General features: G+C 39.8%; 2 protein-coding genes across 2 annotated transcripts; both read left to right on the forward strand.

Annotated features, from left to right (window-relative positions):
• Positions 1–13,821: 13,821 nt before the first annotated feature.
• Positions 13,822–166,015, forward strand: HTR2C (5-hydroxytryptamine receptor 2C). Its single transcript, XM_047843924.1, has 4 exons — positions 13,822–13,856; positions 19,051–19,364; positions 107,271–107,471; positions 165,189–166,015. The coding sequence occupies exons 1-4, from the start codon at positions 13,822–13,824 to the stop codon at positions 166,013–166,015; spliced, it is 1,377 nt and encodes a 458-aa protein (XP_047699880.1).
• On the forward strand, positions 62,264–63,875 carry LOC125157686 (COUP transcription factor 2-like). Its single transcript, XM_047844618.1, has 2 exons — positions 62,264–62,499; positions 62,599–63,875. The coding sequence occupies exons 1-2, from the start codon at positions 62,264–62,266 to the stop codon at positions 63,614–63,616; spliced, it is 1,254 nt and encodes a 417-aa protein (XP_047700574.1). The 3' UTR covers positions 63,617–63,875.
• Positions 166,016–245,233: the final 79,218 nt, after the last annotated feature.

Here is a 245,233-nt window from a genome sequence, read left to right on the forward strand (position 1 = left end):
TGTGGGGCTTCCAGACTAGGAATTAATACAGATTTGAGACCAACAGTTTTCTTTCCTTTTCTTCCTTGTGTGTCCTTCTCTCCCTCCCTCCCTCCGCACCTTTATTCTTTCCTTCTCTTCTTCCTCTCCTTCTTTTGTTCCCTTTTTCTTCCCGCCTTTAGCCTGACTTCCTTTGTGGAATATTTGAAGAGCCACGTGTTGAGGAAGGCATTCTACTGCCTCTAACTTTGTAGCCTGTGACATTGCCTTCGTGTCTTTCTCTTAAAGGGAGGGTAGGAGGCATCGGTACGAAAAGTTGTGCGTACAGTAGTGAGACTTTAATCTTCTGTGACTCTTGGAGGCCCTTTGCCCTCCGTAAGGCTCAGCATCAAAAGACTGGAAAGAGATTAATTTGCTTCTAATCTTGGCACTGACAACAGTTAACAACATGACACTGGACAGATCGGTTCCCTCAAACTATCAAAACAGGAAGTTGGATGGTCTTCGCGTGGTCCGTTTCAACACCTTCCCTGCGAGTGCCCTTACTAGGCCTAGAGACCGACCAGTACAGCCTTCAGTGTAGAGAATTTCGCAGTTTCTTGTAGAAGTTGGAGAACTACCGTTAAGGATTCGGGGTACAGGGTGAATGAACGTAGACATTGGAGTGAACGATTCTGAACTTGACTCCACCTCTACCACTTACTATCTGCATTTGGTATTTTTTTTTTTAATTTTTTTTTTCAACGTTTATTTATTTTTGGGACAGAGAGAGACAGAGCACGAACGGGGGAGGGTCAGAGAGAGAGGGAGACACAGAATCGGAAACAGGCTCCAGGCTCTGAGCCATCAGCCCAGAGCCCGACGCGGGGCTCGAACTCACGGACCGCGAGATCGTGACCTGGCTGAAGTCGGACGCTTAACCGACTGCGCCACCCAGGCGCCCCTGCATTTGGTATTTTAACATCTCAATTTATTTTTTCAATCCGCGATTGCCCTGTTGCCATGGTAATGATTAAAGGAGACAAAGCATATAAAGCATTTCCCACAGCGTTTGACGTATGAGAATAAATTAATACATGAAGACAATTGTTACCCGTCCTCCTTTTCTACTCTTTTCGTACTGAGAAATGACTACAGGGATTTCTCCATCAAGACGATTCTTTATTCTTCTCTCTACTTCTCTTTGGTTGACAGATGCTGACTTAGACAGTAGCACTTCCCAGGGCATACCACAATAGCAGATTCAGTGGAGTGAACTTTGTAAAGTCTTACACTAACCCAGCTTCTCTATTGCCACATACAAAGCATCTGGCCAAAAGGTATGTGGGATGCTGATGAGTAAGTTTCCACAAATATTGGCCTGAGCTGGGTCCTTGTCTCATGAATGTAATTTCTCAGTTTTTGGCAAGTTAATTGCAGTGACCATTTAGAATAATTTCTGGCTATCTCTGAGAAGCAGGTGTTTTGTGGTCTGTAGAATTTTTCAAATATACATATATATATATATATATGCCATAAGATTAGCTGTGGAAACACTATATTGCCAACTTTTCTTTGGCTTTCATTGTTTTTAGCTGCCTCTCTATACAGATGGCTTTAATCTGGACCAAAATATTTTAGTAAGTTCAAATAAGATTTTAAAATTTGAGGAATCTTTCTTGCAATACAAGTCGTGCAGTAACAACAGATCTTATTTCAGAACCCCAATACCAGCAGCTGGTGGGAAAAAATGAAGTTCCAATAGAGAAGAGTAGTGAATATATAATCACAAATATGTTTGTAGGCTTAAGGAATGCGGCAATTTGCCAAAAGTAGCTTGCATGACTTTTATTCCTTTACCTACAGAAAAGATGAGTAAAATCTTGAAAGTATTAAAACACTGTACCGATTTACTTTACCACAAGTTAAGAATCAATTGAGAATGAGGGGCGTCTGGGTGGCTCCGTCGCTAAGGCATCCAACTCTTGGTTTCGGCTCAGGTCGTGATCTAGCAGTTGGTGAGATCGAGCCCTGTGTCAGGTTCTGTGCTGACAGCACGGAGCCTGCTTGGGATTCTGTCTCATGCTCTCTCTCTCTCTCTCTCTCTGCCCCTCTCCCACTTGCACTTTCTCTCTCTCTCTGTCTCAAAATAAATAAGTGTTTTTTAAAAAGAGAAATAATTAAGAATCAATAGAAAGCACAAGAATGTAACGTGCAGGGGTCTTTGCTTTATTTAGTGGTGTATCCTGTTGGGGAGGGGAAATTTCTTCTCTACCCCTCTTGGTTCTTTGGCTGTTTTAATAATGAGATTAACAGAAGCCAGATGGACAAGGGATAAACAAATTTAATTTTGTATGCATGGGTGCTTCAAAGATATGAGACCCACTGACAGGCAGTTGAGGTTAATATGCAGTTCTGAGCTAAGGAGAAGGGGGTAAGGGGCTCGGACTTCAAAGCAGAGAAAGACAATTCATAAGACGGGAGAAACAAATGCTTGGGAAAAAAATGTCTGCTTGCCGTGGGGAAAAGTCTTTTTATTTTTTAAAATTATTTTTAATGTTTATTTTTGAGAGTGAAAGAGAGAGAGTGGGGGGAAGGGCAGAGAGAGAGGGAGACACAGGATCTGAAGCAGGCTCCAGGCTCTGAGCCGTCAGCACAAGAGCCCAGGGCGGGGCTCCAACTCACTAACTGCGAGATCATGACCTGAGCCGACGTCTGACACTTCACCAGCTGAGCCACCCGGGTGCCCCAAAAGCCGTTCTAATGTACACAAAAAAGTTACCTTTTGCAATAGCTGTCTTCCTGGTGCAGGCTCCCTATCTACAAATTTTTAGGCAGTTAAGTGGGAGATAAAAAGCTCTCCTTGAGTCTCCTGGGCCTTGATTATCTTCAGCTCAAAATAATCCACACCCCAAAGTGGCATATTCTGAGGTGGCCTGCCCGCCCTGAATCCCATCAATGCCAAGTGTCTAGAATATCGCCAAGCACATAGTAGGCATTAAATAAATGAATTGAATAAATGAACAATGTCCTGATGAACACATAAAGTCTTTGCTTATATTGTCTTCCTATGTGTGCTTTTTAAAATATCCCCCAATTATTCTTTTAGAATCTTGACCTTGCGATATGCTAGGAAAAACTGCTTAACCTCTTTGAACCTAACAATTTCTTCTTTTATTTTTTTCTTAAAATGAGTTGTGGAACTTAAATTAGGTGAAACTACTGATCATAGTGCCTGGCACATAGTAAGTGGTCATTAAATGTGTGTGGATTTTGTTCTATTAGCACTGCACCCGCGTTTTGAAAAAAAATAAAGCCCTATGACTTCAACCTAGAAAGTTGTCTATAAAATAAGAAATCAGGACTTCTTGGGACAGATTTTAAAATGTAACAGTTGACGGAACAGCACCCCCTATCATTTACTACTTAAAGACAACCAAGTGTTCATGTTGATGTATATAATGTATTTTTGTTGCACAAATGCATGATTTAGACAACATCATATGCAGTGTGGAAAAGTAAAGCATTATTTACACGCCATTTCTGTGACACCCCCAATACACACACACACACACACACACACACACACACTTGAAATCATGAACCAAAGGATTTGAAGACTTACGTGGACTTGAACTTCCTGACAGATTTTATTTTGTAACTTGAGTTGCACAGGAGCTACTCTGGAAGGGTAATTAGCAGAATTCTTCACGCATCCAGTTAGAAAAAAAAAAAAGGCAAAAACATTACATGTCATTTGTGGTCTGATATTTTAGCTGTAAGAGCACTGAGAGGAGTTATAACATAGATCCGTTTCTCCCAATATTGACACCATCTGGTATAAAGTTCACAGAACTCGTGCAAGAAACAGTATTTTCAGAGTTGTCAAACTGAAGTACTATTTTTCTCCATCAATAAATCAAAAGGAATACGAGCACACAACACAGTAAATGGGTATTAGTTCAGCATTAAACCTTTAAAGCAGAAGTCAAGCTTTACATAGCCATGAATCTGGTCATGACTTCTTAAACTTCACTTCTCTCAATTCTGGGCATAAGATTTTTTTTTTTAAAACAGAAAGTTACAGTTAAATACGTTTGTGCTCATTTTTTGGTGAGTCTGCATAGTCTCTTAACTCTTGTGGATGAGACGTGCCTTTAGAATTCCTTGAAGGAAGTAGAAACAGGAAATGGGACAGAACACGTGCGCATAAACGTTTAGGATTTGGAGGTGGCGTTATGAGATACCCAAGTTAAGAATCACTGTCACATGCCCTTCAATCCAAGGCTCTGTGAATGTCATCTCTTACAATGAATTGGCAAAGACAAGAAGTAGCATCTAATTGTAACCAAACTGAGCTACGTAGAAGCATCTGATTTATAAAGTGGCATAAAACAATATCAAACTTTTACAAAAAACAAAAACCTGAATCACAGCATTTCAGAGCCGGAAGAGATAGAGATCCCCTATCGCAAACCCTTCATGGGATGGATGAAAAAAACTGAGGCCCAAATTGGTCCAGCGACTTACCCTAAGTCACACATCAAATAAGTCAGGGCTGGAACCTGTGTCCTCAACCTTCTCGCCTACTCTTCTATGCTATACCATGTGTACTTAACATTTAAGGTACTAAATGATACTAGACTAAATTATGTATTATATAAATTATTAATAATACAATTAATTTTGACTTTGCCTCAGTTTTCTGTATCTGTGATAGATTTTAATTTCATGTTGTTGCTCTGTTATTTATAAGCCTTGCTGTATTTTGATGACTTACATGCATTGTATAATACCATAAAATGCACAGGTTAGAGTCGCTTTGGTGTTTTTTTGTTTTGTTTTTTTTTTTAATGGGACAGCAGAACCGTGAAGAGACTGATCTTTCTGCTCCAAAGTGGATTGTTTGTTTGTTTCTCTCCCTTTATCTAGGTGATTCTAAAGCTGGGAAATAAAGAGCTGTTGGAAAGATGAGGAGTTAAGGGTTCATTCGGCTGTCCAGATGTATCCAAGTACCCCGTTATTTGGCAATAAATACATCTGGGCAACTGATTGAACTTTTCGCTCTTCACGACTCTACTGAACCGTCTACAGCCAGAAAGAAGGGCCTGCTCTTCCGCCAAATGTCTGTCATCTCTTAACCTAACGAAATGGAAAGTGGGAGTTGCTTATGGGGGGAGGAGACACCAATGTCAATGTAAGCGGGGACACATGTAAATTGAATTTTAAGTACCTCAGCCATAAAAGATGAAGAGGTGTTCCCCCGACTGGTTTGCAAAATTAAAATCAAACCAACGTAAAACTTTGAACTGTTTGCATCAGTTGACTCTTGTTATGTGCTTAACTTACTGTATTTTTTATGGTGATTGAGAATAACCAGCAAATCCTGGCTAATATTATTACTCTGGTGTATATACATACATATATATACACATATATATATGTGTGTGTGTATACACACACACATATATATACACATATATATATATACACACACATACATATATATACACATATATATGTGTGTGTGTATACACACACACATATATATACACATATATATGTATGTGTGTGGATGAGGTTATATATATATAACCTCAGGTTATGGCTCCATATAGTGGTCCGTCTAAAGTATTTCCCCCAGTCTCTCTTTATCCCATTGTGCTATTTCATTTCATTTTATTCATAGCAGTCCTTACTACCTGAAATTATCCTACTTCTTTGCTTAAACGTTGACTATCTCCCGCTAGAGTGTAAGCTCCGTGAGAGCAGGGATCTTGTCTACCTTGTTTGCCACTATGTGCCCAGCATCTGGCAGGGTGCCTAGCATAAGCTAGGCAGGCAAGAAATATTTGAATACAGGAAAGCGCTGTTATGCAAAGCTTCCAGTGCCGTAAATCAGGTCCCCCAAACAGATTTCGCATGTGGTTTGCTCTGTGAGCTCTGCTGTTGAAATGCCATCAGTTTCGGGGCGCCTGGGGGGCTCCGTCGGTTGAGCGACCGACTTCAGCTCAGGGCATGATCTCGTGGCTTGTGGGTTCCAGCCCCGCATCGGGCTCTTTGCTGACAGCTCGGAGCCTGGAGCCTGCTTCCGATTATTTACAAAAATAAAAATTAAAGCCATCATTTTACTCTGCTACGTCGATACTAACGCTCGGATAATTCAGGGAGAGTTCTGCTACCACGTATGGAGAAAGTAATTTCAAACACTGGGCACTCTGTTCACTCAGACAGATTCTCTCGAGGTCTGTTACGATTATCGTGGAATAATTGGGGTAGCTATTTTAACTCTATCAACTTGGAAGGCGTTTTGTTGTTAAAGTGTTATTTTAGGTAAATGGAATAGGTCTCGGTGTGAAACACTTAGGATCTTACACACTGTAGATTTTAGGAGTTAACTATCTTGGTAAGTCTCACTAACTTTAATAGTTGTCGCTCATAAAATATGGGAAGCACAAGCAGAAGCATTGAGTCAATACAAACAGGCAGAAAACATTTCCTGTTTCATTTTAATGCCAAGTACAAGATGAAGGGTTAAATTTGTGTAAACAACCCCTGAGATCACATCCAGGGGGTGAGGGCAGGAAATGACACCAGACCTGCATTCAAAAAGAATAATCACCAGGGCGCCTGGGTGGCTCAGTCCGTTAAGCTTCTGACTATTGGCTTCTGCTCGGGTCACGATCTTACCATCTTACGGGTTCGTGAGTTCCAGCCCCACATTGGGCTCCAGGCTGACAGTACTGAGCCTGCTTGGGATTCTCTCTCTCACTCTCTCTGCCCCTCCCCTGCTCATTCTCCCTCTCTCTCTCTCTCTCTTTTGCTCTCTCAAAATAAATAAACTTAAAAAACAAAAAAACAGAACAAATAGAAGAATCACCTTATTACCAGATCTAATGACACATCCAGGAGAGACCCAGAGTCTTGTCCAGTTAATGCCCCCTTGCCCTTCACTTTCAAAAGTGTCTCAGTTTGGAGAGGAAATCTTAATATCACCCAACATATATAACTGCATGTTCAGAACCATTAGATGTCCCTATGGCACACCATGAAGAAGTCTCCAGTTCTGGGTCTGAATCACTGTATTCTCGGACAAGTCAAAGAAAAAGACACAGGGAGCAAGTTGATGGTATCGCTTTATCCTGTTACATAGATCTGTACCCGACTTAGTAAGAAAGTAATCATTCCCATTTAAGTCTCTTAGCTTGAGGCTTTTTGCCTAATATAAAATATGATTTTCTGGGAAGCGGATTGCTAAACATCGGAAGGTTATGAAATTGCCTCTTCTGGAGGTTGCGCTAAAGAACATCAATTATCACATTTCTTCAAGTGGTTTAAATATGGGTCTGTTTGAAGGCAAAGGACTGGGTTATTTGATCACTCATAATTTTTCAGCCTTAGGAGTTGTATGAATTCATAATTGTAGACTAAATTAAGACCTTCCACTTGAAGATAGAAGATCTGAATTCATTTAACTTCACAAAATAAGTTTCTAAATTAGCTTAATTTGCTTGAATATCCTGTGTCGACTGGTGGACGAGTAGTCTTTACTTGCATTGGATATGACAACTGTATAATATACTAACTTTCTATTAAAATCATAAATAGCTGTTATCTGATTATACTTGGCAAAGGTGAATTTTTTGTATGGCAATTATATGTTTTAAGTGTTTTTTAACGTTTATTTATTTTTGAGAGAGACAGAGAGAGACGGTGTGAGCGGGGGAGGGGCAGAGAGAGAGGGAGACACAGACTCTGAAGCGGGTTCCAGGCTCTGAGCTGTGAGCACAGAGCCCGATTCGGGGCTGGAACTCACGAACCAGGAGATCATGACCTGAGCCCAAGTGGGACGCTTAACCAACTGAGCCACCCAGGCGCCCTGACAATTATATGATTTATTAGAAAATCCCTACAGTACATTTGAAGTTGAGAGGAAAATTCCTACAATATTCATTAGTTTTAAGGATAGTTTTTGAATTAAAGGATTTCCCCCCAAAATGTTATAAATCTGTGCCACATTAATATAATCTTCTGAAGAATAATCTGAACATTTGTGACTAATTCACTTTTGATCTAGTATCTGCTGAAAGCTCAGAGGCCGTGATAACCACAGGGATAAGTTTTGAATTATGAGTCTATAATTTCTGAACAATGGAAACTGACAAAAATTACACCTCTGCATTTATTATTACTTATAAAATTCTTGCATGCTTTATTATAAAAAGTCAAATGTCTAAGAATGATCTCAGGTGACTGCCTATTCTATAGTTTTTAAAACCTTCAGTGTCAGATTGAATCTCTTCAGTGTGAGAGAAAATAATCTGCTTCATCACCATAATGAGCTCATGGAATTTCCAGAAACCTAATGTAAACTTTTTTAATGGAATAATCTTTAACTTCCAAATTTTGTTAAAACGTCAGGTAGAAACTCTGGCATTTTTTTTTAAGTTCATTTTTTAAGTTTATTTTTTAACAGAGCAAGAGCATGAGTTGGGGAGGGGCAGAGAGAAAAGGGAGAGAGAGAATCCCAAGCAGGCTCTTTGCCCTTAGCACGGAGCCGATGCGGGGCTCAAACTCACGAACCGTGAGATCATGACCTGAGACAAAACCAAGAGTCAGATGCTTAACCAACTGAGCCACCCAGGTGCCCCAACACTGGCAGTTTCTTACTATTTTTTTTAAATATTTATTTATTATTGAGAGAGAGAGAGAGAGAGAGAGAGAGAGAGAGCATGAGCAAGGGAGGGGCGGAGAGAGGGGGAGACAGAATCCGAAGCAGGCTCCAGGCTCCGAGCTGTCAGCACAGAGCCCGACGCAAGGCTCGAACTCACAAACTGTGAGATCATGACTTGAGGTCGGTCACTCAAGCAACTGAGCCACCCAGGCGCCCCAGGTTCTATTTTTTATCAGTATTATGTGTGGCCAGGTCTGGAAAAGAAAGACTAAGGAACAGTTTGAGGACAGAAAATGTGATTGAAACATGATTAATCTTTCTTCAGTGTCAAAGCATAGGAAAGGTAACAGTAAAAATGAGTTATAAATGGTGAGCTTTAGAAGATACAAGGAAATGTCCACGGTTTTTGATACGGTCATAGACTTCTGTCCTCTCCAGGCACAATTTGAAAAAACAAACAAACAAAAAACCACAGCTCTTATTCTTAGGATCATTTCACTTCACACCTTAAATCTCTTCAAGTCTCTCCCTTTCCCTTCCCTTGGATCAGTCAAGTGCTTTATCCCCAGCACTTGGCTAAGGAATGTGGGAGCTACATGGAAAGGACATTTATATGGCTCTTCCTCTCAAAAATTTGTCTTCAGTACACATTTAGTACACGGCAAAACCCTTTGAACATCTTCCCTTTCCTCACCGACCACCTCCTCTCATCTGGATGGTCCTCTTCTCTCCCCCTTCATCCAACTACATTCTAGATCCTTCCTGCACGACTGTATTGAAATGACGCTAATGTCACCAGCCATCTTCTTTCAGACAAATCGCACAACATGAACTCTGTTCCTTCTCAAAACAGTCTCCATTGACATTTTCCTTTTTGCCTATTCTTTCCATTTTTATTTTCTTCCCTCCTTGATTTTTCCTTGTCTCTAATTTAATGCCTACTCTCTGCTGCTTTAACACTTGACTCTTAAACTACGACTTTACTAGAATCCAAAATCGTGGGGTTTTCCTTGTTGTTTTTATCTCCCAATACAGAACCATGTGGATGCTCTTCCATAAGCTAAATTTAATATGTGTAAAATTGAGATGACATGCAAAGTTGATTTCCCTTTCTCATCTTTGTAGTCTTTCGCAAATGAATTGAATATATAGTATTCTACAGACCACAGGATGCGCATATATCTCTCACCCCTTGGATGGCAAATTGGCATGGAAACTAGGTATCCCTTAAAGAGAGCACAAGGCTGGTTTTCCCGGTGAACCATCAAGTTACTGTTCAATGAACGCAGGAAGTGTAAGCATCACTAAATTCAGCAGGAAGTGTAGCATCGCTAAATTCATGCCCATGCAAAACCGTTAAAATGCCATCAAGAAGGAGTCAAAATAGGAGCTGTGTACTGAAGAACTCTTAGTTCCTATCACAGTCATTCTTTTATTTAGAGCTGTTACAGGAACCACACCAATTAGCTCTGAAATTAACACATTTCCAAGTCTAGCCTGAGGCCACGTGGGAAGGCCCACAGTGGGTTTTTATTTTCCATATTTCACTTCCAAGATGGTTATTGATAATGGCTCTTAAGTATTTTTTAGTGATACTGATAAACTTTGAGTGTTTGAAACTAACTTCTGAATATACACTGGGGACCTTATTTTGGCTCAGTTGTTCTCAAGTATTCACACTATTTTTGATAATATATGCTATTTGACACATAACATATGTTGACATATGAGGACAGATTTCATAGGCATCAATTACATGTAATGCTCAGGGTATGAGTCTTGCTTAATTAAAATTCCACATTAGGGGCACGTGGGTGGCTCAGGTGGTTAAGCGTCTGATTTCGGCTCAGGTCATGATCTCATGGTTTGTGAGTTCCAGCCCCGCATCGGTCGGTCTGCTGTCAGTACAGAGCCTGCTTCGCATCCTCAGACCCCCATTCTCTGTGCCCCTCCACAGCTCACACGCATGCACGCTCTTTCTCTCTCAAAAATCAGCATTTAAAAAGAAAAAAAAAAGAAAAAATTGAAAAAATTAAAAAAATAATTGAAGTTATTCTGCAATATGTTGTATAAAATTGTACTGTTTGAGAACTATACGAAAACTACAATTTGTTCCCCTTTTTGACCTAGCAAATGCAGTTACCGTCATTGATGTCGGAAGATCTTACAAAGCTTTAGCGAGAACATGAAAAATTTGTGACTAGTGTTGCAGAAAGAAATAGGAGATTAGTCCAAATATGTATTTACTGATCTTGAACTTATGTCTGTGATTTAACCTGTGATTTTTCCCTTCATGCTTGATATAGTTAATTCATTACAGGTTGATCAACCATTATTTTCTCTACACAAAAGAGAAATATATATGTATATAGAGAGAATATATATGTATATCATACATATATATATGTATATATGCACACATGTATATATGCACACATACACATATAAATGTGTATACATATTCTTATAATACTTTCACATTGTCACATGACCAAACACAATTTCTATGAGAGCCACATAGATTCTCATTTAAAATGAATCACTCTATCAGTTATCCCACCAGTGATTTTTTTCTTAATTTTAGAAAACGCAAGTCTTCCCGAACTTGAATACTGAGTTCACAGGTATCCTTTTTTTTCGTTCAACACAACCATGAGAATCTCATTATGAAAGATTGGCGGGGTCTGAGAGATTTGCAGATTAGAGTGTTCAGTTAGTGTCGTTTTGTTATGGGTTTGTTTTTTGTTTCTCTCTCTCTCTCTCTCTTTTTTTTTTTTTTTTTGTTTCTCTTGTCTTATCCAAGGCTTTAAGAGGTTTTGTATTCCCTCCTCTTTTTGTAAGATTACTCACAAAACATTTCTCATTGCAAAATATTGTCATAGTGACTTAGGCCTTTGGGGAAACATGTAATGTACCGTTACTCACTTCACATCATTTATATAATTTATTCCTGTCCATCGTATTATATTTCTAAACTTTTACCACCAATCCGGGAGCACTTTGTGTCAGGTTTAGTCAGTTTTAGTGAACAACAAAAAATGCAAATTTTAACAGTACAGAAAGATACTACTTTGTCCTTAAGGTATTTTAGTTAATAAACTGGACATCTATATACATAATATACTTTTGTGATTATTACTTGTGAGATTTGGAACTTAGAAAAATAAATACTTGTTTTTTAATTTTTCCATTGATATTCCATGGGAAAATATACATGTAAAAAAGATGACAAGAGCAATTAATTTTTTTTTAATTTTTTTTAATGTTTATTTATTTTTGAGACAGGGAGAGACAGCATGAACGGGGGAGGGTCAGAGAGAGAGGGAGACACAGAATCTGAAACAGGCTCCAGGCTCTGAGCTGTCAGCACAGAGCCTGACGCGGGGCTCGAACTCACGGAGCGTGAGATCATGACCTGAGCCGAAGTCGGCCACTTAACCGACTGAGCCACTCAGGCGCCCCAAGAGGAATTAAGTTTTAAAGAAATGTGGCATTTTGAGTGGCAATAAATAGGACTCTACCATGGCTGAGAATATGGATAATATAATGTTGAATGAGATGCTTATCATATCGAGTTATGGCAAACACAGTTTCAATTGATTTGTTACCAATGGAATGATATCAGAATGAAGCGTATTTTACTTTGAAGCTTTTAAATTATATTAATTTTTAGGTTCTTGAAAAGCAAGCATTAGGAACAATTTTTATATTTTAATATTGGGAAAAGAGAAAGATTTTGATGTCTCTTGAGGACAAAGATGCAAAATAAGACCTTTTTGTCTTTCTGTATCCTTTTTTTTTTTTTTTTCTGCCACTTATTTCCAGACCTCCCAGGAAAAGGGATTTATGCATTGCCTGGCGGCATTTTATGGGACAAAAATGGTCTGACTAATGATCTGGCGAATGTCACTCGATCTCTCCCATAGAATATTTTGTTTCTGAATACCGGAGGCCATATTTTATGCATTGCTGTAACTAAAGAGACGGTTATGAGGAAGATTTTGTGTAGGTGGCATTGACAGAACTCACAAGTGAGAGGTGAGGGATAAGAAGGAAGAATAAATTAAATTTGTAGCTTGAGTGACTAGAATAATAGCGCTACTAAATGAGATGGGAAATATAAGGAGGTACAATTTGTTCCAGTCAAATTTTACTTCCAGACTTCTAAAAGGAACTACAAAACACTAAAAAAGACTATCAACAAATTTTTCTCACATCCCTTGGAAATACTCCTAAATCAGACAGAACAGAGGATTTTTCAATGTTATCCCACATTCTCAAGCTATTCAAGTCTCTGCCCCTTCTCCCACCACAACTACGTTTTTTTGTCATTGACACCCACTGCAGCCCATTTATTTTGGTATAAACCCAGTGCTGCTCTCTGGAGAATATTGTTGGTTGATGCAAAAGTACAGATAAAGCTACGTGAGTGCAGATTCCTTCAAGTTGAAGAAAATAAATTAGGAATGTTGCACAAAATATGTTCACTTCATAAAAGTATTTAGAATCAGGGGTGCCCGGGGGGCTCAGTCGGTTAAACTTCGACTCTCGATTTCAGCTTAGGTCACGATCTCTTGGTGCGTTCGATTGAACCCCTCATGGGGCTCCACACTGAGCGGGGAAGGTGCTTGGGATTCTCTCTCTCTCCCTGTCTCTCTGCCCCCCCTCAAATAAATAAACTTTAAAAAAAACACTTATTTTAGTTTTCCATGTTCCTAGAAAATGAAACCTTGGATACATGTTATACTTGCTACTTAATTATGACATCACAAACTTCCCCCAATGCTTTGCAAATTAAGAAGCGTATATTCTTAATTTCTTTCTCCAAACACCGATCGAAAGCTATGTGTGCTCTAAGAAGAGATTTAGTAGAAGTCCCATAGAAATCGAGTGCATGCAAGAAATTTTTAAGAAAACTAAAAAAAAGGAAAGAAACATTACGACGGTTGTATATGTAAATAAACGCAAACTTTATTCTCTGCCATTTTTTATCACTTATATGTTTCTTATCACTTAATAAGTACATTTAAGTTTACTTAATTGGTTGTAATGCAAGTTATTTGGACATGTCACTAATTTTCTTTTTCTTTTTTTTTTCTCTCTCCCCAGAAAGGATGGAATTATGAATTCAATCTGTTACATTTCCACTTCTCAACTTTAAACTTTGGTTGCTTAACACCGAAGCAATCATGGTGAACCTGAGGAAAGCGGTGCATTCGTTCCTGTAAGGATGTTATTACTTACTATTTTCTAAAGGATAACTCTTTTAATGGTAGCTTGCTCAAAAATGTTAGGGGCGCCTGGGTGGCGCAGTCGGTTAAGCATCCGACTTCAGCCAGGTCACGATCTCGTGGTCCGGGAGTTCGAGCCCCACGTCAGGCTCTGGGCTGATGGCTCAGAGCCTGGAGCCTGTTTCCGATTCTGTGTCTCCCTCTCTCTCTGCCCCTCCCCCGTTCATGCTCTGTCTCTCTCTGTCCCAAAAATAAATAAACGTTGAAAAAAAAATTTTTTTTTTAAATGTTAAAAGGGCTTTTATATGATCATTCAGCTAGATTTGCCTCAAATTGCATAAATGACTTGCACCCTGTAGATTAATATTCTGGGTGTTTCCTGTTCAAAAGTAAATGGAAAAAGCCCCAATAACTTGGGCTTCAATTAAACACAACTGCTTATGTATTCAAATAAAGAATATGGCAATAAGATCTTGAATTCAAAAACAATTCCAGTGTTCAGGGTTGCTTTCTCTATGGTTCAAATGTAGAAACGGGAAAGGTCCTTTCCTTCTCCTTCCTGCATGGACTAAACAACCAAGAGGGTAAAGTGTCTCCACAAGTTTCTGCTTTTAGGAAGACTGGTTGAGAGGCACCTGCTTGGTTCAGTCAATTAAGTGTCTGACTCTTGAATTCGGCTCAGGTCATGATCTCACGGTTCAAGAGTTCGAGCCCTGCATCAGGCTCTTTGCGAACAGCACAAACAGCGCAAAGCCTGCTCGGGATTTTCTCTCTCTGCCTCTCCCCTGCTCACGCTCTTTTTCAAAATAAGTAAATAAACATTAAAAAAAAGGAAGAGTTGAGGTTGCAAAAGAACGGGTCGGAAGTCAGGGAGTAGAGGCTGGGGGTGTAGCTAAGCCAGAGGAAAACAATGCCATCCTCCAAAGTCTTGACACAATGACCCAGAAGTTAAGGTCAGTAGAATGCCAGCCACATAAAGGAAATAAGAATTTGGATCCAGTACTGGGCAATGCTAAATGTAATCTAATCCAAATATATCTTCTTTTTAACTTAAGAAAATGTTGGGCTGCTTTCTTCTAAACCCACTCTTTGAGAAATGGGACATGGAAAAAAAGATCCGGGGGTCTGTCAATTTTGATCAGTACAGTTGGGAAGCCTGGAGTCACCTTGCTCCTACAGCCTCCTCTATGATTTCTGTAAAAGAGCTCATCCAGGAAAAAGCTGATGGAGTAGTGTCGGTTAAAAGCACATCAACGCTGGAACCTCTGCAAGACATGCCCCGAGAGCCGTATCTTGGATGTCATTGTACGTGGTGGTGACGTTAGTCTCAGAGATGTGGGATTCTGAAAGAACAAGAACAGACAGGAAAAGGAAAGGGTGAAGGACGGTGATAAAGAAAGATAGAGAAGAGTCAAGTATGGGAAATGAAAGGACAGATGTTTCTATTCCGTGCCCCTGGGCCAACTCAGCGGGTAGCCACTGGTCCATATGCCGAAATGTAGGACTGTCATTAAGGGCACCAAATTATTCTGTATGAAATTAACGACTCCATACAGAATTTCGTCCATTCTATTAAGAGAAACAAGGTACCATCCATCTTTTCCCATGGTGCCCATTGGCATAGGCCATGCAAAAACACGGTAGATGTAAAATGTATACATTTTTACATCAAATGATCATCCTGTTCCTCTCCTAAGAATATAGAATCATATGCTCATTAAACATTTAGCAGCACGGAATAAATTGGCTGCGTTGTTCAGAGAGAAACTGTGGTTTTTGTGTGCATGTTTTCTGAGACTTCTGTGGTCTTAATAACAATTAAGCTTTAGGAGCAAGACTTACATTCTTTTTTCTTTTTTTTTTTTTTGTAAAAGGACTGTATATATGTCACTGAGTATGCAAATATTAGAAATTAGGTTTAATTGTAATATAGCCAATTCTTGATTACAAAACTATAGAAAATAGGTTTGAACTTTAATAAAAATTATAATGCTTTGCCCATAGTGGTGCTCAATAAGAATTTATTAAATTTAATTGAGTTGACCCCAGGAAACTAAAGAAGATACCTTTCAGGATCTTCCCAATAAGACTATTTTATAACTGTCAATAGATATATTTAGATTCTATAAGCTTCCTTAGCAATTCAGTATTTGTCTCTGGACACTTTAATGAAAATTAAAAATATATCTGACCAGCAGAGGAAGGCAAGATCACCACTTCAAGTGTTTTTCTACCCACAATAAGACACTCAAATTATAAAATTGGTAATTGTCCACTAGTATTTCATGTATTTTTTATGTATGATTGTATCCTGCATTCCTCTATTATTCTTAGAGAAATATGGAAAGACTTTGATGTTTTCACAACTTACTTAGAAAACTGAAGTTGGATGCGTATTCCCTAGGCAACTTTGATGTTTTCACAACTGACCATTGAAGATGCAGCATTTTACTGTGAGCATAAACTTTTGTGGGACTACCGGAGATGATCGTTAGCGATTGCAAACTAGAAATTAAAAAAAAAAAAATTAATGTTTTCATTTTGGGGAGACAGAGAGACAGAGCACAAGCGGGGGAGGGGCAGAGTGAGAGGGAGACACAGAATCTGAAGCAGGCTCCCGGGTTGGAGCTCCAAGCTGTCAGCACAGAGCCCGACGCGGGGTTCGAACCCACGCGGAAGTGCAGGATCATGACCTGGGCTGAAGTCGGATGCCTAACCGACTGAGCTACCCAGGCGCCCCTAGACTAGAAATTTTTTTAAGTTTATTTATTTATTTATTTTGAGAGAGAGAGAGGAGAGAGAGAGAGAATGAGAATGCTGGAGGGGCAGAGAGAGAGAGAGAGAGAGAGTGAAAGAGAAAGAATCCTAAGCAGGCTCCACACTGTCAGCCCAGAGCCCAATGTGGGGCTGGAACTCACCAACCATGAGATCACGACCTGAGCCAAAACCAAGAGTTGGATGCTTAACCAACAGAGCCCCCAGGCACCCCTAAACTAGAATTATTTTTTTTAAATGCCAGAAGGACACGTTTTTCATCAGGCAGGCCAGAAAAGACCCAGTTTAAAATTACTGCCTGAGCTTAGTTTTGCATAAAGAGGTATCGTACTAAAAAAATAAGATCAGGATTTGAATTCATCACCAATTATGAAATACATGAGTCTGGGCATAGTTACCACAAAATACTTTTGTTTTAACTTTGAAGACAAAAAGAAAGCTCCAATATTTACTGAGGGCCTATTATGACAAAGGTACTATTTTCAGGACTTTACATGAATTATTGAATTTTCACAACAATCGTATGATAGAGAACATCCTTGTTGTACAGATGAAGAAATTGAGGCTCTGAGAGGTTAAGTGACTGGTCAAAAAAATCATTGAGGCCGTGAGGTTAGAAAACTGACCACATGCCCAAAGCAGCAATTACACTGACAGAATAATTAAAGCTGAGAGCAAATAACTTGCTTCTATTTATTTGGTCCTTTATTTCAATACCTTCCACTCACACTAATCACAGATTACTCATGATACAGATTTTCTGAGTCATCTATCATTTTCGGTATTGTTTTTTATGTTCCAGGAAAAGAATACAGCCAGCATTTGAAAGAATTCACAGATTATTTGAAAAAAAAAAAATCACTATCTATGTCACCCTCTGTATGTTGCTTAGAATGCCAGGTAACTTTGACTAATGAGGAAGTTATGATAAGCAAAATGTCTGAAATAGTAGTTTTCTATCCTCTGTAGAATGAGAGAGTCAAAATATTTTCATGACTGCTGCGTTATCTTAAAAGACATAGACATGCATTAGCAAGATATTAAGAGAAATGATTTTTAAATCCTCTAGAAAATTACTACAACATTTTACTTGAATTTTAAAATGCTAATAACTGTTCAGCCCAAGTGTTCCAGTTTAAGTTGAGAAAGTATTGCGTGTGTGCAACTCCGTGCGTATAATAATTAGCGATCGTTATGACAGTCACAATCAAAACATAGAATGCACATTCGCAGGCAATCCTTGCCTTTAAGCAAGAAATATTGAATATGCTTGTCTTTCTTGTCTATTGTATTCATGAAAATAAACGTTAGTTTTATTCGATCCTTTAGGGATGTACCCTTTGAGAGGGCACGTGATGTATGGAACCTCCATAAATCTCATATCACTCCTGGGGGAAGTTAAATTGGGGTGAGCGAAACATAACCACGTGCATCTCTGTTGCATTAGTTTGCCACCCGGCCTGACATTCCTACTAGCAGAATCTGCAAAACCACGGTCATGAGAAATGCACATTTTAAATGACCGAGGAGATTTTGTATCCAGCACAGGAAAAGCAGCGAACCCGTAGGAACTGGTCATCACCACAAATCAATCATTTTCTAGCCTGGAACAGGGCCCAGAAAACATAGGACAGAAATGAGGAGAGTGTTAGACAGAAGGAAAGTTTATTAATATGTATGGACCCGCATAAAGTCACTCTGCAGCTGTGAGAAGGTAAGAAGAGTTCTAGAAAGAACTCTCCTGGGTTGCCAAAACCCACTCTCCCTCTTCCAACATCTTGCCTGAAGTTTGTCTGAGGACAATTTATTCCTTCTTAGCTTTTCATTTAAAAAGGCAATGTTCACTTTTCTTGTCACAGTCCTGGATACTTAAAGGACAATCTCCTTTCCTTCTGTTGTCATTTGTCTCAGAAAACATCTAGAAGAAATTACTATTTCAAACATATAAAAACAGACCATTACAGGAAATCAAACAATACTTTGGCTTTATATTGCTTGTATAGAGCAGATGTTTAAAACACAGGCTTTGAAATCAGTGACACCTGAATATGGACCCTGCCTCTGCCACCTCGTGGCCCGTATTGGCTGGAGAAAGTCACTTAACCTCTCTGAACCTCAGTCTCCTCGGCTACATGATGGATACAAACCAATGCTGACCCCACGAAGTTGTTGTGTGAGACCCAACGAGATTATATATTTATATGTCCATAAGTTAAGTGCTTGACTCATAATGAGCTCTCAATAAAAATATCCTTGGATCGAAAGAAGAAATACTGAGATTTAATTAAGACACCGGAAATATTGATGATGGTAATGATTCTTGAAGGCAAAGTAGTTGTTTTGCATAAGCAATTTATTGCGTATAAGCAATACAATATGAACCTGACGATTTTTTTTTTTCTTCATTTTCAGCGTGCACCTCATTGGCCTACTGGTTTGGCAATTTGATATTTCTGTGAGCCCTGTTGCAGCTCTAGTAACTGACATTTTCAATACCTCCGATGGTGGACGCATCAAATTCCCAGACGGGGTACAAAACTGGCCAGCACTTTCCATCGTCATAATAATCATCTTGACGATAGGTGGCAACATTCTCGTTATCATGGCAGTAAGCTTGGAAAAGAAACTGCACAATGCCACCAATTACTTCTTAATGTCCCTAGCCATTGCTGATATGCTAGTGGGACTACTTGTCATGCCGTTGTCTCTGCTGGCAATCCTTTATGGTAAGTACACTTTTATTAGTTTTGAAAAACCTCAGATTAGATCGTAAATCTGCACCAGGTATCACGGTAAACACCCATTCGGTTAATTATTCTACTCGTATCATTTGGAAAATGAAGACAAGAGCAAACTGCATGACGGAAGAATTGGATGTGTGCACCATATTCATGAAATAAATCCATAGCAGAGCCTTCACAAAGCAAAACAGACATTTTGTGGTATATTAAAATCATCCAGAGATGCTCTATTGCCCCGTCTCCAGTTGTTAACAATGACAGTTGCCTTGCAATGTACAGAATGGGACGGTGGCAGAAACCTGTTCTCCCCCCTATGTTCTGGGCAGTACACAGACCTGGTATCATCTCTTATACAAAGAAGGAAAAAGAGACTCATCGTCTTTCATAAATATATTGGAAGTGATCTTTTTAAATGTTGGCCAACTAAGTGCTTGGCACATATTAAATACCCAATCACAGCCATTCGTCTTCAGGGAGTCTATAATTTATGTTTTTACAAGGCGGTAGGGGCTAACGAATTAATGACTAATTACATAAGTGCCAGGTCACATCATCACAATAAAATCCAGGCATTTAAAGTTTTCATGATATTGACTTTAGAGAGGTTTTTAATGTTTCCTTTTCATGTTGTGCCATCTCTTTACCCTATGCACTTCATATTTTGTATTTTTATTCAAGTGTAATTAACATACCGTGTTATATTAGTTATATTAGTTTCAGGTGTATTAGTGATTAGTGTTATAGTGTTGCGTACAGTGTAACTAGTGTTATATTAGTTACGTGAGTTTCAGGTGTACGATATAATGATTGAACAATTCTATGTTCCTCAAAGCTCATCAGGATAATAGCAATCTTACTGCCCTTCATCTATTTCACTCATCCCCCTCACACTTCCCCTCTGGCAAATACCAGCTTGTTCTCTGTATTGAAGAGTCTGGTTTTTTTTTTTTAATTTGTCTTTTTTTATTTGTTTTGTTTCTTAAATTCCACATATGAGTGAAATCATATGGTATTTGACTTTCTGACTGACGTCAATTAGCATCATACTTTCTAGGTCCATCCGTATTGTTGCAAATTACAAGATTTCATTCTCTTTTATGGCTGAGTAATACTCCATAGTATCCATAGGCCACATTTTCTTTCTTCATTCATCTATCGATGGGCACTTGGGTTGCTACCATATCTTGGCTATTGTAAATAATGCTGCAGAAAGCACAGGGATGCATCTATGTTTTTGAATTAGTGTTTTCATTTTCTCTGGTTACATACTCAGTAGTGGAATGACTGGATCATATGATTATTCTATTTTTTTAATTTTAAACATAAAGAAAACATCCTCAGGGATTCCAGGTAAAAATAAGGAATGATTTATAGGAGCAAAAGAATGAGACTGACCTCACAAGTAACAAAAACAACAAAGCAAAGGAATAGTGAAGCAATATTTTTCAAAAGGTCAACCATTTGTAAGATGTTTTTTCTTTTTTTTTTTTAAATTTTTTTTTTCAACGTTTATTTATTTTTGGGACAGAGAGAGACAGAGCATGAACGGGGGAGGGGCAGAGAGAGAGGGAGACACAGAATCGGAAACAGGCTCCAGGCTCCGAGCCATCAGCCCAGAGCCCGACGCGGGGCTTGAACTCACGGACCGCGAGATCGTGACCTGGCTGAAGTCGGACGCTTAACCGACTGCGCCACCCAGGCGCCCCTGTAAGATGTTTTTTCAAAGGCAAATCTATAAAGAGAGAGAGAACAGATCACTAGTTTCCAGGGACTGAAAGTGGGAGGATGACTGAAAAGGAATATTTATTTGGTATATCTTGGTCTGGTAGTGGTGTGTATTGTACAGATATATATATACATATATATATATATATATATATATATACACACACACACACACATACATATATGCATATATAATTGTATTTACACATATAATTTATATACATATATATACATATATACACATATATAATTACATATACATATATAATTTAAATTTTACATATACAAATCTATAATCTATAATATATTTTTTTATTATACAATATAAATATAATATGTCAATATCATATATATACACTCAAAATTTGAAAAACTATAAATCCTTGTGTGCAATTTTAAAAGGGTGAATTCTGGGGCACCTGGGTGGCTCAGTCGGTTAAGCGTCCGACTTCAGCTCAGGTCACGATCTCGCGGTCCGTGAGTTCGAGTCCCATGTGGGGCTCTGGGCTGATGGCTCAGAGCCTGGAGCCTGCTTCCGGTTCTGTGTCTCCCTCTCTCTCTGCCCCTCCCCTGTTCATGCTCGGTCTCTCTCTGTCTCAAAAATAAAATAAATGTTAAAAAAAATTTTTTTTAAATAAAAAAAATAAAAGGGTGAATTTTACTGTATATAAAGTATACTTTAAACTAAAAAACAGAAAAAAATATACTCAAAGTTTGAAATGAAGAGTTTTACATCCAGACATGCTAGCCATCGAGGCTATAAAAAGTTCAAAAATATGTTAAACTCAGAGAGTTCTGAACCCATAAGCTGTGCTTAAGAAATTAAATGGTGGGGACACCCAGGTGGCTCAGTCGGTTAAGCGTCCAACTTCAGCTCAGGTCATGATCTCACAGTTTGTGGGTTCGAGCCCCTCGTCGGGCTCTGTGCTGACAGCTCAGAGCCTGGAGCCTGCTTCGGGTTCTGTGTCTCCCCCTCTCTCTGCCCCTCCCCTGCTCATGCTCTGTCTCTCTCTCTCAAAAACAAATAAAAGTTAAAAAATTAAAAAAACAAAATAAATGGTGGATGACATTCAACTAACCAAGGAATGACTGGGAAAATTCCTCCAAAAGACTGATGATGAGCATTTAATATGAGTCATTTTAGAGTGAAGACAAGAATAAAGGTGATATAAGGGCAGAAGAACACTGTTATAGGTTACACAATACATATTATATGTTATATATTCTAAAAAAATTTTTTTTAAATGCAATTAAATTTAGGAAGAGAATAGAAAGGGAAAGAGGAAGAGGAAAGTAAAATAATTTTATTGATTTTTCTATACACAAAAGGTGGGAGTTAAATGATACCATAAAAAAATTGGCAGGGCACCTGGTGGCTCCGTGGTTAAGCATCTGACTTGGACTCAGGTCAAGCTCTCACCGTTGGTAAGTCCCACATCGAGTGAACTCATGCCCTGCTTTGGGTGAGTTCGAGCCCCGCTTTGGGTAAAAACATGAGTCCCGGGTGAGCCCCGCTCCTCTTTCTCTTTCTCTCCTTCCCTCCCTCCCTCTCTCTCTCTTTCTCTCCCTTCTTCTCTCTCTGCCTCTTGCTCACTTGTGCCGTCTCTCTTTCTTAAGAAAAATTGCAAACCAGCGGGTGGAGCTACAGTGTATTATGCTAAGTGAAATACATCAGTCAGAGAAAGACAAATACCATATGATTTCACTCATACGTGGAATTTAAGAAAAAAAAAAAGATCAACATGGAGGAAGAAAAGGGAGAGGCAAACCATAAAACTGACCCTTAACTATAGAGAACAAACAAACAAACTAAGGGATGCTGGAGGGGAGGTGGGGGGGGATGGGTTAAATGGGTGTGATGGGCATTAAGGGGAGCACTTGTTGGCATGAGCACTGGGTGTTCTACGTAAGTGATGAATTGCTAAATTCTATACCTGAAGTCAATACTACACTATATGTTAATTAACTAGAATTTAAATAAAAATTTGAAAAAAAATTGGCAAACCAAAAATTAACAGAGTTAATAAGAAAACAGTGGTTTAAGGGCGTTGAACATGATACAAAGAAAACATAACATAAATGTGATATTAAAGGGGTGCCTGGGTAGGGGTCGGTTAAGCGACTGACTTCGGGTCAGGTCATGATCTCACAGTTTGTGAGTCCGACCCCCCCCCCCCCCCCCCCGATTGGGCTCTGTGCAGACAGCTCAGAGCCTGGAACCTGCTTCGAATTCTGTGTCTCCCTCTCTCTCTGCCCCTCCCCCACTCACGCTCAGTCTCTCTCTTTCTCTCTCTCTCTGGCAAAAATAAATAAGCATTAAATAAATGAATAAATAAATAAATAAATAAATAAATATGATATTAAAGTTAACCACTAAAACAAACAAGCAAAAACTTCCCAAAACATCACAAGAAATATAATTAGTGAGAAAGAAAAAAAAAATTCAACTGGAGGAAGAAACACAAGAAAATACAACATCACGTTCTCAACATTATGACAGGAAAACAAATATATCAGTAACAGCAACACACGTGAATGAACCTAAAAGACAATTAAGAATGAAAAATGTTTGCTTTGGCTTAAAAAGGAAAACCCAACTATATTCTGTATACATGAGAAACTCTTAAAACCCAGTGATTTATAATGGTTAAAAATAAAGGAAGGAGCAACAGTGTACCAAGCAAATGGAAGCAGCATGAAAACAGAAATCTTGATTTGATGCCTAAGAAAGTAAATTTCAAATGAAAAAAGCAGTACAAGTGAAAAAGGATACTTATGTATAATAAAAACCATAATTAACAATACAGATATAGCAGCTAAGCATATCTGCACCACCAATGACACAGAAATACTTTCTATAAGGCAAAATGAAAGAACATGGAAGGAAGCCTTTATGAATACATTCTGCTAATGGGAGATTTTAACATATCATATTCAGCATAACAAAGACCGGACCAAAAAATAAAAAGCATATATAGCTCTTACGGAGGTATGTTGAGCTTGAAACTTAAAGTTCTATTTTCATAACCTTATTGAAGGAGGGTATACTTTCTTCATAAATACACATGGAACACTCACAAAAATCGATACAATATTAGGCCACAAAGAAAATATTAGAGCAGTAAAAATATCACAAAAAGTACTTTCTGCTAAGAAGGCAATATTAAAAAATATTAACAAAAGTTTAAAGGCCATCTCATGTTGATGTTACAGCAAATTTTTAAACAACTCTTCATCGGGGCGCCTGGGTGGCTCAGTCGGTTAAGCATCCGACTTCGGCTCAGGTCACGATCTCGTGGTCTGTGAGTTCGAGCCCCGCGTCAGGCTCTGTGCTGATAGCTCAGAGCCTGGAGGCTGTTTCAGATTCTGTGACTCCCTCTCTCTCTGACCCTCCCCCGTTCATGCTGTCTCTCCCTCTCTCAAAAATAAATAAATATTTTAAAAAAACCAAAACAACTCTTCATCAAAAGGAGGCATGCAAACTGAAATTACAGATTTCTCTAGAAATATGATAGCATAAACACTGCATGTAAAAATCCATACAATATGATAGCATAAATAATGCATATAAAAATCTATACAATATACTTAAAGCAGTGATCAGTGGAAAATTCATAGCCCTAATCACATTTATCAGTAAAAATAAAAGCATACAAATTAATTAAATTCCCAGCGAGCAACCTTAAAAAAAACAAAAAATAAACTATAGGGGCCCCTGGGTGGCTCAGTAGGTTAAGCGTCCGACTTCGGCTCAGGTCATGATCTCGTGGTCCGTGAGTTGAAGCCCCGCGTCGGGCTCTGTGCTGTCACCACAGAGCCCACTTCAAATCCTGTCTCCCTCTCTCTCTGCCCCTCCTCTGCTGGTCCTCTCTCTCATTCTCTCTCTCAAAAGTAAATAAATAAACTTAAAAATATATATATATAAAGTAAGCTAAAAGAAAGCACAAAGAAGAAAAAAAACTAAAGAGAAAAGCAGAAATTGAATGAGAATAGAAAACAATACACCTAATTAATAAACCAAAATCTTGGTTTAGAAAAATTTTTTAAACAAAATAGAAAATCATCATCTAACTTTAAAAAGGGAAGAAAGCATAAATTTATAAAGTACGATATGATAAGGTGATTAACAAATGAAACAAAATGCCTTTTTAAATCATGAGATAACTTTGTAGGTTTGTATGCAAGTCAATTCAGAACAATAGAAAATAGGTAATTTCCCAAGTGGAAGAATCCAATTACAATGGGCAGAGGACCTGAATAGACATTTTTTTTTTTTTCAAAGAAGGCATACAGATACTCAGCAGGTACATGAAAAGATGCTCAACATCACTGATCATCAGAGAAAATGCAAAGCAAAACCAGAATGTGACATCACCTTACAAAAGTCAGAATGGCTGGAATCAAAAAGACAACAAATAACAAGTATTGGTGAGGACGTGGAAAAAAGGAACCTTCACGCACTGTTGGTCGGAATGTAAACTGGTACACCCACTGTGTAAAACAGTATGGAAGTTCCTAAAAACATCAAACATAGAAATACCATAGGAGCCAATAATTCCACTACTGGGCATTTATCCAAAGGAAAAAAACCCCACTAAATTAAAGATATGCGCACCCCTATGTTTACTGCAGCGTTATTTCCAATAGCCAAGCTATGGAAGCCTATTTTTTCTTCCTAAAATAATTTATCAATTAATTCTATTCCGATAAAAATGACGAGATTTTTAATTTTTTTTTAAAAAATGGTATGTTGTCATAAAAACATTTAACATAAGATCTACCCTCTTAACAAATTTTTAAGTGTATATACGTTATTATTGACTACAGGTTCAATGACGTGCAGCAGGTATCTAGAGCTTATTCATTTTGTTTGACTGAAACTTTATCCCTGTTGATAAGTTCCCATTTTCTGTTCCCTCAATCTCTTGGCCACCACCATTCTACTTTTTTTTTTTCATGCTTATTTATTTTTGAGGGAGAGAGAGAGACAGAACATGAGGGAAAGGCAGAGAGAATGGGAGAAACAGAATCCGAAGCAGGCTCCAGGCTCTGAGCTGTCAGCACAGAACCCGACGTGGGGCTTCAACCCACGAACTGTGAGATCATGACCCGAGCCGAAGTCGGACGCTTAACCGACTGAGCCACCCGAGCACCTCCATCTACTTTTTGATTCTATGAATTTGACTATTTCAGATACCTCAAATAAAATGGACTCGGGCAGTATTTGTCTTTCTGTGACTGGTTGCTTGCACTTAGCCTAATGTCCTCAAGGTTTATCCGTGCTGTCTCATATTGCAGAATTTCCCCCTTTTTTAAGGCTAAACAGTATTCCCCTGCGCACCTATATATGACATTTTCTTTTTTCATTCATCTGTTGGTGGACATTCGGGTTGTTTCCGCATCCTGGGTACTGTGAAGGGTGCGTCCGTGAACGCAGGAGTGTTGATATCTCTTCAAGATCCTGGTTTCAGTTCTTTTGGACAATACCCAGAAGTGAGATGGTTGTATCAGGTGATAGTTCTGTTTTTAATTTTTGAGGATCTTTCACAGTGTTTCCCACAGCAGCTGCACCGTATTGTGCTTCCACCCATCAGGAGTGAGCGTTCCGTTTTCTCCACATCCTCACCAATACTTTTATTATTTCTTGTCGTTTTGATTAACCATCCTGACAGGTGTGGGGTGCTAGCTCGGTGTGGTTTTGATCTGCATTTTTCTGATGATGAGTGATGTTGAGCCTGTTTTCATGTGCATATGATCCATCTGTATATCATGCTTGGAGAAATGTTTACTTAAGCGCTTTGTCCATTTTTTAATTGGATTATTATGGTTTTTTTTGTTTGTTTGTTTTTTGTTTTTACTTGAGTTGTAAGAGTTCTTTATGCATTTTGGAGATTAACCCTTTATCAGATATATAAGTTGCAAACATTCTCTCCCCTTTCAAAGTTTGCCTTTTCACTCTGTGATGGCTTCTTTTGCTGTGTAGAAGCTTCTTTGTGTTGTTTACTTTGTCGGTGTCATATCCCTAAAAGCAGTGCCCAGACCAATGTCATGTAGATTTTCCCCTACACTTTCTTCCAGGGGTTTTCCAGGTTCACGTCTTATGTTTGAGTCTTTTGGATGCGAATCTTACAAGAAACTTTGTTTTCGTGTTTATTTATTTATCTTGTGAGGGGGGGAGGGGCAGAGAGAAGAGGACAGAGGATCTGAAGCAGGCTTTGTGCTCACAGCCCCAGAGAGCCCGAAGCAAAGCTTGAACTCACAAACCGGGAAATCGTCACTTGTGCCACAGTCAGAGGCTTACCAGACCCGGCTGCCCCACAAGAAGCTTTTCTTTATGGAATTAGAGAAGTTAATATTAAAGTTCATTTAGAAAATTACACATGTCAGGAGAACTAGCACTAGGAGATACTGAAGCACATTATAAAGCCTTTATAAAAAAATGTATCATTGGACCATACATGGAAAAACAAGTGGAATACAGTAGAAAATCTGAAATAGATTCTAGTTTAAATGGATATGTAATATATGATAAAAAGTGTCATTCCAAATCACCTGGAAACAGTTTGGCTCACTATATAGCCATGTGGAAAAAGATAAAATTAGATTTTGCCACATGCCAAATACAAAAACAAATCCTAAATGGATCAGAAATCTAATTTTTAAAACTGAAATAATGAATCACAGGAATCTATCCCCAAAACCAAGAGCACACTATGCCCTGTATGTTAGCTAACTTGATAATAAACTACATATGTATGTATATATATACATATATATTACACATATACAAATATATATATACACATATATATAAAACATAAAATAAAATTTAAAAATGAAAGAATACAAGTAGTGTAAGAAAAGAAAAAGTTAGGGGCACCTGGGTAGCTCAGTCAGTTAGGCGTCCCACTTTGGCTCAGGTCATGATCTCACGGTTAGTGAGTTTGAGCCCCGCATCAGGCTCTGTGCTGGCAGCTCGGAGCCTGGAGCCCGCTTCAGATTCTGTGTCTCTCTCTCTGTCTCTCTACCTCTCCCCTACTCACGCTCTGTCTTTGTCTCTCAAAAATGAATAAACGTTAAAAAGAAATAAAAGAAAAAGTTATTTCATCTGTAACCTAGGTATGGAAAGGATTTTTAACTGTGACTCAAAATTCAGATCTAGTAAAGCAGAAGATTGATATTTTTGCATAATAATAATTACAATACTACATGGCAAAAACACCAGTAGAAAGGTTCCAAAACAAGTAACAAACTCAGACAAAATATTTGCAATGCATATCATCGATAAAGGGCTAATATTCCTAATATATAACGACTTATTAAATACTGAGGTAAAAAGGGGTGCCTGGGGAGCTCAGTCGTTTGGGTGTCCAGCTCCTGGTTTCTGCTCAGGTCATGATTTCATGGTTCGTGAGTTCAAGCCCCACATCGGGGTCTGTGCTGACAGTGCGGAGCCTGCTCGGGATTCTCTCTCTCCCTCTCTCTCTGCCCTTCCCCCGCCCACTCTCCCTCTGTCTCTCTCTCTCTTTCAAAATAAATAAATGAACTTAAAAAAAAAATAAAACTGAGGTAAAAAGATCCAACACTTAACAGGGCAAAAAAAAAAAAAAACTGAGCTAAAGATATGAGCAGGCCATTGGTGAATTTTTTTACTATATTTTCAAACATTTGTAAATACTTGAATTATATATACACATTTATATATACGGTCCTTAAATATATGGCAGTGCCTAATTTCAATCATTGTAAGAGAAATGCAAAATTAATGACACTGATACCATTTTTTATTTATCAGGTTGGCAAAATTTATTTTATTTTATTATTTTTTAATTTATTGATTTGATTCAAGGACAGTTAGCATACAGTTTTATGTGAATTTCAGGTGTACAACATAATGGTTCGACAGGTCTATACATTGCTCAGAGTTCATCGCCATGAGTGTACCCTTAATCCCTTTCATCGATTTCACCCATCCCCCCTCCCCTCTCCCCTCTGGCAAGCAGCAGTTTATTCTCTATACTTAAATGTCTGCCTTTTCTGTTTACCTTTTTTCTTTGTTCATTTGTTTTGTTTCTTAAATTCCACACGTGAGCGAAATCATATGGTATTCATCTTTCTGCAAGTGACTCATCTCACTTAGCGTGATACCCTCTAGATCCATCCATGTAGTTGCAAACAGAGATTGGCAAAGTTTTAAAAGCTTCGCATGGCACTGTGGCAAGGCTATGGGACATAGGCATCCTCATATATGAGTGGTGGGCAGGCCAGCTGGTACAGTAGTTATAGAGAGGAATTTGGCAATACTGATCAAAATGGCAAATGAACTTACATTTTAGCCCAGCAACCCCCCCCCCTCCTCAAAATCTACCCTGGATAATAAACCTCTGATAAAACAAAAATATGTATGAATAAGGTTACTTGTGTGAGAATCGTTTGTCATTGCAAATATATTTGAAGCAACCTACGTGCCGTGACAAAAGAGATTGATTGCATGTACTATAGAATATCCACATAATGGAGTACCATGAAACTATCGACAAGAAGAAAGTTCTCTATGAACTAATATGGAGCGATTTCCACCATGTATCATCAAGTGAAAAAAGCAAAATGCAAAAGGGGAGATAGAGTACACTATTTATGTAAGAAAACGGGCAAATACAAAAACACACACATGTCATCTTAGTTTTGTAAAAGAGAAATACAGAATAGTTAAATGGGAAACTAGCAGTGAGATTTATTACCTTCAGGGGGAAGGTAAAAACTGGAAAGAGGGGCTGGGGATGGGAGAATCATCCTTCTCTGAATATACATCTTATACAATTTTGACTTCAGAAATTGTGCTAATGTTTTATATATTAAAAGCATAGGGATTGGGAGAAAACTCTAAAATGGATTATGTACAGAATCAAATGAACCTAACTCTATCAGGAATCAATAACATAACGACACTGAGTAGAGAGTATAAAAATAACCCTAACCCATATATCTTGTAAGCACTATTTTTGTACTGTCTACACAATGGAAAGAGAAAGAAAAATATAAAGAAATGAATTGTAGTATGAGGTTTTATGCTATCCGAAATACACAATGGCAATTCTGCAACTATTTCCTGTGTATTCTGGGATGGGATAAGGGCAGAAGAATACCAAAGATCATAGAAACCAAGTTTCTCACTGTTGCATGAGGAAGTTGAAAGCTTGGAAGGGGAAGCAAGTAATGAGTCCTGTGATGTTGGATTAATTTTCATGACAGCGGTATGAAGTCATGGAGAAAATAACTAATAATAGTAACAATAATAATAATATAAATGGATATAGAAATCAATATTCGTATACACGTGCATACTTAGAATTCTTTTCTACCTCTGTCCATGAAGAGGGCCTAAAAGCAACAACACATGAGTAGCAGTAAACAAAAATGGGAATAGACATTTCTCCTTGGAGAAATGAGGTCCAGGGCAAGAACGTTATAACATGATGGGTGGCTGGGTGGCTCAGTCAGTTAAGCATCTGACTTTGGCTCAGGTCATGATCTCACAGTTCGTAGGTTTGAGCACCACGTCCAGCTCTGTGCTGACAGCTCAGAGCCTGGAGCCTGCTTTGGATTCTGTGTCTCCCTCTCTCTCCGCCCTCCCCTGCTCTCTCTCTCTCTCTCACCCTCTCAACAATAAATAAACATTATAAAAATATTTTTTTAGATATCAGTCTCTCTGGCCAGAGTAATTGGCCAAAGAAGCCCCTGAGGTCAAATGTAGTTGAAATACCTTTTTTCCCCCTCCCTTTTCTATGCCCTGGCTTTGCCAGAGGGATGGCTTTAGTCAGATAGCCGTGCTTTGATGGTGTGAGCACTAACACTTTGAAGAGATCCTTTCCTTTTTGGCCAGTGGATCAGAAAAAAAGGGGGCCTCTGTAGGCTAGAGAGTATGGAAAGGAAATCCCATGGAGGAGAGAGCAGAATATAGGTTTCCCTAATTCTGTTTGAACCTGCACAAGTTCCAGTCTCAACCCTTAGCTCTAGGAACAAGATGGACCCTCAAGAAGCATAGAAAAATCTACAGGGAAGTGAACGGATTTAAACAACCATCCAAGTCTAGGACCATGCCCTGAGCGGCATGTGTGTGGGGACAGACTCAAAGCAGCATAGGCAAAGGGTTTTGTTTGTTTGTTTTCAATTTTTTATTTCAATTCTAGTTACTTAACATATAGTGTAATATTGGTTTCAGGAGCATAATTCAGTGATTCATCACTTACATATAACATCCAGTGCTCATCATAACAAGTGCCCTCCTTAATGCCCATCACCCATTTAGCCCAACCCCCACCCACCTCTTCTCCAGCAACCCTCAATTTGTTCTCTATGGTGAAGAGTCTCTTATGGTTTATTTCCCTCTCTTTTTTCTCCCTTCCCATATGTTCTTCTGTTTTGTTTCCTAAATTTCACGAATGAGTGAAATCTTATGGTATTTGTCTTTCTCTGACTGACTTATTTTGCTTAGCATAATACACTCTAGCTCAATCCACATTGTTGCAAATGGCAAGATTTCATTCTTTTTGATGGTTGAGTAGTACTCCATTCTGTATGTGTGTGTGTGTGTGTGTGTGTGTGTGTGTGTGTGTATCACATCTTTCTCCATTCATCAGTCAACGGACATTTGGGCTCTTTCCATAATTAGGCTACAGAATTAGGTAAAGATTTTGAAAACAAAAGATATTGAATCCATGGCCCACGGACATAAACATTATTTAGTCTGAACATAATTGGTTTGATTGCCCAGTAAACCAAACAAGTCACCATAACCAGCATGCTAGAGATAATTTTAACAGGACCCAGAGTCTACAAAATATAATATTCAAAATGCAAATAATTCGATACAAAATTACTTGACGTGAAAAATGTCCAGGAAATGTTAAAAATTTTTAGGGGAAATGACTATCAACAGATGTCAGCCCACAAATTACCTAGGTGTTGGGATGATCAGACAAAGCCTTTCAAGCAACTACCATAACAATACTCCACACCGTAATGAATGGAAATATGGAAGTTCTTCATAGAGAAAAAGAAACTATCAAAAAGAAGAAACTAAAAAATCTGAGTATTTTATGACAGGAAAATACAACATCTGAATTTTTTTTATCACAGGATAGTTCAATAATACAATAGAGATGACAGAGGAAAGAGCCTGGAAACTTGAAGATAAATTAATATAAATCATCCAAAGTAAAGAATAGAGAGAAAGACTGAAGAAAAACGAACAAGACCTCAAGAACCTGGGACTCTATGTTTCATTGGAGCCTTAGGAGAGGAGAAAAAGATTGGTACAGAAAAAAATTAAACAAAAAATAAGCAATTATTTTCTACATTTTATGAAAGACACAAATTTAGAGATTTGAGAAATTCATCAAGCCTCAAAAAAATGACACCAACACATGATAATCACATTGCTAAACACCAGCAGTAAAAAGAATGAACCACTGATAGATAACACACAAAACATGGATAAGCCCTAAATAATTAAATGGAGTAAAAAGAGTCAGACAGAACAAAGAATACATACCCCCTAAGTCCGTTTATATAAAATTCTAGAAAACGCAAACCAATCTACAGTGGCAGAAGACAGACCAGCTGTTGCTGGGGACCAATGGGAGTGGGGTGAGCAGATGAAAATGATCATTAAATGGCATGAGGAAAATTGGGGGCATAATGATGCCGTTTCTTATCTTGACAGTATAGATCACTGCATGCTTGTGTGTGACAACATATCAAATTGTCCATTTAAATATGTAGTTTTTTATTAGTCAGTTGCATCTCAACAAAGCTGTTAAAAACATTGTAAGGTACAGCTGAAGTAGTGCTTAGAGGAAGATTTATGGCATTAAATACTGATTTTAGAAAACTAAGAAGGGTCTCAAACCAGGCCTCTAAGTTTCCATTGTAAGAAACTAAGAAATGAAGAGCAAATTAAATTCAATGCAAGCAGAAGGAAGGAATTGACAAAGTTCAGAGCAGAAATCGAAATGATTAACAATTGGGAAGTGACAGAGAAAAACCAGTGAAAACCAAAGCTGGTTCTTTTACAAGATTAATGAAAATGATAAGCCCCTAGCCAGACTGCTCTAGAAGAAAAGTGAAACAACTCAAATTACCAGTATCAGTTATGAAAGAGGAGCATCACTACAGACTTTACAGACATTGAAATATAGTAACAGAATATTAGGGAAAAACTTTATGCTTATCAATTCAACAACTTATATGAAATAGACTAAATCTCTTGAACATATAAACTAGCAAAGATCACTTAAAAATGGCTAACCATTATTTTTAAATATTTAAAAAGCTAATATTTAAATATTAAAATATTTTAAAAGCTTCCAAAAATATCTCCAGACCCAGATAGCTGCACTGGAAAATTCTATCAAATATTTCAGGAAGAGAACAATAAGAATTCTACACAATCTCTCCTAAGGAATAGAACCAAAAGGAATATAATCTTTATCATGTTACGAGACCAAAATTGTCCGAAGCATGGAGCCTGCTTCAGATTCTGTGTCTCTGTCTCTCTCTCTGCCCCTCCCCTGTTCCCACTCTGTCTTTCTCTCTCTCTTTCTCAAAAACAATTAACAAACATTAAATTAAAAAAAAAAATAATAAACTCTCAGAAAACTCTAATTTTATAGCTACAGAAATGGAAGATCATTCATCTGACAGTCAATTTTTGAACACCAGCTAAGTGCCAAACTATCTCAGTTCTGTGGCTCATTTCGTGCACAAAACAGTAACAGAAACATTCTGCCTTGAAGGCTCAGGAGCCTAACTAAAAAGTTTGGACAAGAAAAGAATCTTTGTCACCTCATGCAAACTCACATACTCCTCTCTTAGGCTTTGATTTCCCCAAGGTCATGTGACAGACCAGTAGACTCTAATATTCATCTCACGTTTCATTATATCATTTTGAGACTCGCAGATTACTTTAAAACATCAGGACAGTTTTGGTTTATTTTGTTTGGAGGGACATATAAGGTACATTAGAGGAAAATCAGAAGTCAGGTTGTTCCCAAGAGTGTCAAGACATTTGACCTGCTGGTTTCTAAAGTGTACCAAGGTATTGGCAGAAATTAAGGCAGTTTTGTGAATTGGTTCAGTGCCTCAAATGTTCATTTGGTGTCTAAGGCCTTTGGTTGTCACTGAGGTATTTAGTTCACAATATGCTTCAAAATGATTACTCTTGCTCCCATAAATATGTAAAGTTTTTTTTTTTTGCATTGGTGAACCTCTACAATAACTTCATGTCTCTAGTTTAAAAAAAAATGTTACTGCTATAAATTTCTTCCTCTCTTGAAACCTCTGCTCACGCTAAAACTCTGGAAAGTTCTACCATGGTAATAGGTAGGATACTGTCCTTCTAGTCTGGATATAAAAAGAGATGTAATTAATACGGTATAATTAAATAATGTATCCAATTAATAGGGTGCAGTTAAATAACATGCATGGACACACTGAGAGGTTCAGGCACCTGTGTTCCCAATTTCCCATTTCTTTCCAACTGTTTTTTTTCATCCATTTCTCACTTGAATTCCACCTTTTAAAATTTTTTTTTTAAGTTTATTTGTTTTGAGAAAGAGAGAGCGCCCATGTGCACAAGTGGGGGAGGGGCAAAGAGAGAGGGAGAGAGAGAATCCTAAGCTCTGTTAGCACAGAGCCAGCAGCAGGGCTCAAACCCATGAACTGTGAGATCATGACATGAGCCGAAACCAAGAGTCAGACGCTCAACCAATTGAGTCATCCAGGAACCCCTTGAACTCCACTTTTATTTAAAAAATGGAGGGGCGCTTGGGTGGCGCAGTCGGTTAAGCATCCGACGTCAGCCAGGTCACGATCTCCCGGTCTGTGAGTTCAAGCCCCGCGTCGGGCTCTGGGCTGATGGCTCAGAGCCTGGAGCCTGTTTCTGATTCTGTGTCTCCCTCTCTCTCTGCCCCTCCCCCGTTCATGCTCTGTCTCTCTCTGTCCCAAAAATAAATAAACGTTGAAAAAAAAAATTAAAAAAAAAAAATGGGACTACTCATCAATGGACTAAGAACATTAAACTTAAGAAATGTTAAATGGAGACCTGGGAACAGGTATCAGAATTTGCAAATTTCTAATGCAAGGGAGCACACGCGATTAAATGTAATAAAGTTCAGTCACATTTCAATGTAATGATACAGAAACTCTCAGGGTTTAGATATTTAAGTCAGGAATGACTGAGAATGAAATACAGCAATTAAAGCACAACTTTTCAGATTGGGTGTCTTAGACACTACATCTTGATTTTAGTACAGCAGAATCATTCATAAATGAGGGAAGCTATTCAAATGTACTTGAAAGTTCGTTATATAACTTGTGAAAGTCTCAGAACCTCTTATGCTATAAGCTACAGTTTTACTTAGAGGATGGTTATTTTTTGCCTTTACATTATTTTTGTTCACTTATTATTTTATTTATTTATTTACTTTTAAATTTACATCCAAGTTAGTTAGCGTAAAGTGCCACAATGATTTCAGGAGTAGATTCCTTAATGCCCTTATCTTTCCATTATTGGGCTACCCCCAGATCCCCTCCCAAGCCAACTAGTAGGGTTCTCTAGGTACCTTTTAACTCCCTCGAAGGAATGAATCATGCCCTCTGGTTTCCTGCACCAGAATTTTCAGGCTCATGATACAGAACGGACTGACTGATGCGATATGCCTAAGAACACCATAAACCCGCGACAGTTGACGAGTATGAGTGAAGCACTATTTCTGCATACAGATTGGCAAAATGCCTGACGGCCATTAGCTGTGTTTAAATAGATGACAACTAAAGTCACAAGCACTCATATCCTGTTCCTCACCTGACAGGCTCCAACTCCAGGTGTCCCCGTCCTCTGTTACCAGCCTAGGACCTCCTTTTTTTGACACTATCAGTTGAATTGCTAGACTCCGTGGCACACAATGAACTCATTGCAAAGCATCTCTAAGTTCCATCATAGCAATGAGATATTCTAGGTTCTTCTATTTAAAAAAAAAAAAAAAACAACAAAACAACCACTCCAGGGTGCCTGGGAGGGTCGGTTAGGCATCCCACTCTTGACTTTGGCTCAGGTCGTGATCTCATGGTTTGCCGGTTCGAGCCCCATGTCGGGCTCTGTGCTGACAGTGCTGAGCCTGCTGAGGATTCTCTCTCTTCCTCTCTCACTCTGCCTCTCCCCCGCTCTCTCTCTCTCTCTCAAAATAAATAGAAAAATAAACTTAAGAAGCCACTTGTATTATTATGTCATATTTAATAATATGGTAACAATTTTGAAAATACATGGTTCAGGGATCAGATGGAGTAGACTCACTTTTCCCTGCTACTCTCCTGTAAATACAATTACATACCCTGTAAAGAACTGGACAGTTATAAAAGGACTCTAAAAGCACAAAGTAGACGACGAGGGAACAGAGTACTTGAAGAATGACATTACAGCGACTTCCCTGGGGTTTGTTTTTATCTCTCATATATCCTACTTGTGGCTACTGGAGAGAGTCTGCAGCTCAGGATTTCAGCAGACGTAGGCAAATGAACGAAGGAAAACAGGGAGTTAGCAAACCAGTCCCAAACCCAGGGACTGGGCAGGCTCGTCTGCCCACAGCAGTGGACACAGTGGAAGCTGGGTGCAAGTCTAAAGCTTTTCCCCTAAGATGAGGAACAAGGAAAGGATGTCTGCTCTCAAGACAGTTACACAACAAGGTACTGAAAGTTTTAGCCACTATGACAAGACAGTAAAAGGAAGGCATCTAGGCGCGCCTGGGTGGCTCAGTGGGTTAAGCATCCAACTTCAGCTCCGGCCATGATCTCATGGTTCATGGGTTTAAGCCCCGTGCCGGGCACTGTGTTGACAACTCAGAACCTAGACCCTGCTTTAGATCCTCTGTCTCCCTCTCTCTCTGCCCCTTCCTTGCTCGTGCTCTGTTTCTCTCTCTCTCTGTTTCTAAAAATAAATATTAAGAATTTTTTTTTTTTTAGGGGCGCCTGGGTGGCGCAGTCGGTTGAGCGTCCGACTTCAGCCAGGTCACGATCTCGCGGTCTGTGAGTTCGAGCCCCGCATCAGGCTCTGGGCTGATGGCTCAGAGCCTGGAGCCTGTTTCCGATTCTGTGTCTCCCTCTCTCTCTGCCCCTCCCCCGTTCATGCTCTGCCTCTCTCTGTCTCAAAAATAAATAAACTTTGAAAAAAAAATTATAAAAAAAAAAAAAAAAAAAAAAAAAAAAAAAAAGAATTTTTTTTTTAAAGGAAAGCATCTAGGGGCACCTGGGTGGCTCGGTCAGTTGAGCGTCCAACTTTGGCTCAAGTCATGATCTCACAGTTCGTGGGTTCAAGCCCCGCATCAGGCTCTGTGCTGACCGCTTGCTCAGAGCCTGGAGCCTGCTTCGGATTCTGTGTTTCCTTCTCTCTCTGACCCTCCCCCGCTCACCTTTGTCTCACTCTGTTTCTCAAAAATAAATAAATGTAAAAAAAATTTTTCTTAAAAATAAAGGAAGGCATCTAGATTAGAAAGGGAGCGGTAAAAAAGTTCCCATTTGCAGATGTCATGATTGTCTGCTGTAGAAAGTCCTCAAGGGTCTACAAATAAAACTCCTAGAACTAATAAATAGATGAGTTGAGCAAGGTTGCAGAATACAAGATCGGCACACAGAATTCAGTCACATTTTTGGACAACACAATAAACGTGTGGAAACTGAAATTAAAATTCAATACCCGAAATAAGGCAGTCAGAGAAAGACAATGATCATATGATTTCACTCGCACGTTGAATTTAAGAAACAAAACAGATGAACATAGGGGAAGGGAAAGAAAAATAAGATAAAAAGAGAGAGGGAGGCAACCCATAAGAGACTCTTAAATACAGAGAACAAACTGAGCGTTGCTGGAGGGGAGGTGGGTGGGGGGACGGGCTAGATGGGTGATGGGCATTAAGGAGGGCACCTGTCGGGATGAGCACTGGGTGTTATAGGTAAATGATGAATCCCCAAATTCTACTTCTGAAACCATTATGACACTATGTGTTAACTAACCTGGATTTAAATAAAATTAAAAAAAAATTCAACATCATGTCCGATTGCTCAACAGAAAGTAAAACAGGTACACATGTAACAAAAACGCGTGCTGAATTTGTACACCCAACATTACAAAGTGCTGATGAAAAGACATCAAAGACCTCAATAAATCGGGAACCATACCCTGCTCATAGATTGGAAGATTCTACATAGTAAAGACGCTGCTTATTCCTGCATTAGTTCACCAAGGCCACCATAACGCACCACAGACTGGGTGGCTAACGCAACAGAAACGTATTTCCTCAGAGTTACGGAGGCTAAAGGTCAGAGATCAAGGTGTCAGCAGTGTCGGTTTCTTCTGAGGCTTTGTAGCTGTGTCCTCACCTGGTCTTTCCTTGCACTGTGTTGCACTCCTCTTTTTTTGATTTGTTTAACGTTTATTTATTTTTGAGAGAGTGTGAACGGAGGAGGGGCAGAGAGAGAGGGAGACAGAGGATCGGAAGCAGGCTCTGCGGGGCTTGAACTCACAAACCATGAGACCTTGACCTGAGCCAAAGTGGGACGCTCAACCCATGGAGCCACCCAGGCGTCCTGTGAAACTCCCTCTTCTTAAGGACACCAGTCATATTGGATGAAGGCCCACCCTAACCTAATGACCTCATTTGAACTTAATTATCTTTCTAAAGACCATATTTCTAGACACAGTCACCTTCTGAGGTACCCCTCTCTCTGTTTCCCTTTTATAAGGATGCATGTGATTGAATTTAGGGCTCACCCAGAGAATTCAGAATAATCTCTCCATCTCAAGATCCTCAATTGAATTACATCTGCAAAGACTCCTTTTTATTGCCATACGAAATAGCATTCACAGGTTCCAGGGATTAGAATGTGGATATCTCTAGGAGGTCATTTTCAGTCTAGTGCAGCTAGTATCTAGAACATCCCAAGAATTCCCAAATCTCAACAGGAAAAAAGAAAAAACCCATTTAAAAAACGGGCAAGAAAAGACACCAAGAGACATTTTACCGTAAAGAATATACAGATGACAGATAAGCCCATGAGAAGTTCAACATTATTAGCCATTAGGGAAACACACATTAAAACCACCATGAGATACGGCTCCACACTTATCAGAAGGGCAAAAAATAAAAAAAAATGACAAAAGTAAATGCTACCAAGGATTCAAAGAAACTGGATTGCTCATACGTTGTTGATGAAAATACAAAATAGTATAGACACTTTGGAAAATAGTTTGGCCATGTCTTGAAATCCTCAACAGGCACCTATCTATACTATCCAACAGTTGCTCTCCTGGACATTTATCTCAGAGAAATGAAGACATATGTTTATAAAAAAAAAAAAAAACCCAACCCTGTACACCTGTTTATAGGAGCTCTATTCATAATAGCCACAAACTGGAAACAACATTTAGTGGATGAATGGTTAAACAAAACCGTGTATATTCCTACCATGAAATACTACTCAGCAATAAAAAGGAATGATTACTGATGCACACAACATAGATGGTTCTCCAGAGAATTATTCTGAGTGACAAACGCCAATCCCAAAAGATCAAATGTTGTATTCGATCTTCCATTTATATAGCATTCTTTACGTAAAATTTTAGAAATAGAGAACAGATTAAAGGTTTCCAGGGTTTAAAGGAGGAAAGAGGAGGCAAAGGTGGAGGGAAAAGGATGTGGTTATCAAAGGCCAACAAGACGAATCCATGCAGTGATGGAATGTTCCATATCCTGACTATGTCAATGTCAATAATCCTGGTTGTGATAGTTTACTATTGTTTTGCAAGATGTTATAATTAGAGGAAACTGGATAAAGGACACTAGCAATCTCTCTGCATTATTTCTTACATGTAACTGCATGTGAATTTACACTTATCCCCAAATAAAAAGTTTACTTAAAAAAACGTATATGGGGGCGCCTGGGTGGCGCAGTCGGTTAAGCGTCCGACTTCAGCCAGGTCACGATCTCGCGGTCCGTGAGTTCGAGCCCCCCCGTCGGGCTCTGGGCTGATGGCTCAGAGCCTGGAGCCTGTTTCCGAATCTGTGTCTCCCTCTCTCTCTGCCCCTTGCCCGTTCATGCTCTGTCTCTCTCTGTCCCCAAAATAAATAAACGTTGAAAAAAAAAATTAAAAAAAAAAAAACAAAAAAAACCAAAAACGTATATGTAAGGCATAAGTAAGATTTGGAGCATTCTAGACTCAGTCTGTACTAAGACCGGGAACTTCTCATCTCTCAGGAGATCCTGATCCCTCTAGTGAGAAATAATATATATAAAATATAAAAATGCATAATAATATATGCATAATGTTTAAAATATCAAGTATAAATTAATAAAATATAAAGTTTAAGTATAGGCTTCGCAAAGCGGGTATCTCTATACCAAGTTGCTGCTATTTCAGAAATTACATACTTGGGACACTTGGGTGGCTCAGTCGGTTGAGCATCTGACTTCGGCTCAGGTCATGAGTTCGAGCCTCACATCGGGTTTGCTGCTGTCAGCCTGTCAGCGCAGGGCTCACTTTGGATCCTCTGTCCCCTCTCCCTCCCTGCCCCTCCCCTGCTTGTGCTCTCCCCCCAAATAAATAATCTTCAAAAATTACAGACTTCAGTAAGGACCATGTTGACCAACAACGTCATAAAAAATTCTTTATAAATCTATTGGACTAAGTTGTCCCTCTACTATAGATAATTAACCCAGGTATCAACTGAATCGTAAACTGAAAACTCTGTTTTCTCTAAATAATATTCGGCAGGTCGTTAGAATCCTACAGCACCATTAGCCCCAAACCTATATTTCAATCACATCTCAGGTATTTTCAGTACAATTTTAATTTTTCCTAGCCACCATTTTAGCCATAGTTTCATAATCTTCAGAAACAAACAAAAAAAAAAAACTATGAGACCCCTAAAATGAATAAGGTCAAGTCTTCACCTTTCCTTTGTAAAATTTCCTGCTGCTGTGCAAGTGCCCAAATTGTTCAGCTGGATAAGACACTGTGTGCCTACAAACTCAACTTGACTTTCTGTGGTGATGACACTCAGAAAAAGCCACCGAATAAAAGGTTAAATCTCTCAGTATTTATAGTCACCAGCAGAAATGTCTTTTTCCTCACCTGTTTAAAATCACTAATAAATTCGTATCATATAGTTGAGATGTGGCTACTTGGAATTTTGTTACCAGAATTACCTTACATTCTACAATTTCAATGTAGTATCAAAATTTTATTAGTTCTCAAAAAATGATATCCAGCCCTAACATTCTTATTAACATGTATTAGAAAAACAGTTGCTCTTGTCCTCCGGATTTCTTGCCAGCCTTCCAAGATTCCTGCAAATAAGCAGGTGTGTGTTCCCAACATTATAAAGTTAAGAGGAATAAAACCTTAGACAACACACACACACACACACACACACACACACACACAAATAATAAACATTTGCCTAGCCAAGTATTATGTGATCTTATGCCTCTCTTCCTGCAAATAGATTTCTTTTTTTTATGTTTATTTGTTTATTTTGAGAGAGAGACAGAGAGACAGAGACAGAGAGCAGGAGCACAAGCAGGGGAGGGGCAGAGAGAGAAGGAGAGACAGAACCCCAAGCAGGCTCCATGCCATCAGCACAGGGCCCGATGCGGGGCTCAAACCCACAAACTGCGAGATCATGACCTGAGAGGAGATCAAGAGCGGGACGCTTAACTGACTGAGCCACCCAGACAGTCTTGCAAATAAATTTTTTAAGACTAGACAGTTTTAAGAAAACTAATGATCCATTTATATACATTTATTATTTATAGAAATGGTAATAACAATTTACTCAAATCGATATATAAAAGTGAGTATTATCACATTTATTTTGTTCAAGATGTTATGACATCCCAGTTTATTTCAGTAATTAAAAATCAGTATTCAATAACCCCAGAAGAAAATAAAAGCTAACAATAATAATGAATGTTCAGCCTAAGGGTGCTTCGTTATCAAGTTGCCTTGAGGTCCCTATTAGGTCTTTCAAAAGCAGATGCTTTTTCTGAGGTTTTTAAGTACATGAAGCTTTCTCCATCATATACAACCATCCTCAAACAGAGGAAACACTGGATTATTGAACAGATTAATGTTCAGATAACAAGTAAATTAACAATGGAGAAAAAAGAGCACATTCGATCAAAATCAATACCAATACAAAGGTAAGTAGTGCGTGTAGGCACAAATGCATGAATTGATTGACTCATATTAAAAATTCCCCAGAAGGACACAAAATATTTATTGAATATTCTATTTGAACTATCTCCCCTCTTCGTTTTTTGTTTTTTTCTGACAAGGACACTTTGACCTTCGATGTATAGTACTATAATAAAGAACCAAGATGAATAAGTTTTAACATCTACATAATAGTGACAATTTCCTCCCATGTTCTTGCACAAACAAAAGGAATTTCTTTTCTTGGGGCCCCTGGGCGGCTCAGTCAGTTAAGTGTCTGACTTCACCTCAGGTCATGATCTCGCAGGTCAAGCCCGACATCGGGCTCTGTGCTGACAGCTCAGAGCCTGGAGTCTGCTTTGGATTCTGTGTCTCCCTCTCTCTCTCTCTCTCTCTCTCTCTGCCCTTCCCCCACTCACACTCTCTCTGTCTCTCTCTCAAAAACAAGTTAAAAAAAAACCTTAAAAAATAAAACAAAATGCCGTTTCTCAAAATTTTAGTCTCCAGTTTCGTAAGAATTAAAAATACTCATGACCAGGCTTATAGGTATTTACCATTTCCAAATTTGAAGAAATCAGTTCCCAACTTCCTAATGACTACAGTTCAAGTTAAATCTCCTCTTGTTTTATATATCCAGGGCTGAACTGGTTGTATGCCAAGCCTTTCCGATGAACTGTCTTGATTCCTAACCTTTTCTCCCCTTGAAAAATAAATATATATACGTATGTTTATTTCACCCCTCCCTCTTTCAGCTGGTTCCATTTGATAGGTCTGATGTGCTACTATTGTGAGTATATTTAAAATGAACATATGCACATACATATTAAGATTGTATGTTTAAAATTTAACTGCTTTGACAGGTAAAGTACATCTTTTAAACTATTAAATGAAAAAAACCTGACTTCAAAACTCAATCTCAATATAGATCTTACAAGTCTGAACTGATCCTTTCCCTCGGTCTTCTGTTTCAAATTTCCTTTTTGGTTTTTCTTTACCCAAATATCTAAGTCATATTTAAGTTTACACAGGGCCTGTCAGACGAAAGGTCCCCGATCTATCAATCGCGACTCCTTGGATGGTTTCTGGACTTTGAATGCTTTGTACAAAACTCATTGCGAAGTGAAACAAAGCCATGCCCTCAGACATCTTGCCTGCTCTAGGGTCTGATCCGTCTTTCTCACGCCTCATGGAGTAATAACTTCTCAGCACACTCTCCTGCACCTTGGAAATTGCCATCTTATTCCCCATCCATAGTTCTTCTCGGTGGGGTTCTCCCACCCCATTACCATTTACTCAGATTCAATGGGAATCATTCAACATCATTCATTCGTTAGTTTTGACCACTCGCTATACGTATAGTGATACAGGAGGAAAAGAAAAGAGATGTAGGTTTATGGAATTCACAGCCTAGTTGGTGAGGCAGAAACAGAAGAGTAGCAGACAGCATCTTCATTTCAGAAACTGATTGTCATTCATAAAGCACAGATACTTTTGGAGGAAGCAGAGGCGAATGACCCCGTAACAAGCAAAAAGGAATAGGCAAAAAGAAAACTGTAAGTGGTTTAAACCACACACTTGCCAATCTGATTAACTTTGCAGGATTAAACTTTAATGTATTATTGTCATTATTATGACAAATTCTACATAGTTTTGTAATGGGCATCCTCCAAGAGTCTTCCTGCCAAGTGTTTACAGCTTTCTCTCAGGCAATTTTCTCCCACCGATGTATGGGGATGCCAGATGAGAGCGATTTCTCTTGCAAAGCCTTTGGATTAATTTATGCAAATATGGGCAGTCCATTCTTGAATTTCTGATTCTCTATCCAGACATTATCACCTAATAGCTACCACTTACTGCTCATGATGCTTTGACATCCATTATTTAATTTGCCACGGTGGAACAGTACTAACCCAAAACCTCTTTGTGACAGCCGTGATTTTTTTTCAGACAACAACATATCTATCATTCATTTGCAAGTCCTCAACCAAACTAATCACCCAGAGGACTTGGGGGGCAGAGGTTCACCCCTTCACCACTGGCATGCAATTCATTCAGTCAAACCTCTCTGTGCGCAAAAGTAGCTTCTAGGCCATTTGTTAAGGAAACGCATGATCTATTTTAGTAGCTTTTCTTTTTATTCAGAGAAAATACTTTTAGAAATTGAAAACACCACAATACAAACGCACCATTTTAATGGACTACAGCAAGTAAACCTCTCTATGTTTTTTTTAAAGATTTAAAGAATTCCTTATAATATTTTTCCAAAGTAGGGCTAGTTGTAAAAATTACCTAAATACTCCATTTGTATCCATTTGAGAAGGTTAAGTGTATTGGATTTGGTCCTCTCTTCACTTGAGTGAAGAAATCTGTTGATCAGAAATAAGTCTAGTAGCTAAAATTCCTGTGTCAGTTTTAAGAGGGTTAGTTGTTAACAAAATATACCAGAGGATTGTCTGTATACAAAGAAAATTCATGAACTATTTAAGTATGTTATGGGAATTTGAAAAGATTTGAAGACTAGAAGAAGAGAGAACAAAAACTGTTGACTAGTGGGGCACCTGGGTGGCTCAGTCGGGTGTTTGACTTTGGCTCAGGTCATAATCTTAGGGTTCATGGGGTTGAGCCCCACGTCAGGCTCTGCGCTGACGGCTCAGAGCCTAGAGCCTGCTTTGTATTATGTGTCTCCTTCTCTCTCTCTGCCTCTCCCCTGCTCATGCTCTGTCTCTCTCTCTCTCAAAAATAAATAAACATTTAAAAAAATTTAAAAAATCGTTGACTAGTAACCCCATGAAGCACAAGACTACAATCACATTTCATCTTCACATTTTATAATAAATGTCATTAATTGAGAACATACTATTTCCTAGGCATTCTACAAAAAATGTTGCACGTATCAGCTCATTTAATCCTCACAAAATAATATCCATGATTTGTTTTTTTCATGGCTTAAACATGAAGAAACTAATGTTTAACCAAACTTATATTTAGCTATGTTCCTACAAATTTACTACATGTATGTATAATATACAAATATATATATATATATGTATATATACATATATATGTATATATACAAATATATATGTATATATATGTATATATACAAATATATATATGTATATACACACACACACATACACACACATATACAGATGGTAAATGTTCTTTGGGATTTATTCCATTAAAATGGGACATATGCTTATAAGCTAAGTGTTGCTCCATTAGATGATTTTATCTTCATTTCTTTTGAAGAGTTCCTTAAAGTCTAACTCTCTTTTTTCTAGACATTTATACCTTTTAGTAAAGGATAGATATTGTCCAACCCAGACTCCAGAAATACACTTGGAAAAGAGACTTGGGAATATATCTAGGAATTATAGATCCACCCTCTTATTTTTCACCGTCATCCCAGGGGTTTTCAGGGATTCCATCAAAACCCTTTCAGTGGAGCCCAAGTTGTCCTCAATATTTTGGAAAAGCTATAGTGTATACAATTACACACGTGATAAGCAGAATCTCTCCGAATTCTTTGAATTGGTTAACAAGTAATAAGACAGTCTTCTCAAGTATATAAAATAGCTCCAAAATTTGTATACCCAGAGCTCATTTTCTTATTTGTGTAAAGGTGATACACATTCCTAGATAAATGATATATTAAGTTCTATGACACCGATACTCAGAGGTCATGAACTGGCAAGCCCTTTATCTGACTTCTGCCTGCAGGTGAGTTTTGCTTGGGCCTAGCCAACGATTTTAAAACGTTGTAAACTGGATACCTTTCAACAACGTGTAGATTCATCTTTGCTGTGTTTTCTGTTAGTCCCAATTTTCTCACACCTAGGTGTCTTCCTCATATTGCCTACCTTGTCCCTAAAGACACTCAAGCTGGAGACAGGCCTCACAGCGTGTGAGCACAAGAGAGACAACCTCGATGTCAATACCCTACAGCCACTGGCTTGTTCATCCCCCTTAGCTTAACAAGTTACTCCAGTCCCCTAGAAAAACACACACGTTCCGTCCAAGTATTTCTACAAGTCCCTACGAGTTGTCTCACATGTAATCACGAATAAATCAATCCGTATCACGCGCTGCTGCAGCTGCTCTGGGCTTTCGTCAAGCACGTATGTATGCACCATCACCTGCCACCATTTACTGTATCCGCTGGTCATTCATCATCCGCCACTGGGCGTCCATCATCCGCCACTGGGCATCCATCATCATTTGCTGGGCATCCACTGAGTACCGCCATGTCTGTTGGGCGTCCACAATCTCCCACCAGGCATTGTGGTCTCTGTTGATGCTCTGCCATTTCACCACCAGCGCCTTCCATGAGAATGCTGCTTCCCTGGCTTGGGTGCTGTTACCTGGTGCTGCCCTCAAGATATCACATGGTACTGCATTTGCTTCAGTCTTTATTATACTCAGTGTTCCTTGCAGAAGTTAGGACTATGCCCCTCCATACTTTGTGGAATGTTCTGTTACCCAAACATTGAAAGACCAATGCTTGTCTCTGCCCCCTTCACAGAATCTCTGCGCAAAACGGCTTTTTGTTTTCTTTTTCATTTTCTCCTTATTGTCGTCTGCCCAGGGTTTACACACTCTGTAGGGCTAATTTAGAGTTGATTTACAGATGCCTTAAATCCGGTCCTCCGCCCTCTGAGAGACTAAGCGGTGACCTTGCCAGTCTTGTGTGCTTGTACATACCTAGACTTTATCCCTGTATCTGGCATCTTTTAAATGAATAAATGAATAACTCATGAGGTTAGATACTGGGGATTCCCTGCCCCCACACATCCAGACCTATGAATCTTTCGCAGGGCAACCAAACTTGTTGGTTCAAACGTCTTCGAATATCTCCCTTCCCTCTTCAGATACACGTAATCATTTTGCTGCAAGCTCTTTATCCTATGGCAAAAAAAATTTTACCAGGTAAGTTTCAACTTTAAGTGTAAAATCAATATACTTATGAAAAATTACAGTGACCCATATTAAAGAATACAATCCAGAAGTTCTGGTTGTTGTTTGTATCTCTAGAGTCTGCTTTCTCTAGTTATTCTTTGCACTTTATTTCTCTTCTTTTTTCCTTAGAGGTATGCAGCTTTGGCAGATTAATTACTGCTTTCATTCTCCAATAAATTCACAAAATAAATTCAAAAGATAATTTTAATGAACATTCCAATGCTACTTGTAAGGGTCGTATGACCACAGGCACATAGCCAGCAATGTCTAAGCTAAGTAATAGCAACTAGCACCTAACTGAATGCTTGCTTCGTGTGACGCCCTCATGGTAAGGAAGGTGACGATGATAATTATAATAGCTGGCTTTAGCCGAGCACTATATGGGAGGAAAAACGTTCCTGGGACCCTGCAAATTAAATTGGCAAAAGGCAGATTAACAAGAGAGTTTATTATGATACATATGAACGCCTTCATAGAAAACAAGACCCAAAGAAGCAGCTGGATCTGGGGCTTATGGACCATCGTAACAAAGAGCAATATATTGGGAGAAGTGATAAGACAAAAGAAAAAGGCTTTTGGAAACCAATTTGACAATTTCATATTTAAAAAAAAAAAAGAAAAGGGCTTTGAGCTTCTAGGGGTGGTATATCGTGGAAGGTAAATATGTGGAGAAAACTAATAGAAGGTAAAGGTTATTTTACTAAGGTTTGCTATACAGGTTCAATTTCGTGCGATCCTGGGGAGGATAAGTGTGTTTCCAGAGATTAAGAGCAATTCTCTTCAGGGTGCTTGGCTGGCTCGGTTGGTTAAGCTTTCGACTCTTGATTTCGGCTCAGGTCATGATCTCACGGTTCGTGAGTTCGAGGCCTGCCTCAGGCTCCATGCTGACCCTGGGGAGCCTGCTTAGGATTCTCTCTCTCTCTCTCTCTCTCTCTCTCTCTCTTCGGTCCCTCCTTCTTTCTCTCTCTCTCTCTTTCTCGAGATAAAGAAACAAACTTAAAAATATATAAAAAAGAGGGTGGTTCAGTCAGTTAAGCCTCCAACTCTTGGTTTTGGCTGAGGTCACGATCTCATGATTTGGGGGGAATCCAGCCCCACGTCAGGCAGGCTCCGTGCTAACAGTACAGAGTCTGCTTGGGGTTCTCTCTCTTTCTCTTTCTCTGCCCCTCTTCCGTTCTCTCTCTCTCCCTCAGAAATGAAATAAATAAATAAATAAGAATAAAATGGAACATAGCTTCAAACGGAGAGGGAGGCAAACCATAAGAGACTCTTAAATACGCAGAACAAACTGAGGGTTGAGGTAGGGGGGGGAGTAGTGGGTGATGGGCATCGAGGAGGGCACTTGATGGGATGAGCCCTGGGCATTGCATGGAAGCGATGAATCCCGGGAACCTACCCCCGAAACCAAGAGCACACTGTATATGCTGTATGTGAGCCAATTTGACAATAAATTATAATAAGTAAATAATTAATTCAAAAAATATCATTAGCTAGAAAAAAAGAAAAGAAGAAAAGAAACCTTTATATAGAGAGATAGACAGAGATAGATATAAAGAGTAATTCTCTTCTTGGCATGGGAGAAAGAAACTTTAAAGGAGGGAAATTTATACTCCACCGTTGGACCGAAAGGGGGAGAAGAGCGCTGTTTGTCCATCTATCACTTCTCAGTTGCCTTTAGCTCAAAAGAATTCGTATGCCCAAATGGCCTACTTTGGGGTGGCATACTCTGATCCTTCAGCACTTAACTCTGTGTCTGCTACCTCATGTACTGCTCACAGTCAATAAAGGTAAGGAAAGCTGAAGCATACAATCTTACTGGATTTTAGGGCCGTAAAAGGCTAACCTCCATTCTCCTTTCGATGCCCGATATTAAGGGCCCCACTTCCCCAGCTGTTCAGACTTGTATTTCTGCCACCGAGCCCTGGAAATGTGAAGACTCAATGCTGGTTCTTGCTTCCTGACTTGATATGGCTCTAGAGACACAGAGTAACGTAACTGAAAAAATAACCTCCGGTAGATCCAGGAGTCATTTCTCCGGACCCTAGAGTGATAATAACAGTTAACGCTTATTGTACGTTCACTAGAGCTATACATGGTCCTAGCTGTTAGACACTCTTTTAGAACCATAGCTTTCTTCACAAAAATTTCATTATTTTGCATTTATAATGCATCTGTAATGCATTTCAGTGCATTTCAGACTCTTAACACCCTCTTAGACACAAAGTTTGAAAGCCCAGCTTTCAAAGCCTTTATTATCATGTGATTCGAAGACAGAATGAAGAAGTGGGGAAGGGTCAGAATATATCTTCAATTAGTTGAAGGATTTTCATGCTCCTCTGGCTCCAAAAGATAAGAGCCAGATAAATGGGAGAAGATAAGGAAGCACATTAGGGTTCAATTAAATGGCCTTTATTGATGAAAAGCTCTACTTTTCAAGGAAACTCCATTGCTGGAGTTTGTACAAAGAATTTCTCCTTCGAGTAGGAGTTTGAACTAGGTATTTTCTAGGTGTTTTTCTATGTTTTGAGATTCTGTAATTAAACTTCCTACTGCTGTCACTTTGAACAAGTTACCTACTCGGAGTCTGAAATTATCATTATGGAGGTCGAAGTATACGGCTTTTGTGTATGATAGGGAGATGAAAAGAATTACTATTTCATAAAACAGGGTTATGTGCCTATAGTTGTGAGAATCAATTTGCTGGAGCTAATCAGTAATTAGTCCAAGGAAAAAAAAGTAAATTCTTTCTGTTCCTAGATGAAAACACTACTCACTAATTAGATATTATTTTAATAACTCAGAAGACATTTTTCTCTCTTATTGCCATCTAAGTGAACATATAAGAAAATCTACTTAGAAATGAATGGACTGGGTATCCATAACCTTCACTCTTACACATTATGAGATGATTAAGGATAGCCTCCTTAGCCTCTATTTCAAAGGGCAGTCATTCAATCTTGAAAACTGCCTTTCACTTCTTTCTCTTCCTCCTTAGTCAAATTTCTATATTCTGTGAGTGCCGAAATTTGTTTTGTGTTAAATAAAGCATCAGAAATCTAAAATCTTAGCACAAGTTTTCACTCCTATGTGGATCCTGAGAAACTTAACAGAAGACCAGGGGGGAGGTGAAGGGGGGGGGGAGTTGCAGAGAGGGAAGGAGGCCAACCATAAGAGACTCTTAAAAACAGAATAAACTGAGGGTTGATGGGGGTGGGAGGGAGGGGAGGGTGGGTGATGGGCATTGAGGACGGCACCTGTTGGGATGAGCCCTGGGTGTTGTATGGAAACCAATTGGACAATAAATTATATAGAGAAAAGATAAAGCAAAATGAGAAAAAAAAAGAAATCTAAAATCTTTGCACTCTAATTGCTTTGCATTCCAAATATACCAAAGACAGGTGCTCTGCACATTGTTCACATAAAACTAAGTCCCCAAAATAAGCTTTGTGAGTCTTTTCCATGACTTAATGACAGGACAGTGTTTCTTTTTTAAATAAGAATATCAAGGGGTGCCTGGGTGGCTCAGTCGGTTGAGTGTCGGACTTCAGCTCAGGTCACGATCTCGCGGTCCGCGAGTTCGAGCCCCGCGTCGGGCTCTGGGCTGATGGCTCAGAGCCTGGAGCCTGCTTCGGATTCTGTGTCTCCCTCTCTCTCTGCCCCTCCCCCGTTCATGCTCTGTCTCTCTCTGTCTCAAAAATAAATAAACGTTAAAAAAAATTTTTTTAAATAAATAAATAAATAAGAATATCAACATGACAAACAGGTTGAGTGAGATTTTTTCTACACTGTGGATTTCTCACTGAGAAATGGTTAATAAAATAGGTAGTAGAGGTGGAATTTGAACTACCTGTTTATTTATCTCTATTTTCTTTTCTTTTTTAAAAAAATGTTTATTCTGAGAGAGAGAGAGCGCGCGCACACATGTCGGGGAAGGGCAGAGAGAGAGAGGGAAAGAAAGAACCCCAGGCAGGCTCCAAGCTGTCCGCGCAGAGCCCAAAAGTGGGCCTCGAACTCACAAACTGTGAGATTATGATCTGATCAAAATCAGGAGTTAGACGCTTGACTGACTGAGCCGCCCGGATGCCCCGGCTTATCTCTATTTTCATTATTTAATTACATGTTAAGAGATATGTGAGGGTCTTTATGGAAGTGTATATACAATTACAAAGCAGCCCGAGCCATGGCAGATCCTTATTTCTATTTTCTACGCAATTGTAGGATCACGGCCTCTGTGGATTTTAACCCTATTCAGAAAGCAGCAGGGGAGAAAGTATTCTGAATCAGTACTTACAGTACACATAGGAAAGTTAGGTCAGACCATGTTCTGCAGAGCAAAAGCTTTCCTTATTCTAGATAGAGTTCAGTTTTTAGAATGCCAAAGAATTACACTAGCTAATGAAAACCACACAGTATTTTCGCCTCACGATTATGTAGGAAAAAACCTTGAAGGAGAACTAAAAGAAAGACATTTAATATTTCCCAAGCACTTATTTATTTTTCTATTTTGCTTTAACTCCATCTCATATATTCTTGGTTTAATATCGTCTCCATATTTGTATTTATAGGGAGAAAGAACTTTTCTGGGCTCCCTATTTTAGTAACAAGTACAGAGGAGAAAAGGTAAATATGTGGTGTTGAACTAATAGCCCAAGCTAAGTTTCATATATTTCATTTGAAATGGAAAACATATTCAAAATCGAGTGTAGATAAATAATGAAAAGTAAATTCCGTGTTCTTTTTACAAAATTTTTTTAGCTATTAATTTTTTTGAGGGAGAGAAAGCAAGCCGGGGAGGGTCAAAAAGAGAGGGAGAGAGAAATCCCAAGCAGGTTCTGTGCTGTTAGCACAGAGCCTGACCCGGGGGCTCGAACTCACGAGCTGTGAGATCATGACCTGAGCCAAAACCAAGAGCTGGAGGCTTAACAGACTGAGCCACCCAGGCGCCCCAATTCCTTATGTTCTTTGAAGTCTTTCTTGTGATGGGAGAGACTGACGTCTGATTTTCAATTCCTCAAAAACTTGATTACAATCTCTGTATATGCATGAATGTCACCCGTGGGTGAGACATAAAAACCATCGTAATCAACCCTTATGTTCTCTAAAAGGGATATAGGGGTAAAGAATAAAGACTGCAAGCGATTTCTACTAAACATTATAATACATTTTGCTTAATTACCAATAAAATGAAAATTTTTGAATAGAAAAGTTATATTAAAGCTAAATATCAACATTAATCATATACATGTTTGAATTTTGTAGTTTCCTATTCTTTGCTCCAATTCTAACTAAAAACTACTGTGTTTTAACTAGATCTGTTTTGATCAAATGACTCTTAAATAATGCCCTATTAATATTGTGACTTTGGGCAAATCAATGGATATATCTAAGAATTAGATTCTCCTTTACTAATGACTAGCTTTTACTGTGTACTTATCGTGGTAAGTATTTTAATCCACATGATCTCCCCTAGCATCTGCTTGATAGGTATTTGTAAACATTAAAGACTGAAATTGAAAAAATTTAGTAAGCTGTAAATCTTGACACAATTTTAAGATATTATTTTTTATATTACATTGAACCAAGTCTCTAGCTATAATTAAAAAAAATATGCATAAAGGGGTGCCTGGGTGCTCAGGCGGTTGAGTGTCCTACTTTGGCTCAGGTCATGATCTCACAGTTCATGAGTTCGAGCCCCACATCCGGGTCTGTGCTGACAGCTCGGAGCTGAGAGCCTGCCTCAGATTTTATGTCTCCCTCTCTCTCTGCTTCTCCCCCACTTGCACTCTGTCTCTCTTTCAAAAGAGTAAATAAATACATAAACATTTTTTTAAAAGATATGCATATGAAAATGTACACTATGTATTTCCACCTCTACCAAAGCAAATATTCTGGAGGTATTTTCTTGGTTTTAGTATTATATATACATATGTATGTATGCATACATATATATACATGTATATGTGTATATGTGTACATATATGTATATATACATATATGTGCACGCCTACACATATACATGTATGTACATGTATAGGCATAGGTATACATGTATGTATATGTATAGGCACATGCATATATACATAGCTACATGTATGTAGGTATACATGTATGTACATGTGTAGGTATGTACCTATATGTATATATACATATACATATATATGTATATATATATGGGCTCAGTTTAATTATAATGAAGTAAGGTAAATGTCTTATAGTTTAAGTAGAGTAGGAAATTTAAATGAATACTTCCCCAAAAGTTATTTCATTTAAAAACATAAAGACAATTGTTGAAGACCACCATTTCATAAATAATTACAAATTACTGAACTTTTACTGTGATTCATTCACCTAAGTTTCGTTTTAATTAGTTATGTAAATAACCACATAAAAGAGGGAAGAGGCAGTAAGGAAATCTAAGACTGTATTTAATTCTAATGTAGACTATTGTGCCAGTGTGATTAAGAACTGTCTAGTTTTTACTGTGAAATAAACAAAGAATCTTAAAAGATATTGCTCATGCCATTATATGACACTTGTAACTCTCTCTCATGTTCTCTTGCATTTTTTTCAGACGTGTTAGGATTACTTGAAAAAAAATGACAATTTAACAGCATACAGGTGATAGTTAATAGGAAAAATGAAAGTACAGAAGGGCGGGGGGGGGGGCCTGGGTGGCTCAGTTGGTTAAGCGACAGACTTCCGCGGATCATGAACTGGGTCATGATCAGGTCAAGATCTCCCTGTATGTGAGTTCCAGCCCCGCGGGGGACTCTGTGCTGACAGCTCAGGGCCTGGAGCCTGCTTGGGATTCTGTGTCTCAGTCTCTCTGCCCCTCCCCCCCTCGTGCTCTGTCTCTGTCTCTCAAAAATAAATAAACATTAAAAATGAAGAAAAAATAAAAAAATAAAAATAAAAGTATAGAAAGGAAAAATAGTAGGACCACAAAGGTAAAACCTCAACTCACTTATGGCCTTGAGGAAATTACTATATGCCTCTATGCTATAACACAATAACAATAACAAAAATAGGATTAATAATAGTGAGAGCTATGATATATATTGGGGCCCAGCTATATGCCAAACACTTTACTCAAAACTTATGACTTAACCTAATAAAACTACATGAGGTAGGTACTATTATTTACCTTTTATAGATAAGGAAACCTAAGTCCAGGTTGTACAATGAGGAAGTGTGGATCTAACCTCAAAGTCTATATTCTTTCCAGTTTGCTTTGCTGTGTCATATAAATAATAGCAGTTCCTCAAATTTAATATTTTTACTTAGATTGTTCACCAAAACCTCAGAGCAGTCCTTCATTATAGGTATTATTATTCATACCTAACAAATCTGGCAGGAAAAAAAAATGCATATGTGTTGACTTGAAAAAAATATGCTTGGGCACCTGGGTGGCTCAGTCAGTTAAGTGTTCAACTTCAGCTCGGGTTGCGATCTCACGGTTCGTGAGTTCGAGCCCAGCATCCAGCTCTGTGCTGGCAGCATGGAGCCTGCTTGGGATTCTCTCTCTCTCTCTCTCTCTCTCTGCCCCTCCCCTGCTTGTGCTCGTGCTGTCTCTCTCCCTCTCAAAATAAATAAACATTTTTAAAAAAGAAAATAGCCATATATAGTTTCTAAAGGTTAAATCCTGGAGTAATCTTTGTCAAATTGGAGCATACGTTCTTAAATCATCTCAAAATGGAAACAAACAGAATTATATTCCTTTTCAACAATAAAGGTTATGTTTGTCAATGCAATCTTGGGATATTGATCTGATCTGCCAGAGATCACTTCTGCTGAGCAGCAGGTGCATTCCAAAAACTGTGATTACATATTCACTGCATTTTTTAGTCAGCCAAGTCAGATAACTGAAACCACAGAATTCATCCAGGGATTGAAATTAAACATTTTCCTTTATTAACTAATTAAATAAATCAAATAATTCTCAAAATGTCTTTCACTTTGTACATTTAATTTTATAGCTATCAGATTTGGTTTCCGCATCCTTTCTAAAATATCTTTCTGCATCCTTCCTAAAATATCTATCTAAATGAAATTAAAACCTTATTTTACCCAGAAGCCACTCCATCCCATTCAACCCCGTGACCAAACTCTACTATCTTTAACACTCTAAGAAACTCTTGTGGGTCCAGAAACAACCAGTTAGCCACCAGGATGGAGATGTTCCAACAATCTTTGATCTAACAATGATCAAAGAAAATAAAGGTCATAATTAAACTATTATAACTCAAGTGCTAAATCACAGTGAATATAAAACACATTCAATATCTGTTTTTTAGCACTGAACAAACAAAACACAGGAAATATAAATGTGTTAATCCCAATCCCTACCGACAAGGGAGTTTATAATATACTTATACACGTGTGTGTTTGTATGTGTCTGTGGGAAGCACAATTTGGAAAAAGAAATAATGAACAGGGGCGCCTGGGTGGCTCAATCAGTTGAGCATCCGATTTTGGCTCAGGTCATGATCTCACGGTTTGTGAGTTCGAGTCCTGCATCGGGCTCTGAGCTGACAGTGCAGAGCCTGCTTGGGATTCTCTCTCTCTCTCTCTCTCTCTCTCTCTCTCTCTCAAAATAAATAAAAGAAAGTAAAAGAAAATTTTAAATAAAGATAATGAACAACGTGGGGTTACATGCTAATGATGCAATGTATTGAACACATAATATATAGTTCAGAAATACAGTGGAGGGACATGTCCCCATGGTCAACCAGTGCAAAAAGAGCTTACAGCAGCAATATTTAAATGACCATGATAAAGTAGGTAACATTTTCCCAGCTATCAAACTGCTTCATAAATGGTCTTCTTCATACTTGCTAAATATACTCAAACCCAACTCAACATTGAGGAAAAACAGAGAAATGCAACTTAATTACACGTACACATTCAGGATCGCATCTTTTCACTAATAGTTTATTAAAAATACAACTGCTTATATTTTGTAGCTTTCAGAGATATCTAAATTCTTGCTAGTTCTTGTGAAAGAAAAATAGATATAGTGTAAAACGTCATGACCAATACTATCGAACAGAAACATGATGGCAAAAACATCCGGATAAAGCTAATATATTGATAACATTTTTACTAATAGATTGACAAAATATATATTGATAGTTACACTAATATATTGATGTCTAGATAGATAGATAAAAATTTTACCTCAATTACTATCTGCTGTGTTAAAAAACGGCACTAATACCTAAATAAAATGACCATTGGGGCGCCTGGGTGGCGCAGTCGGTTAAGCGTCCGACTTCAGCCAGGTCACGATCTCGCGGCCCGTGAGTTCGAGCCCTGCGTCAGGCTCTGGGCCGATGGCTCAGAGCCCAGAGCCTGGTTCCGATTCTGTGTCTCCCTCTCTCTCTGCCCCTCCACCATTCTTGCTCTGTCTCTCTCTGTCCCAAAAATAAATAAACGTTGAAAAAAAAAATTTTTTTTTTAAAAATAAATAAATAAAATGACCATTACTTGTGAGTCTCTCTCTGCCTCTCCCCCGCTTGTGCTCGCACTCCCTTTCAAAATTAATAAATAAACTTCTAAAAAAAATTTTAAGAAAGAAAGAAAGTTCACCCTGTATTAGGCTTTGTGCTTGGCATTACGAATACAGGGGTGAATAAACAGGGCCCTAGCCCCACAGGAACTTACTCACTTTTTACAAAATACTCGAATAACTTCAATGTCACATAGTCTAAAAAAAACAAAACCAAACACAAACAAATAAATAAATAAATGCTACATAGGCTAGCATTTTCTATTGTAGTGTCACTAGGTAAAACTTCTGATTTTCAGCATCAGCCTTGAACAATTCCTAGGGAATTTTTTTTTCTTTTTTTTTAAATAGCAGCTTCAGGTTTCTTTATTGTTACTATAGTACCAGGAACTCTGCTAATCACTTTACACATTACGGCGTCTGAGCCTCACAATAACAACATTACAGGGTGTATCGTATGATCTTGTTTTACAGATAAGGAAGCAATGGCTTTGGAGTATAATTATTCAACATCATATCAAAAGTGTCAGAGTCAGAATCTGAAGCTACTGTGGGTTTTTGTTTTTTTTTAAATTATTGTCCAGTTCCTAGAGAAATTTCAAAATCAGCAGCGGCTAAATTCAGTGACTCTGACTAAAGGTAACTCATGGAGATCTGAGATATCTATTTCTTTTTTTTTTTCCTTTTTATTTTATTTTAGAGAGAGAGAGAGAGAGAGCACGTGCGTGCAAGCCAGGGAGAGGGGCAGAGGGAGGGAGAGAGAATCTTAAGCAGGCTCCATGCTCAGAGTGGAGTCCAATGTGGGGCTCAACCCCACGACCCTGGGATCATGACCAGAGCCTAAATCAAGAGTCAGACACTCAACTGACTGAGCCACCCAGGTGCCCCTGAGATACCCATTTCTAATTAAAATCCTTGAGGCAAATAGTGGTTTTGTAACATCCTTCAGGAAATAAGATGAAATGCAGAAGGGGAGAATGCCTATGTCTACATGACAACAAAGGTTTGCACCATTTGTGGGTGGTACTGTCGATGAAAGGATTAGTCGCATTCCTTTTTCAAAGGGGCTTCTTAACATTGCAAGTGAAATGTATCGGAGGTGCCTCGTCAGTCCATCTGTCAATGCAGATGTCAATAAGCATGAAATGCCACTAAATCTCGGTGGTATTTCTCGAGGTGTCATAGTACTATAGGAAATGGGTTTTGGTATCGGACGAACATGGATTTAAATCCTTATGTTACCATCTTCTCACCTGGGACAAATGACTTATTACTTCTGAATCACAATGTCTTCATCTGTAAAACAGAAACGAGCATCTAACAGATGGCACCGAGGGTCTGTGGTCATGTGTATGGAACACCTGGCATTTAGTATGCACGTGATATTGTAATATTATTAATGAAATTACTCTGAGGAATTTATTCCAGTAGAATGTTATTTTGGAAGCCCTGAAAAGAAGTGACCAGGAAAATTCTGTCTAACTTCACATGCCACCAACTTCTGACCATCTGCCCCCAAAAAAGATAGGATAGTAGAATGAGATCACAGAACAAGAAAAAAGAATGCAATATCTCGTAAGCCAGCTTACAAATGCGATGACTGTCTAGCCTTGTGAATAGTATTTGATTAGCGTCTTTGTGTGTGTGTATAGATAGATAGATAGATGGAGAGGGAAATAATCATTCATATTTCATATATATATATATTGATGGAGAGGGAAATAATCATACATATTTCATTTTCCCATTCATATATGCTTTTGTTGCCATTTCCATGTTAAAGAAAAAAAGTTTGGGGCGCCTGGGTGGCTCAGTTGGTTAAGCGTCTGACTTCAGCTCAGGTCATGATCTCACGGTTCATGGATTCGAGCCCCGCATCGGGCTCTGTGCTGACAGCTCGGAGCCTGGAGCCTGTTTCAGGTTCTGTGTCTCCCTCTCTCTCTGCCCCTCCCCCACTCGCGCTCTGTCTCCCTCTGTCTCAAAATTAAAAAAAAAAAAAAATTAAGAAAAAAAAAGAAAAAAGTTTGTGTCTGTCATTTTGAAAACAAAGCTCCTATGAGCTACCATGAAGCGTCCTATGTAAGAGGCAGTGACTGACCCTCTAGGGATTAGATGGGGGGTTGTGCTGTGTAGTAAGGAATCTTTGCTGTCCCAGGTCAGAGGTGGAAAAAACCTTAGACTCCAGGCTAAAGACTCCAGTGCTCATCCTGATTCTCTTTCTGTTACTATCTTTTGGGACTCTGCACAAACAAAAGAAATGGAAAATAAAATATATATAGGGCCAAATGACAAAAGAGAGTATGAGAAGTTTTGTGTATAAATCCTACACCTGAACCTTAATCATGGACTGACCCACCTCGCCGGGACTCCATTTGAGAAGGCTTTTGGCAAAAGAACAAATTGCCTCTGGTTGCAGCCTCATTTTCCAGTTGTCTGCACAGGTCTTTAGGGGTAATAAAGGGTGCCTAGACCTGAATCTGGTTCGTATCAGTGGATAACTAGTAAGGACAGTGGGAGCAAAATTGTAGAGATGTGTTATCTTGGGTGGGAGACTGTAGTTGATATCCTAAATATTTAACTCATTTGTGCACAATCTTTCCATTTATCATTGAAGAACCTTGGAAAGCAGATAAAACAGGCAATTTTCTCAAGCTTTCGGAAGGGAAACTAAATCCCAAGGTGGGTGTACACATACAGACAGTAGAACAAATCTTTCTCCTCCCTTCCCTACACTCATTAGAACCACAGAATATGGATTCTTCTGTGCCCTGCGTATCAGAAGCAGAGTTAGGCACCTGTGAACGGTATCGATGTTTTACGCATAAAATCTCTAAAACGGCCTCATATTCTAAGTAATAATCCTTGAAACTCAAGGCGACAACTGCTTCTCGTGAACAGTGGGGCCCTGGGCTCGTTCAGACTCACATCCCCGCTACTCTGAAAGGCCACTGGGGAATGGTTTTAGTCCAAGGCTAGCAAGTATTTCAAATAACTCTACACTTTAATGAAAATCTCTCCAGTTGTTAGATGTCAACTTATTTGTAAGAGAACTGGAGGCATTAGGCACAGGACAAGATTTTAGGGGTTTATTCAGCAATGAGTTCTGTTTTCTGAAGTATGGCAAAGTGGGCTTTTTGGAACAACACTACCAAATAAGTATATTGGATATATGGATGTGTGTGTGTGTGTGTGTGTGTGTGTGTGTGTGTGTGTGTACATATCAAAGAACTGACAAGATAGTAAGGAATAACGTCGGCAAAATTTTAGTTGGGGGCGGAACCCCGATATAGGATTGAAGCACCTTTTGCCCTATAGATAATTTGCTAAACAAGGGAGTTTGAAAGTATGCAGACAGGAATGCAAACAGATCATCCTCATTTTAAGTCGGCTTCCTAAAGAACTATACCCTGACAGAAGGGTAAACCAGACCCAAACCTGAACCACACTCTCACCCCTGCAGTTTGTAAGGAAAAGTGTCTTGGAGTGGAGGGGTGAAGGGAACCTGTTTTTGATCAATTCTAACCACAAGCCAGGGCACACAGTGATTTGCAATGGTCAAAAAAACTCAAGCTATACATTTAGTGGATCACACTCTTGGAACATAGTGCGCCATGCATCAGTTAAAAAACGGCAAACAGTGCAGTTGACAAAAAGCAACTAAAGTTGAAGAGGTACTTCACAAAAGAAGTCCAAATGAGTCGGAGTACCTTTCTGTATGTGCTGCTCGAACTTAGTAGTAATCAGCGAAATTAAAACCACAATTAAGCACCAGTAAATAGTCACTGGATGAGCAAAATTTAAACTGTGAGTATACTTGTGTTGGCAAACACGTGGAGCAATAGGAACTCACACAGTTGTGATGGGAATGAATGTAAATGGATAAAACTATCTTGAAAAATAGCACAGCATTAATAGCAATCTTAGAAAAGTATAGGGGGGCACCTGGGCGGCTCAGTCAGTTAAACGTCAGACTCTCGATTTCCGCTCAGCTGATGATCTCTCAGTTTGTGAGTTCCAGCCCTGTGCCAGGCTCTGCAGTGTGACAGTGTGGAGCCGGCTTGGGATCTTTCTCTCTCCTTGTGCCCCTTCCCCCCTCCTCTCTTTCAAAATAAATAAGCTTTTTTTTTTAAGTTTGTGCCCTCTAATCCAGAACTTCCACTGTTGAGTATACAGTCTAGAGAATGCCTTACAACTGAGCACCAACATACGTGTAGAAGAATCATTTGCAGCATTATTGCTTGTAAATACCCCAAACTGGAAGAAATAAAATTATACAACAAACAGTAAAGCATATACTTAAATTGCTGCCTTTAGTAATACAACCAAATATCATGCAGATAAAAAAGCTGAGGCACAGAGTGATACGATTGTTTATCCAAAATCACACATATTTTAAGTGACAGAGGTAGGATTTACCTGCAAGCAATCACATTCTAAAGTCCTTAGGTATTATATGGTGCTGCTTCTCATAAATGTGTTCCCTAAGAAGTGATTGATATTAGGATAAGCTATATGAAATTGACATATTTTGTGAGTCAAAAGAGTTGAATACTAGCAAATTCATACGGTTCAACCCAACAGTTCTCTTAAGTTCTGAAATCACCTAGTTGGTCTGAAATCACCTTGCACAGTGTATCAGCTTATTTCTCCCTAGCCTTCGCCCTCAAAATGAGTTTTTGTACTGTCTTTTATTGGTGACAAAAGTTTCCTCTGAATGCCATCATTGCTGAAGACTCTGGGTTGCTTCTTTATTCTGGTTTTTATTTTATTAAGTGACTGTGGTAAAAAAAAAAAAACAACAAAAAAAGTCTTACGAGCCATAGGGAATGGAAATGATGAAAGCAATTACAAATGTTAACACAGGCCAAGAATTATAGTCTTCTGCGTGCATTTGTACTAGTGACCCACTTCCAGGCAACAGAGGCTTCCCAAATTAAAAAACCCGTAATAATCTTTTACTGGGAGTGAACCAGAGAGGGCGGGGGAGAGTGAACGCAAGTGAGATCTTTTCTTTTGCGGGGGGGGGGGGGGGGGGGGGGAGCGGGGGGGGCGGGGCTCCTATTTCTGTCTTGAAGCCAGACAATCCACTTGCGGTTCTCCCTAAGCCTCCCTGTGTCTCGCCATATTTGGCTTCCCCTCACTCTCGCGCGGCACCTACCCCGCCCTCTCTGGCGGGAAGCCCTCCAAACCGATAGAACTTAGTCGAGGGAAACAGATAAAACAAATACACGGGCCCAGAGAGGCCGATAAAACTTTGCAAAACTAGAAACAGAACAGGAAAAACTAACCAACCTCAACCAACCAGCGCCCTGCCTGCTGGGGGCGCCGTCCTACTTCCTGTCGCACAATCATACACACAAAAGGCAGTGCGCCGGCGCCAGAGACCCGGAGCCGCCATCGTCCACAGACGGGTGAGCGGGAAATATGGACGCGGTCTTCACAGATATGGATTCAGGAGTCCCCGTGAAGTTCGAACCCCAGGATGAGATGTCTGGCTTTCAGGACAGCCTAGTCTTACAGGTACCACCTCTGCCAAACCCACTGCCCTGGGCCGTGTATATGCCGCAGATGCCCAGACAAGGGAGCCCAGCCAGCATGCTGACCGAAATGGCGGCTGACGACCAGGGTGGCTTTGACGGCTACGGCGGTAACCAACAGCAGCCGCTGCCGCCGCCGCTGCCGCCGCCACCGCCGCCGCCACCGCCACCACCGCTGCCACCGCCGCCGCCGCCACCGCAGCCACCGCCGCCACTGCAGCTGCCGCAACAGCAAATCAAGTGCATGGTGTGCAGGGACAAGGCAAGCGGCAAGCACTACGGCCAGTTCACGTGCGAGGGCTGCAAGAGCTTCTTCAAGCGCAGCGTGGCGAAGAACCTGAGCTTCAGATGCCAAGCCAACCGAGACTGTCGCGTCAATCAGCACCGTCGCAACCAGTGCCAGTACTGCCGCTTCAGAAAGTGCCTCGACGTCGGTATGAAACCAGAAGCAGTGCAAAGCAACAGGAGACCGCCCACCCAGCCAGCCCACGGGCCATCTGCGCTGACCACCCGGCAACCCTCCGACTGCTATCCGAACCTGTCTGGGTATGTTTCTCTGCTCCTCAGCTCGGAGCCCAACCCCTTGCCTTGGTCAAGCTGCCAGTTCACACCGCCCAACACCATCCTCAGCCTCGAGGACATTTGCGAACAGGCTTCGCGGATGCTCTTCGGCGCCGTGGAATGGGCCCGGAACATACCCTTCTTCCCGGCCCTGCCAATCAGCGACCAGGTGGCCATGCTTCGCCTTACCTGGTGCGAGCTGTTCATGCTGAACTGGGCGCGGTGCTCCATGCCACTCCACGTGGTCTCGTTCCTGGCCTCGACCTGCTTACACAACACACCCATGTCTTCGGACCAAGTTGCTGTCTTTATGGACAACGTCCGGATCTTCCAAGAGCAAACCGAGAAGCTCAAAGCTCTGCAAGTCGACCCCACCGAGTACAGCTGCCTCAAGGCCATCGTCCTGTTCACTTCAGACGCCAGCGGTCTCTCCGACGCGGCGCAAGTGGAAAGCTTGCAGGAGAAGTCCCAGTGCGCCCTGGAGCAATACGTTAGGAACCAGTACAACGACCAACCAACGCGATTCGGAAAGCTTTTGCTTCGCCTCCCTTCCTTCCGCAGCGTGTCCTCCGCAGTCATAGAGCAGTTATTTTTCATCCACCTGGTAGGTAAAACCCCCATCAAAACCCTCATCCGGGGTATGTTACTGTCAGGTAACAGTTACAGCAGTAATAACTAGCTGTACGTGGCACTTCAAAAAATAAGTCAAAATAAGAATGGGGCAGGGGGCTGAAACGGAGAGAGCAAAAAGGTAGACTGGTTTCTTTGCTTAATACTGTTAAAGGATATAAAAGGGATGTTACAAGTTTGCCAGAAGAAGGGAGGGAAAGAATTTAATGGACTGTGAGTTTGAAAAAAAAAAAAAAGAGACTGTCAAATGAACTTTTACAGAATACCAAAAAAACCCCACAAAACACCAAAAAACAAACAAAAATAAAACACACACACACACACACAAAACCGAAAAATTCCTATGTCGGAACAGCCTGCTACTTATTTTTGTATAAAAAGGAAATTAGTTTTGCTCTTGTTTTGGTAAACTTCTGAAAAATATTGCCCAAAGCGCCTTTAAGGAGATTGGGAGAAAATGTGCAGAATGGAGAGAAAGTAAGCCTTTTCCCCCCAAATTATTAACTGTGTTTTATCTATGTACCTCGAGCTGTTCTCTTCTTGTACTGTTCTAGTTCCAAACCACTTTATTCTGTGGCTCTATAATACGTTTGGATATAATCTTGGTTTCTTAAAATGCTGTGTATCCTTAAAATGTATGTTCTGCAAGAATTAAAACTGAGTCCATGAAAATATCACAGGAAGACATAAAACTTTGAAAGGCAATTTCAAGATGATGGAAACACACAAGGGGTATCCAAAAACTTTAGATGAAATCGAGCACTCTAATTTGAGAACTGGAGGAATCACATACAACACTTAGCTTCCCTTAACCCTGCCTCTTCCCTCAAAAGACACTATGACAAACCTAGATTTTTAAAAACGCTTTAGAGAATGGACTGTAGGATTTATTGGCAGCAACAAATGTGTCCAAGACGCATGCTGTCGTTTTGAATAGAAAGTGAACGTTTGTACTTGGAGTTGAGCCCCATTTAGTTCTTGAATTGTTATGGAAATCCTACATTTGTGTATTCGGAAATCCTTTATGTTATCAATGCTGATATCATCCCCCCCTTTTTTTAAAGAAATGTAGTTGAAATCAGCATGACAGAATAATACTGTTGGCACTTATAGGTAACATGATTCATTCGGTATCTTCGAGTTTACAGTTAGGTTTTGTTTTGTTTTGTTTAAGTGCAATATGTCAGTATACTGTAAAAGATATAATAACTGAATTATTTGATCAAGTGTTATATTCCAGGGGAAAATGAGAGTATTCCAAAATTAAAGTATTATTTATTTGGTATCTTAAAAAAAATAATCTTTTGCTGAGCAGGCCTATACCCCAAATGAGAGTAAACCATATATCCTAGGCCCGATCACCCAGAGGATTCCATACAACACAAACCCATCCGTTTTGAAAGAGCCTTCCAAAATTTCATGGAAACAAATAAGTAGACACAGTGCATCAATTTCTACACGCAGAGAAATTTCCTTCAGAATTGTATCTTTGGATTTTAAGAAAGTAGAAAATAGGGAAGGATGATGACAAGCAAGTCATGAAAAACTGGGGAACAAAAATCTCTGTGTGATCTCCGAGGTCAGAAAGATCTACTTGTTGGTATGGGGTAAAAAAAAATGAATAAAAATTTACAAATGCCTGAGAGAAATCATCTCAAGTATAAGCGATTGAACTGGGTTACAAAATCTGGAAAAAGAAAGTTACAAAATGGCTGTGCAATTTTGGTCCAAAAGGTGCTACCTTTGTCTAATGTTTCAGAGCCAGAGTTTTCTTTCCATGCAGAAATGAACACATCAAAGCTAATTTTTTTTAATTGCAGGGTAAAGTGAGGTACGACATTAGTTTTGTGCGTATGACGTGATGATCTCACATCTTTACCAACCAACACTTGTTATTTTTTGTCTTTTTGATAATAGCCGTTTTGACAATTGGGAGGTGACAGCTCATTGTAGTCTTGAGTCATATGTCCTTAATGATATGTGATGCTGAGCATCTTTCCATGCACCTGTTAGCCATCTGTATGCTTCGGTGGGAAAAGGTCTGTTCCCACAGAATAGAATATTCTGTTCTGCTTGCTTTTGAACCACATTGCTTGGGTTTTTGTTGTTGTTGTTGAGTAATAGGAGTTCTTTAACTATTTTGATAATAACCCCTTCATAGATATATGATTTGCAAGTATCTTTTCCCATTCAGTAGGTTCCTTTTTTATTTTGCTTGATGGCTTCTTATCTAACTGTGCACAAGCTTTTTGGTTTAATGTGGTCCCATTTGTTTATTTTTGCTTTTGTTGCCATTACTTCTATAGTCAGAAATGACAAAATGATATTGTCAAGGAACTTATCACCTATATTTTTTTCTAGTTTTATGATTTCTGATCTTACATTCAAATTTTTCATCCATTTTGAGTTCATTTTTCCCCCCATTTGTTTTAATGTGCAAATATTTGTTTACTGGACTTGGCAAATGTATTATGGTAAGATACGATACGAACAATGTGAAAAACTGGATGGGAATATATGAAATCTCTATTATCGTTGCAACTTTTCTGTATATGAAATTATTCCCAAAATAAAGTTCTTTAAAATCTTTTTAGGTGTGTATTCTTTTTTTCTATGTCTTCTTATCATATTCCACTAGATAATTTGTATTTCTAGGGGAGTACTATTTTGTTTTGAGGTATAACACTTCTACAGTGAGTGCAAAAATCTTAATTATATAGAGCAGTATTTTTTTAATATTTTACTTTTTAATAAATGCTTAACATATATTTATTTTTGAGAGACAGAGAGAGAGCATGAGCCAAAGAGGAGCAGAGAGAGAGGGAGACATAGAATCCAAAGCAGGCTCCAGGTTCTGAGCTGTCAGCCCAGAGCCTGACACAGGGCTCAAACCCAGGAACTTCGAGATCATGAGCCGAGCTGAAGTTGGACTCTCAACCGACTGAGCCACGCTGGCACCCCTTTACTTTTTTTTTTAAGCTTATTTATTTATTTTGAGAGAGACAGAGACAGCGCCAGCGGGGGAGAGGCAGAGAGAGGGAGAGAGAGAGAGAGAGAGAGAGAGAATCCCAAGCAGGCTCCGCACTGTCAGCACAGAGCCCAATTCACAAACCCCAAGATCGTGACCTGAGCTGTGAACAAGAGTCAGAAACTTAACCAACTGAGCCACCCAGGTGCCCCGATCAGTACTCTTTTTAACACACATTTATATGCACACAACTGTAACCACCCTCCACGATGAAATTTGAAGTGGGGTTTGTGAGCAAATGGCTAAGAATTCTTGAGTTTTTTGGTGCAAAAAGGGGATTTTGTTGCAGCACGGGGCCAGGGCCCGTGGGCAGAAAGAGCTACACCGGCAAGTGTGAGGGGGGCTGATCATTTATTTTAGATTTGTTGAGGGAGTGGGGGGTAGAGATAAAGTAAGTTTCTAAGGAATTTGAAAGCAAGGCTTTCAGGATCTTAGCCTGCTGCTGTCAAGATAAGGTCACCTTTAGTTTTTAACAAAACGTAAACGCTAAGGCAGTCATGAGTTTCTTGAGGAAGGTCACACTCTGCGTGCTTCAGGTGTCTGTCCGTGGGCTGCAAGCTGTAGGGAAATTTAATTTCAACATTTTTCTTGCCTCTGTTTCCCCCATCGGTCCAGATTGAAATGTACCATTACTAGCAACCTAAGTTTCTTATGCCACAACCCCATCAATAACCAGCACCGTGCCCCAAGAGATAATCGCTGTTTTGACTTCTCTCACAATCGCTAAATTATCTGTTCTTGAGCTTCATGTAAATGGAATCACACAGTATTTTTGTTTTGTTTGCTCATTTATTTTTTTTTAACTCCACATATGAGGGAAATCAGATGACAGTTGTCTTTCTCTGTCTGACTTATTTCACTTAGCATAATACCCTCTAGGCTCATCTGTGTTGGTGCAAACGGAACATTTTTATTCTTTTTTATGGCTTGGTAATATTCCAGTGCAGGGTATAATATATAATATACATAATATATATGTGTTAAATCTTTATCCGTGATACCATATGGCATTGGCTTTCTATGTCTGGCTTCCTTCAGTTATAATGGTCCCCAGATTCGTCCGTGTTGTATTTGCAGTTTTTCGAGTTCTCTTGTAATTGACTTCTGGTTTCATACCATTGTGGTTAGAAAAGATGCTTGATATGATTTTACTCTTAAATTTATGGAGGCTCGTTTTGTGGCCTAGCATGTGATGTGTCCTGAAGGACGTTCCACGTGCACTTGAGAAGAATGTATCCCACTGCTTTTGAATGGAATGTTCTCTATATATCTAGTTGTTCCGTCTAATGTATAATTTAAGGTCTATGTTTCCACATTAATTTTCTGTCTGCTTGATCTATCCATTGATATAAATGGGGTTTTAAAGTCCCCTACCATTATTGTATCACTGTCAATTTCTCCCCGTATGTCTGTTAGTATCGGCTTTGTGTATTTCAGTCCTTCCACATTGGGTGTATAAATATTTTAAAATATCATAACTTGTTAGTGGATTGACCCCTCTATCATCATGTGTAGTGTCCATCATTGTCTTTTGTTGTCTTTGTTTTAAAGCCTATTTTGTCTGATATCAGTATAGGTACCCCTAATTTACTTTGGGTTCTATTTGCATGAAACCTCTTTTTCCCTCCCTTCACTTCCAGTCTCTGTGTGTCCTTAACATCTGAAGTGAGTCTCTTACAGGCAGCATATAGATGAGTCTTGTGTTCTCTGGGTTTTTTAATCAATTCAGCCGCTCTCTCTGTCCTTTGATTGGAGAACTGTATCCATTGATATTTCAAGTAATTATCGATAGGTATGTACCCATTGTAATGCTGTTCTTTTCTGGCTGTTTACGTAGTTCCTCTCTGCCCCTTTCTTCTTCTCTTGCTCTCTTTTCTTGTGGTTTGATGACTTTCTATAGTGTTATGCTGAGATTCCTTCTCATTTTCTTTTGTGTATCCACTATGGGTTTTTGCTTTGTGGTTACCATAAGGCTCATACATAACCGTCTAGGTGTTGAACAATCTATTTTGGTTGATAGCAGGTTAAGTACGATTGCATCTCAGAACTCTACGTTTTCACTCTGTCCACGTGTTTTGTTTTGAAAGTCACATTTGACATCTTTATGTGTATCCCTTAACTAGTTACTGTAGTTACAGTTATTGTTATTACTTTTGCCTTTTAAACTATTTGCTAGCTTTACAAGTCATTAATTCACTGCCCTTAACTGTGTATTTACCTTTTTTTCGGAGAGATTTACACTTTCATATATTTTCTTGTTACTAATAAGTGCCCTTGCCTTTCAGCTTAAAGAAGCCCCTTGAACATTTCTGGTAAGGCCAGTTGAGTGTTGATGAATTCCTTTAGATTCTGTGTGTCTGGAAAGTTCTTTATTTCTTTTTCAGTTCTGAATAATAACCATACCAGGTAGAATATTCTTGGTGCTAAGTTTTTTTTTTTCTTTCAGCACCTTGAATATATCACACTGCTCCCTTCTGGCCTTGTTTTTCTTTTGCTGCTTTTAAGATTCTCTTTATTCTGGGGTGCCTGGGTGGCTCAGTCGGTTAGGCGTTCAACCCTCGATCTCAGGTCAGGTCATGATCTCACGGCTCGATTGAGCACCTGTGCTGACAGGGTGGAGCCCGCTCGTGATTCTCGCTCTCCCTCGTTCTCTGCCCCCGCCCCACGTGTGCACTTGTACTCTAAATAAATAAATAAATAAGGTAATTAATTAATTAACATTACAATTTTTTAAAAAAAGATTCTCTCGGGGCGCCTGGGTGGCGCAGTCGGCTAAGCGTCCGACTTCAGCCAGGTCACGATCTCGCGGTCCCGGAGTTCGAGCCCCGCGTCGGGCTCTGGGCTGATGGCTCAGAGCCTGGAGCCTGTTTCCGATTCTGTGTCTCCCTCTCTCTCTGCCCCTCCCCCGTTCATGCTCTGTCTCTCTCTGTCCCAAAAATAAATAAACATTGAAAAAAAAATTTAAAAAAAAAAAAAAAAGATTATTTCTTTATCCTTAACTTTCAATACTTTAATTATAACATGGCTTGGTGTGGGTCTCTTTGTGTTCATCTTGTTTGGAATTCTCTGAGCTTCCTGAACCTAGATGTCTGTTTCCTTCCTCAAGTTAGAGAATTTTCAGCCATTATTTCTTCCGAGACGTTTTCTGCCCCTTTCTCTCTCCTCCTCCTGGGACCCCCATAATGTGAATGTTATTCTGTTTGGCATTGAAAATAGATCCCTTAAGCTATCTTCACTTCTTAAAATTTTTTTTTGCCTCTCTTCTGTGTTGACTGCCACTGCCCTGTGTTTTAGCTCGCTGATTCTACCTTCTGCTCCCTCTAAGTCTACTGTTGAACCTCTCTACTGTATTTTTCATTTCGTTGATGGTATTCTTTGTTCTGTGGCTTCCATGTGGTGCTTTCTTGTGTTTTCTCTTTGGTGAAATTCTCTTGGTGCCCATCCATTCTCCAGAGTTCAGTGAGCATCTTTACGACTGTTACTTTGAACTTTTTATCAGGTAAATTACTTATCTTTGTATCCTTGAGGTTTTTTTTTTTTCTATGTATTAGGCAAAATGGGTATCTCCCCCAGTCTTGCAAGAGTGGCCCCGTGGAGACGCGCCTTATCATTTAACCTTGCCCTAGTTCTTGGCTGCCTCTTGAAACCTTTATAATTATCTGAGTAGCCTGATTTTCTCGGGTGTTCCCAACTGTTGAGGGTGTGCCAAGTCTTGTGCGTGCTCCAGAGGGAGGGACCTCAGTTAGTACCTCGTTTCAGGCTGACTGGAAGCTAGACTCTCAGCAGCTTTTAAGGTATGCAAATATATATGGTCTTGGGGGTCCGCAATCATAGACCCTGCTGGCCCCCAGACTGAGCGATCCTTCATGACAGGTGCAAAATTCGGGGCTCCAGGTGAGTCTATGAGCTCCTTTCTTAGGGGTACCAGTGCGTTTTCATGAGGCCAGGTGAAAGCTCGAAGACGGCATCATACCCCCAGCCTATCTTCCTTAGGAGCACTTCTGTAGCCTTCAGATGCGTGGGAAGCCTGGAGCCTGCCCCTTACGCTGGAGCTCCAGATCGACTAGATAAGCGTTTTTTCACACGAAGACGGAGGGGGGGGAGGGAGGGGGGTGTGCTTCCGTCAGCTGTCTGTGCCGTGCCCTTGGGGTGGTAGTGTGCAAAGAATTGTCTCTCCAGTTGTTTCAGAACCGTAAGGTCCAGAAGTGCAACTCCCCTTAGCCACTGGAGTCAGTCATTCAAGGGGCATCCGCTAGGTCCCACGTGGAGTGGTACACGGGCGGGGCACTCCCCTGGCCGGTTTTTCTTTCTTTTTTTTTTTTTTGAGGGGAGGCTGTTCGAGTGATGCATGAGGGAGGGTGTCTTGCTGGCTGGCTGAGGCAAGGTAGTAGGGAACACCACCGGGGGCCAGCAGTGAAAAAACAAACAAACAAAAAAGAGTGACAAAATGGGCTCTGCCAGTATCTGTGTTCCTGGAGAGAGTTCCAACAGGCTCCTGCTCTTCTACCAGACATTTTAAGACCAGCAAACGAATCTTCTTCACATATGGTTCCGGTGCTTTTCTGACTGGGGCTTCTGCGCTGGGTCCCAAGGCGAGTGCATCCGTGTGTGAGTCCTTTAAGAGCGGAGCGTCTGTTTTCCATAGCCCTATGGCTTTTATTTTTTAATTTTTTTTTAACGTTTATTTATTTTTGAGGCAGAGAGAGACAGAGCATGAACGGGGGAGGGGCAGAGAGAGAGGGAGACACAGCATCGGAAACAGGCTCCAGGCTCTGAGCTGTCAGCACAGAGCCCGACGCGGGGATCGAACTCACGGACCGCGAGATCATGACCTGAGCCGAAGTCGGGCACTTAACCGACTGAGCCACCCAGGTGCCCCCCACCCCCCCATGGCTTTTAAAACCAGACATGGCTGGAGCTCGTCTCTCTGGTGTAGCTCTCAAGGGCTGGGTGGGGGGGGGCTGATGTGGGGCACAAACCCCTCACTCTTCGGGGAGAAGTTCCATATTTGGGAGATCCCTCCCAGCTCTGGGCTGCAGTGCCATGGGTAGGGCCTTTGGTGAGACCTCGTCTCTGCCTCTCTTACCCATCTTGATGTGACCTCTTTATCCTTCGCTGTGGAGCAGCTTGCTCCGGTAGTTTTCAGGTCCTTTCCAGAGGGAATTTTTCCATATGTAGCTATAGATTCGTTGTATCCGTGGGAGAAGGTGGATTCGGGCTCTTCCTGTGTCACCATCTTAAACTGCCTCTTAAAGCAAATTTTAAAGACCCCAAATATCCCCTGGCATAATGCGGAAACTAATTCTTCTGCATGTTTTGTGTTTAAATGAGAGTTTAGAGGATGAAAGGATTCCGTTGCAGTTCAGGGATCAGTTTTGCAGTTTTCGCCCAATAGTATTAATAAAACGAGGAGAAAACCAAGTAATTCCCCATCCCTGCCCCTCCATTTCCTCGCCCCCACCTTCAGACTAATTGTAAATCTTCATTAATTTATTTTTAAATGCTTATTGATTTATTTTGAGACAGAGAGAGAGAGAGAGAGAGAGAGAGAAAGAGTGTGCACACGCAAGAGGGGCAGAGAGAAAGGAAAAGAGAATCCCAAGCAGGCTCTGCATTGTCAACGCAGAGTTGGACACGGGGCTCGATCCCATGAACTGTGAGATGATGACCTGAGCTGAAACCAGGAGTCAGATGGTTAACCGACTGAGCTGCCCAGGGGCCCTGTAAATCTTTATTAATTTTTAGATTCTAACGACATCTTATGCTTTGTCAATACAAATACTTCCTAATTCAGATGAACTGAGGTAGAGACAGGACAAAATCAGGGTCATTTGGGGGGAAGTTGTGGTTGTATCTTAAATTCGAGTTGTCATTTGGCTACTTTAACTTACATCTGGGGAGGAAATGACTTTATTAATGTCAGTCTTTTCCAAGCACATTTGCCATGGTTTATTCTTAGAAGAACATTAGAAAAATTACAGTTCTTAAGAAAACCGTGACTTCCCCTTCAGTGACATGTTCTCAAGAAGAAAATTCTTTTCTTCAGACTTTTGGCCCAGGGAGAGTTGGGTAAGAAAGATTTTGAAACCGCTTAATTATCCTTTTTGTGGTCATTAAAATGGAGAACTACTTAAGATTCTAACTGTGCCACAGGATGCCAAATATTTTAGGGTAGTTGTTATTTTGTTACTATACAAGAGACTTATGATTCGTGCTTCATCATGTTTTTCACACTTACAAGGCACCGAACATCCCCCCGTGTTGCATTAACCCTACACAGCGTTAACTCGGATCCTGCCCGTAATGCAGCGTCTTATTGGAAACTAACGGCTTTAAAAATGTCATTAATTCTTTTTCAGGAATCAACTGAAAAAGAGGCCAACCTGTTGCAGGCTTTTCTCAGCAAAAAACTGACGATCAGTAATTATAATTACTAGTGATCTTAATTAGAAGTTCTCTCAAGCGATGAGATTTAAAAAATGCCAAGAACCTCTCAGAATTTAAACAGTGAGCTTCTAGCTTAGAAAATACAGAGCGTGGGGGCGCCGGGGTGGCTCAGTCCATTAAGCGCCGGACTCTTGATTTTGGCCGAGGTCGTGACATCACGGTTCGCGGGATCGAGCTCCACGTGGGGCTCTGTGCTGACAGCGCGGAGCCTGCTGGGGGTTATCTGTCCCCCCTCTCTCTCTGCCTCTCCTCTCCTTGCACTCTCTCTGTTCTCTCTCTCAAAACAAATAAACTGCAACAAAAATTATAGAACATGGAGGCCACAAAAATGAGTATTGCTAGGCACACCCACAACCAAGGACAATATTAATAAGACAGAAAATAGTAGGAGCCTCCTCTCTTGTGTGTAGGTAAGAGTTTGGAGGATGAGGATATGGTTGATATAGTATGTACTTCACATAATTTAAAAACTAAAGAGTACAGTAAATAAACCACCTACAATAGTGCCTGGCACACAGCAAGCCGTGTAGACGTATTACCTATGGCTATTATAAAATAATGTTTATTTTCTAGGGATTTTGCTTTCTATCAAGTTTTTACATTTATCTGCAGGCCCTTAAAGTGTCTTTTGCTGGTTTCTTGTCTAAGTTTATTTATTTATTTTGAGAGAGACAGAGACGGGGCAAATGGGGGGGGGGGATGGGTAGAGAGAGAGAGGGAGACAGAGAATCCCAAGCAGGTTCCATGTTGGCAGCTCAGAGCCCAACGCAGGGCTTGAACTCACAAAACAGTGAGACCGCGATCTGGGCCGAAACCAAGAGTTGGACACTTAACCGACTGAGCCCCCCGGGCACCCCAAAGTGTCTTTTGAACAATGCTGAATTATGTCTGTCCCTCTAAGCACTTATGTTTTGGCTACATTTTGCATAAATTAAGTTGCTTAGTTTATTCTTTGCTCTAAGTTTATTTATTTATTTTGAAAGAGAGAGTGAGCTAGAGCAGGAGAGGGGCAGAGAGAGAGGCTCTGTCAGCGCAGGGCCAGACATGGGGCTTGAACTCACAAACTGTGAGGTCATGACCCGATCCAGAATCCAGAGTTGGACACTTAACCGGCTGGCCCATTCAGGCACCCCAAGTTTATTCTTTTTTTAAATTTTTTTTTTCTTCAACGTTTTTTATTTATTTTTGGGACAGAGAGAGACAGAGCATGAACGGGAGAGGGGCAGAGAGAGAGGGAGACACAGAATCGGAAACAGGCTCCAGGCTCCGAGCCATCAGGCCAGAGCCCGATGCGGGGCTCGAACTCACGGACCGCGAGATCGTGACCTGGCTGAAGTCGGACGCTTAACCGACTGCGCCACCCAGGCGCCCCCCAAGTTTATTCTTAATATACTATCAGTGATGAAGTATTCTTGATAGACTATAAGTGACAGTCAAGGGATTGAGTGACTATAAGTTTGTGAGGGACATTACTACACTTTTTTGTTCTTTAGTTGTGTTAGAGCCTAAGAAATAATCTATGGAGTCTATATAGTACATGTAGTTAGTCTGTCCCATTCTTCAAGATTATCTAGGAACAAAGATCCCATTGTCCTGTTTCAGGGTAATCAAAGACCTTGGGGTATTCAAAAAATTTCAGAATAGTTCTAAATGTAAATATCTACCTCTGCGCCTTTCCAAGGCCTTATTCCTTCAGCCCATTCTATTGTCTTAATAGTGAGTTTGAAACAGAGTTGCTTTTATACCATATGAATATGTTTAGTGATATGGATCTCCATAACTACTGAATTAAATGTGTGAAGGAGAGAAAGTCCAAAAGTGGCATTACATTGAGATGTTTTACAAAAACAAAAAAATTCTCCGAATTCCAGCCAACGAACCACTTAGGTTTGGCAACATTTGAGTTGAGCCAGTTCATTATAGATAAACTAATTTTCTATTTTATGAGAATTTATTGTGCAATAGGATACAAGATAGATGGATAGCTTAGATAGATACATAGATAATTGATAGATAAATTGTTTTAATGTTTATTTTTGAGAGAGGGAAAGAGAGAGAGCACACAAGCTGGGGAGGAGCAGAGAGAGAGGGAGACACAGAATTAGAAGCAGGCTCTAGCAGCCCTGATGTGGGGCTTGAACTCATTCACCCAATACATAATAAGTACCTGCTTTGCATCAGGCACTTTCCCAATCACTGTGGCTCGAAAAGTTCAAATAACAGGCATGAAGCTTACATTCATGGGAGGAGATAGATAATAAATAAAAGGGTAAAATATAAAGTGAGATGGTAATAAGTGCTGTGAAGTGAAATAAAATGGTGAGAGGGAATTGGGAGTATCCGTGTGTGTGTGTGTGTGTGTGTATACACACGTATGGTACTTTGTTAATGATGCCTGTACAAGATTACTTGATGGCGATTGATTGATCGATTTTAGTATTTGGTTTCCTTTTTTTTTTTTTTTTTAGTTCCTTTCTTTATTTATTTTGAGAGACATAGAGAGTGAGCAGGGGAAGGGCAGAGAAAGTGTGAGAGAGAAACTCCCAAGAAGGCTCCACACTGTCAGCACGGAGCCCGATGTGGGGCTCGAACCCATGAACCGTGAGATTGTGACCTGAGCTGAAACCAAGGGTCAGATGCTTAACCCACTGAGCCACCCAGGTGCCCCTAGTATTTGGTTTCTGTTCGTGACAATTTCATTCTATGATTTACTCCTTAAACGAGAAAACAACATGAAAATTGCAAAACCTTAAGGCATCCTCACTAATGTATCAAACACCAAAGTTACATAACTAAGGTGCCTACCCCTTGTTCCTAGATATGTGTTTTGTTGCTTATGTGAGACGCAAATAATAATAAACCCCTGCCACGTTTGCACTAGTTTATGGCTGTCTCTTTTAGGCAGCAGAATCTAATCGGGTGATATTCTAAAGACGTGCCCTTCTTCAATTTATTGTCTAGGTTAGCCACACCTCTTTGAAATGTTAAGAGGCTATTCTGGCCTCATATCAAACGGACCAACTCACCAAGGATCAACACTCCATGCTCCAGACTGGAAGGATCTTTCTTCTCTGTGGGGCTGACCGAGAGCTCTCATTTCCCAGTTAAGAACCCTCGAATTTTCCTCCTATGATGAAAATACTCTCTGGCTTAGAAAGATCAATTTGGCTACCTCCGCACGAGGATCTTAAGAAGTTTATTTACCGTAAGAGAATTTTGGCTAGTAGTAAGTAGCTATAAACGCCTGGGAGATAACGATAAATGCTAGAGGTCTGATTCGCTCGTTTTTGCCACAGTAAAAACTCTCATTTGCATAAAGCTTAAGTGTCAGAGAGACAAAAGCCACAGGAAACTTCCTGGATTTGTCGAAGAAATATATTCGTGAAGTCTGACTCAAACAACTTAGAACAAAGAAACACTAAAAATAAATACCTAGCAATTCAGGACTGGATATTGTACATGTATATCCTCTGTGCAACAGACCTGGAAGGTGCAAGCTCATTGTTGAATAGTTAAGACTGTTAGACAAGCATAGGTAGCCAAAAAAGCTTATTTACAAACGACCCTCGCAGACAAATATCCCCGGATTCAAGTGCTAATTCCTGCTGCTTCAGAGTCATTATGTTACTTTCAGAGTGACTTAAACTTCACTTCTTTGTAGATCTGTAAACGGACAGCAAAGGGCAGGGCAGCGGAGCAGAGAGAGACAGAGACACAGAATCCGAAGCAGGCTCCAGGCTCCGAGCTGTCGGCACAGAGCCCGACGCGGGGCTCGAACTCACAAACCTCGAGATCATGACCTGAGCTGAGGTCGGACGCTTCACCGACTAAGCCACCCAGGTGCCCCAAGGAAGACTAGATTATTGATGCAAAAGCCAAAATTAGTTGGTTTCCTTTAGCTTACTTTCATTATTATTTTATTCCAGAGTATGACTTGTTGTAATTTATAAGACTTTAATCAGATAAGTTATTTAAAAAGACTATCCTGTTTTGGTCAGACCAATATGTCGTCACTTTAAATCCAACTGATAAATTTTTTTGTCTCCCTATATCTTGAACTTTGATGCCTCAAAGGACTACTTACACAGATTTATTAAAAATAGAAAAGTATTGGGGCACCTGGGTGGCTCAGTCGGTTAAGCGTGCGACTTCGGCTCAGGTCATGATCTCTCACTCCATGAGTTCGAGCCCCGCGTCGGGCTCTGTGCTGACAGCTCAGAGCCTGGAACCTGTTTCAGATTCTGTGTCTCCCTCTCTCTCTCTCTCTCTCCCTCCCCTGTTCATGCTCTGTCTCTCTCTGTCTCAAAAATAAATAAAACTTTAAAAAAAAATTAAAAAAGTAACTGTCTTACTCAAACAAAAAGAATAGTATTATTTCACTTATGGCCAAGAATTCTGAAGGCCTTAGCTGCTCACCTCTTACCTCTACGTGTCTCTTCATTCTTTGTTAAGTGTTTCAGAAGAAGATATGAAGCAAATATTTTAAAAGATAATAAAAATAGGAAAGCAGCAAAACCAATAGTTGACAATTCTAAAGACAGTGACAATAGCACAGATAAAAAACTGGAAATTCCATAATATAAGCATACTACTTAACCCTCTTCCTTATAAATTTAAGTTAATACACCTTTAAATTTTAAAAGCACTTTCGCCTATGGCATCTCACTTAATTATTATTATTTGTACCAGTGACCCAGTGCTGTGACAAGTTGGGTATAATTAGCTTCATTTTTTAATTATCTTAATGTTTATTATTTATTTTTGAGAGAAACAGAGCACGAACGGGGGAGGGGCAGAGAGAGGGAGACAGAACCCAAAGCAGGCTCCAGGCTCCGAGCTGTCAGCACAGAGCCGGATGCGGGGCTCGAACCCATGAACCACGAGATCACGACCTGACCCAAAGCTGGAAGCTTAGCCAACAGAGCCACCCAGGTGCCCTATCTTTTTTTTTTTCTTTTAATGTTTATTTATTTTTGAGAAAAAGAACACAAGCAGGGGAGGGCCGGGGGCGGGGGGGGGGGGGGCGGGGGGCGGCGGGAGTGGTGGAACAGAGGATCCAAAGCAGGCTCTGCACTGACAGCAGCCAACCTGATGCGGGGCTTGAACTCATTAACTGCAAGATCATGACCTGAGCTGAAGTCAGACGTGTAACCGGCTGAGCCACCCAAGCGCCCCCTAGCTTCATTTTTAAAATAAAGAAAATGAGGCTCGAAGAGATTGAAAAACTGTCCTCGCTGCCGAGTGGTAGAGTTTAGATTACAGCCTAGCTCTGTCTGACTCCAAAGCTTGAGCCCTTTATACCATTAAATACGCACAGTGACACAAAGAGGTAGATCGAGTAAGTAGTGGCACTATTCTCAGCTACTAAGTATGGTGATAACATGAGTGCAACTCCTGCAAGCAAGTGTTCCTTTTTTCTTTCCCTTCCGTTGACAACCAGAGAGGGTGATAACGCTTATGATGGTCAAACTAATCATCGTTAGCCCAGGAGCCAGAAATCCTGTGTCACCCTTGACCCTGTTCTCTTTCCACTATCCCATCTTTCGTGTCGAATTGTGACCCTCTTTGCTCCAATGCACCTGTAGTTGGCCTCAGGTAAATTCTGGTGAAGACCATTTAATATAATGTTCTTATAGGGGCGCCTGGGTGGTTCAGTCAGTTGAACGTCTGACTTCGGCTCGGGTCATGATCTCGCGGTCCGTGAGTTCGAGCCCCACATCGGGCTCCGTGCGGACAGCTCAGAGCCTGGAGCCTGCTTCGGATTCTGTGTCTTCCCCTCTCTCTGTTTCTCCCCCACTCGTGCTCTTTCTCTCTCTCTCAAAAATAAACATTTAAAACAAGTGTTTAAAAATATATATAATGTTCTTATAATTTTAATATAGTTTCCTAATTATAAAGAATTCAGTTTCCCTGAGTTTCTAAGCTAAGCTACCATGTATATAAATTAAACATCCAAGGGTGAAAAGCACCCCTAGATTCTTACTTCTTGCCCTTAAATGAATTAAAGAATAAATTATATGTCATGCTATTGGGATTAAATAGAGTTTAGTGGCTTCAGAAGAGCACATTGTTCCCTAAATGTTCTCACTTGAGAAGTTGGCAATACGTATTAATCAAGCTAAATACTCCCAGTCAGACCGGAATGAGGTTGTTCTCATGAATAGTGCACCTGGCTGCAACACCGAACAGTATATATGAAAAAGGATAATTCCTGGGATATGGGGACTGAACCATCGTTAGGGAGAAGGGACAAGCAATGTCCCATCGGGACACGATAGTAAAATGAACTTTGCTCTTGTCGCCTCTACCGAACGTTATGGTATGCATCCACTAACATAGCGGTCTTAGCAAAGCACATATTTGAAACGGTTAACCAAATTTTGGTCAGATGGTTTGTTTCCTTCATACGATTTTCAGCGGGTCTGAGAGTTATTTTTGGCTGCAGATTAATAATGTTAGTATTAGCTTTGCCCTGTGAATACGATTTCAGTGAGATTGACAGAACGGTTTGGACAATTCTACATTCCTCAGATAATTAGGAGGCCTACATCCAGAGTACATCCAGGGTCTGAGAATCAAAAAAAAAAACGGCCTTAAAATTCAAATCGCTCAGCTCCCTCATTTTACAGACTTGGAAACTAAGGCTCCGTGAGCTTGACCGATTACTTTCAAAACACAAAGGTAAGCAGTATGAGAGCCAGGAGTGGAGTCTACATCCAGGGTGTGACCACTGATCCAGACTGCATTCTTTCAAAACCAAGGCCGTGGGGGGTGCGCAGGTAGTTCCATCGGTCAAGCATCTGACACTTGATTTTAGCGCAGGCCATGATCTCAGGGACCGTGAGATCAGGTTCCGCGTCAGGCTCTGTGTTGACAACACGGAGCCTTCTTGGGATTCTCTCTCTCTCTCTCTCTGACCCTCCCCTGCTCGTGCTCTTTCTCTCTGTCTCTCCAAATAAATAAATAAATGTTAAAAAACAACAACAACAAAGTCCTGATGTTGCCAGGAGCTGATTAATCTGACAAATTCACAGCGCTGGGGGTTTTAGTGTCAGGAAATGATCTAATTCTTTTCCTAAGATGCATGTATTTCAACATGGACCTTTGATGACTAGTCTTCAGTTCCATTTAAGCAATTTTTTTAAATTTATTTATTTATGTATTTATTTGTTTGTTTGTTTGTTTGTTTGTTTAGAGAAAGAGCAAGGCAGTGGCAGAGACAGAGGGAGAGAGAGAATCCCAAGCAGGCTCACGCTGGCAGCACAGAGCCCCATGCGGGGCTCAATCTCATGAACAGTGACATCATGACCTGGGTGGAAATCAAGACCGAGCCATTCAGGTGCCCCCATTTCATAACTTGTAAATTGGAATGTGAACACAAGGATACATAAAGGTTTTGATTGACGTGTCAGGCCAGTAGTATGTTGCCTACCCAAAGAGAAATTTTGAACGGTGCTTGTATACTATGCTGCTGTTGGTCATAGTAAAGGTGATATTATCTTAGCACTGAAAACAACTTTCTCACTCTACACAAATCTACCTTGTATTTCTAAGCCCTTGACTTCTAAAATATTAAGAAACATCTGCTGTAAGTGAAGTAGTTAATTATTGGATCAAATACTTTGATAGTTATTTCTATAAAGTTAAACAATGCACAGCATGTATTATTATAATAATGTAAATTTCCTTGGGGCGCCTGGGTGGCTCAGTCGGTTGGGCATCCCACTTCGGCTCAGGTCACGATCTCACGGCTCATGGGTTCGAGCCCCGCATTGGGCTCTGTGCTGACAACTCAGAGCCCGGAGCCTGCTTTGGATTCTGTGTCTCCCTGTCTCTCTGCTCCTCCCCCATTCATGCTGTGTCTCTCTCAAAAATAAACAAATGTCAAAAAAATTAAAAAAAGAAACAAGCAAAATAATATAGATTTCCTCTCCATAAGAGGAGAGCCTTGTTCAAATCCCTAGTACTGTGTAGCATTGAATCAATTATATTTAAAATTATCTCTCCGTTCTAAGTTACAGTATTATGTATACAGCACAAATTGTACTTAAACTTAAAAAATTTTTTTTTAATGTTTATTTATTTTTGAGAGGGATAGCATGAGCAGGGGAGGGTTAGAGAGAGAGGGAGACACAGAATCCGAAGCAGGCTCCAGGCTCTGAGCTGTCAGCACAGAGCCTGACGTGGGGCTCGAAGTCACAAGCTGCGAGATCATGACCTGAGCTGAAGTTGGATGCTCAACCGACTGAGCCACCCAGGCGCCCCAAATTATACTTAAACTTTGACCATGCCAGCTTCTCGCTATTACGTTCGTATTAAAAACACAACAGAATGAGAGAGAGAGCATAAGCGTTGTACTATCCTTATTCTTCTCCCCTTCAAATGTTCTGATGCCTAGACACAAGTGACAAAGAGATATGACGCAAACCCTACCCTCAATATTTACAGAAAGAGATAAAAACAAAAACAAAAAACAATGCAGAGCAGTTTAGACCAGGTGAAAAATATACAATAAATGTCAAGTGAGGCAAAACAGAGGGGTGACTAAGGATTCATGGTCAAGGAGGGACTCATTGAGACAGTATCAAACTCAAATGGCATTCTCTTGAAGCTCAAAGTTGCTATTAATGAATCTCAAGGACACAAAACTTTGGTTTTAATGTGCTAAGTTCTCCATCAATACGACATTCTTTAGATAAACAGTGAGGTAAATCACAACCTTATGAACCTTTTGGCATTTACGAGCATGGTTTATATCACCACTTATGAGTTAGAAATGGTTGGCATGAGCCATAGGTTCAGTAGTCTTTCAGAATCCCTCCCCTCCCTCGAAAAATAAAAATAATTCTTTTAATTACAAAGATTCTTCTTTTCTTAAGGGATATTTGAAATTTGGGGGTACATATCTTTCCTACCATAATGGATGGAAAAATAAACTCTTTTCAATGTCTAAAAGAGACTACAAATAACTCATTAAATGAAAAGAAGTAAGTATTATAGACTTGACTTCAGCAGTAGGTACATTCATTCCTGATACTAACTAGTATTAGGTGGGACACTTACTTTGTACGATTAAACATATATTATAGTAGAGTATAATATAGTATAGTATATATACATATATGCTCTATTTATATATAAATATTTATATTTATAGATATATTTATATGCTTATATACATTCCACCATGATAATATTTGAGAGTTGCTAAATGAGAAGTATACACAAAATTTTGAGAGGAATATATCAGCTCAGAAGCCTCGTTCACTCATTCATTTATGTATTCATTTGAATAATATTCACTTTGGATCTACTTTGTGAAAGCACTATTCTAGATGCTTGCCAAGAGAGTTGACATTCAAGAGGGCTCTTAAAGTATGACTGGGATTTTGACAGGCAGGGAAGGAGTGGGGTTTGACATTCCAGGCAGTGGGAATGACATACAAACCAACGGAAATTTAAGAATACATGCTATGATCAGGGAAACTAGTCCTGAGTGGAAAGAATATTGAGTGTGTCAGTGTTAGGGGAAGTTAGAACAGGTAGGAAGATGTCAGACGACAACGCGCCTGGAATTTAAAAATCCAAGCGAATTTGGAGTTTATTGTTTGGACAATGGAATACCATATTTTTCCCATTAAAACCTTTTGGGGGCGCCTGGGTGGCTCAATCAGTTAAGTGTCCGGCTTCGGCTCAGGTCATGATCTCGCAGTTTGTGAGTTCGAGCCCCGCGTCGGGCTCTGTGCTGATAGCTTAGAGCCTGGAGCCTGCTACGGTTTCTGTCTTTCTCTCTCTCTCTGCCCCTCCCATGCTCATGCTCTGCCTCTCTCTGTCTCTGAATGATAAATAAATGTTAAAAAAGGAAAAAAAAACCTTTTGAAGCAGTCCATGAAAGATTCTGATTTTGATTTTGATGTTAGAAACATTAAGTTTTGCAGGATTACTGGATTCGAGTAGAGTAAGATTTTGTTGGCAGCCATCTTCTACACCTACCCAATCTTTTCTCAACAATTTTTCTTCTGAGTATAGTTGATCCACCATGTAACATTAATTTCAGGTGTGCAACCTAGTGAGTCGGCATCTCTGAACCTTACCCTGTGCTCACCTTGCAACACTATGCCGATATTGTTGACTGCATTCCCCATGCTGTGCCTTTTATTCTCATGACTGTAAATACACTCATTCTTTACACATTTTCTCAAGACTTTTCAAGTCGTCATAACTGGTGGACTTTTTGTGCCCCTGAACACTCTTCACACTGATGGAGAATAGAAGCATTAGCATTTGCTTCTTTGGTGTTTTTGGCTAATTACATTTCTAATTTCCCCTAATATTTCCTTATTTTTCCGATGCATTATGCCAAAGGGCAAATAGGCATCCCGGACATCGGTAGCTGGTAAGAAGCTGAAGATACTCTATGTGTTAGTGCAACCTTTACATAAAACTAGATGCTCCTAGCAGAACTTTCCAGTACAGTCATGGCCTTGGTGATAGACAGAGACCAACCTGGCTAGAAATTAATCCAGAATATTATCAATTATATACTACATATTGGCCCATCCCACAGGAGCGAGTTTTGATAGCAGTTTACCTAGCTCTCATCACCTAATTAACTCATATCTCATAGTTCGATATGACCCCATAGTCCCTTCTGTGTGTGTGTGTGTGTGTGTGGCAGCCCATATTAGTCACAGAGGGACTCAAGGCGATCTGGCAAGCGGTGGAAAACGTGAGGCAGCAGCGGAAGGACTGAGAAAGCCCATATTAGGTAACGGAGAGCATTCAGCAGTCTTCGTTAGGCAACGGAGAAGTGCAGACCTGCATATTAACACAACTACCAAGGCCGAGTTTCCCATTTCCTCTCCTCGAGTGAGTTACTTCTGGTATATTTTTTTTTTCTCTGACTTTTCGATGTTGCCTGGCTATTCAGCATTAACCAACAAGCCTCTGAGGACACCTGTCTAGATCATAGTCGAGATGTCCCTCGGAATCATCTGCCTTTTCCCCAGTTTTCAGCATCAGTGCACCCAAGAAAAAGGAAGCTTTCGTCTACATGGAATCAAAGAATAGAAAAGAATGTAAGGTGTTATATCCAGAGGGAGTACAATGGGTTCCAATCAGGAGGAGAATTGATTGCTACACTGCCTTTGACAATTCGGGTGATGTATCTGGCTCCTGGCTAGCAAGGCACACTTTACTTAGATTTGTCTAATTTTATGGGTTAGTTCCTACCAAGCTAAGCATTGACTCGCTGATGGAAATATTCAAATTTGAGGACAACTATAACCACTCTGACAAGTTCTTTTCTCTTAAAGACAAAGGTTTGTTTTTTTTTTCATTTAAAAAAAATCTTTACTTATGTTTGAGAGACAGAGAGAGACAGAGTGCAAGCAGGGGAGGAACAGAGAGAGAGGGAGACACGGAATCCGAAGCAGGCGCCAGGCTCCGAGCTGTCCGCACAGAGCCCGACGCGGGGCTCGAACTTGAGGACCGTGAGATCATGACCTGAGCCGAAGTCGGACGCTTAAGCGACTGAGCTGCCCAGACGCCCCCACTTTGACAAGTTCTAGCTGTATGAAGAACTTTGTCAGGAACTCTGATTGAATGTGTGTGTGTATGTAATATATATTTATTCAAATTAATTATCATAATTTTAAAAGACTCCCGCAGTTTTCCTTAAATTAGGAGACATTTTCCAAGCCACAAAGTCTTTGAAGGAAGAAGTAAATGAGGTAAAAGAGTAACAAAGAACTCCCTCTATTCCAGAGAGGGCCATTTAAAAAGAAACTTTTTGCACTATGTTCTTAAAAGACCTGCCTAGTAAGTTATTTTAAGTGGAGGCATTCAAATTTTGGAATTAACCATGGGGATTTTGCAATAGAATGTTGGGAGCTATTGACTGAATACTTAGCACTGACTAGGATATATTCATCTGTGATTTTAGCTGCATGAAGTTCCACATACAGGATAATGAGCTTTTTGATCTACCTTTTATTTGAGCAAATAGGGATCTCTATGAAAGCTGACTTCAAAGTCCGATTTAATGATACTATTAGACACAGTGATGGGAAACCACGGAGTGAGATCAGGAGCTTTTACACGGAGCTTCTGTGCTATTTCCTGACACCTGCCATTAGAAATACGAGCCAATTAAATATAAAAAACAATGGCAAAAAAACAAAAAACCAAAAAAACAATGGCAGTTATCTTAGAATGTGGCCTAAAGCTTCACAACTCCATTTTTTTTCCTCAGAAACACATTTGAGTATTTCCCAAGAGCCAAACTAATTGTGAGAAACCCAAGCTGTTATGCAGCACATGACGAAAATCAGAGCATTTCACCATGAAGGTGTCTACTCGCTTCAAGTTTTGCTCAGGATGAGGCCTTTAGCCTCACACTTTCTGGTCTTATTTGACTGCCCACTAGGCTTAGGTTCTTTTCATCCACAAATTTGAAAAAAAAATGTTATCATCCCTCTTTTTCATTCCTCAAGAAAAAGATCAATCAAACCACTTAAATCTTGTGCGTTCGTTTGTCTTTCCAAACATTAAATGGAGCACCTGGGGGCACCCGAGTGGCTCCGTCGGTTAAACCTCCAACTCTGGATTTCGGCTCAGTTCGTGATCTCCCAGTTGGTGGGATCGGGCCCCCGCATCAGGCTCTGTGCTGAAGGCATGGAGCCTGCTTAGGATCCTCTCTCTCTCCCTCTCTCTGCACCACCCCCCGCCCCGCACTCTCTCTCTTTCTCAAAAGAAATAAGCAGTTTAAAAATCTTAAATGGAGCACCTAAAGTGTGCTGGGTTCTCTGTTTAGTAAACATACTCTTTTGCCTGTAGGAACTGTGATGGAGGAAAGTGACACAGTCGTGGATCATTTTAATCCAACGTGGCATAATTGCAAAGTTAGATCTAGGCCAGGGTTTCTTATGAACACAAAGGGAATGGAGTTAATGGAGGAGGAAGCGTTCTAGGAATGGCTCCAGGAAGGTGCAAGGCTAAACTAGCAATTAAATACATGTTGCTGTTCCACCACTGAAACCTCTGACTCTTGATTTTGGCCCAGGTCATGATTTCATGGTCGTGAGATCAAGCCTCTACTCGGGCTCCACGCTGAGTGTCGAGCCTGCTTAAGATTCTCTCTCGCCCACTAGCTAGCTCTCTCCCTCTCCTAGCTCTCTTTAAAGAAAAAAAAAGAAAAGTGGGCTCTCAATCCAAGAATAATATGGTTCTGTTTCATATAACGTAGAGATGAAAAAGAATGAGAATCATTAAGAAATCGTCCCTTCTAAAATGACATAATGTTCGAATTGTAGATAATTTCTCTGTTTTTATAAGCTTTTGCAGTAGCCACAAGACATTAAAGCGATCCAAAAAAATGAAATAAAAATTTAGAACTCTTTGGCTTTAGGAGATGCATAAGCTTCCGTAATCTCCTTTTTACTAGGAGGAAAGCTGAAAGTTTTGGACTTTTTAAACACTTGCTTACCCCAAAAGCCTATAAGATGCTGCCCAATTTTAAGTGGTCTCAAATGACAAGTAGTCCAGACTTTTGTCCAGCAGTGTTCTGTGCCAGTGGTCTCTCGAAAGCCTTCAACTGGTATTTCCAGGGACTTGTTGCAGTAACATAAATTTCTCGCAGAAAGTAATTCAAAAAGCTATCAAAGTCCTTGGTCTGGTGTCTGCTCCCCCTACATTTTTACCCCAGGCAAACACATCCATCCACTTTCATATTTTCAACTGCCATCTACTAATGACATCCAACTCTAAAATCCAGGCTACAAGTTTTTCTTACACTTTAAACCCTTGATCTTCGGATTTTATGAATGCTTTCATCCCAGGAGGAATGCTTTTCTGTTTGTGAAAAAGCTATGCCAAAGAAAAGAGAAGTCAATCAGCATCCAGGGGACAAAGTAGGAATGTGGTCAAATAGTTCATTTCATTTAAAGGAAAGAGGCTTTACCCTGTTGTGTTTCTCCTGCTGTGTCCCAAGGGGTGCCACAATGCTCCATTTTATGTCCTAGTCACTTCTTCTTGCCTTTTATTCTTTTGTCCTCTGCCTGCCTGGTTCTCAGACTTTTGGCATGTGATTCATGTGGTCTTCAAACTGTAGACATACAGCCTCATTCCCAGGTTAGCCTTTGTTGCCTCCCTGCCCACGGCAAGCCTTTCATCACATTAAAAAAAAAAAAAGAACAATCTAGAAAAGTTTCTAGACCTCGCCCCAAAAGGATTATATGATGGTGGTCCAGCTAAAATTTCTAGTTTCTGATTTTAAAACTTATTTATAGAAATATTTTACAGTGTATTATAGAGAATACTAAGTCGTGAAATAGACCACATGTGGCATAGTGAGCCGAAAAAGCTGCTTACGTAGAGAGAATGGCTATGTGGGTTCCTGGAAGCCTTGGAATTCCTGAAGGTCTGAGTAGGTCTCTGACTCGGTGTGAGTTGAGGGACACCGCTAAAGTTGTTTTGCCTTCCCACACCACTCAAAATATTTCCCCATCACTTGCCATTCCCCACAATTCAAATAATAAGAGTTTAATTTTAATTCAAAATGCCTAATTAAAATATAGATGCTGGGGCGCCTGGGTGGCTCAGTCGCTTAAGCATCTGACTCTAGATTTCAGCTCAGGTCACCATCTCACAGTTCATGAGTTCAAGCCCTGCATTGGGCTCTGGGCTGGCAGCATGGAGCCTGCTTGGGATATTCTCTCTCTCTCTCTCTCTCTCTCTCTCTCTCTCTCCCTCCCTCCCTCTTTCTGCCCTTCCCAGCTCTTTCTCTCTTTCAAAAGTAAATACACTTTTCAAAATAATAGTAAAATAAAATATAGATGTTATGAATGAAACAGTTTAAAAGTAAAGAAAGTGCCCAAACACCAAGTTTGCCTTTTTGTAATTTCCCCCAGACACCCTCCTCATGTTTTTTGAAAGTTTAACATGCTGATGTTTAGAGAATGCTTTAAAGTCTTCGGGGAACAAAAGAGATGTAAACAGGACAATGACAAGGGTAATATAATGAACTGTTCTGAGAACATATACAGGGGCCCATGGGTGGCTCAGTTAAGCATCCGACTTTGGCCTGGGTCATGATCTCACGGATCGTGGGTTCGAGCCCCGTGTCGGGCTCTGTGCTGACAGCTCAGAGCCTGGAGCCCACTATGGATTCTGTGTCTCCCTCTCTCTCTGCCCCTCCCCCTCTCTCTCTCTCTCTCTCTCTCTCTCTCTCTCTCTCAAAAATAAACATTAAAAAAAAAAGAACATAATGGGACACTCATATCACAAAACATGTAGAACGCTCATAATATCCGGGAAACCCGTACACACTTCTTTACCATCATGTGGCATTTCTCCTCCCTTTAATCATGGCAGTGTCTGCCTTAATGAAAAGTCAAGGGCCCTGGTAATATGTTCTCATTCGCAAGCACTCATGACGGAGATTTAATTCACTGAGAAATATATTAGCATATTAAGTCTGCAGTTCACCTATCAAGGCTAAATGTTTTGTTTCAGTATATCTCTAAATGCGTAGTCTGAGTAGAAGGTAGGAGAGGAGTTATTACAGGAAGCTTCTTCATGGAAAAGTTTTTGCTTCCTGGCAAGCTGTTTCCAGCATGCGCCTTCATTAGTCATCCATTAACAATACCAGTTCATGATCCAAACATTCAAGGTTCTTTGTGGTCACTCATTTCTTCCTAGTGTTAATGACTTTGACCATCTACTTCGTGCAACCATGAATTTTAGTCCTACTATCTTCTCTCCGTCTCTTACTATTCCGGGAATGGTTATTTACTCGCTTAAATTGATTTCTATAGTAAGGAAACATTATCTAGAGTGGTAGCTACCCCCAAGGGTCTGTGACTCCTTCCTTGGTTACCCCAATTTCCCCCCATCCCATACATGGTTTATACAGTTAACAAAACTACATTATGAAAACAAGGCTATATTCTATGAAGACATTCTCTAGTAACATGGACAAATCCAGAATATGTTTAAAGAGAATGAGGAAAATACCATCTCGTTAGGCTCAAATAACTGGTTAGTGAATTGAAGTAGCTGATACGAACTTCCAATCTTCCCAAGTGATACCATTTTATAAATTAATTATTATGGCAGATAGTGGATATTTGGTTAAATGGACGTAAAAGTACCAACTAGCATGAAAAGTATTTGGATATTTTTACCAGACACTACGTACTTTAATATTTAAGTTTGTGATTCATCTTTTGAAATATACTACAGATTTATGAAGTGAAAAAAGACCTCAGAGCTTCATTTCGTTACATTAGTTGCATTCACAAAATGGCATCCCGCCCCGCAGATGAAAATCTCTAGTCGAGCGAAAAACGCTATCCCCATCTTAGAGCCTGGTGCGGCAGATTGACCCAAAATTCCAAGTCTAAGATACCAAACAACAGCTCAAACAGAGTATCCGGACAGTTTGAGGCAACTGTTGGCGATGTCACGTTAGGTGCTTTTGACGGGCTCGAGACTCGCTCTCGATAGGAGATACAACACAGGAGAAGATTTTGATGCAGAGGAGTCTAGAACTGCGATGAGATACGGAAGACCAAAAGCAGATATCCTGCTTCCAAACAGAATGACAAATTATGTCTCTAGTCAATCACATATTTTCCTTCTGCCGCAAGGATGCCGGAAAATCGAGGTTCCAGGAGCGTATGCAGTGAGAGTAGCTGGTCAGCAGCCTGGCACAGAGGGCAAGAGGTGGTTGGGAGGTGCTCCGAAGGCACGAATGGGTCTATTTCTCACTGCTCCAGGGTCTGAGTGGGGCCGATTAAGTCAGTAACCTGGGGAATTGTGACATCACAGAACACATACAGACTCACCTCTCTGTTACTAACCAGGTTATGTGAAACATTACAGAGCACTGAGGCCGGCTGTCATATGGAGAAGTTTATAAGAGAAAGATAAAGAGAGATAAAGAGAAAATTACGGTAGGATAGAGATACATATACTGAGGGCACTACAGGAAGATATAAGGAATAATTAACTCCATATGTGCAGTTTTAGGAAGGGCTTCCCAGATGAATGAAGTACTGTCTCAGGAGTCTAAAGAAGGGATATTTTACAGGTGATGATCTCACGGTTCGTGGGTTCGAGCCCTGCATCAGGCTCCGTGCTGACAGCTGTGTCTGCTTGAGATTCTGGGTCTCCCACTCTCTCTGACCCTCCCCTGCTTGCACTCTGTCTCTGTCTCTCAAAAAATAATTCATTATTAATTCTTTTTTTAAAAAGCAGATATCAGATCTCAGAGTAACCCAATCCCTCATGAGCCACAGAAGGATTTATTTCCATTATTTGTTATTTGTTTTTATATGATACACACCATTTCCCCATAAATGTTTCTGTTATTCACTTTATTTGTGATTAACTGATTTTTATAGGGTAACTTTTGATTTTTTCTTATTTCTTTTTCTGTACATTAGTTTAGTTTTTTTTTTTTAACTTGGGAATTAAAATGATAACCTTAACATTCTAACAACCAAATTTTAATTAATACCAACTTAGTTTCAGTAGTATGCATTTTGCTCTTTTGTATCTCTTTCTGTCTTTGTTATTGTCACAGATTACATCTTTACACATTGTGTGGCCGTTAACGTACATTTATAACTATTTTTTTTACGTATCTGCTTTTTATAAAAAGATAATAAACCAAAGGAGTAATCCCAAAGCTAGAAAAGAAATAAGAAGGTAAGTGGTCTCATTAAATTAGCATATATGAAAAGATGAAGGACGGTAGAAAAGTTTAAAAGTTACCACAGTTCATTTCATAAATCAATATAGTGTCAATATCAAAACCTACAAAACGCTGAAAAAATGAGACTAGAGACAAATAGCATTCGTTGATACAGATTCAAAGTTACACATAAAATATTAACAAATAGAATACAGCAAAGTGTCAAAGCAATACCACATCATGGAAGTTAAGCAACATTAGCTGTTTAACGAATTCCTATAGACTTACGTTCTTAATGCTTGTAATCATCTTAGGGATTTTCCTGTGAAATTGTATAACCCCAAACTGTACCTCATATGCACGTAACCAGCGTTCAGAATTGGCAGGACAACAGACATTGTATATAATTAATTAGTAGAAAGTGAAAATGTGACTTGAGTACCAGTAAGAATATATAGTAATATTAAGTAACCAACATCTGTAACGTTATGCAGTTATTAATAGAATGGCGGATCATAACAAAACATAAATTCTCCTGATCCAAACTAGAGCCATGCATTGTTCCCCCTGGCTGAAAGAAAATCTGGGTTCGTCGATCAAGTTCCACAGAGCAAATTACACAATAAATGGTATTCTGCGTTGTTAGCAATTCTGTCCCTCCCTAAAATAAAGCTTTACTCCTCCTTGGCAGGTTTTCCAGAGAACGTTAAGTGGAAGAGGGCCTTCTCTATGAGACTTTTCGTTCTGTCCGCTTCTACTCGACACTGCTTTAGTTTGATCTATTTGGCCATAAAGTCATCCTACTTCCTTTCAAAATCGATGTATTATATTTAGAAGGACCAAAGGGATGTTTGGATGATGTCTTGAAAAATATAATGCTACTTCAGGCAAGAAGGCACAGCTCTCTCCTTGGTATTTTCCCTCAACTCCGTGCGAAAGCTAGAAGAATACCTTTTGGTTTCCCTTAAGGTAGCCATTTGTAAACATGCCAGAGCCCAGTTTCCAAGTTGCGTATCAGGCCCGCAATAGCAAACAAAAAGAAATGTAAGACCCTCCCGGAAATTAATAAGGAGTGCTGAACGCATGGTAGAATTTTAAAATGCTTATAAAAACTACAATGGTGGGACTAGAATGCAAACCAACACTAAAATTCAACCAAGGTTTCATCTCCTCAGTTAGAACGGGGAAATGGGAAAAGGAAATCTTGACTCATCCCCGGTCATGGTTTCTAACTCATTAGGAGGACAAGGGAAATTGGAGGATGAGAAAATCTGTATCAACTTAAAAAATTGGCAGTGTAGGACACTGTATAGTTGGAGTTATTGCCAAATAATGTAGCAGCACACGATTTTTTTTTTTTAATTTTTTTTTTCAACGTTTATTTTTTTGGGGACAGAGAGAGACAGAGCATGAATGGGGGAGGGGCAGAGAGAGAGGGAGACACAGAATCGGAAGCAGACTCCAGGATCCGAGCCATCAGCCCAGAGCCTGACGCGGGGCTCGAACTCACGGACCGCGAGATCGTGACCTGGCTGAAGTCGGACGCTTAACCGACTGCGCCACCCAGGCGCCCCCGATTTTTTTTTTTTTTAAGCGCAACCTTTCTGGAAATCCAAGCGCCACATGCTTTGTATTGCTGTTGCTATTCTTTTAATTTGTCAAGAGTTAAGGACTGCTCTACCTCTATAGTCGACTTCCTACTTCTCAATTCAGTAGTCCTCCTCGTCTGTGGTTTGGTTTTCAGTTACCCCTCCTTTCCCACCATCAATCACAGGCCGGAAGCAGATGGTCCTTCCTTCTGACGCTGCATCACAAGCCTAACGTCATTCCCCTCCCTTCATCTCCTCACCCAGGCATTTTATCATCACACAGCATCACAAGAAGGGTGAGTGCAGCACAGTAAGATATTTTGAGAGAGAGAGAGAGACCACATTTACAAAATTTTTATTATGGTATGTTGTTCTATTGTTCTATTTTATTATCAGTTATGGTGGAGCATCTCTTCAAACGCCCAGTTTGTAAGTTAGACTTTATGATGGGTATGTAAGTACAGGAAAAACATAGTATATACAGGGTTCAGTACTATCCACAGCTTCAGGAATCCACTGGTGGTCTTAGAATGTATCCCCTGTGGGTAAGTGGGGCTCATTGTGTAAAGTTCTTCCTTCCAGCTCTTTAACTCCCTCATACACAAATATCATGTTCTGTGACGCCATTATCATTCTGACCTCCTTGATGTTTTGCCCAAATCACTTACTGCTTCCAAACTTCACTTTCCTCCCTCCCCAGCCTTTTCTGAGAAGCCTTATCTCATAAACCTGGGGAGAGTTAAGTATATCACGCTCAGTATTTCCAGAACATCATGTGCCCTAACCTGTGATAGTACTTAACTCATTGCACTAAAATGTGTGTTTACATGTTATTCTCTTCATGATACAGTGAACTCCTAGTTACTAATATAGAAAAATTTTAGGGGCACCCGGGTGGCTCAGTCAATTAAGGGTCCAACTTCGGCTCAGGTCATGATCACACGGTTCACGAGTTGGAGCCCCACACCGGGCTCTGTACTGACAACTCAGAGCCTGGAGCCCGATTCACATTCTGTGTCTCCCCCTCTCTCTGCCCCTCCTCTGCTCCTGCTCTCTCTCTGTCTCTCAAAAACGAATAAACATTAAAAAATTTTTAATAAAAAATAAAATAAAAATTTTAAACGAAATACAATATAAATTGAATAAGCAGGGTGGAATCATGGTTTTGAGGTGTACATCAAGTCCAAATTATCAAAAGTATCACCTTGAGCATTAACATCACCAAACCTCAGCGTTTTTAGTTTCAATCTGTAACTACATTATAACGTGGAGGTTTTTTGGTGTTTTTGTTTTTGTGAGAGAGAGAGAGAGAGAGAGAGAGAGAGAGATCGAGGGAGGAACAGAGGGAGAGAGAGAGAGAAAGAAAGAGACAGAATCTCAAGCAGACTCCATGCCCATTGTGAAGTGTGACGCGGGGCTGATCTCACAACCATGAGATCATGACCGGAGAGGAAATCAAGAGTTCGACGTTTAACAGACTGAGCCACCCAGGAGCCCCTATAATGCTATTTTGAGGCATCAATGATTATAATCCATGTAAAGTTTCCTAGAAAAAAGTATACTTAACTAATGCTAGTTTCTTTTTTTTTTCTATTGAATGCAAGGGTTTTCACTGTATTATAAAATGTATACATATGGTATTACAGTAGGGTAAACACAATACACTATAGGTCATCCGGGAAGAGGCTGAAAATCATTTAAATAAACTTCAGCGCATATCCCTAATAACCACTTCCAAAGACAGCAGTAGAACAACTATTTTTTAAACATATTCTAAGCCAACAGCCAGTACAATGATAATGTGTGGTTGCAGGAGTGAACAGATAGAAACAAAAGAGAAAAAAAAGTACAGCAATGGACCTTACTATTTATGAGAAATGAGGGGTCAAAATCAAAGATAAAAGAAAACATGTTCCATTTGGAAACTCAACTCTCTTCACAAAATACTCAAAAGGAAATGCCAGGAAGATTAAAAGTCGACTCTTTAAAACCCAGCCAAAGAAAAACAAGAAGAAACGAATAGGATTATTTATTCAACCATTGGCTATTTACCTAACATCTGAGATGAGAAAGCCATAGATTGACTCCAACAAGAACACTGACAGGTTTGGCTACATAGAAATATATAACTTGACCGTGGCAACATTTTTAAATAATGTAAAATAGGGCGCCTGGGTGGCTCAGTCGGTTGTGCGGCCGACTTCGGCTCAGGTCATGATCTCGGGGTCCGTGAGTTCGAGCCCCGCGTCGGGCTCTGTGCTGACAGCTCAGAGCCTGGAGGCTGTTTCAGATTCTGTGTCTCCCTCTCTCTGACCCTCCCCTGTTCATGCTCTGTCTCTCCCTGTCTCAAAAATAAATAAACGTTAAAAAAAATTTTTTTTAAATAATGTAAAATAAACTGGGATAACATAATTGCAGTGAAATCTAAACATAAAAACTTCCAAGAGAACTAAATGACTGGCATAAAATATTTGAGACAATTATTAATGTTAAAATACTACATTATACAATGCGCCTATAGGTTTATTTAGAACAATGTATATAATGCACCCTTTAGGTACTGGGAAATAAGTCCGAATATGATATTTCCATATTCTCATTCATACTTCTAGTCAAAACCCCCATGTCCGTTCCCTGTGCTAATAATATGGTCTCAGTGTGCAAAATTCCTAAATTCTACAATTTAGAATTTGTAGAATTCTAACAAATTTGTAGAATTGTAGGAATTTTCTACAATTCCTAAATTCTGTGATATTATAAAATTTGAATATGTATTTTTTTAACACAAGAATTGCACTGTGGACATCCACAAAAATGGTGGCCTAGGGACTTCCAAAATGCTCTTTTAGTTAAAAGCAACAAGAAAAATTACAAAAATAGTCAGAATCAGGACTCTGGACATTAACTAAAAGCTTGCAGCAATTGGAGAGTGTTAATTCCAGAAAAATGACTGAATCTTGGTAAGAACAGTAATCTCTGTGTCATGTTAACTTGTCCCGGTCTCATTCCCTCTCTCACGATTCAGGGGAACCTTGAACACCAACAGTCTACAATCATGGTGCAAATCATGGTGCAAAACAGCCACCTGACAGCTACCAAAGGGGAACAGAACAGGGTTGGCGCTCCTCCAGACCCTCATTTCCAGAGAACTGTCATTATTTGTCTTCTCTGGTAGTTCCCTGGAAGAATAAATACCAATCCTTCAAAAACTCTTCCAAAAGATAAAACGAGAGGACTTCTTCCCATGTCTTTTTATGAGCCTGATCTTATCTTGATGCCGAAACCAGACAAAGACATCACGAGAAAAATTAAAACTACAGATCAGTATCCCTTCTGAATATAGATGTAAACATCCTTAACAACATCCAGCTAATTGAATCTAGCAATATATTAAAAGGGTGGAACACCACGAAAATGGATACTGTCCAAGAAAAGCAAAGTTGGCTCCACATTTGAAACTCAATCAATATAATACCCCTTATTAATAGAATAAAGGGGAAAAAAACTACCTGATGACCTCAATAGACACCAATAAGCCTTTGAAAAATCGAAACCCCTTTTGTGATTAAAAAAAAAAAACAAGCAACAAACTGAAATAGAAAATAACTTGCTCGACCTAATTGAGAACTTTGTGTAAAGCGAAGCTTTGTGCGTTGGGAAGGACACACATATACGAGCTTGTTGTGTTTATTTGAATGAGAGACCTTTGATCCCTATTGAAAACAGAAGATCTCATTACCTAATGAAATTAATCTTTAAATGCTCAAGTTAAGCATGAAATTTTCTTTGTGGCTTGGGTGAAATGATGCTTAAGTTCCTTTCGTTTTTGGATAATAACGTTCCCCAAGAAATCTAATGACTTTCCCTACCTAATCGATATGCTCATCTTACACAGCTAAAGCAGAAATCTTTTTGGGTGCCTTGATTCTTTTTTCAGTTCCCAACCTCACCCTAATATATATAGAACTTGCTCCATCCAAGCAAAAGCCTTGGAGACAATACTGAATCATCTCCATTAATCCTTAACGACATCTCGGTTTCACCCTGCCTAGCCCTCAGAAGTCAAAACCCATTTCAATATTATTCTACAATATCCAGCATATTCAATACTTTTCTACCATTTCTACCACACTAAGAGTTCATATTGACAAGGTGAATAAGGTACTGGAAAGTTTTTCAATTTCAAGGTCCTGAAAAGGACAGTTCTGTTACACAATTTAGTGGTTACTTCAATACTCGGCTCCTAAAACACATCATCACTGGTTTCATGGTTTTTAAAGCAAATTTGTGGGAATTTTAGGAAAATATTTTTTAAATTTTTTGTAAATGTTTATTTATTTTGAGAGAGAGAGAGAGAGAGAGAGAGAGCAGGGAGGGGCAGAGAGAGAAGGAGAGAGAGAATCCCAAGCAGGCTCCACACTGTCAGCACAGAGCCCAACATGGGGCTCTATCTTGCAAAACTTGAGATCATGACCTGAGCCAAAATCAAGAGGCAGTCACTTAACTAAGCCAACCAGGTGCCCCTAGGAAAATACTTTTTAAATGGCAATAATTATAAACCACAAGGTATGTATTAAAATATATATAGCATAGGGGCGCCTGGGTGGCTCAGTCGGTTAAGTGGCCGACTTCGGCTCAGGTCATGATCTCACAGTCCGTGAGTTCGAGCCCCGCGTCGGGCTCTGTGCTGACAGCCCAGAGCCTGGAGCCTGTTTCAGATTCTGTGTCTCCCTCTCTCTGACCCTCCCCTGTTCATGCTCTGTCTCTCCCTGTCTCAAAAATAAATAAAATGTTTAAAAAAAATTAAAATATATATATATATAGTATAATTTGTTTTTATCTATGAAATTATATGTCAATATTACTTTCCGGTCCCCAGTAGAAGCTTTAGAAGTTTAGAGTTTCTGTTTTGGTAATTAAAATTTCACAGTCGGGGCGCCTGGGTGGCGCAGTCGGTTGAGCGTCTGACTTCAGCCAGGTCACGATCTCGCGGTCCATGAGTTCGAGCCCCGCGTCGGGCTCTGGGCTGATGGCTCAGAGCCTGGAGCTTGTTTCCGATTCTGTGTCTCCCTCTCTCTCTGCCCCTCCCCCGTTCATGCTCTGTCTCTCTCTGTCCCAAAAATAAATAAAAAACGTTGAAAAAAAATTAAAAAAATAAAATAAAATAAAATAAAATTCCACAGTTGCTTTTAATCCACTCATTATTCTCCAGACTGAACTGCTTAAATAGAGAATAAATAAAAAGCATAAAGCATTAGAAAAAGGATGTGAGGATGTTTGAAAATTGAGTATATGGAAAGTAGTGAGTAGATATTAGTTTCAGCTGACAATGTAAAAGAAAAGAGATCATGAGGGTATTCAAGGTCAGATACCTGGAGTTCGCTTGGAGATGTATTTCCAAGCCTTGGGTGATTGCTGCAAGGAGTCAAAAGGATCAATAATTAGGGAAGGCAAATGCAAGTATAGGTTCAGTTTACAAGTTCACTAACAGCAGTTACTAAGGTGATCTGACTGGTTATAGCTGGTAACTCTTTGACCTAGCTCTACTCTGAAGTATAAAAAAGCATGATTGCTACTTGATGCTGGTATCTGATGCATATTATTGACGCTAGTGTCCGTAGCTATTAATTTGGACTTGAGTAGATTGGTTGGCAAATATTAATATATAAATTTAAGATAAAAGTAACTTGATTTTATAGGTTGTATCCTGGATCTTAGCTTAAAATGTATGTAGAAAAAAAGGTATCCCACCAAATCCCATGGTAAATGAATCAATAACAACCGAAGAAGTTAGAAACATTAACCTAAAAATGTCTACTGTTCAGGGCACCTGTCTGGCTCACTAAGTAAAGTATGCGACTCTTGACTTGGGGTCGTGAATACAAGCCCCACATGGGGTGTAGAGCTTAAAAAAATTTCTAACGATGAATTAGTTCATCAGGAATAAGTTTCTCATTATTTATAATACTAATCTTTAACAAAATGTGGCTTTTAGTGTTTGACTATGTTATTAGAAATTTAAAGGATTAATGTAGAAATATTATTCAAAAGAACATTTTACATTTTACTTTGATCTTTAATGAACATTAAAATGATGGAGGGGTCGTGTTACTTATCATCCAAGTACCTAGGAGAGTTAGCTCATTTTAATCCTGTGAGCGTGGTCCAGATTTGAAAATTATGAAGAGTAGATCTACTTTAAAAAAATATTGTTTTCTCCTAGTATAAATCACCTTACATCAAAGGACATGGTCAAATTGGATTCTATATTTTTTCTTCTGAAAATAAAGGACCAGATTAACAGTGTGTTTAATAAAGTGAAGCCAAAACCCAAGCCAGAAAATCTAGAGGCATAGAGGAAAAGCCACAATTATATCTTTCTCTTCCTCCTGCTACTGAGAAGGGAGAGCCGGGTAGTACAAATAGCAGAAGTCCTCATTAATGTACACTTGGTTAGGCAAAGACCACCAAGAAAATATTCATGATTTCTTCCATGTCCTTCTTTCTTTCCCACTACCCAAGCTCCATACAATTGTTGAGTCTTCTACTGAAAGAAAATATCAGCAGGGGCGCCCAGGTGGCTCAGTCGGTTAAGTGTCTGACTTCAGCTCAGTCATGGGCTCAAGCCCCAAGTCGGGCTCTGTGCTGACAGCTCAGAGCCTGGAACCTGCTTTGGATTCTGTGTCTCTCTCTCTCTGCCCCTCCCCCAATTGTGTGCACGCTCTCTCTCTCTCTTTTTAATGTTAAAAAATTTTTTTTTAAATATCAGCAGAGAAATGGAAATCTTTACCCTATGACTTGAGGTCAGCTTGCAAGGAACAAAATTGTAAATTATATGGAAAACTCCAGGGTCTCTGGAATGTGGGACTCTCTCAGGGGAACAAACCCCGGGGTGTTTTTCAAAAGATTGTATACATCATACTGAACTTTTCAGGTGCCAAGAGAATTTTCCCTTTTTATTTAAGTTGATGGAAAATTATGTTGTCAGAATAGGGTGTTAAAGTTTGAATAAGACATGGGGTATTAGTTACCATGCTTCTAGATCATTTAGGCTGTTAGTAACCACAGCCAGTTCGTCAGGAACCGAAGATCAAGTTGGAAGAGGCCTTCATGAAATTGTCTGCACAGAGAAGCATCAACAACAACAAGCTCGTCAACAGAAAGTGGAACTTCACGGAGCAGCAGTTAACCTTCACATGGGCGGGGAGGTTGAACATCCTGCATAGTGCTGCCAGGAAATCCCTATTTCATACTAAGGGGGCTGGTTGCATATGTAGGATGTCCCATCTCCCCGCCCACTTCATCGAGACATGCGCCAGAAAACCCACTGCCTCACCGAAGAACCATAAAATCGACGTGTCAAGGAGATACAGGTGCTGAACTGTCTCACTAGAAAAGCTCTGTGACAAATGTATTCAGTAGAGGGTAGGGGGCTGAGTGCTATCGCCTGGGCTCATAAAAGGCAGGAGTTATGGGAGTGGATCTGTAAGCTCGGGGTCAAGGTCAAGTGGACGTGTAAGCTCAAGGTCACGTTCACAGTAAATTTAAGAAGTATCTCAACGTCACAGGCAAAAGATTTTGGAGCTGTAGTACAGAGAAGATTCAGCAATTCTGAATCAAGTTCAAGTAGGTGGAAACAGTCTAACCAGCAGAAGGATCAAGTTCCAAGGAGGTGGGTGTGATTCTAAGGGAGAAAGGTAGTGGCATGTTTCCGAAAGCATTTATAAGATATAATTGATGTCGGATGCAGTATCCAGTCATATCCAGGGAACTCTGTCAAAGGCAAGGTGATAGGAAATAACCAAGAGCAGACCTGAGTTCTCAAAAATAAGGGGTCAGGAATAAAATGGTAAAGCAAAATCCAACCAATCCTACGGGCTGGGGTCTTCTACTTCTGGATTCTATAGGGAGGATATAATCTCAGAATAAAAATAAGTCATTTAAATGGAATAAATACAGCTTTATTTTTAAAACCTACTGTCATACTTATTTCCCCAATTTTCACTATAGGCTGCAGAAAATTTCACTATGGACCTGTAGATGGGAAATACTGATCTATAGGAGCCTTTGCTGGCAGACGGTTCTGTCATGTACCAACTTGAGTGACAGCCTGGAAGCCGTTGAGTTTTTCAGACTTTAAGTTAGAGGCCATGTTAACCAGGCCATCGCCGAAGACTCTGAAGTTCCAAAAAGGGGTTATTTGCTATGCATTCAAATCTGGGTTAAGTCTCCCGTCAACCATTCCTGGCTTTGGCACTCTTCAGTCAGTGGCAAATCGGCCAATCTTAGGCTAAGGAAAAGGCTGACTCCAGATTGAAGATCCAAAACATTTGCATCCTTTTTTTTTCCCTCAGCAGCACAGATTCTCTGCTGGGATTCTGAACTCAGGGCATGGTTCAGAAATTTGTGGCTTTATGTCTAAGGACCCAAAATGCCCGTGCAAATCGATGGGTAAACTACTGTTTATACAATTCCCTTATGTTGTGTGTGGAGGCTGCAGAAATATTCTCTTTCTGCCTTCTAATTTTATTTCTCCCTCAATCTGTCTAGAAGTTTACCAATTGTATTGATCTTTTCAAAACACCAAGATTTCGTTTCATCGAATTTTTTTCTATTATTGTCTTTCCACAATTTCAATGACATCTGCTTTTATGTTTATGACTTCCTTTCTTCTGATACTTTGACTTTAATTTGCCCTTCTTTGTCTAGGACTTCAAAATGGAAATTTAGATCATGGTTTTCAGATTTTCTTCTTTTCTAAAATAAACCATTAATGTTAGAAATTTCCCTCTGAGAACTGCTTTAGCACCATCACACAAATTGTGACCTATTTTTTTTAAATTTTCATTTAGTTCAAATTATTTTTTCATTGACTTTGAGTCTTCCTCTTTGAAACATGAGTTTTGCAGAACTGTGTTCTTTAATTTCCAAATACTTGGACTTTTTCAAGATAACTTTTTGTTATTGGTTTTTAGGTTAATTGTGTTAAGGTCAGAGAATCTACATTGCATCATATTGATCATTTTAACTTGTTAAGATTTATTTTATGGCCCACCATATGGTCTTTTCTGGTCAATTTGTTATGAGCTCTTGAAAAGAATGTGTATTCTCCTATTGTTGTATAGTGTTTTATAACTGTCAATTTAGTCAAGTTCATTGTTAGTGCTATTCAGTTTTTTTACGTCATTAAATTTTTTGCCTATTTTTGTCAATTACTGAAGAAAGGATGGTGAAATCTCAAAGTATAAATGTGATTATACTTTTGACTTGTTTTTTCTTTTTTATCATTTTTTCGCTTCATGAAATTTGAAGTTCTTTTATTAGGTATATAAATGTTTAGGATTGTTACATACCATTAATGCGTTGACAACTTTATCATTATAAAATGGTTTCTGTTATTCCTAGTAATATTATTTGATCTGAAATTTACTCTGATATTGATATAATAACTCCAGTAGTCCTTTGATTACTGTTTCATTGTGTATCTTTTTCCATCCTTTTACTGTGTATTTATTTATATCATCATATTCAAACTTGTAGGGTTTCTTATAGACATCATATAATTGGGTCCTATTTATTTTTGTTCTTTTTAATCCAACGTGGCTGGTGCCTTAAATTGATACAATTTATACTTTATACCATTTACATTTAGTGTAACTACTGGTTAGTTGGAAATTATATCTACTATTTTGTTGTTTTCTATTTATCTCTTTTTTATTCCTTTTTTCATATTTCTGAATTATTTTTGGCATTTATGCATTTTACATTAGTATTCCATTTTTATTGATCTATTGGATTTTGTACCATATTTCTTTGTACAGTTTTTTTTTTAGTGATTACTCTCCAGATTAAAATATACATACCTACTGTTTCACAATTCCCCTACAGTTACTATTTTATCATTTCAAGTGAATATAAAAACCTTATAGCTATATAGATCCCTTTATCTCCCCCCCTTTTTTTTTACTGTAATATGGGATATGTCTGTATCCATTGAGAACCTCCTCAGACAATGTTATAATTTTTGCTTTTAACAGTCACATATATTCAAAAGACCTAAAATAAGAAAAATATTCTATTATATTTTCCAGATTATTTACCAGTTCTGTTGTTCTTCATTCATTATTGAAGTTTACAAATTTTCTTGTCATCTAATTTTTTCTTTCTGAAGAATGACTTTTAGCACTTTTTAAAGCAAGTCTCCTGGCAATCAGTTCCTTGTTTCCTCTCAGATGAAAATGTCTTTATTTCACATTCATTTTTTTGAAGATATTTTCACCGGCTATGGAATTCTGGATTACGATTACATTGCCTTCTGGCCTCCATGATTTCTGATGAAAAATCTGAAGTTGTTCAAGCCATTGCTCCCTACATGGAAAAGAGTCATTTTCCTCAGCTACCTCAGCTGTTTTGCTTTATCTTTATTTTCACCAGATTATGATGTTTCTAGGCATGATTATCTTTGAGTTTAATCATTTAGGTTTGGTAGAACCTCTTAAATCTGTAAATGTTTTTTTCATAAATATAGGATGTTTTAGACCATTATTTCTTCAAATATTTTTCCATATCATTTTTTTCCTTTCCTCAGAGTCCAATGGCACAAACGTTACACATATACATATTGTCCCAAAGGTCCCTATTATGTTCATTTATTTTCCATTTTTTCTCACTCTTCTAAAGTTTGGATAATTTCTGTTGATCTATATTCAGTTTTAATGACTCTTCATCTGTCATCTCCCTTCATCTATTAAGACCATTCGTGATTTTCTTCTTTTAGGTATTATATATTGTTTCAACTCTAAACCTTTCATTTGGTGCTTTTTATAAATTCTATTTTTTTTTTTTTGAGATGTCCTCTTTCTGTTTACTTCAAGAGCATCCACACTTCCGTCACTGAGTATGGTTATGATAGCTACTTTAAGGTCTTTATCTGTAAATTTCTGTCCTGTCCGATTTCTGAACTTAATGTACTTGAAATGGATTTGCTGAATTATTGTCTGTAATATTTGTTATTGGTTTTGAGTAAATTGTACAATTTAAGGGGATTGCTTTTATCACAATATAATGAAAATTTTAATTAGGAATAGCTTCCTTATTTTATCAAACTATTCTTCAATATCTATTAAAATATCATAAAATGTTATACAAATGATAATATAAAGTATTATATAGGCAGATATTTGTGATATTGAATTGCTCTTGCATTCCTGAAATAATTTTTGTCTTTTCATGATGTATTATTGCTTTGACACTTTGCTGTATTCTATTTGTTAATTTTTATGTGTAACTTTGAATCTGTATCAACGAATGCTATTTGTCTCTAGTCTCATTTTTTTCAGCGTTTTGTAGGTTTTGATATTGACACTATATTGATTTATGAAATGAACTGTGGTAACTTTTAAACTTTTCTATGGTCCTTCATCTTTTCATATAGGTTAATTTAATAAGATCACTTACCTTCTTAATTCTTTTCAAGCTTTGTGATTACTCCTTTGGTTTATTATCTTTTTTTAAAAAGCAAACACGTAAAAAAAATAGTTATAAATGTACGCTAACGGCCACACAATGTGTAAAGATGTAATCTGTGACAATAACAAAGACAGAAAGAGATACAAAAGAGCAAAATGCATACTACTGAAACTAAGTTGGTATTAATTAAAACTTGGTTGTTAGAATGTTAAGGTTATCATTTTAATTCCCAAGTTAAAAAAAAACTAAACTAATGTACAGAAAAAGAAATAAGAAAAAATCAAAAGTTACCCTATAAAAATCAATTAATCACAAATAAAGTCAATAACAGAAAATTTTATGGGGAAATGGTATGTATCATATAAAAACAAATAACAAATAATGGACATAAATCCTTCTGTAGCTGTAATTATTTTAAATGTAAATGAACGAAACTGTCTGGTTAAAAGACAAAGATTAGCAGAATTGTTAAAAAGATATGATGCCAGAATGGATTTTAAAAAAAGAACCTTTCTTTATATGCTGTCAATAAGAGACTCATTTTAGACTCAAAATCACAAATAGGTTAAAGTAAAAGGATGGAAAAGATATTCCATATAAACAGTAACCAAAAAAAGGCAAGGTGGTGAGGCGCCTGGGTGGCTCGGTCAGTTAAGCATCTGCCTTCGGCTCCAGTCATGATCTCATGGTCCGTGAGTTCGAGCCCCGCGTCCGGCTCTGTGCTGACAGCTCAGAGCCTGGAGCCTGTTTCAGATTCTGTGTCTCCCTCTCTCTCTGCCCCTCCCCTGTTCATGCTCTGTCTCTCTCTGTCTCAAAAATAAATAAACGTTAAAAAAAAAAAAGGCAAGGTGGCTATATTAGTATCCAACAAAATAGAACTTAAGACAAAAATTGTTCTGAGAGACAAAGAAGGACATAATATGTTGATAAAAAGTTCAAACCGTCCAGAAGATATAATAATTACAAATATATATGCACCTAACAACAGATGCAAAAAAATATAGGAAGCAAAACTGACATAAATTAAGGGAAATAAAGACAGATCTAAAATAACACTTGGAGACGTGAATATCCCATTTTCAATAATGAATAAATAAAACAACTAGACAGAGGATCAATAAGGAAACAGAGGACTTGAACAATGCTATGAAGCAACTAATAGACATATATAGAACAGATATATATAGAACATATATAGAACAGACATATATAGAACACCCCATCCAACAACAGTAGAAACAGCAATTTTCTCAAGTGCAAAGGAACATTCTCTGGGATAGATCATATATCAGGTCTCAAAACAAACACTGACATTTTTAAATATTACTGGGGCACCTGGCTGGCTCAGTTCGTTAAGCATCTGACTTCAGCTCAGGTCATGATCTCATGGTTCATGAGTTCAAGTCCCGCACTGGGCTCTCTGTTATCAGCACAGAGCCTGCTTCAGATCCTCTGTCCCCTTCTCTCTCTGCCCCTCCCCTGCTCACTCTCTCTCAAAAATAAATAAACATTTAAAACATTTTTTAATATTACTATTTGAAGTATCTTCTCCAAAATGAAATGAAACTAGAAATCAATAACAGAAGAAAACTGACAAATTCATAAATATGTGGAAATTAAACACGTCACTATTAAATATCCAACGTATCAAAGAAGAAATTACAAATGAAATTGGATCGTAAGGAACTAGAAAAGAATAACAAACTTAACCCAAACTATCTAAAGAAAGAAAATGGTAAATATTAAAATGGAGATAAACAAAATAGAAAAGAGAAAAAAACAAGAACAAGAAATCCAGGACGACATGGCTTCACTGACAAAGTTTACTGAACATTTAAAGAATTAACACCAATTCTTATCAAGCTCCTACAAAATAGAACATTGAGGGAACACCTTGTAACTCATTCTATGAGACCAGCAATATCCAGATATCAAAGCCAGATTATGACATTATAAGAAAACACAAGCATAGTCCCATATTACTTATAAATATAGATGCAAAACTCCTCAACAAAATACTAGCAAACTAAATATAACATCATAGTACACACCATGCTGAAGTGAGATTTATCACGGGAATGCAAAGATAGTTCAACATATAAAAATCATGCATCACGTATAGAATTAAGGTCAGACAACCACATGATCATCTCAATTGATGCAAAAAAAAGCATTTGACAAAATCCATCACTCTTTTATGATAAAAACAGCCAATAAACTAGAAATACAAGGAAACTTCCTTAACATGACAAAGGCATTTATGAAAACCCACAGCTAACATCCTACTTAATAGTGAAAGAATGAAAGATTTTTTTTTTTTTTAAGAGCAGAGAAAAGACAAGACGGCTGCTTTTACTGCTTCCATTCAACACTGTGCTGGAAATTCTATATAGAGTGAGCAAGAGAGAAAATAAAATGCAATGGAAAATTCAAAAAGCATGTCTAACATTATCTCCATTCACAGATGACACAGTCTTATAAATGGAAAATCCTAATGAACCCTCACGCACAAAACTAGATCTAATAAATGAATTCAGCAAAGTTGCAGGATACAAGCTTAACCCATGAAAAGCAGTTATAGTTCTACATACTAGCAATGAACGTGCATGAAGGAAATTAAAAACCGATTCTATTTACAACAGCATCAGAAACATCTCAACCAAGAACATTAGCCATGAAAAGGAATAAAGTATTGATCCATGCTACAAAATGGAGGAACCTCAAAAACAGTATGTTAGTGAAGGAAGCCCAGGCACCTGTTGTAGGATTCCATTTATGTAAAATATCCTGATTAGCCAAATCCATAGAGACAGAAAGCAGATTAGATTGTTACGGGTGGGGGGAGGGGAGAGTGGAGAGTGACTGCTTAGTAAATAATGGTCTCCCTTTGGAGGGATGAAATGTTTTGGAACAAGAAAGAAGTGATGCTTGTATAATACTGTAAACGTACTCAATGCCACAGGAACGTATACTTTAAAATGATTAACTTTAGACTTTATAAATTTTATCACAATAAAAAATAATATATGGGGGCGCCTGGGTGGCTCAGTCGGTTAAGCGCCCAACTTCAGCTCAGGTCATGATCTCGTGGTCCGTGAGTTCGAGCCCCACGTCAGGCCAGATCTGTGCTGACAGCTCAGAGCCTGGAGCCTGCTTCAGATTCAGTGTCTCTCTCTCTGCCCCTCCCCGACTCATGCTGTCTGTCTCTCTCTCTTTCTCTCTCTCTCTCTCTCTCTCTCTCTCAAAAATAACTACGCATTAACAAAATTTAAAAAGTAATAATGTATGTAACACTGAAGGCATTGACATAATCACTGTCATCATCATCATTCCTATGGAAAATAATGTTAGCCAAATTCCACTTTACTTTAAAAAGCGTAGCTTATGAGAGGAAAGAAATAGACTAAAATGTAAGACTGTAGACATTTTGATTTGGATAATATGTTCTTGTCTTCTCTCTTTTCTCTTTCAGATTATGTCTGGCCACTACCTAGATATTTGTGCCCCGTCTGGATTTCTTTGGATGTTTTATTTTCAACAGCGTCCATCATGCACCTCTGCGCTATCTCGCTGGATCGGTATGTAGCAATACGTAATCCTATTGAGCATAGCCGTTTCAATTCGCGGACTAAGGCCATCATGAAGATTGCTATTGTTTGGGCAATTTCTATAGGTAAATAACTTTCTTGGCCATTAGAATTGCAGCGGCTATGCTCAATACTTTCGGATTATGTACTGTGAACAACGAACAGACGTCGACTGGTAACATTTGCGTTTAATCGGGATTCTATTTAAGAATTATTCTTAACCTATTTATCTGATATTTAGGTTAACAATAATGAAAGAAATGTAATGTATGCTAATATGTAAATGTGAACTTTCTATTTATGCCGCTCAAGTATTTTATGCACCCGTATGCCAATGAATTCCGCAACACAGATGCAAAATCTTTTGAGACATTTAAAACGATTTGAAGATGACAGAGATATTTGGTCATCTAAATTTTTAAAATGTAGCATTTAAATCTTGGAAAAGATCAATCTATCACAGAACATTAACCTTAATATTTTTATTCTTTCCTATCTTCTTCAGTGGCAAAATCAATAGTGTCACATGAACCTTCATGAAGGAAACATGTCTAAATTTATGCCATTAATTGACCTAAAATACACTATGTGGCTGTTTTTAAATATCTTCTTAGATTCTGGTTATACAATACGAAAAAAAAAATCCATTGTTTTTTTTTTAAGGATTTGGGGGAAGTTGAAGTGAGAGAAATGATCATCTTATGGTTTATGATTGAGATATTCACAAATGCCTTAACAACGCTAATGTTCAAGTCACAAAACTTAACCAATTAGAGTGTAAGGGCTTTTGCAATCTTCTTTTTTTTACTTTTCCCTTTTGTTTCCCTCCTCTTCCAGTTGGAACTTACATTTAGTGTCTCATTAAATAATTCCTCCTCAAAGTTATGTTTCTATGAAAGATTCTGGTAAAGTTCACAACACGATCAAGACATCCATACGGTCTTCACGGATATCATCTGAAGATTTTGATTCTGGGTTTATTGATAAAATAAATGTAAGTTTTAAGATTGTTCTATTGCAGGTGAACACACACATGCATACCTTTGGATAAAAAGCAAGAAAACTTCTCCCAGATAAAAAGTGAATCCGTTTACACAATTTGACCTACATATTCAAGGGCTAGCAGATTTTTACTTCCTCCACTCCAAAGAGCTCATCTAAAAAGATGCCGGCCCTTCTGGTGCTTACAAAGGAAATGTACAGCTAAATTAACTGAGAGGATCAGGGGCATCAGCGTCTACTGACACGTGCATAATCTGCAATAATAGTTGTGTTAAAGAGAACAAAAAATATGGGAAAAATACTCTTAGCATTGAGAAGCTAATGAGATAGTGAGGGATCCAGAAAAAGACAGAAATCCAAGAAGAACAACTATGGCTTTTGAGTCACCATTGCCAGTGATGTATTTGCAAACCTGAAGATGTAACTGACAGGTGGAGAAGCGAATTTCACCGTCTCACAAGCAAAGAACATCCAAAGCAGGAATACAGAGCAGGCAAGGATCAACCCACCGGAGCTTATTTTTAGGATGCCAAAGGTCTCTACTCTAGAAATAAGGATGGGCCAGGCTTAAATCACCCTTGACATGGGTAACCAATAGAAATCTGAATCCTGAAAAGGGGGTTAAGATGTTTTCATATTTTTTCATGTTTCTAAATTTTTTTGGTATAGCAAAAAAAAAAAAAAATTCTACACTTCACATGATTTCTTTTAATACTTTTCGGTTCCAGTGACTGGAATACAATGATAAACAGACACATGAAGAGAGAAGGCAACATGAATCAGCTACAACATAATAAAAGATGATACAAACGAACTCACAGACACTCAAGGTAATTACCACACATAGATTTTAAAGAACTATTTGTATTATGCATATGAAAATTACACGCTGAAATGAAATAGTTCAGCAAGAAACTACAAACCATAAATAGGAACATTGAAGATTGGAGAAACAACCCGAAAATCTGGAGCTCAGGCATAACACAAAAACCTAACAACTCAAAGGCAGTTTAGACACAACTAAAAAAAAAAGAGCATTACTGAAGGTTGATTGGAAGAAATTGTGATAAATGAAGCAAAAAGAATTGGAAGGGTACAAAAGAGAGAAGAAAGACTAAGAATAGACATACAGTACAAAGCGAGAAGAGTTTTCCAAGGCGAGAAAAGAATTTTGCAAGGCAGAAAAGCAAGATTTGGAGAAATAATGGCTCTTGGAATTGTAGAAAGAAACTGATTCTCACGCTGAAAGAGCTCAACAGGTCTCAAGCAGAATGAATAAAAAGAAACCAACATTTAGACCCACCATAACACCACTGCAGGAAAAAAAAGAAGAAAAAAATCAATTTTAAAGACAGAAAAATCAAGAGATCAACTTCAACGGAGCCCTGAGAAGATGGATGAATGCTTTGGCAACAGCAACAATGAAAGCTAGGTGTCAAAATGACAACGTCGATGAGCTGACAAAAAGTGAATCAGGAAACAAGGACAGTGAAAATGGTAACTGTCGAATCACTGTGTTATACACCTGAAACGAATGTTACATTGTGTGTCAACTATACTCAAAAAAAAATTTTTTTTTTTAATTTTAACGTTTATTTATTTTTGAGACAGAGAGAGACAGAGCATGAACGGGGGAGGGTCAGAGGGAGGGAGACACAGAATCTGAAACAGGCTCCAGGCTCTGAGCCGTCAGCACAGAGCCCCACGCGGGGCTCGAACTCACGGACTGCGAGATCATGGAAGTTGGCCACTCAACTGACTGAGCCACCCAGGCGCCCCTCAAAAAAAATTTTTTTAATGAGTCCCTGAAGAAAAGAGCAAATGGTAAATGTGTGGTTAAATATGAGGAACATTAACTGTATGAAATAATAATAATTGTGACTTCTGAGGCTTAGAATATGTTTGGAACTAAAATGCACAAAACAATAGCACATAAGTAAGAAAGGTTGAAAGTTAACTGTTTGCATTGTCCAGGAGAAAGGAAAAAAAGGATTTTTAATATTAAGCTTTGATGGATAAAGTATAACTTGTACATTCAAGGGTATTCACTAACAGAAAAGGAGTGTTTTCCAAATTTACAGAGGAATATTATAGAGTAATAAAGCGAATCCAATACAGGGCAATAAAAGATAGAAAAAGTAACACACATCAGGTGGAAAAATATAAAACACGTACTAAGATGGAGGATTGAAACCAAATATATCAGTAATTATATTAATTGTAAATGAACCAAATATTCTAAGATTGTCAGACAGGGTTTGAAAACAGAATCCACCTATGTGTTTATAAGAGGCATATATAAATCATAAGGAAAGTAAGAAATAGAAAAATGTATTCCACACAAACACTAACCAACAGAAAGACTGTGGAGCTATATTAATAATCGGACAGAATACACTTTTCACTAAAATAAAATACTTTAAATAAAGAAGTTTCTTTCGTAATGATAAAAGATTTAATTCATCTGAAAGACATAGCATAATGAACTTGTATGTGTATAATAATACGGCCTCGAGGGGCGCCTGGGTGGCTCAGTCGGTTAAGCGGCCGACTTTGGCTCAGGTCACGATCTCGCGGTCCGTGAGTTGGAGCCCCGCGTCGGGCTCTGTGCTGACTGCTCAGAGCCTGGAGCCTGTTTCAGATTCTGTGTCTCCCTCTCTCTCTGACCCTCCCCCGTTCATGCTCTGTCTCTCTCTGTCTCAAAAATAAATAAACGTTAAAAAAAATAATAATAATATGGCCTCGATATTACTAAATCAAAAAGGGACAGAACTATAAGAACAGTAGACAAATCTACAATCATGGTGTGAAATTTTAACAAACCCTTTTCAATAATTGTATGAGAGCAATGAACAAAGCTGAATTCATAGAAAAGTGAAAAATACGTATTCCCATCATTTAAACAAGAAATATTTATCAAACTTGACTGTATACTTTGCTGTAAATCAATTCTAAATATTTTTTTAAATTTTTTCAAGGTTTATTTTTTTTTTTAGAGAGAGAGAGAAAGAGCGAGCTGGGGAGGGGCAGAGAGAGAGGGAGAGAGAAATCCCAAGCAGGCTCCATGCTCTCAGCACAGAGCCCGACTCGGGGCTTGAACACACAAACCGTGAGATCGTGACCTGAGCTGAAACCGAGAGTTGGACACTTAACCAATTAAGTCACCCAGATGCCCCTCAATAACGTTCAAAGTATTGGAACCATAAAGTGTATACTCTTTGGCAGAAATTCAAACGAGAGAGAAATGTTTAACAAAAGATAACCAGAAAATCTCCATATATTTGGAAATTAAGAAATTCTTTTCCAACAAACGTTGACCCAATAGACTTAGAATCCATTGATAATTCTTCCCTAAGTCATTTGTCATTATATGATTATAAAATGATAATTTTCCTTTTGATTCCCTCCCACTCTTCGTATTTATTTATTCATACTGGTAAACACTTTTGATTTCTTTTATAGCCAGTATAGCTTAAGTCATTACTATACTTAATTTTTTTGGTCCTCAAATTGTCCTGGACTCTTTTTTGAGAACTCCTTTTCACATGTACCATCAGATCTTACTTTCTGACATGAATTTTGTCAGATTCACCTTTTACTTTCCATGCCCCAGTTCTGAAATCAGTCCTCTCAGACAAGGAACCTTTGGTCTTTTTAGTGGTCAATTGTTTTCTAAAAGAAGGTATGGAACCCAGGTATGGTCATGACTATGAGGACATTATTGCTCTTAGATGTCTATGCCTTTCATCCCCATCCAGTAACACAGGATTCTTCTGGTACTTTCCTAATTACTTATCAGTCCGCATATTTCTCACTGTGGGCTACGTGGTCCCCAAAAGCACCAATTTATTTATTTATTAATTATATTTTTAAAAATTTTTAAGGCTTACTTATTTTTGAGAGAGAGAGCGAGACAGAGCACAAACAGGGAAGGGACAGAGAGAGAGGGAGACATAGAATCCGAAGCAGGCTCCAGGCTCTGAGCTGTCAGCACAGAGCCCAACACAGGGCCCGAACTCACGAACCACGAGATCATGACCTGAGCTGAAGTCAGACGCTTAACCGACTGAGCCACCCAGGCACCCCATATTTATTTATATTTTTTAAATCCTACAATACAACAAATTCATTTCAGAATTTCTAGCCTCATACCAGTACAATGAATAAAACAAAATTTAAAAATTTTGCTACAATTATTTTTTTCTCTTCAGAATGTTTCCCACCAAGGGTATGTAGTCAAAGCATTGTGTTCAGAATGCTTGGATTCACTTGAATTTTTTTCTTTTGTGTGGTTCTTTTGTTACCAATTGTTTACGGTTCGGGATTTTTTGGTTTCTGTATACACTCAATATTGATTTACCTTGACTTTGTTTTTCAACAGGTAAAATCTTAATATCATGTTCCATACCATATGCTTTCACTCATATGTGGAATTTAAGAAGCAAAACAAACAAGCAAAGGAAGAAAATTAAAGAGAGAGAGAGAGTCAAAGCAAGAAATATATGTTTAGTTATAGAGAACAATCTGATGGTTACCAAAGGGTACGTGGGTAGGAAGTATAGGTTGAATAGGTGACAGAAATTAAGGAGTGCACTTGTTCTGTGATGAGCACAGGGTGACATATGGAACTGTTGAATTCCTATATTGTATACCTGAGACTCATATAACGTTGTATGTTACCTAACTAGAATTAAAATAAAAATTTTAAAAACATATCATGTTCCAAAAGTCAAAACTACACAAATAGTATAGTGACTTAGAGACATGTCACTCTCTCCTCTATCTCTTGGCTAACCCATTCACTCATTTCTCGAGTATATTTCTGGAGTTTATTTTTTCCAGAAACCACCCCACATATATTATTGTCCCTCTTTTATTATATAAAAGACAAAATGCTACATACATGTTAACGCGTCGATGTCCTTCACTCAGTAGTAGGTCCCGGAACCACTCTATATCAACTCATAGCAAGATGGTAGATGTAAAACCAAATACGAAAATGGCCAACACACTCCATTTAAAAGCCAGATTTCTTCTCTTTTTTAATACTGCACTGGTAGATATGTCATAATTTATTTATCCAATGCCCTGTGTAGTATGAGCATTTAAGGTTGTTTCTACTGTTTTGTAATTACCGATAATTCCACCAAAAATAATCACGTGCATACCACTCACTCCCTCTCACCCTGTATGTGTTTCATGTTTTTGGAAATTTAACTTCAACAAAAATTCCTAGAAGGGGAGTTGACTTATCAAAAGGTAAAAGTATACATAACAATTAGTAAGGGGTTGAACCATTTTTCATCCTTACCAGCCATGTGAGAGACCCCATTTCCCCAAAGCCTTGCTAACAAAGTATATTTTCAAACTTTAAAAATTTTGCCAATCCAATAGGTGAGACATGTTAACTCCTTGTAGTTTTATTTTTTAAAAAAATGTTTAATGTTTATTAATTTTTGAGAGAGAGACAATGTGAGTGGGGAGGGGCTGAGAGAAAGAGGGAGACACAGAATCTGAAAGAGGCTCCGAGCTTTCAGCAGAGAGCCCGACGCTGGGCTCGAATTCATGAACCGTGAGATCATGACCTGAGCTGAAGTCAGATGCTTAACCGACTGAGCCACCCAGGTGCCCCAACTCCTTGTGGTTTTAATTTGTATCTACTCTATGGTGAATGAAATTGAGCTTGTTATATGTTTGAGTGCCATTGCTAAATTAGTTTTTTGCCAAGTGTATCTTTTGCTCATTTTCCTGGTTTTTTTGATCTTTTTATCTCTTAATTTCAATAGCTCTTTAGACATCGCAGATAAACATTTTGCATGTTATAAATGAAAATTTTTTCTGTGTTTTTCTGTGTTTACTGTATGGTGCTTCTGCAATGCAGAATGATTTTTTTTCCAGTTCATTTTGCTAGTCAGACTTTATTTCTACATTTCTATGAGTCATTGTTAAAAATTCTTGCCCCTCGCTCAGGTTAGATAGTAAATCACGCTTATTTTCCTCATTTTTAACATTTAGATCTCTGACCCTTTTGGGGTTTATTTTTGTACATGTTGAGATATGCATTCAATTTGATCTTTTTTCCCAATCATCATCCCGTTGTCTCATGCTGTTTATTTAAAAAGCTTACGTAGTCTGTAATTTGCAATGCCAACTTTATAGTATATTAAATTTTCTTCCCTATCTGGCCCTATTTCTGAAGTTTACATTGGCCCCCAGTAGTGTGTCCATTCGTGTACCAATTCCCCACTGTTTTAATTATGAAAATCTCATAATACGTTTTGTCATCTGAAATGGTTCATCTTCACTCATGACTCTTAACCTTTTAGAGCTTGCCTAGACATTCTGGAATGTTTAATTTCCCATGTGAGATTTAACATTAGCTTTCTTAGTTCCGTTTTAAAATCCTGTTTGTATTTTGAGAGGGGTCTCTTTAACTGCATAAACTAACGGAGGAGGAAATTAACGGAATTGGAAAAACATACTTGAGCTCATCTATATACGAATTTCAATTATGGCTGTTCTGTCCTGTCCCTTAGACTTTACAGCCAAGCTTATGGTATTGTCAGTTTCATGTCTTCCCTGTCACCATTAATAGTTCATCATGTCAGAGTTACTTTTGTAGCTCTATCACTCTACTGAAGCTCTTCTCTGTAAGTTCATTAGCGACTTGCGAACTAACCCATCAGTTCTCCAACATTTTGGTATCAAGGTCTCTTTACACACTTAAACATTATGGACGACCCCAATGAGCATTTGGTTTATATATTTACTGTCCTAGAATTTAAATTGAGATCATTGCATTTATTTGTTTAAAAGCCACAAATGGTATGGAAACCAATTTGACAATAAATTTCATAATAAATAAATAAATAAATAAATAAATAAAAGCCACAAATGTATGCTCACACAAATAACATAGCTCTATGAAAAATAGCTTTAGTTTAAAAAAATGAAGTTAGTGAAGAGTGACATTGTCTTATACTTTTATTTTTTAATTTTTTATTGAAGCTTATTTTTATTTATTTTGAGAGAGATAGAGAGCAAGCAGGGGGAAGGCAGAGAGAAAGGGAGAGAGAGGATCCCAAGCAGGCTCCACACTGTCAGCACAGACCCTGATGCGGGGCTCGAACTCACAAACTGTGAGATCATGACCTAAGCCGAAATCGAGTCAGATGCTTAACTGACTGAGCCACCCAGGCACCCCTATTGTCTTATACATTTAAAAATCTCTTTATCATGGGGCTCTTGGGTGGCTCAGTCTGTTGGGTGTCCGACTTTGGCTTTCTTCTGTGATATCAAGCATAGGTCATTTGGAAAATATTGGCTCCCTGACGTATGCAGATTTCCCAAATGTTAACATAGTATCAAAAAATCACGTGTGCTAATAATCCTTACCAATCCTATCAGCAAAGTCTCTAAATATTGGAAAGATGTCAAACTCCCAGGGTGGATACAAGTTTTCCAAAGTTCCAATATTCACTTGAAAGCTCAAATTTTATCATCAGCAGTAAACACCATCTGTCTTCTTCCTTGACATGATAAGTTCGACTCCTCCATTTTTGAGAAAATATCTGCCAAATACCCAAGTATCGATAATGCTAGTGTGTCTGTCACTCATTTTTTCCAGTAAAAATGTTATTTCATGAGACAAGTGTCTAGTTCATCCTCCAAGTCTATCGACTGAATGAATGCTTTTCCTCAAAGTCACCACCTGATATCAGCATGCAGCACAAATGCCCCATGTAGGGGCACCCGGGTGGCTCAGTTGGTTAAGCATCCGACTTCAGCTCAGGTCATGATCTCCTGGTCCGAGAGTTCGAGCCCCGTGTCGGGCTCTGTGCTGACGGCTCGGAGCCTGGAGCCTGCTTCGGATTCTGTGTCTCCCCCTCTCTCTGCCCGTCCCCTGCTCACACTTTGTCTATCTCTCTCTCTCAAAAATAAACATTAGGAAAAAAACTAAATGTTCTAAGTATACTTCCATTTCATCACATAGAGTATTAAGAGCCAAAATTTACTAAAATGAATATTTTTTTACAGCTTGAGGAAGGACATTCCTAAGTAAAACTGGCCCTTTTTTCCTTGAAAGTGCGTGGTGGTGCACAATACAATGACTACTTGGACAATTTTACCCACTATTGTTTTGAACCATCATTAAAAATGTAAACACAGTAGGGGCGCCTGGGTGGCTCAATCGGCTGAGCATCCAGCTCTCAAGTTTCAGCTCAGGTCATGACATCATGATTCGTGGGTTCGAGCCCCATGTGGGGCTCTGCACTGACAACACAGTGCCTGTTTGGGATTCTCTCTCTCTCAAAAAAAAAACCAACTTAAAAAAGTGAACACAATAAAAACAGCAAATAACACGTTAAGATGATTATAAAAACAGTTTTGATTTCATCATACCATTGAAAGACTCTTAGAGATACCCAGGGACCCATGGATCACAATTTAAAGCTGTGTTTTTTGGGGTGCCTGGGTGGCTCAGTTGATTAAGCGTCTGACTCCTGATTTGGGCTCAGGTCATGATCTCATGGTTCATGAGTTTAAGCCCCATATCAGACTCTGCACTGACAATGCAGAGCCTGCTTGGAATTCTCTCTCTCTCTCCCTCCCTTACTCTCCCTCTCCATGCCCAGCCCCGACTCATGATCTCTCTTTCCAAAGAAATAAAACAAAAAAATCTAAAAAGAACTGTGTTTCCCACTTTAGCTCCCTCTGTGGCATTTGAAACTCTCGAGGATGCTTTCCTCATCATTCTCTCTTCTTCTGCGTGCTATGATATCATTTTTCTTGGGTTCTCTTCACTCTTATCTTTCTGTCTATTCTTATTTATTTTTTTCACTTTCTGCTTTACAAACTACAGTCTTCCCCAAGATTCTATTTTTTCTGGTTGCTTATACAGTTTTCCTGGTTTACTTCATCCACAAGAAAAAACCCTAAAATCTATCTACTGATGAGTCTCAAGTAAACATTTCTAATTCTATCCAGATTATATCCAGCTTTCTAGCTTAAGATGTATAGGGATGTCGAGATGACTGTCGTACGTATATCTCACATGCCATTTCGCCACGTTGCACTCATCACCTTCCCACATTTCTGTTTTGTCTTCCTCCTACATTGTTGTTTCTCGAGTGAACACCAACGGCATCTCCCATTTACCCAAAAAGGAACCTGGGAATCGTTTTAGGAACCTGGGAACCTGGGAACCTCTTTCTCCCCATAGCAAGTCAACACAACCTGTCTTTACTATTCCTTAATATTTCACCTTAATATTTTCACATTCCAGTCTCTCCATTTCCTCATTTGCTTTCTTAATTTAAGCCTTCATTGTTAATCATTTACACATCCACACCTCCTTCTCTCCTATCTCTGGGAAAGGAATGGTCCTCACCATACCCACGACACATCTTCACTTCTTTAAGTGAGCCAGGTACACCCATGACAACAAGAACCAAAATTCTTCTCCAAATCTCCACGTTCAATTTCTCAGAGGATTCCTTCAAACATTGCTTTTTAATCTGTTTCTCTGTGCCTTCTTTCCTTGCTGCCTTGATTTGTTTTAAACCGTCTTGGTTTTTGCATGTTGACGTCTTTGGCCGGGGCCATTTTCCGTTGCTACACAAAATTCTCTACCATATTAGTGGTTTGGTTACTTTGATATCTACTAAAGTACTACATTCATGATTTTTGTCCATCTTCATGACTACTTAGTAGCCATGGTTCACAAATCAGCCCGTGCCCTCAGACTATCTCCTCTATCTCATCTTTCAACAGCTTAGATATCATTTTCACCTTAGGGCAGTGGTATTAGCCTATGTCTGTGAATAAAATTCATGGTATCTATAAACTTTAAACCTTTTTAAAAATTTTAAGTGGGACATATACAGGGAAGTACACAAATCTCCAGTATAGAGTTTGATGAATTTTTACAGATCTATACACTACTATAATGAACACACAGGAAAAGATATAGAATATTCCAAACATCCAGAGGACTGCCTATTGCCCCCTGTTTGTAATCTCCAGTGGGTAACCAATATTCTGACTTCTATAACCACACACTGGCTTTGCCTGTTTGGAACATCATATAAATGGAAACACATAATATGCAATCTATCACGTACTCTTTTGAGTCTGATTTCTTTCAATCAATATTGGGTCTGTATGATCCATCCATGTTAGCGCATTTATCAGTAGTTGGTTCTTTTTCATTGTCACAGTGTTCCATTGTACAAATGTTTAAAAAACGGATTTACCTTGTTAATGTTGATGAACACTTGGTGTGTTTCTAGTGTTCGGCTATTATAAATAAAGTTGCAAAACACCTGAGTGCCCGTGTTTTTTTGTGGATAAAAACATTCATTTCTGTTGTTCTTTTATCCAAAAGAGAAATCAAAGATTTTTCCAGACTGGTTGTATCCATTCACAAAACCATCCATAACCTAAGAGACAAGAGAAACGTAATAATGTAAGAAACGCAAGAAAAAGAATAACTTTTTTTTTGTCAAAAATTAGTATTGTCAGTCTTAATTGGGGGGCCAAAGCACATTTCCTATTTGGGCCAGGTAGTAAATATCTTAGAATTTGTGGGCCATATATGATCTCTGTTGCATAAAAATTTAAAAACCTTTTAAAAATGTAAAATAATTCTTGGTCAACATAAATATAAGCTGTAGGCCAGAATGGCCCATGCGTCAAAGTTTGCCAAACTCAGGTCCTAATAATTAAATGTGTTCTGGTAAGTATGTAGTGATAATCTCGTTTTAGTATTTATTTTTATATCTCTAATGACTTATAATGTTGAATATGTTTTCTTATCTTTCTTAATGCATTTGGATATCTTCCTTTACATCCTTTGTGATGTCTCTTTTCTACCCATTTGCCTATTTTCAATATAATTGTCTTTTAAAAATTGACTTCTAGAGGTATTTTTTACATTCTAGATGAGTCTTTTGCCAAATATATATATTCAGAATATTTTCTCCCAATCTGTCCCTAGCCTTTTCCTCTTTTAATGATGTTTGCTTTGTTAGTGTTTACTTTAATGGTCAGAGATTTTTATGTCCAGGCTAAGAAAACTTTCTATCCAAAGTTCAAGAAGATAAACCTCTCTGTTTTGGGTTTTCCTTTGTTTTTTCTTTTTTTTTAATTTAAATTTTAATTAGTCAATATACAGTGCAATATTGATTTCAGGAGTAGTAGAATCCACTGATTCATCATTTACATATAATACCCAATGTGATTCATCTTTGTTTTTTAACAGTTTGGTGATATTAGCTTTCACATTAATATTCATTAGCCATCTCAACGTACTTCTTTTTTTTTTTAATTAATTAAGTTTCAAGTTAGTTAACATATAGTGTAGTATTGGTTTCAGGAGTAGAATTTAGTGATTCATCACTTACGTATGATACCCAGTGTCCATCCCAACAAGTGCCCTCTTTAATGTCCATCACCCATTTAGCCCATCCCCTCCCTCCGTCAACTCTGTTTGTTCTCTATATTTAAGAGTCTCTTATGGTTTGCCTCCCTCTCTGTTTTTATCTTATTTTAGTTTTCCTTCCTTTCTCCATGTTTATCCGTTTTGTTGCTTAAATTCCACAGATGAGTGAAATCATATGATATTTGCCTTTCTCCAATTGACTTATTTTGCTTAGCATTAATACACTCTGGTTCCATCCATGTTGTTGTAAATGGCAAGATTTCATTCTCTTTGATCACTGAGTAATCTTCCAGTGTATGTATATATATACTACATCGTCTTTATCCACTACTGGGCTCTCTGTTCTGATCTATTGGTCCAGTAGTCTGTCCTTGTACCAATATTATAATGTCTTCATTACTGTAGCTTCATAATAAGTCTTGATATCTAGTGGGTAAGTGCTTCAACTGTGCTCTTTGTCCTAACCGTCCAGGCTATTCTAAGGCTTTTTCATTTTCATATAAAATTTAAATTACTTTGTCAGTCTTCCAAAGAAAACATACTGTTGGTTAAGTCAGTATTACATTGAATCTATTAACCAGATAAGAATTGAAGTTTTAAAAATATTCTGGCTTCCTATCCCTGTATGTACATATATAGCAATACCTTTGACTTTTTGTGTATTTACTCTGTATCAAGATAGCTACCCAAATTATTTAGCATTTCGAAGGGTTTATTAACAGATTCATTGGAATTTTGTACATATCCAGTAATTTTTTGATGACAAATTTATTCGTTTCTTCTCTTAATATATTCTTTTATTGTTCTTGCTTCATTGCACTGATGAAACTTGGAAAATAATGTTTTCTAGCAGAAAAGGAGGCCATGGACACCTTTTCCTTTCTCTTCAGTGGAAGAGTGGAAAAGTGTTCAATATTTCAACATTAAGAATGATGTTTGGTAGTTGTAGATTTTGCGAAACACCTCTCATCAGGTTAAGGAAATTCCCTTTTATTCTATATTTGCTGAGACTTTCGTCTTAAACAGGTGTGAATTTCATGAACTCCTTTTTCTGTACCTATTGGCTTCATTATACGAATTCTTCCTTTCTGTTGTTAGCATGGTAAATTATATAAACTTTTGAATTGTAGTTGATCTTGCATTTCTAGAATAAATCCTGCTTGGTAATGGGGTCTTTCTTTTTTCTATTATCATTGAATTCTTTTTGATAATACTTTAGTTGGGGTTTTTGCATCTATTCTCATTTGAAATTTAAAATTGTAAGGAAACCACTTTGATGATAAATTATGTTTTTAAAAAAATAAATAAATAAAATTGTATACAGTGTGAAGTAAGAGATAAGATCATTTTTATGCACATGATTACTAATACTTCTGGTACAATTTATTGAAAAGATCATCTTTATAACATTTCACTTGTATCACCTATGTCAAAAGTCAACTGGCCATATATGTTTTGGTCTATTTATGGACTGTCTATTCTGCTCAAGTGATCAATATGTCTATATTTATGTCAGTTTCACAGGGCGTTAGTAATGCAGCTATAGTAAATATTGAAACTATATAGTTTGCGTTCTCTCATTTTGCTCTTTTTCAAAACTGTTCAGGCTATTCTGGGTCCTTTGAATTTCCATATAAACCATAGAACTGCCCGGTAAATTTTTACAAAAATGTCCAAATGGAATTTGGGTTGAGATTGTGTTAAATCTATGAATCAATTTGAGGACAATTGACATGTCATCAATGTTGAGTAATCTGATCCCTGAACATGGCATATTTCATGTCACTTAACATTGTTTTGTGGCTCACATCCTTGCACATATTTTTAATTTTCTTTAAATTCTTATCCCTCTTATTTTCAAAATTTCAGTATCTAATTTTTTGTTCTTATTACACAGAACTGCAATTGATTTTATACTACAAAATGACTCGTTTAATATTTCTAGCAGTTTTTTGTGTATTTATTTGTTGAATTTTTGCATGAACTGGCACTTCCAGTACGATGTTAAATAGAATGAACGATAAAGGCAGACAGACTTGCTTCTTTCTTTTCCTGGGGAAAAGATCTTCAGGTATTCACAATTAAGTACAATGGTAGCTATAGTTTTTAGTTTATTTGCCTGCTGTTTGTTTATTTGGGTGGATGAACTTTATCAGGTTGAGGAAGTTCCCATCCATTCCTATTTGTTGAGAGTTGTTATCATAAATAGATGCTGAATTTTAACATTTTCTTTTCAATTTACGAGGTGATCGTATGATTTTTCTTTAAGCTCTTGACATGAAAAATTATATCATCTGCATTTTGAATGCAAACGAATCTTTTATTCCTAGAATAGCGCTATTTGATCACGATTCCTTAACTGTTTATTGGTGGTTTCTGTTTAAAACTTATGCATCTATGTTCATGAAGGACTTTGGTCTACAATTTTTGTGCTATGTATTTATCAAATTTTAGAATCAAGGGAATGCTGGCCTCCTGAAATGGGTTAGGAAGCACTGTTTCTTCTTTCATTTTTTGGAAGAATTTAGAATTAGAATGATAGGTAGAATGCTAATACTCACACTGAAATCTTTTAGGTCTGGAGTTTTAACTAAAGGGAGACTTTGAATTGGGATACCAATTTCTTTAAAAGATACATAGCTATTTACGTTTTCTATAACTTCTAGTGTGAGCTTGGCAAGTTGGTTGTCATTTAAAGATCTTGTCCATTTCATCCAAGTTGTCAAGTATGTTGGCTGTAAGTTTCTCACGTATTATTATTCTCTCTTAAGATGTATGGAATCTCCAGTGCATTTCCCTATTTCGTTTCTGATATTTGTAGTTTATATCTTCTCTGCTTTTCCTGATCGATCAGACCGGATTTTTTTTTATCTACTCTAGAAATTTTTTTATGCCATCGATTTATTTCTATATATTTCAGTGATTGGTATTTCATCTTCAGTATTTGCATTCTTTTGCTTTACTTTGGGCTTAATTTGCTATTCACTGTCTAGTTTTTTGAGGCCAAAGCACGGGTCATTGATTTAAGACTTTTCTTCTTTTTTGTTTTTAAGGTTTTCTAGTTTTGTTTATTTATTTTTTTTTTTTTAATTTATTTTTGAGACAGAGAGAGACAGAGCATGAACGGGGGAGGGGCAGAGAGAGAGGGAGACACAGAATCGGAAACAGGCTCCAGGCTCCGAGCCATCCACCCAGAGCCTGACGCGGGGCTCGAACTCACGGACCGCGAGATCGTGACCTGGCTGAAGTCGGCCGCTTAACCGACTGAGCCACCCAGGCGCCCCTAGTTTTGTTTATTTTTGAGAGCAAGAGACAGAGCATGAGCGGGGGAGGGGCAAAGAGAGAGCAAGACACAGAATCTGAAACAGGCTCCAGGCTCTGAGCTGTCAGCACAGAGCTCAACGCAGGGCTCGAACTCAGGGACCACGAGATCATGACCCGAGCCTCAGTTGGACACCCAACCGACTAAGCCACACAGGTGCTCCAAGACTTTTCTTTACTAATATAAATATTCAAAGCAGTGAATTTCCCTGTAGGCACCACTTTAGCTTCATTCCATACAATTTGAGATGGCATGTCTTCATTTTCATTCATTTAAAGCTACTTTATAATTTCTCCTGTGATTTCTCCTTTAAACCATGAGTTACTCAGAAATGTACTTTTTAAAAAAATTTTTTTTTAACATTTATTCATTTTTGAGAGACAGAGAGAGACAGAGCATGAGCGGGGAAGGGACAGAGAGAGAGGGAGACACAGAATCTGAAGCAGGCTCCAGGCACGGAGCTGTCTGCACAGAGCCCGATGCGGGGCTCGAACTCACTAACTGCAAGGTCATGACCTGAGCTGGAGTCGGACGCTCAACCGACTGAGCCACCCAGGCGCCCCAGAAATGTACTCTTCAGTTTCCAAATGGTTGAAGACTTTCTTTATATACTCCTCTTATCAATTTTAATTTAATGAAATCACCACAAAATGTATTTTATACTATTTAATTCATAAAAATAATTGATCATTATTCAGGTGAAGAATATGGTCTACATTGCTAAATGTCTTAAGTGCCCTTGGGAAAAAAATGTATTCTGCTATTTAGGGACGGATTATTACCTATGTATTAATAGCATATGTTGGTTGAAAGTGTTCAAGTGTTCTTTATTTTTTTTTTCTGTTTGTTCCATGAGTTACTGATTGAGGGATGTTGAATTCTCTGACTATATTGGTAGATTTTTCTATTTCTACTTTCGGCTCTATCAGTTTCACTCAATTCATTTTTACCCTATATCATTTAGGTGCACAGTTAGAATGCGTGTGAACTTTTGACAAACTGAAATCGTATAACATTCACATAAATTCATCAGCTCTCTTTTCTTAGTGTTAGCGTGATAAAACTTTTTCCATGCCTTACTTTCCCGTACTTGAGATATAATGCACATATATTTACACCTCCAAAGTGTAAAATTCAGAAGTCATCATTTTTTCCAGGTTTATTGGCATATAATTTCCTTACACCATTGTGTAAGTTTAATGTGTCCAATGTGATGATTTGATATATGTATGTATATTGAAATGATTACCATAAGAAGTTAGTCAACACATCCATCACCTCACAATTACCTTGTGTGTGCGCGCACGCGCGCGCGCGTGTGTGTGTGTGTGTGTGTGTGTGTGTTTCCGGAGAGGATCTTAATTCTTTTGAATATATACCCAGAAGTGGGATTGCTGAATCATATGTTGGTTCTATTTTTTTTTCATTGTTAAAAACTCCATGCTGTTTTCTATAAGGGCTTTACCAATTTACATTCTTACCAATGATGAAGGTTTTTTGGGGTGACAGTGGGGAGTGGGGGTCATGGGGTCCGGAGCCAAGGACCAAAAAAGAAGTCTTGAAGACGTCTTTGGTGCAAAAAGGTGATTTTATTGAAGCAGGAGGACAGGACCCAAGGGCAGGAAGACTGATTATATACTATGGAGTTGGGGGAGGTAAAGTCCAGGGGCAGTTTCCAGTGAGATTTTCATATGCTAAAGAAGGCTCCCAGGATCCAGGAGGCCTAGCTATTGTCAGGCTAAGGTTGTTTTTCCCTCTATCAAAGCATTAATTAGCATTAAGACTAAGAACTGATTCAGGAGTTCCTGAAGAAACGTTTTACTCTGCCAGCCTCAAGTATTTGTCAATAGGCTGCAGGTTATAAGGAAATTTAGTTTCATCTGCCATTTCCTTCTGCCTTTGTTTCTCACATCACTATGGAGGGGTGATGGAAACTTAGGTCCCGCAGGACTATGATCCCTATCAGTTAACCCTTTGTTTTTCCCCTTTCCCTTTGTTCTTCGGCCGCCAGGAGTGCCACCTGGGGGGTGGGGGGAGTGTTTGCAGCCTGTCAGCCTGCCTTATGCTCCCTCATCACCAACAGTGCACCAAGGATCCCCTTTTCTCCACATCTTCAGCAACACTTGTCTTTTTTATTTTTTATAATAGTCATTCTAACAGGTACGAGGTGATATCTCATTGCGGTTTTGATGTGCATTTCCCTGATGGTTAGTGATGTTGATCACCTTTTTATGTACTTGTTGGCCATTTATAGGTCTTCTTGGGGAAAATGACTATCCAGGCTTTTTGACCATTTGAAAATTTTTTTAAATAAACTTTTTATTTTAAGATCATTGTAGATTCACATGCAGTTCTAAGAAATAAGACAGATTCTTCTGTATACTTTTTTTTTTTCAAATTTTCAGCATGGTAACATCTTCCTTTACCCATTTTTTAATTGGGTTACTTGTTTCCTTGCTATTGAACTATATGAATTCCTTACATATTTGAGACATTAAACCCCATAGCGGATACGTGGTTTACAAATATTTCCTCCCACTCCTTTGGTTGCCCTTTCGCTCTTTGATTGTTTCTTTTGCTGTGAAAGAGCTTTTCAGTTTGATGTTATTGCTTTTATCGTTTGTGCTTTTGGTGTCACATCCAAAAAAATCTTGGCCAAGACTGAAGTCAAGGGGCTATTTCCTTGTTTGTTTGTTTGTTTCTTTTTTCTGTAAGACTCTGGTGCTTTTAGGTCTTACATTGAAGTCTTTAATCCATTTCAAGTTAATTTTTGTGAATGGTGTAAGATTAGGGTACAATTTCACTCTTCTGCATGTGAATATCTAGTTTTCTCAGTACCACTTCTTGAAGAGACTATCCTTTCCCCCATTGAGTATTCTTGACTCCCATGTCAAATATAAGTTGGCCATATAGGCATGGGTTTATTTCTGGGCTTTTGATTATGTTCTATTGGTCTATCTGTCTGTTTTTATGCCAGTGCCATAATAGTTTGAATACAATAGCTTTGTAGTATGGTTTAAAATCAGGAAGCATGATGCCTTCAGCTTTGTTCTTTCTCAAGATTACTTTGGCTATTTGGGGTCTTTTCTGATGCCATAAAGATTTTAGGGTTGTCTTTTCTATTCCTGTGAAAGGTGCCATTCCGATTTTGATAAGACTTTCATAGAATCTAAAGATGGTTTGGGGTCGCATGGGCATTTTAACAGTATTAATTCTTCCTAATCCATGAACATAGATATTTTTCCATTTGCTTCTGCCTTCTTCAATTTCTTTCACCAGAGTCTTATAGATTTCAGTGCATAATCTTTCACCAACTTAGTTAAATTTATTCGTATTTTATCATTTTTGACACTACTGTAAATGAGATTTTTTTCTCTTTATTTCTTCTTCAAATAATTTGGAACGTATAAAGATGCAATTGATTTCTGTATGCTGATTTTTGTATCCTGAAACTTCATCAGTTTAATTAGTTCTAATAGTTTCTTGGTGTAATCTTTAGAATTTTTGATATATGTAATCATGTCAGCTATAACAGAGTCAGTTTTACTTCTCCCTTTTAGATTTGGATTCCTTTTATTTATTTTTCCTGCCTAAATGCTCTGGCTAGGGCATTCCGTAGTATATTGAGTAAGAGTAGTGAAAGTGTGTCATGTTTCTGTTCTTAGAGGAAAAGCTTTCAGTCTCTCACCATTGAGTACGTTAGTTGTGGGCTTGTTATGTACGGTCTTTATTATGTTAAGACGCATTCTTTCTATGCACAAGTTGTTGAGAGTTTTTATCATGAAAGAATGTTGAATTTTGTGAAAGGCTTTTTCTGCATCTCTTGAGATAGTTGTGTGACTTTTATCTTTCCTCCTATTAACGTGGTGTAATATACTAATTTGCATATGCCAAACTATTTTTGCATCCTAAGGATAAAGCCCATATGATCAGGTGTATGTTCCTTGTATTGTGCTGTTGAATTTAGTTTGCTAGTATTTTATTGAAGATTTTTGCATCTATATTCATCAAGGCTATTGGCTTATAGTTTTCTTTTTCTATAGTGCCTTTATCTGGCTTTGGTATCAGGGTAATGCTAGCCTCATAACGTAAGTTGGAGAATGTTCCTTCTTTTTCAAGTTTTTGGAAGTATTTGAAAAAGATTGGCCTTAATTCTTTAAACATTTTGTAGAATTCACCAGTGAAACCATCTGGTCCTGGGTTTCCCCTTTTTGGGAAGTTTGGGTTTTCATTTGTTTGTTTGTTCCTTTGTTTCCTGCTTCAATCTCCTTATTCATTATTGGACTGTTCAAAATTTTCTGTTCCTTCACGATTCATCTTGGGAGGTTGTATGTGTCTAAGAATTTATCCATATCTTCTAGATTATCTAATTTTTTGGCACATAGTTGCGTATAGTAGTCTCTTATGATCCTTTGTATTTCCTCGGTATTAGTTGTAATTTCTCTTCTTTCATTTGTAATTTTGTTGAAGGTTTTTAATATATTCACAACGTTGTGTAAGCATCACCACTGCCCTGTTCCAGAATATTTTCGTTACCCAAGGATAAGCCACTTACTGATTTGAAGTTACAATTCAATCCTTCTCCCCTTGACCCCAAGCAAACAATAATCTACTTTGTGTCTGTATGATTTTGCATATTCTGAACATTTCATATAAAGAAAACCATACACTATGATCTTTTGTGCATGACTTCTTCCGAATAGCATCATATTGTCAGAGATTACCCATGTCTTCTGGTGATGGGCATTTTGACTGCTTCCAGTCCTTTTATTATTATGGATAATCCTCTGAACACTCATATGAAAGTTTTTGTATATACATATATTTTCAATTCTCACAGCTATATCCTAGGAATAGAATTCCTACATTACATGGTAACTCTACATTTAATTTATTTAGGAACTCTCAAGCTATTTCCCAATGCCTCATTTTAAATCCCCACCAATTGTGTAGAAGACTTTCAATTTCTTCGCATCCTTGCCAACATTTGTTATTGTCTATATGTGTAATTATTCTCATCCTAGTGTATGTTAAGTGGTATCTTATTGTGGTTTCAATTTGTATTTTCCTAATGGCTAATGATATTGAATGTACTTCACTATTTATATTGGCCAAATGTATGTTTCCTTTGGGGAAATGTATATTTAGATATTTTACTAAATTTTAATTGGGCTTTATTTTATTTTATTTTTTTTTCTAAATTTTTTTTAATGTTTATTTATTTTTGAGACAGAGACAGAGCATGAACGGGGGAGGGGCAGAGAGAGAGGGAGACACAGAATCGGAAGCAGGCTTCAGGCTCTGAGCCATCAGCCCAGAGCCCGACGCGGGGCTTGAACTCGCGGACCGCGAGATCATGACCTGAGCTGAAGTCGGACGCTTAACCGACTGAGCCACCCAGGCGCCCCTGGGCTTTATTTTAACTATGAAGTTGCAGAAGTTCTTTATATATCCTAAATAAAAGACATTTTCTTTATGATTTATGCTTTTAGCATCACATTTAAAGAGTTTTTTTCTTGCCTGGAGCCATAAAGATTTACTGCTATATTTTCATCTAAGGCTTTTATAGTTTTAGCCCTTACATTTAGATCTTTTATTCATTTTAAGTTCATTTTTATAAATATTGTGGGGTAAGAGTCTAGTTGCATTCTCTGTGAGTAGATATACAATTGTCCCAGCACCCTTGGTTAAAAAGACTACTTCTTTCCCGTTGAACCACCTAGTCACCTTGTCAAAACATAATTAACAAAACATAACAGGTTGTTGTTGGACTCTCAATTCTATTCCATTGATCTACAACACTCTCCTTATTTTAGTACCACACAGTCTTAATGACTGTAGCTTTGCAGCATGTTTTGAAATGTGGAAATGTGAGGGCTCCAACTCTATTCTTTTTCATTATTATTTTATTTTTTATTAAGTTTTTAAAATTAAAAACAAATTTTTTTCTTTAGCATTTATTTATTATTGAGAGCCAGAGAGACACAAAGCGTGAGCAGGGGAGGAGCAGAGAGAGAGGGAGACACAGAACCTGAAGCAGGCTGCAGGCTCTGAGCTGTCAGCACAGAGCCTGACGTGGGGCTCGAACTCACAAACTGTGAGATCATGACCTGAGCTGAAGTCAGTCACTTAACCAACTGAGCCACCCAGGAGCCCCAAGTTTTTTTAATTTTAATTCTAGTATAGTTAACATATAGTGTTATATTACTTTTGGTGTACATTATAGTGATTTAATAATTCTATACATCATGAATCACTGCTCATCATAAGTGTACTCTTAATCTTCTTCATCTATTTCACCCATCTCCCCTCACCCACCTCCTCTCTGATATGCTTTATTTAAAAATTTTTTAAGGTTTATTTATTTTTGAGACAGAGAGCGAGCAGGGGAGGGGCAGAGAGGGAGAGAGAGAGAGAGAGAGAGAGAGAGAGACAGAGAACCCGAAGCAGGCTCCAGGCTCTGAGCTGTCAGCACAGAGCCTGACCTTGGGCTCGAACTCATGGACCGCGAGATCATGACCTGAGCCAAAATCGGACGCCCAACTGACTGAGCCACCCAGGTGCCCCTGATATGCTTTATTTTAAATGAGTACTCTCAGTTAATGTTATTTTTTTCAATAAGAATATTTTTTTTACTTGAAGTATACTTCAGAATACATGGTTCTAAAAGATATATGTAGAACATTCCATCCAAAAAAAAAATAGACTACACATTTTCATCAAGTGCACACACAAGAATCCCCTGGTTAAATCGCATAAAAAGAGAACAAATATTTAAGAAATTATTTAACAAATTTTTAACAAATATTTATCAAATTTAAGTAGACTGAAATCATATCAAGTATAGTTTCCAACCCCAATTGGTACAAAACTAAAGATCAATAATAAAATAAAGCTGGAAAATCTACAATGTAAATATTAAATATTTAATATGTAAATACCAAACAACATACTCCTACACAAGCAATGGGCCAAATAAGAAATCAAATGGCAAATCAAAACATCTCTCAAAACAAAAGAAAAAGAAAACACAACATTCTAAAACCTATAGGATGAAACAAAAGCAGATGTTAGAGCGAAATTTATGCTAGAAATGCTTGTATTAAAAAAAATTCAAATAAATAACTTCACATTATGCCACAAGAAATTAGAAAAAGAAGAATTAGTTGAAATTTAGTAGAGGAAGGAAATAACAAAGAAAAATCAGAAAAAAAAAGTGAAATAGAGACCAGAATAAACAATAACATTGAAAGTAATGACCGATTTTTACAAAACAATAAACAAAATTTGCAATGCTTTAACTGCATTAACTAGGAAAACAAAACTCAAAAGCCAAATTGAGAAATAGAAGAGAAGACAATATAACCACAGAAATACGTAGTGTGAAAACAGATTACTATAAACAATTATATACTAACAAATCAGATAACTTAGGGGAAAAAAACAGATAATTCTTAAAAATGCACAAGTCGCCATGCTTGAATCATGAGTCTTAAATCCAAGAAATAAGAAACCATCTTAGACCAATAATAAGAATGAAAGTTGAATTAAGAATCAAAAATCTCCCAGCAGAGAAAAGCCCAAAACCACATGGTTTCATTGGTGAATTCTACCAAATATTTACAATAAAAAAAATAATGACAATCTTTATGAAAATCTTACAAATAATGGAAGAGAGAGAACACATTCAAAATCACTCCATGAGGCCAGTACTACCCTGATACCAAAGCAGGATAAAAACAAGAACAAAAAAGTCTAGTTAAAAGTATTGCTGGTCTGACTTTCTTTTAACATCCATTTGTGTGATAAATGTTTCTCCACCACTCACTTTAAATCTGCAGGTGTCTTTAGGTCTAAAATGAGTCTCTTGTAAGCAGCATATAGATGGGTCCTGGTATTTTTACCCATTCTGACGCCGTATGTCTTTTGATTGAAGCATCTAGTCCATTCAGAGTAATTATTGATACATGTTTCTTGCCATTTTAGTACTTGCTTTGCCATTGTTTCTGGATATTTTTTCTGATCCTTTCTTGTCTTTGTCACTTTTGGTGTCTCCTTTCCATTCAAAGAGTCCCCTTTAATATTTCTTGCAGAGCCGGCTTAGTGGTCACAAACTCCTTTAGTTTTTGTTTGTCTGGGAAACGTTTTATCTCTCCTTCCATTCCGAACGATAGCCTTGCTGGATAGACGATTCTTGGCTGCAGACTTTTCCCATTCAGCACTTTGAATATATCATGCCACTCTCTTCTGGCTTGCCAAGTTTCTTTGATAAATCTCTAGCTAGCCTTATCAGTTTTCCCTTGTAAGTTAAGGACTTCTCGTGTCTTGCTGCTTTTTTCTTTATCACTATATTTTGCAAACATAATTACAATATGTCTTGCTGTTGGCCTGCTTTTGTTGATTTTGACGGGAGTTCTCTGTGCCTCCTTGATCTGGATGTCAGTTTTATTCTTCTTTTTCAATATTGTTTTGGATATTCTAGGGCCCTTGCATCTTTATATGAATTTTATAAGCATTTTGCCAGTTTCTGAAAAATAAGGCATCCAGGATTCTTACAAGAACTGTGTTGAATCTGTAGATCATTTTGTAGACTATTGTCATCTTAACAAGATTAAGTCTTCTGGTCCATGAACACCAGATACATTTTCAGGTATTTAGCATTCTTCATATTCTTTCATTTCTTTAACATTTCTTTTGCAGTTTTCAGTGTACCGGTCTTGCATTTCTTTTGTTACATTCATCTTCTCAAAGTCCATGAGGGTTGGAATCAACTTCTTCCAAATTCCTGTTAATGTTGACATTTTGACCTTTTCCCATGAGTCACAAATGCTCTTACCGGCAGCTAGAAGAGGGACTCCTTTCCAGAAGGTTTTAAATGTACATTGCTCAGATCCATCAGAGGAATCACTATCTACGGCAGCTCTATTCTTACAACATTTATTTCCTGAATAATAAAGTTGAGATTACTTCCTGATCCATGGGCTGCAGAATGGATATTGCGTTAGCAGGTGTGAAAACAACATTAATCTCATTGTCTATCTCCATCAGAGCACTTGGGTGACCAGATGCATTGCCACCGAAGAGGGATATTTTGAAAGGAATCTTTTTTCTAAGCAGAAGGTCTCAACAATGGGCTTAAAACATTCAGTAAACCATGTTGCAAACAGATGTGCTGTCATCCAGGCTTTGTTGTTCTGTTCGTAGACTGGATTTAGCATCTCTCTTGAAGGCTCTGGGATTTGCAAACTGTCCACCCACCCTGGCTTCATCTTAAAGTCGCCAGCTACATTAGCCCCTAACAAGATAGTCCATCCTTTGAAGTTTTGGAACGAGGCACTGACTTCTCTCAACTAGCCGTGAACGTCCTAGAGGGCGTCTTCTTCCAATAGAAGTCTGTTTTCTCTACTTTGAAAATTCGAGATTTGGTGTAGCCAACTTTGCAAATTATCTTAGCTAGATCTTCTGGATAACCTGCTGCAGCTTCTACATCAACACTTCCTGTTTCACCTTGTACTTTTATGTGATGGAGATCGCTTCTTTCCTTAAACCTCATGAACCGACCTCAGCTAGCTTCCAATTTTTCTTCTCTAGCTTCCTCATCTGTCTCAAATCTAACAGAACTAGAGAGAGTTTGGGCCTTGCTCTGGACTAGGCTTTGGCTTCGGGGAATGTTGTAACTGGTGTGGTCTTCTCTCCAGACCACTCAAACTTTCTCCGTACCAGTAAGAAGGATGTTTTTCTTTCTTCTCATTTGTGTCGTCCTTCAAATAGCATTTTCAATTTTCCGCAAGAGCTTTTCCTTTGCATTCACAACTTGGCTCACTGTTGGGCACAGGAGACCTAGCTTTCAGCTTATCTCACCTTTTGACACGATTTCCTCACTAGCCTTAATTATTGTTAGTTTTTGATTTAAAGTGAGAAGCGTGAGAGTCTCCCCTTCACTTGAACACTTAGAGGCTAGTGTAGGGTTATTCATTGGCCTAATTTCCATATTTTTTTGTCTCAAGGAATAGGAGGCCTGAGGTGAGGGGGAGAGATGGGGGGGATGTCCAGTTGGTGGAGAACACAGGACACACGGGACATTTATCAATTAAGAGTTTGCCATTTTATGTGGATGCAGTTTGTGGCATCTAAAACAATTACAATAGTAACATCAAATATCACTAATCAAATCAGCTACACTCAATTTAAAAAAGAGGTAAAAAAGATTATTCATCACTGACCACCATAACACATATAATGAAAGTGAAAAAGTTTGAAATATTGTGTGAATTAACAAAATGTGACCCAGAGACATGAACTGGACAGATGCTGTTGGAAAAAACGGTGCCAACAGACTTGCTTGACGTGGGGCTGCCACAATTCTTCAATTTGTAAAAACTGCATCATCTGTGAAGCACAATACAATGAAGTATGCTTGGGATGCCTGGGTGGCCCAGCCGGTCGAACATCTGACCCTTGATTTCAGCTCAGGTCGTGATCCCGGGGTCGTGGGATCAAGCCGCCACATCACATCAGACTCTGCTGAGTGTGGAGCTTGCTTGGGAGTCTCTCTCTCTCTCTCTCTCTCTCTCTCTTTATCTCTCTCTTTATCTCTCTCTCTCTACCTCTCTCTCTCTCTCTAAAATACAAATAAATACATAAATAAATAAATAAATAAATAAGTAAATAAATAAATAAATAAAAATGAAGTGTGCCTGTACACAGAAGTGGAATTGCTGGATCATTTGATAGTTTTCTTTTTAACTTTTTGAGTAAACTCCATACTGTTTCCCATAGTGGCTGCACCCACCAGCAACACACTAGGCTTCCTTTTTCTACATCCCCTCGCCAACACAGTTGTCTCATGTGGTTTCTTTTTAGGCATTCTGATAGGTGTGGGGTGACATGTCACTGTGGTTTTGATTTGGCATTTCCCTGATGATGAGTGATGTTGAGCATCCTTTCACGTGTCTATTGCTCATCTGGATGTCTTCTCTGAAGAAATGTCTCTTTAGGTCTCCCGCCCATTTTTTAACTGGGTTACTTGTGGTTTTGGAGTCGAGTTGTATAAATCCTTTATATATTTTGGATACTAACCTTTTATCGGGTATGTCATATGGAAATATCTTCTTGCATTCGGTAGGTTGACTTTTAGTTTTGTTGATTATGTCCTTCGCTGTGCAGAAGCTTTTTATTTTGATGTAGTCTCAATAGTTTATTTTTGCTTTTGTTTCCCTTGCCTCAGGAAACATATCTAGAATACTGTTGCTACAGTCAATGTCCTAGAAATTACTGTCTGTGGGCTCTTCTAGGATTTTTATGGTTTCAGGTCTCACATTTAGGTCCTTAATCCATTCTGAGGTTACTTTTCTGTATGATGTAAGAAAGCGGTCCAGTTTCATTCTTTTGCATGCAGCTTTCCAGTTTTCCCGACACCATTTGTTGAAGAGACTGTCTTTTGCCCATTACATATTCTTGCCTCCTTTGTCATAGATTAATTGACCATATAATCGTGGTTTTATTTTTGGGTTCTTTCTTCTATTCCTTTCATCTGTGTCTGTTTTTGTGCCAGTACCATACTGTTTTGATGACTACACCGTGGTAGTACATCATGAAATCTGGAATCGTGATATCTTTAGTTTTGTTCTTCTTTTTCAAGATTGCTTTGGCTAATCGGAGTTTGTGTTTCCATAAAAATCTTATGAGTATTTGTTCTAATTATGTAAAAAAAATGCTGTTGATATTTTGATAAGGATTGCGTTAAATCTGTAGATTTCTTTGGGTAGTATGGATGTTTTAACAATATGGGTTCTCCGAATCCATGAGCATGGAATAGCTTTTCATTGGTTTGTGTCATATTCAATTTCATTCATCAATGTTTTATACTTTTCAAAATACAGGTCTTCCAACTCCACGGTTAAGTTTATTCCTTGGTATTTTATTATTTTTAGTACAATTTTAAATAGTATTGTTTTTTTAATTTGTCTTTCTGCTGCTTAATTATTAGTGTATAGAAATACAAAGGATTTCTGTATATTGATTTTGTATCCTGCGACCTCAGTAAAATTCATTTATAAGCTCTGGTATTTTCTTTGTGGGTGTGGAGCCTTCAGGGTTTTCTCTATATAGTATGCTACCTGCAAATAGTGAAAGTTATATTTCTTATAAATTTGGAAGCATCCTATCTCTTTTTCTTGTGTGATTACTGTGGCTAGGATTTCCAGTACTATGTTAAATAAAAATGGTGAAAGTGGACCTCTTTGTCTTGTTCCTGATCTTAGAGGAAGAGTCTTTCCCCATTGAGTATGATGTTATCCATAGATTTTCATATATGGCCTTTATTATGTTGAGGTATATTCCCTCCAAACCTACTTTGTTGAGGGTTTCTTATCATAATTAGATGTTGTACTTTGTCAAATGCTTTTCCTGCATCTATTGAAATTATCATATTTTTTTCTCTTGCTAATGTGATATATCACACTGATTGATTTGCAAATATTGAAACAACTTGCATCCCAGGAATAAATCCCATTCGATTGTGATGAACGATTTTTTTAATGTGTTGTTGGACTTGGTTTGTTAATACCTTGTTGAGGATTTTTGCATCTATATTCATCAGTGATACAGACCTCTAGTTTTCTTTTTTTTATAGCATCTTTATCTGGTTTTGGTATCAGGGTCATGCTGGCCTCATAAAATACATTTGGAAGTTTTACTTTCTCTTCTATTTTTTGGAATAGTTTGAGTATTTACTCTTTTTTAAATGGTTGGTAGAATTCACCTGTGAAATCATCTCGTCCCGGACTTACGTGTGTTGGGAATTTTTTGATTACTGATTCAATTTCCTTGCTAGTAACAGGCTATCAAATTTTCTATTTCTTCCTGATTCAATTTTGGGAGGCTTTATGTTTCTAGGAACTTACCCATTTCTTCTAGTTTGCCCAATTTGTTGGCATATAATTTGTCATAATATTTTCATATAATTTTTGGATTTCTGTGGTGTTGGTTGTTTTTTCTCCTTTTTCATTTCAGATTTTGTTTGTTTGAGTCCTCCCTCTTTTTTTTTTTTGTAGAGTGTGACTAAAATTTTGTCACTTTTGTTGATACTTTCAAAGAACCACCTCCTGGTTTCATTGATCAGTTCTATTTTAGTTTCTATTTCATTTATTTCTGCTCTAATCTTTATTATTTCCTTTCTGCTACTGGTTTTGGGTTTTGTTTATTCTCCTTTTTCTAGCCTCTTTAGGTGTAAAGTTGGGGGGGTGGTTTGAGATTTTTCTGGCTTCTTAAGGTACACCTGTATTACTATAAATTTCCCACTTAGAACTGCTTTTGCTGCATCCCAACGATTTTGGACCATTGTGTTTTCATTTTCATTTGTTTCTCTCTCTATTTTTTTATCTCTTCCATCTCTTGGATGACCCATTCATTGTTTAATAACATGTTATTTAAGCCTCATGTATTTGCGCTCTTTCCCGATTTTTTCTTGTGGTTGATTTCTAGTTTCATAGCATTGTAGTCAGAAAGGAAGCACAGTATGACTTCAGTCTTTTGGAGTTTGTTGAGACTTGTTTTGTGGCCTAACGTGTGATCTATTCTGAAGAATGTTCCATGTGCACTTGAAAAGAATGTGCATTTGGTGTTGTAGATTAGAATGCTCTAAAAATATCTGTTGGGCTCATTTCGTCCACTGTGTCATCCAAAACCACTATTTCCTTGTTAATTTTCTGTGTGGATGATCTACCTATTCATGTAAGTGGGTGATAAAGTCCCTAATATTATTGCATTACTATCAATTACTTCCTTCTCCTACAATTATTGTATTACCATTGATTACTTCCTATATGTTTATTATTAGCTGCTCTATGTATTTGTATTCTCCTATGTTGGGTGCATAAATATTTACAATTGTCACATCTTCTTGTTGGATTGTTCCCTTTATGAATATGTACTATCCTTTGTCTCTTGCTACAGTATTTGATTTAATGTCTATTTTTTTTCCAATATAAATATTGCTACCCCAGCTTTCTTTTCACTTCTATTTGCATGACAAATGCTTTTCCATCCCTTCATTTTCGACCTGCATGTGTCTTGAGGTCTGAGACATGTCTCTTGTAGGCATCACATAGATGAGTCTTGCTTTTTCATCCATTTCATCACACTTTGACTTTTCACTGGAGCATTTAGTCCATTTACATTCAAAGTGATTACTGATAGATGCTTAACTTATTGCCATTCTGGTAAATGTTTATGGTTGTTTTGTTGCCCCTTTCTTCTCTGGCTCTCTTCTCTCACAAGTTTCTGACTTTCTGTAGTAATATACTTGGATTCTTTCTCCTTATTTTTGGCATGACTACTACTGTTTTTTGATTTGTGGTTACCGGTACCTTATGCATAGAGCAGTCTATATTAGGTTGATGGTCCCTTAAGTTTAAGCCTACTCTCAAGGCAATACATTTTTAGTCCTCTCCCACCATGTTTTAGGTGTATGGTATCATACTTTACATCCTTTTATTTTGTGAGTCCCTTGACTGATTTTTATAGATCTATTCAATTTTACTGCTTTTGTGCTTTCTACTTTTCTCCCTCCTTTCCCGTCAAAAATTCCCATTTAAAATTTCTTGTAAGGCTGGCTTAGCGGTGATGAATTCCTTTAACTTTTGTTTGTCTGGGAAACTCTTTATATCTCTCCTTCTATTCTGAATGACAGTCTTGCTGGATAGAGTATTCTTGGCTGCAGAGTTTTTTTTTTTTCTTTCAGCACTTTGAATGTATCATGCCACTTCCTCCTGGCATGCAAAGTTTCCTTTGAAAGAACAGCAAATAGCCTTATGGGGTTTCCTTTGTATGTATGTAACTTTTTTTTTCTTGTTGTTTTTAAATTCTCTATTTGCCATAACTTTTGCCATTGTAATTACTATGTGTCATGGTGTGAACCTCTTTGGGTTGATTTTGTTGGGGGCTTTCTATACCTCCTGGATCTGGATTTCTGTTTCTTTCCCCACATTTGGGAAGTTTTCAGCTATTCTTTTCTTCAAATAAATTTTCTGCCACCTTTTTTTTTCTTGTGGGATCCCTATATTGTAAATGTTATACACCTGATGGTGTTGCTGAGTTTCCTTCGTCTATTTTTATTTTTTTTTATTACTTGTTTTTTCTCTCTCTTCAGGTTGACTGTTTTCCATTACTCTGTCCCCCAGTCACTGATCCATTCTTCTGCTTCCTCTAGTCTACTATTCGTTCCCTGTAGCTCTTTTGTTCTTGGATAAGTCTCCCAAAGACCTTTGCTCCTGCAGCACATGCTCTGAGACTAGCAAACAAATCTCCTTCCTGTATACCCCAGGCCTTTTTCCAACTGCTGCTTCTATGATATATCTTTTTTTTTTAATGTTTATTTATTTCTGAGACAGAGAGAGAGACAGAGCATAAGTGGGGGAGGGGCAGAGAGAAAGGGAGACACAGAATCAGAAGCAGGCTCCAGGCTCTGAGCGGTCAGCACAGAGCCTAACACGGGGCTCGAACTCACCGACCGTGAGATCATGACCTGAGCCGAAGTCAGACGCTTAACCGACCGAGCCATCCAGGCGCCCCTAAAACAGTACATTTTAAACTGATAGCATCATCATTTTGATCTACAAAAGCTTCATCCTTTTACTTCCCCCTTTTTATAATTTGATGGCATTATTTACCTTTTCTCACATTGTGTATTTGTTAACACATTGTAGCAGCTATAATTATTTTTATTTTTTACACTTTTATTTATTTTTTATTTTCTAGTTGTTTTTTTTTTTTAATTCCAGTGTGGCTAACCTACAGTGTTACATTAGTTTCAGGTGACAATATCATGAGTAGGAGCTGTAGTTTGTCAAATGCTTTTTCTGCATCTATTGAGATGGTCACATGGCTTTTATTCTTTCTCTTGTTAATGTGATGTATCACACTGGTCGACATGCAAATATTACCACCTTGCACCACTTGATCATGGTGAATGATTTTTTTAACATACTTTTGGATTTGCTTTGCTAATATTTTGCCGACGATTTTTGCATCTATGTTCATCAATAATATTGGCCAATAGTTCTCTTTTTCATAGAATGAATTTGGAAGCTTTCCTTCCTTTTCGGTTTTTCTTTTTTTGGAATAGTTTGAGAAGATAGGTATTAACTCTTCTTTCAATGTTGGATACGCCTCTCTTGCTCTGCCCCTCCCCCACTCATGCTCTGTCTCTGTCTCCCTCTCAAGAATAAATAAAAACATTAAAAATTTTAAGAAAAAACTAAAAAAATAAATGTTTGATACAATTTACCTGTGAAGCCATCTGTTCCTGGTCTTCTGTTTGTTGGGAGTTTTTTGATTACTGATTCAATTTCCTTGCCAGTAACTGGTCTGTTCAAATTTTCTATTTCTTTCTGACTAAGTTTGGGTAGTTTATGTTTCTAGGAGTTTATCCATTTCTTCTAAGTTGTCCAATTTGTTGGCATACAATTGCTATAATATTCTCTTATAATGCTTTTTATTTCTGTAATGTTGGTTGTTATTTCTTCTTCCATTTCTGACTTCATTTATTTGAGTCCTCTGTCTTTTTTTATGAGTCTGGCTAAAGGTTTATCAGTCTTGTTGATCTTTTCAAATAACTAAATCCTGGTTTCACTGATGTGTTCTATTATGTTTGAGTTTCTATTTCACTTATTTCTGCTTTAATTTCTATTATTTCCTTCCTTCTACTGGTTTGGGCTTTTGTTTGTTCTTCTTTTTCTACCTCCTATGCGTATAAGGTTAGGTTGTTTACTTGGGGGTTTTCTTGTTTCTTTTTTTTTTTTTTTTTTTTTTTTTTAAATTTTTTTTCAACGTTTATTTATTTTTGGGACAGAGAGAGACAGAGCATGAACGGGGGAGGGGCAGAGAGAGAGGGAGACACAGAATCGGAAACAGGCTCCAGGCTCCGAGCCATCAGCCCAGAGCCCGAGGCGGGGCTCGAACTCCCGGACCGCGAGATCGTGACCTGGCTGAAGTCGGACGCTTAACTGACTGCGCCACCCAGGCGCCCCGGGGGTTTTCTTGTTTCTTGAGATAAGCCTGTGTGCTATAATCTTCCTTCTTAGAACATCAGCTATTATTTTTCAAGGCTACCACTGATCTGGAGATCAGGCAGTGAAAATAAGATCAGTTTTTACTGATGTTGTGATGTATTTATTAAATGAGTGCTTCCTGTGTTGCTGCAAGCCTTTAGTTAATTTCAATTGTTACAGATTTTCTGCAGAGTTTACGAATGCACAATTATTGGGAGTTCTTACTCTCTTATTTTGTGCATATTTCTTTTGTTTTAAATAAAGTAATTAGTGTGCCAGTAGTGTGCCACTATTGGCTCCTAAAATCTGAGATCTGGTCTTTTAGATCCAACATCTGTGACCAATACATCTACTTCTATTTACTTCTCTTTTTCCTGTTCGCGGTTCCTGTCTTGTCTGTTTCTTTGGATAGCTAATAACTTTTAATTTAAAACTGGACACTGTTATACATTGTGTTACTCTGGCGTTTGTTTTCTGTTGTGAAGATTAGTGTTTTTTGTCTTTTAGTAAGCAGGTACCTTCCTGGATTTAAACTACAAAACCTGTGTCCCCCACATTGTGCAGCATCTCGTGTCTCTGCTGTTTTCTTGGCTTCCAGCAACTTCTTTTTAGTGTGTTTCTCCAATATTTCTTCTGTTCCTGTGTAGTTTAAAAATCAGTCAGGAATTAGGGCAGAGTTTATATGCAGATCGAGATATTTTTGAGAAATTCTGCATCTATGTATATACTGAATGTCCTATCTGGTAAAGTCCTAATCAGATTTTCCTATCAGGGTTATGCTGGCCCCCAAAACTCAGCCAGGAGCATTCCTTTCTTTTCCATTTTCTGAAACCATTCATGTAAATTTCATGATGTTTCCCTCTTAATTGTTTGACAGAATTCACCGATGAAGCCACTTGGATCTCAATATAGTTGTGGAAAAGTTTTAAAATATTAATTTAATTACTTTGGTAGATAAAGAGCAATTTCAATTTTTTTATTTCTTACCATTTTGATTCACTTTCGTTCACAGCCAGTTAAATAAGGCAAATTTAAATAAATAAAGGTAAAAAATGAAAAATAGTGAACACTTTTACTTGAAGATAACAATTTATGTGGAAACGCTCAAAGAATCTATAAAAGAAAACTTTACTAATATCAATAAGTAACTTTAGCAAGGAAGCAGGATATCAGATCAATATAACATACAAAAATAAATTATATTTCCATATGCTAGAAACAAACCATTGAAACATTTAATAGTTTACATCTATAATATTGTCAAAAATATGGTACCCTTAAAAGATGTGAAAACCCTCTGTACTTCAAAATATTGCATAGATAAATTAAAGTTGGCTAATTAAATGGAGAAATATTGCATGTTCTTGAAACTTAAAATATAACCCAGATTAATCTATGGACTCATAGCAACCCCCAAAATAACCACATCTATTATTTACACAAACAGCAAGCTGATTCCAAAATTTAAATAGAAATGCAAAACACTTAGGCTAATCAAAATAACTTCAAAAAAGACAAGTTAAGTAGGAGCACTTACACTATCTGATTTGAAGGCTTATTATAAAGCTAAAGTAATCAAGAGAGTGGTTACTGGCAAAAAAATAGGAAATGAATCAATGCAGTTACAAAATAATTTATACATATCCTCACACATATGCTATCAAATGATTTTCAAAAAATGTGTCAAGATAATTAAATAGGGAAAATAGTTTTTCAAACAAATGTCCTGAGAGTCATGTGCATATTGATATGAAAAGACACTAACCTTGATATCTACCTCACATGATATACAAAATTACTTTAAAGTAGATTATAGACCTAAATGTAAAATCTAAGGTTAAAATTATTATAGATAAATTGTAGGAAAATATCTTCATAACCTTGGCATCAGCCTATATTTAATTTAATTTAATTTAATTTTTAATTTATTTTATTTTTATTTTTAAATGATGTTTATTTATTTTTCAGAGAGAGAGAGTCGGAGCATGAGCAGAGGAAGGGCACAGAGAGAGGGAGACCCAGAATCCGAAGCAGGCTCCAGGCTCTGAGCTGCCAGCACAGAGCCCGATGCGGGGCTCGAACTCACGAGCCGTGAGATCATGTCCTGAGTCGAAGTCAGTTGCTTCACTGACTGAGCCACTCAGGCAACCTAGGCCAATATTTTAAAAATAGAAAACAAATTACATTAACAATGAAATTTAAAAGTTGACAAGGTAAAGTTCCTCATAAATAAAAACTGCTCTTTGAACAACACTGTTAAGGAAATAAAAGAAATAAGCCACAGTCTCAGAGCAAATATTGACAAGACATTTCTGACAAAAAAAAACAAAAAAACAAAAAAACAAAACAAAAACTTGTACCATAAATATATAAAGAGCTCTTGCCATTAGTGCTGAGACAAACAACTCAATTAAAAATAGGTAAAATCGTGGACATTTTATAAAAAAAATGTATCCAGGGGCACCTGAGTGGCACATTCAGTTAACCGTTTGAACTCTTGATTTTGGCTCAGGTCATGATCTCACAGTTCATGAGATCGAGCCACACACAGGGCTCCATGCTAACAGCGTGGCGCCTGCTTGCGATTCTCTCTCTCTCTCTGCCCTGCTTGCACTCTCTCTCTCTCCCATTCTCTCCCTCTCAAAAATAAATAAATAAACTTACAAAAAAATAAGAATGTGTCCAAGTGGCAATAAGTCCATGAAACAATACTCAGTACCATAAGGGCTATGCAACTTTAAAACCACAATGAGAAATAGCTTCTCACCCACTAGAATGACTAAAATTGAAAATACTAACAGAATTAGTAGCAACTGAGACTTCATAATTTGCTGATGGGAGTGTAAAATGGTATGTTGGCAATTTCTTTTAAAAGTGAAGCGTACATCTGCCTTATCATTCCGCTGTTTATATTTATATGTGATATGAACATATATGCCCATGCACACACAAAAAATTTATTCTCAAATATTCAGAGCTACTTCATTCATAACAGTCCAATACTGGAAATAACCCAAATGTCCATCAACGTGTGAAAGTATAAGCAAAAATGCTTGCAAAGGAATGATATTTACAATAAGAATTAATGATACAACCAAAAATAAGGGTGAATTGATAGCCACTAGAATGACCAAAAAGCAGCCAAATATGTAAGCATAGATCTTATGTAATTCATTTTCTGTGAAGTTCTGGAACAGTAAAACTCATTTATATTGATAAATACCAAAGAGTCATTTTCTGAGCTCAAGGACATTGACTAGAAAGGGACATGAGAGGGGTGCCTGGGTGGCTCAGTCAGTTAAGCGGCCAACTTCAGCTCAGGTCATGATCTCACGGTCCGTGAGTTCGAGCCCCGCATTGGGCTCTGTGCTGACAGCTCAGAGCCTGGAGCCTGTTTCAGATTCTGTGTCTCCCTCTCTCTGACCCTCCCCCGTTCATGCTCTGTCTCTGTCTCAAAAATAAATAAATGTTAAAAAAAATTTTTTTTTAAAAAGAAAGGGACATGAGAAAACTATCTGCAATGTTGAAAATGTTCTATTTTTTTAATCGGGTGATAATTACACTGATGCAAACATTTGTAAGACCTCATGTAAATGTATAATTGAAATCTATTTTTGTGCACCAGTAAATTATACTCAATACATAAATTTATGTTAAAGATCAACAAAGCATCAGGGCACCTGGAAGGCTCAGTCAGTTGAGCGTTCAACTTTTGATTTTGGCTCAGGTCATGATCCCAGGGTGGTGGGATCAAGCCCCGAGTTGGGCTCCATAGCATGGAGCCTGCTTGAGATATTCTCTCTCTCTCTCTCTCTCTCTCTCTCTGCCCCTCTCTCCCCCCACTCTCTCCATCTAAAATTTAAAAAAATAAACAGAGCATCAACAGCCTATGGGGCTCTGGAAATACATTCTCTTATTGTCTTATTATTTTAAGTAATAACTCAAAGAAAAATGATCACAATATGTGGTGGGGTTATACCATATTTAGAAATAAACCATATGGAAACAATTACACATATATTGGTGAGTATAGACTTGTACTATTGATTCTTAACGTTGTACATAAAACAGTAGATCATAAAGCCGATCATAACTGATCATAATATCTATTTTTTAATGTCTGTAAGTTATGTAGTGATACCCTCTCTTTCATTCTTGATATTGGAAATTGGTGTTCTCTCCTTTCTATCTGCTTTTTCTTGATGCGTCTTGTTAGAGATTTATCAACTTTATTAAACTTTGCAAAGAATCAACTTTTACTTTGCCAGTTTTCTCTACTTTGTGTGTTTTCTTTCATTGATTTTTGCTCTTGTCTTTATGATTTCTTTCCTTCTATGTAGGATGTACTTTCTTCTTTTTTAAAATTTCTTATTGTGGAAACTGAGATCACTGATTTTAACCCTTTATTTTTTTCTAATATAGACACTGTGGCTAAAATTCCCTCTGACATTGCTTTTGCAATATCCACAGATTTTATATGCTGTGTTTGCAACATATTCATCCAAATGTTTTACCATATTTCCTTGTGATTTCTTTCTTGGCCTCTGAACAATTTAGGCATTTATAGTGTGATTTCCAATTAGCTGAGGTGTTTTCTCAATATCTTATTGTTACTGATTTCTAATTTAATTCTGATGTTGTCAGAAAACGTATTATAGGATATTTCAGTCTTTGGAAATTGAGATTTAGTTTATGCTCTAGTACATCTGAATTTCCACCTGGTATCATTTCCGTCAGCCTAAAGACATTTCTTTAGCATTTCTTTTTTTTAATTTTTTTTTCAACGTTTTTTATTTATTTTTTGGGACAGAGAGAGACAGAGCATGAACGGGGGAGGGGCAGAGAGAGAGGGAGACACAGAATCGGAAACAGGCTCCAGGCTCCGAGCCATCAGCCCAGAGCCCGACGCGGGGCTCGAACTCACGGACCGCGAGATCGTGACCTGGCTGAAGTCAGACGCTTAACCGACTGTGCCACCCAGGCGCCCCCTTTAGCATTTCTTTTAGTGAAGATCTACTGTTAAATTCTCTCAGCTTTAGTTTATCTGAAGACGTCTTAATCTTACCCTCACAAAATTCTGGGTTGACACGTGTGGATTTATTTTGCTTTTACTTTGTTCTATTTAAGGACAGTTTTATTATCGTCTGTCCTCTATCATATCTGATGTGAAGTCCTTGTACATTTCCGTATTACTCCTCTTTATGAAATGTGTCATTTTTCTCTTGCCTTTAGATTTATTATTTATATTGTTTATAATGAGTTTGTTTATAATATTGTTATGATTTGTTTCCTTTGAATTTATTCTCTTAAGAGCTTGTTGAGTTGCACAGATCTATAGATTAAGACTTGTCACCAAATTAGGAAAATTTTTACCATTATCTTTTCAAATATTTTCCTGCCCCATTATTTCCCCTCTTCTTCTGAGACTCTAATTACATGTGTTAAGACGCTTTATATTGACTCATAGATCCCTGAAACTCTTACTTTTTTAAAAATCTTTTTTCTTTGTTCTTCCAATTAATATTTTTTCAACTTTTTAAATTCCAGTTAGTTAACGTATACCGTAATATCAATTTCAGATGTAGGATTTAGTAATTCATCACTTACATACAACACCCAGTGCTCATCACAAGTGCCCTCTTAAATACCCATCATCTATTTAACCCTTCCCCCGCCCACCTCCCTCAGTTTGTTCTCTGTAGTTAAGTCTGTTTCCTGGTTTGCCTCTCTTTTCTTCCCCCTATGTTCTCTGTTTTGTTTCTTGAATTCCACATATGCATGAAATCATATGGTGTTTGTGTTTCTCTGACTGACTTAGTTCATTTAGCATACTCCTCCTTTCTGGCTCCATACACATCATTGAAAAAGACAAGATTTTATTTATTTTTTATGGCTGAGTAATATTATATTCCATATATATATGTATACATATATATGGAATAGAATATGGAACATACATATATATACATGGAACATATATATATATATATATATATATATATATATATAACTTCTTTATCCACTCATCAGTCAATGGACATTTGTGCTCTTTCTATAACTTGGCTTTTGTCGATAATGTTGCTACAAGCATCAGGTGCATGTATCTCTTTGAATCATTATTTTTGTATCCTTTGGGTAAATACCTAGTAGTGCAATTGCTGGATGGTAGGGTCGTTCTGTTTTTAACTTTTGAGGAACCTCCATACTGTTTTCCAGAGTGAACGCACCAATTTGCATGCCCACCAACAATGTAAGAGGGTTCCCCTTTCTCTCCATCTTCACCAACATCTGTTGTTTTCTGTGTTGTTAATTTTAGCCATTCCGACTGGTGCGACGTGGTATCTCAACTGTGGTTTTGATTTGTATTTCCCTGATGATGAGTGATGTGTAGCATCTTTTCGTGTATCTGCTAGCCATCTCTTTGTCTTCCTTGGAAAAATGTATACTCAAGTCTTCCGCCCATTTTTGAACTGGATTATTTGATTTTTGGGTGTTGAGTTTTATGAATTTTTATATATTTTGGATACTAACCTTTTATCACATATGTCATATGCAAATATCTTATCCCATTCTATAGGTTGCCTTTTAGTTTTGTTGATAAGCTTCTTATTTTGATGAAGTCCCAATAGTTTATTTTTGCTTTAGTTCCCCTTGCCTCAGGAGACATATCTAGTAAGAAGTTGCTACAGCTGGGGTGCCTGGGTGGCTCAGTCAGTTTAGCATCCAATTCTTGATTTTGGCTCAGGTCATGATCTCACGGTGGGATCCAGCCTGCTGACAACTGGGTGGGGGGCGGTGTGTATACACTCTCTCATGTTTTTAGGAATTTATGCAAATTGTCCAATTTGTTTGCTTATAATTTTTTAAAATACTCTCATAATTGTATTTCTGTGATGTTGGTTGTGATCTCTCTTTATTTTGTGGTTTTATTTATTTGAGTCCTTTCTCTTTTCTTTTTGATAAGTGTAGCAAGCAGTTTATCAATTGTATTAATTTTTTTAAAAATCTCATTCCTGGTTTCATGGATCCATTCTACTGTATCTTTTAGTTTCTATATCATGTATTTCTGCTCTAATCTTTATTATTTCCCTTCTGCTGGCTTTAGCCTTCATTTGTTGTTCTTTTTCTATCTCCTTTAGGTATAAAGTTAGGTTGTTCATTTGAGATTTTTCTTACTTCTTGAGGTAGGCCTGTACTACTATATGCTTGCCTCTTGTGACTACTTTTGCCGCATCTCAAAGGTTTTTGGACTGTCACATTTTTATTTCCATTTGTTTCCATGTATATTTTTATTTCTTCCTTGATTTCCTGGTTAACCTATTCATTCTTTAATAGTATGTTGTTTAACTTCCATGTATTGTAGTCTTTCCAAGTTTTTTCTTGTGATTGAATTCAAGTTTCATAGTGTTGTGGTCAGAAAAGATGTATGGTATGATCTCAATCTTTTGTATTTGTTGAGGTCTGATTTCTGACCTAGTATGTGACCTACTCTGAAGAATGTTCCTTGTGCACTTGCAAAGAATGTGTATTATGCTGCTTTAGGATGAAATGCTCTGAATATATATGTTAAATCCATCTGGTCCAGTGGGTCATTGAAAGCCATTGTTTCCTCATTGGTTTTCTGCTTAGATGATCTGTTCATTGTTGTAAGTAAGGTGTTAAAGTTCCCTACTATTATTTTTAAGTGTCTATTTATTTATTTTGAGAAAGAGAGAAAGAGCTGGGGAAGGGCAGAGAGAGAGGGAGAGGTAGAATTCCAAAATAGGCCCCATGCTGTCAGTGCAGAGCCCAACACTGGGCTCAATCTCATGAACCATGAAATCATGACCTGAGTCAAAATTAAGAGTCAGAGGCTCAACTGACTGAGACACTCAGGTGGCTCCCTACTATTATTGTATTATTATCAATTCGTTTCTTTATGTTTGTTATTCTTTTATGTATTTGGGTGCTTTCCTGTTGGAAGCATAAATATTTACAATTGTTAGATCTTGTTGTTGGATAGACAACTTTATTGTGATACAGTGCCCTTCTTTATCTCTTGTTACAGTCTTTGGTTTAAAATCCAGGTTTTCTGATATGAGTATTGACTTTCTTTTGGCATCCGTTTGCATCATAAAAGTCTCTCCATCCCCCCACTTTCTATCTTCAAATGCCTTTACATCAAAATGAGTCTCCCATAGGCAGCCCATAGATGGGTCTTATGTTTATATATGTTCCGACACCCTATGTCTTTTGATTGGATTGTTTAGTCCATTTACATTCAGAGTGATTATTGATAGATATGTATTTAGTGCCATTTTATTGCTTGTTTTGTGGTTATTTCTGAGGATTTTCTCTGTTCCTTTCTAGTCTTTGTCACTTTTGGTCTTTCTTTCCCACTCAAAGAGTCCTCTTTAATATTTCTTGCAAGTGTGGTTTAGAGGTCACAACCTCCTTTAGCTTTTGTTTGTCTGAGAAACCTTTTATCTCTCCTATTCTGATTGATAGACTTGCTGGATAGAGTATTCTTGGCTGTAAATTTTTCCCATTCTGCACATTGAATATATCATGCCACTTCCTTCGGCATTGCCAAGTTTCTGTGGAGAGATCCTCAGCTAGCCTTATGGGTCTTCCCTTGTAAGTTTTGTAAGACAAAAGACATCTTTTGTCTTGCTGCTTTTAGGATTTTTTTCTTCATCACTATATTTTGCAAATTTAACTACAATATGTCTTGGTATTGGCCTATTTTTGTTGAGCTTGATATGAGTTCTCTGTGCCTTTTGGGTTTGGATATCTATTGCCTTCCCCAGACTAAGAAAGTGTTCAGCTATTATTTCTTCAAATTAACCTGTTGCCCTCTTTTCTCTCTTCTTCTTCTGGGATTCCCATGATACAAATGTTATTATGCTCAATGGAGTCTATGAGTTCCTTAAGTGTATTCTCATGATCCAAAATTTTTCTTTCTCGCTTTTGTTCAGCTTTGTTATTTCCCATTATTCTATCTTTTATATCGCTTATTTGTTCCTCTGGTTCTTCCATCCTTGTGCTCATTACGTTCAGTTGGTTTTGAATCTCAGTTATTGTATTTTTCATTCCTGACTGATTGTTTTTTAACTCTTTTATCTTCGTGGCAAGAGTCTCCCTGATGTCTTCCACGCTTTTCTCAAGCCCAGCTAGTATCCTTATGATTGTTGCTTTGAATTCTTCACCAGGCATATTATTTACATCTGTTTTGATTAGATCTCTAGCCATGACCTGTTTTTTTGTTCTTTCTTTTGGAATGAATTCTTCAGTCTTGGTATTTTGTCTAGGTCTCTGTCTTCTCTGTGTTAGAAAAGCCTCTCGTGTTTCCTGCTCCTGAGAGTAATGGTTTTATGAAGAAGAGATCATATAGTGTCCAGGGCCTGGCACTTCAGGAACATTCTCTGATGTGTACTGCATGCACTCTGCTGCTTGTTTTGGCTGCTCTATCTCTCATGTCAATCATCTGCAGAGGCTTTCCTTGCTTGCAGTGGGCAGTATTTGGACCTTGGCCAGAGTGTGGCAAGTTTTAACCAGGTGTGATCTGATCTGTTTGTTAAATGAGACCCGATGCTACTTCCACTAGAACTGAAGCCTTGCAGAACTCTATGGTCAGAAGACATGGTGCATATGGGGCTTTCTGCTGATCTTCTGGGGAAGGGGCCTGCTTAGATGGTCCTTAGGCACACTTGCCTGAGTATATGCAGAGCATGGGGGGTGGGGCGGACTCGGCACAAGCAGATTAGGCAGCCAGCGTTGACACTGTGCTATTTACTGAAGTTGGTTTATGCTGACAGGCAGGGGAGGGAGGTGGTACCAGCCAGCTTCTTTCTCCCCAGAGAGGGGTCTCTGTGCCTGCTGTTCTTAGGAAAGTACTCCCGGAAGAGCAAATAATTGCCCCCTATGTATCCTAGGTGTTTTTCAGATGGCTTTTTTCAAGCGGTCTGCCTCTGAGTTGCTTGCCTGCCTGGAACAGCACTTGTGCCCTTTGGGCTCTCTCCCAGCCGAACTGACTGACTTTTAAAACTCCAAACTTTAGGGATGTGCTGGTCTTCTAGGGGAGGGTCTTGCCACACTGGGATGGATGCAGGTGTGACTGAAAAGAGTAGTCACGCCAGAGTGCAAGGGGCGTGGGGTTTGGAGGAAGCTGGCTAAACAACCAGGGTCCGGGCTAGCTGCCCTCAGCCAGTGTGTCCGCACCTATGCTGAGGGGCAGAGGATGGAAATGGCTCCCACCAGCTCCTTTATTCCTGAAGCGGTATCTCTGCAAACACCACCTCTCACAGATGCTCTCCAAGAAGAGTGAACAGCCTCTCTCCGTGTCCCTTAGGCAATCCTCAGATCACACCATCTACCCCAGGGTTGCCAGCCTGCCTTCTCTCCGGGAGCAGGGCAGTGCCCTCAGCACTCTATCCCGGCCAACCCCATCACCTCTAAAACTCCAGTCTCTGAATCCCGTTGGTTGTAAAAACTTATGAAAATCAGCCCCTCCATTTTCCCAGCCAATGGCTTTGGGAAGTGTTCTCTTTGTGCATATCCCTATGTACTTCTCTCTCTCTTGCCTTTCCCTGTGACCATGGCTTCCTCCCCTCCACAGCATCCATGATCCATTTCTCCCCCAAACCATGTCTCCACACTTCCTACCTTCCTTGATGTGGTCTCTTCTCTCCCTGTGGTTGTGCAGTTTGTTCTGTCAGTTTCTTGGGTATTCAGAATGACTTAGTAGTTATGTAGCTGTGTTAGAAGGATGAGGCAGCCTAGGGTTCTCCTACTACTTAGCCCCCCCCCCCCGACTTCTTCCAATTAATTTTTTTTGAGTGTCTTTAAGTTTGTAGTTCCTTTCTTCTGCCATCTCCAATCATCTATAAAATTTGTCCAGTTTAATTTTCATTCATATATTTTACCTCATAGTTCCCAAACTGCCATTCCATTCTTTTTTATAATTGACACGTTTCTGCCAAGACTCAGCATCTCTTTACTCATGAGGGCCATATTTGGCTTTAAGTCCTGCAACATCTTCTTTTCATAACAGTGGCTGCAAATTCTTATCTCAATTATACCAACAGTATATCTTATCTTATACCAACAGTAGGTGGTATAGGAAGTCTGTTTTTATTGATTGCCTTTTTTGTGATTAATGTAATTTCCTACTTCTTCTTATCTATATTTCACTTTCTGAAGGGCACTGTAGATGATGCATTACAAAGAGTCTAGAAGGCATTGTTTTCTTCTAAAAGAGTATTGAATGTCAGGCTGGCATGCTATAAATTTCCTTCTGTTCTTCCTGATCCTACTGAGGTTTGGTTTTAGGTTTTATTATGGGGCATCTTTTAAGGACATGACCCTTACTCCTAAGTATGTTCTTTGTTTTGTTTCTGTTGAATCCTCAAGATGTTAGTGATGAGGTAATGGGGTCTCTTCATTCTGGTTGGGTGCCGGGGTCCAGCCCCAGCAGGTCCAGGGGCTCCCAAAGGACAAATGGACCCAGACAACAGCAGCGTGTTAGACTGGCCGCTTTATTGTGGCAAGCGTGGCATTATATTTGTTAGCAAATTCCTTATAGCGTGCGTCATCTATGTTTTCGGGCATTACCTAATTCTAAAAATGTTCCTTTGTGTAGTCACCCATTAAGGGACAACATAGTTATTTTCTTGTAACGTTCCCTCCTGCCCTTTCAAGGTCATCTAGCTCTCAACACCTCAAGTGGAATGTTTACAGGGACATGACTTCTTAATTGTTCCTTTGAACCATTTGCGGTACAAGGAACAAAAGTATTTGCTTTGGTCTGGCGTCCCAGGAGGGAGCCAAGAGGGCCCTGGGAACCCACGCCTTACGCATTCCCAGAGAGACAATGTATACCCAGGAACTAATGAACCATTCTGTACCTTAACCCACGAGGTCCAGTTATCATCTGGAATGCCTCCTGGGGGCCAAGTGGGCCTAGGGGTTGGAGTAACTTGTATCCATAGATACACTCTTTTGTTGCCGGAGTGGGGATTTCGAACCCATTTATCCCCCTCCTTGGCTAGGAAATATATAGGGCTATCCTTCCCTTAGGTAGAGGAGTCTTTATAGGGGGTGGCAAGGGCTGGATGTAGAGCCGCATGATTTCCCTGCTGAATCTTATTTCTTTCCCCAGTGGTTCTTTTCCGGTGTGTGTGGGGGGGGGGCTGTCGTGGGCAACTCCCCAATTGACAAATCCCCAGGTACTTTCATTGGTGGGGGGGCTGCCCTGACCAACGCTAAGGCCAAATTACATAAAAGCAGGAGTACAAGAAGCTTCACTTTCGGTGGGCCTCCCATGCAGTCCCGATCCGTCCACCGCCCGGGCCCTGCCATTAGGCTGGTTGGATAGCTTGGCTTCCAGCAGTTGGGCCGGACTCCAATTTCTAAGACTGTGTGACCTCGAGTATATTTGTCCTCATCGCTGCCACTCACTGCTGGGCCTCATGGAATTTCACCTGTGTATGTGCGACCTAGCTCTCAACCATGTACCTGGAGCGTATGCTTACAAATACTTCTTGGTCTCCCCTTCTGCCTAGGTGTCTCTTCTCTTATACCTCGCCTGAGAAATTCCAGGTGTTTTGACAGTCTTGAACTCTGATCTCTGCTTCCTTAGTTAAACAAGACAGCCAATCCCTACTTGGGGTTCCCTTCCCTGTGACACAGTCAAGAAATTATCTCCAGATAAAGAAGGTGAATATAGGACTTACCTCATGTGTTTCTCTTATCTTAAAAAACACAGACCTACACACATTATTTCTAAATGCCTAAAAACAGTAGTCTCATATATATTTTCTGTCCAGCTTTATGGTTGTTTGTGTCAGGATGGCAACTCTACTACCAAGAACTCTGCCATGGCTGGAAACCTAAGTCCAATTTTTAAAAATCTTTTTTCAAGGGCGACTGGGTGGCTCAGTCAGTGAAGCTGCTGACTTTGGCTCAGGTCGTGATCTCGCGGTCCGTGAGTTCGAGCCCCGCATCGGGCTCTGTGCTGACAGCTCGGAGCCTGGGGCCTCTTTCGGATTCTGTGTCTCCCTCTCTCTCCCCCATTCATGCTCTGTCTCTCTCTGTCTCAAAAATAAATCAACGTTAAAAAAAAATATATATTTTTTCATCGTGGTTAAATTTAGATGATACGTATTGACCTTCCTGAGGTTCATTGACCCTTGTTTCTACTACTAATCCCATCCGTCAAATTTTCTTAATTTTAAATAGTGATTTTTTTTTAATGCAGGATTTCTTTTCTTTAGTTTCCACATCTATCCTGAAATTCCCATCTCTACCACCACATGTCTATCTTTTCTGATAAATTATTACCATATTTATCTGTTAAAGCTTGTGTCTGTCAATTCCAATATCTAGATCCTGTGGGAATCTGTTTCTATGTACCCAGTTTCCTCTTTATAGTGGGTCGCATTTTTCTGTTTATTCCTCTTTATTATGGGTCCCATTTTTTTGTCTCTCTTGTATATCTAGTCATGTTATAAATATACTCTTACAGAAGCACTGTTTTTGGTTTTTTATGGTAGGCTCAGGGTTTTAAAAGCTCTAATTTTCATTCCTAGGGCAAATCCTTTAGTCCTATGAAATGCTTTTCCCCTAAGGCATGTTCCTCCTGAGTATAAGAGAAAGGGCGAGGTCTTTACTAACCTTTTCTAATGGTGTGATGCCAACTCCCAACTTTGTTTTCTCTGCCATAGACAACCGTAGAAATCCTTATTAAATACTTTCATGTTTTCAAATGTTGCTTGCTCCATAGGCTCCTTGGAATCTCACACACAAAGGATTCAAGTGTCATAAAGCAACGGGAGGGAACATTGTATTGAAATCGTAAGCCCCCTCTTCCCCGTGGCTTTGTCCTTTTCTCTGACTGCACTTTCCAAACCCCAGCTGTTCTGGCAGATCTTGGCCTGTTCTCTGACTCCCCAGTTCAATTCCACTGCAAGTTTCTGCTCTGAGATCTAACCTCCAGGCTGAAGAATGCCCTCAGGGGGAGAAACATACAAATTTGGAGCTCAAACACTATGTCTCCCTCATTCAATAGCTGCTTCCCCTGTAATTTCTACATGCTTTTTGCTCACTCTCATGTACCTTCACATGTCGGGGTTTTTGTTCACAGTTTATGATTGTTATTACCACGAGTGCTGGTCTTCTATAAACTACCCCACCATTATTAGAAAATGAGAGTCTTTTTCCTAGCATTTTTTATAGTTTCTTATAGCAAGAAGTTAAATCTGATTCTGATACCAGGTACTACATCATGACCGTAACTGGGAATGTGTAAATTTTGATGTTGCAAAAGGTTAACATCTTTATTTTGCCTAACCTATAACGGAAATTGGGGATTTACTCCAATTACAAATGTAGGCAACAAACCAGAAGGGTAATTTGCAGTATCTATATTATTATCATCAATAGGACTCACAGATAACTGAAAATCACATTCAGTTCCGGCAAATATCTGAACATATGGTAGACGCTGGTCCCTGTCTCAAAATTTCAGTAGCTCTTTGATCCATAACTAGACCTCGATATTTAACGTGTTAATCAGAAAGCACATATATTGCCGTCTCTGAAGTTTAGCTTTAATGTTTGATAGAACGGCAAACGAATTTTGTTTCCTTTGCAATCCCCTGTGTTGTTTTATCCATTCAAAAACATTATTCTGACAATAAATCATATTTTAAAAAACACATTATTCTGAGAGGAGGTCTATAGTTACAAAAAGGTTTAGAACCCTTGCCCTAGATTCTTTTCTGATCTTCCTTCTCTTTCCACAACAGTTCTTAAAAGATCACGACCTTATAATTTCCCCTTATAAGAAAAGTCCTGTCCCCAGCTCACACCTGTCTCCTGAGTTCTAAACACCTATATTCACATAGAATTTCATACTGATCCTCAATGCCACAATCTTGCTCCTTCACCTATGGTCCTATGCTTAGTGGCAACCCCATCTACCTGAGGACACAAACCAGAAACCTGCAATTATTTGTTGACTCTTTCCTCTCCCTCACATACCCTATCCAATCAATCACCATGTCTTATTGATGGAACTTCCCAAATATCACAAAATTGGTTTATTTCGCTTAATCCTTCCTACTTCTCCCTTAGTTCAGACTCTCTTCTTTCCTTTGCATAATAATATCTTTCTTACCCGTTACAAGAGACCCGAGGCCCCTTTCTACCCAAGCGTTCACTTTCTGCCTAGGGACCCAGCCGTCCGTTTATTCTCAGGTTCTCAGACCCTTGTTCCATTGCCCATTGTCTTCTTCTCCTGAGTCTCCAAACTCGCCCTCCTAAATATTTTCCCGGCAGCACAGAAGAGTGTTCAACTTCTTTTCTTTTTAAGAAAACCTTACTATCTCCATTCATCTAACTACATTCACTCTCCTTATTTCTTATTGCTTCACAGAATCAACAAATATCCACTTACATCATTTTGTACATCAAGTTAACAACTCGGCTCTTTTGCCATCTATCAGTTATTTCTTCTTTCTAGTTAATTCCTCTTTTACCTTTTCAGGTAGGCCTGGATCATTTCTACCACCCATTCATACTATCATCTCTTCCAATAGAAAGTAACAGGCGTTTTTAATTCCTAGTGTAACTCTTCCAGTTGTTTCTGACTTTGCCTCCTCAGGGACCTTACTCCATCACCTGTTACTTTTCTTTTTTGTATCTTTAAGTTCTTCCACTTTGCCAGCTTTCACCCCTAACAGTGTAAGCACATTATTGGACTTTAAATATAGGCTTAGTGTTTTCAAATGATTTAGTCATCCTGCTCTTCCTGGTGCACAGAGGAAGGAGCTTAGATGGGCAGATTTCCTTTACGAATGCAAATTTCTCTAACAAAAGGGTAACTTCTACTTTTTCTTTTTTTTTTCAATATATGAAATTTATTGTCAACTTGGTTTCCATACAACACCCAGTGCTCATCCCAAAAGGTGCCCTCCTCAATACCCATCACCCACCCTCCCCTCCCTCCCACCCCCATCAACCCTCAGTTTGTTCTCAGTTTTTAAGAGTGTCTTATGCTTTGGCTCTCTCCCACTCTAACCTCCTTTTTTTTTTCCCCCTTCCCCTCCCCCATGGGTTTCTGTTAAGTTTCTCAGGATCCACAGAAGAGTGAAACCATATGGTATCTGTCTTTCTCTGTATGGCTTATTTCACTTAGCATCACACTCTCCAGTTCCATCCATGTTGCTACAAAGGGCCATATTTCATTCTTTCTCATTGCCACGTAGTACTCCATTGTGTATATAAACCACAATTTCTTTATCCATTTATCAGTTGATGGACGTTTAGGCTCTTTCCATAATTTGGCTATTGTTGAGAGTGCTGCTATAAACATTGGGGTACAAGTGCCCCTCTGCATCAATACTCCTGTATCCCTTGGGTAAATTCCCAGCAGTGCTATTGCTGGGTCATAGGGTAGGTCTATTTTTAATTTTTTGAGGAACCTCCACACTGTTTTCCAGAGCGGCTGCACCAATTTGCATTCCCACCAACAGTGCAAGAGGTTTCCTGTTTCTCCACATCCTCTCCAGCATCTATCGTCTGCTGATTTGTTCATTTTGGCCACTTTGACTAGCGTGAGGTGGTATCTGAGTGTGGTTTTGATTTGTATTTCCCTGATGAGGAGCAACGTTGAGCATCTTTTCATGTGCCTGTTGGCCATCCGGATGTCTTCTTTAGAGAAGTGTCTATTCATGTTTTCTGCCCATTTCTTCACTGGGTTATTTGTTTTTCGGGTGTGGAGTTTGGTGAGCTCTTTATAGATTTTGGATACTAGCCCTTTGTACGATATGTCATTTGCCAATATCTTTTCCCATTCCGTCGGTTGCCTTTTAGTTTTGTTGGTTGTTTCCTTTGCTGTACAGAAGCTTTTTATCTTCATAAGGTCCCAGTAGTTCATTTTTGCTTTTAATTCCCTTGCCTTTGGAGATGTGTCAAGTAAGAAATCACTGCAGCTGAGGTCAGAGAGGTTTTTTTCTGCTTTCTCCTCTAGGGTTTTGATTGCTTCCTGTCTCACATTCAGGTCCTTTATCCATTTTGAGTTTATTTTTGTGAATGGTGTGAGAAAGTGGTCTAGTTTCAACCTTCTGCATGTTGCTGTCCAGTTCTCCCAGCACCATTTGTTAAAGAGACTGTCTTTTTTCCATTGGATGTTCTTTCTTGCTTTGTCAAAGATTAGTTGGCCATACGTCTGTGGGTCTAGTTCTGGGGTTTCTATTCTATTCCATTGGTCTACGTGTCTGTTCTTGTGCCAATACCATGCTGTCTTGATTACAGCTTTGTAGTAGAGGCTAAAGTCTGGGATTGTGATGCCTCCTGCTTTGGTCTTCTTCTTCAAAATTACTTTGGCTATTCGGGCCCTTTTGTGGTTCCATATGAATTTTAGGAGTGCTTGTTCTAGTTTCGAGAAGAATGCTGGTGCAATTTTGATTGGGATTGCATTGAATGTGTAGATAGCTTTGGGTAGTATTGACATTTTGACCGTATTTATTCTTCCAATCCATGAGCACAGATAACTTCTACTTTTTCAGAGCTTCTTCTGTGTTTGTGACGTCTCAAAATAATCAACTCGAAATGATCCGTACCCCAAAGAGGCATATTTTGCGATGGCACATTCTGCTACCTCTTGGTAGTAATGTGGTCCTATTTCAGTGCTATCTCCGATTTCACTTCCTCATGCCCTCAGCCATGTTGCAGTTAAATCCTAAGACCTTCCCCACCCACCTCTCCACACATTCTCATCCACGTGTATCTCACAAGCCCTGAACATTCCTCTCGTTCCTCAGGCTCCTGACCTGTCTTCTTTTGCTTTCCTGCTACAGTCTTCTTCTTTTAGTTCAACTTCCCTCAAAGTCATTTCTGTTCTCCTTGCCCCTACTTTTGCGATCCTTAACCTTTATTCACACGTACCCCTGTCCTTACTCTTCTCAAAGCTAAAAAACCCTTGAAGTTCAACATCGACTCCGAGCCTGACTCTGAATTTCTTACCATTCTCACTGCACGGACCTCATAGTGATGTACGTACCACAGCACGCTATCAACTCCCATGTGCAAGAGACTCCTTACTCCACCAGGCAAGGGACCACTCATGTCAGCGTGACGTTGTGTGATCCTCCCAAGTGTCCTCGAAAAAATTCCTTTCCACGAAGAACAGCTCATGAAAATAGATGCCTCTGAGATTGCCTTTGAGTTTCATAAGAAGTTGAATTACTGACAATAGCCCTCCAGTTTATAAGAATGTTTTCATTTTGATGTTGGCTAATTTGTTCCAGGAAATTCATTCTATAAACTCTCTCCCCTCTTTTGTATCACCATTCATTATTTATCTGTTTTCACTATTCCACTATAATTGTTGTCTCTATAATCATCAGGGACCTCCTCATTTTCTTTTTTTTTTCTTTAATTTATTTTTTCAATTTACATCCAAGTTAGTTAGCATATAGTGCAACAGTGATATCAGGAGCAGATTCCTCAATGCCCCTTACCCATTTAGCTCATCCCCCCCACCCACAACCCTTCCAGTAACCCTATGTTCTCCATATTTAAGAATCTCTTCTGTTTTGTCTCCCTCCCTGTTTTTATATTATTTTTGTTTCCCTTCTTTATGTTCATTTGTTTTGTCTCTTAAAGTCCTCATATGAGTGAAGTCATATGATTTTTGTCTTTCTCTGACTAATTTCACTTAGCATAATACCCTCCAGCTCCATCCACGTGGTTGCAAATGGCAAGATTTCATTCTTTTTGATTGCCGAGTAATACTCCGTTGTATATATACACCACCTCTTCTTTATCCATTCATCTATCGATGGGCATTTGGGCTCTTTCCATACTTTGGCTGTTGTCGATAGTGCTGCTATAAACATGGGGGTGCATGTGTCCCTTTGAAACAGCACACCTGAATCCCTTGGATAAATGCCTAGTAGTGCAATTAGTAGTCGTAGGGTAGTTCTACTTTTAGTTTTTTGAGGAATCTCCATACAGTTTTCCAGAGTGGCTGCCCCAGCTTGCATTCCCATGTTTTTGTTTTTAAATGTATGTCTATTTTGAGAGAGAGCAAGGGAGCAGGGGAGGGACAGAGAGAGAGTTTCCCAAGCAGGCTGTATGCGGTCAGTGCAGAGCCGGATGCAGGGACACAGGGCTTGATCTCATGAACTGTGAGATTGTCACCTGAGCCGAAATCGAGAATCGAATGCTTCATGGACTGAGCCACTCGGGCGCCCCTCTTTTTAGGTTTGACAATCATTTTCAAAGACAGAGGCAATGTTTTAAGTTCTAGACTTCTCTGGGGCATTTGACTCTGCTGATACCTTCTTCAGAACATTCCATCCCTTTGCCTGCTTTGACATAATTCTTCAGTCACACTAAGTTACCGCCAGGCTGCTGATACCCATTTTGCAAATTGTGCTCCTGATAATTTTGATCTTACCAGAAGAGATTAAAAGAAGTTTTTCAGACCAGATTCACCCATGTGAACGTATTTGCATTGACGACTACATAGCGATGACTGACCGGCCGACGGTAATTGTAAGAGACTATCAGTTGCAAGACGCATCGTGCTTTCAAACACGTTAAAATCTGAAAGAAATTGTGCATCTAAGAATCATTGGCATACGGTACAGTTCGAAGAGAATTGATCTGTGTTGCTTGAATTCGAGGCTTTCCAAAACAGTGTGAACATGTTTACACGTTTTCTGGATTTACTTGCCTTATTTGAAGTAAATGATCTTACCAAGTTATTTTATGGCTCTTATGAGGTTGGAATGAGATAATGCATGAAAAGTATGTGATGCAGCTAAAACACGAGAGTCAGTGAGTACTCAGTGAATGATAAGAGTAGTTAGTAGCAGCAATGATATTTTTAATAAAGACTTGAACTATAACTGTTTCCGAATTCAACGTTTTTAAAGTGCTAAGACCCTATATGTTTACGGAAAGTATTCTTGTCTCTCTGAGATTCAGTAAGCTTAATAAATAATAATCATTTTTTCAGAGTGTTTTGAGAGCTAAGTGAGATAATGCATGCAAAATATTTGCCGGCTGATTGGTTGGAGTAGTACTTGGCATTTTCAGCAGAACATGAGTGATAATTTATCTTTGTTGTTTCTAGAATTCTAAAGAAGATTGATAAAGATTCATTGAAGTTAATTTCAGAAAGATTCCTTGCCTCTCGTTAATAATTCCTTCTTTCTATGTTTTTGCCTGCACAGAGTAAGGTAACACATGAAAGTATACAATACTCATAAAATACTTGACTTGGTGTGTGACAAATCGGAAGCAGTCTTTCTCCTTGGCCAACTGAAAGGTTTTAGAAATAAAAATATCAGAGACTGCTCCAATTATACTTACTAAAATCACTTAATTTTTCTGAAGTTAACTTCACCCAATAACATGTGCCTTTCAGAATTTTTGCAAGAATGAATAAGATAGTGCATGAAGTTCATTGCTATTATCGATATTGTTTATATTTACCTGACATTATACTATCCCCTGAATTTCTACTGATGGACAAATTTAAAGTATGAGAAAGACTTTACACATTTGCTGAACTTAACTCTCCAGGGTTTAAGTAACTTCAGCTATTAACACAGACCAGCAGTTCTCAAACTCAGTGGTATCAGGACCACTTCATACTCTTTAGAATAATTGAAGATCCCAAAAAGCTTTTGTTTATGTGGATTATATCTACTGATACTTGCTGTATTTACAATTAAACCTGAGAAATGTTTAAACTATTTATGAACGATTTCCCTTTAAATAACAAGAATGAACCCTGGTAATGTTAACGTTAAGTAACATTTTGATGAAAACTATGTTTTACAGTTTTGAACACCTCTCCCGTGTTTAGTTTTATGGAAAGACAGTTGAATTCTCGTACATGTAGCTGCATTCAACTTGTGATGCTTTGCTTGGATTAAAGTGTATGAAGAAAACACAGTTTTAAAGACAAAGAGTTGGAAAAAAGAAACCTAGCAAACCCTCTCAGACGAGATCGGGCGCGTTCAGGGTGGTATGGCCGTAGACCAGCAAACCCTCTCAAAGAATCTCAGAGGCCCCCAAGGTCCTTGAACCACACTTTGAGAACTGCTGACACATATCTTTAGTTTTTTTTTTAAGTATGGAATAAGATAATCTGTGCAATATGTATTGTTATTAATGCTGCTTCGTTTGTTGCTATTATTTATGATTTCCAGATATCATCAAAAAAAACCTTGAGTTTCTTCTTGTTTTGTTGACTGCATTCATGGTTGCTTTAAAAAAAGAAAGAAAGAAAAAGAAAATTAATAATGGCATAAATTTGGTAAAGCGGTTAAGCTACTTTGCCAAAAAATATCTGTATTACAGAGTCTTTCACCAAATTGAGATAATACAGCTTACATGTATAATATCAGTGATCTGCATGGCTCCGTGCCTGGAACATGAGACAGACTCAAGAAAAGGCAGCTTTAGAATCATTCTTTACTCCATGTACATGACATTACACACATAGATGCCACGGAAAAAACTGGACTTACATATCCAATCACAGCTTCAGCTCATCTGGAATCCGTCTTTTGCTATCCTTTGACACAGGCCTATTTTGAGAGCCCAGAGTCCCTTATGAAAGTGAGTAAATCTTTTAACAAACACACTAATCCCGCTGCAGAGCTGGGCTCTGATCTCATGGTCAGTGCGTAAGGCCCTCCCCCAGAGACTTCACGTGTCTCGAGAAGATTGTGCAGCCTTTCCTGTAGGGAGTTGAATCACCAGTCCAGCATTTGTTTCCTGAGTGTAGGTTTCTCAGCCCTTATCAGGATTCCTCCAGAGTGAATGTGAATTCCCTAGATCAAGTCTGTAGCCTCAAGCTCTAGTTCCCAAGATGCTGGGGGAAAGGGGTGCGAGAGGGGAGAGGTTGGAAGGGGAGCAGTTCCCCAAACCCCCTCTGGTCTTGCTATAGGATCCTAAGAAAATATGAGTTTTCCCCTCCCAGCACTTAGTGAGAAAAGTTATATCAAAGTGGTGAGTGTTTGTACTCAGGACCCCGAGTCTTTTGCTCTAGAAGTAATCACTTCCAAGCCTAGCGTGGCCAGTAAGTCTTGGAGAACTTTATGATCTGGGATCTAATGGCGATTTCATTGCCTGCTTCAGAAAGGGCCTTTATGTCTTCTTTTTCTCTTCTTAACTTTTAAAATATTACTAAACTTTTGTTATGGAGGCTTTCAAGATTGCAAAAGTAGGTAGCATTATATAATAAAGACTCATGTATTCATCATCCAGCTCCCAAATTTATCAATTCATGGACTGTCTGGTTTCACTCCTATCTACATTTCCCTTCCATATTATTTTGAAATAAATTCCAGACATCACAATACTTCATAAATATTTCAGTATGCACATCTAAAAATACAAGAACTTTTTTTTTCTACATAGCCACCATACCAACATCTCTCTGAAAGATTAATGAACAGTAATGATTTCATATCATGGAAAGGCCAGTGAAGGTTCAAAATTTCCAGCTGGGTCATGAATGCTTTTCAATGTTTGTTGGCATCGAGATTCCAAGAAGGGCCACATATTGTAATTGCTTGATAGGTATTTTAAGACTGTCGTAATCTGCAGGTTCTTCCTCTAGTTTTTTGTCTTGTAAATTGTTTTGAAGAAGTTCTTCCCTTTTTTTTCTTACTTCCCTATTCACTCCTTTAACTCCAGAAAACTTCCTGCGACCTAACCCTTCACTAAAACATTTCATCGAAGATAAGCCACTACTGACTTCCTTCGGGCACACTTGATCTACCCTGTTTCTAAAGACTCCCTTCTTATTTATGAGTTTCCGAATAAAGGTTCCAACGTTAAGAGCTGGCAACCTGCGTACCTGCCTTTCCGTAACTCAAGAAATGTAACCTGTGTGGTTCTCTCGTGTAGTCTGTAGTCCCAAATGCCTGTTGAAATTCCTCCATGCATTTCATCAAACTTGGTGACAAAGAGCCTCGTCACATCTATTACTGCTTCTCACACCATCACTTGGTCTCTTTCTCTAGGGAAACAAAAGGCCAGTCATTTCAGAAATTCCGCATCTCAGGAAGAGGGCAGACAGATCACTTTCCAAGTGCTCTCTCTTCCTCGTGTCTTCCCAGGGAGTGAACACCAGTCAACGTCCTCAGGGGGCTCTAGCAGAGAGCCGCTGACCATTTTTCACTTTTGGTCATCCAGCCAAAAGTCTCCACCTGATGCAGGCTGTTAGGACAGCTTGTACCAAGGGATTTTCGGTTTTCAGATCCGTCACAGTTCTGTATGTGTTCCGTAAAGCCGGCAACAATCTCTGGGAGTGCACTTCTGTCTCCCCTCACAGCTCATAATGTGAATATCTACCAGCCCGGGATGCCTAGTAATAATCTCAGATAGGTTCCTAAAAGTGCAATCTGACTTTTCCCAGGCTTCAACGTCCTGGGGGGACACGAGAGAGAATAAATTAACATTAAAACTTGAACTTCAGGGGCACCTGGGTGGCTCAGTCGATTAAGCCTCCGACTTAGGCTCAGGTCATGATGTCACAGTCGGTGAGTTCAAGCCCCGCATCGGGCTCTGTGCTGACAGCTCAGAGCCTGGAGCCTGCTTCGGATTCTGTGTCTCCCTCTCCCTGTGCCCCTACCCTGCTTGCTCTCTCTCTCTCTCTTTCTCAGAAATAAATAAATATTTAAAAAAAAAAAAACCCTTGAACTTCATTTGCAAGTTATCCCTACTTATTGATGCAGGATCTCTTCAAGATCTACCAGAGAGATTTCTGAAAATTTCCAAGCTTTTCCCTTAGACGGAGGCACAAGATCCCCTTCCACTCCCACCTCCTTGTTGATGTTTCCTACCCGGGAGCCTGTTTATTCATGGAGCTGCTTACCTACAAGGGCTACCTCTCAGTATTCTTAAAAAAACAAACAAACAAAATGCTCGAGATTCTAGACAGAAATGAGACTACCGCGTCTCTCCCAACTCTGCATTTTACTCTGCCTCTGGTCCTTGAAATGATGCTGCTTATGCCCAGCGACTCACAGAAACTCTTGCTGAAAAGAGAGCCCTCTCATTTTCTGCATATAGATCATTTGTGCATAGCGGTCCGATCTCGTCCCGGCAGCACGGCTGGGTGCCATCCTGTTCTCTGCATCTCAAGTAACCAGAGCTCCCCAGGCTCTGGCTCCACAGGACTCACACCTAAAATTTCCTCTTCTTACCCTCTTTCCTCAGGAAAGGCGGGAGTGAGCTAAAAATTCATCTCAAACACAGTGGGGGGGGGGGCCTCGGTGGCTCCGTCGGTTAAGCGTCCAACTCTCCATTTTGGCTCAAGCCATGGTCTCACCGTTGGTGGGTTCAAGCCCCTCATCGGGCTCTGCGCTGGCAGCAGGGAGCCTGCTTGAGATTCTGTCTGTCTTTCTGCCTCGGCCCCTCCCCTGCTTTCTCTCTCAAAACTAAATAAACATTTTTAAAAAGAGCTCATCTCAAACTCAGCCCGGCCAACCCTGATAGGCTGTGATGAGTGTCGTAGGCGGTATGCGCATCATTTTTATTGCATGCGGAAGATGACATGCCAACAACACGAACCTCTGAATTTATCAATGACATTGAGTATAGAAGTAACGCATCCATCCACTCAACGATTGTTGAGTGCCCGCTGTGCGCCAGCGCAGTTCTGGGAGCTGGAAATGAAAGGAAGCAGACACGATGCACTCTTACACACAAGCAACAATGGTAATTCCTTGCCTCCCGCACAGAAATGTGGGGGGAAGGCATTCCCCACAGGAGAGAAGCTGCCATTTCCTGAGGCCCGCCTGCTTCTCTTTCACGTGCCTAGCAACTCAGGCCATGAATAGCTTTCAACAAAGAATCAGCTCGGAATTTTCTCCGGCAAAGTGCGATTGGATGGATGTCTGCGGCTGTACAAACCCGCGCAGCTCTCCAGTGCTCTGTAACAAGACCTTCCCTTCTTCTTCTGTTCCTCCAGGGGTATCAGTTCCTATCCCAGTGATCGGACTGAGAGACGAAGAGAAAGTGTTCGTCAACAACACGACCTGCGTGCTGAACGACCCAAACTTCGTCCTTATCGGGTCCTTCGTCGCCTTCTTCATCCCGTTGACGATCATGGTGATTACGTATTGCCTGACGATCCACGTCCTCCGCCGCCAAGCCCTGATGTTACTGCACGGCCACGTCGAGGAACCGCCCGGAATAAGCCTGGACTGTCTCAAGTGCTGCAAGAGGAACCCCCCCGAGGAAGAGAGCGCTCCCAACCCCAACCAGGACCCGAACCCGCGCCGCAGGAAGAAGAAAGAGCGCCGTCCCCGGGGCACCATGCAAGCCATCAACAACGAACGGAAAGCGTCGAAAGTCCTTGGCATTGTTTTCTTTGTGTTTCTGGTCATGTGGTGCCCGTTCTTCATCACCAATATTCTGTCGGTTCTGTGTGGGAAGGCCTGTAATCAGAAGCTCATGGAGAAGCTTCTGAATGTGTTTGTCTGGATTGGCTATGTGTGTTCGGGCATTAATCCTCTGGTGTACACGCTTTTCAACAAAATTTACCGAAGGGCTTTCTCTAACTATTTGCGCTGCAATTATAAGGCAGAGAAGAAGCCTCCGGTCAGACAGATCCCGAGGGTCGCGGCCACTGCTTTGTCTGGGAGGGAGCTTAACGTTAACATTTACCGGCACACCAACGAACCGGTGGTTAAGAAAGCGGATGATCGGGAGCCCGGTATAGAAATGCAGGTAGAGAACTTGGAGCTGCCGGTTAACTCCTCCAATGTGATTAGTGAAAGGATCAGCAGTGTGTGATTAGCAGTGCGGAAGCGGCAGAGGCCTTTCCTGCGGGAAAGCTACCAACGTAGGAAAAGGTTCTCTAATTCTTCTGTCGGTCATACCTAATGTAAATATCGTCGTCCGATTTAAAAAAAAAAAAGTGTTTTTGTATATAGCTTTGCAACTTTACAATCATGCATACAATAGTGAGATTTAGGGTTCTATATTTACTGCTTATAACAGATGGAGAATAACTTATTTTGATTATTCGATGCGTAAAACGTTGATGTTTCTTCTTTCCCTCCCTCTTTCCTTCCCTCCTTCCCCCGCCCCCCTCTCTCTGTCTCTCTCTCGCCCACTCACTTTTGTGCATAAGGAAATGTCGATGTTCATCTCAGGTGGCGTTTGCGTGAGACCAGAATGATGTACGGGGACAGTGGTTACACTTCAGCCACACCAAAATTGACAATTCGCTGGACTCTTTTCCCGGGTTAACAGTAAATATACGCTTTAAACTCTTGCTCTGCTCATCTACACACATCAACGTAGTAAGATAGGTTCTGCCTTCTGATGACCTTATCACACCTATTGGCGACGTCAAAGGTAGAACTTAGCCTCGTTGTCACATACAGGGGCAAAATTTGACATTGTCAGAATGTCGTGTTGGTATTTTACTGCAATGTCCGTCCCCAAACATAGTGGTCTTTTAACATAGCAGCTGGATGACCAGGACTACGGAAGTGGAAGGCTGATACGAGATATATACACCAATAGCTTTTCACTTCTCAAGGACAATGTTCAAATTCTGATTACAATGCCAAGCAAACTGGAATTAACGTCTTCATTCTGGTCCTTAGTAAATACCTAATTCTGTGATGAAACTGGGGAGTGAGATCCCAGAGTTATTTCCCAATCCAGGATTCGACGTCGATTGGGTTTTGATCTCCGAATCCTGGAAATTCGTGTGCTACACACAAAGTGAAATTTGCATTTTGAGCCTTATTAAAGTATTTTCATAATTACGGTACCTCTGTCTATAGGACCCAATTTAGCAGTCCGTTTTTGAGTAAAACTTGCGCAGGAAGAGCATAGGTGACCAAAACCTTGGAAGTTTTACTTGATTAAGGACTACAGAATTAGGCCCTTAGAATGTGAAAAAAAAAAAAAAAGTAATTACAAAACAAGCTTGTACTGAACTCTGGGAAAAACAGAAATACAGAGTTTCCATTCGGATTTTAAACAAAATGTATCTCATTTTCAGATCCTTCCAAGCTCTCGTGCAGGAAGAGGCTGCAGCTAATTTGTGAAAGTGGAAAGCTCTTCATTGTCCTGCAGTTGTGTAGCAGAGGTTTAAATCTTTGTTAAAATATAGCGTTGTGTCACAATAAGTGTTGGCCATCGTTTCCATTCGTGGGCCTGCTGCTCTAAGAATTCAGCGCCATTTAACTTGTTTGCTAACCGTGAGAGGTTTTCAAGCACTGCTAAAGTCAGACCATCAAGTCTATGCTGTGTTCCGAGTACACAAGCGTTTCCAGTGACTATCTTTCCATGTGTGTCCATTTCACACAACTGTGGATCAATTTCCCGAAGAATGCATGATGCCATCTCTGATGCCTGACAGTTACTTACGCGCCTTAGCGTGTGCTTCTCGGTTGGTGAAGGCAGAATCTGAATTTCCAAAACCCCTGGTCGATGTTCTCAACACACAGCATAGATAAATCCAACCGTCTGCCACCAGGGCAGTGGGAGAGCTGCTGTATTCGAGGAAACTCATACAGTCTCTACTCGATGAGCAACACTGCCGAATATCCGTCAATCGCTTGAGCATGCCCAAATCTGACATGAAAGTCAAGTCCACCTGCCTGTTCTAGCTCTGTCGAACCGCATGTTAAACCAATTATAAGAAACTGAACGAGACGATCTAATTCTTACTGACACGAAAATGTCCGAAGACACCCAGCATGCATGAAGCACGAGTTCTGCACATACACATGGTGTCCCTCATGTATGCTGTGTATGTTGCATGAATCCATCGATTTGTGTTGAGGCGGGACAGAGTAGGTGATCTTAACAGGACTGGAGAAAATCCTTCAGCAGTCCTTAACACGACTGCGCATTCAGATCTGAAGTATTGTGACTGTTGGAGAAAATTGGAAACATCTGATTTCTTAACTAGCAGGGCAAGCTCGTAGCACATGTTTTACAAAGAAAAAAAAAATACAAACCACAGATTTTCAAAAGCACTAGCAATAAGTTGAATGATAATAGCTTATAGCACATTTGTTAATAATCCTTATGTCATCGAGTAGTAGTACTTCATAGTACCCAACACAGTCATTATTCTCAAATCGTGTGCTATTCGTAAGTTCTGTGCAGTTTGGTATGAAACAAATATGCTCATTTGGATATAAATCTTACAGTTCAGTGTTAAATCTACAAACTTTTGTAAATGTTTTAAAAAAAAAAAACAACACTCCATGTGATAAATGTAAACGTGGTGAATTTGCTGTCAAATCATTTTGATGTACTATATTCTATATGTATATCTGTTTAAGACACGTGCAACAGACTGCCTTATATTATTTCCTGTAAATCTTCTCCTTTGTCAAATGGTACTTTTTGTGAGTGGTTGCCAAGTGTTGTCTTACTCGTGGCTCCTGTATGTTATCCATTCCAGGTTTTTGTGATACTTCCTATTAATTTATTAAATTTATTAAATGTTGGCTAGCTTGTCGCGTGTCTTTTTCCCCCCCCTGTGCCTTTTGAAGGGGAAGATAGGAAGACATGAAACGACGCTTCATGTCGTTTGACAATTAAATCATGTCCTAAAAAAATAAGTTCAAAAAGACAAACAGAACCAGAAAACATCACTCTTCTGATTAATTCTGCATGTACCCAAAGACGGCAAAACCAGAGGAAAGACAAGCGGCGCAAACAACGGGGGCGCCTGGGTGGCTCAGTCGGTTAAGCGCCTGACTTTGGCTCAGGTCACGATCTCGCGGTTTGTGGGTTTCGAGCCCCCCGTCGGGCTCAGAGCCTGGAACCTGCTTCAGATTCTGTGTCTCCCTCTGTCTCTCTGCCCTTCCTCTGCTCCCACTCTGTCTCTCTCTCAAAAATGAACATTAAAAAAGCATTTTTAAAAAAAGAGGTGCAAACGACAAAACAATACTAACAAACACCACTGATGCTTCGTGAGCGGAATAACTGTGCTCCCAAGTTATCCTCTCTTCCTCAACCCGAGGAGTGGCCTGGGATGGCTCATATACTCTTTGCAATAAGTTTCATTACTATTTTATTGCCACCAGACTCTAAGCTCCCCAAGAACAGAAAGAACCATGTCTGTCTTTTCTTTTAAAGTCTATGTATTTATTTTGAGAAAGAGAGAGAGCATGAGTGGGGGAGGGGCAGAGAGAGAGAGAGAGACAGAGACAGAGAAACAGAGAGGGAGAGGGAGAATCCCAAGCAGGCCACACATCAGCACAGAGCCCGACACGGGGCTCCAGCCCCATGAACTGTGGGATCATGGCCTGAGCCAAAACCAAGAGTCGGATGCTTAACCGACTGAGCCACCCAGGCACCTTAGGACCATGTCTAGCTCGTTGATGGTTTTATCCCCAATACTTAGCAGCTGCTCTACATTCAACAGCTAACTTTTGAGCATGATCAGTACTTGTGGGCACTGCGTTATCTATTCCGGTTGCCAAAATGGGCCTCACAACTCTTGGGTCTCCAGTCATGTAGCACCTGAATTTCCCTCTATTCCACGTGGCTTTGGATGCCTCTCGAATCAGGGTCACTGTGCTAAGCCACTCTGTTCCCTCACACCCGGAACCAGGGATGACAACATACGTTGGCCTTTTCTTTCAACATTTATACCTTCCTGATGATGAGTGAGCCTAGATGATCCTGGCCTGACTTCAGTTCCCAGAGAAAAAAGCAGGAACACCTCATTCCTTTGCAACAAAGACCAGGTTGATGCCTAAGAGTGCGTCCAGACATAAAAGTTGGACCGTCACTTGAAACAACAGGGTCACTGCTGCCCACGGCCAGAAATACATTTTAACCCGGAAGCTAGGGGACTACCCTTCCCCAAAAGTGAGGCAATGGGGAGAGGCTAGAATTTCTGATGACACAGAACGGGAGTTGTTACCACTGTGTGGAACGGAGGGTGGGCAGGGGAAGACTGAAGCACCTGGTCCCATAACACTGGAAGGTTTCATGGTCTGAGAAGAGAAAGACGCTTCTTGCCATCAATTACCAGTATGTTTCTCCTTGCTGAGGAAACGCACAGTTTCCACAGTTTCTCAGCTCCCAACTGGGCCAGTGCCTTCTCCAAGGTTAAGGCCCATTTCTCCCTGTATATTCTTGCTAGACATAGGCCACCATATCACCTAGACAACGGAATATGCTAGAAAGAGGTATTTTTATAGGCAATGTCAGCAGAAGTGGGTGGCATCATAGTGGCTCTCAAATGTTATGTGACCCATAGCATACTTATGAACATAAATAGCTCTAAGAGATAGGTTGGGCCCCCGGGATGCATACCCTGAAGTGGAGAGAAGTGTGTGAGACGCTTGCTGGGAAATGATCTTGGGATCCACATACATGCCAGGCCATTCTTTTCAACAGAAGCGACTCTTAAGGAAGGCCTATAGCTAAAAGCTGTCAATCCACAATCATCCTAACACTGGGGGAATGAACCCTTCAGCTCCGCAAGTGGGATCTTGGCAGGGTAGCATAGTATCCGTCACAGATAATATATTTACGGGATGAAAAAGATTCATCACCTGGTTCAGTACCTATATAAATAAGGACCTGGCTTTCACTTGAGCCAAAATGCAGGCAAATGAAGGTGAAAAGAAATACAGGCATACCTTGGGGATATTGCGGGTACATTTCCAGACCATCACAATAAAGGGAATATTGCAATGAAGTGAGTCAAATGAATTGTATAGTTTCCTAGTGCAATAAAAGTTATGTTTCCATGATAACGTAGTCTATTAAAGGTGCAATAACATAATGTCTAAAAAAACAGTGCACATGTCTTCATTTCAAAAATATTTTATTGCTGGAGCGCCTGGGTGGCTCAGTCAGTTAAGCGTCCGACTTCGGCTCAAGTCATGATCTCACGGTTTGTGAGTTCGAGCCACACGTCACGTTCCGTGCTGACAACTCAGAACCTGGAGCCTGCTTCGGATTCTGGGTCTCCCTCTCGCTCTGCCCCTCCCCCACTTGCATTCTGTTTCTCTCTCTCTCTCTCTCTTTCTCTCTCTCTCAAAAATAAATAAAGAGGGGCACCTGGGTGGCTCAGTTGATTGAGCGTCTGACTTCCGTTCAGGTCATGATCTCACCATTCGTGGGCTGGAGCTCCGCATCGGGCTCTGTGCTGACAGCTCAGAGCCTGGAGCCTGCTTGGAGTTCTGCGTCTCCTGCTCTCTCTGCCCCTCCCCCATTCCCATTCTGTCTCTCTCTATCTCTCAAAAATAAACATTTAAAAAAATGTTTTAAAATCTAAATAAATAAATAATATTTTTTATTGCTAAAAAAATGCTATCACCTGAGCTTTCAGTGAGTCATAATCACCGATCAAAGTTTGCCATAACAAATAAAATCATTACGAAAACTTTGAAATATTGCAAGAATTGCCAAAATGTGACACCAAGACACGAAGTGAGCAAACGCTGTTGGAAAAATGGCGTTAATAAAAAAAAAAAAATGGCACTGATAGACTTACGTGACACGGGGTTACCACAGAGCCTTCAATTTGGAAAAAAAATGCACTGTCTGCACAAGTCAGTAAAATGCCATAAAACAAGGCGTACCTTACTGAAGGTATTCTCAATCAACAGCTCACTAAGATTCTTAGATTTCCGATTCCATCTGGACAGCCTCAACTAAGGTGCAACAAGAAACAACCCCAAAGTCTCAGCGGCTTAACAACGCAAATGCTCATTTTGTGTTCACACTCCGTGTTCAATATGGGTTGCCAGGAAACCTCTTTTCATCATCGTTACTCCAGAAAAAAAGAAAAAAATTGTGTTAGATGCTACATCTTTACATGTGCTTCCATGTGGCAGAGGGAAGGGAAATTAGGGGACCGCTTTCTTCCATTAAAGCTAACCCTACCGGGATGCCTGGGTGGCTCAGTGGGTTGAGCATCCGACTTCAGCTCAGGTCATGATCTCGCGGTCTGTGGGTTCGAGCCCTGTGTCGGGCTCTCTGCTGACAGCTCAGAGCCTGGAGCCTGCTTCAGATTCTGTCTCCCCCTCTCTCTCTCTGCTCCTTCCCCGCTCATGCTCTGTCTCTCTCTCTCTCTCTGTGTCAAAAATAAATAAACGTTAAAAAAAAGTTAACCCTACATTTAATTTTCAATTTAATCCTGACTCCACCCATATTCTCACACTTTACCTATAACATTATTTCTATCCTTAACTTTAAATATGTCTATATGTAATCCTATCCCTCCCCTTAACGTTGTAATTAATTCTAACACTAACCCTAACCCTAACTCTAAATCCGAACATTACCTCTAATTATGATCCTGCTTTTCTGTAAACCCTAGCATTGCTCAAATCTCTAACCCTACCCTTATCATGAACTCCCGTGCTTCCCCTGGTTTTAACCCTCCCTTAGGATTAAACTCTAACTTCTAAACTTCTAACCTTACACCCAAGCTCAAGCTTTAGCACTAATTACTTCTATTTTATTCTGAAAAATTCTTTTTGATAAGATCCTGAGAAGCAGGGCTGAAAGACACAGAAAGGAAATTTATGGACTGATCCTTGTTTACCTCTCTGACCTAAAACCTCACACCCGAACTAGCCTCAGTTGGCCCACTCCCTACACACTGTCTTGATATGATTGTGAAAATTAATAAAAGGAAACCTTATGGGGCGCCTGGGTGGCTCGGTTGGTCCGGCATCCGACTTCAGTTCAGGTCATGATCTCACACTCGGTGGGTTCGAGCCCCGAGTCAGGCTCCATGCTGACAGCTCAGAGCCCGGAGCCTGCTTCAGATATTGTGTCTCCCTCGCTCTCTGCTCCTCCCCTGCTCATGCGCGCGCTCTCTCTCGCTCGCTCTCGCTCTCTCTCAAAAACAAACATTAATTTTTTTTTTTAAATGTTAAAAAAGGAAACCTCATTTAAAATGGAGTTGAGTGGCCAGAAGGGGGCGCTCTCCTACGCTACCACCACCTTCAGCTCTTTGTATCCCCAATAGGAAGAAGCCTTTACACTACTTCAAGACCCCAGGGGGAAGAAGAAAGGTTGTTTGTTTGTTTGTTTGTGTTTAGCCCAGCAACAGCCCAGCCAAGGGGAGACAGTCACAACTCTGCCGATGAAAAGCCACCACACTTCCAACTCTCAGTTTACTCCAGCGGACTTTTGGTGTGTAAGAGCCCCTCTCAACTTCCCCCTTTCCTCTACAAGAGAACGTTCCTCTCCTTTGTTCTCCAGATTTGCCTGTGGTTTTGCCAGAGCTTGCTTGTCCCAAATTACCATTCTCTATTTCTGAATAAACCCATTTTTCCTCGCAAAGTAACTGGCAGTTTTATTTTTTAAGGTTAACATTATTCATTGTATTATGAGGAGCACGTATGGAGCACCAACGATGTGCCAAACACGAACATGCTTTCTTTTATGTGGATGCATTGGTATATTTACAATCTCTCCTTTGCTGTTGTGGAAACCAAGAAATCAGAGGGGTAAGGGGACTTCACCTAAGTCACACTGCTGGAAAAAGCCGAGTGCACTGTCTGGTTTCTAAGCCTGTGCTGTCCCCAGTATGCCCTAGGGCTCCTTGTTAGTGTCCCATACTGTTGGTTTCTAATCTCCCCAGAACCTTCCCAGGTGTAATATGAAATCAGCCCTTCCCTGTACTTGGAAGGCGGGAGAGACCAAAGAAAGAAAGGTCACTAAGTGGTGGAATTAATCAGTAAAGGGAATTTACACCCAAGGCTGGTCTTGGGCAGCGACAGGACAAGTAGATGTCCACACCCTTCTGCCACAGGTTAAACGTTTAGACAGCCGCCTTAACTGGATTCAGTCACCTATACCCTGCAGGCGTTTTCAACACATCACCATCTCAAGGCTGTGTCCTTGGAGCAGCCTCTGGGAGCAGGGAAAGAAAGGAGAACACTCTTGCCAGGGACATGGGAGGGAGCTGGGAGCCTCTTATTGCTGGGGTCTTGCTCACGGGTCGACCAGAGCTGGTGTCTTCTCAATGACGTCCCCAGTGGTTACATCTGTCATGACCAGCTTATAAATCTCATCTGCTCCCCCCTCTTTTGCAAAGAGCCCTCGGCGGTCAGCAAGGGATTTCACCAGCACGGAGGTGGCTCCTTTGGGGCTATCTGACTGCACTGGAGGCAGATGCCACAGCAACAATACAGGCACATGCAGGAGAACGCACAGATTAGCACACCGATCACCAATATCAGTGACAACTTGTTTCCTAAGGGCCCCATGATCCAGACCATTGATGTATGAAATCCCCTAGGCTCAGGATTTACTCACTCAGGGTGTTTACTTGTGTTTTCACATGATTTAATAAAGATGATACTCTAGCAGACGCATCGGGTATAAACACACAACATTTTGGATGATGGCACAGGTACCTTCTTGCGAGGCGGTAATAATGTCCAAGACCATCCTATCTTGGAGGACAGCTCTTTGTTTGAGAGAGAGTGCAGGGGAGGGGCAGCGAGAGAGGGGGACAGAGGACCTGAAGCGTTCTCTGGGCTGACAGCAGAGAGCCCAATGCAGGGCTCAAACTCATGAACTGTGAGACCATGACCTGAGCCAAGTCCGATGCTTAAACGATTGAGCCACCCAGCTGCCCCCAGCTTTTTTTTTTCTTTCGTTAGAGTCATTTCAGTGTTCATTAAGAATAGGCTTTGTTGGGGCGCCTGGGTGGCTCAGTTGGTTAAGCGTCCGACTTCACCCGGGTCATGATCTCGTGGTCTGTGAGTTTGAGCCCCGCGTCAGGCTCTGGGCTGATGGCTCAGAGCCTGGAGCCTGCTTCCGATTCTGTGTCTCCCTCTTTCCCTGCCCTTCCCCCATTCATGCTCTGTCTCTCTCTGTCTCAAAAATAAATGTTAAAAAGAAAATTAAAAAAAAAAAAAGAAAGAATAGGCTTTGTTGGCTGTCATTCAAGGCTTGCTGAATGAATTTACTAAGGGCTTCTTTCTATATGTGCTACAGCATCCTCCAGCCAATGGAGGGAACAAAAATGGCAGCCAAATGAACATACCAGTGAAAGAACGTACCCATCTCACCTTAAAAGGAGAGAGGTTAGCAGCTATTGTTACTATGAAGCAGATTGTCCCCTTTCCTCAGGGAAAGCCCAGGGTACAATGGCCCAACCAGCCAGGTGGAAGCCGTGGCCAAAGGTGTGTGACACACAACCAGTGGGTTTGATTTGGTGCCATCCAATAAATACCTGGGCAGCACAACCAATCAGTGCCGACCCAGTCACTATCCCTTAATATGACAGAATGACTACACTGTTCTTGTGGTATCCATTCCATATTTCTAGTACAATTGGCTTGATTCTGCTTAGAGTCATTTTTTTGTTCCCAACATAGGGGTGCCCAGGTGCTCAAATGTCTATAACCCAGATTAAGCCACATAAACCTATTCCAAGTCTGAGCATAGCCATCCACAGCTCTGACGGTGGTATTTCTAGGGCTTTCCCACCCAGCAACCTTATGGGCTCCCTTTAGCTTGTTTGACAGAAAAAGAATACCCATGCCCAGTATCATTGGCAACATGTGCCCTAGGCCCGGTTTCTGGATCAGTATTGGTAACATCAGGTGAACTAAGGGGCTAGCCCTAGCTTGTTCTTTAGCGTAACACTTTGGGGCCTTTTAATCCCTTTCCTGGAAGGGTGATACCCATCACGGCAATCCTGACAAGCTAGAGAGGGGTGGCTGTCCACATACCCCACAACTGAATTGATTTCTTTGTCGGGCATACGAGTTTGTCTACCATATAAAGGTATGTCCATCAGGCGCCCATCCCGTGGCTGGGCACCACAGGAACAGCAGAAGTCTGAGGTCAAAAAGACAGATATTGCGGAGGAAATTGTATGGGGAGGTCTTCCTCTTCTATAAGAATTACACCTGTGGCCTGATCCTGAGAAGTTAATGTGGCTGCAGCTTTAGGAAGCTGACCAGGTTGTGTGTACTGTACCTGCGAGGCACTGCTCTCACCCATGAGGAGTGTGGACCGGGGGTGGGATGTGCCCGACCAGGACCGCTGTCTTCTCCCCTACGTAGGGGAGTCCAAGTAGAGTGCATTTCAACGGGTCCGGCTTACAGCAGGGTAACGGGATCCCCGTGGACACTGAGGAGTTGCCGCTCACCCAGGGCGTCAAGTAACTCACCCGTGCCATCAAGATGTCCCATTGCCAACGTCATCTCCCAGGCGTGATGGCGCTTGGCGTTCTCAACAGCGTGGCTCGTTGATCTATGATGACAGTCAGGGCAATAGCTGTCTCCTGCAGTTCCATACCTTTGCAGAACCGGGTGCCTGGGCAGTGGTCCTCGGTCTGGCATATGGGCTCTACTGATTGGTCACTCAAATGTATTAAAGCCTGAGCAGTCCTTTAGTCTACCTGGCCAAGGTGGTTTTACCTACTAGGAATGGAATCTGCTGTTGTAATATTCCATCTCCCCTTTCTAGCCACGCTGCGGCTTACAGATTCGAGGGGACAGAGAACCTCCGTCTAATGTCACATTCTTTCACCCAATCTTCTACATGATGACCTTTGAAATGTGACCTCTGTTCACTGTCTATTCAATGAAGCTTTCCGTACATGGTACTCAGCTTCTCTGATCCCCTAATGGTGGCAGGCTGGTTTGCACGGTGACAGGGGAAAGCTTGGGTTAGGCCGGAAGCAGTGTCCACACAAACCCAGGCACATTTAGAACCCCGACTCACAGGGAGGGGACCAATATAATCAATTTGCCAGTCCCTCACTGGCTGGGAACTCTGATGGCTGACCCCAGACTTCTTGGCTTTCTTGAGAACACACGGGACATGCTGTCACTGCATTGACAGTCACTGTACTTTGAGAGCCATCTGGCATTTTTGGCAATATGTCATCGCATCCAGGTACTACTGTGGCCACTCTTTCTATGAACCCAATCCGTTGTATCTGCTGAAGGATCCATTGTCAGGACTTGTACCGGAGCGAGGGCACCAGCTTCCTGATTGCCAGGGGGTGTCAGTGCCTTCTGATCGGGGACATGGAAAACAGTGAGAACCGCTTTGGCTCTAGCAGATGGACCCAAACGTCTTTTCGTATGTCCTAACCCCACGAAGGCTTATTCGCAATCATCTACCTCTCATTGTCTGAGCCATAGGGTTAATCTCCTTAACACAACCCAACTGTCCGTAGAAAGGGTTCAGAGCCAGCGGTCATGAGTGATCAGAAAAGCCAGACAGCTCCGAGTTCAGCCTGCTGGTTGCTGTGGTTTGTTCCTATTTCCGTCCAGATGGTGTCAGTGTTGGACTGAATAGCGACCACAAGTCCTTGTGGATGGATTGCTTCGGCTAAACCCATCTGGATGGAGTCTATCTGTGGGAATTTTCCTTGCCCCCTCTTTACGGGCGGCAGGGGCCTCTACAGTAATAGGGGCAGGGGTATCTGGAGGACCTACATCCTCCGCAGGACCAAGGAGTGCCTACATGTCTGGAGACGGTGGGGTGGTTGACAAGATGGTCCTCTGCTACAAATACGCATGCCACCTAGTCAGAGTGGGGTTTTGAACCACAACAGAAGTGGGTTGCTGGAACGCATTCCCACCCCACCCCTTGATAGGCAGGGAAGTTTCCACCACAATGTGCTGTTTATTAGCAAGAGGCTCTACCCAGAGGAGCGCCGTAAACACCGCTATGAACTGTTGCTCTGTGGGGGGATAACAAACTCCTTCCCCCTTCCAGAGCTGAGACCAACATCCTGGGGAAGCTATCTTTTTCTGTTGTTTCTGCCACAGTGCCCAACTCATACCTTCTGGAGTCACAGACACGCCTCTCTCAAACGGCAGCCTGCTTGGGAGATGCCAGAACTTTAACCTGCTTTACAAGTGTATTTGCCTTTTCAAACATGGCTCCCTACCATGATCTACGGCCCCATACACGCCCTTTCTTCAACAAGTGGTGTGAGGGACAGAGGCACTGCGTCGGGTGGGGAAGAAAAGTCCTCCCCAACCCCCATATCCTTACAAAGCCTTGTACCTCTTTCATTCACATCCTTGGGGGTTGGATAGGCTTACACCTTAAAAATCACAGCTTCTCACCCAACCAGATGGCTCCCAAAAACTTTGTGACAGTGGCCGGGCCTTGGATTGTCTGTACATGTTAACATGATTATCAACAATGTAATGGGCCCCGTTTTACTGATGTGACGAAGGAGAACAGGGGAACAGGTCTTGGGCCACCATCCTATGACCTGTGGTGGGGCGATGCAGATAACCGTGGGGAAGCACTTTGGAAGATCCATTATTGCCCCTTTCATGTGAAGGCAAGTTGATCTTTTGTCTCATTGGCCAGGGATATACTGGGAAAAAAAAACATTTGTCAAATTCAGCACAGCATGGGACGCTCCTAGGACCATGGCCAAGGTATCCAAGATAGTGGCAACATTGGGCACAGCCCTGGGGCGGGGCGGGCACGACCTTGTTCAGTTCTTGGTAGTCCACCACCATCTTCCATGAGCCATCTGGCTTTTCACTTTTTTTAATTAAAATAATTTTTTGAAGTTTATTTATTTTTGAGAGAGAGAGAGAGAGAGAGAGCACGAGCAGGGGAGGGGCAGATAGAGAGGGAGACAGAGAATCCGAAGCAGGCTCCGCACGGGCAGCGCAAAGCCTGACAGGAGGCTCAAATCCACGAACTGTGAGATCATGACCTGAGCCAAAGTCGGACGCTCAACCGACTGAGCCACCCAGGCGCCCCACGTCTGAGCCATAACAGGTTGTGGAAAGCCCCGTGGACAGGGTGTACTATACTCGATGTACTTCTTAGAAAGTTTCTCTTATTTCCTTAGGCTTCTCAAGCTGTTTATGTTGTTGGAAAGTTACTATTCTTCGTGTGGGTGGCAGGCTTACCAGCTCCCAGTTGGTGTTTCCCACTGGTTTGATTACTCTAACCTGGAGGCAGAATTCACCAACAGACATTTGCAGGGTTTGACCTTGTAGGGGAACAATACCCAGTATGTTCTCTGGTATTGGAAATAAAAACCTCGCATTCTTGGGCCTGGGCAGGAGCATGCCCAATCTACGGTGTCAGAAAGACCTTCCTGACCATAACTGTTTGCCGTCCATAACCATCATGGCACTTAAGGGGGCCAGAAAACTTCTGGGGGCGACCGTGTATTAGAGTACATTCAACTCTGTTATACACCAGAGCCATCACGTTTTCTTTATTTCTGGAGGATCCGTGAACAGTGAGCTCAACATGAGGCCTCTGATCGCCTCCAATGACCCTCACCTCAATGACCCTCACCTAAAGGCAGTTTTGGCGTGCGTCCTATACCCAGAGAGCGGAAGGCATTTGCCCCAAATACGACTGTATCTCTGAAGGCTGTTGATTGTAAGGGCAGCTGGGGCAAGTCTAAACTGCTGTTCAGATTTTAAGGCTTTCTACCGACCAACCAACACACTGTTAGGTTGTTGGTAAATCTGTTCAGCTGGGGTACCTGCAGTGATAAGATCACCACACATTTGCTTCCTGGTTATTCTTACTAAACCTTCCCGGCCACCTAGGGTAGCATCTTGACTTTGTGAGCTTTCCTTCTATTTGGGGCCTTTCCCACAGCCCGTATCTGTTCCTAGAATCTGTCAGTTTCCCCCAGATCGGTAGTGGATTGCCCAACATCATAAATGTCCTGTCCCACAACTGAGCTCAGCATGGATTATCAGCAGTCCGTATCACGCGCTGGGGGTAGACTGGAGAACCTTGACTTCCATTCCTGCAGTGAATGTGGCCCCATCAGGGTCTTTGGAGAAAGGGGCATAGACTGCCTGTCTCATTCCCACCTCTCTAAGAATTTGCTTTACCTTCTATATAGATGCTCAGGGTCCCACATTCCCAGGGAGAACCCCCTCTTTGGGCCAAGCCTCCCTGAAAGATAGAACGATCCAATCTATAAGAGAATGAGTACCTTGAACCCCCAGCTGGAGGGCAGGGCATGTGTTGTTGCTTATCCTCTCTGCCTCCTGCTTGGTCAGAGAAATGCCATCGCCCCCATAGTACTAACCACACCTAGATACTTCCCCTGGCCTCTTGCTGGAACTTGACAACTATATCAATACATTCAGCTGAAGCACCTTCACTCATCATGAACATTTCCTGAAACAGGGGCTGCCCCACTGGCTGGAGTTGCTGTTCCGGTACTTTGCTTTCCTTTGTATTAGAGGTTGGACGGCTCCAGGCTTTTTGTCTGTTTCACTGTCAAATCACAACGTCTTCCTCTTCGCTCTCTTCGTTTTCCCAGGGACTCCACCTGGTAACACCCCGATCAGGCTTTGCCACAAGCATTCAGATCTTAACTTGAGGTATCTCGTGCCCTCCTAGTTTGGACTAGACCTTGGTGCCTGGAGACATTCAAGTCCACGACCTACCGGGATACTTGCTTACAGAACTGGCAAGAACTTACATGGAATCTGCTCCTGAATGCTACGACATTTCAACATCTCTACTGGATGCTTCCAGGAAGAATTTTGCAGGGCTTTAAGTGTCAAGGATATGTGTTCTCGGTCAAGCACTGGAATGTGGAGTTTCTCCAGTGATCGGTCTCCTGACCCCATCCTTGCTCTCTCCTGCTCGCTTTCTTCCTCTTTCTGATCTGTGGCTTTTTTTTTTTTTAGCTTTACAACTATTTTTTAACAATAAATACTCAAGGGGAGCAGAATATGCCACCTCCAAATGTGTCACTTTGGCACGTGGACCGTTTTGAGCTGAAGGCAACCAAGGCCCAGCAGACTCAGGACAAACTTTATCAGTCCCTTTACTACCTAAAAGGATTTAGATAGGGGGCCTGTACTGGAAAGAGTGTTGTTCCCAGAGATCACTTTTTTTTTTAAATGAGAAAGACTTACCTGCATGGCAGGGCAAATATCTGATTACCAAACATCTGCTTTTCTCATCTTCCTGTGAACTATTCTCCTCCCCTGTGAAGCGACAGACCGCTATCCCAATCTTTAGCTCAGAATGGCATAGAAAGCACAACTGTCCAGCTTGTCCTTGGGTCTCACATTTTTATGGAGCTCCTGTATGTGCAAAATTTCTTAGTCTGTCCCATGCCAATTGGACTGTTAGACTAGCCAAAGAACCTAGAAGGCAAGAAGGGAAAATTTTTCTCCGCCCCTACCATGCAATCGGTATTGCGGAAAGCAATACATGATAAAATTTTCTTGGGATTTTTTTTTTTTCGGCCATTTTGTAGCGCTATAATCTGTACATCTGGGGCTGGGAGTAGGAATGACTTTTACATGGCCGACTTCCCCAAACCATTTAGCCTGCAAGTAAGATTATTTAAGGGTCTTCTGAAAGGTTATGTCTTATGATGAAAGATGTGGCCAACTCCTCAGTGTGCTGATGTTGATGGGTTTGCTATCCACCCTCCCCAAGAAATTAGCTTTTATTGTTCTTTTCCTCCTTTCTAGAATTGCCTCCTTTTTAGACTTTCCCTTTGCAGGCTTTGGATATTAAGATAGTGGCAGTACCCCTGTATTTGGTCACATTTTTTCTGTACCTTTTTACACATTTGAGCTTCTTGTTGGCAACCTTCTCTACCATCAGGGAGGAAGAAGTTCCTCTGTCCTTCAAGGTTCTTATTGCTGTACTAAGAATCAAAATGACATGAGACAGATTAACAAGAGAAAATCAAATTTAATTTCATACAGATAGAAATCCACACAGACATGGAAACTCCAAAGCCAGTCAGGCAAAATGAGGTAAATATGTCATTTTGAACTAAGGAGAAGGGGGTAGGGGCCTGGAGTCAGAGAGAAGGAATGTAGTTCACAGACAGATGAAAAAGAGTAGGGGCGTCTGGGTGGCTCAGTCGGTTAAGCGTCCGACTTCAGCTCAGGTCATGATCTCACACTTTGTGAGTTCGAGCCCCACATCGGGCTCTGTGCTGACAGCTCAGAGCCTGGATCCTGCTTCGGATTCTGTGTCTCCCTCTCTCTTTGCCCTTTGCCCATTCATGCTCTGTCTCGCCGTGTCTCTCAAAAATGGATAAAAGTTAAAAAAAAATTTTTTTAAGAAGAAAATTCACCACAAGACATTATGTATTTGATCATATTTTGTATTATGATAAGGCAAATAATTAGAGAAGTTACAAGAAATGTATTGATACCTTTTTAGATAAGCATAGTAAATATAAACCACATTGAGTGTTGTAAAAATGAACTAAAAAAAGAGATGTGCACAGAATTATACAGTTGTTGGGGAGGAAGAATTTCTTCTGCCCTTAAAAGTCCTTCTAGCTGGACGAAGAACCAAATTGACAGGAGACAGATTAACGGGAGAAACTCAAATTTAGTTTTGTACATACTGGGAATCCACACACATGTGAACTTCCAAAGACAGGCAACATGAGGCTTATGAAAAACCTCCTGAGCTAAGGCGAGGGGTAGGGATCTAGGGAGCCAAAGGGGAGGGAGACCATCAGGAGGAAGATGAGGAGAGATGTTTGGAAAACCAAGGTTGCCCTGTTAACCAGATAAGTTTCTTAGCTTAGGAGGAATCCTGTTAATAGCTCTCTTCCTTGTACAGGCAGGCAGCTGGGGCGGGGGGGGGGGGGGGGGGGGGCGGGGGGGGGGATAAAGAGTTTTTCCTGAATCTGCTGGGTTTTGATTGGTTTTAACTCAAAACAACATTTATGCCAAAGTGGTCCATCTTGGGGTGGCATGCCCTTGGCCCCTACACAGTCATAAATTTGTTGGCCGTCATGAATTAATCTTTTCTTAATCTCTTAGAGAAAGCTGGCAATTCAAAATAGGATCCCTGAAACACACGTGACGTGATTAACCGCGTACCTTTGCTATTCCTTTTATTGATTAAACAAACCATTGGAATTCCTGGAAGCGTTTGTCTGAATTCTCTTCAAACCACTTCGAGGCTTTCACTGGTAGGTAAGAGTCAACTACAATAACCTCTGGCATTGTTCAAACATCTTCCACGTGAGTTGTAGGAAAAATTAATAGTGTGAAAATTCATAAAGGGAAACCTCACTGAAATGCAGCACGGAGGGTTCTCATGCCCCGTCGCTCATCATCAAGTGTAAATCCAATAGGAGACAGCCCTTTGCATGTGGATACTATTTGACCACCCAAGCAGGTGGAAGAAAGCTTTTCTTCTTGCCCAGCAACAGCCCAGCCAATGAGAGACCATCACAACTCAGCCAACTAGAAGCTACCATGCTTCAAAATCTCAGTTTACTCCAATGGACTTTGTGTCTATAACAGCCCCTTCCTTGTTGTCTACTTGTCTTTGGGTTTGCACGACTTTGCTCGTCCCAGATCACAATTCTTTGCTATTCTCAACTAAACTCATTGTTTGCTGGTAAAATAACTGACAATTTTTTTTTTTTTTTGAGGTTAACATTACTTGGTGATCAGAAGTGGGATCCACAGAAGACTCCTAACAGCTCTGAGACTGGTGGGCAAACAGGGGACGGTACCCACAAAGCCAATTAGGCTCACTGCTTTCTTGCTGACCCTGGGGTTTGAGGGTGAGTTTTTGCCTCGGTTTTGAGCCGCATACTTCGTGTTTGAGGTCTCCGGGCTTGATTTGGGACTCGTTTTAAGGCCTTGTTTATGTTTTTTGTCCTTTTTTTTTTGTTCTGTTTTATCGCAGAAAGTACTCATTAAGCCTTCGATTTGACTCCTTTTCAGAAGCAGATGGTTCCTATTGGAAGTGTGCCGGTTGGAAATACATAGGCCTTTGCTCTGACTCCCTTTGGGGATCGGACCGTTCCAGTTGGAACTGTGCCTTTTGGAACTAGTCTAGCCTTTAGTTAGACTCCTGTTTGGGACCAGATTCTCCTTACTGGAATTGTGCTAGCCTGAGGACTGACTCCTTTCGGAACAGGACTGTTCTATTGAAATTCTGCTGGCCTTTGGTCTGATCCCTTTGGAACCAGACTATTTTAATAATACCTAAACTGGGATGTTTAGGAATTTTCTAGTTATTCTAAAGTAAAACCTCTAACAAATGGGATCCCAGTCATCAGAATGCATTCAGGGTGCCCCTCCCTACTGGGACTCTGCCAGGTATTAGGTTTAAAAATTATGGTCTCTCCATATGCACACTTATAACTAAATAGACTGCCTTAAGCAGAAGTTATTTAGAACTTCAGTGGCCATTGTGGGGAACTTTCCATCTCTTCAAAATTGTTTCACTCAAAATTAAATTTGAAGGCCATGCCTCCTTAAAAAAAAAAAAAAGGAAAAAAAAAAAAACCCCAAACAGGATGCTTATTTTAAATGGTACCTTGAGGATTCCAGATGTTTTCAGGATTCTAAATTTACTTCCTTGCAAAATACTATTTCTAAATTAAGTGAAGCAAGCAAACAATTGAAAAAAGTCAAAATGGCTTCAGAGGCCTCTTTTTCCTCTCCCCTGTCTTCTTTATCTGCTGATACGTGGCTGCCATCTTGTGCTCAGGGCCCACCTCTGGGACATCCTTTCTGAAGAACTTACTTTTTTCTCCAAATCTCTTCTCTGTTCCTCCTCTCCTGAACCTATTAAAAACTGCTTCTTCATTAGATGTTTTAACTGCTGCACAAGGTGGAACTTGTGCTCTCATAAAAACAAAATGCTGTGTATACATTCCAGATTGCCACAGAAACATTTCTGGATTTCTAACTGACATTAATACTCAAATTGGCCCTTTAAACAATCCCTGTCTTTCCTTTAGTGATTGGTTAAACCCTTGGAGGATTTTTGTCAACTACCAAAAAACTTCGCTTTCTTGTTATTCTAATTATGTTTTGCTATCTTCTCCCATGTCTGCCTGGTACCAAGACTCCATCACTAGAATAACTTCAAGCCAACAAATGATCCTTTCTACTCAAGGAGGTTCATATATGTCGTCCATGTTGGATTCAGGTCCCTCTGCCTTTTGTAACTCCCCTGTACCTTCCCCGACTGACCAATATTGACCCATAGGTAGGAGCATCTCTATACACCTACCCAGCCGCTACTGAAGATGAGAACTTCTTCCTTCAACAACTTTAAAGATTTAAGGGTCAAAATTATTCAGGGGGGATATGATGAGGGAGCCTGAGACCAGCTGAGGGCAAAAGCGCAAGCTGCCACACTGCCCCTCCCCCCAGGTGGGATCTGTGTGACATTCCTCAGGCACTCCTGGCTGTCCGAGAACAAAGGAAAGGAAACAAATGTTTAACTGCTAGAGATCAGTTCATGCAAGACATGAGCCCCCATCAGTTGACAAATACCTTAGTAAATTATAAGAAAAAGGCAATCTTATCAATAGCCTAATCTCCAGAAACCTATAGAGTCAGTTTCCTGGATCCCATAATATCACCCGCCCCTCCCCCCTCCATAGTGGTAGTGATGTGGAGAACAAAGGCAGAAGGAAATGGCAGATAAAATTAAATTTTCTTATAACCTGCAGCCCATTGACAAATACTTGAGGCAAATACAGAGTATAACATTTCTCCAGGAAGCCCCTACTGTCTTGATGTTAATGCTTCCTAGAGGGAAAAACAACCTTAGTTTAACAATAGCTTGGCCTCCGGTAATCTGTGAGTCTTTAGCATGGGAAGATCCCTTTAAGAAACTTCCTCTTAACTCCATCTCCCCCAACTCCATAGTGTATAACAAGTTACCCTTCACAACCCCAGTGCAGCCCTTTCTGCCCACTGGTCCTGTCACTGTGTTTTAATAAAATCACTTTTTGGCACCAAAAAAAAAAAAAAAAAAAAAAGCCTCTTTAAAGTTAAACCTTTTGAGGATCTAAATTAACCTCAAGTCTCTTACGTTCCCTGGACTGAGGCCAAATTGTAAGCCATAGTTACAAGGTTTTCTAAAGTGACTGAGGACCGCCACCCCCCACACACATAGATTTGCAGAAGAAGGATAGAGGTTTGTCCAGAAACTTCAAGCAATAAATGACACTGTTGTCCCTCAGCCCCCTGTTGTTCCCAACCTCCATACACTCCTGACATCCATTTGCACTGAAAGCAAGTTGTTCACTGAAATCGATCTATGCAGTGCGTTTTTTAGTATTTCAGTTGAGAAGGGTAGCCAGTAGCTTTTTGCTTTCACTTGGGAAGAACAGAAATACACCTGGACAGTAATTCCCCAGGGTTTCACAGAGTCCTTCCTACTTTTCACAAAACTTAGAAGCTGATTTGCACAATATAAACATTGCTACAAGCTCTGGGTTGTTATAATACATAGATGATCTGCTTCTCTGCTCCACTTCTCAAACCTCTTTAGAGGAAGACAGCCTCCAATGGGAATGAAATTAAACATGGCTCCTATGTCCAAAATTTATTAGATACCATACTCCTGTCAGCTGCTCTGGCTATTAAGATTCCTGGGCATGCCAGACCTGGCTTCCCAGAGGCCAAAGTAATCCACCTTGCTATTTCCACCAAAAGTGCTGCTATGAAGGCAACCAACAGGTAAACCTTTGTCATGGTCCAAAGGGATGGTCTCCCAAATGATACATTTTGGAAACATTGACAAAAAAATACCCAACAATGGTCCTAGAAAGGAGAAACACTACTAGACATCTAACACTTGTTGGCTCAGCAAGAAGACAAATCCGGTGGGGCACCTGGGTGGTTCAGCTGGTTAAGCATCTGAGTCTTGATCTTGGCTCACGTCATGATCTCACAGTTTGTGAGTTCAAGCCCAACGTCAGGCTCCTCGCTGACAGCGCTGAGCCTTCTTGGGATTCTGTCTCTCCCTCTCTCTGCTCCTCCCCTTCTCTGTCTCTCAAAATAAATAAGTAAACTTAAAAAAAGAGAGAGAGAGAGAAAAATCAGGTTTGGACCAAATAACAACCACCACCCCAATCAAGATGGCGTATATTGTGAAATAACAATCAAGATAAGTGCATTTTCAGAAGAGAAAAAAATATGTATTTGGAGGAATAAATGAGGAAAATCATTCAGGAACACAATGGGGACAAAAGAGCAATAGGAGATTGTGGCCTTCCCAAATAGTAAAACGTATAGTCTCTATAATTAAGAGAGTGGTAAGGTGGTTCAGTTGGTTAGGTGACCGACTTCGGCTCAGGTCATGATCTCAGTTTGTGAGTTCGAGCCCCGCGTCAGGTTCTGTGCTTATAGCTCAGAGCCTGGAGCCTGCTTTGGATTCTGTGGCTCTCCCTCTCTCTGTCCCCTCCCCTACTCACATTCTGTGCCTCTCTCTCAATAATAAGTGAACATTAAAAAAAAATTAAAAAAAAAAAAAGAGAGTGGTAAACTGGCATAGAAAAAAACAAACAATGGAATTTAGAAAATTCAGAAATAGACTCAACGGCGCATCGAAATTCAGTATAAGATAAAGATGCCGTTCAAATCAGAGAGGAAAGATGAATTTCTTAATAAGTGGCAGGAGGAATAGCTCAATTTCCGTAATGAAAACAAAATTGTTTCCATTGATCACAACATACATGCAAGTATACAAGAAAACACGGAGGCGTTTAACTATCACCTGGAATTAGGAAAAAATGTTCAATTCTGGCTCATAATCCAAACGCTATATGAGAGACAATAAGTAATTCCGATTATTTTTTGAATTTACATGAAAAGAAACACCCTAAGCAAAATTAAAAAGACTAATGTAAACTTGAAAATAATATTTTCAATCTGTATGATGAAGAAAGACGAGCTCTCCTATCTAAAGAGCTTCCCAATATTGAGGGAAAAAACACAATTCTGTAGAAAAACGGGCAAAAGATACCTGAACAGAGAGTTCACAGAAAGAGAATACAAATGGTCCTTAACCATATGAAAAGAACTTCAAATTTGTTCATATAGAAATTCAAGTTTTCAGAGTCTGTATCTCCCTCTCTCTGCCCCTTCCCTGCTCATGGTCTGTCCCTCTCTCTCTCAAAGATAAATAAGCATTAAATTTTTTTTTTTTTTAAATTGGGGTGCCTGGGTGGTTCAGTCAGTTAAGCATCCGACTTCGGCTCAGGCCATGATCTCTCGGTCTGTGAGTTCAAGCCCCGTATCGGGCTCTGGGCTGACAGCTCAGAGCCTGGAGCCTGCTTCAGATTCTGTGTCTCCCCCTCTCTCTCTGCCCTTCCCATGCTCACGCTCTGTCTCTTTCTCTCTCAAAAATAAATAAACTTTAAAAAAATTAGAAATTCAAATTATATTTTGAGTATGGAAAATTTCAAACACACTAAAATAGAATTATACAGTGAACCCCATGTACCTATCGCTCAGCCTCCTAAGTTATAGAAATGCAGCGGTGTATTCTGTAAATAAGCCATCCAGATCAAACCACATCTCCAATTCCAGGGGACTGAAACAAACATCTCTCCAGGAATGTTGATGATTGAAAACGGTGAGCTGAGTCCCTCTCCAGGAACAGTTCTCAGCTTAAGAAAGCAGCCGTGTTCAATATGATGTCCCCTTTCTGAGGGCAGCCTGCATCCGATCGTGGTCAGTGAGAAAATACAAAGGCCTGACCCTTTGCTTCAAATCGGGACATCTAGTTAACCTCAGCTCTGGAATTCTCTCTGGGATCTGCTGAAGGCCCTTGTTCATGCACATCAAATTTTAACTTCTCCCTTTGCCCAACACCACTTCGATCAAATCAGAGTCTGTTTCCTGGAGACCTGACCTGTAACAAATTTGAATCAAAATACATTGAGAAGTCATTTCTCACCTCTTGGATTGGCCAAAAATCTAAGAATTTGACAACATACTCTGTTGGCAAGGCTGTAGGGGTAAGGCATTTCTATGTTGCTAGTGAGGAAGGAAAACGATGCAATTCATCTGGAGAAGAATTGGCAGTATTTAGGAAAATTCCACATACATTGACTGTTTAACACAGGAACGACTAGTCCCAACGAACTATCCCAAAGATGAACTGGTAAAACCAGTAAAGAACCCAAGAATCCATCAATAAAAGACCTTTTGAATAACGTATGGTACATTCGCATAATAGTCAGCAGGGAAACCATGGACTGGAGAAGAAGAGCTCTATATATTTCAATGGGGTCATCTCAAGGACACATTTTTAAGTAAAAACAACAAAGTGCCAAACAATGTACATAATATGTCACCTTTTATCTAAGAAAGGGGAAATACAAATGTATGTATGTTTTTGCTTGTATCAAAACAGTGCTGAAGAATTAAAGAAGGCTTAAATAAGATGGAAAGATATATTACATGTTTTGTAATGTTTATTTTTTTATTTTGAGAGAGAGAGAAAGTGTGCACACGCACTCACGAGCCAGGGAGGGGCAGAGAGAGAAGCAGAGAGAGAATCCCAAGCAGGCTCCATGCTGATCTCATGATCGTGAAATCATGACCTGAGCTAAAATCAAGAGTCGGATGCTTAACAGATGCCACCCAGATGCCCCAAGAGATACTATCTTTACGGTTGAGGAAGACACAATATGGTAAAGATGTAATTTCTCTCCAAATTGATCTATAAATTCAATACAATGCCAAATGAAACCCCAAAAGCCTTTCTGTGGAATGTCACAATCTGACCCTAGAATTTATACGGAAATGAAAAAGACCTAGAATTGCCAAAACAACTTTGAAAAATAACAGATTTGGAAGACTAACACTGCCAGTTTTTAAGGTTTTATTATAAAGCTACAGTAATCAAGACAGTGGTCTTGGGGCGCCTGGGTGGCGCAGTCGGTTAAGCGTCCGACTTCAGCCAGGTCACGATCTCGCGGTCCGTGAGTTCGAGCCCCGCGTCAGGCTCTGGGCTGATGGCTCAGAGCCTGGAGCCTGTTTCCAATTCTGTGTCTCCCTCTCTCTCTGCCCCTCCCCCATTCATGCTCTGTCTCTCTCTGTCCCAAAAATAAATAAACGTTAAAAAAAAAAAATTAAAAAAAAAAAAAGACAGTGGTCCTGTCAGGAAAATAAACAAATAGATCAATGAACAAAATTAAAAGTATAGAAGTACACACGCATCCATGGGGACAACTGATTTGTGGCACAGACTCAAACACAATTTAGTGAAGAAATTACAGTCTTTCCAAGAAATTGTGCTGGAACGATTGCATATTCACATAGAAAAAAATTAACCTCAATTCATAATGTACACCACCTAGAAACGTTAAATCATTAACCAAAGTGTAAAACCTAAAAATATAGGGGCTCCTGGGTGGCTCAGTCGGTTGAGCATTCAACTCTTTTTTTTTTTTAACATTTTATTTTATTGTTGAGTGACAGAGAGAGACGGAGCGTGAGTGGGGGAGGGGCAGAGAGAGAGGGAGACACAGAATCCGAAGCAGGCTCCAGGCTCTGAGCTGTCAGCAAAGAGACGGACGTGGGGTTTGAACCCATGGGCCATGAGATCACGACCTGAACCAAAGTTGGACCTTAACCAACTGAGCAACCCAGGCGATCCAAAAAACAACCCAATTTTTAAAAAGACAAAAGGTTTGAACAGATCCTTAACCAAAGAAGATACATACTGTTCACAGATGACATGACCGTGTATGTAGAAAACCTAAGAGTTGACAAAAATCTCCTGGAACTAATAGAAGTATAGGAAAGGTACAGAACACAAGGTTAATATAGAGATATCAATTGCTTTTCTATATATCAGCTATGAACAAGTGGAATTTGAAATTAAAAAAGCAATACCATTTACGTTAGCATCCCCCAAAATGAAATACTTAGGTATAAATCTAAGAAAATATGTATAACATCTATATGAGGAGGGGTGCCTGGGTGGCTCAGTCAGTTAAGCGTCTGACTCTTGATTTCAGCTCAGGCCATGAGCTCACAGTTCATGAGTTCAAGCCCCATATTGGGGTCTGCGCTGGCAGCATGGAGCCTGCTTAAGATTCTCTCTCCCTTTCTTTCTGCCTCTTCCCCACTCATGCTGTCTCTGCTCTCTCAAAACAAATAAATAAAGATCTCTTAAAAAAAAGACCTATATGAGGAAAACTACAAAACTCTGATGAAAGAATTCAAAGAAAAACAGAAGGAATGGAGAGATAATCCATGTTGATGGATAAGAAGACTCAATATTGTCAAGATGTCTTTTCTTCCCAACTTTTTCTATAGAGTCAATGCAACCTTAAACAAAATTCCAGCAAGTTATTTTTTTGGTATCGACAAACTAATTCTCAAGTTTATATGGAAAGGCAAAAGGCCCAGAATCGCCAACACAATATTGAAGGAGAAGGACAAAGTTAGAGGACTCATGCTACCTGACGTTCAGATTTATTATGAAGCTACTGTAATCAAGATAATGTGGTATTGGCAAAAGAATAGACAAATAGATCAATGGAACAAAATAGAGAGCCCAGAAATAGTCCCACATAAATGCAACCAACTCATCTTTGACAAAGGAGCCAAGGCAATACAATGGAGCAAAGGTGGTCATTTCAACCAACGGTGCTAGAAGACCTGGACATCCACATGCAAAGAAATTAATCTAGACACAGACAGCCTTTGCAAAAATTAATTCAAAATGGATCACAGATCTAAAGGTAAAATGCGAAACTTTAAAATTTCTGGAAGATAATATAGGAGAAAACCTAGGGGACCTTGGGTGTGGCAATGACTTTTTGAAATATAGTTGGCACACCGCGTTACATTAGTTTCAGGTGTGTAACATAGTGATTTGACAATGTTATGCTATGCCCACCTCAAGTATAGCTACCATCTATCACCATATAATGCAATATAATGCCGTCGGCTACATTCCCTATGCTGTACCTTTTATCACCATTACTTATTCTGTAGATACAACACCATAGGCATGATCCACGAAAAAAAAATAATTGGTAAGCTTGACATCATTTCAATGAAAAACTTCTGCTCTGAGAAATACAATGTCAAGAGAATAAGAAGACAAGCCATTGACCCGGAGAAAATATTTGCAAAAGGTACATCTAATAAAGAATGGTTAACCCAACATATACAAAGAACACTTAAAACTCAACACTAAGAAAACTAACAAGCTAATTTAAAAATGGACCAAAGATTATAAGAGATGCCTCACCCAAAAGGTATGCAGATGGAAAATAAGCATATGAAAAAATGCTCCATATCATATGCTGTCAGGTAACTGCAAATGAAGACAACAACGGGAGGTGGCTCAGTCAGTTAAGCATCTGACTCTTGATGTGGGCTCAGGTCATGACTCATGGTTCCTGAGATTGAGCCCTGTATCAGGCTCCTCGCTGACAGCACGAAACCCGCTTGGGATTCTCTCTCTCCCTGTCTCTCTCTGCCCCTCCCCCCCCCCAAATAAATAAATAAAGTTTCCACACACACACAAAAAAAAGAATCCTAAAGAAAAAAAGACAACAATGTGATATCACTACATACTACACGTGGAACAATGACGACACCAAATGCTGGAGGGGAGGTGAAGCAACAGGAACGATCATTCTTCGCTGGTGGGAATGCGAAACAGTATAGCCACTTTGGAAGACGGTTTCGTGGTTTCTTACAAAACTAAATATACTCTTACCATACAATCCATCAATCACGCTTGCTGGTATTTACCCGAAGGAGATGAAAACTTACGTCTACACAAAAACCTGCCTCTGGATTTTTATAGCAGTTTTATTCATGATTGCCAAAACGTGTAAGCAACCAGATGTCCTCCAACAGGTGAATGGATCAACTGTGATACATTCAGATAATGGAATACTATTCAACACTAAAAGGAAATAACATGGAGGAAACTTATATGCCTATTACTAACCAAAAGAAGTCAGTCTGAAAAGACTACATACTGTATGATTCCAACTATATGACATTCTGGAAAAGGCAAAACTATGGAGATAGTCAAAAGATCAGTGGAGGTCAGGGGTTTTCGGTGGAGAGGCTAAGCATAGAGGATTTTTAGGCCAGTGAAAATATACCGTACAAAACCAAATAATGTATGCATGTCATTTACATTTGTCCAAACCTATAGAATGTACAACACCAAGATTGAACCCCAATATTAACTACGGACTTTGAGCGATAAGGATGTATCAATGTAAGTTCATCATTGTAACAAACGTACCACTCTGGTGAATGTGTGAGGGAAGCAGGTACCGATGGGAAATCTCTGTATCTTTCCCCTAGTTTTGCAGTGAATCTCGAACTGGTCTTAAAAAAATAAAGTTTTGGGGCACCTGGGTGGCTCAGTCGGTTAAGTGTCTGACTCTTGATTTCGGTTCAGGTCACGATGTCACAGTTCATGACATCAAACCCTGCACTGAGCTCCACTCTATCGGCTTGGGATTCTCTCTCTTCCTCTTGCTCTCTGCCCCTCCCCCACTCATGCAGGCTGTTGCTCTCTCTCTCTCTCTCTCTCTCTCTCAAAATAAACATTTTTTAATTCTAAAAAAATAATGTTAAAAAATTATTAATTAATTTAAAAGAAGATCTACAGATAACGCATAGGCATTAGTACAATGCAAATTAAAACCACAGTGCGATATACCCCAGACACTTATTAGGGTAAAACTAATCATACCAAGTTTTTGTTGTTGTTTTTTGTTTGTTTTTTTTTTTAGAAAGAGAGCATGCACATGAGCAGTGGGAGAGGGGCAGACAGAGAGAGTGTAATGGGAGAGGGGCAGACGGAGAGAGTGTAAAGTCCTAAACAGGCTCCCGACTCAGCACAGAGCCTGATGTGGGGTTCGATCCCACAACCCTGGAATCATGACCTGAACTGAAATCAAGAGTTGGACACTTAACCGGCTGAGCCATCCAGGCACCCCAATCATACCAAGTTTTGACAAAACTGTGGAACACTTGGCACTCTCATACATCCGTGTGGGAATGTAAAATGATACAACTACTGTGGAAGACAATTTGACAGTTTCTCAAGAAGTTAAAACCATATGATCCTACTCTAAAAGAAATGAAAGCATATGTCCGTACAAAGCCTTGTACCCAAATTCTTATAGCAGCTTCATTTGTAATAGCAAAAGCCTGAAAATAACCCTAAAGTGTATCAACAGGTGGGTGGATAAAAAAATTATGGTATAACTATACAGTGGACTGAAAGCTGGCAACAACAAAAATGAACTATTTATACATGCCATGATATGAATGAGTTTCAAAATAATTATGCTGTGTGAAAGTCTGGCAGAAAAATAATCATACATTCTGTATGATTCCATTTATATAAAATTCCAGAAAACAAAACCAAGATAAAGTGACAGAAAACAGATCAGTGATTGCCTGGCATATGGAGGGGGGGGGGGGAACAAAGAAAATTTGGGGGTGATGGACATGTTCACCATCTCGATTGGGGTAGAGATTTCACTGGTGTGGACGTATGTCTAAATATATCAAATTGTACACTTTAATTATGTGTAGTTTATTGTTTGTCAACTATATTGAATAAAGGTATTTACAAAACAAAGACGGGGCACCTGGGTAGGTCAGTCGGTTAAGCATCCGACTCTTGATTTTGGCTCAGGTCACAATCTCTCTCTCTCTCTCTCTCTCTCTCTCTCTGCCTTTCCCCTGTTTGCATGCTCTGTCTCTCAAAATAAATAAGCATTAAACAACAGCAACAATTAAAAAAACCCAGAAAATAAAACAAAGACAGAGAAAACAAGTAGATAGCGTATCATACGTTCATTATGGAAACATTACTCTGACAGACACACCTTTAGGCACAATAAGGGTAATATTACTAATGGGAGTTAACCAACTTCATATTTCTTTAAAAATATTTCATGTATCATAGCTAAAAATGGAATTTAGTTATTCTACTCCTCTTTATTAAAGAGGAAGGGTAGAAGCTACTAGAAAACGTAGAAAGGATGATAAATAAACTTCTGACTGAAGTGGTCTAGTCCCCTCACTCTTAATCACTAAAGCATAAAACTTATTCTCAGGGCACCTGGGCGGCTCAGTAGGTTGATTTGGGCTCAGGTCATGATCTCATGGTCCGGTGGTCCAGAGATCGAGCCTGGAGGCAGGCTCTGTGATGACAACGTGAAGCCTGCTTGGGATTCTCTCTCTTCCTCTCTCTGTTTCCCGCTCCCTTCCTCCCCCTCTTTCTCTCTCCCTCTCAAAATGAATAAATAAACATTTAAATAAATGAATGAATGAAGAAATAAATAAATTAATTAATTAATGAAAATGATCGTTCTTAAGCCATCCCTACCCCACCTCCACTTTCTAAGGACAAGCGGAAAACAATATGGCAGGTCTTCTTTCAGGATGTTACGCGTGTGAATACAAAGCACGTCTAGGTATCCGTTCATACTGATCCATGACTATATTAAATACATAAGATATACATGGAAAAGCAAAAGAGCCCCTGCCTGCATAGACCTTTCATCCTAGTGGGGAAGGCAGAGGAACAAAACAAATGACTGTCCTGATATGTATTTTAGATGGAAGCGTCAGGAGGGTTTTCTCTGGCACGATAGTATTTTAGCAGAGACCAAAACAAAGTGAAGGAGTGCATCCTATTCACATTTCAGCCAGTGGGGACAAGAAGTACAGAAGCCCTGAGGCGGGAGCATGTGGGGTTTATTTGGGTGACCACCAAGAGGTCAGTGTGCTTAGATCAGATTGGATAAGGAGACATGTTAGAAGAAAAGTTTAGACGAGTAGCCATTCTTTAGACCACGGAGGGACTTGAATTTGAACTCTTTGAACATGGAAATGACCAGAACGGTTTGTTTTTAAAGGATGATTCTGGTTTCGGTGTGAAGGGGCAAAGGTTTCTGGGCAAAGGGATGCCAGTTAACTGGTTTATAATAGTCCAATGATGGTGTGAAGTGGTTGGATTCCGGATATCTTTTAAAAGGCAAATCCAGGGGGCACCTGGGTGGCTCACTTGGTTGAGTGTCCAACCTCAGCTCAGGTCATGATCTCATGGTTCATGGGTTCGAGCTTTACATTGGGCTCTGTGCTGACAGCTCAGTGCTTCCAGTTGTCTCTGGCTCTATCCCCCTAGCTCTCTGCCCCTCCCCCACTTGTAAATGCTCTCTCTCTCTCTTGCTATCTCTCTCTCAAAAATAAATGTACAATAAAAAAAGAAGAGACAACTCCAGGACACATGGGTGGATCAATCAGTTGAGTGTCCAACTCTTGATTTCAGCTCAGGTCATGAGATCAAGCCCCACATAGGTCTCTGCACTGAGCATGGAGCCTGTTTGGCATTCTCTCTCTCCCTCTCCCTCTGCCTCTCCCCTGCTTGCTCTCTCTCTCTCTCAAAATAAATAAATAAACATTTAAAAAGAGGATAACTTCTGACTCTTGATTTCAGCTCAGGTCACGATCTCACAGTTTGTGTCAGCACAGCAATAGGGGCCCCTCGGTGGCTCAGTCAGTTAAGCATCTGACTCGATTTCGGCTCAGGTCATGATCTCATGGTTTGGGAGTTCAAGCCCCGCATCAGGGTCTGTGCTGACAGCACGGAGCCTGCATGGGATCCTCTCTCTGCCCCTCCCCTGTTCTCTCTGGCTCTCAAAATAAGTAAACAGTTTTAAAAGGCTTTAAATAAAGGCAATTTCGACAGGGTTTCCCCCCAGATTGAATATCAGGTGCAAGAGAGAGAAGAGACAAGAATAAATCCAAGTTTGATTTGTTGACTGAATAGTGGTGCATTTTACCGAGGTGAGGAACACTAAGGGGAAGCAGGTTAAAGGTGAGGGAATCAAGCACTTGATTTGAATGTTTTTCATATACATATGGTTACACCTATATACACACATACGCATATATGAAATATACATATGCAAATACACATATATTTATATACAAACGCATACACCCGTTTTTAAAAATAGGTAGATTTCTGCTCTTGCTTTCGTTGTTCACAAAATTCTAGGGAGCTCTACACATCAGGACCTATAAATAAATCCCATACTTTTTTTTAATTTAAAAAAAAAAAAATTATTTACTGATTTTGAGAGAGACAGAGACAGCACAAGTGGGGGAGAAGCAAAGAGAGAGGGAGAGAGAGACCCAAGCAGGCTCTATGCTGTCAGCTTAGAGCCTGCTGTGGGGCTTGAAGTCACAAAATGTGAGATCACGACCTGAGCTGAAACTGAGAGTCGGATGCTCAACCACCTGACCACCCTGGTGCCCCAATCGCATTTTTTTAAATGTCTTCATGGTATTCCAGAGTATGAACAAGCCATAATTTATTTAAGCACTTCCCAATTGATAAATGGTTAGGCTGTTTACTAAAATTTTCTAATATTATTCTTCAGTGTACGTACTTCTGCATCTATCCTAACTTTTGTGGGTATTTCTGTACGACTTCTTCAACTATTGAGTCAAACTTTTCATTATTATTAATAATTGTCTGGAGAGAAATAATTTTTTAGTGTCTTTCTAGCATCATCCAGGACACAGGCTGACTATATCACGTACAGTTCAACCAGGAAAAAAGATTCTGGATCCTTCCAAAAGAGAGAATCTAATACTGGCCTTTGTTAGAAGACGGACACACTGAGAAACCAAACAGAAAAAGGCGAGAACACTCAGGGAGTAGAGACGACAGAAAGTCATGCCTCCCCATGGAGGGGTGACAAAGAATAGGAATTATTAACAGAGCCCAGAAGCTGGGTGAGTACTGTAGTACCTAGAAACAAGACGAGAGCTGGGATCGTAGACAAGGATCGAAGCCAGGCAGGAGAATCAGCCATTGTTAGAGATGCCAGGGGAAGTACCGAGAAGAGGGAAAATAACCTGGTCTTCCTGCCTCCTCACACCCTCCAATATCCCAGTGCCTCACGTTTGCCCAACCTGCTAAGAAAGGAAAGGGCAAAGATACCTAAGAAGGGCTGTTCTGATGCAGAAGAGAGGAAGGAAATGGATTCCAGGGCAAATAAGTAATAGATCAGCACACAGACCAAGGCAAACACTCCAATTAATGGGTACTTGTACTCCCACATGGGAAGTGGAGAAGTCATCGAACTTTTCCATAACCTGGCTAGTTCTCAGTTCATGTTTACGGATCAGTGGTCTACTTTAAAGAAAAAAATTTTTTAATGTTTATTTATTTTTGAGAGGGAGAGGGAGACAGAGTGCAAATGGGGAGGAGCAGAGGAGAGAGGGAGACACAGAATCCAAAGCAGGCTCCAGGCTCCCAGCTGTCAGCACGGAGCCCGATGTGGGGCTTGAACCCGTGAACAGTGAGATCATGACCTGAGCCAGAGTCGGACGCTTCACCGACTGTGGCACCCAGGCACCCCTAAAGGTATTCTACTTATTGATTTGATTTCTAGGATGCTTGATACGGGGAAGACAGTGGCCTCGGGAGCATTCTCAGATTATTCCAACATTGACAAGTTCTCTTCACAATTGTGTATTAATAAATTGCCACTAGAATGTTTAATGTGAAAACCGAATGTGAGAGGAGAGAGAGAAAGAAAGAAAAGAAAGAATTGCAATATAATGTGTCAGAGAACTTATTTTCTTGGCTAGGTCCTTTGGGGGAATTACACTGGTGCTCAAATTACTATAATCCCAAATACAAACTCCCATGACTTCCCAAAAAGAAATGATTGTGACGGACCTGAGGATGAAGTTCCCTGAGGCCTGTGGTTTAGAAAGGCTTGTCTTATGTGTTTGTACTTGCCAAAGTCTATTTGACACACATCTCATTTTGTCTGGAGAGTAATTTGGATAGACAGCTCATCAGTGTTTATCGTCTGGCATTCAGTGGGTTAGGAACTTGCCTGAACATTATTTTATTTTCTTGGCTCTATGCTACAACATCTTGCTCACTACAGAAGACGTTTTTTTTTTTTTTTTTTTTTTTTTCCTGTAGCCTTATCTACTATTGTTGAATGACTGAAAAAGCCTTTCTGTCTGATAACACTGGTCAAAATTCAGGATTTGAATCCCATGTGGTTTCTTTAAATTTTTTTTAATGTGTATTTTTTCTGGGAGAGAGAGAGAGAGAGAGAATGCAAACATGGGAGGGACAGAGAGAGAGGGAGACACAGAATCCGAAGCAGGCTTCAGGCTCTGAGCCATCAGCACAGAGCCTGACGCGGGGCTTGAACTCACGAACCGTGAGATCATGACCTGAGCCGAAGTCAGACGCTTAATGGACTGAGCCACCCAAGCGCCCCCATGTGTCTTTTTGATCTTATTTGGAAGACTGAATTATTTCTTTGTTATGTGGACGGATACCCCCTTATGTAAGCATTGATGGAGGTTTAGTTCATAGATGCTGAATGAATTACCTAGTTTCATCTTTTATCTAACAAGAGTCTTTTTTCAAAGTTTATTTATTTTGAGAGAGAGAAAGAGTGAAGGGAGATGCCCAGAGAGAGGAGAGAGAGAATCCCAAGCTCACTCCACACTGTCAGCACAGAGCCCTATGCAGGGCTCAATCTCTTGAACCGCGAGATCACGACCTGAGCCGAAATCAAGAGTCAGAAGCTTAACCAACTGAGCCCCCCAGCCGCCCACCCAGCAAGAATCTTAATGTCAATAGAGGCAAACCACATGCTCGAACAGATCTCTCTGGGCCATTCAGGTATTAACAAAGAGAGAAACAAATGAAATGGTCCAGAGGAGTGGCTATCAAATGTCTGTTTACAAACTTGCGCTGGATCAATGGTCTCATAATCCCTTAGGGAATTTGTGTAAGTAAGGAAGTGAGTAGATAATAAACCTGGCCTTCTGGGCCCCACCCAAATCACTCAGCACAGGAGATACTCACTTACTAGGGCTATTTGAGGTCCAGGGATTTATGATTCAGAAACGTCTCCTCAGGTTTCTGACTTGAGAAATAAGGCTCCAGAGTATCTCAGACAGTCTGTAAAAGTACTCAGAATATGCTGTTTTAGTTCCAAGATGTTAGTGTCAAAAGAAAGGTATATCTGCACATATGCCGAAAATTTCTTACCACCACATTAAAATGACCACAGCCGGGGTACCTGGATGGCTCAGTTGGTTAAGCGTCCGACTTGGTCTCAGGTCATGATCTCGCGGTCCATGAGTTCAAGCCCCGCATCGGGCTTTGTGCTGACAGTTCAGAGCCTGGAGCCTGTTTCAGATTCTGTGTCTCCCTCTTTCTCTCTGCCCCTCCCCCACTCACACTCTGTCTCTGTGTCTCTGAGAAATGAATAAACCTTAAAAACAATTATTTTTAAAAGACCACAGCCAAGAGGAGCTTAAGCAGACATGATAACAAAATGTAATGTGGCATTCTAGATGGGATCCTGGAACAGAAAAAGGGTTATTAGGTAAAAACCAAGGAGATCTAAATAAATTATGGATTTTAATAATAATAATAATAATATGCCAATATTATTCATTAGTAATTCATTATTCATTAGTAATATTCATTACTAGTAACAAAGTAACAAACTGATGTGAGATGTTAATAGTAGGGAAACTGGGTGTGGGTATACTGGAGCACTGTATTCTATTTGCAATTTTTCTGTAAATCTATAGCTGTTGTAAAATGAAACGTTCACTTAAAAAAATACATCTGCATGTATCATGATGCACACACTACAAAGCGTCTACACCTGCATTATCCGTTTTCAGTTCAACATAACGAGAAGACTAAGGATTAGAAAAACTACAGCATTTCCCAAACTCCCACCCAGTTTCCGCTACAATTAATATCTTAAGTCAGGATGGTACTTTTGTTACAATTAATGAATCAGTACTGACACATCGTTATTAACTAAAGTGCATACTTTGTTCATATTTCCTTATTTTTTACCTAATGTTCTTCTTTTCCAGGATCCCATCTAAAATAGCACATGAGCTTTAGTTAATCCTGTCTGTTAGGGACCGAATCGGGTCCCTCCAAAATTCATATGTGGAAGCTCTGATCCCCCCGTTCCTCTGAATGTGAGCAGTATTTGAAAATAGGGCCTCTAAAGAGGTGATGAAGTTAAAAATGAGACCATTAGGGTGGCCCCTATTTCAATCTGACTGGTGTCCTTATAAGTAGCGGAGATTTGGACACACGGAGAAACATCAGACCTGCTCACACACAGAGAGACCATGTGAGACCATGTGAGAACGTGGTTTGAAGATGCCCATCTGTAAGCCAAGAAGAAAGGCCTTGGAAGATACCAAACCTATCTATACTGGACCTATTTATTATTTCCTGTAGGGAAGGTGTCCAAGGGACTCTCTCAGTTTTTATGTAAGAATGCCTTAATTTCTCTTTCATTTTTGAAGCACAGTTTTGCCATATTTATGATTCTTAATCAACAATTTCTTCTTTCAGCACTCTGATTATGTCATCTGACTTCCAGCTAAGCCTCCATGGTTTCTGAAGAGAAATCCACTGTTAATCTTATTGAAGATCCCTTGCATGTGATAAGTCAGTTTTCTCTTACCACTTTCAAGTTTCACTGTCTTTGATTTTCAGCAGTTTAATTATGATGTGTTGAGGAATGACTTTTTGACTTTATTCTCTTTGAGTTCATTGAGCCTCTTGGATGTGAGATAAGTGCATTTCAGTCAAATCTGGGGAGTTCTCAATGCTAAGATTCCTAGGAATAAGCCTAACCAAAGAGGCAAAAGATCTGTACTCTGAAAACTGTAAAATACTGATGAAAGAAATTAAAGACGACACAAAGAAATGGAAAGACATTCCATGTTCATGGATTGGAAGAATAAATATTGTTAACATGTCTATACTACTCAAAGCAATCTACACATTTAATGCAATCCCTAGCAAAACACCAACAGCCCTTTTCATAGAGCTACAAAAACAATCCTAAAATTTGTGTGGAACCACAAAAGATCCCAAATAACCAAAGAACCTTGAAAAATAAAACCAAAGCAGGAGGCATCACAATTCCAGACTTCAAGTTATATTACAAAGCTATAGTGATCAAAACAGTATGGTACTGGCACAGACATAGACACAGAGATCAATGGAACAGAATAGAAAACCCAGATATGAGCCCACAACTATATGATCAAGTAATCTTTGATAAAGCAGGAAAGACTATCCAATGGAAAAAAAGACAGTCTCTTCAACAAATGCGGTTGGGAAAACTAGACAGCAACAGGCAAAAGAAAGAAACTGGACCACTTTCTTGCACCATACACAGAAATAAATTCAAAATGGATGAAATAGCTAAATGGGAGACCTGAAGCGATCTAAATCCTAGACGAGAACACAGGCAGTAATGTCTTTGACATTGGTCATAGCAACATCTCTCTGAGGCAATGGAAACAAAAGTAAAAGTAAACTATTGGGACCTTATCAAAATGAAAAGCTTGATAATGAAATGAAAAGCAAAAGAAACAATTCACAAAATGAAAAGGCAACCAAAGGAATGGGAGAAGATGCTTACAAATGACATATCTGATAAAGGGTTAGTATCCTGCAGGAAGCCAAGCGATCCAACCAGCCTGAGGGCAGGGCCCGGGCGGTGGATGGATCAGGACTGCAGGGAGGCCCATCAACAGTGAAGCTTCTCGTACTCCCTCTTTTATGTAATTTGGCCTTAATAAAAGTAACTGGGGAATTGTCTGTTGGGGAATTGCCCGCGACAGGCCCCCTGGGAAAAGAACCATTGGGGAAGGAAATAAGGTTCCGCAAGGAAATTGTGCGGCCCTACATCTAGCCCTTGCCACCCCCTATGAAGACTCCTCTACCTGAAGGAAGGATAGCCTCACACGTTTGCCAGCAAAGGAGGAATAAATGGATTTGAAAGCCCCACTCCGGCAACAAAGGAGTGTATCTATGAGCACAAGTTACTCCAACCCCTAGACCCACTTGGCCCCCAGGAGGCATTCCAGATGATGATTGAACAGTTGGTTAAGGTACAGAATGGTTCATCATTTCCTAGGTGCATTGTCTCTCTGAGAATGCATCAGGCGTGGGCTCCTAAGGCCCTCTTGGCCCCCTCCTGGCACCTCGGACCGAGGCGAACACTTTTGTTCCTCAAACCACAAATGGTTCAGGGAAACAGCTAAGAAGTCATGTCCCTGTAACTGCTCCACTTGAGGTGTTGAGAGATAGATGCCTTTTCATGAAAACAACAAAGCAAATGCTTTATAGATTATAGATAAATGTAGATACATAATGAAAATAATGTAAGAAATTAATCAATAAGCAAAGGGCAGGAGGGAACGTTATGAGAAAATAACCATGTTATTCCTTAAAGGGTGATTACACACAGGAACATTTTTAGAATTAGATAATGCTAGAAAACATAGATGTCGCATGCTACAAGGAAATTGCTAACAAATATAATGCCACGTTTGCCGCAATAAAGCGGCCAGTTCCACACACTGCTGTTGTCTGTGTCCGTTTTTATTTTTGTTTCTTTTTTTTTTTTTCACTTTTTTGCCGATGCCGTTCATCCTTCGGGAACCCCCGGACCTGCTGGAGCTGGACTCCGGCAGTATCCAAAATATAAAAAGAACTTATAAAACTAAACGCCAAAAACACTTAATAATCCAATTAAGTGATGGTAACGGCAGGAGGCATGAATAGGCATTTCTCCAAAGAAGACATCCAGATGGCCAACAGACACACGAGAGGATGCTCAACATCACTGATCGGCAGGGAAATGCAAATCACAACTACAATGACATATCACCCCACACCTATCAGAATGGCTATAATCAACACAAGAAACAGCAGGTGTTGGTGACTATGTAGAGAAAGGGGAACTCTCACTGTTGGTGGGAAAGCTAACTGGTGAAGTAGGAATGCTGGAAAACAGTAGGGAAGTTCCTCAAAAAATTCAAAATAGAATTACCCTACAACCCAGCAATTGCACTACTAGGTATTTATCCAGAGGATACAGGAATACTGATATATAGGGACACGTGCACCCCCATGTTTATAGCAGCGCTATCAACAATAGCCAAAGTATGGAAAGGGCCCAAATGTCCATCGATGGATGAATGGATAAAGAAGAGGTGGTGTATATATACAATGGAGTATTACTCGGCAGTCAAAAAGAATGAAATCTTGCCATTTGCAAAGTGGATGGAACTGGAATATATTATGCTAAGCGAAATTAGCCAGAGAAAGACAAATATCACATGACTTCACTCATATGAGGACTTTAAGATACAAAACAGATGAACATAAGGGCAGGGAAGCAAAAATAATATAAAAACTGGGAGGGGGGCAAAGCATAAGAGACTTTTAAATATAGAGAACAAACTGAGAGTTGCTGGAAGGGTGGTGGGTGGGGGGGTGGGCTAAATGGGCAAGGGGAATTAAGGAGGACAACTGGGGATGAGTACCGGGTGTTATATGTAGGGGATGAATCACTGGAATCTACTCCTGAAATCATTATTGCACTCTATGCTAACTCACTCGGGTGCAAATTTTAAAAATAATAATAAAAAAAAATAAATTAACACAACTTCACATGAAAACAAATATGAAGTCAAATACTAAGACAAAAAGAAACCTCAATTCTACTTTATTTAGAGATCGTCAATTGAAAGTCATACATTGCTGACACCCAGTGGTAGTCAGATATAAAACAAGCTCGGTTTATAGGATTTTCATTTCCAACTACATTGAATGACTTTACTGTCTTTATTTTACATTTACATCTTATTTTTTATGTACATGATATTTATTTGAAGAAAATTTGACAAGTAAAGCAATTCCAAAGAATATTGTCTATGAGCGTATCAAAAAGCAACAATTCTATCCTTTGAATGCAATTTTAAACAAAATTGCAGGCTTAACACTAGTGTTTTACAAGGCACAGCCTGGGTCTTTTCTCTATCACATGAAAACTCATATCCATGAAATATTAAAACTATGAGGGAGGCAAATAAAAAAGCAAGGGAAGTAGTTTCCAAGAGGGTGACATCTAATAATGATTGGCATTTCTCTAAGTGCTTTAGTCTTTGCAGAGCATTTGAAATGCCCTGTATAATATCTCAGTGCAAGATAAGAAGTTACCTCTGTTTTGAAAAAGCTAACGTGAAAGCATTAAATAGCAGAATTAATAGTCCCCTCTAATAGTCTCATGTCTTAATTGCTTCACTGATAAAAGCACACTGCCACCATCATCGTGCATCTTGCCTCTTTTCCAAGGTTTGAACAAAATCTATTGCTGTGTTTAACGTCAAGATGGCAGCTGTTCTTGGAAATTGTCAACTGAAAAACAAAACCACATTCACAAACATCTGAAAGAGGGGTGCCTGGGTGGCTCAGTTGGTTAAATGTCCAGCTTCGGCTCAGGTCACGATCTCACGGTTCATGGGTTCGAGCCCTTCGTCGGGCTCGGTGTTGACAGCCTGGAGCCTGCTTCCAATTCCGTGTCTCCCTCTCTCTCTGCCCCTCCCCCACTCACACTCTGTCTGTCTGTCTCTCTCTCTCTCACATACACACGCAAATAAATAAACATTAAAAAATCTTTTTTTAATAAATGAAAAACATCTGGAAGAAATGGGTATTTGCACTAGTAGATGGCCAAAGGAAGGGAGAACTTATACTTTGATGTTTTAGCTTTAAGTTGATCTCATATGATCATAGGCCTTAGTATCATGCTTTGACATAAATTTGTTATTAAAATTTTTTTGAGTATGAGAATTAAAAAGAATACCATAAGGCATGGTATGTTATTCCCTCGAACAGGGTATTTTAATTTTTTTTAATGTTTATTATTTTTGAGAGAGACAGAGAGGGAGAGAGTAAGCAGGGGAGGGGCAGAGAGAGAGGGAGACAGAGAATCGGAAACAGACTCCAGGCTCCGAGCTGTCGGCGCAGAGCCCGACACGGGGCTTTGTACCAGTGCTGCTGCAACTGTGCAAACCAGCCCATCTGGCTCATGACTGTGACCATGTGGATGAACAGAAGTGCCATTCTTGTGGAGAATTTGAACACAGTCAGAAAGACTGCACCGAAGAAAAGTAGGAATGAAATAAATCTGTATCTAAAGGGCAATCCTTCTTAAGAAATGACATTTGGTGGTTAAGAAATGATCAAGTGCCAGTAATTAGAAACCCACCCTCAAGAACACATTAAGTCTTGCTCTTTGTCACTATTTGGAAAATGCAGCTTCCACGTAAGACGTTGTTTTATCCACAAAAGCGTATACTTTAGGGAAAAGGATTCGAATTCCATGGGGATTCTGATATATGTATGTACAAAATTTTTCACTAGTTACAAGGAGATACACAAATAAAGAAATATTTAGTACCTTTTATTTGTCAAGAATTGTTTAAGTGATTTACATTGATTATCTCATTAAATTCTCACAACAATCATATGGAATATGTACTAACACTACCCCCATATTGTAGCTGAGGAAACCAAGGCACAGAAAGTTTAAGTAACATTCCTGAGGTCACACAGCTGGCACAGACTGAAAGAAATATTTGACAACAAACAGGTGAAAGATTAGGTTACTTGCTTGAGATTTTTCTTGCTTCTTGGGGTAAGCCTGTATTGCTATATGAAAATTGATTTCTTAAATGAAAAATGGAAGCCAGAAAACACTGGCATAATTTTAAGTTACTAAAAGAAAGAAAATGACCAGACTATAGCTCTCTACATAACAAAAATACCAATTGAGAAGGAAAGACATTTTTTTAAAAAAAGGTTGATCTATTCATCTTGAGAGAGAAGAGAGAGAGTAAGTGCAAGCAGGAGGAGGGGCAGAGAAGAGAGAGAGAATCCCAAGCAGGCTCCCCACTGTCAGTGTGGAGTCCAACCTGGGGCTCAATGTCACAAACACTGAGATCATGACCTGAGCTAAAATTAAGAGTCAGACGCTTAACCTACTGAGCCACTCAGGTGCCCCAGGAAAAACAGTTTTAGACCAAAAAAAAAAAAAAAAAAAAAAACCTGAGAAAATTTGCCAACAGCAGTCACACAGTTGAAAAATTACTAAAGGATCACATTCAAGGAGAAAGAAAATGAGAACAGATTTGAAGATAGAGGAAAAAACAAAGAGCAACAAAACGGTAAATATGTGACTTCACAAAAACTAGTACTGATTGTTATTTTCTTAAGTTTATTTTTTTGAGACAGAGAGCATGAGTGGGGTAGAAGCAGAGAGAGGGAGAGAGAATCCGATGCAGGCTCCACACTGTCAGAACAGAATCCGACGTGGGGCTTGAACTCACCAACCGGGAGATCATGACCTGAGCCAAAGTCAGATGCTTAACCGACTGAGCCACCCAGGCGCCCCAGTACTGCTTACTCTTAATAATAATGTATTGAGTGGTTTAAAAATGCAGAGACAAAGGTAATATATAAAATAAAAAGAAAGCAAATGAAGTTTAAAATTTCTATGGTCTTGGGGCACCTGGGTGGCTCAGCCGGTTGGGCGTCCAACTTTGGCTCAGGTCACGACCTCGAGGTCCGTGAGTTTGAGCCCCGCCTCGGGCTCTGTGCTGACAGCCCAGAGCCTGGAGCCTGCTTCGGATTCTGTGTCTCCCTCTCTCTCTGACCCTCCCCTGCTCATGCTCTGTCTCTCTCTGTCTCAAAAATAAATAAATGTTAAAAAAAAAATTTTTTTTTAATAAATAAATAAAGTTTCTATGGTCATTAAATTTTCCAGGAAGAGGGAAAAGTACTAATTTATAGTACTTTGATGTCCGGAATACACATGAAGATATTTATGGTAGCTACCATGAACATTACAAGAATATTTAAGTATAGGCGCAGACGTGCAAGGACCCTAAAAATAAACAGCCACTACCTTGTGAACCACTTTCCCTGGGCCTGCGTCCGAGTCGCTTCCAGCGAAGGCCCACTCAGATGGGCCAAAGATCTAACTGCAGCCTTGAGAAGCAATAACTACTCAAAGTGTGGAAGATCTGGCCATTGGGCCCGGGGGGCGGGGGGGGGGGCCCTAACTATTGGAAGCCATGGTTGTGGAATGAAAACCCATGGTAGAGGTGGTTTTACCTCAGTTAGAGGTTTCCCGTTTGGTTTCTCATCTCTTCCAGACATCTGTTATCACTGTGGTGAGTCTGGTCATCTTGCCAAGGATGGGGATCCTCAGGAGGTTGCCTGCTAACTGAAGCAGAGGTGGCCCCATGGCCAAGGACGGCAGAGAGCCCAAGAGAGAGTGAGAACAGTGCTGCTACAACTGTGGCAAACCAGCCCATCTGGCTCATGACTGTGACCATGCGGATGAGCAGAAGTGCCATTCTTGTGGAGAATTTGAACACAGTCAGAAAGACTGCACCGAAGTGAAATACTACACCTTTGGTGAAACCGGTCACGGTCACGTAACGGTCAATCGCCGCAAGGCAAGTGAAGTCAATTATTACTGCTGTGGTGAGTCAAGGCATCTTGTAGAGAAATGCGCAAGTGAAGCCCTGGCTTAATTCTTTTCTTTTGTTGCCCCTCCTTGTTCTGATTAATGGCTGTATTATTTTCTCTGAGCCCTCTTCCCTGGCCAAAGATTGGCAGATAGAGGATACTCCCAGGTCAGTGACCTTTCCTTGCTGTGTAAAGTTCATGTCTAGTTTGGTAGAGATGTCACGTATCATGCTTTGTTGAAGAACAAAGTGAACACTAGTGAATAGGGGTTGGTGAATAGGAGGAGCTGAATCCGACCAGTAAGTCTGCCCTGGGTCTCTTGGATATGTTCCCATGTAGGAAGTAAAACCAATTCTGGAAGTGTCTTTAAGTTTCCACAAACAACTTAAATTTTAGCATAATAATGGCCTTGGATTGTCTGACCTCAGTAGCTATTAAATAACATCAAGCACTGTCTGTATCAAGCCCTACATAGAACATACAGTCGAAGGGAAATGAACAACAACGAAAAAGACAAATGTGTGTTAATGGCTGTGCGAGAAAAATTGAGGTGAACTCCTAAACAGTAATGACTTCATCACAGTGTTGATGCTGGATATACATAAGGTGATGGCAAAGGTTTAGATTCCTTTTTTTAATGTTTATTTTTGAGAGAGAAAGAGAGACAGAGTGTGAGCTGGGGAGGGGCAGAGAGAGAGACACAGGATCCGAAGCAGGCTCCAAGCTCTGAGCTGTCAGCACAGAGCCCGATGCGGGGCTCGAACCCACGAACCCTGAGATCATGACCTGCGTCGAAGTCAGATGCTTAACCGACTGAACCACCCAGGCACCCCATGATGGCCAAGGTTTAGAACACATCTACTCTCAGAGCTAGCATAATTTGGAGTCATTCAAGAATGGCAGAAAAATGCATTTTCACAGAAACCAAGATGTTATTTTTATGTACTATATCACTTAAACAACTGTTTCCTTTGCTGTAATCAGTTTTTAAAAGTCATATGGAAAAAGCAACTGATACCCTAGAAAATAGAAACGTAATTTTAAACTATCCAATAAAGCTGGAGGAGGAAAGGGAATTTGACTAAAGTTCTTTTTGTTTGTTACAAATTTTCTTTATTGTACATAGTGCAGAATATAAAATTAAATATATTAAAGAGGAGAATGTGGAGGACTAAAAACATATTTTTAAGTAAAGTTAATATAAAGATGTACAATAAAAATAATTAATACAGGGGCACCTGGGTGGCGCAGTCGGTTAAGCGTCCGACTGCAGCCAGGTCACGATCTCGCGGTCCGTGAGTTCGAGCCCCGCGTCGGGCTCTGGGCTGACGGCTCGGAGCCTGGAGCCCGTTTCCGATTCTGTGTCTCCCTCTCTCTCTGCCCCTCCCCCGTTCATGCTCTGTCTCTCTCTGTCCCAAAAATAAATAAACGTTGAAAGAAAAAATTAAAAAAAAAATTAATACAGAAGACAGCAAAAGAGAAAGGAGGACATAAAATAGTGGCACAAAGAGAAAGCAAACAGCAAGGTATTAAACTTAAGCTAAAATATATTGGTAAATACATCTCACAAAAATGGACCAAATGCTACAATTAAAATATAATTATTTCCAACAACTACATGTTGCTTTTTGAAAACCCACTTTAAATATAAAGGTAAGGGGCTCCTGGGTGGCTCCGTTGATTAAGCGTCTGACTTCGGCTCAGGTCATGATCTCACAGTCTGTGAGTTCAAGCCCCACGTCGGGCTCTGCGCTGACAGCTCGGAGCCTGGAGCCTGCTTCCAATTCTGTGTCTCCCTCTCTCTCTGCCCCTCCCCCAGTCACGTTCTGTCTGTCTCCCCCTCTCAAAAATAAGCATTAAAAAAAATTTAAAAATAATAAATAAATGTAAAGGTAAAAGTAAAAAGCTGGAATAAAAAATATAGCAGGCAAACATTAATCAAAAGAAAGCTGCCATTAAATAAATTAATATCACAAAAAGTAGGTTTTAAAGTAAAAGTCATCATTAGATATAAAAAGTTGTATTTCATAATGAGAAAGTTTAACTCACTCATTGACACAGTAACAAAAATTCTAAATTAGAAAAATAAATAAATAACCAAGTTAAGTTTGATCCAGGAATACAAGATTGGTTGAACATGAGAAATCAATCAATGTAATCCACTATATTAAAAGAGCAAAGGAGAAAAAAAAAACAAAAAACATCTCAATAGATGCAGAAAAAGTACCTAAGAAGATTCACTTAACATTTATGGTGAAAACTCTTAGAAAACTAGAAATAGAAGAAAACATTCTTATTCTGATAAATGGTGTCTACAAAACAAAACAAAGCAAAGCAAAATAGCTACCATAAATGAAAAATGTAGGAATGAAATGTAGAAACTTTCCTTCTCACTTTGGGAAAGACCAAAAAAGTCCACAATCTCTACTTATACTCAACATTGTACTGGAAGTCCTAGCCAGTTCAATAAAGCAGGAAAAAATAAATAACAAGTACAAGAACTCAAAAGGGAGAAATAAAAACCGACGTTACTTTCAAACGTATGATTTTGTTTTCGGAAAATTCAAAGAATATTCAAGTAAAGTACAAGTGAGTTTAACAGAAATGCAGGTGTTTTAATCATCTCCTATTCACCGTGTTGATGAGGAGGGATTCCTGCTCTAGGCTTATGGGGCCGGCAACACATGAAGACAGTGCACAGAAGAGATCAGTAGAGTTTATTAGTCATATATACTCACATCCCAAGGGAGGAGGGACTACATACCACGCAGGAACAGAGTGAACGACCAAGATCTGTGGGAGGCTTTGTAGTATTAAGAGGATGGTGTCCGGGGGAGAACGTATTTGGCTTGTTTGAATAATTCTGTGAGCTGTCAGAGGACTGAAGCTCATTCCTTCAGGATAAGCAGAAACTACGCCTGGTCCCCTTGATGAGGAGGATATTTTAGCTAGAGGACCTTACCTGCAGAGGCAGAATGGGGAGGAGAACTTGGCAGTTAGTCCGTTAGAGACCTTTCCAGTTTTACCAGAAGTCAAGGCAGCACATGATATTTGGGCTGAATTTGAGGTCTTATATCACAGATGTATACCAAAAAAATCAATATTTTAAATATTTTTTAGTGTTTATTTATTTTTGAGAGAGAAAGAGAGAGAGAGAGAGAGAGACAGAGTGTGAGTGGGGAAGGAGCAGAGAGGGAGACACAGAATCCAAAGCGGGCTCCAGGCTCTGAGCTGTCAGCATGGAGCCTGACACGGGGCTCAAACCCACGAAGGGCGAGATCATGACCTGAACCAAAGTCGGATGTTATACAGAAAATTTTGTGGAAGAAGCAGTACCAAGCCAGAGGACTTAGACAACCAGATATCAAAACTCAAAAAACTACAGTATTTTGGGGCGCCTGGGTGGCGCAGTCGGTTGAGCGTCCGACTTCAGCCAGGTCACGATCTCGCGGTCCGTGAGTTCGAGCCCCGCGTCGGGCTCTGGGCTGATGGCTCGGAGCCTGGAGCCTGTTTCCGATTCTGTGTCTCCCTCTCTCTCTGCCCCTCCCCCGTTCATGCTGTGTCTCTCTCTGTCCCAAAAATAAATAAAGAAAAACGAAGAAAAAAAAAAATTAAAAAAAAAAAAAAAAAAAAAAAAACTACAGTATTTTTTTAAAATTTTTTTTAACGTTTATTTATTTCTGAGACAGAGAGAGAGAGACAGCATGAGCAGGGGAGGGGCAGAGAGAGAGGGAGACACAGAATCCAAAACAGGCTCCAAGCTCTGAGCTGTCTGCACAGAGCCCGACGCGGGGCTCGAACTCACGGACCGCAAGATCATGACCTGAGCCGAAGTCGGACGCTTAACCGACTGAGCCACCCAGGTGCCCCAAAACTGCAGTAATTAAGATAATGTGTTATTGCACAAGGGTAGCAAATTAGACCAGCAGAACAGAGAGTCCAGAATAGATTCACGATCATTCAAACACTTGATTATAACAACGATACTACTGAAATGTGAGGAAAATACTTTGTTTTTCAACAAATGACATTAGATCAATTGAATATCCACATGAGAAAGAGAGAAAATTGGCTTCATTAGATACTCAAATCAATTCTGGGTAGACTGCAGATGTAAATATAAACATTAAAAAAATAAAGTTTATAGAGGGGCTAACATTGAAAATATCTTGGTCACGTTTGGGTAAGACAAGCTTTCTTAAAAAGGACACTTAAAGGGGCGCTTGGGTGACTCAGTCGGTTAAGCGTCAGACTTCAGCTCAGGTCATGATTTCATGGTTTGTGGGTTCGAGCCCCATGTCGGGCTCTCTGCTGACAACTCAGAGCCTAGAACCAGCTTCAGATTCTGTTTCCCTCTCTCTTTGCCCCTCCCCCGCTCTCACTCTGTCTCTCTGTCTCTCAAAAACAAATAAACACCAAAGTAAAGTTTTTTTTTAAACAAGGACACTTAAAGATTACCCAAAAAGGAAGTGATTGATAAACCACATTAAAATTAAGGACATCCATTCATTGATATCACAACTGACTAAAAAAGCAAGTCACAGTGCGGTAAAAGATAATTTGCAGCACATAACTTGGAAACAATTCATATCCATAAGGTATAAAGAATTCAAAAAAATCAAGAAGAAACGACAGACAACCCATTATAATATTAGGCAGAGACTTCAAGAAGCTTTTTACAAAACAATTATAGATGAAAAAAATATTAAAAACTCCTCAACCTCATTACTAATAATGGAAGTACAGAATAAAAAAAAAATGACTTACCATTACACAAACATCAGAATACGAAAAATAGGGGCGCCTGGGTGGCGCAGTCGGTTAAGCGTCCGACTTCAGCCAGGTCACGATCTCGCGGTCCGTGAGTTCGAGTCCCGCGTCAGGCTCTGAGCTGATGGCTCGGAGCCTGGAGCCTGTTTCCGATTCTGTGTCTCCCTCTCTCTCTGCCCCTCCCCGGTTCATGCTCTGTCTCTCTCTGTCCCAAAAATAAATAAAAAGTTGGAAAAAAAAAATTAAAAAAAAAAAAAAAGAATACGAAAAATAATAAAGACTAACAATTACAAGTGTGGGTGTTTATGCAGATCCACTGGAATTCATATATTGCAGGTGGGAATGTTAAATGTTACAAACACTTTGGAAAAAAGACTGCATGTTTTCATAAAGTTAAACATACATTTACCATGTGATCCAAAAATCTACTCCCAGATAATTATTTAGGAGAAAAGAAAACCTACCTTCACACAAATAATTGCGTATGAATTTACGTTCATTGCAACTTTATCCCTAATAGCCTGATGCAGGAAACAAATGTCTATTAATCAATGATGGATACAGAAAATATTGTACATCCAGTATTATACATCCAATGGAAGAGTACTTAAAAATAAAAAGGGACAAACTACTTATGCATGCAACTACATGGATGAATCTCAAAACCATTCAGCTAAGTGAAAGTGATCAGACTTAGAAGACAACTTGTTCAACAACTTGTAAAACTAGAGGGACAGGAAAAAATGAGTGGATGCCGAGGGCGAGTGGTGGAGAAAGGAGTTTGAGTACAAATGGTCAGGAGGGAAATTCTTGGGATAATGAAAATATTCCATACTATAATTGTGATGGTATTTACATGGGTGGAAATATTTTCAAGCCTTATCTAAATGTACATTGTACATGGATGCATTTTATTTTATGTGAATTAAACTTCAATGAGGTTTATTTTTAAACAAACAAAAATTGCTAAAGAAGATAGAGCTGGTTTATTTTTATTTATTTTTGTTTTGTATTAAGTTTTTTCATTGTAATTCCAGTACAGTGAACATACGGTGTTATGTAAGTTTCAAGTGTACAATATAGTAATTCAGCAAGTCTAGATATTACTCAGTGCTCATCACGATAAGTGACTCTTCACCTATTTCGCCCATCCCCCTACCCACTTCCCCTCTGGTAACCATGGGTTTGTTGTCTATAGTTAAGAATCTTGGTTTCGCTCTCTCTCTTTCTCTTTCTTTGCTTATTGTTTTGTTTCTCAGATTCCACATATGAATAAAATCATATGGTATTTGTCTTTCTCCAATTGACTTATTTTACTTATCATTATACTCTCTGGTTTCATCCACGTTGTCGCAGAAGGCAAGATTTCATTCTTTTTTATGGCTGAATAATATTCCTATATATATATATATATATATATATAATATACCATGTGTGTATATATATATATGCATATATAAATACCATAATGTGCATGGTAATCTCTCTCTATATTATAATATACATGGTATATACATATATTATGCCGATATATATCACAATATGCATGCTATAAATATTATACCATATCTTCTTTATCCATTCATCTATCGATGGACACAGGCTGCTTCCATAATTTGCCTATGGTAAACAATGCTGCAATCAGCATAGGGGTACATGTGTTCCTCCGAATTAGTGTTTTTGTAGTTTGGGGGTAAATACCCAGTGGTGTGATTACTGGTTCGTAGGGTAGTTCTATTTTTAACTTTTTGAGAAACTTCCATACTGTTTTCCACAGTGGCTGCACCAGTTTGCATCCCCACCAACAGCGAAAACCAGTTTATGTTTCAAGTTTATTTTTAAGCAAACAAAAAGTACTAAAGACCATAAAACTAAATAATAAAATTCTGATATCACATGCGATTTAATCGGCAATGAAGTATTCCCTTTGAGTGAATAAAAATGGGTCTTGAAAGAGAAAAAGGGTAATCATACCTGTTCATCAAAGACATAATTAAACATGAAAAAGACAGAGACACAATGTGGGAGGAAATAGTTGCCAAAAAAAAAAAAAAAAAGCGGTGGGATGACCTAACAAAAAATTCTCTCCTCTGTGAAAGCGGTTAGAAAACTGGCAACAGATGGTCAGAGTCAATATTTTTAGAACTCTGCAAATTAACTAAAGGCTTGCAGCAATCCAGGAAGAATTTATTCAAGAAATCCTGTTAAGAACGATGAGTTTTAGGGTGTGTTGACCGGCACTGTTCCAGTCCCCCCTCTCAACCTCTGTGAGACCCTTGGAAACTAACATCGGTGGAAATCTGCAGCTTTCCGGCCGAGACAGGGGCAGAACAGGATTGGAGGTTCCTCATGACCTCATTCTCACAGATGTGTTATCGCTTTACACAACTGGTAGTTCCCCAGAACACCACAATATCAGGCAATTTTCATTTGACTTGACTCAGAGCTTACCTAATGCAAAAAAAAACCTTTTCCCCCGGGGGAATTTTGCTGAAATCATTTGGAGGTAGTTGTTTGAAGCTTCCTGAAGAGGTTGGTTAAGAGGTGGGGCAAATGATAGTCTAACCAAAAACCTGAATATGAAAAGCTGGGGAATGAGGTAACCATAGGGGATTTGAAAAGCGGACACAACCATGGGAATCTGGAATGTCACGAGCATGTGTAGGACTGACTATGCACATATCCAGAGACCTAAACTTCTGTCTGGTTGACCTGGAAGCTCTGCACAAGCAAGAAGTAAAGGCTCAGGCTGAGGTGTCAATTACCAGGCTGAGTGTTGGAGATATACCCCAACACACACACACACACACACACACACACACACGCACACACACGCACACACACACGCACAAACTCTCCAGCAAATATTAGGAGACTGCTTGGTTCTAGGTGTTTGAGGAAATTTCTATTGATTTATCAGCTTTCAAGTTAGCTAAGCACACCGACCTTCCGGGGGCTAAGCGCAACAAAAAAACAAAGGCTTGACAGAATTAATTCACTAAAATATCTGGGAAACCATCAGCAATAACATAAAGTAACGACAAAAACAAACACTAGGCAGCGGCAAGAATATGATTTCCAGAGTCGATGCATTATATTAATTAAAATGTCAAATTTTGAAAAAAATTATGAGACATATCAAGAAACAGGAAAGTATAGCACATACATAGGAAGAAAAGAAATCATAGACACTATCCCTGAGGAAGCTAAACATTGAACTTACCAGACAAAAACTTTGACTCAGCTATTTTAAGTGTGACCAAAGAAGTAAGGAAAACCATGTTTTAAAAACTAAAGAGGGGTGCCTGGGTGGCTCCGTCAGTTAAGCATCCGACTTCGGCTCAGATCATGATCTCGTGGTTCGTGGGTTCGAGCCCCGCTTCGGGCTCTGTGCTGATGGCTCAGAGCCTGGATCCTGCTTCGGATTCTGTGTCTCCCTCTCTCTCTGCCCCTCCCCTGCTTGCACTGTGTCTCTCTATCTCTCTCAAAGGTAAATAAACATTTTTAAAAAATGAAAAACTAAAGAAAAAAGTATGCGACTATTATCTCACCAAATAAAGACTATCGATAATGAGATAGGGATTATTTTTAAAAAAAGCATCGAAAGAAATTTAGGGGTTGAAAAGTACAATAACTTAAATGACAAATTATTTAAAGGGGCTCAACAGCAGATTTGAGCTGGCAAAAGCAAGAATTAGCAAACTTCAAAAAGAGAGTAGGAGGACTCACACTTCCTGATTTTGAAATTTGCTATAAACCTGCACAAATCCAAATAATGTGGTCCTGGCATAGGGATAGACATACAGATCCATGGAACAGAACTGGGAGTACAGAAATAAACCTTATATTTCCGGTCAACTGAATTTCAACATAGGAGTCAAAATAATTCAATGGGGGAAAGAATACTCTTGTCAACAAATGATGCCGGAACAAATGGATGTCAACATACAAAAGGATGAAGTTCAGGGGCGCCTGGGTGGCTCAATCGGTTAAGCATCTGACTTGGGCTCAGGTCATGATCTCATGGTTCGTGAGTTCAAGCCCCGCGTAGGGGCCCTGTGCCGGCAGCTCGGAGCCTGGAGCCTGCTTTGGATGCTAGGTGTCCCTCTCTCTCTGCCCCTCCCTCACTCACACTCTCTTTCTGTCTCTCAAAAAACAAATAAATGTTAAAAAAAAAATTTTAAAGGATGAAGTTCAACCAGCACGTATAAAAATTAACTCAGAATCAATCATGGATCTAAATGTAAGAGCTAAAATTATAAAAATCGCAATAGAAAACACTGGAGTGAATCTTCATGACCTTAGATATGACACTGAAATTACAAGTGCTAAGTGATTGATGCTTTGACTTCATCAACATAAAAATTGCATTTCAAAAGACTATCAAGAAAGTGAAAGGACACCCCATATCATGGGCCAAAATTTACAAATCATGCACCTTGTAAGTTTTTGTTTGAACACCTATTTTTAATTCTCCTGTGTGTATACTGGAATATGTAAAGAGCACTCACAACTCCATCATAAAATTATTAATATCTCAGTTTTGAAATAAGCAAAAGACTCAAATAGACATTTCTCTAAAGAAGATAACGCAAATGGCCAGCAAGCGCTGGAAGAGATGTTCAAAATCATTAGCTGTTAGGGAAAAACAAATCAAAACTACAATGAAATAGCTCTCCACAACCACTAGGATGGCTCGAATCAAAAGGACGGAGGTGCCTGGGTGGCTCAGCGGGTTGAGCGTGTGACTTCAGCTCAGGTCATGATCTCCCGGTTGGTGGGTTCGAGACCCACATGGGGCTCTGTGCTGACAGCTCAGAGCCTGGAGCCTGCTTCGGAGTCTGTGTCTCCCTCTCTCGCGGTTCCTCCCGTGCTTGCTCTGTCTCTCCCTCAAAAATAAATAAACATTAAAAAACTTTTAAATGAAAACGTTGATAAATGTTCATAGCGTCATTATTCACACTAAAGACACAGCGGAAACAATGCAAATGTCCATTTACTGATGAATGAATAAACAAAATCTGGTATATTCATACAATGGAATCCTTGCCAACCTTGCCAATCCTTGCCAAACCTTGCCAACATGAAGGAGTGAAATACTGATTCATGCCGTGACACAAATGAACCTTGAAAACATTATACAAAGTGAAGGAAGCCAGATACAGAAGGCCACTTGTTAGATGATTCCATTTCTATGAAATGTCTGTGATAGGTACACCTATAGAGACAGAACATAGATTAATGGTTGCCTGGGGCTGAAAGAAAAGTTGAAGAGAGAATGGGGAGTGACTGCTAATAGGTACAAGGTTATTTTTGGAGTGATGAAAATGTTCTAAAATTAGATTATATGATGGTTACACACTGTGTAAATATACTAAGAAACATTGAATTGTACCCTTTGAATGGGTGTGCGTAAACCCTAAAAAAAATATGTATCTTAATACAACTTAAGGGTTTGAGATATTCTTTTTTTAAAATTTTTTTTAATGTTTATTTATTTTTGAGACAGAGAGAGACAGAGCATGAACGGGGGAGGGTCAGAGAGAGGGAGACACAGAATCCGAAACAGGCTCCAGGCTCCGAGCTGTCAGCACAGAGCCCGACGCGGGGCTTGAACTCACGGAACGCGAGATCATGACCTGAGCCGAAGTCGGCCGCTTAACCGACTGAGCCACCCAGGCACCCCAAGGGTTTGAGATATTTAAAAATTGTTTTAAAATAATTGAAGATGAAAAAAATAAAATAAAATAATAAAATAATCGAAGATGTGCATATCTATACAAACAGCAGTGACGTAAAACATAAAAGAGGAGTGTGAACAACTTTATGCCAAAATCTTGATATTGTAGATTGAATGGTCTATTACCTAGAAAAATATAGCCTACTAAAACTGACTAATGATGATACAGAAAGACTGAATAATTCATAATTTCTAAAGACTTACAATAGTAGTTTAAATTCTTCTCACAAGTAAACTCTAGTTAGATGATTTACAGGTGTGTTATACCACCTTTTCAAGGAACCAATTATTCAAATATTATCTAAAACCTTCCAGAGACCAGAAGGTAAACCACACAGTTTTCCTTTATTTTTTATTTGAAAATAACAGTATGAATAAGGGAATTTATAGACAAGTCTTACCCATAAACCATAGATGCAAAGATCCTTAAAAAAAGCAAACAGAAACCAGTAGCATGTAAAAATAATAATACTTTATTAATGTTAGGTTGATCCCAAGAAGAGAAGGCTTGTTTAACATTACCAAAGCCATAAGTGTAATTCAACTTTTTAACACATTAAAAAGCAAATATACATAGCAATCTCAGTAGATAATTTTTTAATAAAACTCAAAATTAAAAAAATGAGATCTTACCAATAAGGAATAATATGGAATTTTGCTAACCTGTTAAAGGGTAGCAACTGAAAAAAATACAGTAAGTATAATTCTTAATAGTTCAAGGTTAGATGCACTTCCTTTAAAATCAAGAAGAAAACAATGATAGACATTTTTATTGTTTCCATTTAACTGTGTGCTGTAGTTAACTAGTTGGAGCATAAAGGCAAGAGAAAGAAACATAAAGGTTAAGAAAGGAAAAATAATAGTGCTGGTAACCACTATGTAAAGCATCAACAGGAAAGATGTTTGTGTCCTTGAGTCACCAAATGGAAGAGTAAGACCCCAAAATGCACGTTGAACTCTATGTAAACAACAAACTACTCTTGAGTTAAGACACTGAGATTTATGGCTGTCTTTGTCAGAAGATCAACTTTTACCTTAACAAGTACATTCATAGAAGATATGATTATTTATAGAGAAAATGCAAAGAATCTACACCTTAATAGAAATAACAATCATTTAGCAAAGTCCGTGAATGTAAAAATCAACACACAAAAATCAATTTTATATACCAGTAGCAAACAGAAAATTTACATTTTAAAACTCCTTTCAACAGCAAAATATTAAGGCGCATAGGAATAAAGCTAATAAAGTTGTGAAAGATCTATCTATCTATCTATCTAGACAAGTTTTTGAAAAATAATCAAGAAGATCCAAGTAAATGAAGAAATACATCTGGGGATATAAGTCTTGACGTTATACCTATATTAGTTCTGCCAAAATTCCTATATAGATTCAATGATATTCTACTAAAAACCCCAAGAGAATTTTTCAAGGAACTTGGCACACTGATTCTAAAATGTATATGTAACAGAAAAGAGACAAGAATAGCTAAGATACTCCTAAAGAGCAGCAAAGAGGAAGTGAAGGAGAGGAGGAGGGGGAGGAGAAAAAAGGAGGAAGGAGAGGAGGAGGGGGCTGGGAGATAAGGTATGAAAATTTGCCCTAGCAGATCTCAAGACTGATTACAATACTATCGAAATAAAGACGGTGTGGTTTTGACCCGGAAAGAGACAGCAATCAATGGAACAAAATAGGGAGATCAGAGACACTTATTCACCTATGGAAATAATACTTGTCACGGCTCAATGTAAATCAGTGGGGAAGGGAAAGATGGCTCAATAAGATAAATTGGCTACCCAGTTAGAAAAAATGAAACGGAGGGCCTTTATTACATTTATACATTATACACGTTTAATTTGAGATGGATTAAAGCCTTAAATGTGAAAGAGAAAACATTAACCCTTCTAAAAGGGAATATTAAAGAATATTTATAGGACCTTAGAATAGGAAATAATTTCTTAAATTAAGAAATTAAGTAATTTCTTAATTTAAGAAATAAGAAGTAATTTCTTGGGGCGCCTGGGTGGTTCAGTCGGTTAAGCGTCCGGCTTCGGCTCAGGTCGTGATCTCACAGTCCGTGGGTTCGAGTCCCGCATCGGGCTCTGGGCTGACAGCTCGGAGCCTGGAGTCTGTTTCAGATTCTGTGTCTCCCTCTCTCCCTGTCCCTCCCCCACTCGTGCTCTGCCTCTCTCTGTCTCTCAAAGATAAATAAACATTAAAAAAAAAAGAAAGAAAGAAAAGAAATTAAGTAATTTCTTAATTTCTTAAGGGAAGCATTCCCATAGCACCTATTCCTTATTTCCAAAATTCTATGGTCTAATTTTACATAGGATCATAACTGCTTATTTTATTGTCTACTCCGCCGAGCAGATAACTACTTGAGGACAGGGACTATATCCTATTAACTTTATCTTCCCCCTTACCTTGGTATGTGTTCCTTGTATCTCTAGGACACAAGAGAGGAGAGAGTTTCAGGAAAGATATTTTATTTTTCCCTCGATTTGGCACACCAGTAGTTTTCCTTCCCTAACCATTGCCCAGGGTTTTTTGTTTTTGTTTTTGTTTCTTGTCTCTGTCAGATCCATGAAGTGATACTCACACATCTATCTATAACACCACCCTCCTCATCCAAGTCATGTTTTCCACTGTCCAGTCTTGACCATCCATTCCTTCAGGCTCTGAATTTCTAGGCTTTCAAAGGGAACGATTAAGGGAAGAATAAAGCCCTATTAATAACTGAAAGAAAAAAATCCATGGGACACCTTTCCTGAATACTGTTTGTTCACTTCTAAATTGGATCTCTGGAGACTAACCATCAGAAAAGAGATTTTTAAGGGTGCAACCACAATTCTGACCAAGAGGACTGTGCCACTGCAGACCAGTCTTAGATCTGGAAGAGATCCTCCCAAGGGTAATCTGGTCTGATTCCGCCTCCAATGCTAGAAGTTCTTCTTTCACGCTGCTGGCATTTCATGAACTAACTCAGCTGTAATCCTTCAAACAGTATACTTCTGGTGACAAGAAGCTCCCTGTTTCAGAGGAAAGTCTGTTCCATTTTGTTCTGTCCTAGCTAGTCTAGAAAAAGGAACACACGGTGTTTCTTAGGCAATAAGAGCTTGTGTGCATTGTCAAAGTTTCCATATTTCGTAGGTGGTTTCCCAAGATATTTTCTCCAGAATGTTTCTCATCATGATCCCTGCGATTGCATAACTAAAGACAAACACAGAATGCCCCAAAGCCTCTTGTATATAGAAAAGCAACTAGTTGAAGCTAGTCACCCTCTTCTATATTTTGCATTCCAGAAATGTTGAGTCATTTGAAAAAGCAGAAGAAAATTGAACCATGAAAATTATACACCAGCTGCTCGATAGGATGTGTCAGTATTCATATTATCAATGAGTCAGACATGGATGTCAGTTTCATTAAAGGATCAAAATATGTCCAGAATAGGAAAGGCCACAAGAGATCATTTTTCCAGCTGCATTACACAGAATACGAGTTCTACAAAAGATTCTGAATCAGGAGGATTTCATGGGTAATGTATGTAAAAATCAAACACAAAATAAAAACTTCAGTCAAAAGTCCCTTCTAGAGGACTCTAGAAGGCATTAGCATGTTACAGGATCTTGACTGAAAAATACCTATTTAACGTTGCTTAACTATGTCTCACATATATCTAACAGCAACTAAACTTTTTAGTAACACCTAGCACAATAAGAGTGCATCTCAAATATACTACAAGAGATACTAACCTAGTTAACTCTTTCCATTTTGAAGACAAGGACAGAAAGACCCAGAAAACTTTGCAAAATGCTCGAGTCAACAAAACTACTTAGTTGCAGATTCAGGACTACAACTCAGGTATCACAGCGGCTCACAAGTCTGGACCATTCTTCTGTTCTGCATTCAGTGTCTCCAAATCCCTGGGGAAGGATAACGTTGCAAACATAACCGCAAATTGATTTCTGGACATTCTCCTTCACACCTTCTTTAAGGAAGATTTTACTACCTATAGAAGAGATTTTTAACCAGATTGGCAGGGTGTTGAAGGGGATCAGGAAGGCATATTTTTATACATTTATTTAATGTTTATTTATTTTTGAAAGAGAGACACACACAGAGTGTGAGTGGGGGAGAGGTAGAGAAAGAGAGGGAGACACAGAATCCGCAGCAGGCTCCAGGCTCCGAGCTGTCAGCACAGAGCCCGACGCGGGGCTCGAACTCGCGGACCGCGAGATCATGGCCTGAGCTCAAGTCGGACGCTTAACGGACCGAGCCACCCGGGCGCCCCTAAAGGCATATTTTTAAAGCATATTAAATGTTAAAGTATACTTTTTTTATTTAGAAAGAAAGGATCCCTAACAATGTTTCATATTTTAAGTCACAAAGAGAATATGACATGATTGTTCACCTAAAGTACATTTGGATTTTAAAAGTTTGCAAAACACTGACAATAAGAATATACGTAAAGGGAACACAGCCTCTTTTTACATAAGGCTTTCTGGGGGAAATCACATTTAGACCCGCAACGAACAAATAGCGGTCAGCCGGGCAAGCCAAAGCAGGAGTAATTGAAGTGTATTCCAGGCAGAGATGGTAATAGATTGTAAGGACTAGAGGTATGAGAGATGGGGCCGTGGCTAAGGGACTAGCCATGGTTGAGCGTGGCTGAAAGAGAGAACAGGCACTTGGGGGAGGAGGAGGAACAAGGGAGAAGGGCAGTGAGGGAGAGTGTGCACTCAGAGATAAGCAACACACTGAAGAACGAATGAGGGGCAAGTGATAAGGGCCTTGTATCCCCTGCACCGGGATTCACCTTTATCATGACAGCAATCGAAGCTCACTGACAGGTTCAAGCAGGAGAACGGTAGAATCAGATTCGTATTGCAGGAAAATCATGCAGAGGAGAAGTCCACACTTTCTCCCAGAAGGAAGTTTATATTGTGCTCAAATTGTTCTGGTGTTGAATTTCCACTTTCTTCACCAGTGTGGCCTTTGTTCTGAGGGTTGAATGGTTAATCTCCAGGGTCTAAAGAGAGATTCTGACAACGAAATCATCCAGAGATTGAGGTGAAACAATTCACTCACCAAAAGGGTCCAGCTGACTCAGACGCAGTAACGTAACTTGTCAAAGTCAGTGAGTATTGCAGTTGAGGCCACCAAGAATAGAGCTGATGAGGAAATTCACACGTGCTATTTCCATAAGAGAGCAGATTCGATGAGAACACTTTATTTTTAAGTTGTGTTTAAGTTCATAGTGTTCTAATTGACAAAATGAAAAGTTTGAGTTTTGCTTCGTAATTTATTCTAACTCATTGCTTTAGAATCAATTATCCACCAAGAAATTGGCTCAATTACCCTTACCTCGGGACTTATATTGAAGAAGCTCTTTGCGCGGCGCCTGGGTGGCTCAGTCGGTTGGGCATCCGACTTCGGCTGGGGCCATGATCTCACGGTCCGTGGGTTCGAGCCCCGAGTTGGGCTCTGTGCTGACAGCTCAGAGCCTGGAGCCTGCATCGGATTCTGTGTCTCCCTCTCTCTCTGACCCTCCCCCGTTCATGCTCTGTCTCTCTCTGTCTCAAAAATAAATAAACGTTAAAAAAGAAAATTAAAAAAAAAAAAGAAGAAGAAGCTTTTTGCTATAACTTTGAAGATCCTGAAATGGCTGCAGTGCAGTGATTTTCATGACCAGTCTACCTGAACAGCGTTCATTTTACAAGGAATTATTTCAAGGACAGTGGCCCACTATATTAGAGCCCATGTCCCATTTAACTGCCATCGGACCTATATAACTCCAGTGTCATACAACTATTCTCTGGTACCTTAAATTCCTTGTCATCTTGAAGTTCCTAAAGAAGCACAAATTATAGGGGTGCTTGGGTGGCTCAGTCAGTTAGGTGTCTGACTTCGGCTAGGTCATGATCTCACGGCTTGTGCGTTCGAGCCCCGCATTGGGCTCTGTGCTAACAGCTCAGGGCCTGGAGCCTGCTTCAGATTCTGTGTCTCCTTCTTTCTCTGTCCCTCCCCTGCTTGCTCTCTCTCTCTCTCTCTCTCTCTCTCGTCTCTCTCTCTCAAAAATAAATAAACATTAAAAAATATTTTAAAAAATTATAATCATACTAGAAGCATAAATAGTCATAGAAACAAAAATGATACTAATAAGGTAGTACTTTCTATATCCCAGCACTGTGCTAGAAACCACATCCATTGGGGTGCCTGGGTGGCTCAGTTGGTTAAGCGTCTGACTTCGGCTCAGGTCATGATCTCACGGCTCGTGAGTTGGAGCCCCACTTTGGGCTGTGTGCTAACTGCTCAGAGCCCGGAGCCCGGTTTGGATTCCTTGTCTCCCTCTTTCTCTGCCTCTCCCTTGCTCTCTCTTTCCCTCTCTCTCTCAAAAATAAATAAAGATTAAAAAAAAATTTAAAAACTTCAAAAAAAATAAACTACATGCATTACCTCATACAATACAAAATCCCATAAGATACTGTTAATATCCCATTTTGACGGATGAGTAATCCTTACAGAGATGAAGTAAACTGCCCATGGTGAGGCAGTTTGTGATCAAAACCAGATTTCAAATCCAGGTCTGTATGAATGCAAAATCTCACTCTTTCCTATGTATTTTCTCATACTTTTAGTTACCTGTGAAATAGCACTTACTATAAATATACTTGGAACTGTGCCCAACAGTGTATATGATTACATCATTTAACCTTCAAACAAATCTACCAAAAGGTAACATTATCGGAGGATTCGGATCTAGATTCGATTCTAAATCTGTGTGTTTAACCACAATCTATGCCATTAGAACGTGATAACGTAAACCAGCGAGTAGTTCCCCATTCCCCATGGAGCTCCATGGGTCTGAGATTTCAAAAGGAGACAGTCGTTCATGATATCTATGAGGCTCATTGCTTCAAGTTTTTATGCACTAACACCTTCACAGAGATGGGTTGATGGTCATCTGGGAGCTGAGGCAATGGAATTTCAGAATGACACTGGGGTCAGCCCCACGGTGAAGGAGGGAAATCTAGGGAATAGAGATCATATGGGAAGTACAGGGATCTTTTTTCCTCTGTCCTCCTGAGGTGGTTCCATTCTTTAATTGCAAGAACATAGAAAGAATGGGGAATTACCCTAAACAAAACAGCCGTAACATCAAGTTCCCTACCTCCTAACATCTCAGTTGACTTCAGACCAAGCCATGGAAGCCCATCCGGGACTAAGCTTGTGGATTACAAGGTCACATTTCCTCTGTTCTGCTCAGAAGCCGGGGGATGGGCCTCATGAAACTAAATACCCTTTACTCTGCTGCAAGATACTTAGTCATGAAGATCAAATAGACCCAAATACAATGTGTCCTAAATATATTCCACGGAGCGTGTAAGACACTCTTTGAGAAAAAAAAAAAGTTCCATGGACAATTAAATGTTGGAAATGCTTCATAAGCTCTGTCTCTCAAAGATAGGGTGACCTGCAATTAATCACCCAAACCAGGCCACTTCTGAGTGCCAAAGGGGATGTTGTTAATAATTACACTAAGACAGCAAGTATGTCCCGGGTAAATTGAGACCCATGGTTAGTCTGCAGTTTAACCCAGAACTTTCCAAATTAGTTTGGCCACAGAACATCTTTCCCCCTTGTGACACCTGCAAACCTCACAAGGAACCATTATTCCACAGCATGTACTTTGGGGAACACTAAACTTAGAGGTTTTAGGAAAGTCTGCAGGAAATGCAATAGACCAATAGACCAATAGAATAGACCATGATTCTTCCCAATCATTTCTGGTCCATGCTCACCTAGGAAGGAAGTGTTAATATATTTGCAGTATAAAAAAAAAAAAGGTAAATGGGGGCACCTGGGTGGCTCAGTCAGTTGAGCATCTGACTCTTGATCTTGGCTCAGGTCACGATCTCATGGTTTGTAGGTTCGAGCCCCGTGATGGGCTCTGTGCTGACGGCATAGAGCCCACTTGGGATTCTCTCTCTCTCCCCCTCTCTCTGCCCGTCCCCTGCTTGAGCACACACGCATGCTCTCTCTCATCCTCTCTCTCAAAATAAATAAATAACCTTAAGGAAAAAAAGGAAGGGAAATGAATGAGGTTCCTTGTAGCCAGAAAAGACTGGCCAGGGGAGTGGGATATTTGAATGGATTACTATCTCAGCATGCCTGTAATCCCCTGACACATATAGAAATCCGGCATATAGGTCATGAAGCTGTGAACGGACTCAAACATACCCGCAACCGACCTCCATGTGTTTCTCTTCCTTGAAGACCAGTTGCAGACGATTACATTACATGAAGGCAATGAAGGGCTTACAAAAAATTTTTTGCCCTTTTGGCCCCTTGGCCTATTTTGTTGCTTAGGATTTGGGTCCGTGTCAAAACTCTTGCAAATTATGGGAAATGCAACAAAGCTCCTGACTGACTCAATCTATCCATCAAACACTGGGAAGAAAAAAAAAAATACTTCCATAGAAAAATAGAAACTGCATTAGGTATTTCAACACTGAGTCTAATGCAAGGAATTGGGTAAACAGGAAGTAGAAGATTGAGAAAACAAAAATGGAGCACTAAGGCAACACGATGCCCAGTTGGGGCCTCAGACTTCTGAGGAGGGGCAGTGCCCAAATGATTCTGGCACGTCAAAGGGGCACAGTGATGCTGGTTCTGGAATTCTAAAAGAAGGTGGAGACTTGGTCTCTTCACAGTTTCCTGGCTAATTGACCAGCGACAGATGATTCCAGTCACTCAGTTGTGGAAGCTTGTGGAAGGCAGAAGACTCTGCAGTTTCAGGTACAGTATTTACTACCAGCTCCAGCAGATAATCCCTACCAGAGACCCTTGCCACCGAATTGAGGACTGGGCTCTCAGGTAGCTCTTGATAACCGTGCGTTTAAACTTAGCTCACTAACTCCGGCAGAAAACACCTCAGAAAGGCACCGGCTTTCAATGGGTCTTTGAAGCACCAAAGGCTCGTAACGTTGCTTTGAAAATTTCAGGGAAGAAGAGGGAGGCAAAGGTGGGAGCCACAAAGGCAAAGACGGGAGCTTGAGAGGAAAATGGAGGAAGTGTTTTCACATGTTCTATTCAGGAGGGAAAAGAAGCCATTTAAAAAGTGTTTTGAGCAAGGAAACGCCGTTTGAAGGTTAGTCTCCTGCCAGATGCTTTTAAATTGTGATATTCCATGCGCGGTGAGCATTTTACCCTGTTGGGCTCTTCAGTCGAAAGTCAGAAGCCATACATTTGACAGGCCGCTCTCCGAAGTTTATTCCAGAGAAGGTCACACTCTGTTTCCCTTCCGCAAAGCTGCTGTGAAAGGAGGAAGAACAAAGGAATCCCCTACACTCTGGCCAAGGAGGTCAGAGAGAAGAGGAGACAGAGGGTCTGAAGAGGGTAGGGTCTGAGGGGCGCCTCGGTGGCTCATCAGTTAAGCGTCTGACTCCCGCTCAGGTCATGATCTCACGGTTGGTGGGTCTGAGCCCCACGTCGGGCTCTGTGCTGACAGCTCAGAGCCTGGAGCCCGCTTCGGATTCTGTGTCCCCCCCCCCCCGCCCCTCCCCACTTGCACTCCGCCTCTCTTTCAAAAATAAATAACCATTAAAAAATTAAAACAAAAAGTAAAAATAAAGGTTAGGGTCTGAGATCATAAAGTGATAAAAGCACTTAAAATAAAAAGAGAGGGAGTCTATTTTAAAGGTTAAGATCATAGGTATTGGGACATTATAGAACAGAGGTCAAATCTTGGCTCCTTCACTTCCTAGCTATTGACCTTGAACAAGTTTCGTAACCGCTCTGAACCTCGGTATCGGTACCTCTATTCGTGGAACAGTATAATCCACGTGCTGGCAGGATCCACACAGACCATCTATTTGTGGCCCTGTGCCAACTGTGAAACAGGGCTCAGAAATTCTTTGCCTGCTACATAAAGAAGCCCTTGTTATCCAATGTCTATCATACCGAAGATTTCAGAGGCAAGTAGGAGTAGATTCACAAAACAAAACAGTTTTCTTCAAAAATCCTCCCTTGTTCAATCTTTCCAAGTCTTACTTCTCACAGCCAGTGGGCCTCGTCTTCTACACCCTCTTCTGTTACGCTTAACCTTCCCAGTTTTGGTTTCTCCCTCCTCGCGTCCCTCTTCTCGTTCTATTGTATTCTTAAGAGGTTAGGTTATCTCTGTCGCTAGACAGAGCTATGTGTTCCCCTTTCTCTTTGAATTTTCGTAAAGCAACAGTCCTCAAGCAGTAAATTGGCTCAGACACCATCTACAACCTGTGTTGGGGGCGGGGGGGGGGCGGGGAAGGATGTAATTTCACATCTTTTGAGACAAGTAAAAGATTCCCATTTGGAATTTGGGCATCCGAGATGTTAATTAATCCTAACTTCAGCCCTTGATTTGGATGGAATACCAGAAACCCACCTCTGGCACAATTCCCCCATCACAACCAAATCTCGTAATCTATGGGGGAAAAAAAACACCTTTTCTATAGTATGTGCTCAGTGTTTCAAAATACTCTGAACTCTAAAGACTTTATAAAGTGATTTTTTCCTTGGCCAATAACTTTGTCATAGTCACTTTGTCACATTCTTGTTTTTCTCTTTGCCTCCCATAATCCTTGTTTCTTTACATCCAGAGAGAATAGAAGGGCTGAGTGCCTGAGTTCCTTCCTACCAGGATTATATATCTATTACCAAAAACTATGCCTTTATCTTGGCCACATTTCTCACCCTTCACCCCTTTTTCTCTCCAACACGAAGTCACAGGATCTCTGATCCTGAGCTGTCCCTGCTCAGGGACTTCTAATTCTCCACTTCTTTTTACATTTTTTTTTAACATTTATTTATTTCTGAGAGCCAGAGAGAGACAGAGCACGAGTGGGGGGGGGGGGTGCGGGGGTAGGGGGAGCAAGAGGGAGACACAGAATCCCAAGCAGGCTCCGGGCTCTGAGCTGTCAGCACAGAGCTCGACGCGGAGCTCGAACCCACACACCGTGAGATCATGACCTGAGCCGAAGTCAGACGCTTAACAGACCGAGCCACCCAGGCGCCCCTGTGGTTTTAAACCAGAATGTAATCGCTTCTCGGCCTTTTGGCTGAGATCAAGTGTAAACCAGAATGTAGAAGGGGACTGGAGATGGTTGCTTTCACACTCCCCCTCAGATCATGTCCTTAGCACCGACCCACCCCATCTTCTGTCTGGGAACATCCCTTTACTCGGTCCACAGTCCCATCAGTTATTGGCCGGGCAGCACTTGAAGCAGGTGTAAGAACTCCACTATCAGTATGGTCTTAAGTACTAGCTGTCATCTTCTAAACATCTTTTTCCCATCTTTAAAGACTCTGAAGGACAACTTGTTACTCGTTCAGCACAAGACTGAGTCACAGATTTTGGTTCAGTAAGCAGTAAACAAATCTAAACCTCCGTGAGCCCAAGATACACAGATGCTCTCCTTTAACGCCTACCTCCTCCTGAGTGATATTCCAGTCCTCGGAGTTAGCATCACCTCCCCCTTCAGGCAGGCAGAAGATACCGCTGATATTTTCAACATGGCCCAAACTGTTTTGTCTCTGAAATACTCTCCTGGGAGATGTAAATGCTTGTCTACTTATACGCGGAATCTAAAAAAACACAACGCACGGATGCAGAGTAGAATGCTGGTTGCCAGGGGCTGGGGATGGGAAGCTGGGGGAAATGGGTAAATGCTGGTCAAGGGTGCAAACTTCGTTGTAAGATGAGTAGGTTCTGGGAACCTAATGCGCGATATGGTGGTTATAATTAATTACAAAAAAAGGGGGGGCGACTATGTGACGTGGCGGGGGTGGTGATAAGCGAATGGTAACATTATGGTGGTAATCATTTTGCAATGCATAACTGTATCAAATCAACACGTTGTATGCCTCAAACTCACACATGCCAATGATATCTTAATAAAGCTAGAAAAAATAGCTGTGATATCAAAAAGAGTGGTTTCCCAACGAAACAAGTCTGAAAACTGCTGAATGCTATGATCTAAGAGTCACAACACATAGTAAAATAGAGGCTCTGCCAAGTCTTAACCCAGAATTTCCCCCACTGTTTGACCCCAGAATCCTTTTTCCATGGAACACTTACTAACATCCAGTGGGCCAAAGTTCCACAGAGCACATGGAGGTGTTTTATTAATCCAAATGATCCTTTTTTTTTTTAATGCTTATTTATTTTTGAGACGGAGGAGGGGCAGAGAGAAGAGGGGACAGAGGGTCTGAAGCGGGCTCTGCGGGGCTCCAACTCGTGAACTGTGACGTCATGACCTGAGCCCAAGTCGGATGCTTAACCGACAGAGCCACCCAGGTGTCCCCCAAAGTATCCTTTTTAACACTAACCACAAAATACAATTTACAACTGGGGAAATCGATCTGCGCTTCAAAGGGTTCTCATTTTCGTGGGCATCACTACAGAGTATAACCTCCTTCGGTCATGCTGTTGCACACGTCTGTGATATCGTTGGATTGCTTAGTCAAATTCTGCATTCCATCCCTGATGTCTCAATGATTTTCTTTCAGTTGCGTACATCGATGTTCACTCTTGGCGCTGTGAAGTTCCGTGGGTTTTGACAAATGCATGGTGCCACGTATACACCACAACAACATCATACGGAACAGTTCACTGCCCTAAAATATCGTCTAGGCGGCAGCTATTCAACTCTTACCCCTTCCCTCGGGACCCCTAGCAACCACTGGTATTTTTGCTCCATAGTTTTACCTTTTCCAGAATGTCACATAACTGACATCAGGTATAGCTTTTTGCAGATGAGCTTATCTCACTTAGTGATATGCACTCAAGTTACATATCCATCTCTCCTCATGGTCTGATAGCTCATTTCTTTATCCTGCAGAATAATATTCCATTATGTTGATATACGACAGTCTTCTGTGGCTTTTTTTTTTTAGATAAATTAACTCCAGTATGCTTTTTTAAAATTTGATTTTAGGGGTTCCTGGGTGGCTCAGTCGGTTAAGCGTCCAACTTCGGCTCAGGTCACGATCTCGCGGTTTGTGAGTTCGAGCCCTGCGTCAGACTCTGTGCTGACAGCTCGGAGCCTGGAGCCTGCTTCTGATTCTGTGTCTCCCTCTGTCTCTGACCCTCCCCTACTCACACTCTGCCTCTCTCTCAAAAATAAATAAACCCTAAATCTTTTTTTAATTTGATTTTAATTGTTTTCTAGTGAGCTATTGAAAAACACCTCAGTTGCTTCCAGGTGTGTGTGTGTATGATTACGAATAAGGCTGCTATAAAATTATGTGCAGGTTTTTATGTAGGCATAAGCTTTTAAATCAGTTGATTAAATACGTAGGCGCATGATGGCCAGATCACATGGTAAGAAAGGGGTGGGGGAAAGTAGCACTGACCTAAGTAACTGTGGGACCAAGTAGAGTCTCTAAGACTAAAGGCAAAAGGAAAAAAGCACTCTACTCTCGTCGATGATGTTCTTTGCAACCCTGATGCCACTATACATGTATACTTAAATTCAACAATTAAATCGATGGCAGATGGCAGAAGACAGGTTTCTCACTGATGGAGTGGGAGGTTATAGATAAGCAAGGGGAGAAGGCTAGAATGATTCCTTTATGTGGCAATGGATTACTGCTGGGTATGTTGGTATAAATTGGCATTTAACTTTTACGGATACAGATGGTTACATATAGAAATACTTATATATGTGTGTATATACGCTAATATAATACGGGTATATGATATGATGATAAGATATGAGTATACACACATATATTTCTTTGCTCTACTAGCTGAAAAGACCCAAAAGACATGACAACTCAGAAGTCGAAAAGAAACTACTTGGTTAGCAATAAGCACGTCTTGTGCCTGGATCTTGGTTTCTAATACCAATTTCCAATAATAAAAAAAAAAACAGGTCCTTTGGAGAAATGACTCCTTCTAGGGCTCAGAGAAGAAAGAACAAGGGCGTAGAAGGTCTTACAATGCCAAAAGTAAGGAAGTGCTAAAAAATAAAACCCCGCAATGTGGGGGTATGTCAAAGGGAGGCAGGAAAGAGCTCCCAATCGCCAAAGCAGTAACAATACGAGCAACAAAATAAATATGACGATATTGGATTGAAATCCAAAGTATAAAAGAAGTACTGGTAAGTTCATACAGACATAAGTGATTAAATAAATCAATAAATACGAAAAAATAGATCAATCTCCCATGCAGAAGAACTCTAAATAATTTATGTAGATGACTCTGCTCTTAAGGAGGTGGAGTATAACTCTCTATTCCTTAAGTGTGGGCTATAAATAGTGCCTCCCTTCCAGAGAATAAAATATGGAAAGAGAGAAAAAGAGTAATTTTACAGTAGAAAAACTTGAGAAACGCTCCCTCAGCCGAGGGGGCAAGGTCAAGAACAACAGGGGCAAGTTATGTTGATAAGACACATCCTTAACATAATGTGATGAAAATGCCACTTCACTCCTGTGGTCTTCATCAAACATACATAACCTCGATCTAATCATGAGAAAACGATCCCTAGTTGAGGGAAAGTCTATAAATACCTGACTAGTATTCCTCAAAACTACCAAGGTCATCACAAATAAGTAAATTGTCATAGCCAAGAGGAGTCCGAGGAGACATGATTGTTAAATGCCATGTGGTATCCTGGTTGGGTTCCTGGAACAGAAACAGGGCACTGGGTAAAAACGAAGGAAATCTGAATGAAGTATGGACTTTAGTTAACAATAATGGGGACTCTCCGTAGTATCTTGGCATGTTTTGTGAATATCAAACTATTTCAGATATTCTAACAGTTTATTTTTTAAAAGTAGAGTGATGGAGGTACTATACGCATTATTTGTTGATGATATTGTCATGTATCTGGAGACTCACAGAGAAAATTCTACTTTACGAGATATGAGAAAGATGGCTAGAGAAAAATAATATTAAAGGAAACAGCGTTCCTATATACTAAAAACCGGTTACATTTGTAATGAAATAAAGACACCATTTACAATAGTTATAAAAATAACTACTTAGAAATAAATGAAACAGCGGGTGCCTAGGTGGCTCTCACGGTTCATGTGTTCGGGGCCCACACGGGGCTCTGTGCTGATGGTGTGGGGCCTGCTTGGTATTCTGTCTCTCCTTCTCTCTTCCCCTCCCCTGCTTGTGTTCTCTCTCTCTCTCTCTCTCTCTCTCTCTCTCAAAATTAATAAACACACTTAAGGGGCACCTGGGTGGCTCAATCAGTTGGGAGTCGGACTTCGGCTCCGTTCATGATCTCCCGGTCGGCAAGTTCGAGCCCCGCGTCGGGCTCTGTGCCGACAGCTCGGAGCCCGGAGCCTGCTTCGGATTCTGGGTCTCCCTCTTTCTCTGCCCCTCCCCGTCTCATGCTCTCACTCTCTCTCTCTCTCTCAAAAATAAACATAAAACATTAAAAGGTTAATAAATAAACTTCAAAAATTAAAAAAAAAAGAAAGAAATTTACCAGGGTTGCTGCTGTGCATCGCACCGCTGGTCATGGGCTGCAGTTTGGGCCTACATGTGGGCGGTGGGCAGCGAGTAGCAGACCCCACCGTGCTCCCCCGGCTCTGCTACGATGCCCTGGTGCATTTTGCACTGGACGGGTTAGAAGATGATGGTGGGTTGGGAACACCCTAGGCTTCCCTTGTTCCATGAATATAACTCGATAGCTATCAGATCATCCTAAGTACCCCAGAAATTGACCTGAAAACTGGCAGAACTCCACAGCAGAGGGTAGAGATGAAGACACATGGGAGAAGGCAAGAAGTGTGGAGATGAGGTTTGTGAGACAAATGATTGTGGTCACTGCAGTGGCGAGTCACCGTTGCAGAGAACGGCCAGAGACGGACAAGCACAGAAGGGACCACGCGGGAAAGCAAATCCCCATATCAATTGGCATGGAAAGTGAGATGGGCCCAATTTTGAGAGTTCTTGCAACCAGCAGGGCTTAGAGACTGGGATCTTAAAGGTCGGTGGGCTTGGTTACAATCGAGGCTGGGGGGGGGGGGGGGGGCACTGTGCTGCTCTTAGAGAGAAGGCAGGCAAACAACCCGGGGACATACAGCATGGAAACAATGAACTGAAGAGTGCCTGAGGTACGCAGTAGGGAGGTTATTTGCTCATCTCAGAGCGTGCCCCAGAGAGACAGCATTCACAGGGAGACCCTTCCAGGAAAAAAAGAACTGGCCAGCACCATTTCCTTCCCTGGCCCCTCAGGGTAAGCACAGGGCCACTGTGGGAAAGCAGCACAGCACCCAAACTCGCTACCTAATTTGCTTATACCAAACCCCACCTACTCACGCTCCAGGGCAACAGCCCCACTCAGCCATGCTTCCCTCAGTACCAGTGAAGCAGGCCCCCTCCCCTAGAAGACTACCCATACTGCTGCTCACACCGTGTCATACCGTGTGGGAGTTCTGCAGAGCCTTGGTTCTAGTGGCAGTGGTGACGGGTCTTATTTCACAGACCAGAGCACACCTAGTTAAAACCCACCACATTCAACCCAGGGACCAAACACTGCCCAAAATAAGCAAAGAGAACCTCTGCAGACAACTGGCCTGAAGGATAAACCAGCCAAAACAACAACGGAGCACATGCAACACACATTAGAGACACTTTCTAGAAGCACCAGGCCCTGGGGAATAAGGGATACTACACGACAGGGCACTACAAGACTTCTTTATAAGGCCATTGCCTTCAAGAACAGGATGTATAGCTGACTTTCCTAACACACAGACACAGGCACAGAGACACAAAAAAATGGGAAGACAGAGAAATTTATTCCAAATGAAAGAACAGGAAAAGGCCATGGCCAGAGACTTAAGTGAAACAGATAAATAACATGCCTGATAAAGAATTTAAAGCAGTGATCATAAAGGTACTCACTGGACTTGAAAAAAAGAGTAGAACACAAGAATGAGACTCTTAACACAGAAATAAGGAATAACATAGCAGAGATAAAGGGTTCAATAAATGAAATGAGAAACATACTTGATGGAATGAACAGGAGGAATGAATTAATGACCTAGAAGACAGAGTAATGGAAAGTCACCAAGCTGAACAAAAGAGATGAAAAAGAATTATACAGGGGCACCTGGGTGGCTCAGTCAGTTAAGCATCTGACTTTGGCTTAGGTCATGATCTCACGGTTTGTGATTTCGAGCTCCACGTCTGGCTCTCTGCTGTCAGCGCAGAGCCTGCTTCAGATCCTCTATCCTCCCCCCCCTCTACCCCTCCCCCACTTGAGCACATGCACTTTCTCTCTCTCTCTCTCTCTCTCTCTCTCTCAAATAAACATTAAAAAAATAATGATGCAAAAAACAAGAATTGGTTTAGGAAAACCAATGATTTCATCAAATGTAATAACTTCTGTATTATAGGAGTTCCAGAACAAGAGAAAAGGGGGCAGAAAGTTATTTTGAAGAAATCATAGCTGAAAATTTCCCTAATCTGAGGAAGGAAACAAATATCCAGATCCAGGTGGCACAGAGAACTCCCATCAAAATTAACAAGCGGATCCGCACAAAGATATTGTAATCAAATTGGGAAAATACAGTGCGAAACAAAAACATTTAAAAGCAGCAAGACAAAAGAAGATGGTAACTTACAGGCGAAATGTCACAAGGCCAGCAAAGGATTTTCAGCAAAAACTTTCCAAGCCAGAAGGGAGTGGCATTATATACATTCCAGGTGATAGATGGGAAAAATCTGCAGCCAAGAATACTCTCTCAAGCAAGGCTATCCTTCAGAATAGAAGGAGAGATAAAGAGTTTCCAGACAAACAAAAACTAAAGGAGTTTGTGACCACTAAACAAACTTGGCGAGGAATATTAAAGGGGACCCTGAGTGAAAAGGAGACACCGAAAGGGACAGTATAAAGGCAGAAAACACAAAAGCAGTTAAAATGAATATTTCTGTAAAAAAATAAGTCAAGGAACTCCCAACATAAAAGGATATAAAATGTAAAAACACATACCGAAAATGTTGGGAGGACAGGAGCCAAGAATGGGTTCAAACATAAATGACCATCAACTTAATATAGACTGCTATATGCAGAAGAGGTTATATACAAACCTAATGGTAACCATATATCAAAACCCACTAATAAATATGCAAAGAATAAAGAGAAAGAAATCCAAATACATCACGAAAGAAAATCAGCAAACCATGAAAGACAAGAAAGGATCAGAATCTTCAGAAACAACTACAAAACAAATAATAAGATGACAATAAATATATATCAGTAATTACTCTGAATGTAAATGGACTAAACTCTCCAATCAAAAGACACAGGGTGTCAGAATGGATTAAAAAAAAAAAAAGACCCATTTATATGATGCCTACAAGAGACTCATTTAAGACCTAAAGACACCTGCAGATTGAAAGTGAGGGGATGGAGAAACATCCATCATGCAGTGGATGTCAAAAGAAAGCCAGGGTACCAATGCTTATATCAGAAAAAATAGACTTTTAAACAAAACCGTAACAAGAGACAAAGAACACTATATGATAACAAAGGACACAACGCAACAAGAAGATACAACCATTGTAAATATGTATGTACCTAACATCGAAGCACCCAAATACATAAAACAGTTAATAACAAACATAAAGGAAATAACTGATAATAACAAAATAATAGTAGGGGACTTTAACCCCCCATTTGCATCAATGGATAGATCATCTAAATAGAAAATCAACAAGGAAACAATGGCTTTGAATGACACACTGGAACAGATGGATTTAATAGATATATTCAGAACATTCCATTCTAAAACAGCAGAACACACGTTATTTTCAAGTACACACAGAACATTGTCCAGAATAGATCACATATTAGCCCACAAAACAAGTCTCAACAAATTCAAGAAGATGGATACCATTTATCTTTTCTGATGACAATGCAATGAAACTGAATCAACCACAAGAAAAACTTTGGAAAGATCACAAATACATGGAGGTTAAATAACATGCTACTAAAAAATAAATGGGCCAACCACGAAATCAAAGAAGAAATAAAAAATACATGGAAACAAATGAAAATGAAAACACAACAGTCCCAAAACGTTTGGGATGTGGCAAAAATGGTTCTAAGAAAGAAGTTTATAGTAACACAGGCCTACCTCATGAAGGGAGAATAATCTCAAATAAACAACCTAACCTAACACCTAAAGGAGCTAGAAAGAAGAACAAACAAAACCCCAAACCAGCAGAAGGAAGGAAATAATAAAGATTAGAGCAGAAATAAATTATGTAGAAACTAACAAACAAAACAAAACAAAAATCAATAGAACAGATCGATGAAACCAGAAGCTCATTCTTTGAAAAAAATAATAAAATTGATAATCCTCTAGTCAGACTTAGCAAAAAGAGAAATTTGACCCATATAAATAAAATCACAAATGAGAGAGGAGAAATAACAACCAGCACCACAGAAATATAAACAATTATAAGAGAATATTATGAAAAACTATATGGCCACAAATTGGAGAGCCTGGAAGAAATGGATACATTCCTAGAAACATATCAACTGACAAAACTGAAACAAGAAGAAATAGAAAATGTGAACAGACTGATAACCAGCAAAGAAATTGAATTAGCAATCAAAAAACTCACAAAAACAAAAGTCCAGGGCTGGATGGCTTCACAGGTGAATTCTACCAAGCATTTAAAGAAGAGTTAATACCCGTTATTCTCAAACTATTCCGAAAATATAGAAAAGGAAGGAAAACTTCCAAATTCATTCTAGGGGGCCAGCATGACCCAGGTACCAAAACCAGATAAAGATCTCACTAAAAAAGTGAACTACAGGCCAATATCCCTGATGAACGTAAATGCAAACATCCTCAGCAAAATACTAGCAAACCTAATCCAACAATACATTAAAAAAAATAATCCACCACGATCAACAAGGATTTATTCCTGCATTGCAAGGGTGGTTCAATATTCACCAATCAATCAACTGATCATCACATCAATAAGAGAAACCATATGATCATTTCAATAGATGCATAAAAAGCATTTGACAGGGGGCGCCTGGGTTAAGTGTTCAACTCTTGATTTTGGCTCAGGTCATGATCTTGTGGTTCATGAGTTCAAGCCCCATATCAGGCTCCGCACTGTCAGCGCGGAGTATGTTTGTGATTCTCTGTCTCCTTCTCTCTCTCCCTCCCCCACTTTCTCTCTTTCTCTCTCTTTCTCTCCCTGTCTCTCTCTCTCTCTCTCTCTCTCTCAAAATAAATAAAATACACTTAAAAAAAGCATTTGCCAAAGGGCAACATCCATTCATGATAAAAACCCTCAATAAAGCAGGTTTAGAGGGAACATACATTAACATAATAAAGGCCATAAGTGAAAAACCCACAGCTACCATGATCCTTAATGGGGAACACTGGAAACATTTCTCCTAAGGTCCAGAAAAGGACAAGGCTATCCATTTTCACCACTTTTATTCAACATAGTACTGGAAGTCCCCTAGCCATAGTAATGAGACAACAAAAAGAAATAAAAGGCATCCAAATTAGCAAGGAAGGCAGAAGACTTGATACTCTATATAGAAAACCTGAAAGACTTCACCAAAATACTGCTATAACTGAGAAACAAATTCAGTAAAGTCACAGGATACAAAAACAATGTACAGAAATCTGTTGCATTTCTATGCACCAATAAGAAGCAGCAGAATGAGAAATTAAGGAAACAATCCCATTTGCAATGGCATTAAAAATAAGATAACTAGGAAAAACCTAACCAAAGAGGTGAAAGACCTGTACTCTTAAGACAATAAAACAAGATGAAAGAAGTTGAAGATGACACAAAGAAATCGAAAGACATTCCATGCTCATGGATTCGAAGAACAAATATTGCTAACATGTCTATACTACCCAAGGCAATCTACTCATTTAATGCAATCCCTTTCAAACTACCAACAGCATTCTTCACACAGCTGGAAGAAAAAATCCTAAAATTTGCATGGAACCACAAAGACCCCAAATAGCCAAAGCAATCTTGAAAAAGAATGGCAAAGCTGGAAGTATCACAAGTCTGGACTTCAAGTTAAATCACAAAGCTGTAGTAATTAAAACAGTATGGTACTGGCACAAAAATAGACACATGGATCAATGGGACAGAACAAGAAACCCAGAAATGACCCCAAAATTATATGGTCAATTAATCTTCAACAAAGTAAGAAGGAATATCCAATGGGAAAAGGACAGTCTCTTCAACAAATGGTGCTGGGAAAACTAGACAGCAAGATGCAAAAGAAAGAAACCAGGCCACTTTCTTACACCCTACATAAAAGTAAATTCAAAATGGATAAAAGACCTAAATAGACCTGAAACCATAAAAATCCTAGAAAGGAACACAAGCAGTAACCTCTTTGACATTGGCTGTAGCAACTTCTTTCTAGATATGTCTCCTATGGCAAGGGAAACAAAAGCCAAAATAAACTACTGGGACCTTAGCAAAATGAAAAGCATCTGCACAGCAAGGGAAACAATCAACAAAACTGAAGGCAACCTACGGAGTGGGAGAAGATATTTACAAATGACATATCTAATAAAAGGTTCATATCCAAAATATATAAAGAATTATACAACTGAACACCCGCAAAACAAATAATCCACTTAAAAATGGGCAGAAGACATGAACAGACATTTCTCCCAGGAAGACATCCAGATGGCCAACAGACACACGGAAAGATGTTTAACCTCACTTATCATCAGTGAAATACAAATCAAAACTACAATGGCATATTACCTCACACCTACCTTCATGGCTAAAATCAACAACACAAGAAACAATAGATGTTGGTGACGATGTGGACAAAGGAGAATCGTCTTGCACTGTTGGTGGGAATGAAAACTGGTGCAGCCACTCAGGAAAACAGTATGGAGGTTCTTCAAAAAGTTAGAAAGAGAACTACCCTACAATCCAGCAATTGCGCTACTAGGTATTTACCCAAATAATAAAACAACACTAATTCAAAGGGATACAAGCACCTCTATATTTGTAGCAACATTATTTACAAGAGCCAGGATATGGAAGCAGCCCATGTGTCCATCAATAGATGAATGGTAAAGAAAAGGTGGCATTTATATACGATGGAATATTATCCAGCCATAAAAAAGAAAGACATCTGCCACTTGCAATGATGTGGATGGAGCGAAAGAATATTAATGCTAAGTGAAATAAGTAAGTCAGAGAAATACAAATACTATATGATTGCACTCATATGTGGAATATGAGAAACAAAACAAATGGACTATGAGAAAAAGAGAGAGAGAGAGAGAGAGACAAATGAAGAAATAGACTCTTAATTATAGAGAACAAATTGATGATTACCAGAAGGAAGATGGGAGGGGATGGGGTTAAATAGGTGACAGGGATTAAGGAGCGCGCTTGTGATGCGCATAGAGTGATGTATGGAACTGTTGAAACACTATATTGTACACCTAAAACTAATATAAAACTGTATGTTAATGGAATTAAAATAATAACTTAAAAAGCCAAATAAATATAAAAAGAATAAAAGAAATAAATTTAACAGGAAACATGCAACATCTATTTGAAGACAATTTGGGGGGCACCTGGGTGGCTCAGTCGGTTAAGCCTCTGACTCTATTTTGGCTCAGGTGATGATTTCATGGTTCGTGAGTTTGAGCCCCACATCGGGCTCTGCACTGACAGTGTGAAGCCTACTGGGGATTCTCTCTCTTCCTCTCTCTCTGTTCCTCCCCTGCTCTTGGTCTCTCTCCTCTCTCTCTCAAAATAAATACATTTTAAAAAGAAAGAAGATGGGGCACCCGGGTGGCTCAGTAGGTTAAGCATCCAACTTTGGCTCAGGTCATGACATCATGGTTCATGACTTCAAGTCCCACATCGGGCTCTTTGCTGTCAGCACAGAGCCTGCTTCAGATCTCTTAACCCCCCTCTCTGCCCCTCCCCCACTGGTTCTCTCCCTCTCTCTCTCTCTCTCAAAATAAATAAACTTAAAAAAAAAGAAGATAATTTTGTAATGCTACTGAAAAATACAATATATTAACTGACAAAACGGAAAGGTATCCATTTTCTTGGACAGGAAAATTCCATCTTGTAAAGTTAACAATTCTCCCCTAATTAGTTTGTAATTATGTGATCTCAATAAAAACACCAATATGATTGAGGACAATAAAGCAAGCTAATTCCAAAACATATAGTGAAACACAAAGACGTAAGGAGAGTCAGGAAGTTTCTGAAAAAGAAGACTGATGAGACAGGACGATTGTCCTTAGTGGATATTAACGCATAATATTAGGCTACATAATTAAATAGAAGTACTGGGCATGATTAGTACCGGTATACATGAGTAGACTTAGTTCACTGGGAAAGAAAAGAAAGTCCAAAAATAAACTCAACTACACATTCACACACATACACAGTAGTTTGTCGGAATATTTTTGTCCCCTCCCCCCAATTAATGTTGAAATCCTAATGCTCAGTGCTATGCTATGAGGTGGGACCTTTGGGAGATGCTTAGGTCGGAAGAGCGGAGCCCTCATGATTGGGATTAATGCCCTTGTAAAAGAGATCCAAAGGAACTCGCTAGTCCCTTTCACCATGTAAGCATGTAAGTGAAGTCTGCAACCTGGAAGAGAGCCCTCACTTGGCCATAATCCTGGACCTCTAGCTTGCAGAACTATGAGAAATACATTTCTGTTATTTACTAGCTACCCACTGTGTGGTATTTTGTTATGTGGGAGGGTCCCCTCCCTAAGAAGAGAAAACGAAATAAAACAAAACAAAACGCCAAGGCAACCTGGCTATATGTGCATGTGACAACATCCCTCGCGACCTCGTAAGATGAGACCACTGAATCAGACTGCATGTTTGCGTGTCACCGTATATGGGAGACAAAGAAATAGGAAATGTATTTAAGAAAACTATGCCACGTGGCGGTCGGGGCTCAGTTCTTCAGGTACCAACCCAACTGAGCGGTGCCGGCACGAATAAAGTTGCTTCCTGGAAAGAAAAGCCTCGGTGTCACGACTCTGTGTGAGAATCCTGCTACAGTTAGGGCAGCCTGAACAGACTAAGATACACACACACACACACACATTAAATATATGGCAAAGGTGGAAAGGGTCACTTCACATTGGGAGAAAATAGTTGGTTCAATAAATTGTGATGCAATTATTGGGTAACTTCCTGGGAAAAAAACTATCAACTTGTAAATTATTTCTCTATACCCCATAATTCACATATAAGTTCCCTACCTGAAATTCCCTTCATCTTTGATTGGCAATATCCACCAATGAAGCTCAAGCACCTCCTTCCTTTTGTTTAGTTTTGGTGTATGTCATATCCTGGATAATGTTGCATAAGTTGTTCTTTAGAGATCTGTTAGGTCTAGCTCGCCTATATGATGTTCAAGTTCTATGTGTCCTAGTTGATCTGCTGCCCACTTGTTCTATTACTGAAAGTGACTTATTGAAGTCTAACTATTATTATTGAGTTGTCTATTTCTCCAATTCTATCCATTTTTTTCTCCATGTAATTTTGGACAGTCTTCTTAGGTGCATATATAATTGATATGGATTCCTCATGGAGTCACTCTTTTATCATTATAAAAGGTCTTTGTCCGTTAGTCACATTTTAAAATTCAAATTCCTTCTGTTTGATATTAGTATAGCCAATTCTGTGGTATATCTTTTTCAGTCATTTCACTTAAAACCCTGTCCGTATCTTTAAATCTAAAATCTATCTCCCGTTAATAGCATATCGTTGGATCTTTTTTAAAACATTTTTTAACGTTTATTTATTTTTGAGAGACAGAGAGACGGAGCATGAGCAGGGGGAGGGCCAGAGAGAGAAGGAGACACAGAATCCGAGGCAGGCTCCAGGCTCTGAGCTGTCAGCCCAGAGCCCCGACGCGGGGCTGGAACTCACAGACCGCGAGATCATGACCTGAGCTGAAGTCGGATGCTTAACCGACTGAGCCACCCAGGCGCCCCTTGTTGGATCTTTTTTTTAAAACCCAGTCTCAAAATGTCTGCTTTTTGATTAATTAATTCACAACGTTGTTGCTACAACAGTGGTTATCACTGCCATTTTACTTTTTTTTTTATTTTTTAAATAATTTTTTTTAATTTTTTTTCAACGTTTTTATTTATTTTTGGGACAGAGAGAGACAGAGCATGAACGGGGCAGGGGCAGAGAGAGAGGGAGACACAGAATCGGAAACAGGCTCCAGGCTCTGAGCCATCAGCCCAGAGCCTGACACGGGGCTCGAACTCACGGACTGCGAGATCGTGACCTGGCTGAAGTCGGACGCTTAACCGACTGCGCCACCCAGGCGCCCCATGCCATTTTACTTTTTGCTTTTCCTGTGACTCATGTTATTTTCTCATTTTTTCTTTTTAAAAAAAATTTTTTTTTAATGTTTATTTATTTTTGACAGAGAGAGACAGCGCATGAGCAGGGGAGGGACAGAGAGAGAGGGAGACACGGAATCCGAAACAGGCTCCAGGCTCCGAGCTGTCAGCACAGAGCCCGACGCGGGGCTCGAACTCACGGACCGCGAGCTCATGACCTGAGCCGAAGTCGGACGCTCAACCGACTGAGCCACCCAGGCGCCCCACTCATGTTTTCTTTATTGCCTTCATTTGTAAGTGAGTATTTTCAGTGTAGTATTTCAGTGACTTTAATGATTGTTCACTATTTTTCAAATTTATTCTCCTGGTTACACTAGAGCTTTCAGTGTACATCAGATCTACTTCAAATTTATAGCAGCTTAATGACAGTGAGAGATAGAAATGTTACTCCTATGTAGCTCTATCCTTAAACAGACTTTTCCAGTCTCTGTTCCAAATAAAGTCGGCCCCTTTAGGGAGAGCTACTGAGCTCCCTGTTCTTATGGCCTGACCCTCCCCCTATGTGAACCTCTTTGCTACTGCTCCGGAGATGGGGGCAGGAACCTTTACTCTTGCAGTAGAACCCCTCGCATGCAAAACTCCAGACTTGGGGGCAGGAAGGGGAGGGGTATCCCTTGTCTTCTTGGTTTGTCCCTCCGAGCATAGGACCTCTGCCTTCCATAGAAGCTGGGGTGAAGATTACTGGAATCTTCAGTAATCTCAGCTTGCTGTGCCTGGAAGTGGGAGGTAGGTGGAGGGAGGGAGCCTCAAACGTGCCTTGCCAGGAACAGAGCTTCTGCAACACAGAACTGGGAAGGATAAGTAATGCTGGTGGCCAACCCCTCTTGGAGAGAAATCATAGTCATGAACTGGGATATGGATGTGTTTATGGTACAGCCCGAGCAGACTAATCAGAACTGATGCTGGCTATCAGGAGTGGATATATAATTAACAGGGCACAG

Source organism: Prionailurus viverrinus, chromosome X (genome assembly GCF_022837055.1).
Source record: "Prionailurus viverrinus isolate Anna chromosome X, UM_Priviv_1.0, whole genome shotgun sequence".
Lineage (NCBI taxonomy): Eukaryota > Metazoa > Chordata > Mammalia > Carnivora > Felidae > Prionailurus > Prionailurus viverrinus.

What these genes read in the sequence shown, in the direction of transcription:
- HTR2C (XM_047843924.1), top strand. Translation starts at nt 13,822, where the DNA reads ATGGTGAACCTGAGGAAAGCGGTGCATTCGTTCCT. An exon ending in AAAGCGGTGCATTCGTTCCT is followed by an intron (nt 13,857 to 19,050) that starts GTAAGGATGTTA and finishes CTTCATTTTCAG; the next exon opens with CGTGCACCTCATTGGCCTAC. An exon ending in TCTGCTGGCAATCCTTTATG is followed by an intron (nt 19,365 to 107,270) that starts GTAAGTACACTT and finishes TTTCTCTTTCAG; the next exon opens with ATTATGTCTGGCCACTACCT.
- LOC125157686 (XM_047844618.1), top strand. Translation starts at nt 62,264, where the DNA reads ATGGACGCGGTCTTCACAGATATGGATTCAGGAGTCCCCGTGAAGTTC. An exon ending in TACGGCGGTAACCAACAGCA is followed by an intron (nt 62,500 to 62,598) that starts GCCGCTGCCGCC and finishes GCCACTGCAGCT; the next exon opens with GCCGCAACAGCAAATCAAGT.